Below are 288,358 nucleotides of genomic sequence, written 5' to 3' on the forward strand. Positions count from 1 at the left end.
ATATAGAGTAAATAATAGTCTAATAAGTAAAATTTATACGTAATTTTAAAGTAATTTTGATAATATCCGTAAAACAAAAGGAACAAATACCACTTAAATTTTGAAGAAAATATTAAAGTATGGAATATACAATGAAAATATTTTAAACTTCATAATATAAACAAACTAGCTACGTCCACATGGTTTCACCCACTCTGCGCGCCTGTTAGGTGTCATAGCGTGATGTTTTATAGACTTTAACCTTCCTCGACAAATGCACTATCTAACACAAAATGAATTGTTAAAATCGAACCAGTAGTTCCGGAGGTTAGTGCGTTCAAAGAAACAAACAAGCAAACTCTTCAGTTTTATATATTAGTATAGATATTAAACTAAATATTTACAATTTCATATCAATGTATAAAAATTAAAAAAGGTAGTGGTTATTATAAGCGGTCATTAAAATAAAAACCCTTATTTCTGGTACAAAAAACAGAATAATCATTTAACAATACATAAATATGTTAAAAATATTATACTTAGTACTCGCAGAAGTATTAATTTGCTTTGATCATTCAGATTTTCTAGTTTCTAATAAAAATAATTGTGATCATAATACACATACCAAATAAAAGGTGCAAATAAGTTCAAAGAACAGATTGCCAAGAAAAGGAATCAATATTTTTTCTTTTAGGATATATTTGTGTTCAAAGTCTACAAAACATAACTTTAACATGAATTTTCCTAATAAAACAACACAGTCTTGCCTTAAATATTAGCTAATTGCTAATAATAATTGGTTCCAATATAAATATACAAAAAAACGCATAACTAAAACATTTTTAGAGGAATTTTAAATTAAATAATATAATTTTCATTCATTCAAAACATGGATTCAAGTATACTAAAATAATTCGATTTTATTCTTATCTTAAGGTCTACTTTTGAATGAAACATAAAAAACAACAATATGAAAAAAAAACATGTATGAATGTAACAAAACAAACATAATCTATAGATTGGTACCTAGTTTATTTATATCTTTAATAAATTATCCCAAAAATTACAATTACCAAAATATACAATTCAAACAGCGAAATGAAAAACTTTTTACAAAATGTATTTAAAAAAAACAATAATAAAACAAATGAAAGGCCAAATAAACAAATCATTTGATTGACAAATAAACTTCTGTTTCAACTTCTTCTTAATCCTAAATATTCTTTCCCATTTCAATCTTTTCCTTCTCAATCTTTGAAGGGACAAACGTCAAAGGATCTGCCTTCTTACTTTCCGCTTCTTTAACATCTTTCTTCTCTTCTGCCTCTAAAGCGATCTTCCTTAAATTCTTCAGTCCTATCTTATTCTGGATGTAGAAGAACCTGTAAAAAATGCATACAAAATATAATTCTACTGTCATTTGACAAAGAAATATTAAAAGTAGGTAAATTAAAGAATTGTGAGGCATTAAAATTTATTCATATTTTTATCCATAGTTTATTAAAATCTCACGGAAAATACTTTAGCTGACTTCTAAGACCTTAAGTCATTAGCATTGCCTTTTTAAGGGGGGAAAATCATCCAACGACTGCGTCTGCGCACGCTGCTTATAAGGAAGAGTCCCTCTGTGACTCGAAACTAGTACAGCTTTTCTCAGTATATTCACATGAGTAAACCGTTGTTTTTAGTTAATGGAAAACTACTTAAAATATGCAATACAATAAAAAATGGAGTATTGAGAAGGTACTTACAGAAGAATAATGGACGGTGGTATGGCTATAGCAGCACTGGCGAGGAACACTGCTCCCGACAACGTATGCAGCGTCTTCATGTACATCCACGAGTAGAAGGGATGGAACACCAGCGCTGCTGTCGTCTCCGTCAGGGAGAACAAGGAGTTTACTTTGGCTGAAAGAAAAATGGATATTATTGTAAGAGCGGTAAAGTTGTAATTTGTCTGTACTAGTTATATAATGGGGAGTGTCGACACTTTTCTTTTATCACTGTACTCAGGACTTTCATATTTTTTTTTATAATAACTATCGTGAGACATACTCGTACTAAGTTAATTAAAAATCAGAATACTGTACACAGTAGGCTGCGCGACGTCGCCGCATCTACGCACGCTGCTTATGATGAAGAGTCCCTCTGTGACTTGAAACTAGTAGAGCTTTTCTCCATTAATAATACGTAGGTAAACCGTGATTTTTAGTTTAGATCATAAATGACTTAATTTGAGACTCTAAACTCTAAACCGTAAAAACCAAACTCATATACAACACATTCACTCCTACCTATAATCGGCAGTTACAACGCAAAACAACAATGAATATTTAACATTAAACAATCAGAACTCACCATTCTCCTGTTTTTCCACCAACTTGGATATGATGGAACGCAGCGACGTAAATGTTGTGGCATTTAGTAGCTCAGCGACAGGCACTGCAATTGTGAACACAATCAAATTAATGGCCACCATTGAACCGACCGTTATTCAAATGCATATTATTATCATAATAAAACTGGAATATTATGAGATGGCGGACGCTTTGTGCCGCATGATAATTTGATATTCATTCCATTTGGTTATAGAGATCGTGTTGTAATGCAGAGGTTGACTATGATAACATCGTATCTGTCATTCTGCTTCCTGTCCTTTTGTTGTTACACCTTTATGACAATTGTGTTATCAATAACAGATCTATGAAAAATAAAAATTACTTTGTATTACATATGATTGTAGAAACTGTTTCAACCAATATAACTAGTACCTATTTTAGACGCGTATACAATAAATTTTAAAACAGTCGTTACTAAAACTTGTTTTTTTTAAATGTATTAAAGGACAACATCGCCTACTGCCGTTAAAATCATAATAACTTTATTAGCTGTATGGCTGCTAATGGTCTAAACAGTATAGTCTACAAACTTATGGTCTACACATCAATTTGTATAAAATTTTTGCTCTATCACAAATTGGAAATGCTGTTCACACTATAACTTGTTACTGTTATACAATACCTGGCTAAAGCTGCATAGTAAGTGCTAGGTGAATGTGTGCCTAGGACCTTATCCCTTATAGAGTATACGAGACATGATGATATATTAATAATTTGCTTACCTAAATACATTTCAATATCAGTCGTGACGAATGCAGTCCAAATGGAACCGGCGATCTTGCTGATAACAGAGATGAAGCACAGCAAGCAATCGTCAACCTGCAGACGTTTGCTCAGTACTGTTATTGAGAACATTGCACCTGAAAGAAAAAGGACATATAAAATTAAGATTTTCACATGTAGTGCTGTATGTGACAAATTGGTGTAAAAATGTGTGAAATTTAGTGAATAAGTTGTTAGTGTATCTAAATAAATAAATAAGCTCTTAAAATGTAAATATTGTTCATAAATTAGTATTAATCCGTCTTTTATCTTGACATTGAATGACCGACAATAACAAATCTTTAATCGAACGATACTTGTCTGAGTCCGAATGTTCCACAACTTTAAACGACTGAACACACTATTCATGAATAGGTTTTTATGTTCAAGTATCCCCAATCGATATTTTATTTTAATTAAATTATTTCTCGTCTAGTTACCCCTAAAACCTGTCATTACCTCTTAATGCGAAAAAATTGAGAGACCTTTCAAATAATTTGACGTAGCGCGAAGTTTATGAGATTAACGTTTTAAAATCCCTTTGAAAAATCAGGGGAGGCGGCACGTGGCCTCTCATTAAAGGCCAAAGGTATATCATCACCCTCATATACATTTGTGAGGTGGGCAGTTTTCATTATGAGGAAACTCCTGTGAAGAACGTAAAGCAAAAATTTTCCTTTTACTTCAATATTCTCCCGAAAAGGGCGATCACCATAAATGTGAATCTTCGGGATACCTTTCAAAATTATCAATATTGCCGACCCCATGCCAGATGCAATCAATCAAAAGGATGGGCTTTGATATTGTTTTTCTCAAAGGGAAAATGTAAATGCAAACGTCGACTTCCTAAGGAAAAATTTAGACGAAAATCTCCTGATGTATTTATATTAAAGAACTCTCTCTCTCTCTCTCTACACTCTACTCACCAAATGAATGCAGTACAATGGAGTAGCTGACGTAGACTCCAAACTTGACCATGTCCCAGTTGAGACGGTTTCTCACGAACAGGTAGAACACACCATGTTCCGCTGTAATATAAACATTAATTATATTGAATACGATATTTATGTTTAACGTTCTTTTGATTACTGAAATTAATCCTTAGTAACTGATTTTGTTCCAAAGACAATATTTAAAGATTGGATTAAATAATCATTAAATAGAATGCCTGACTGAACGCCTGAATGCGGTAGTTATTCATTAAGTCTTAATAGGTTCATCATCACCATCATCATCTGCCTGTTACTATGCCACTGTTTAGTAAAAGTCTCTTCTTATACAGAGAAGAAATGAGCATTAATTGTGGATATGCCTTAACAAAATAAAATAAAAATAACATATATTACTACTACTATTACTTACAAGAAGTAGGTCCAAAGAGCAGGAATACCATCAGCAAGGTGAGCAGGATCTTGCTCTTCTTGTTCATGGGACGAGGCCTGAAGGCGACGGCTACCGTCTCCGCCACGTGGGAGAGGTCGAAGAACGATACATTCGTGTCGATGGTCCTCTCAATCTGTAGACAAATCAGGTACATTAAGTACATATAGAGTACGACTGCCTCGTTAGTCGAGTGGTCGCAAGTGCGACTGCCGAACAAGTGGTCTCGGGTTCGATTCCCGTGTCGGGCAATTGCTGGGCTTTTTTCGATATTTCGAAAATTTCTCAGTAGTAGCACATAGTCTGGAATTGTGCTTGGTATATGGCAATAGGCTCACCCCCTATTACATGGGACTTATAACACAAATGGTGAGAAGTAGTTTCAATGTATAGCGGCATTAAATGCCTTAATGTGCACCTCTGCCTACCCCTTCAGGGATAAAAGGCGTGACGTTGTGTGTGTGTGTGAGTATGTGGAAATTGATTAAAGATACATTATTAACTGTTATATCATGAGTACATAGTATCATAGGCTAAATTAAGTACAGATTATATGCATAAATGGACTCTGCCAAGTAATTAGTTGCACGAGATTGATTAGAGAAACAGTAACTAACTATCGTTGTGTGAGTGAGGTTACCGGAGACCTAATCACCCCTCCTTCCCAATCTTCCCAATCCCCGATTCCCCAACAACCCTTAAATTCCTAAGCCCCAAAAGGCTGGCAACGCACTTGTAACGCCTCTGGTGTTTCGGGTGCTTACCATCAGGTGATCCGTCTGCTCCTTTACCGGCTTATAACATAAAAAAACTAATCGATGTCTACTGAGCCCACCAATGATTACAAAATATACTTCAATAATACCTTGTCTGACGCACGAATTGAACCCGGACCAGCTAGGAATCTCAGGTTCAATGCCCGAGGCCCTAACGACCATTAAACTTGTAACATTATTCGATATCTTTTCAAATAATAATCAATTCTAATCGGTGAATGCTAATATTATTATTATGAAGTCTAGACTGCCACAGAAATAGGGAATTTTATTAATCCGACTATCCTTTAAGACGACGCAAACGTTTTTTCTTCCAAATCAAAATATGTACGTGTGTTATGTTAAGTGTGGGAGAGCCATGTTTCGGCACGAGTGGACTGGCTCGACCGGAGTGATACTAAAAACCGACGTGAAACAATGCTTGCATAATGTTTCGTTGTGAACCAAAGACCCTATTACCTCCCCTTCCCAATCTTTTCAATCACCGATTTCGGCAATTTAAGGGTTTTTGGGGAATCCGGTAACCTCACTCTCACAACAAAACACCACGAAAGTGTTGTTTCACGTCGGTTTTCCGTGAGGCCGTGGTATCTCTCGGGTCGAGCAGGCCCATTTGTGCCGAAGCATGGCTCTCCCACATTTAAGTCTGTTAGATTTTCGCTTCTACACAGTACCTATGTAGTCGAAGACTTGCAAAGAGGTCATATCAGTCTATTAAATTTAAAATAATATTACGATTTTAAACTGACTTGCTTTCCCTGAAGCATGGCGAGTTCACTTGCCGCCATCATTTTTAGTAGCACTGCCGCCCGTGGCACAGAAATAGGGAATTTTATTACACCGACAAATATGAATAAAACAGTAATTTTCTTTTTATTAAAACGTGTGTTTAAAATTTCATTGAAATAATTATCTTTCACGTATCAATATGTTCAATGGTGATAATAAATTAAATGTAGGTAAATGCCCGATATCCCGATATTTTATTGGAAGTACGCACCGAAGTGATTAAAAGATTTTTATGTTTTAAAATACACGATTAATATAAGGTTTGGTAAAGCTGTAAAAGCCTTTGGTTGGCTTAAAGTTATTCTGATTAGTTAAGTACGTAAAATGTATATTTTTAAACTCTGATACGACCCTATATATTTTAAAGCCTTAACTGCCGAAAGAAATCTGTTGAAGGCAAATTCTCCGCTAGGCCTCAGTGACCGATGTGGCGGTTGACGTGTGAAGAACATTTCAAAACAGCATTATGCATGTTACGCGTTGCATCTCCGGAGAGGCAGGCAGAGGTGCACGGCACGTAATGCCGCTATTCAATGTACACCCACTTTTCATCGTTTGTGTCCCATGTAATTATGAGAAATTTTCTAAAAAACCGAAAAATAAGGAATATTTTGTAAAAAAAAAACATTAGTGTTGAATAATTTACGATGGACATTTATTTTTTATATTTGCAATATATCTGAAATCTTACATTTAATAAATGAGCAATTTATTACTTTACGTGCTAGCAATAAGGAAGCCGTAGTAAGGTCAAGTCTAGGTCCACGCATGCGTACTAACGACAGGATACAAACTATTGTTTACAATTTACGTTTCGTTGACGAATTTACTTTCGTGCGATGTACTGCGTGGTACTGACGTCAGTACATTCGTCATAACCGTCGAAGGTACGTACCAGTGCACTGACGGAATGTGACTCTCTTCTACATTTCTTTTATGGTTTAAGTCGGTAAACGATCGCACTGATCGTCTGTTGGTAAGCAATCGCCGCCGCCCATGGACACCAGAAACCCCAGAGACACTACAAGTGCGTTGCCGGCCTTTTGTGGGTTAGCCGGCAACAAACATGTAACGCCATTGTTGTTTAGGGCGTCCATGGGCTGCGGCGATTGCTTACCATCAGGTGATCCGTCTGCTCGTTTACTGACTTATACCATAAAAAATAATGATCTAATCACTACAAGCATTTACATATTGAACAATTGACCATGGTACAGGTTATTATCAGCAGTTTTCAGACTTTAAACTATTATAAGTGTTTTTACAGGAAGTGTGGCGTAATAATAACGATATATTTTATGTACTTCGGATGTAATCGTCCAATCTCATTTAATAAGGAAGCCACATAGATTAGAAATATTGATAACTTTTTCAAGGAGCTCAATTAGTACTTCAATACACGACATGGATCATAATGACATTTAAAAGTCCTCGCTTTATCACCATTTGTATTTTAAATGTACCTTTTTTGAGGGGAGAAATTCATGCAATGACTTCTCCCACCTTAGGCGAGGCGAGATCTAATGTCAGACTTTTACTACCTAAAAACAACCCCGTTGCTACTCCTGCTTTTCGAGCCGGAGCTCCGGAAAAGCTACTAGGTAGTCGGCAACTCCAGATCAGGCATCAACCCTTCTGGGCCCCATCTGTGGTGATCTGATGGCTCTTTGAGGTGCGCGCGGAATTTAAATGTACCTAGAAGTTATATTATTACTACTACATAACTTGTAGCTGCTATCCGCAGTTTTGTCTGCTTTGTGAAAGGAAAGCACTATCACTATTATTAGAACTTATAACGGGATATTTACCATGTTTATTCATTTTATACATGGTAAATATCCCGTTATAAGTTCTAATAATAGTGTTAGTGACCATGTCTGTTTGAAAACACTATCTCCAAACACAAAACATATATCATAAAAAAGTTCCATTTTAATTTTGTACTTGTTAACATTTCAAATCAAACACACGCGTAATTGAACTATCATCGTCACAGTTTCTTACACTCGCACGAGTGTATAGATAATATAAATAAATATTTACTAAACAAGAAAACTATAACTATATGAATGTTCAATACACATCACAATGGATGCGAAGTAAATAATATCATAAAATTATATGGAACGCTTTGTATTTATGGCCGACAGGTATAAATTACTATCAGCATAAATCCCTGTAATATTGTTTGACTTTTACGTATGTCTCTTGTTATTACTCGATGTATGATGTTTTAAATGTCAAGTGATGATCAGTGAAGAAAAATTCTATACTAAGGCTAATATCGATTGCGGGTCTGTAGACGGTGAACTAGGGTAGCTCGCCGCCCGACAAGAACCAGACCCGTGAGTACGGTGCGTCGCGTTCCGCGCGCGCCTCAAAGAGCCATCAGACCACCACAGAAAAGCCCCAGTAGGGCTGACGCCTGATCCAGAGCTGCGGACTACTTAGCGGGTTTACCGGGGCTTGGGCTCGAAAAGTAGGACATGGGAACGGGGTGGTTTTTAGTCTGACACTTCCTCTCGCCTCCCTTTAAAAAAGGGCAACCATAAAAAATGTATTTCACAATACACTTAACCATAAACTTTTTAGGTTAAATTACGCAAATACACTAACTGCTGTACTCAGAGACATTTAGCGATTACTTAAACTATTCCTTAGTAACGATTTTGTTCCGAAAACAATGACTAAGAACGGGGTTAAGCATTAAATGACACGTGAGTACGGCGTTAAGAAAGGATAATACAAAATGATAATCTACATTAAACAGTAGTTATTGTGAAAGACATACACGAGTTTAAAAAGGTGTTCTTAATTCTTTATTATCTTATCTTGGATAAACATTCATTGGCTTGGTATAGGACGAAATTTTACAGTGGAATTCGTATAATAGTAGGTACCTAGTAAATACCTATTATCATATGACGTGATCTATACTTCTTAGTAATTAATGTTTGTTTGTTTGTCTGTCCAATTTTATTGGAAAACTAGAGCAACATTTAAATGATGTCTATTTTATTATTTGAATTTTAATATAACAGAATTGGAGACCAAATTACCCCTCTTCTCAATGTTCCGAATCCCCGATTTCTCAACATCCCTTAAATTCCTAACCCCCAAAAGGCCGGCAACGCATTTGTATCTAATCTGGTGTTTCGGGTGACCATGGGCCGCGGTGATTGCTTGCTATCAGGTGATCTGTCTGCTCGTTTACCGGCTTACAGTGACAAATTGTGTTCAAAGCACTAAATCATCGTAGTATTTATAGTAATTTTGACTACATAAAAGTAAAAGTAAACCAGTCATCGTGCACAAGTAATCAGAACAATATGCCTACTTCAGAAAAATTGTCCAACAACTTTAACTACACCATTTTGAATATTAGGTCTAAATAATTCTTACCAAATGTGACCATATCAAATCAAACATTAATCACGTTGAATAAACTCAAAACTACGCATTTCTTTATTGTTTTCCCCGGCGCCAAAAACATATAATCCCATAATTACATATTGGCCAATGAGTTTGCACAATTACATTTACAAAGGTATATATAAGAATCGTAAATATGTCGGTTTATCTAATAAATTACTGATATAGGATAAAGAAATTAGTACAACGTTCGATTATAGCGAGTTGTGCAAAAGTCAATGAAGGAGATAGCTACATGTGTCTTTGTACAAGTGTTTGAAGATAAATCCAGTTACAATATGTTTTATTACAATACAAATAGCGTAAAGTAAATACTTTAAGTGATCTTTTGTATTTGAGACGATAGCTGGTATTATTGTTTTGAAAATGGATATTTATTAGTCGTGGTGGCCAGGAGGTTTATGAGGCCCGCTTCTCATCTATGCGGGTTTGAAACCTACCAATGGGACTTTTTTTCGAGTTCAATGCAATTTCAAGATTGTTAAGACACCACTGACAAACGGTAAAGGAAAAGATCGTCAGAAAACCTGGGCTTATAATTTCTAATTATAAGCCCAGGTTAAAATCGCCAATACGCATTGAGCAAACGTGGTGATTAATGCTCCAATCTTCTCCATGCGAGAAGATTTGGTCAGCAGTGGCCATTTATAGATAGTTTGATGTGATGTGATGTCATTAAAGCCTAGCATTTATATGAACACAAACTACTTACCTACCATTATTAAACAAACGAACAAGAAGTGACGAGAACACGAGAAAGAATTTAATAACTTTGCAAAAATATTATTTATAATTTAAAAAAAAAACTATGAAAAACTTAAATTGGTTTCCCACAATTTATTTTAACTAACTACGACTGTATTCTAAACTTTACCTAACTACGTATGTACGTCAAAACACGATTATTACATACATTAAACGACATTAAAAGGCCTCAACATAAATGAAGTAACTGTAAATATCCTCGATTAGATACAATTTCACATACACATGACGCCCAGACCCCAAACAACAATTTGTGGATCGCACAAAAGAGTTGCTCCGTGTGCAATCAGCATTCAAAATCGCTTTAACAATGTACTACAAATTTTCTATAGCAAAATATATTTTTTAGGATACTACACAGTATATTACCGAGGTTAGAAGTTAAGCATAAATAAGATTAAAAAATGATAACGTAGGCTTAATACCGCTTGTATTTACCGACGGACAAACGTTGGTTACTCTTTAAAACCCGCAAAAAAAAAACTTGGTTATCGCATAAACCTTAGTCATCGTAACAGAGTATCCAAATCCAATTCCTCTCTTATCTCTCTCAAATGTATAGTTCTTTCATCGATTTTTACTATTTTTACCGACTTCAAAAAAAGGAGGATCCACCCCCTGTTAAGTCACAAATCGGTGCCATAAATTCATATCAAAATAATATAACTAATCATAATCACAAACAGTTTACATATTAGATATCAATTAAGGTTTTAATGAATCATTTTTTTAGAACTTATAGCACCGACTTCAGTAGTTATAATAGTAATTTTTGTTTTGTCTTAAGTTAAGTCTTATTCTGATTGAAAAAGAGTAACCTATGGAGTTTATTGCTCGTTCTTCTCCATAGGAATTTAACTCTTTGGAACGAGCAAATATGTAGCTTCACTAGAGGACTGACCAACAGACAGACGTTATTAATATCATTTGCTTTGACGTTCAAACGTACCTTCCTGGTCAATTTGACATAAATAATTTTAACTTTGAGTTTGACTTTATTTTATTATCGCATAAAGTGTAGAAGCGTACGACTAACCAACGTCGTATGCAATACAAACTCTCCTCGCATATCATTATGTACAATCAACGATTACCTTAACACATGTACATAATGTTCTCTCAAACAACCACCGTCACGTTTCTCAGCCACAATAGTGTCCAATTTATCAAGCAATTTACTCTCCCCGGCCATTGAACTTTAACTAGTTCCCCAGTTCCGACTTAGGCAATAATGTCCTAGATGCACGTGGCATCTCCTGCCGTGCGTAAATGCGTTCGTAACATTACTTAATTGAAGAATAGTACTATTATTTTATGTACTTCGTGGTGCACATATTTTCTTTACTTTACTGCACTATAAGTAGCATAGCAAGCCTACGGTTAAGGTATTCTCCTTTAACTCTTAGGATATAGAAAGATGAAACTGTAAAGTAAAGTGCATTTTCCGAAGTAAAATACATAATAATTTATGTGAATATCACTACTTTTAGATGTACATAATATTCGTTACTATAAAATATTTTTCTAATAAGAAGTATGTCTATGTCTAAATACTAGGGTATTTTAAACTTAAAATTCTCACGATTTATTGTCTTATAAGGCATTACGTAATTTGTGGGAAAACACAAGACATATTGGAAACTATGTTATTGTTCTAATCAGAGGTTATGAAATAATATTTATATGCTGTACCAGACATAACTGATCTTATAAACACTTAAATATGGAAGCATTATAGACATACTGCGCGGTTGATGCGGTGACTGGGTGATCGGTTGCAACTCTTTGCGTAATTCACAAATTGTTGTTTCGGGTCTGGGTGTCATGTATATGTTACCTTGTATGTTTGTAAACACACCCGCAACACAGGAGGAGATTCATCACGGGAATGAAATTACTAAGAACCGTGTAACTAGACAATGTGCTTTCATATTAACCTCTGGACAACTATTTACGATACGTACGTCTCTTGTACAATCATTCATTATCTTCTCCCGCCTTGGGTGAGACGAGACAGAGTATCAGATTCTTACTAACTAAAAACCACCCCGTTCCTACTCCTGCTCTTCAAGCTGGAACCTCGTCAACTATTTAGGTATATTGGAGATACCGTGGTTGTTAATACAGGAGTAAACATAAAATACATAAAGAAAATTATGATGTTACCTTTTTTTTTTTTTTTTTTTTTTGAGGGGGAAAATCATCCAATGACTTTTCTCGCCTTGGGTGAGGCGAGAGGGAGTGTCAGACTCTTACTGACTAAAAACCACCCCGTTCCTTCTCCTGCTTTTCGAGCCGGAGCCCCGGTAAACCCGCTAGGTAGTCCGCAGCTCCGGGTCAGGCATCAGCCCTGCTGGGCCCCATCTGTGGTGGTCTGATGGCTCTTTGAGGCGCGCGCGGAACGCGACGCGCCGCACGCACGGGTCTGGTTCTGTTCGGGCGGTGAGCTACCCTTGCTCGCCGTCCGCAGGCCCGCACTTACGGTGGCCGGAGATCGTCTCGCGATCCCCGACGCCCGGACTGTCTCTCGCGACGGCTGGGGCGTGAGGAGGTTTGTTCTCTCACGCGCCCCGCCTCCTCCTTAGCTAGCATGACTGCTTCGCAGAAGGAGGAGACGGCATCCCAGTCCCTCTCGCTCCGCACCATGGCCTGAACCAGTGCCGGGCGCGAGAGGTCGCCGTCGCCGACCACATCCCTGAGGACTTGGCGGTGCTCAGCCCACGCAGGGCACACCGCCACCGTATGTTCTACCGTGTCCTCCGGACGGTCCTCACAGTGATGACACCCGGGCGTTTCCTCCCGCCCAATAAGGAACAGGAACCTACCGAAACTCCCATGTCCGGTAAGCACCTGCGTCAGGCGGTAGGTGAGGACGCCGTGGCGCCTCTCTAGCCACTCCTCAAAGAGGGGACTTACCGCTGCGATGACAGCGAGCCCAATGATGTTACCTAAGTGTGCATGTAAGGGGCAGTAAACATTCTAACATGCATATATCTCAATTAGCGTCCACACTTTTGTAACTGATGTTTACACACGATGCCATTGTGTTTCCGCGATTGACGTCGATGCAGTTACACGTTTGGTATTTTTACATCCATGATAAACAGTTTTATACCCATGAAAAATTGTTGGGATTTTCCGACAGCTAAACATTTTAACAATCACTGTATTATTATCTAATGTATGTACAAAACTCATTTTATTTTTATTTCTCACTCAAAATGTTTGTCCATCTTTTATGTTTTATTTTTAGATTACTTTATATGCTATTTCTAGGTTTGACTTAAGTTTAGTTTTTCGTAAGTTTTCCAGAATATTGTGTTTTGTAATTTAGTATTTAGTACTGTGTGATGTTACAGTAATCTCTAATTATAAATTTGAAATAGCCAACCCGCATTGAGCAAGCGTGGTGATTAATGCTCAAACCTTATCTGTGCGAGAAGAGGCCTTTGGTCAGCAGTGGCCACTTATACGCTGTTAATGTATGATTTTGAAGTATGTTAATACTAGCCCCTTTTAACACGGAATTACCAACTACTACTTTTAACAAATTCAACTACCCCAAAGAACACTAGTCTTCTATAGTAGTGTTATGTAGAAATAGTTAGAATTTATCTAATCAAATTATTCTATTTAATAGGCAAAGTATGAGTTTACCTCACACGAGTTATCTTCACCTAAATTAAACGTCGATAAGGTTAATATCGATAAAAATAGTGTTTATACGTTATCATATTCAGATTAATGTAACATTCAAAGCGTTCCCTAATCACTAAGTACCTTGATAATTTACCTAAGTCAATACATATGTTTATACGCAATTTAAAAATTAAACCTTAACTGTAATGGTTTTAGAGCACAGTTTTGAATACGCGGAGGATATTTGGAACCTAATGTTTGGAATTGTTTACTAAAGAATTAAATCCAGGTTTTTGTGTTTGGCATTCGTATCGTCAAATCAAAAGTTAATTTGTAAACAATTCCATAATTGCTGAATTGATTAAAATTATTTTTGATATACGAGTAGGTAGATAGACGAAATCATCGAGACTATTTATTACCTATGATCAATTTTACTTGTAGAATAATTATGACCTGGATTATTTTTTATAAACTAACCTATTATAATAATATCAGTTTTCTGACTAATTTTGTATTCACCTAAAACGGAATGGATTTTCAGCTATTTTATATTTATTTATTTTATTTTATTTATTTATTTATTTTAAGGAAGGCTTACAGACTAATAACATTATTTAGATACTAACTATAGGTTTAACTTATTGCTAATAACAAGCCCCCACATATTATTTATCAAATGACTCATTAATTTATAATTCTATGCGATAGGAAAATGTGTATATTCCTACACTATGTATTTGTTAAGTGTTAAAACATAGTTTAAATTTAACTGCTTCGTTAAATACGTTGTACGAATGTGACTGTCAAGCATGAAGTGTTCAGTACCCTTAGTTCGAGTTTACTTTACGTTTAATGACATCGAAACCAAGACCGCTTTCGGCACTTTGATTGGTTGGTTCATGGGCACCAGCCAATCAGAGCGAATGCGCTTTCGTTTCGATTTCGTTTTCGTACAACGTAAAGCAAACTCATACTAACAGATCGTTTAACTTGTACAGTTCAAATTCCCTTATTTTTCAGTTTTATGGAATGTTTAAAATACCAATATATATTTTATTTTTGTTATTGTTTCCATTACAAGCTCTTAGTAACAATATATATAGACAAACGAGAGATCTTTTTAAAGATTGCTCAAGGATCTCAAGATTACTCACAATCCTTATAATCGATCGACGCAAACATTGCGAGATCTGAATCAATTTAAACATAATTACTTGTTTAATTACAGCACTTGTTTATTATTAGCTACATATCTTTAGTAAATATTGTAGTTTTTATCGATGTTTACTTATTTTCTTGTTGTTAGAGTTCAACTCAACAAGTAAGAAATCTGGAATTTGATACACAGTCACATAATTTTGGGTAGTACGTTGGTACATTTTTTAGTTTCAAATTGTCATTAATTGCACCAGAATATTGAATTGACACACAAAGTCTGAATGATGTAACCTTTTTATCTATCTCCTACATTAAGTCTTTGACTGCCAATAGAAAACTGTTGAAGGCAAATCCTCCGCTAACGTCAGTCATCGGTGACCACCACAGCGTTCAAAGTGTTAATTATTTACCTATGAAAAATGATTTAACAATTTATTAGACGCCAGTACTTTATTATGTAATTGTTATTTAAATTTACTGCAATAAGTAAAAAGTCGACTGACTTTAACGATCAAATGTAATTTATGTAATAAATATGTTCAAGACTTTATGTTATATGTTTATGATGTAACTGATTTAGGTCCCCATTGTCACCTAATACGACTGTTCAATAGGTCACAAATAACATATTATGTCATGTCATACATCTAAACAATTTATGTTCTAATAAAGTATTAATCGTACTAGCAGTTTAATCTATTAAAATATAGATACTATTGTCAAAATATAAATATATAAATTGAAAACAATGACATACATATTATTTTATGTAAAATATGATGACACGTGTATAGGGAGCTAATGATCGATTAAGAAATAAAAATGGAACTTTAAGATAAAAGAAAGAAATAAAAAATTGCATCATATGTACTGGTAATTTACCATGTTCTTTGGTCCATGGTCAATCAATTTTTATCCAAGTCAAAGTCGATATAGTCATGACCATTAGCTGTATGCGTGTTCTTAAAAAAGGGTAAGTAGAGGATTCTTTACAATGAAGTTATAACAACCTAGACTGTTGTTAAGTGTGATGTTAGTGTGAAATTATATGTTGACTGAAAGTAATAATTTTAACGATGTACTTTCTATAGAATTTGAGCCCGAGACTGTGACTAACTCTTGAATCCAATTCCGATTGATATTTTGAACTATCGTACTCTTCAGTTGATTTTGAATGAACTTAATGGTATTTAGTTTACCTATACATTCCATACTCTAAACGCTATTTTAACTCTTACGAATGGGGTTGTATAATTTTATATTGAATAATTATTCAGATTGTATTGGATTAAAATTGCGTTGACATTGGGATTGATTTCAAAAGTAAGCACTCATATTTGGCAGCTAGAAATTAATAATAAAATTAGTACCAGGTTTGTTATTTACTTACACGAGCGAGTACATTCTCGGTCATATATAATCTTAATCCCGCAACGCAATCAATGATTAACTTACTGCTACGTTTCGTATTATCTTTAGATATATAATGTATGTAAAATCCAAAATACATACACACGAAATACAAACGCAATTGTAATGGCCGACTACTTTGTCTGATTAAGGTGTTTTAGGCATTAAATAGTAGAAAGAAAATCTTGTAAGATGCTGTTTAACCTGCAGTACATGGTGGATTGTGTCATTATTGGTGAAGCGATCTTGGACTATCTGGCTGTAACTAAAGAATCTAATCATTAGCGTCGAACAAGGTATTATTTGGGGTATAGTATTATATCCGATATGTGAAGCTTCCAGCCCTAAATAAATAATATAAAGTCCAACTTACCGGAGGCAGTCCTTTCTCCTGAAGCCATTGATCAGGCTCCTTCAAGCAGAAAGTGCCGTACAACAGCACAAGGGAAAACAGTCCGCTTGTCAATGAGAATAGTCCATAGTATCCCATCTTTTGCAGCAAAAACCCACTGATACCGATACCAATAGGCAGACCAGCGGTCATACAAAAGTTCACAAGTCCTACTCTAAATGTCCTGGACTCTTCCGAAGTAATATCACTGATATAGCTAAATACACCCAAAAACATTGTCACCCAGCCACCAGTAATGGCTGGAAATAGCGTCTCTAAGAACACCGTAACTTGCACAGGAATCTCATAGAAGAAATAGACATTTACTAAATTATTTATCGACGTTAACAGTTCTCCGTAGATCGGTAGCATTATAACTAGCTTCCTCTTCCCCGTTCGGTCACTCCACGCCCCTAGGAACATTATTATGATACATGGTAACGCCGTTGAGATCACACTCTTCCAAATGTCTATGGAAGAGATCAGCTGCTGCACCGCCTGCTCGTACTCCGTAAAGTTCTTACTCGCCTTACTTACTAACGCATCACAAATTTCGTCTCCAAAACCGAAATTAACACGGCACGCTTTGTCCAAATTAAGATTTCCCATAGCAAACCTTGAAATGATACTGGGAATGATCAGACCAGCTAACAATGGTTCCACAGTGATGTTGTCCTTAATGTATCTCAGCTTTTCTCTGAAACTTTTGTCCTTATACAGATTAGGGATGACATCCTTGTTCAATGGCTTCTCTTCCATATCGACAGGTTTTGTCTTTTCTTCCGCCATATTTGCTATTTTTTCTGTTGACGGATTAATTCAAAATATAACTATAATATCACTATCATTGTTTATAAACAGCACTCGAGCACGACCGACCGTCACTGTTGCGATGTTTGATACCACATTATGTCTGAAACATTGATAGACAGAATGCTTGCCTTATTTGTCTCACCGACATATCTGGTATCAATTACTCGTTTATAATGATAATGTAGAATTCCAATTAGATAAAGTCCTTTGTTTTAGGTGATTAAAGTTGCCACTTAATGTGTTTTGGTTCTTTTATTTTTTCGTTTTATTTATGTGGTCTTGCTGGTGTGTTGAGCCATTGTTCTGTGCGGCCGTTCTGGTCAGCGGCTGTCCAGCGACTGGTACCTGCATTAGAACTCAGTGTTAATATAAAGCAGGATGTTTTGAAACTACATTCAGTTGTGTAATGTACATACATGGTTTATTTTTTAACCGCGCTATAGTCGGATACAGGTTTTTTTGCACTTTGGACTTTAATAGCATGGGCAAAGGTCTCAATGTTCGGTAGCATATAATTTTGTGATGTTTCATAGAAACAGCGACGTATAAATCAGTGTGATTTGCTAAAGGATAATCTGAGTAAATGTTATATCTATCTGATTCTGTGAATACGAAGCAAAATATAACGCAAAACGATTCTATATTTTTTTGTTATTCCCAGTAAGTATTACTCATCATGTCCGATTTTCCTTTGTATTTGTTGCTATCATTCCTTCTTAATTTGTCTAAACAGGGAATCAAACCCAGATATTCATATCACCCCGACTGGCACATTAATTAGAAATTCGAAGAAAATTAATATTTAAACAAAATAATAAGCCATGATATCATTAATATACTTACATAAATATCTTAATTAAATAATCCAATTAATAATTATTTACTTTATAATCTAGACGATTAAGTATATAATAGACTGACAACAAATATAGACGGCCTGGTTATTATGTGTTATTATGTTGAAATACTATAACTGGGAATATAATGGTGTGCTAATAGGAATTAGTACTGGCAGCGATTATAACAGTTCTGTGGATCCAAACCGGATTTATGTACAGGTATTGAAAGCACATTAGTACAAATTAGTGGAATTAATATACCATGATGGCCCGGAGGTTTAAGACGCCCACTTCTCATGCATGAGAGCGCGGGTTTCAAACCTACCAACGACAAGTACCAATATGACTTTTTCCAAGTTATATTTTCTGTGTAAGATTATTTAGACACCATTGACAAATGGTAATGGAACACGTCGTGAGAAAACCTGAGCTTATATTAGTAATTATCATTTGAAATCGCCAATCAGCATTGAACAAGTGTGGTGATTAATGCTCAAACCTTATCCATGCGAGAAGAGGCCCTTGGTCAGCAGTGGCCACTTATAGGCTGTTGATGATGATGACAGTGGAATTAATTGTTATATACAACTGAGTAATTAACCGTGCAACGTGATTCTAATTTGTTTCCTGCGCGAAACATTGTACTAATATGTCTGCCCCAGATTTTACATTGTCACATAAAACTACATCACCACTTATCTTACCTAAAGGGTTAGTCAGATTACAAACATGTCTTAAAACTTTTTTCAATATTTGAGCCAGGAACCACGGAGCTTACTCTAGAATCCAACTCCGATCCAACAAAAACTGAGTTGCAACATTAGCGCCTATTACCACTTATGTGCCCTAAAGGGTTAGTCAGATTACAAACATTAAATGTTGGACCAAATTTTTAACATGTTTGTTATGTTATAAGACCTATATTACAGAGGATGAGCCTATTGCTATATCTCATGGTAAGGAACATACGCTCTAACTTGACAACTCTGAACGCGCAAAGGACCCAAGTGCCCATAAGGTCACTTCAGATCGGTAACCGGCCACTGCTGCAAAATACACTAGAACATAGAAACAAGCACAAAAGTTGCTGAGTCATTTTTTTTGGGGAAACAAACACGTGAGTAGTTTGTGATGGTGTTGAATGACTATAAGAAGTACGTAACAACGACGTATGTGTAAAATGTATGGTATCTTTTCTTCTCCTTTAGTAACATCTTCTGGTTGTAAAGGATCCCGCAACGATATTTCGTTATTAATTTATGTCCCTAGGACGCGTCGGACTTCATGGTGTTCCGGTGTTTTCATGGTAGTATCTACTGTAGATCCTGGCTTACACGAGTTGCAGCGGTATGGGAGGATGAGACGGGGACGGGACGACTACGAAATATGTCAAAGTTTAAAAAAATATAGCGGCGTATTGTGACTACGGCCGGTGACTCGTATGCAGAGACCCTTATACTTGAATCTTCGGACGTAGATCTGCCTGACATCTGAATTTCACGGTGACAATTGAATCTCCGTGAATGATGGCGGCTAAACTGTGATTATCTGACATTTTGCCAACACGCAACGGTCACGGAGTTATGGACCGGAAAACTATAGGAATACTATATAATGAGGAGGTGACTATTTAGTATTTTTCTTCTAACACTAAATTACAGGCTTTATGTACACGTTTTTACAATGTTTAGATATTATTTTGGCGAATTATTTGTGTCATTAGCGGTGTTTATAGATTTAGTTTACAGATTTCATTGATTGTACGTTTTTAGTGTAATTGACATAATTATTTACTTCGTTTTGTCAGTCCAAATTGAACTTTTTTTGTTAATTTTAAATGAAATCATACACTGTATAGAGATAACTAATTGAGAAGTAATATTACATAGTTACAGCAGATATTTTGTTCTTTCGCTGGCGGTCAGAAACTGCCACTCACGGATAACTATAAATTCGAAAATTTGTATGTTTGTTTATTACTCCTTCATGTCAAAATGGCTGAAGGATTCAGATAAAATTTGGAGCAGGAATAAATTATGACTTAGAATAAGACATAAGCCACTTTTTATCTCACGGAAATGCGTGAGCAGCCGCTGGCAGAAGCTAGTTTAAGTATGTATAAATGACATTTAATTGATACTTTTATAAATGAGGTGGTATATTCTGCATTAAACAAGTTTTGAGTTTGCATAGTTGATGGTCGCCTTGGTCCAATTCTTAAACCTACTTGATTCAACCTTAAAAGGATTATCACACATACGTACATTATATTTTATTATGTATGTACTTGCAATCAAACCCGTACTTAGTAGACTCAGTCAGTAATGTCAGTATCAATCGACAGAAAATATAGGAAACCTTGACAAACTAATAAAACACTTTTTGTGTTCAGTACTTTTTGAGATGTTTGTGTTCAAAGCAACGGACAGTTGTATAATATTTATATAGGTACCAATATATACTGAATTACATAACAAGCATGTATGCATGTTGCAAAAAAGCTACTAAACATAACCACAGAAACGTCTTCATCTCTAATTCAACACTTACTTTTTTCTAATTCTTGTAAAATGAGAAAAACATTTAAATATGATTGTCCGTTTTTACACAAAACATTGAGTACTTAATAAACAAGCATTGATAATAAAGTAAACCTTACTGTTATGAAAATAAGGCATAGTGACACTGTTGCTGTGGCCAATTTAACAGTTTTAAGAAAAACTTAGTAGATAAACGGATACAGTGTTTTTTTTACACTTTTTGTTTGATTGACGACCATCACTGTAGTGATTTGAAGTATTAGTTTTATCAACAAAAACATCTTGATATTAAAGTATAATTCAGTTCAACAAAAACAAACATGGCGCCAATATACAACAGTTAACTATTATTAGCATGCCCTGAATTTGTAGGTAGAGTTTCCTACATAAAATGGACTATCTTAAGTAAAGATTCTGTGCTTCTATAAGTATTAAAATTAAAAAAAAATGAATCATTTGAAGAATAAACTAGAATTAGGTTTCTTTCTCGCAAAAATTACTAAACAAACAAAAAAAGGTGTAGAGGTTATAAGCGCTCAAAAAGCTGGCTCATTAAAATGTGGACAATTGGCAACGTTTTTGTAGTATGGGACTGCTAGATGGAAAAGAGAGGGGCGTGGTTTATAACGTCCCGCGCTCCCCGTAAAGTGTCACGCATTATGTTATAGGGAAATCCAGATATGACATCTCCTCTGTGTACTTGCTTCATGCATGGAATCATAGGCATTTTAAATAATATGTCAATAATTTCTATAGAACAACACAACAATTGCCATGTTCACATTCCATAAAAACATTATTATCATTCGATATGAATACCCACTAACATAACATAACAAAAATGTTGTTTTCATCTTTCATTCCCGAAGGAGTAAGCAAAGGGGCACAATTCTATAAAATGTGAAACATATCTGATTGGACGATATGTTCTGTCCGATCAAGGAATCAAACTCAAGATCAATTATTATTATCGTCTTAACCACGTAACTATTTGACGAGAAACTCGACTAGTTTCAAGCCATGCTAGGGCTCATGAGCAGCTCACGACGCGGAGATTGTCGCACTACTACTTCGCTGACTCATTTGGATATTATCTGATATAATTGTATTTAACTACTACTTTAAATAAAATATGAACCCTATATAAATCCGAAAACTGCACAATATCGATATTTATCACATTTTTCTATTTTATCTTAATTAGAATTATACGGCCTACTTTTGCAACTAAGTATTGCGTCAATATAGTAATCAATTTCATCGATTTACAAATTTTATTTTATGAATTAAAATGTAAGGAAACAGTACGATTAGATTATAAATGAATGATGGTAATTCTGATAGAAATTAACTCACACAGGTGTTGAAATATTAATACCTGCGATGTAATTATCATTTTAGTTAAGGTCACTTTAATTTTTCCGCTGAAAGACTTCACAACGTCGCACCTTTTATCCCCAAAGGGGTTGGCAGAAGTACACGTACTGATTAGGCCTCGTAATGCCACTGTACAATGGACACTTAATTTTCATCATTTGTGTAATAAGTCCCATATAATAGCGGGTAAGCCTAAGTACAATTCCATATTCCGATATATGCGTCATATCGGTGTGATACTCACTCAGATCGAGAAATTTTATTAGATTATGCCGGTTTAGGTTCAGGTCGTTTAGATAGTTCGATTTCGTTAATTCTTAATAAAACAAAGATCATCGTTCCACGATGACCGATGAACGGTGCATAGCAATAAAATTACCCCCTAAGAAAGTCAAAAGTATATTCAGCTTTCTTGTACCAATAGTTTTCGGCATTTGTTGTCTATCTATCATTCAGTCATTCATTCATTAAGGATAAGAGAAGACCCTAAACATGACTTTTGAGAAATTAAGGCAAATAAAATTCAAAATTATTTAACACGTTTAAGGCGCCAAAACTTACCCAAAAAAGATGCAAGTCGGATATATGTCAAATTTTAAAATTAGAACTCCAAACTGACCTGTTTGTTTTTTTTTCTCTCCAGCCAGACTGTGTCACTTAAACTAGACGGCCAGTGTTACACTGTACGTCAATGAATGGTCACTCTATTCATTCTTCAGCAATTACCTACTTGTACCATTTGATGCGTCGACTGGACATTTGGAGTCATTTAGTACCGTCTGCCTCGTGTATTGACACGTGAGACACGAAGTTAACTGTCAAATATCTTCAATACAATACAAACGCTATATCAAGAACATAAAGTTCAAAATCTTATAAAGGTATTTGACAGTTTGGGACTAAAATCATAGATTATGATAATGCACCTTTTTCCAAAATGTGGTAGGGTAGGTATACTGTTAGTGCAGTCTTCCGAAGAATGGAGGCACATTAATGTTACGTAATATCTTTTCTTCGGAAAAATGCATAGAAGTGCAGACTTTTCTCTTATCACATTAAGAATTCAATCTTCTCCTCTATTATGATTGCTATATAGTTAAGAATACTATTCACCTTCTTAAGAAGGTATTGTAACATAACGTACAAAACACGTCATATACCGGCTTTACATGTATCAGGTATAAATTATACCACTTCAATGAGATAGTTTTATAGATGACCAGCTTTCACCAGCAGTTTTGCCCGCGTTCTCGTGGGATAAAAAGTAGCCTATGTATTATTCCAGACGATAATCCACCCCTGTTCCAAATTTATCCCGATTATTTCAGCAGTTTTTACGTGATTGAGTAACAAACATACACATTATAATTTTATAGATATAGTAGACTTGGCAATAGAACCCTTAAGCTTTTTATCATTAATACCATATCAGTCACAAGACATCCACTACTGATCATGGGCCTCATCCAATGACTTCAAGCTTTTCTTCATCGATTAATCGGAACAGGTAAAACAAAATATGCGTACCAATGTATTAACAGAAATCTTTAAAAAAGAGAAATCTGTCTTCGGGTTTTACCAAATGAAAGATGGACTTTACACAGCATGTCAAACTTGTTTATACTACGTCAAATAGTTGTATGTACCAGACTACCAGGAAAAAAAATATATAAATAATTGGAAACAAAAAAAAAATCTCACAACCGCAACTTTCTTATAATTGTAATTCAGTAAAAGTCATAGCCTAGTCTATTACTTTGCCAATACACTACTCATGTATTTTTTTATGTTATAAGCCGGTAAACAAGCTGACTTATCATCTGATGGTAGGTAAGCAATAGTCACCGCTCATGGACATCCGAAACGACAGAGGCGTTACAAGCGCGTTGGCGGCCTTTTGGGGTTTAGGAATTTAAGGATTGTTGGGGAATCGGGGATTGGGAAAATAGGGAATGTGGGGTAATTGAGCCTCCACTTCACTCACACAACGCAAGCGTTGTTTCACGTCGATTTTCTGTGAGGCCGTGGTATAACTTCGGTCGAGCCGGCCCATTCGTACCGAAGCATGGCTTTCCCACACGTATTAAATTTAATAACTTCAACTCAACAAACCGGTAACTTCTGAAATTCCCAATCATAAATCAAAACACGATTATTTTCCACACTAGCGCCACCTAGACAACGCAAAAACTGCAAAACGATTACAGACAGAAAGTGAATACCATACCATTATTCTTATATGAGAGCATACCTGTTATAACATAACATACTCCATATATTATTAAAAATATACGTCGTAATGTATGTAGTCTACGTTTATTTGTATTATTATCTCTGAGTAGACAATAACAGCGCTAAACGTGATATGATCCATTGTTCCTATTATTTGCACTTTCCACAACAGTACTGTTCTATTTACTCTATGTCTATTCATGTTAATACTTGTGAAAGATTTTTAATTACTTGCTTTGCTTGGTTCATAACGGATGCTGATATTGATATAATAGATATATCTATGAGTCGTAATATAATATGAGTCGTGGTGGCCCAGAGGTCTAAGATGCCTGCTTCTCATATACGAGTTTGCGGCTTTAAAACCTACCATACGTACTTTCGATGATTATTTAGAGACCACTGACAAGCGGTGAAGGAAAACATTATGAGAAAACCTAGATGAAATTAAATATAAGCAGAGGAAAGTCGTCTAAGAATTAATTCTCTAACAGGCAGTTTTATTACCATTTCTCATAATTTTTAGCGTAGGTACTCTTAAGTAATATATGTATAATGTAACAAATAAACTATACAACAGTACATGAGATAATATAAAAAAATATTAACTTACCCAAAACTCATTACACTCTTTCACAAACAGTCCATACGCATTGTAACTTTACATCAAAACATTTGTTCCAAATAAACCAATACACCGGCACTTTGAAATAGTATAAACTTATATTTCAGTGACTAGATTCTTTACAATTAAAGCATTATTCATAGATATTATAGAAGTAGATATAGTAAAGATATTTTTAGAACACTTTTTAAAGTCAATTATTGTTTTTAGACACTGAATTTTCGAGAAATAGAATACATAAGTAAATAATATACCTAACACTGTCTATAGAAGTCACACACACTATGTAGTATTTTTACCTCAAGAACAAGTTTTTTTTATTAAATAATATAAATATACAGTTTCGTACACATTTGAAAAGTAGTTACCCTTGACCGTCTCGTAATAAATTGTAGTGTTACATAACTTCAACTGTTTTGATTGTCTAGTGATCGTCAGTGTCATGGAAATTAATTCTAGGTTCGATTCCTGTATCAGGTTGTAGGTAGTGGAGGATGACTTGCGGGTATTGAAGTGGATAAGCAGTAAAAGTCCCACACGGTAGCGGTATTATAACGTTTATTGTCTTATACAGACTTAGGAGTTCGACACACTACCAGTACAGTTTTAGAAGGAGTGAAGAATTATACAGGCGAGAACAAATAGATAAAGCGATAGAAAGCACTGAATTAAATACATATAATTATTAAAGCGCGGCGAGTTTATATAAGGCAAAGCTAGCTAGTAGTCTAGGCAGAGGCGTCAAGCAGACTGAGTCGTCGTCCGGCGCGGCGCGCGGGTTGCTCATGCCCCGGTGCGCATCACGCGGGCCGCGCGTGGTCCGGTGCACTCGTGCTGTCTCGTTCGCACATCGCGCGCTCCGGCGCGACTGCGCGGTCTCGCTCGCACCACAGCACGCGGGGTGCGCGTGCACTGGCGCTGTGGCGCTCGCCGATAACTATTAACTGAGAAAAGTTTGTCCGTGTCCGCTTGTATGTAAATATTTAATTTGACAATTTTATTGTACATAGTTTTGATGCTATATAATAATAATATTGATTGTATATAATGTTAACATATTGTTTATATTTGAGGTACAGTTTATTTCTTCTACAAATTTATATAATTACAAATAACTTTAATAATGTACGCTACAAACATAAAATATGTAGTGGGTCACTACATCACCCCCCTCCAGAGCCCGTCAAGGGCGATAATAGTCGGGAAATTTAACACGGCGGCCTGACCGCGTCGCTTTGACGACGCCACCGTCAGGGTCGGGTAAGTTCCGGTTATCCGTGTTTGTAGTGTCGTGATGAGTGTTGTTGTTGTGATGAGTTATTGTGGTAGGTGGTGTGTATGGTGTGTCTGGGTCACGTAGTATGAAGGCCGGCTTAAGGCGGTCTATCGATACAGTAACCTCTTTCCCGTGTACCACAATCTTGTAGACCTTGTCCCCTCGCTCGATTACCTTGTGAGGGCCAGAGTATGCCGGTTTGAAACCACCAGCAGTGCAGTCCCTGAGGAAAACGTGTGATGAGGTAGGTAAATTTTTGAATATAAAAAACTTGTTTTTGTTGTGCCTGGCAGCTGGTGATGGTCGCAGTTGCCTAACCAAACTTCTGAGCCTGGACAAATAGTCTGCTGTGTCGACAGTCTCATCCGTCTGCGGGTCAAAAAATTCACCTGGAAGGCGCAGTGGTTGACCGTAGACTAGTTCGGCGACAGAGGCTTGTGCGTCTTCTTTATAAGCGCTGCGAACGCCTAGTAAGACTAGTGGAAGAGATTCCACCCAACTGACACTGGCGTGGCAGGTTATAGCAGCCTTGAGTTGACGGTGGAATCTCTCCACCAATCCGTTACAGGCTGGATGGTAGGCTGTGGTTTTGCGGTGTCGGAACCCAGCAATACCAGACAAACATTTAAAGAGCTCTGATTCGAACTGCCTACCTCTATCGGTTACGATATCGGCTGGGCAGCCGAAACGGGCTATCCACCCACTCAGTAGAGCCTTTGCCACTGTTTCAGCAGTTATGTCTGCTATCGGTATTGCCTCAGGCCATCGCGTAAAGCGATCGACGGCGGTGAGACAATATCGGTATCCTTGACTCAGAGGCAATGGACCTACGAGGTCAATGTGGATGAAGGCAAACCTTGATGAAGGTAGTTTGAAGTTGCCTGTTGGAGCAGAGACGTGACGTGTGATTTTCGCACGTTGGCATTCCAAGCAGGAACGAACCCACTCGCGACAGTCCTTCCTAACTCCAGGCCAAACGTACCGGTCTGCGACCAGCCTTGCAGATGCCTTGGAACCTGGGTGACTCAAAGAGTGCAGGCTTGTAAAGACTGACCTGCGCAATTCCTTGGGCACAAAAGGTCTCGGCGTTGAGGTGCTGACGTCGCAGTATAGTTGGCAAGTTGAACCTGGGATCCTAACTTGCTGCAGGCGTAAGGAAGTCTCACCAGCTAGGAGTTCCTTCAGTTCAGGGTCCTCAAGTTGAGCAGCGGCGATCCTCTCGGCGTGCACAGGTTGAGTAATCTCCTCCACGCGTGAAAGGGTGTCCGCCACGACATTGTTCTTCCCTGAAATGTGTCGAATGTCGGTTGTGAACTGGGCAATAAAGTCCAGGTGACGTGATTGCCGGGGAGAACTGTTTTCTTTACGAGAGTGGTAGGCATATGTGATAGGCTTGTGGTCAGTGTAAATGACGAAATGACGAGCCTCTAACATATGTCTAAAGTACTTGACACTCTCGTAAATGGCGAGCAACTCTCGATCGTAAGGAGAGTACTTTACCTGTGCTGGAGTCAACTTGCGTGAGAAGAATGCGAGTGGCTCCCATGCTCCCTCGTTCAGCTGCTGCAGGACTGCTCCGATGGCTTTGTCTGACGCATCCGTGACCAACGCCATCTTTGCGTTGCAATCAGGATGGGCCAGTAATGCTGCTTGGCATAGGCTGTTCTTGCAGTTCTGAAAAGCTGTATGTTCCTCTGCTGTAAAATGTACAGGGTGTGAACCCTTTACTGAGCCAGTAAGGAGAGCGTTCAGGGGTGCTTGATGCGTAGCTGCCTCGGGAATGAATCTACGATAAAAATTGAGCATCCCAAGGAATCTCCGTAGCTCTCTTACGGTCTTAGGAGCGGGAAAGTTTTGTACGGCTTCGACTTTTGAAGGCAGGGGCTTGGTACCCTGGGCTGAAATATGATATCCCAGAAAGTTTACCTCTGAAACACCAAAGGCACACTTTGAGCTGTTGATGACCATACCGTATTCCTTGAGCCTGGTGAAAAGCTGACGCAGGTGGACTTCGTGGGTCTTGTGGTCTTTTGAGAAGACCAGGAAGTCATCCAGATAAGCGTACGTGAAGTCCAGCCCCCTGAGCATTTCATCCACGAAGCGCTGAAACGTCTGTGCGGCATTTCGAAGTCCGAACGTCATGTACGGAAATTCGAAAAGACCGAACGGCGTGGTGATCGCAGTCTTCGGGATGTCGTCTGGATGGACTGGAATCTGGTTGTACGCTTTCACCAGGTCAATCTGTGAAAAGACGGTACAGCCAGACAGGCTGTGGGCGAAGTCGTGGATGTGTCGGATAGGGTACTGGTCTGCGATGGTCCGTGCGTTCAGCATCCTATAATCGCCGCAGGGGCGCCAACCGTCGTTCTTCTTCGGAGCCAGATGTAGAGGTGAAGACCAGGGTGATTCTGACGGACGACAAGTGCCACACTTGATCATGGCGTCAAACTCCTCCCTGGCGATTTTCAGTTTGTCGGGGGCCAGTCTGCGGGGTGAACAGGCTACTGGTGGTCCAGGAGTAGTGCGGATGTGATGTACCGTCTGGTGTTTGGGTGTGCGGTGTATGCCTGATGGACGAGTGACGTCGGGAAATTCCCGTAGTATGTGCGTGTATGCGGACTCACCAAGACTTACTTTAACCGACGAGACGTCATCAGAGCGACGCGCAGACGAAGCCGGGGTGGAGAGCGTTGTATAGTTGTCGATGAGGCGTTGGTTCCTGCAATCGACAGCTAAATTATAAAAACATAAAAAATCCACGCCTATTATCGCCTTTGTTACGTCAGCAACAATAAATCGCCAGACAAAGTCACGGCGCAAGCCTAAATTGAGTGATACGTTAATATAGCCGTATGTGTGTATCGGCGTTCCGTTAGCGGCACATAACTGGAAATTGGTCTTCTGTACTCGTCGAGAAAGTGCCGATCGGGGGTAGACACAGAGGTCGCTGCCAGTGTCGACCAAAAACTGCACCTTTGACCTTTGATCGGTGACGAATAAGCGACCCGCACTTGGACAATCATCGGCCGCCATCACTGATTGCCCCGCACATTTCCCGAAGTAGGGTAGTCGCACGGCTTTATACATTTCCTCGCGCGTTCCCCAAAGTTTTTGTGGTACCAGCAGAGCGGGGACGTTTTATAGCTGGACGCCGATCTGTTGCCTGACCTGGAACGTTGACGCGTACGACTGCCGGATCTACCCCTTGGCCGGGACAATCGTTCCACTTGTTCCGCCAACATTGCCACTTGCTTTGTCAGCGCAGCAATCTCGGATTGCGCGCTGTTACCTGCATGGCCTGGAGAGGTTGCAGCTGTGGTGATGGCTGCCGTAGATCCCACCTGGATGCCGACGACATCATGGATCCGGTCCGCCAACTCAGCCAGCTCAGCCAGATCCCTCTTCGACTGTGACGCCACAATGGCTTGAGTACTTGCGGGTAGACGGCTCGTCCAGATGGTCCTCAGGAACTCCTCTGGAACACCTGGGCCAGCCAGGTTGAGGAGGTGCCGGTAGAATTGCGACGGCTTCCTGTCGCCTAGCTCCTCGTGCCTGAGAAGCTGCATGACTTTCTTCTCCCGCGACGCCGAAAGTCTCTTGATGAGCTCGCTTTTGAGCTTCGTATATTTGTCGGTCGCTGGAGGGTGGGCGATAATATCCTCTACGTCGTCTGCGTACTGTGGGTCTAGGTGGCCGATCACGTAGAAGAATTTAGTTTCGTCTGACTTGATATTAGCCAGGACGAACTGGGCTTCCATTTGGTGAAACCATAGACCAGGCTTCTCGGGGTTGAAAGGTGGTACGCGTACTCCGACGCGAAAACTTTCCGCTGCTGGTAGGCCGCCATCTTGCGTCGAGTGCCCTTTGTTCTCCGCCATCGTGCTCGTTCGGGGTCACCAATGTAGGTAGTGGAGGATGACTTGCGGGTATTGAAGTGGATAAGCAGTAAAAGTCCCACACGGTAGCGGTATTATAACGTTTATTGTCTTATACAGACTTAGGAGTTCGACACACTACCAGTACAGTTTTAGAAGGAGTGAAGAATTATACAGGCGAGAACAAATAGATAAAGCGGTAGAAAGCACTGAATTAAATACATATAATTATTAAAGCGCGGCGAGTTTATATAAGGCAAAGCTAGCTAGTAGTCTAGGCAGAGGCGTCAAGCAGACTGAGTCGTCGTCCGGCGCGGCGCGCGGGTTGCTCATGCCCCGGTGCGCATCACGCGGGCCGCGCGTGGTCCGGTGCACTCGTGCTGTCTCGTTCGCACATCGCGCGCTCCGGCGCGACTGCGCGGTCTCGCTCGCACCACAGCACGCGGGGTGCGCGTGCACTGGCGCTGTGGCGCTCGCCGATAACTATTAACTGAGAAAAGTTTGTCCGTGTCCGCTTGTATGTAAATATTTAATTTGACAATTTTATTGTACATAGTTTTGATGCTATATAATAATAATATTGATTGTATATAATGTTAACATATTGTTTATATTTGAGGTACAGTTTATTTCTTCTACAAATTTATATAATTACAAATAACTTTAATAATGTACGCTACAAACATAAAATATGTAGTGGGTCACTACAAGGAAAAATATAAATTATTTTTTTGATTATTTATATAAGTACGTTAAAATCGTATGTAGATCGTAAAACTAGATTTAGACAAAACTTATTATAATACATGTCTTATACTCATTCTACAAACCTGAAAAGTTTGTTTGTTGGTGTTTTTTGTGTTGGATAGTCCATTTATCGAGAGAGGTTATGTGTTATGAAACATTACGTTACAATCAAAAGGAACCGAGCAGAGCGGGTAATACCGCGCGAAAATTCATGCTTTATTATATGCTTTTCTCTAATTTCGTATCATAATCATAGACTAACTGCCAACTGCACCAACTAGTCTAATCCAATGTCATATTGCTACAAGCAAAGCTTAATCTGAAGGGAAAAGTATTCTGTTTACTATACAATTAAAGGAAATTGCACATATTCCGGGAATTTGTTATTGTTTAAAAGAATGTATGTGTAAACAAAAAACACGTGTTCCATTCACAAATACGCATTTTAATTAAAGCCTACCTAGAACTAGATATTTCTCAGTATTAGTATGTTTACATACAATACAAATGTACATATGTAGGTAAATAACAATGAAAATGACTCGTTTGACACAATCACATTATCATTGCTACAAATTAATCCAGTGTTTGTTTTAAACATTATCTTTTTCGTGACAATCGCCATTTATCAACAGTAATCGTTTCCTTACCATATACTATATATATGACAAGAATAGTACTATATACATATTTATACCTAAACATAGTAGCTGTGATCCGCCATATTCTCATTATACTAGGTACTAGCTTCTGTCAACGGCTTCGCCCACGTTATAGGGTTAAAATGTGTTATTCCAGACTATAGAAGAGCCATCAGACCACCACAGATGGGGCCCAGTGGCCCAGGGCTGATGCCCGATCCGGAGCTGCGGACTACCTAGCGGATTTACCGGGGCTCCGGTTCGAAAAGCAGGAGTAGGATCGGGGTGGTTTTTAGTCAGTAAGAGTCTGACACTCCCATCCTGCCATTTTCTCTCAGTAAAAAAAATATGCTATATGTCTATCTCGACGAGTTTGAAATCATATTCAGTAGTTTTTTAATTCCTCATACTTTCACCTTTGTTAATATTAATTGGATTATCTGTTGGTTTCTGGTCTGTTATCAAACTTATGAATATTATTGTTATGGATGATTATACAATTATCTCGGTTTTGGGACTTTCCCTACCAATACCAAAAACAGCCCGTGACTAAGCATTCACTACATAAAAAAGGGCTAGCCATAATGTCCACGTTTACCAAGCGAGCTAGAGACCACGCAGCTTAAAAGATTCCGCTTTTCCTGAAAGCGCTGCTGCGCAATCGTTGTCTGAATCGTTGTGCTTGTCCCTTAAATACTCGCGCAAATCATAACTGTTCAAATTATGTATCATATTCAACTTCTGCCTACTTCTTCCAAAGATACATCATCATCATAAGTAGCCACTGCTGATCCCCTTCTTGCACGGAGAACGACTGAGCATTAATCCCCACGCTTGCTCAATGTGGTTTGGCGATTTTAAACTTTTTACTAGAAATTATAAACCCAGGTTTCCTCACGATGTTTTCCTTTATCTTTTGTCAGTGGTAATAATAAATAATCTGAGAAAGTACCGTACTTATATATATATTTTTTTATGGAATAGGATTTTTTTATAACACGTAAAAAGTCACATTGATGCTTGCCGTTTGGTAAGTTTCGAACCTCATGCACGAAAAGCGGTCCGGGTCACCACGACATCCAGAGAATATAGGTATAAATAATGTTGAGTGCAAAAACAGATTTGTATAGAAAAACTTTATTATTCTTTTTCAACTTTTTCTTGTTGTGGTACAGCTTCGTAAACAGTCTCCACATCTTTGGCTTTGTGTCGTCTTGCGTCTGCGGTTTCTCTTCTGTGCTGAACAAAAAACCATCTGCAACAAAATATTGTTAATATAATAATTATTTGACTCAGCCAAATAACTTAATAAGCTGTTTAATTCACTGTCCAGTGTAGGTTGTTCAATAATTTAACATTTCTGACATCATTTTATTTCTGTTGGTAATTCAATATTTTTTAAACTTCTAAGCTAACCTTAATCCCTATATGGTGATGTTTTTTAAATGAAAAACATTACATTTTACTAGGCTAAAGCAAAAGACAAGTTATAATCCGATCATAGCAATGTTTACAAACTATACAATGTACACGGGGAAAAACAGACGCGTAATTTTCTTAACATTTATATTTTTTCAGAAAAAAATATTCACAATACATTTTTAGTCATTACTGCTATTACTAAAATACTTAACTGTATGTGAATCGCCTTTTGTCAAATGTAAATACGTAACTGTTACTTATATTTTTTTACACAGTCATATAATTTGCGTATGTGCTAGTTGCTAGTATGAAGCTACTAAGCCTAAAAACTTGGCAAATTGGTGAAAGGTGTTGTTTACAGAACAATTGTAATTAAATCACTGCAACACCAAAGGACTCACAAAAATTACAAATGCATTGACAGCCTTCTTATTGGCAACGGAACAAAACGCACGCGTTGTTTCGAGACAATTTTCTTTTCGAACGGTTTTTCAATCGTAGCAACAGGTTACATAAAAAACGAACATATATGTACGTGATTCTATTAAATAAATATAACGCGAAAAAACATCATCATCATTTTTACAACCTTCAATAACCTTCTTCACGAGATCATTTAGTCATAGGACATTTTTTATTATAATTATAATTTCCTGTTGTTAAAGAAAACTCAAAGTTGTTAAATATTTTTCAATTGTCATTTTGCTCTGGGATGCAATTTGTTCCCAGCACTGTCAAAATATTGCTACAAGTATTTATAACAATTGATTGTTTCTGTTTGTGGTCGTTTTGATTGCATTGTTTTATTTAAGGCTACTATTATTTATTTTAACAACATCAAAAGATCGACAATGTACTCATAATAAGTTAAATTACCGTACTCATTTATATTTTAATGTCCGTCTTGTAGATTTTTTTAAAATATTAGCCACCTATCTTTTATTTTCTTGCGGAAACAAATACTTTCTACGCTGTATTGGTTTGAAATATCGCGTGACGTCACTTCTAAGTACATTTTATACGTAGAAATTACGTATTGTTATCTTATATCACAAAATAAAAAAATATGTGTCTAATATTTTTTCATTACCTAACTGACGGACTAAATAGATTTTTAATTTTCATACCCAGTCATCATCCCTATTCCTGTGGTGTAACAGGTGTCCATGGGCGGCACGAATTTCTTACTATCCGAAGTATTTCTATAGGTGGTCCGTTAACTTATTTACCGATATTATATTCCATAAAAAAAACTTACACGAGTATGCAGATGGCAGGCAGTGTCATTATAGAGCTGAACACGAACACAGCGCCACTGAACACGGTGATGGTGTTGGAGTACAGCTTGGAGTACGTCGGGTCGAACATCAGCGCCGCCAGCGTCTCCACCAGACTGAACAGCGAGTTCATTTTACCTGGAAACATGGTGATACTGGTTTAGTCTCAGGTTTTAGTCACTCATTTAGTCCAATCGTAGGATATACAAACAAAGTTACAATGCTTTCGTTGTGTGAGTGAGGTTACCGGAGGCCCAAATACCCCCCTTCCCAATCCCCGATTCCCCGACAACTCTTAAATTCCTAACCCCCAAAAGGCCGGTAACGCTCTTGGAACACCAAAGGCGTTACCTATGAGCGGCGATCATAGCTTACCATCAGGTGATCAGTCTGCTCGTTTACCGGCTTATACCATAAAAATGAAGATACTAACTATAACTCCCTGTAATTGTGCCTAAATTTAAAAATCAGTGCGGTCTATTGGTATTAATAACATAACCAAGATATTCTACGACATTTTTGGCAAATAAAAGTATAATATCAAGAAATAAGGTTAAATAAATGAACCAACAAAAATAATCTTACCCATTTCTTCACTCGGTACCAGTTTCGATGCCATCGACCTCAGCGAGGTGAATGTAGTCGCGTTCAAGATCTCAATTAATGGAACTGAAAGGAAATATGTTAATAAGTATTACAATTTGAATAATAAGAAGAAATACTAACAGAAAATTAATTAGCTTACCGTCGTACTCAGTCATTTAATGGTTACTTAACCCAGTCTTTAACAATCGTTTTCGGACCAAATTCGTTACTAAGGAATAGTTTAAGTAATCATTCAATAACTCGTAATTAGTAAATGACTATGAGTACGGCAGTTAGTTCCATAGTTTCGATATTTATCTGGTGTCTCTAAGAATTGCTGTACAAAAACACCTCATAAAGAAATAGATTTCCAAAACAATCCTAACTAATCACCGAGAGATCGTTTTATAATTAGACAAAAGCACAGGCATAACTTAACACCCGAAGTTTATAATAACTATCGTGGGACATACTAAATTAACTAAAAATAACGATTTACTCACGTAAATAATATATTGAGAAGAGATCGAATTTCGAGACACAGAGCAACGGAGACAAGGTGACGTCGCGCAGCCTACTCAGCAGCTTTTCTCAGTATATTTACGTAAGTAAACCGTTATTTTCAGTTAACCCGAAGGTTACTTTACTAGCCATAGAGTGGAAGACAGGCTACTGATGAAATTTAACTTACTCATAAACATATGAAGGTCAGTCTGCACGAAGGGCATGATGATGGAGCCAGCCAGCTTGCTGACGATGGAGATGAGGCACAGCATCGAGTCGTGGAAACCCCATCGCTTGCTGAACACGCTGATGGAAAATAATGCACCTGGAATCAAAAACATATTATTTTTAGTAACGCCACGCCTTTTATCTCTGTAGGAGTAAGCAGAGGTGCACATTACGGCACGTAATACGTACAATGTACTCTACCTTTTTACAATTTCTGGTATATCTCCCATGTAGAAGGGGGTGGGGGTGAGCCTTAAGCTATATAGTGAACACTATTCCATGCTCCGTGGAAGTAGTAGTACTGAGAAATTTGAGCAAAAAGCCTATACTTTGTCCGATGCCCTAGACCCATTGCCCGAGTCGCACTTGTTCACCACTCAACCAACAGGGCAGTCTAGCAAATATGTCTTCTACATTCAAAAGATGGCAAAAGTATTGAAACCCATTATTTTGTACCTGCCTATGCAATTGTTTTTAATTTTTTAAACATTTACAATGAAGTTTATAAATGTGCTAATGGACTCATCTTCTATACATGGTACCTAATGTATTGTATTGAATGTTTAATGTATATTACGCAATATTCCCTTATACACGTAGTTTCATTTATATAGCCTAAATATTCTATCGAAACTACCCATATAGATGTATAATTATATTGTCTACCTTATCTAATATTTGTACAAAGGTTGTCTGGAAGACATCGAGAATAACGATAAGGCTAGTTATTGAACAATGTATATGTTTATCTTTCATTACATTTATTACTTACTACCCTTTACTGGCAGTTATACAGTAAAAAAATCCTCTGGGATTAATCCAGTTTCTATCAATGTGTTTGTGACCAATATGTAAATTAGAAATCATAGCAATCAATTTGTTTCTAAAAAGTTTTACCCCTCGCTCGATAGATGGCGTTGGGATCGAAATAGATCGCGCTATGGTTACGTTACATGAGTTTAATAGTGTAATTGACCAACTACAAAATAAATCCGCATTTTTCAAACCAGCAGTTGGAGTACAATAGTTGTTTTATTTTGAACCCTATTAGTGTTCCTACTAGATCACTTATTGCCAAGCCCGGCAATATGTAATATGTGTCACGATGTCATACGTCAAAAGAAATATACTATAATTATTTGTTTTTTTTTAAACGTTGCCCCACACTAGCTTTTTCTCCTGTGTCGTGGATGCGTTTAGAAAACTTATAAATACACATTCCTAAATGATCAACTTTTAATCAACATCTTTTAACTATAAGTGCAATAAAGAGGTGATATACTCAAATGCAATCTTTGAATTAGTTCCAACACTTATACACACAGATGCAGCTCACTTTGATCTCAAACGCCCTCTGTGTTAGGTGCAGTACGTGTATTGCGGAACGTGCAAATTCACTTAGGACATTATTACTACTTGTGACTAGCTTACTAAATATATTGAAATAGAGATTGGTATAGAGTAGTGTCATGGTGGGAGAATGAAATGTTCCTTGACTGACGACTGACGTGACTATATTTTAGGGTCGTTTCATATGTGACCGCACTTAGTAATCAAATGCCACTAAGTATACGCTGTTTGTTCGACGCAATTTTCTGGGCATCTCGTGACGCAGTAAATTAAACATATTCTGCACAGTCGCCGTGGTGGCTAGGCAACCAGCTACATATGCCCCGCAACGTATAGTGAGTTCGATTCCGCACGGAGAAACTCTTAGTGTGCTGCACAAGTCGTTGTTTCGGGTCAGGTGTCATGGGTATGTAAACTTATATGTGTAAACGCAACCAACGATACAGGAGAAAATCGTAGTGGAGGGCAATGTTTTAAAAAACTACATTTGGAAAATAACGTTAAAGCAAAAAAAGTATTTTAGTCCATGCATAATATGGTCACTAAACAGATACTTAGTACTTACCCAAGGAATGCGTAATGATGCTATAGGTTGAGTACAAGCTGTATTTGATGGCGTCCCACTTCAATTTGTATCTCAAATACATGTAAGTGATAATGCGTTCACCTGAAAACAAAACAAAATGGAATAAGTCACAGTAAGATAAAGCAACCAACGATTAGAATTTAAAACAATCCGAAACTAAATAACTAGTTTTCTGTAAGAGAATTTGTGTCGGCATTCATTATCATCTAGCCAAAAAACTACAGCTTAACTGGGATATTACCGTACCTCATAATGTTGGGTTTGATGATCACAGATATGTTCCCGAAAATTTGTCTCTCTTTAGCTGGTTGCAATTTTAGGTTACGTTACGTATCCGGGTCCTTAACCTTTAATATCATGTATCGTCACGCCTATTAACCCCGAAGGAGAAGCAAAAGTGCAAATAACAGCACATAATACCAATGTACATCCACTTTTCATCATTTTTATTATAATGTACCATGTAATAGGGAATGAGGAGTCCCCCTCAATATCATAAACCAAAATTAATAGTTCTATCCATAGAACAGTCTTAAAAGAAATTACGATATAATATTGATTTTAATTGTAAAGAAATACCTTGTTATGTACGTTTTAAAGTATATTTTACTACAACAAGATTTACTATTAATACATCATTATACGCTATAATAAGCGAGCACATTGTAATTATAACTGGTGTTGGCGATCGCAATATTGTGATAAACTGATAAGAGGTCAATCAACGTAAAACGAGCATTATTGTACTAAAAAGTACTGAACGACAAATAAACTACATAGAAGAAAGTACGTGTGGGAGAGCAATGCTTCAGCATAAATGGGCTGGCTTGAAGTGATACCACGGCCTCACAGAAAACCGACGTGAAACGACGCTTGCGTTGTATGTCGTCGCGTGACTGAGTGAAACCCAACTGACAAACTGACAGATTTCATGACGATGTGGATTTTTTGTTTTAGACCACAAATGGTTATGGAACACTAAATAATTTATTAACGACCGCAACTTGGTGACCAATACAAAGAATTATATAATTAGGCCTTACAAATGTTATCAGTATCATCCAAGCCATTTTGGCATCGCCTTGTAACTCCTACTTATAATATAGTCTGGAACATCGTTAATTTAAAAAAAAAAGTACTTGAAATGAAACTAATTCGTCTACTCACCATGATTAGGTCCATAAACTATGCCAACAACTAGAAGAGTCAATATTATTTTCTTTCTGAAGTTTGACTCCCTCTTCTTGACTGCCACTTCTCCTGTTTCTTTGATCAATGTCACCATGTCAGAGCAAGTTACTGGTTCCACCTGGGTCAGATCATTTGTTATAATCACTAAAATAGATGCAGAATTTCAAAAAATCTGTCAACGACCCTAAACAAGAAGTTTGTATATGCCTTAACTGATTTTGGAAGAACAATAGCAGAGAGTTCATTTTAAATACTAATAAATTCGATCAAGGCTCAGCCTGGTTGAAGAAATGCCAAAAAAGGTAGTATAAGAAGGTATTCTATGATAGAGCTATCCTTAGTGTAAACATAATTACTGAGTTTGCCTTTCTAACTCCATGAAACCATGATAATCATGACTCTGCAGTACATAATTAATCGGTAAAAATTGTCTGCAACATCAACTTGTTTACCACAAAACAGAAGGCACATGACATCATATTTACCTTTTCATCTTTATCAGCACGTGGCTTAGTGTTACTCTTCAAATAGAAGAATCCATAAGAAAACGTCACCATGTATATAGTTCCCGAAATGATAAATATTCCATAATATCCCAAAAGCTTCAACAGAATTCCACTTAAAGCTGTGCCTATAGGTATTCCGGCAGTCATGCACAGATTCACAAGTCCGACTCGGAAGGTTCTGGATTCTTCGTCAGTAATATCACTGATGTAACTGAAGACACCTAGATAAACCATGACCCAACCGCCTGTGATTGCTGGGAATATAGCCTCGAAGAACATTGTCACTTCTACACCGATGTCATTGAAGAAGAAAGTGCTGAGCAGGTTGCTGACACACACCATGAACTCTCCAAAAATCGGCATCAAGATACACACTTTTCTGTTCCCAGTTCTGTCGCTCCAAGCTCCCATGAATATGACCAGGAGCGTCGGTATCGATGTCTGTATCACACTCTTCCATGATTCAATGTTCGATATAATCTTCTGGATGTCACCTTCGTATTCAGTGAAATTCCCTCGCCTGTCAATCAACGCGTCACATATACTTTCATTAAAGTTCAATTTCACTCGGCACGTCTTGTCTAAATTAAGGTTCTGTATTGCCAATCTGGCTAACATAGAAGGTATGATTAGTCCCGCTAATATGGGCTCTACGGTGATGCTGGATCTTAGCCGACATAGTTTGCTTATAAAGCTTTCGTTTTCATTAATATTATTTATTTCTTTTTCTTTTAATGGCTTCTCCTCAACTTTTTCCTTTTTCCCTGGATCCGTCATGCTGTGTTCACCGTACGATATTATTTATCAAACTAACAGTAGAGTGTTGTTATTATAAAAGTTTATTCGTCCCGTATCGTCACGATTACTTGATGTTTGATCTGCGTAAGATGTGTATTAAATTGTTTTATCCTAAATGTGTTACATTTTTTATTTTGTATTTATAAAGGTGTTGCTTTTTTGTCGTCCGCATAAAATTTTACGTAGAAACAAGTATATTTTTCCGAATTTTGATATGTTTCTATTGCTACTCTGACTACTTCATTTATGTGTATGTAACCTAGTGCGATTGATAAAAACAGACCTGTTTTATATTCTTCATATTTATATCATAAGACAAATATGATTGATTTCAATGGTTACCCAAAACTATTCGAAATTCTACTCTAACCCAATCTGATTAATTTATATTACCTGGTACATCATTGCAACAATTCTTTCCAAACTTTTGGTAAGAATTTTATCCAAAGTCTACTGCGAAAATTTGTGAGTTTATGTGTTTATGTGTAAGTTTGTTACTCAATCATGACAAAATAGCTGAAAGGATCGGGATGAAATTTGGAACAGGGGTAGATTATGGTCTGGATTAACAAATAGTTACTACTCATACTTTTTATCCCACGAGAACGCGGGCGAAGCCTCTGGCAGAAGCTAGTATTGTAAATATTATAATACTTATGATCTAAGACATAACGCATAATTTCTTTATTACGAAAACCGCAGTCTTCTTTTAACTTCATTACCACTTTGCTAAAGAAAACTTACACAACTTTTCCCTTTTTATTATTTACGTTGAAAACAAGCCACCCTGTAGAGACGGAGAGTTATCAAAGTTAAATAATTGTACATTAGTTAATGAATATTTGAGTTGATTATTTAGTCAGCCACTGCACCTTGATGTGGCCTGATAAATTATATAAATAATGTAATCAATTGTCTTGTATTTACACTGAGATTGTTACTTACGCAAGTCGCTAGTTTCAAGCGTTCGCTATAGCTATTATCTCTATAATCATTATCATAATAACTTTAATTATGTTACTTTAGGTATAATAAAGTATTCTATGTAAATAAGCTAAGGCAGTTTGGTTCTGTATTCCAGTGACGAGCTGTTTTTTCTCCTACTATAGCGTGATGTATTGTATTATGCTACTGTGGGCCATTGCACAATGTTTTTGAAAGTTGTTCAATACTTTTTCTTTTTTGATGAAATAGGGGGCAGCTCTGCCTATGGACGCCCGTAACACCAGATAAGTAACAGATGCGTTCCTGGCCTTTTAAAAAGGAATAAGTACGCTCTTTTCTTAAAGGTTTTCCTGGATGGTTCTATTGCCTCTCCGTGTGATAGACGACACTTAACTGTTTTGGTTGTAGCAATGTGCCCCATAGTTACTGGCTACTGGCGTTATCATAATCAACAACCTATAACAATATAATCTATTCGTCTAGGGAACACGGAACTCGAAACAACACAACAAGAAAGATTTTTAAAAACCTGTCATTGACGTGTACATAGATATTTTTATCATTGCATTATATTAATAACTCACACGCACGAAGCGCTTCGCTTCAAGCTTCCTAGTGCGAATTGCTAAGGAGTGGAACTCTTTGCCGGAGTCTGTGTTTCCTGATGGGTATAACCTGGGTGTTTTCAAATCGGGGATGGGGAAGATTGGGAAGGGGGTTGGGCCTCCGGTAACCTTACTCACACAACGAAACACAACGCAGGCCGTGGTATCACTCCGGTCGAGCCGGCCCATTCGTGCTGAAGCATGGCTCTCCCACACTTAAACGACGTGTACATAGATATTCTTATCGTTGCATTAATATTAATAAATAAAATACCACAGATGGACTCGTCTCACCTAAAGTTCCGGGGTCTTAAATGATAATTTACTTAAATAATAAAAACCTAAATTTAAGTGCTAGACGGAGATTTTTAATTCAGGTTTACTGTAGTAATGTAAATATTTTTGACCTAAAAAAAAGCTAAGTTAATTTCTCGTGTGGAGACTGCAAACGTTGACATGGCCAGACGTTCTCTTAACCAGAATCCTCGTTATCATTAAGCTAACTAAACAAAAAAATATATTTTATAATGATAACTTTAAACATCCTCAAGTTTCGTTTCATATATTTATTTATTTAATCTGCTTCATGCACTTAAAATAGAACAACAGGAGTTTTTGTTTTAGTTAAGTTACAAGAGGGTCACATACTCTTTGTCAAATGAAATGCTGCTGTTTATATAGGTACCCTGCAAACAATTATTTTATTTTTTAAACACCATCTTTTAAATTCTTGATTTTCGGTAGATAAGTGTTGAAGGCAAATCTTTCACTAACTATGCACAATGTGCACACATGCCGTGCATAAGACACTTAAAGCCCCTAAAAGCCACTTAAAGCTTAAACACTAATAGCCTGTAACATAGCTTCACACCTAATATTCCCAAAATGGACATATTGCTACACTATACAAAGCACATATTTTAGCACATGTTTAGGCATATATGATACTAACTTCTACCAGCGGCTTCGTGTGGCTATGTGTTATTCTACACCATAATCTACCCCTGTTCCAAATTTCACTTGAACCCTTCAGGAGTTTCGACGTGAAGGAGTAACAAATAAAAAAATAAACATACGCATTTATAATATTAGTAGGATATGTCATAAATGTATAACTATCATATCATGCACATTATCAGATGTGATATCGTATGCAACTAGTGTCATAATTTCCTCAAAAGAATATTTATGAAAGCAAATACTGCCAAATTCCTAATCCTTGTTTGTCCCACATGTCAGTATAGCTTATTTTATAAAGCTTTTATCACCTGAAAACATACCTACTACACCGGCACAGCTAGATACGTGCAATACAACAAAGCAGGAAACTCTATTTTTGATGATGATTTGAGGTGTCATGGTGACCCGAAGGTTTAAGACTTATCATGCATATTATGCATGATTATCATGCATGAGAGTGCGAATTCGAAGCCTTCCAACAGCAAGTACCAATGTAACTTTTTCCGAGATATATATACTTTCTAAGATTATTTAGATACCACTGACAAATGGTGAAGGAAAACATCTTGAGGAAACCTGGGCCTATTATTTCTAATTATAAGTTTGAAACCTTGCTCAATGCTCAAACCTTCTCCGTGTGAGAAAAGGCCTTTGGTCAGCAGTGGCGACATATAGCCTGATTATGTGATGTGACTTGTACAGAAATTTTCAACTAACATATACAAAATATACCAACATCTTTCATTATCATTTCAGAATTGATAAATCGTAAAGTTTTTAAATAAAAAGAGATGTTTTCCAACATTTTTATTGCACTTATAAATACTTATCTTACTACTGAACCTGTAAAGCAAATACAACACACGACTACCCATTTACTTATCTCATCTTTTGAAAACAACCGCTTTTGTCACAAACGACAAGCTGGCTTATAAATTATCAAGTACTTACAAGAAATACCGGTTAAATCTTAAAATACAATTTATAAAAAATACCTTAATAATATTTTTTTACTTTTAAACGTCGTCTTATAAATATAAACCATTAGCGGCCCGCCGCTGTATATTTTCCCGAATTTCCTTGTTTATTTTTTTATAAACCTAATAAACGTTACACTTTTTATCCTCGAAGGGGTAGGCAGATGTGCACATTACGGCACGTAATGCCACTGTACAATGTACACCCATATTTCACAATTTTATTTATGTTATAAATTCCATGTAATAGGTGGTTAGCCTCTTACGCCATATACTGGACACAATTCCAGACTCCGTGCTACCACTGAGAATATTTTGAAAAACCGAAAAAGCCCAATAATTCTTTGCCCGACACGGGAATCGAACCCGAGACCCCTTGCCCAGTAGTCGCAATTGCGACCACTCGACCAACGAGGCAGTCTCACCTAATAAACCTTGTCCTAAAAATAACGAATATGATATAAAGAGAATTATCTAATTTGATACAGTAATTTTAAACTTAATTATGTGCGTTCAACTTTTCATTTTTATTTAAATAGACAATGAATTCTCTAGCTATTAAAAAGTTATTGAACATTTATGAATAGGTAAATTAACTAGATATGTACTAACTAACTACTTATTTATTCAACTACAATTAATTCATGATCTAAATCTAAGCTGTTGATGAGAGAATCCTTTTTCCTCTTGGACTGTAACTCTGTGGCCGCATCGTCACACTTATCTTCTAGTGCTGCGACGTCCTTACGGTTTTGTATGAAGAACCAGCTGTAACATTAAGATATAACGTTCAGTTATCAACATATAACTTTTCAACAACTTAAATGTTACATTAAATAAAAACAAACGAATACTACTTTTCTTTTCTTGTTTTATGTTATAAGCCCATAAACGAGCAAAAGGATCACCAGTACCCTTAGTATGAGTTAATTTCACGTTCAAAGTATTTGAAACGAGAATGCGTTCGGCGCTCTGATTGGCCGGCTCGAATAAACCAACCAATCAGATCGCCGAATGCGCTTTCGTTTCGATTACTTTAAACGTAAAGCAAACTCGTATTAAGGATACTAATGGTGGTAATTACAAATAGTGTAAGTTAGTTATATAAGAGTATCTTCATTAAAGGTAGTTCATACAAGTTCCACATGCCAGTGCTGAAAAATACCTCTATGTGATGTGGCCCACTGGCCTAAATTAATAGTATTTATTATTTTAAGTTATAATATATCTCGACTACATGCTTTTACTTCTACGATAGTACTTTAAACTTGTTTTTCTGATTCCTATTTACCTTTGATCATGCTAATTATAAATGAGCACAATATATTCTACTTGCAAATTGCTCTTGACGTCAGTCAGGCGTATTTAATATTCAGTTAGAAAAACTATAAACATAAATTGTAAAAGTTTTAAGCTAGAAAAATAATTTGTTTTTGTAATTGTATTATGTTAAGTTTACACAAAGAACAATATAGCTAATCTCATCTGATTAAACTTTAATCTTTTGACAGAATACTTTTACGCGTAATTACTAATGAAAAAAACTATGTTTTATTGTTCTTGGCTCCGTATTTAATTTTATTTTCTGAGTAATGATTATATTTGAGTGTGTTTTTTATTGTCCACGCTACACACGAAAAGACTGATAAAATTACGAACAATTGTGCCAATGCGTTCTTTTTTAACCTCAAGCAATATAATGAAATGAATACACTAAAATTGTAGCATCTAAAGCTCAATATAGATATGTCAAACCGCAATACCAAAACCACGGAATACTATCCAAACCTAAAAACCCTAGACTCGTGCGTTCCAATACAGAGACACTTAATTCATCCCATTTAGTATTCAGCAAACGTGTCCGGGCCTAAAAATCGAAGATGAAAACTAAATACTCACACAAAAAATAGTAAAGGTGGGATTGTGAGGGCCGTGCTGAAATAGTACACGATCCCAGCATCAGTTTCCAAGGTACACATGTAGATCCAGGAGTACAATGGCCCGAAGATCATTGATGTCACCACTTCCATCAGATTGAAGAATGAAGTCATTTTACCTGGAATCATGTAGAAATTTGTGTGTTAACAGTGAATTTTGTATCGTTTCGATAATGTATGAAATGATTGATGATTTAAACTTTATTTAGATAGAGTTATTTTGTATTATTGGTGTTTAGTAGTGTGCAAGTAGTAGTAGTACCATGTATCTTTCTTATCTAGGATAAATTAAGTATCCAAGGAATGTAGATGGGAAGATATATGTAGTATTTTGTCACTGATGATTGTAAAACGGTATTTTTTTGTGAACATCATGGTTAGACATCTTACTTATACTTTATAAGAGATCTGCAGGGTTATCATCCCAAATTAACGACCTATCATGGGGCCACTGCTGACCATACGTCATCTTCTACGTATAAGGTTGTATTCATTAGTACGCTAGCTAATTGCGGGTTGGGGACGTCAAACGTGATAATTTAAAATCAATATAGCCTGGGTTTCAAACGATATTTTCCTTTACCGTTTCTTAATTAGGGTGTCTTAATAATCTTAGAAAGTACGTATAACTCGGAAAAAGTCACATTGGTACTTGCCATTGGTAGGTTTCAAACTCGCACTCTCATGCGTGAGAAGCAGGCGTCTTAAACCTCCGGGCTACCACGATTGCACTTATAGGTACTTTGTAATTTTTTATTGTTTACGAACAATTAAATTATAAACTCACCTAATTCATCACTGGTGACTAGTTTGGACGATATGGACCTCAACGCAGTGAAGGATGTCGCATTGAACATTTCTATGGCCACAGCTGCAATATGAGAAGAAAGACTAACTTAGTATCAAGGTACACCAATAACCGAAGATTGGAAGCTAAGAGAAGACAGGATCAGAAAAAAAAATAAAGTCAAGAAAATATTTTTTGGTTCCAGACTACAGTTTAGAATAGTTAGTTCTGAAGATTGGATTCCAATTTCGTTTATTTGTTCCTAACATACAAATGTCTACAATTTTAATTCAGGACTTTTTCAGAAGATACTTTCAATGTAGACTTTAACATAGAGTTTTACACTATTCGTTTTGTTCACTGAAATAACATGAGCCTAAAGTGGATTAGTATTCGTTAATTAGATTATATTTCTGTCGATAGTAGATATTATTGAATTTGGCTTGCTATGCTTATTCCTCCGTAAACTAACGTGACATACTGCTCACAATATTTGTTTTACGTATCATGGTCAGTAGGGGTGGATTGACCACACGCTCCGAAGGAATCTTGATCACATAACCAAGCAAGCCTTGGAATGGGATCGTACGCCAGACCTGGCGTCGCACCATATTGGCAGAGGGCATTGGAATGACGTGGAGCGAGGTGAAGCTCAAGGCAGGTCGCGATGGAGAACTTCTCTAGACGCCCTCTGTCTCATCTAGGGGACCATGTACCAATGGCCTTTAAAATTTTCATAACCCACTCACCTATATACATGTCCCTAGTATTTCTAGCGAGACCAGTATATAAGGCACCAACCACCTTGCTGCCATTGGAGATCAGGCCCAGAACTGAGTCATCCCACCTCAAGCGATGACTGAACAGGCTTATTGAGACCAAAGCACCTGGAAAACAAAAGGGAAATTAATATTAAAAAGTTGTTTTGTTATTCTTTTGTTCCAGAGGCCTAATTGCCAATCTTCCTTTTCATTCCTTCCTTTAAATTCCTAACCCCCAAAAGGCCGACAACGCACTCGTAACGCTTCGAGTGTTTCGGGTGTCCATTGGCGGCAGTGATTGCTTACCATCGTTATCAGACCGCTCGTTTACAGGCTTAAATCATAAAAAAATCTCGTTTAAATGAAGCAGAAAGGTATTCAAAATGTCCTTTAGTCAGTAGTTCTACAGTTACAGGGTGCAGGCTAATGAGGTAGACTAGTGGAAAATGGCTAGAGTCTATTTCAAAACAGCATAATACGTACTTTGATACTTCATTGATACACAAACACACACACATAGTACAGCCTGATCAATGTTTTACTCATACAGTCTGTCGGCAAGTCTGCATTGACCAGTTGTGACCAAAAAGCTATTTCGTATATACGTAGCTAGTTACCATGAAGCAAGTACAAAGAGAAGATGCCATACAGCCATAATGTTATTGTGCACTGTGACACAAAAAACGGCCCTGCCCAATGATCCAATGAGATTATAAGTAAAAAGGTGTAGATAGGTTGTAAATGCTCAGAAACTTGCACATTAAAATGTGGACAATTGGCAACTTTTTTGTAGTTAGGAACCGCTAGATGCAAAATAAAGAGGGTGTGATTTATAACGTCCCGCACTCCCCGTAAAGTGTCACGCATTACGTTAAAGGGAAATCCAGGTATGACATCTCCTATTTTTACTTTTACTAACTTGATAGTTTACTGTTTTAACTTAGCAGGTATTGTGTTTATTACGTATAGAAGATCACTCACCCAGCGCATGTATACATATGAAGAAAGTGCTGTAGAAACTGTACATGAGAGCGTCCCAGTTGAAACGATACCGCGTGAACAAGTAGCGTACCGTGGCTTCTCCTGGAATATACACAGATATATAATATCAATCTTATTATAACTTTCGTGAGACATACTAAATTAATTACTATGTTTTCGGCTTACAATCACCGCGTCGTATGTCACGGAATGCTGCTCATGTATGTGAGCCTCTAGCATGACTTGAAACTAGTCGAGTTCCTCCTCAAACAGTTACGTGAGTAAGCCGATAACATAATAATTAATATCAGACTACATTCTAAAATCAACGACGCTAAATGAATCAGACAAGTTTTTTTTTAGTTAAAATCATGTTACTCGTTACTTTATACAAAAGCACATACTTTAGCTAAAAACTAATATAAATAATTCTAAAGATCCCAATGATAATTTGGATTTATGTCCGGAATTTACTACTGAACGTTGAATAAAATATAAGACAAGAAACAACTACGTACCATGAGACGGGCCGTATATAAACGCAATGGATGCCAGCACTAAAATGGACTTTGTCCTCCTCTTATTAGGTCCTTTTTTGAATGCGACAGTCAAAGTGTCTTTTACGTGTTTTATGTCGAAAAAGGATTTTAGGAAGCCCCTTACGTTGAACGATTCGTTCTGCAATTATAAATCCCATTATTAGAACAGGTCCACATGAATGGCTTCTGACAACGTCTTGAGTTCCTTTACAAAATGGTGTTATGGTAATGTGTAAACGATATACCTATATTCACTTTCTACACAACGTAACAAAAAGGGGGTATACATATCAAGTGCGCGGTTTCTAGATAACAACAATCGATACGGAAAGGGTTTTTTAAACTCATCATGGAACGAAGTTATCAATTCTTCCAATTTTTTTTTCATGCGAATTAAAATTAGGCAGATAGGTACCTACTAGGCGATGAGATTTACAGAAGAAGTGTTTCGTATTTAGCAACCCCTGTAGTGTTGTGACACGTTTGTATGATGATTTAAAATCAAGAACCATGCGACACCAAGTATTTGGTACCAATTTTTTTAAACGTATTTTAAGCTGAAACTTTGTTTAGAGATTCTATTCAATCTGTATTCTTCAGTGCTTCTTGATGTATATGGGTATTTTGTTACACGCTGTATATTCACTTTCTATATGTCGTATATAGAAAATGAAAAGTATTGTACAGAGTATTTACAGCGGTAAGTAGTAGTACCTAAGTGACAATATAAATCAAAGTCGCTTGCAACACATACAAGCAGACAGATCACGTGATGATAAGTAAGTTCTAAAGACTATGGACATTCGTACATCAGAGGGAACACGTGTGTTTACCCTATGTTTTAGACAAACAAGTCAATCATTATAATCAGTTGGTAATTCTATTATTTACACAGTATGTGTCATAATTTATGTATTAAAGATTTCTCTTATTATACAACGCAACGTCACGCCTTTTTTACCCCCGAAGGGGTAGGCAGAGGTGCACATTACGGCACGTAATGCCGCGACACAATGTACACCCACTTTTCACCATTTGTGTTATAAGTCCTATGTAATAAGGGGTGAGCCTATTGCCATATACTGGGCACTATTCCAGACTCCACGTTACTACTCAGAAACCGAAAACAAGCCTAGTAATACTTTGCTCGACCCGAGAATCGCATACGAGACTCCTCGACCACTCAACCAACGAGGCGAGGTTTTATTATTTATTATATTGTCTAGTGTCACTCTCACAGTAAATACACCCCTATCAAGCTGAAATCCATCGAGTCGTTTAGGCTAGAGAGTCATTATTTGGCGCCAAAAATCATTTTGTTTTTTTAAACATTTTGATATATCCAGTGTCACTCTCACAGTAAATACAAATCTAAGTAACAATCAAGCCGGGGATGTAATACTATCCTATAACAAAAAACTGTGGTCCAGGTAAATCACGATGCATTTTTAATAAGACTTTCCATTCAACAGCTTGTTTGTGCATGAAACCGGAGCTTTACACGTCAATGTTATCGGTTGCCGTCCGTTTTGTGGAATTATGGGATTTATGACGCATGAGTTATGGTTCATAATCTTTTATAGCTAAAGTGCTGTATGGATTGGTGCAGTTGACACAGAAAACGTGTATCATAGAACTAATTAGACCCATACATTGCCTTGTACAGGTATTCGGGTTTTACAAAGCCTTTATCACTACCATAAGCCCATGAGATGGTACTGCTGGGCTATGGGCGAGCCATATGTATGGGCCGATTCGACCGGAGTGATCCTCACAGAAAACCGACGTGAAACAAGGCTTGCGTTGTGTTTCGTGGGGTGAGTAAGATTACTGGAGGCCCAATTACCTTCCCAATGTTCCTAATCCCCGATCCCCAACAACCCTTAAATTCCTAACCCCAAAGGCAACGCACTTGTAACGCCTCTGATGTTTTGGGTGTCCATGGGTTGCGGCGATTGCTTACCATCAGGTGATCCGTCTGCTCGTTTACCAGCTTATACCATAAAAATAGGCCTCTGCTACATTCTCTGGTAAACGGCTTTAGGATCGCAGTTTTAGATTTAGGTTTAAAAAGCGCTCCTGTTTGGGCTCTGCAATTATTAAATGTCTACAATTCGGTTTTACAAAGCCCTTATCATCAACAACAACAGTTCGTGACAATGCTCTGCACAACTAGGGTCTATTATAGATAATTAAATTATTAATGGAACAAAGTACACGATTCCATAATTACACATTTCTACCATTCACGCATACAATGTCACGATGTAGCAAATATTTATGTTTTATCATTGAATTGAAATAACTACGAACAATGAAGTTTTATCATTAAAACTAAATATAACCTACTTATTACGTTAATTATATTATCATTGATTTAATGTAGTACAAATATTAGACCAAATGCAGTAGATGTTACACGTTTTTAGATACCTTATATAAATTATTACGAACCTATGTAATTATGTATGTTTTGACGGTTAAATTCCATCGTTAGATACACTTCGCCTTAAATCTATGTTTTCCGTAAAACATATCAATGTTTTCAGTATTTATTGATTAACAATTATGCTTTGTCTATACAAAGCACTGCTACCATTAGCAGTAGCCTATTTACATTTGTTGTGTACAGGCAAAACAGAAAAACATGGATCTGCAGTATGAAAACTAAATTCAACTTTACTAACCTGTTTTGGTTTTTCTGTAACGGGTCTCTCCGGATCATTGATAAGGAAGAATCCATAGAGAATACTAATCAGATTCAACAACGCACTGATAGTGAATACTCCATAGTATCCTGTCCAATTTAGAAGAATACCACTGAGAACAGATCCTATTGGTCCTCCTGCTGTCAAGCATAAATTGGCTATCCCCACCCGAAACGTCCTATTCTCCTCACTTGATATGTCACTGATATATGCAAAAATACCCATGTAAGTAGTGATCCATCCTCCCGTGATAGCAGGGAAGAACCCATCGAAGAACATGGTCACTTGCACCGGCAACTCATAGAAATAGTACGCGTTAAGTAAATCGTTCAAACACATAAGTAGATCCCCAAAGATGGGAAGTAGGATGCATATCTTCCGCTTCCCCGTCCTATCACTCCAGGCTCCAAGGAACAGGATCAATAAACTCGGTAACGCTGTCAACAACACACTCTTCCACATCTCCATTCCTGCTATCAACTCCTGCACCGCCAATTCCTCCTTCAAGTACTGGTTTCCCTTTTTAGCGATCAGTGCATCGCAAACTTTGTCCCCAAACTTCATGTTCACCCGACATGCTTTGTCCAAGTTCAGGTTTTGTGTCGCCAACCTAGACAACACTCCCGGGACCACATAACACACCAGAACTGGTTCCACAGTAATGTTCTCTTTTATACTTATTAACTTCTCTTTGAACGATTTCTTTTTTGGTTTTTCTTTATGCTTTAGTGGCTGTTCTTCTGGGATGGCCATCTTTTCCGACGGTGACACGAGTACTAAGAGTTAAGGGGTATGAAAGTTGCCCCCTGTCATATTGCTTGCCGATCAAATATTAGCTAACTGCCGTAGACTTAAGTATTGTTACAATTATAGATATTTTATCAGTTTTTCAAAGACTCGTCTGTGGATGCAAACAGTGTATTGTTTGTTTGGTGTATTTATGAAGGAGCGCACTATTTATTCTGACGTAATCTATACATATAATAATCAGGTGCGTGATGATGCAAATGTAACTGCTCTTCAAACAAACCGTGGAAGATCACTGATACTGGATGCTCATTTTCAGAGTTCAGTTGGGAAACAATACACTAATTAATTTTCTGCTACTTTTCGTATAAACAAAAGTTACACCCACAAAGCAGCCCACTTCATCATCAGCTAATCCAACCAGCATCTTCCAATCAATAGCCTTAGTTTAGTAGCAATCTAAAGCGTTAGGAACATACTGTACCGCATCCAATTAGTTCACTATAAAAAATAAACCGAGCAATCTAGAACGCAGCCATCTTAATTTGCGGTTGAACAAAGCCAGATGGGGATTTTCATTAAAAAACTTGTTTTTAGATCCTGTACCTATCTGATGTAGTAAAGAATGTGGAGAACAATGTTAGTGCTGGGAAGCTTTGCAAGGATTTGTGGGATGCTGGATTTTGTTGTATGCTTATCCTGATGTCCTTTTTAGTGGACAATGTGCTCTGGAACGCTATGTGAAGAACTTTGTTTAAAGATAAAAGAAAGTAATTATGGATGTGGGAAACAATATCCTCAAATAAGATCTCATCATCCCTTCAGATGCATGAAAATGGGGATATTGAATTTTTTTTTTTACTAAATTTTAATTTTCGAGAGAAACTGCTTCAAGTACACTGCAGGAGCACAGACGAAGAAGAATAATCTGTTAACTAAAAATCACGTACATTAATAGAGAAAAGCTCTACCAGTTTCGAGTTACAGAGGAACTCTTCATCATGAGCAGACGCGGCGACGTCGCGCAGCCTACTTGGTACTGGGTAAACTGTGATTAAGTATGTCTCAGGATACAAGAATAATCTGTAATTAAAACTGAACAAACTTCACTATCAGTCAATTATTAGTGACAGTAAAATCAAAGCTCTAGATCAAGATCTACAATTTAAAAATTTAGTAATATGGACACGAAATACTCTCTCACAATGCAACACCCACTCTCAATTTCCAGACCACCAAACTCCGCACAAAATAATTATCACACCACTCTTCAGCACCGTTTCTTTATACATGAAGAACAACAAATACAACAAGACACATTCGTGCATATTTTAAATAGTTAATGAGTATTTACATAGAAATAACGGATTGAAATAAATTGTAATAGGATCGTAAAGTAATTTTATTTTGTAATAAAGAATTATTAATACCAAATTGCGATAAAGAAGAATGTAGGTAAGGTTCCACTAATAACTGTAAATAATTATCAATGCGAGCCATTATTGAAGGTTATGGTTAAGGTTTTATATAAATTCTAATTTAAACATATTTTGCATAGAAAACTCTCGTTGATCAACCACAACAGTGACTGCTACCACAGAGTGATCACAGCGCCTAAGTAGAGCTTTTCTCCTTTAAAGTAAGTGAGTAAACTGTGATTTTTATTTAATATAGTATATCTCACGATAGTTATTATAAAAATAAAGCATTACTGCTTTTGAACTGTTTAAATATGTAGCCTGAAACTGAAACCACACACACATCCACAACCCATGATAGTCCTCTACATAAGGTTTGTTATGATCTTCATGGCAGGCAGACTGGAATAGGTAGTCGCAGAACGCAGATTGAGGTTATTCAGGGCCTAGTACCAGTTTACTTTACGTTTAACTAAATCGAAACGAGAGCGCACTGATTGGTTGGTTCATTGGAGCCGGCCAATCAGAGCGCCAAACGCGGTCTCATGTCGATCTCTAACAAACTCATACCAAGCCCTCTGAGAATGCTGCTACCCATCTCTGTCAATTGTACCTATCTATAATCCCTTTGTCTGCTCCTATGACACCAGCACGAAGGTGGTGATAAAATGTCTTCTTCTCTAGTGTCACCACATGACAAGAAGAAACTGAAATCGTTTTAACAATATTTTAAAGAACCTTAGACATTACTCCCAAGTCCAACTCCTATTAAGCGAAAGATGGTAAGAAACCACGACGTCTCGACGAAAAAACAAACGGCGTGCCTATTAATCTCAGTGCACTTGATTTACTACACAACCAGAGCCAGATGTGCATTTAAATTAAAAGACATGTTATTTTTATATATTTGTGTGAAGTTAGAAGAATGTGTCGCGGTAATGCTGTTCACAGAATGTGCACGCTCTTGAGTCAATGCACTTTTATTTAGTCGTAGGGCGGCCATGGTTCTGCCGATGAGCTCTGAGAAGAGTAGAAAAAACGGCGATGATCGTATTTACTAGTGCTTATTTAAATGGACAAAATACTGTCGTATTTTTTCGGAATAGTGACGAAACAGAATTTCAAAAAAATGACTAACCGATACATAGACGTAGATTCTCCGGGGTTGGTCTACTATATGGTGGCCCTCGGGGAGGTTTTATATTTAGTGAGGTAAAAATCCCACACTCTATTACTTTTTCCTCAAAAAGCTAGACGCCTTTTGAAGGCTAAAGGCTTCCACATCAACAAAAAAAGGTACCTACATACATAAATTCATGACATAACAGAATAAATACATACGTGTATATTCTGTCTATACAACGAGTTACGGAAACACTTACCTAATAATTCGATCTATTTGACTATTTTTAAGGCCCATTAAAATGAAGACTTCGAAAATATCAGGAAAATCGATCATAAAAAGACACATAGCTAAGGATGTCTGGTAGACATCAAGTTTTAATAAAAATTCTTAGTTTTCAGCAAAGCGTATAATGAACACCTTATTTTTAGGCTAGACTTTGATTCTTAGAAGTCTAGTTTTAGATAATTACTTGGAATTAATTACAGTTGAAAATTTTGTGAAGCAAACGGCTGTAAACGAATTTACTAGTTAATATATTGTCGTGCGATACTAGCAGCCAAGTATTTCGATTACTGAACCTAATCGAAATACTTGAAGCGAACGAACGAACTTCGACAGTTACCTAAACACCCTTTAAAATTCCTAACATAGTATCTTCTTCATACGAATTAAAAGTAAAATTATTGTAGATAACATCGAGTCTAGACGTCATTTATTTTGTTTTTAAATAAAACGTCCTTTTGAGTAAGAGAAAATAAATTAAATTAAACACTAGGTAAGGTTATGTACAGATGGGGCCCAGTAGGGCTGATGCCTGATCCGGAGCTGCGGACTACCTAGCGGGTTTACCGGGGCTCCGGCTCGAAAAGCAGGAGAAGGAACGGGGTGGTTTTTAGTCAGTAAGAGTCTGACACTCCCTCTCGCCTCGCCCAAGGCGGGAGAAGTCATTGGATGATTTTCCCCCTCAAAAAAAAAAAAAGGTAAGGTTATGTGTGATAAAATGCTACCACTGCATGACTGGTCGGTAAAAAAAAACCTTTTTTTTCACTTTTTAGGCCAGATTACTAAATCACGTTCGAAAAACACTGATTTAAAGCTTTACTCCTTGTACTCAAGGCCTAAAATGATTAATCAAACTTCGGTTTCCATTCAGTAAAGGTTTCTTAAAGCCGGCGATCCATCAAGTAAATCTTGGTCACCGTATTTTGTTGAAAAATGTTGGGAAACGCTCGTGGCGCGTCGCCATTGTTTTCTAACACTAATTTACTGCCGACATATTTTTCTGCTTACTCCGAAGAATAGTTGGCCTTTTCTTTACACTTACGTTTTGGTATTAAAGGTGTTATGTGAAGTAGTATTTACAGGTTACAACAATAGCCACAGTTAAATTAAACGATCAGCCTTCAAACCATCATCATCATCAGCCGAGAGGCGTCCACTGCTGAACAAAGGCCTCCCCTTTAGTCCTTTAAACCATAATAATCATGACGGATAATTTTTGACCAAACAATCTCTCTATCAAATGGGCTTATGAGCCGCAATAAAAATTTTGTTCCTTGCATAGATCAGCAAACCAGGCAGTCTTAATATGTTTCATTGTAAATAACTACAATCTCACTGTAAACTGTGGTAACATAATAGAAAACGTGTGCTATAAGTTACAGCAGACTCTATATATTAGGATCGTCCTTCATGTTCGAGGAGAGTGCCACATTGCAAGTCCTAATAAGAAGTAAAAACACAAAATATTTCTACATTTACGACGTTCATTAAACAGAGGGCTTAGTACGAGTTTGTTTAGCCTACTGATTGGTTGGTTCATTGGAGCAGACCAATCAGTACCCTTAGTATGAGTTTGCTTTACGTGTAAAGTAATCGAAACGAGAGCGCGTTCGGCGCTCTGATAGGCCGGCTCGAATAAACCCACGAACACCGAACGTGGTAACGTTTCGATCTCGCGAACTCGTACTAAGACCTCAGTATACAGACTCACCCATAGCTTTCTCTATTATGTACAGAACCCCCAAACTAACTGCCGCCTTCTGTATTACTTAATAAAAAAACATTATAACAATATCAACACGTCATTGCACAATTGTGTGCACTTCCGAGATTATGTTCATACGAAAATAGTTTATCAGAAGTTAATTTTATTGCGTCTGTAAAACAACCTTCATTGTCTGTATCGTTTAGTGCTTATTTAGTAAATATTATGTTTTCGCAGTACTCATGTCTGTTGAAATAACGTCTCTTTTATCTGTTTTATTATAAAAGCATGCCTCACAGAAAACCCATATGGAACAACGCTTGCGTTGTGTTTCGTTGTGTAAGTGAGATTTCCGGAGACTAATTACACCCTTTCCCAATCTCCGATTCCCCAACAACCCTTAAATTCCTAACCCCCAAAACGCACTTGTAACGCCTCTGGTGTTTCGGGTGTCTATGGGTAGCGGCGATTGCTTACCATTAGGAGATACGTCTACTCTTTTACCAACTTATATCATAAAAAAAGAGAGTCCTAACCACTACCGTCCATTTAACCTTCCCCTCAGAACAACACGAAGAAAAAATAAACCAACGAATTTCCACGTAGAATTTCAGTACCAATGAACTTAAGAAGATTCTATTAAGTCTTAGTGACGTTAAGAAAATACCACCTTTACGTGGATAGCTTGTATTGCAAATAAAACAGTCTAGCCGGTTAATATGTGGTCGGCGAAACTATTATAAGGTTACGACCCGCAACGTACTGTACTACTGTCGGTAGTAAAACGAAAGAAAATGTATAAACACTAAGATAATATGTGTTCATGTTCATCTTTACTTGGAATACGAGAAAAAACGCCACTATATTTATATTGCACGTTTCTCTTTCAAATAATATCTTAACGTCGGATTATTTCTTTGAGAGTAGTAAATGTTAGTTTTACTAGGAAATGTTGTACTTTATAAATACTAATTGCATTCAAATGTCTTCAGGCGTTCAAGTTAATCGGAGTTATATTAATGCAAAAAAGGAGCGGAGAGGAGATTGAACCTCCATAGAGTGAGTAGAGAGGCACAGAGTGGTTCTAGCTAATCGAATCACTGCCTACTGTACAGTAACAGGATTGATATCGATATACATAAATGATACGTGGAAGACGGTAAAAATCAAAAACTTCATTATTATATTTAGGTACATAATTAATTGCTCAGGTCTTGGGTATGTGGTCTGGCTACGGATGTTTTGAGCTTCTTTTTATGTATTCCATGTTTCTATAAATCAATCGAATAATTGAATTGTATCTGTATCATCGTTTCTGCGCTTCAATTGAAACCAAATAAAGCAAGATAATGTTGTTTATCATTTCCTGGATACCCAATGGCAATATCTGCTTTGAGCCCATTATAAAATAATTCACTTACAGAAGAGCAACTCGCTGTTAATTCTGTTCCTTTTAGAACTCGAGGGAAATTCAATGAAAAATGATTTCATTTGAAATTAATAAAAAATTAAGCGAATCAGATGCGAGAATATTAAATCAAATGTGTTTTTAGTAACATTATAATGATAATAATAAGGTTTGAAATAAAATTCAATATTTTATGTGGTTATTAACCACCTTGCCAAATAATATTTATTATAATCAATACACGAGGTCAAATATACAGAGCCAGGTTCGTCGTAATATACACAATCGCTTACATCTAGGAGGAGCAGTCTCTTGGGTAAGGACACCGTGACGACATGATGGTCTAGTTTACAATTATATATGAGTCGTCCAACGATGTTTAGTGAAAGTCAAAATCAGAACTATGAGCAATGCACCAATCAATGTATACAACGCCCACACAAAATGCACAGGCACTTTATACATTGGCGGAACATTGCAATAGTCGTGATTAAGATTACAGCTTTATACAAATGGAAATGAGGAATTATAAATACAATGATGGCAGAATCAGTTGTCCAATGCGCAGCGTGAGGTCGTCGTGATGTTCTCTGATAGAATGCCGTCTAGGCAGCAGGCTTCTCGTCAGAGACGACGGTGGCGCCCGTCGCCACGGAGCCGCCCTCATCAGGTGACACCGTGCACGCAAGTGCGGGGAACTTCTGGTACAAAACAGCACGGTACTTAGGGTGGCTGATACCATATACAATAGGATTGTACACGGCATTAGCCTTGGCGAACAGTGATCCCCAGATAGTGGCCAGAGGACTGATGGGTGCGCTCTCGAACACTCCGGTATAGTTGATTACCAGGTAGGGGGTCCACGCCATGAACCACAAAGAGATGGTCATCAGAGCTACCTTAGCCAATTTGCACTCAGCGCTGGTATTAGCTGCTTCAGATGATCGGAGCGAAGCCACGTTCATTTTCTTAGCTTGGTCCCTCATAGCTTTTTCGTGAGCGGATACAGCCTGGACAATGAAGTAGTAAGAGTAGATGATAAGCAGAAGAGGTAAGAAGTACACGAAGACTGAGTAGACAATGATGTAGCTTCGGCTCAAGAAATCCTTAGACAAGTAGTCAGTTCCGCAAGCAGTCATGTTTCCCTCAGGCACGTAACGGTTCCATCCGAAGAATGGAGCGAGAGTCCATGCGAGCGAGAACAGCCAGATTCCGAGGATGCGTTGCAGAGCTCCAGACTTGGTCATAGGCTTGGCGGCGATACCCTTCACGATGACATTGTAGCGGTCGAAAGCGATCATGGTCATGGTCCAGATCGATGCACATCCAAATAGTGAGCCAGCGCAGCCGTAGAGTTCACAGGCAAACGGACCAAATACCCATGTTTCGTTGTAGCAATTTATCACCATAGCCGGGGCCATTGCGCACATCATCAGGAAGTCGGAGAAAGCCAGGTTGACTACAAGTAAGTTCGATGGTGTCTTCAAGCTTTTGGTCGTTGAGAATATGTAGATTACCATGCCGTTGCCAGCGATTGAGATGAATCCCAAAACGCCGATGGTGAAGCCCAGGATAGCGTGCCAGAGAGGGTTCATTGGTGGAAACTGGTACCAGTGGGCGTCGACCATGTGGAGCATGTCGGCGGACACTTTGTCCACGACGGTTTGGTTGGCTGCTCCATGCGCCACGTTTTGAGCTCCCCATCCTTGCAGAGCTGCCATTCCAGGACCGTGTTCTGCCATTTTTGTTGGTGTTGGTTTTTCGAGTTGAGAAGGGTTCTCGGCCGGAGATGGTTATTACAAGGTACTGGAGAAAATCGTTAGACGAACTACTCCAGACTGTAAGGTAACCAAACCCACAGTGGGATCCTGCCGAGGATGTGGAGACTACTCGATGTTTGCCGTTCCTCCAACGTCTTATATAGTCAAACCTTAAGGATTAAACATGACGTCGCCAAGGAAATCGATATTCATAATTAGATATACGAATATAAGAAGGTTTACCTTCTCAAGACTTAGTTAAATTAGTGTATCAGGGATAGGCTCGTGTGGCCTCAAGGTTCCGTAGCAACATTAGCGAAATATTGGCATTATTTTAAATATAAGATTGAATTTAACAACCGTTTCTTGTATTGATTGATTCGGAATAAAACACGCATGATTTTAAACAATATTACAGGTAGGTACATCTACATACATGCCTGGGAAAATTTCCCACTCTTTCAGGTTGGCTTTTGATTTTTTTATTTCATTGAATCATGAATCATGAGTTCTACTTCACATGGCAAATTCTCTCAATTGTGTTATTACGATGTCTTACATGCTAACCTGTTGAGTTTTAATCGTAAGCAGTAGTATTGCCGCAAAGAATCTCGGGTTTGATTCCCCGGTCTAGTGAAGTAAGTATGTTGGGTGTTTATTAAACAAACGAAGTATTTATTAAGTCAGCTAGACATTAATATATTAATGATTTCTATTTTTGGAATTCTCAATCATAACACGAAGTCTGAAATTGTACACGGCGGTAAAATCCTGTTTATTAAACTCAAAAATAACTTAAGTCATTGTAAGTAAAGAAAAATACCTACTTATGCAACTGCAATTTTGGTTATATGGTACACTATGGTATACCATGCATTTTATTCAGATTGTTCTAGTTATTCGTTCTTCGTTCAATAGGAATTAGCTAGTGTCTTACCATTAGACGTTCAATATTTGACTGCACCAGTGTTTGGACAAAAATAACTTCTTGCTAAATTTGCGGCATATTATTATTTGCGGCTATTAATAGAAAAGTTCGAAACTTTGAACGAAGCACGATGTGGTGAACTAAAGACACCGCTTTTATAACTCTTTGTTTTGCTGATGATGGCTAGAACACAGTACATAATACCTGAACCTCTCTAGAACCTAGTTGATCTAATCCAAAAAATAATAGGTGGTGCAATTCCCATGTCGGACAAGGTAGGTACTATTTACGAATAATAAAATTCTCAGTAATACCACCGTGTGTCTTTCCTAGAAGGGCCCTCTACCTAACCTTTTCAATATTGAAAGGCGTTATGTTATGTTAATAAAATTAATGAATACATTTCAAGAAAGCCCTTGACCTCATGTAGGTAATTTGATATGTGGAATATATTCTATACTGAAACCATGAGTGGCCGTAATACCTATTCCCTACTCCGACTATGTATTAAGTGGCCCACCCCTTTAATTTTAAATACTGCCTTGCCTGAACGGATAATTTATAAATATATTCAACATTTTTCCTTATGATATTCCTACCAATCATTCTTAAATGAATTTCCCTGAAATGATTAAATATTATTTGTTGAAAACCAAGATGTCGGAATGATACTGTAGTAAACGCGTGAAATGGAACGGTCCTGACATAAATGACAGATGATGCAATAACAAACGTCAGTTCACTTTGACAAGTAACGTGAGTCTGTGTGTCACGCAGTATTGCAGATTGCACCGCTTTCACTAAACAATCTTGTATTAAATTCGCCTTGAAATCTATGGTGTGTTTATAAATCATCAAACTCAGTTATCCTCGGACTGTGTGCAAGTAGTCGACGAAGTCCAACATCGGCTCTGACCTCAAATTAGGTTAGTATTGACGATGTGTTAAACAAGTACTTTTTGTAGATCTTGTTATGGTTTTGGGCTATATTCGCGGATTTTTACGTAAAATGAGCTCATCCGCTTCAGTGCCCTTGGCACCCATCGGCGTGCGCGGTATGAAAGTGCTAGATCGAGATAAATTCTTGCGCAACGTAAAAGTGCCAGTTCTAAAGGTCAAAGAAGAAAATTTGTCTAAAATCATTCATATCTGTAAACCATACTTCCTTAAATTAGAAAGTTTTAAGACCATAACCAGTTTAGAAGACGAAGAACTCAAGAAATGTATCTTTTTCAACCCTGAGAAAGTGAGTCAGTGGACTGACATTGCTGAGAGTGACAGAACAGCTTTATGTGAACTGAATATCAAAGAAGACAACTTTGATGACAAAGAGATACAACTTACTTACGATAATTGGCGTTATGAAGCAATATTCAAAGCAGTTCTGCCTGAGAATGAGGAAGGTGTGAGTGGTTTCTCCCAAATAGGCCACATTATACATTTGAACTTGAAGGAACACCTGCTTGAATACCGACCTCTGATTGGCCAGGTGCTGGTTGACAAAATAAAGACATGTAAGACAGTTGTGAACAAATGCAATGCCATAGATAACACCTATAGAAACTTCAGTATGGAATTAATTGGAGGTGAGGAAGACTACTTTGTAACAGTTAAAGAAAATAACTGTATATTTCAGTTTGATTTCTCCAAGGTGTACTGGAATCCTCGCTTGGGTAAAGAGCATGAGAGAATCCTCAGTTACTTGAAACCTGGAGATGTCCTCTTCGACATATTCTGCGGAGTTGGTCCCTTCGCTGTTCCTGCTGCTAAAAGAAAAACAAAGGTTTTCGCCAATGACCTGAACCCTGATTCTTATAAATGGTTGAATCACAACGCTAAGAACAACAAAATTAACTCGATATATTTCAAGTCTTACAATAAAGATGGGAAGGATTTCATTTTGGAAGAATTTAAAGACTATATTGTTGACTTGTGTAATGGTAAAGAACAACTGAATGGAAAGATCCATGTCACCATGAACCTGCCTGCAATGGCTGTGGAATTCTTGAAACACTTCAATGGATTAATAAAAGATGAGAAACTATGGGAGAAGTTTAATCAAGAAATTATTGTGTATGTCTACTGCTTTGCCTTGGGTGAAGACCATGTTGAGATTGCCAAGAAAATGGTGATCGATAATATTGGATATGATGTCTCTTCTAATATAACTGATGTGTTTAATGTGCGGAATGTTGCTCCGAACAAGGAAATGATGAGAGTGACTCTTAAATTAACCAAAGAGGTTTTGTTCAGTGAGAACTTAAGTGACAGTGTAAGTGAACCTCCTTCGAAAAAAGTGTGTGTGTAACACGAAATAGATAATAAATTTTTTGTTCCATTGTGTGTAAAGAGGTTTTATTTTTGTTACATTTGTTATCACTTCAAGTGCCTCGGAAAATGATGTAATAAAGTACTGGAAAAATCACTTTCTTTTCTTTCTTATCTTGTTATTTTTATCATTAAAGATTAGACTGCCCTGTTGGTCATGTATCAAGTGCAATGTATGTAGGCATCATCATCATCATCATGATCATATCAGCTACATGACATCCACTGCTAAACAAAGGCCTCCCCCAAGGACTGCCAAATAGGCTGGTTGGTAAAGTCTTTCAATTTTGGAAAATTCTCAGTAATTGATGGCTTAGAATTTTTGACCATTAACTTCCCCTGTACTACATTAAACATAGATGATAGCTGATGTAAAAATGCAGTATGTCATATTATGACGAAATTATCGAGAGTTCCTACATGACATTTGTTATTAAAAGTACTGACTCATCCTTGTTTTTGCTGCTACGTAATCACTGCTATTATCAATTAAGTATATGTTTGTAATCAGCGCAAAATCCTCAATACACAAGTAATATAATCTGATAGTGACTATTATATTTTAAAAGCATCTATGAAATGGAGATATTTTTATCTGATGTTATTTTTGAATGGGTGCTAATGTTGGTTAAAGCGTATCGTTGGTTGACCAGTAGCAAGCGCAACTGCTAAACAAAAAGTCTCGAGTTCAATTCCCATGTTGCGCACAGTATTATTACGACGATTTACCGGCAGAAACCAAAAAGGCAATTCTTTTTCTTTCTTTTTTTACACTATTAACTATGAACATTATGATATATTATCCTAATCAGGATGGTGACGAAAATAGTGTCAGATTTCATCTAATTTCTTTTAGTTTTTTTTTATAAATTTACAGTCAGACTTATTTGCAACCGTTTCTAGAAGAAATTGCAGAAATATCGTAAGTGCAATGGACTTTGACTACAAATAATTGAAGAAAATGTTAATCAATGTCTAACATTCTTTAGTCAACATTGCAACTAACATTATTACATTTTTCTAATAAACCTTTAACGTTTACAATCTAAATGAACATGTGATTACCTATTTAGCCTCAGGACTACTTCCAAGCTCCGACGAGTCTAACGTCTAACTTTTTGTGGAATTCTTACCTGACTAACTAAAACTACCATGGCCATAATTAAGATCAGCACCTATACAAGCCGTGTGTGTAAGGCTAAAACCGTTCAGCTTCAATCATCAACAACATAAGACATACGCTCTTATGTGGGGTTTACATGAATGATTGGATAAATAGACTTCTAAATAGACCAACAGGAAGTTTTTTCTTCTTTAATGGCAACCGAGTAACATAAAGTTGATAGACAACATTTCAGACTGCAGTTTTAGAGTGGCAGTTGCAGGTTGTTGATGCAGTCGCACCTATTACCTGCCTAGTACCTACTAAAAATTCTCAGGTAGATTGTTTTTGTATATTGAGGAAAATAAAAAGGCACTTTAGCTACAATCATACGCGTATTCGATCCACAAAAACAACAAGGTCTTTAAACTAATAACAATAAAATATAAGGTGAAGTGGCAAATAAAATCCTGTTTTTAACACAAATTTTCAATCAATAAAGTTTTTTAGTTAGGTATTACCAGTAACCTTATCAACTGTTCAAACATATCTACACTGAGTAATTATTTGTTCCTGCATACATTTCCTTCGGAACGAGCCACTCAAGCAGCGCCCCGTGGCGAACGTCGGAAATTAATTCATCAATTAATCTTAAAATGCTTTTGTAACTGTTTACCGCGGTGTTACTCGTCTGAATTATTTATTTTTTGTTACATTATTTTAATAAATATCATCAGCCCGTTTTCCTTAACTTAGGCCTCTCCAATAACTTTACCCTTGCTCTTAAAACCTGATTTGGAAAGTCCAATGGGAGATTAGAAGGACCACATGCCTTTATTCCTCAGTAGCGCCAACTAGTGAGCATAAAATTGTATTGTTTTGGTAACACGTTCAGACGCACGTGGTAAGATTAATGATAAAACTGAGATAGACAATATTCTGAATGATAGATATAATAATAAGTCGTGTCTAATTAGAAGATGACTCTTTATATTATGTTGAAACTGGACAACTTTAACATTTTTCAATACATTGTATGTGCACGCGAACACGTTATCTAAGGTCAGACTTAAATGACGTGCATTACATCCCAATTAAACACTTGATACCTACTGATCGTCATGGGAAAATGAATTCTATCTCCAGACACAGAAAAACGTTAATAGAATGGAAACTCATACTAGCACTAAGTCTAACTTTGACATAATAATTTGTGAATAATATCTTAGATAGCCACTGACTATAAAAAGGTTAAACAAATTAACAAAAAAAAACGAAATTCACATCAATAAAAATACGAATAGGTATTATAAGTTTATCACAATGGGTGGCCTTGGTCGTACGCGTAACAGACTGACATAAGAACAATACGAGGGAATAAACATGATGTAGGTATAATTGACTCGAAGTAAAGTATAGTTTCCATTTTCAGTTCACAACGTGCGATGCTCCCGATCGGAGAGGTTTCAAATATGGACCTGCTAGACATCGGAGGGCCTTTACAAGAAGCTGAACAGGTATGTGATAGCTTTATATTTTTTTCTTTAATGGATATGAAGTGCTATATTTGGAAGTGAAACTTTAACCACTTAAAGCAGGTAAAACTGTTTATAGTCTTTTTGTATTTTAGCAGTAATACAATGTCCTTGGTTCTACCTACGTGTCCAACCAAGCTTTGCAGACTGTTGTGTTTTTGGCATTAATCGCTTTTATGTTTTTGTTTGTACGTGTTTATAAAATAATCAGTTCTATATCAAAAAAGAAATACCTATGACCGAAGGAGGTACAATAGACAAATAGAATTAGGCATACATACAATAAGCTTATTCTGACTGACCAACAACTATTTCGGGTAACCGAAAATGTAGAGTTCTCATTCACTAAAGTTTAACCCTTTTTTCCTTCCCCAGGTACTAAGACAATGCTTCACAAAATACCAAATAGACGAGGTGTTCCTCTCGTTCAACGGCGGAAAAGACTGCACAGTGCTCTTAGATATAACTTTAAACGTTTTACGTGATATTTACAAAAGGGATGACATTGCCAGTGAATTAAAAGTGGTGTATATTCGGACTAATGGACCGTTCAGGGAAATTGAGGCCTTCGTGGATCAGGTTAAAGAACATTATGGTGTGACGCTGTTGGTGACGGAGGGTGAAATGAAGAATACGCTGCAACGGCTGTTGGATCAGGACGAGAGACTGAAGGCTGTTCTCATGGGGACGCGGCGGACAGATCCTTACAGCGAAAACTTGGAATTTATGCAGGTACATCATTGTCATACAATTTATATTCTTCCCATAATGAATATATTTCAGTGTAGACTAGAATATATTTGTCACGACCTTCTCTTCATGTAGCTGTTGCAAGAGCCGACCAACTGTTTATTATTCTATTTCTTCTCACAGTAGGTAGTCAGATTAGGAAATGCCGGCCTCATCTAGAAAATTCTATAATGTTAACGTGCGATAGATCTGATTTGTACCCTATTTACTAAAATAAATTCATTATTTAATGGAGATCGGGCAGCAGTCAGCCCTCTAAAATTTCTCATCGCGATCTCCAACACACCTGCCAGTCGTGGAGATTATGGCAAATCCTCTTTTGTAAAGTAGCCCCATTGTCTAGCAGTGAAACGTCACGAGCTATTACGCTGTAGAATTTCCAAATTATTTTCTCTATGTATTTTAATCACAACAATTCTAAGAAAACTAATATTACTTACTTCATACTTGTAGGTATTGACTCAGAGAATTCTGAAACATTTTACATTATTGCTACAATTCCTAGAAACGTTCATGACAGTAGAATCGAATGCTCCCACATTGTTAGTAATCGTCTGATAAGACTGAACATGACGATATTAGAATTCTAGGTATCCCATATCTAGGTAAGCTAGTATTGATTTTATTAATATCGCAGCTATGAGTATTGATTGCCTCCTTTGTCCAATGGAAAAGTGAAACTGTCGAACAAGGACTTCCCCTATACTTATTATACTCTTCTTACTAGTACTTATTATACTACTTTTAACAAGGACCTTCAGGTGCAATTTTTAGGTTGACTAAAACATATTCTAGACTTTTCTACCTTAGAAGGGGCTCAGTAGGGCTGATGTCTGATCCTGAGCTTAGCTTTTTAGTCAGTCTTACTGACTGACATATCCCCTCAAAAAAAGGCTTTTCTACCTTTTTTTTTTTTTGAGGGAGGAAAATCATCCAATGACGACCGCCTTGGACGAGGCGAGAGGGAGAGTCAGACTCTTACTGGCTAAAATCCACCCCGTTGCTACTTCTGCCTTTCGAGCCGGATCACTGGTTAACCTGCTAGGTAGTCCGCAGCTCCGGATCAGGCATCAGTCCTACTGGGTCCGGCGTTTCTACCTTGCAAACTGTCATTGAGTTATCAGTCACTGACGTGTCCTTATGCAAACTTTAATTTCACAACGTGTTCTTACGTTTCTTGTTCACAGAAAACAGACCCCAACTGGCCGCAGATAGTCCGCGTCTCTCCCCTTCTGAACTGGAGCTACCACCACATATGGAGCTACACCCTACAGCGACGAGTGCCTTATTGCAGCTTATACGATAGAGGGTGAGTCCTAAATACAGATATAAAGCCTGCAGTAATTAAAAGTATGCTTTATAGGATATATGTACATTTTAAGTATAATAATATCTTCAAATTATTTATTACTCCATGACAACAAGATTATTCTCGAAAATTTTAATTCTAGGTATTGAAAATTTACACAATTTGTTTTGTGTCTTGGGAAAAACCTACCCAAAGTATATTACGAATGCAAGTTGTAGATAACTGCCTAACTGGATGTCTCTTGAAAATAATCCGCATTATTTTCCTATGGTAGCTACGCTAGGTACTATTTCTTATTATAATAATTATGTATATGTTCTCCAAATTCCAGATACACATCAATAGGCAGCATACACAACACATGGCCTAACCCCGCACTAGCGACAAAAGACAACTGCGGCTGCATAACGTACTTACCGGCGTGGCACCTAACCGACGCCTCTCTAGAACGGGCGGGGCGCGGCACAGCACCTAAGGTACCCGTCAATGGACACGCAACATACAGCAATGGTATTGAAAACAATCACATTAATGGTATAGACAGTAATCACAAAAGTAGCGATCATGTACATCCGTCACGCGTGTAACACAGGATGTTTAGAGTAAATAGTTGCTAATTGTTTGTTTCTAGTATCGATGCAAAGTTCTGGAAGTGTTTGTGTGTGTAATTGAGTGTTCTGGTGCTTTTTAGATAGTACTTGCCCCTGAATATAGATGGCGTTATTGTCTAGAAGTGAATAAAAATGCAATTATAGGATTGACATATGTCAAAGTTGTCGTATGTCACTGTCAATCCTTGATTTTTCTGTCTATGCCATGTTGACTATGGTGTATATAAATTATTTGATTAGGGGTGCAGATTGGATGATTTGCTTAATTTAAAAATGTTTTAGACAACTCCTAATGTGGATGCTTTTATTCAACAGTGAATTCATGACGATTGAAGATCGCATACTAAATGGAACAGTTAGTAACTATAAAATGACATCTCAATGTGAACGCAGCCTTAGTCCGAATTAAATCTCCAGTAACGTTATATTTTATCAACGTTATCGAGTAATAAAATAACCGATAACTAGTTTAATTGCATAATTAGTTCACTTGTGGACTCGTTAATTATCAAATATAATATAATATTTATAAATGTAAACATAGTAATTACGATACTAGATAATGTAAACAATATATTTTTTAAGTTATCTCGAATTTAGTTTGGGCAGACATTTTAAATTTTAATGGTGCTAAATTTTAAATGAATACTCTATTAAAATTTGAAATAACTAAATTATTCTAATAACATTTAAGTAGTCAAAATCGTCCATTAATTAAAAGAAAGAAAATGTTACCATTTAGTACCAATAGCTACTTAATATATTTTTTTAATGTAAAATTACCATTCTTATCATGTGACTAGGATCGTAATGTATTTAGTTCAACTGATAATAAATTGACAGAATGCAGAAAGGTTCAAGAATTATGTAAACATTGACTTCGCTCTTATTACGTAACGTTAAGGTTCATTATTGTAGCTATATCATCACCTAATTACTGGAACCCATTATTTAAATGTATGCGACTGATAATGAATCTTCCTGCATACAAAAATGTACTTACAAATTACTAACTTAATATTGCAAATTCGTAATTATTTTATTTGTTTTAGAGCACTGATATCAAAATTGTTTAACTAAAAAATGCGTGTAAAGCTACTGCAAAAATTACTTTGATTCTATTACTGATAGTATGAACCGAAAGAGGTTGTAATGTAAGCTCTGCCTACCCTATGGGACACAGGCGTGAGGCTCACACTGGCATGAGTATGTATGAAAAGAAAAATATGGTATCACTATTAAAAAACCAGTAAGTGATAATTACCAGTAATCAATTATTATAATAGTACTACTACAAATACATATATCAAAGAATTTAGGTACAAAAAGTCGCCTATTTATCGTATAGGTAATATTAACTCATATTATAATAGAATTTTGATAACTGTGATGTTAGAATAATTACATTGTTCGGTCTTTCGAAGATGAAGCTGAAGATAACAATGATGTACTTAAATTATTCTTTTCTATGCCTAAAATTTAAAACCTACTTAACAAAGCATCTGAGGTTATATGTATAAAGCCTTAAGACTCAATTTGCATCGCAATAGATTAAAACAAAAGGGCAAACAGTATCTATCCCTGTAACTATGTAACGAACAAAATACTACTATTGAAAACAATCTCCTACTCAAATGTAAATTGAGTCTTATAGCTGTTTTCACCAATCACCCCTAAAGCAATTACTTTGCGTGACACTCAACCAACCCCTTACCTGCGTGTGTTCGGCGCTTTGATTGGTTGGTTTATACGAGCCGGCTAATCAGAGCGCCGAACTTTCTTCTTTTTCGATTACTTTAAACGTAAAGCTACCTAGTACTACTAATAAGGGTACTGTACCGTTGCTTCTGTCACTTTTAGGTTGGTAGAATCCAATATGTTGTTAATTATCACTTGTTATAGCTTAGGGGTTCCCTAAAACTTAAGAGAGATTGGCGGAAACGGACATTGATCGCTTATCAGAAGCTTTTATTTTTTGAGTGTCTATCATGCCTTCTTTATAAATTTATTCTAAAATATTAATATAGTAGCCAGTAAAATAAATAAATAGTGAATTTAATTATGTCTCATTGTTAAATATAAACGTTACTTAAGTATTTATTCATTTTGTAATCGTCTTATTTATTTTTAGATGTTTTTGTGATGTTCGCACACGAAATTTCATATTAGAGGCTGCTCTAAACGAGATTGTATGTTCGTTATTTTCAAAATTGTGCTTAATATTTTTATGTAATGACGGATTTAAATTATTATTTTTTATCCACCGGAGAAGTTTCTCCATAGCTTTAATATTTTGTGAACTATTTTTAATTTGATTTAGATAATGCACATGTTTAAATATTTTGAAACATTTTTTTGCTCTCGCAATATTATTTTTCTAATGTATTGCAACACTTTAGCACAGTTGTTTTACTACTTAAATTATGTTTTAAATAAAACAATTTAATTTAGAAAACGTATTTTTTATTTTAAAACAATAAACTGGAATTACTTGTGTATAAAAGTACTCTTACCTATATTTACAGATTTTTTTAATATAAAAAATAAACTATTATGTTTCATTTCCAGTGTTATTAGGCTTCACATGTTTCCTAATAAAATCTTGGAACATTGCGACGTCAGCTGGTTTATCATCTGAAAAAAAGAAAATTGTATTCTTATTTTAAAAACTTGTATTAAAACCCTATCGATAACTACGAATAAAAGTTGGGGTTTCGAAACGTCTCTATTATGTTAAAATGGAACTCGTATTGGCGAAAAATTGGTATTCGACTACACGGTTGGCATGGTCGCTGGGCAACTGGCTGCCGTTCAACGTGTAGCGGGTTAGATTCCCGCCGATTCGATTGCTGACTCTTTGTCAGTCACAACAATTTGTGGAAACAATAATTTGTGGATCAATCCACAAATTTGTGGATCAATCCACAAATTATTGTTTCGAGTTTGAGTGTCATGTCAATCAATCGCACTATGCAGAAATACAGTATGAAAAACGCCAACATTGTATAGAAGACTTCTAACACCTCTGATGTTGGGGGTGTAAATGGAGGACCTATTTTCCTAAAGCTTGTTTAAGGTTATATAAAAAATTCACCTCTATCTACCTCTTTGAAGAATAAAAGATATGTAAGTTATAACATATATCATACCTATCTCCGGTTCATTCTCGGTGCCCTCCTCATCGCTGGAGCTCTCATTGGCTGGGTGCTTGAGGTACATGTCGCTGAGCTCACGACCCGCCGACACCTCCTCGATGAGCTTCTTCTTGTCTATCACTGTGTCATCTGGACCTGGGAAGAAATAATAATTTGTTGGGAATTGTAAGTAGAGAGAGAGATGTTAACGAAACGGTGCTATTCCATCAGAGATGTATGTACTATGCTATTTTGCTGTGGATGCGTTTGGCTTCCACTAATCATATTCATTGGTTAGCTTAGCACTAGCTAGCTGCTGGAAACGGACGGGATGATAACATACGTGCTATGGATGGCTTCCCTACTATCGATACATCGCATACTCAAGCTGCGCATCTTCCTCGCACAGCTACATAGCTTAGTATAATTGGAAACGGTCACATAGTTTCACAGCTTAACTATTACATATTCGTAGCATAGGTACATAGCACATCTCTGGTGGAAAAGCACCCTAAGAAAAATGTCTCGCCTCAAAGTGAATCAGTAGGTGTGTGGTATAGTGTGTGATGTAGTGAATTTAAAAGTATTTTTATTTTTTTGTAATGTCTTGAACTAATTATTGATTACATAAAAAAAAATGTAGTTAGTAGGAGTTATTCATATAAGAATTTCACAATAATTCCTGACATTAAATACTACTACATACCTTTATTTTTTAATTCCTCTGCTTTTCGTTTCTCCTCTTCTAATTTTTCTGCTCGCATTTTTAGCCAATCAGCTTTGTAATCTCTATAAAAATAAACAAAGTACACACATTAGACTCACTTTCTCAATTATTGAAGGATTAAAAAATGTGGAAACACATACTTTTCATATTCCTCTGCAGCATCATCCACTAGTTTAAAGAATTCATCTAAACCCTGAAAAATAAATAGACAAAATTATGATCAAAACATCGAATATTAATTTAGACTTTTTCTACTGTCATATAAAGTTGTAGAAAAGTTACAAATAAGGCCACATAAAGAAACCAATTCCTTTTTTTAAGGAATAATGGGGTAAACGAGATGACGAATCATCTGATGGTAAGCAATCGCCGCCGGCCATGGACACTTGAAACACTAGAGGCGTTACAAGCGCATTGCCAGTTTTCGGGGTTAGGAATTGGGAAGATTGAGAGGGGTGTTATTGGAATTCCTAGAAAATTAACAAATACAAATATGTACTCACATCACCAGTATGTGCACTAACACCGCAGCACCTCAGATCTGAGTAGAAAGTATCAAGTGCGAGTGCCATGGACCTGGTCAGGTTGCCAATGTAAGTGTTCCCGCCTTCTGTCTCACTCTCGCCCTCCGCGTCCAACGCCTCTTGGAACGTCTCGAAGTCCCTCATCCATTCCACTGCATATGAATTGTCTACTACATCTGTCTGTAAAAGGAGGATTTAATAGATATTATAAGCAAGAAGTTTATTTAACATATACTACTTTGGGGGATTCTAATCATTACTTTATTAAAACAGGGTGAATATTTTTATCCTATTTTAGTGTTTGAAAAGTGTGTGGTGAATTTAAATGTTTACAATGCACTCCCAACAAAGGAGGAAATCAATAGTGTGTGTGGATTATGATTTAAAACAAAATCTCATACATTGGACACATCAAATACATGTAAAATTAGAAAATTGCTAGTAGAATAATCAACAATTAGAATTATTCATGTTGAGAATATCATGAAATCATTCTCCTTCATTGGTTGGTGTCAATTATCAGTAATAATTAAAGGAACTTACCTTATTCATAACCACAATGAAAGGCAATCTAGTCTTGTACAATATGGAGCAGGCATACAACATGTTGGACATAAATGTGACAGGTGAGACACTGCGGACAGTATCCATTACATACACAACTACAGTAGGACAGGACGATGCTAGGGCTTCAGTCACTATAGTGCCAGAAGCTGACCATGTGAACACCTCTATCTGACCTGAAAGTAGAAAAAGGTGTAATACATAATTAACAACTATACATTCGTAAGCAGAGACATTTAATGATTACTTAAACTATTCCTTAGTAATGATTTTGCTCTAAAAACAATTCCAGACAAGCCTTTTATGGTTATTTGAAAATTTGTCAATAGTAGCACAGTCTGGAATTGCCCAGTATATGGCATTAGGTTCACCCCCTATTAAATGGGACTTATAACACAAATGGTAAAAGTTGGGTGTACATTGTACAGAAGTATTATATGGCATAATTTGCACCTCTACCTAAAGTTGACATAAGGTGTGACTATACAAAAAGCTTTATTTTCATCTACCAAATATTATATGAATTTTATCTCTATATCTCTATAATATTCAAAGAAGCAAATAAGCTACATACCTGGTGTATCAATGATACAATACTTATGTTTCTTGCCCGCCTTCTCAATCAGATCCACAACTTGACCAAACTTCGTAGAGAACAAATTGAGAGCAGTTACAATGCCTCCATTGGGACCCAGCCCATACTGCTTCATCACTTCTTTATAGTTTACTGTGTCTCTTATATCTGAAAATTATAATAATCAAAGGCATCAGATACTATTCTGATCAATGTTCAAAATACATTTATATAAAAGTTAAACAGTATATATTTAGTGGTTTTAACATTAAATAGCCATAAATCGTTTCAAAAGGCCGTGATAATTTAACTTGATCAGGTTAAAACTTGATTTTACTCACCAATATTGGCAGGATACGGCACTTCTCTACACGCCGGATCTAAGTTGATCAGGTAAGGCCTGGAGTTATTCACGACTTTCCCAGCCAGCCGACGAGTAAAAGATGTTTTGCCGGCACCCGCCATACCTAATTCATTACCAAATATTAATAAAATTACCCAAACATTGAACACAAAAACTTATTAGATTAATTCTAACCTAAAATGATCAAACATATTGGTTTCTTCGAATCTTCTTCCATAGCTTCAGGCTTAGGTGCAGTTGTAGCCATTTTAAAAACTTGTTATATTAATTTTATTAGCTTTTATAAGGTTTATAGAGTTATTTTCTTTCCACTGTTTACAAAGAAACACGACGAAACATGTTAAAACTTCCTAAATGTCAAACTTGACATTTGACAGTAAAAGGGATGTGACAAAAACACTTATTGATTTTAGTAACGTGATTTTATTTAGTCGATTTATCGAACGCAATATTTCTTTAATACATTAGGTTTTCTGTGATGTTGAATAACTTTGTGCGATTCACAAATCGCTGTTGCGTTATTTATTGTTAATTCTACAGTTAGTAAAACGGGATTTCAAGTGAGCCTATGTAAAGATGCATGAACATGCACGTTCTCAAAACGCGTGCTTGTCATCTGAACATAATCCTCAATCATCATCTCATTAAAAGTAAACAGCTTGTTTTGTACTGTAGTAGCATTAGGCACTTTATTTCCATAAAAAATATTTACATATTTACAAAGTCAGGTTCCTTAACAACTAATTATTTTCCTTTTCGAGATTTAAAAACATTATGGGGTAAAGATGTCCAAGTTTCGAAATTCTTTTCTGTATAATCAATCTCAAAGTGTCCGTATATGTAGCTGGGGGCTTGCATGTCGAAGGGTCACGCCAGTGGAGACCTGTAGAAAAAAGTGTAATTAACTCGTTGTTCTGTATTTTTATTCAAGTAAGGAATAAGTAAGATACCTACCAGTAGAATCACAAGTAAATAAGGCAGGGGAAGGCACATGATCTCTTGTGTAGTTCCATAAACAATCACGTAGAACTTGCACTATCTGTAAACAGAAAAAAAAATCACTGAAACAATTTACATGTATCAAAAATAAACAACAAGGATTTCGTATTCAAATACGTAAAAAATATTTTAAATAAATAAAATGTAGTTACCTCACTAGCTGTAAGTTCAGGTGCCAGCTCGAGCATATGACTGAGTGGATGCGGTAATAACTGCCCTAGCGTCATTGTAGACAATAATTCAGTCAGTGCAGCGCGTTCCTTGGCCATCTCTGCTGATTGTGTATGTCGATCTAAAACAACCCAAATGTAATTAATTTAGTTGAAACTAAAATTAAGTTAGATTTATTTCAAACGGTTTAGTAATCTGCAAAAAACTGTGAAATCACGTTACCATCTACCTTGAATCGCTAAGCTAAATAGCAAAAGCTATATTCTAATTCATTATTCAATAAGAAGTAGTCATAAATCCAAACTGTTTATTAAGATTACTAACCAAGATAAGCCCTGAGTCGGTGTAGCAGCGTGGCGGCGGTGGCGCGCAGTAGTGCGGAGGCGAGACAAAGCGCGGGGCGCGCGGCCGCGGCCCGCCGCAGCGCCGCGCGTGCCACCGCGCAGTTCTCCAGCGCGCCGCGCATGTACAACTCACGCTCTATGCTCACTTGCTGCAAAATACATTGAAGTTCACTTCTTGTTATTCTGCTAATAGTCTTATTGCCATGTCACAAATTGAGTTAGACCTTTATTTAAAGCAAATATCATTAGAACGTGTTAAAAAAAATATATATATTAAAGATTATGCACCACTTACCTTAGTAAAATCTTCATCGGGCCAAGGCAGACCGTTGTACATGACATCTGGAGAAACCAGCTCTACTAGTAACAAAGACACGGACGTCGCTCCTTCTACTAAGCCGCTGTTACCATCCTGAGGAGATGAAATAAATCATAATTATACTACAGAAACTCGAAAAAAGTACTCGATACTTTTAGTCGATTTTCCAGCAATTTAGTAACTTTATATCACAAGTTCACAACACTAAACTGTCCAATAGGCGGGAATATTCGATATCTGTGAAAATTTAAATATTTCCTCAGCACTTTAAGCTTTTGGAAATAGATACTAATGACTTCTAAAATTTTGTTATTTACAAAGTACCACCACCATAAAACCCGATAAAGAATGTCATTGCTACTTACACTTACCATGCAGGAGGTGAGCGCGCCCATGAGCAGTTCATTGTTCGTGGTCAGTATCGGCGGGATGTCGTTGTAATCGGATCCGTTTGGTTTCCTCACGCCTTTCCCGATTATACCCGCGTGGAATACTGACGTGTGGCTTTGAGTTAGCTGGGTTATTGGACCCTGAGATTGAAATATTAAAAACATTAATCAAAAATCTCTTAAGAAAATATTACGAGTAGCTGCAAAATCAGGTGGTTTGTAAACTTTGTTTTACTGGTTGCTACTAAGAGAAATGGTTGTGAATTAGAATAGGCATCAAAAATTTACAGATAGGTCATACAAATTACGTTCTTTAACTTTAATATTACTGTTTATCGAAAGCCTATGAAACTGGCTATATTCTGAATTTATTTAAAGGATTTCATATGAACCTTTAGCAGATAAAGCATATAATATTATGTATGTATTTAATACGAAAGTGTATCGTACATGTTTCTGGTTGAGGTGCATGAGCAGGTCGTGCTGCGAGGGCGCGTGGTAGGGCTGCAGCGGGCGGGAGCCGAAGGCGGCGTCGTCCCTGAGCATGGCGGTCTCCAGCAGCTCGCGCAGCGCCGCGGCCCGCGCCAGCTTGCTCTGCACGCACAGCTTGCGCAGCAGCCGACACGCCGTCGCCACGCCGCGGAGCTTCTCCATCGTCTCTGTACATCACGAGCAAGTTTGGTGATTAATGCTTAAACCTTCTCCGTGAGAGAAGAGGTCTTTGGTTAGCAGTGGCGACATTATAGGCTGTGATGTATTTTGACCCAAGCTCCTATAGTACGAATTTGCTTAACGTTTGGCGCTCTGATTGGTTGGTTTATTCGAGCCCGCCAATCAGAGCGCCAAACGCGCTCTCGTTTTGATTACCTTTAATGTAAAGCAAATTCATACTAAAGGTACTGAGCTAAGAGTGACACAAGTACTACTCAACTATGTCATTAATCACTTGTTTACTTATATTTAAATCATATAGGTATGTATACCTTTTAAATGCAGACACCTGAAGAAATATTTGACGGTAGCTTGTACCACCTTGAGGATAACTTCCACACTCGGCGGCGGAGCTTTAGTTCCTGTCATGTCAACTCGATCCAAAACCTAGGATAGAAATGCATATTATTGTTTAAAAATTATATTTATAATAATTTACATATTTTATCACTAGAATAACTTGATGGTAAAAGATCAGTGCCCGTTCACCTCAGCACCAGAGGAACCACAAGTGCTTTGTCGACCTATTATTATCATACCAATATTATAAATGTAAAAGTTTGTTTGTTTAGATGTTTATCCGTCAATCACGCTGAAACTACTAATCTAATTTTGATGAAATTTGGCATACCGACAGGGTATGAGCTAACTTTTTATCCCACGGAAATACGGTCGAAGCCGCTGGCAGAAGCTAGTTAATTACACAACTCACCTCAGCCAAAGCATGGCATGTAGGCATTTCATCCAAGTAAGCCATGGTGCCTTCCTTTCTGATCCTCAATAGAGAAGTATACTCTTGCAAGGCGCCACCGATACGATACAAGTTCGCTTCCACCGCGCGACCGATCGGACGCGTCCGCAAATGAGGGACGCGGTTTGAATTCTCCCATCTGTTTTAGAAGATTAAGACATTTTATAATTAAAGAAAGCCCCGTAGGCCAAATCGTTAAAAAAATCGTAAACTTGAAATAAATGAACATAGTAAGCAGAAAATAATAAAATTATTATAGGTCTTCTGTCGGAAAATAGTTGACGAAATTGAAACTTGAAACCTTTTGATTAGATCTGTTTATTATAAACTGACTCTCACTGTAGTTAAAATAATTTAACATTAGTCACCTAAATTACAGTTTTACATAGTTTAAATACTTTGCTTACCTCAACAACTTGATAATGTTCAAACAGAAATGGTGTAAATAAGTCTTCTGGTCCTCTGGCACAGAACCGTCGAGGAAGCACATCTTTATCTCATTGTCAGACAACATGGCGTCTCTCAGAGCGTACTCCACTCCCGTCTTCACGAAGTTCTGATACCTTCAACAAATACAAGTAATCATTCGAATTCAAATGCAACAAAGGTTATCCGAATCAACAATATTTCGGATAACCTTTGTTGCAAATTCACACAAAAATAAAAATATTAAATATCTATTATATAAAAATAAGTCGGGTTTTTCTTCCTGACGCTATAACTCCAGAACGCACGAACCGATTTGCACGGTTTTGCATTCGTTGGAAAGGTATCGGGCTCCGTAAGGTTTATAGCATAAGAAAAATCAGGAAAAATTCAAGAAAAAAAAACAGGAAAACATGGAAAAATATTGGTGGCGAAACGGAGTTCGCCGGATTTGCTAGTCACTATTAAATATATCTTGCTTTCACATTCACTTCATAAAGGGTATAAAGCTTTTCTCCTTTCACATGGTATTCATAACTGGTGAGAAGTGGACAGTGGACATACACACACATATGTTTGCACCACTACCTACCCGTTTGTTGCCTTTGAGCATAGGTATCTTCAAAAAACGAATTTTAGAGGAACTGCATTTCTTTACCTTTCAGTATCCATACTAATATCCGGACTGTCACTAGGAACATGCATGGTGATGGTGCCAGAGATGATCCTCACAAGAAGTGCTAATGTAGAGTCATCTCGGGAATACTGCAGTAGATAACTGATTGTGCTCACAAACTCCGAGGGGAGGTTGTAACCTGGAAATAAAAATTGTGTTTTCATGTTTTTAAGGTACAACCTTCCCAATCGAGGATTCTCCAACAACCCTTAAATTCCTAACTCCCAAAAGGCCAGCAACGCACTTGTAACGCCTCTGGTGTTTCGGGTGTCCATGGGCGGCGGCAATTGCTTACCATCAGGTGATCCATTTGCTCGTTTACCGGCTTAACATTACAAAAAGACTTAATTTTTATTGTAGGTTCAGCCCACCGCGAGATAATCGCGCACACAAACATACATATATACATACAGGTCAAACTGAGAACCTCCTTTTTTAAGTCGGTTAATAAAGCAATATACTCACTGACTAATATAAGTATTCTCGCTAAAGAATACTTCTCCAGCTGATTGCCGTCTAGCAGTTTGTCTCTAACGATATTGATTTCTTCAGCAGCACTCGTTAGCATTGGAATGTTTCTGTCAGGGAACAAACATTCAAATTCTAGCTTCTGAAGTAGGTATTCTGTAACAAATTGATTAACAATAAATGAAAATTGTAAAAAAGGCACAATTACACCTTTCACATTTTTAGTGTAAAATATACTTTTCGGCAATTGGTTAGTTAGTCTGTCAGTCAGTAGGTCATTCAATCACTCAGTCACTCAGTTAGTTATAGATCCTACAAGGTGATCTGGTGATATTAATTTACATATTTTGTAGCACAAGAGCATCAACCTTATGAAAAACTGGAATACACAAGTCAAACTTTTTTTTTACTTTGCACCAATACCACAAAACTTACCAAGCAATTGTCTACAGAAGAGGTTGGAGAGTGCATGTCTCAGTAGTAGCAGTAGACAGCGCACGTCAGCTCGTAGTAGCAGAGCTACCAACGACGCTGGAGTTACCTCGGCCCACATCACGGTGTTACGCTGGGACGCACATACTGCGCACAATCGCTCCATTACTTCATCCGTCACTGAAATACCAAAGAACATTTAAAGAAAATTACTTCTAGATATGTCTAACTTATTACAAGTTTTATTAAGATTATTAAACCAATAACTGTTCATCTAACTAATATTGTGCGCGAAATGCGAATGTTTTTGTGTATCTTAGTTACTCGATCACGTCAAAATGGCTGAAAGGATCGAGATTTCGAACACTTTTATCCACACACACTTATCCCTCGGAATCGCGGGCGGAGCGGTTAGCAGAAGCTACATTAATAATAAAAAATAACTACAACTGTGTATGTTTCCAATATGTAAAATTCTAAACATTAACTTACATGTCTGCTCAATGTCCTGAGTGAGAGCTTTGAGAACAATATCAGATTTAGATGCCAAGTTCAGCAAGTAAGGTATTACATCTCGCTTCTTTTCTGGTTTACTGTCCTCCCTGAGCGCTTCCTATAAATAAGAGAAAGTCACATTTGTAATCTTCCTAAATCTATTATATAAAAATAAGTCGAGTTTTCCTTCCTGACGCTATAACTCCAGAACGCACGAACCGATTTCCACGGTTTTGCTTTCGTTGGAAAGGTCTCGAGCTCCGTAAGGTTTATAGCAAAGAAAATTCAGGATTTTTTTTTAAAAAAGGGAACCAGATTATTGCCATTTGGACACAATCAATCACTATTGAGAATAAAAATAATCATCTTTCAAAGAAAGAATGCAATGGGTACCATCAACCACTCACATGAAAGAGATCTAAAACTGCGACTCGCACGTGATGAGTCGCCGGCGGATGATGGGCCAGGTGTGCCAAAACCGCTCTAGCGGCGTCCGCGCCCAACTGAAGAGCACGAGGCGCAACAAGAGCTGGTTCTGCACGACCTACCCATCCTACAGCCCATGAACACGCCCAGGAACCTGTAAAAAAGAGATCTTAATTCAAAATCTATGTTCACTTTGAAACATGACAGTGCCTTTTTGGTCTTATCGAAATAATGCCTAAAGTTTGGTAATAAATCATTGCCACATTTTAAGATGGGATATTTTAAGAATAGCACTTTCACTTGTTGCTGTACTAAAACATATGATATCAAGCAGATATCTCAAGAGAATTGGTTGACCAATCAAATAAATATACTTACCCAACATCATGTCAATACATTTTGCCCTCTCTTCAGAGTTCAGTAAAGTTAAATTTTGTGTGGTGATATCCAATAGAATTCTAACAGGATCTGCATTTTGCAGAGTTGTATCTGTGAAGAATAATTAGGTATACTATAAAAACTGAAATAGACATAAATATGAAATAAGAATGAATAACTTCCAAATTGAATAACCTAGTGTGTTAGTAAACTTGGCATACAAAATGTGTCAAAACTATCAAAAGTAGCCAACATCTACTAAGGGACAGTTTAATGATGTAAAATTGCAATGCAACATCACACCTTTTATCCCAGAAGGGGTAGACAGAGGTGCACATTATGGCAAGTATTGCCGCTATACAATGTACACCCACTTTTGACCATGTAAAATTACTAACTAATTTTTAAAGTTAACATTTAAAATTATTTTGTGATGTAAAATTATTTAGCAAAAAACCATTAGTAAAATACTTTACAATCTACAATAAGTAAACAAATAAGTACTCACTTGGCACATTTGCCTTCTTTGTAGCAATGTCCATGATGAGATTGATGCACCACGGAGCTATAAATGGTGCCCATGACTGCCCCAAGTTGCACAACTCCGGTCCAATGATGCTCACACTCTCCAGGGCCCCATTGGCACCAAGATCAGCCTACAATTAATAGTAAGGGTGTTGATATCACAATAATATTGATATTAGTTTATTTTATTGTAGTTCCTCGTCAAAACAAAATAATTATTTTATTAACATTTATAATCAAAGTAATGACTATCAGATATGTTAATTTGTCATTCAGATAGTTAATGTTGCATTTTAAAAGGTAATTAATGTCTTGACCTAACTACTTGTGGAAAATAATAAAAAATACATTGCATTAGTTAAATCGACATTCAACGGCATACCAGAGGTTAAAATCATAATGATTGCTATCAATTAGGCATCGACATTTAGTTATATTGCTCTAAAACTTCGAGTTAAGTTACAAAAGTATAAACATGTTATGGTATAGTAATCTATGAATCCTAAGCTTGGTACAGTGATACACTTCAAGTAATTTTGTACAAACGGTAACAATAATATATTAGCATAAACACGGAAAATCGGTAAACTATACCGCAATTCGACCGGTATCATATCGTTTCAGGTTATGAAAAGTTACCTCGTAATCCGTCTGACTGATAGAAACGGTGACGGCATCGTGGAAGACCATAGCGAAGTATTCCAACACAGCATCTCTAGCGGCTGGGAAGTTCTTGAGTAAATTTAGCCCAGTCCTCGTCAACTCGGGCGCGTTCTGTGCGTTTCTCTTTGAAACGCCATAAATGAAATTATTTAAATCAACGGACAACGCCGTCGATTTACTTTGCGGGTTCATCATAAATATGAATAATTATGATTATGATATTATGTTGATAAATTTATAAAAATAAACAATTTCCGATCCCAACGCACGAAGTCGCAACAGATGACAAACTCATTCTGTAACAAATTGACAGTGACGTTGACATAAAAAATGTGACATTCTTTTTATTTTGTTTGGAAACGAGTCTTTCTGCATGCACGTATATTATAGTTTCAAAAAATAGTTTAAAATAGTTTCAAAATAAATAAATAAAAATGTAGAACTAATAGAACCATTTATTAGTACAACACTTATATTCATGTTTTTAAGCGTGGTATTTAGCCTTGCACCCATTTTACACCCCTTCAGAGAAAATAATATATGATGATGTGTTCTACGCATCCAAAATTTTCTTAATTATGTTGCTGAAACGCGAACGGATATTTCAGAGAAATTGTTATATTTTAATTATTGTATTTAAGTAGGACTAAATTTATTTTTAGCCTAAATATTATAGTTCAGATTAGAGAGTTAAACAACGGTAGAATAACATTATGTCTGATGTTCTTTATTGTGTTTCTAATCGATCGATTTGAAATGACGTCTAACTTGAAGCAATCATGTCGTAGACTATTATTTCCTATTTATTCAGAGTTTTTAATCATCTTTAAAACAGGAAGAACCTTACTTACTTATAATGTTTAATAACTTTAATTATAAAATATAATAGGAATCTCAATATCAACGTTGCCTAATTTAGTAAAATATAACATGAGTAATAGAAATAACTTCACGCATTTTGTTCCCCGAGAGAGCAAGCAGAGAAATCTATACGTAGATCCTTTATATCCAGGAACACCAATTTCTTTTAAGTGCAAAAAACTCCCAGCTCGATAGTCGCGCATGCGACCCCTCACCCTACTACGGGCCAGTGTAATGTATGTATATAGGTATAATATCAGGCACATCGAGTAAATGCGAGAAGTACCTAGTCGGAACAACATAATTTACATAGATACGTACAATATTTTATTGGTAACGAAACATACGTCGTAAAATTGAAGAACTGCCATCTATTACAATTTTAGATTATTTTTTAAGCTCAAAAAAGAAATACATATAAAAAATAATATTGTATTTTCCTGCTCGCCTGTCCGAGTCTGCATGTGACGGCGACCGCGACGCTCCACGTTTTCAAAACACGTGTTAGGTTCAGGCTTGGTACACAGGCACGCAACAATCTGGCTGAATCAGGAATAGTACACAATATAAACCTCATTGGTAAAACGCAGGCAAAATAAAGGCACGACTATCCAACTTGGAGATGGAGCTATGAAGATATGCATATAGTATAGCATTTAAATTTACTTAGAGTCATACATCTATAAGGGTCATTTAAGAGGGGAAAATCATCCAATGACTTCTCCCGCCTTGGGTGAAGCGAGAGGGAATGTCAGACTGTTACTGACTAAAAACCACCCCTGTTCTTACTCCTTGCCTCTTCGGTAAACACACTAGACTGGTAGCTCCGTTGGTAGTTATATGGGTACAAGATAACTAGTCGAAGGTTGAAAGGCTAATTGATTATACGATATTTTCTGCGATATTGAGTTGTATGCGATATTCGGAATCAGCGTATTTTATCTTACCAAGTGATATGTGAAAAAAAAATCGCTTAGATTAATGTAAAGGCACAATGTTTGTAATGCATTTTGGAAAACCCTTGGTTCTTATATAAAGCTTGGCAAAACAAAAGGCTGACTAGTAACAGCTGCCTCGTTGGTTGAGTGCTCGCGAGCGCGACTTCCGGGGTCGAGGTCACGGTTTCGATCCCCGAGCGGCGGAGAGGTCGGCAAGAAGAAAAATAACTTTTATTGTCTAGCATTATTTGGCAACAAACCCGCCTCTTCTTTCGTATGTCTCACGATATAACATCACGGGTTTCTTCCTGTGAAGGGATAGGTAGAATTTCAAATATTATGTTTAATACTTGAAATTATCAACATTTTAATTCTAGTTTGATATTATTTCTCAGTTTTATTGATTATGATGATAAATTTTATAATTGATTAATTTATTTTCTTTGTTAATTTTACTAAAATTTTAGGTTGATGTACGCTAGGTACATAACGCCATTAAAAAATAAAAATAGTCGATAAAATGCCAAGCTGCATTGTGACTATTAAATAAGTACGCCGACGCCGGCTATGTTTTGTTGTGACGTCTATCATGTACCTACATCGCATCATAGGAAGGGGGATGTAGTGTGGGGTCAGGAAAGAAATCAATAAATTGAGTGCGCACGCGATCCGCGCAAGCCCGCCCCACTACGCTACGATAGAAACACGCGGATAAAATATAACCATTACATTATAACTAAGAACATTTACGCAACTCTATTTAAAAAAAAATAGGACCTACATGTACAATATCGTCGTCATGAAAAAAAATCATTAAAAAAATTCCAGAAGGCGATCGACCATTATTTAAATTATTATTACCTACGAACTTTTATAATTGAACAAGATATTACTTATTTTTTTGATGCACTATTATAATCACAACAATATTTTACTCCACTTAAACAAAATAGAAATTAATAAATAAAAGTGTTTCAAACTTAATTAATTTTCTATCTAAATGTCGCGTGTAAACTTCGAAAGCGTGGGCATGGAAACAACTCATTCGATTCGCAATAAACAGCTTTAAGGACCTAGTACTCCGCTAGATAAATTATTAATGTGAACAATCATGAAAATAAAACAAAGACAATATTAAAAGAAGTATTCACGTATAGATTAATTATTTATTAGATAGATACGATTTAATGAGGAGTAGACACATTTATCTTCGACCTCGAAGTGACGCAGCGTGTTGAGGAATTAGGTAACAACAATAAGGATTAACTTTCTTTTTAATTTTTTTACAAAATTATATTAACTTTATCTTTCAGTTGAAAGCTTTAATATAATTAAATACCAATTAGTGTATTTTAATTCTTAGAAAAAAACATTATTTATGAAATATTTAGTAAACATTAAATCAAAACACGATTTGGCCACTTATTCAACCTATTCGGAGAATTATTTTTACGAATTCAAAATAAATGCTTGCTAGTACATTCAGCCATAATATCGCTACGTTGTTACTGCAGATATAAACATAATACCTATATGTGTAGCTGCCAGCTATTTATCTGTATACTATAAAATGTAAAAACGTATAGCACTCACAAATGCATTCAACGCCAGTGGCCTTCAAATTCGTCTACCCCTCGCATCACTATGTAGGTTACGATTATATGTAGGGACAGCGGAGAACGTAAAATATAATCATTTAGATTAACTAGACGCTTACTTTATAGAGAGCCTTTTATAATAAATTCCAGGGTTTGTGTAGAATATAAAGTACAAAAAATTCTTAATGATACCTGTAGTAAGATTAGTAATTTGTACTAGCATCTGCTAGGCATCTTTGGATGTAATACAGCTAAGTATTTGTATATAGTTGCGTTTGAGATTCTAATAACTTTACCGTGTCGACGCTTTGTTACGTATACATATACCTAGGTATGTATGTAGATAGTTTAGTAATGTTGTGTTATGGTTACTGTACCTAGGTACGTAAATAGTCTACACAGGACTGCCTTCTGCGATGGGTATCATAGGCGCTAAGTGCAATAAACCTATTACTAGCACTGTAAATCATAATAATTATTTTACGTACCTAGATCCGTAATGAAATTATACTGAATTAATTAATATGCCCATCAGTTAATTAAAAAGGAAAGGTACGCTACGGTATATTTTTCCAAAGTTTATGCCGTGTACAGGGCGAGTGGGGTGTTAGAAAAGGAATTCTTGGCATAAAAGCAATTTGCGCGTGAACAGGGTGGCGCGTTGGTGATGCAGAGTCAGGGCGGGCGCCGGTGGCGACCAAACGCGCCCCTCGCGATACGACGCAGGCGCGCGCCGCTAACCGACGCTTAGTTAGTTGGATCGATAAGATAAACGCGCAACCCCGGTCTACGAGTTAAATCAATATAATTTCTATCGATTTTTGCAGCCGCAGCCGCCGCACACCAGATTCGAGGGTCGCAAGCGGTGGGTGCGCGCATTGTGTTGTTTGAAAGTCCTTAGATTATTTTTGAATTCTGTGATGATGTTTGTGAATATTGTATAATGTGTGTGAATCAGTTTAGAAATATTCTCGATTGTTGGTGGTTTACGGTAAAATATTTTTTTTTACACTAAAGGTCAATGAACTTCAAGTTAAGAATCTAAAAGACAACATAATTGTTGTTTTAAAATCCTACATTTGTAAATTAAATTTTTAGTTATTTTTAAACTGAACAGTTTAAGAAAAAAAATATTTAGGGATATAAATAAGTATTTTGCTCGTATTTATTTCTGAGATTTTGCCGCGCCGCGCTACCGGTGAATAGGAAGAAAACTTTATGAAAACAAACACACTGGTCCTTTTAGTTTGTTATTGTTTTGATTTTGAAAGAATTACTTGTTTTATAAAATGTACAGTATCATAGATATTGAAATATTAATTTGTGTGTTTTGTATACTTGCTTCCAATGGAAGCTTTACAACAAAAATCAATTAAAGTTGCGTGGGTGACTAACCTTGACAAGAGCTTCCTTTTTCAATGCTTGGAAGTTGAAGTTTATGCTAATTTTCAAATTGGATTAGAAAAAAATGTAAACAGACATGCGTGCAGGGATTATTGTAAACATAAGTTTCAATTAAACCTAACATACGATTAAAAATGGGTAATATTTGCTACAGGTGGTGTGAAATGTAGATAAACGAAACAAAAATGACGTCCACGGACACATACCAGTTGAAATGGCATTCGCACAGTTCACATCTGAACGGCTCCGTAGCGGCGTTGCTTCGCTCGGAGCGGTTCACAGATGTGGTGCTGTGTACCCTGGACGGGTCGCAGATACCCGCTCACAAGTTTATCCTGAGCTCGTGTAGCGTGTACCTGAGCAACTTGTTTGAAGGCCAGCGGTCGGTGACGCGCATGGGCGGGATGCTCTACGTCGTCTTACCTTCGGAGATATCTACGAAAGCTCTGAAGATTCTCGTGGAGTATATGTACAAAGGTAAGCTTATTGTTTAAACATTTGAAGTCCTAAACGACTTTGGAACATTGTGTCTTTGTTTATAAAGTTTTTAAGTGCTCTATTATAAAATTATTGAATGAAAGTTTGTGATTTATTCATAGATACACTTCTCGTTGACATTATCTTGATTGGTATTATGTTAATACTCTCTTGTTCATTTTGGATTTATTACTACATATTTATTATCAGTCGCATTTTATTACATAATTCCACATCCATCTAGTGATTTTACTTGAAGTCTTATCTTGAGCAGAAACTCAGTTTCTAGCCAGATATAAATCACTCAAGTTGACTAGGTCAACACAATTCATACATTTATAAATGAGTTGTTAAGTTGTGTGTAAGTTGTTCATATTTGCTGTTTATGTTTTTTTATTTATGTTATGTTTGTTTATTTGAACATGATAGTATTTTGAATATTTAGTAGCATAAAAATGCTGCCATTGTCTTCATCCAGAAGTTCTTCTAGAGGATAAACCCTTGAGAAAAACATAGATAAACTTGGAATTTTTGGAAGTCAACACATCTTAAGAACATAATAAAAGCAAATAAAATCACAAAGAAGTTCTTTTATTTTAATAATGATGTAAATTAAAATATAACATATTTTTTCAGGTGAAACAACAGTGTCAAACGAAGTTTTAGACACTGTATTAAAAGCAGGGGAAGTACTGAAGATCAGAGGGCTTTGGAGACAGACTGATGATGGCAGTTCTGAAACTCCTGAGAAGGCAACTACTACTCAGACTATCACCGCCACAAGTCTTGCCAAACCTGCTTTGGCGAAGAAACCTGATGAGATACCCATACAACCAAAGATAGCTGTTAAGAAAGATGATAAGTTACTGAAAGCCTTCAATCCTGCACAACCTGGTACAAGGTATGTAGAGATACTGGTTTTGTATTGTCTATTATGTATAAACTTTTAAATTCGTTATTTATTTATGTCCTTTGGTGATTATGTCACTGTTAGTTACATAAACATTTATGTAACATCACACCTTTTTTGAAGGGGCGGGTAGTAAGTGTGGCACATTCTGAATGTTAACTTTTTAAACCTTATAGGATTGCCTATGCCCTGGCCCCAATTTCAGACTTTAATGTAATAATGAGGAGTTTCACAACAAAAAACTAAATCATTATTTTACCTAGATCCGAGCATTATCTAAACTTTAGGCATACTTTCATAAACAAGGAAATTAATTTTATTTCCAGACCAATGTTTATTGGGCCTCCAAAGCTAGTGTTTATAAAGACAAGCGAAGGTGGTGCGCAAGCAGCGATTAGGCCAGGAGCTCCTAAGGGGCAAACAATCTTAGTTGCTCCAGCGCCTACTGCTGATGCAGTCGCGGTCGCAACTGCTACTGCAACTGCAACTCCGGCCGCAACCACCGTCACAGTAGCTACCACCACCGCCAGTGAGGAATCGTCTGACGAACCACTGACGCCCAGGATCTTGAGAAGACATACTGAGAGGAAATATGGAAAGAGGCAAAAGACTGAAGTTAAATCTGACGATGATGGCAAAGATGGAGAGGAAACACAGGATTCTGAATCATCAAGTGAGTTAATGTTAATGAATTTTTATTTCCTATTTTATGAAATCAAATCCGAGATCCCTTGCTCAGCAGTCGCAGTTGCGACTTTTCGACTATCTAAAGCCAAAGCTAATACAACTTTTTTTTTCCTAAGAAAAATCGAGTCAAAACTTAGAAAGCGAAGTACAAATAAAAGACGAGCCAGAATGGGACGCCAGCAGTATCGAAGAGGAGGAGAGGTCTATCGCTGAAATGTTCCAAGCTGAGATGAGTGTCAAGAGTGAGCCCACTGACGAAGTCGACATTGAAGAAGAAAGTTTGGTAAGTTAAGGATAAAGTTTTTTTTTTTATTACAGTGTCTCAGAAGTATATTGTATGTTGAATTTAGAACTCAAGAATTGCCAGTTAGCCATCTTATAATACGTAAAAGAGGCCCATAGTCCTGCAGTGAACACTCACAGCCTGTTGATAAATGATGAGTGTTTCTTAGGAAAAGGCTTTGGCATAGGTATATTGCGACATTGAGGTAACTTTTCGAGTTGACTTCAGAAAATGAAATGTGGCAATTATGTACTTAAAATGGGCAAGTTGATGAATGATAGTGGATGATGATTTGAATGTAGTGGTGTATATCCGCAGATCTACTCCCCGCTGGCGTGCGAGCTGTGCGCGGAGGTGTTCACGGTGCCGGCGGCGTGGGTGCGCCACGTGCAGGCACACGCAAGGACCGACACCACGCACGCGCGCAAGCGCAAGCTGCGCTCCGCTGTACGTATACGTCACATACTTACTCATTACTACTTATATTATGTTCTTAGCTGATCATGTCTATTTGATGATGGTAATCTCCTTACTGGTTACTCTTGCAATAGTAAGGATTTAAGTAAAGTTACTTTTTATATGGACCCTGTCTGGATTACCTTAAATGTATCTTCATTACATTCTTCATACTTTCTTTCTTTCTTTTCAGTTTTTAAGAATAATTGATTTATTTTAAGAAAGTACATAGTTTTTTTTTAGCAATTTTAAAGACTAGTGCTATATTTATATTTAAAACCTTTGAAGTTAGACCAAATCTTGATAAGTCCTCTTTACACTTCAGAGCGACGACACAGAAGAAACAATGGCCCTCCTTCGTTGCGACCTCTGTCAGAAACATTTCCCGAACCCCGCGGAATGGGTGCGACACATACAGAGCACACACACTGAATCAGGTGAGTTCTAGAACATACTACTTACTCGAGGATATTATCGATTAAAATGAGACTTGAAATGTATGCTCGCAAGTTCATTAATGTTTTTAGGGGTCGAAAAATCATTATAAATATATCAGGAAAAAGAGAGAGCAAAAATTTTATATGTTTTATACTAATCAATGTACAGCAATAGGTAGGTTACTCATATAAATCTTAATATTATATAATTAAATTATAACTCCATGAACTATTTCAGTAATTAATAAACTTGCGTGTGTAACTGTGTAACGGGTATGTAACCAATTAAGCAAACTTGTATATAAGTTTGCAAAAATAATAGGATAGGATATTGGTTTTATTTTGCAAGGTACAATTTTTAATTTTCAATGGATTATTTTCATCAGGTACCTCTATGACAAACCAAATAATTTAGCATTTTAAAATAAAAGTCAATACAATAAATAGTACCATATAAATTTCTAGCTGACTGGCTGACTATTATATGTAGAAAACAATGACTTGGGTTCAATTCCCGAATTTATGGCCATGTTAACTGGCGAGAGGTGTTTCATTTGAACACCTCTGCCTAATCCTTCAATAGCTAAAATTAACCATGTTGAGCTGTAAAGCTATAATTAACAATACAATACAATCAAATACATGAAGATTTTACCTTTGTTCTGAGAGACAAAAGGAACTTGATAAAGCAACAACCTGTAGAGATAAGTCTGTAGTTAGAACTTGTATTTGCAAATACAAATGAGGTGCCATACAGTTACAGTCGCTAGTTGAATATCGACTATGTGTTTATTTTTCCTTTGCTTCCCCAAAACTTACAAACCATGGTATCTTTAGGAGCCATAATTCCCAAATATGAACTCTAGCCGAAATTTGTTTTATGTAATAGGCTAATTCTCGACAAACGAACATCCTGTCGCCTTTAGATTTTGATTTATGTTTTTATGATTTTATTTTTTTTACTTCTGCTGAACCCTTACACTGTAGATAACAGGCGGACTGCACTTAGGCTTAAAGCAACACACAATAAAGACGAACGATCGGCTGAAGGCACTTTTTGCTTTGTACAATATCTTTACATTACATAAATGCATGCAATAACATCGTCATGTAGTTGAGCCAGTAGTCAAGATGCAGTCCGTCTGTCTACACCAACTAACCTATGCTTACAATACACTATTTCTTACACTAACCCTGCTACTCATGATAATCACTTCAGTTATGATTTGTAATTAAAATGTAATTGGAATGCTTTGTTTGCTTATAATTTTGCTCAAGTCATTTATTTGCCATGATCAAACAAAGCGTTGCATATTGTGTGATTGTCTGCCTGACTGAACCCTGTTCTAAATGTTCGTTCGATGTCGATTGTCTAGAATTGGCCATATCAAACAACAGTGCCCCACCAAAACGTCACAATCGTTTCACAGAGGGCGCGCAAAACAAGAGTTGCACGCAATGCAAGAAAACTTTCCCGTCTCACGCATCGATGCTCATACATATGCGTACGCACACAGGTAAGTACCAATAATTGGTCTTCTACAGTAATTGGCTAAATAAAAATAAATATATTTTTAAAACAATTTTCTGTAATTATTGGTGAAAATAATCTTTCTGTAAGTAGCTCCAAACTCAGAAAGAAGAATATGAATTTTCAAAGCCATATAGATGTGGAGTAAGCAATGCAGAGTGCAATCCGAAACATTCTCATATTGGGAAAATCAATTCAATTACATCAATGTTTTAAATACGACTGTTGGGGTATTGTTTGATACATCAGATAAAAATGAACACTTCTTATGTCGAATAAGAACTGCATTTGTGCCATTTATTAAACTTCATTTTATTCTGTAAAAATGAGGATGGCTAGAAACTACTAGTTCAAAATGAAGCCTTATAGTAGATTAAAACATCTTCACTATTATCAACTGCAATTTTATTACATAATTCACATAATAAACGGCCAAAATCGCGGCTTTAATTTAGGGGTAGACAGAGTTGAACCGCTATTTGCACTTTGTCAGTATGTCATTCGTACCATTGTAACAAGGCCTTTTGGAAAATTCACTGTTCAGAATTTTGAAATTGAATAGAATCTGGACTTACTCTTCCCATCTCTAGGAGTCATATCTGTAATCATTCCACTACAAATCTATTACATAAATATAACTTTTAAAAATAAATTCTCATTTCACAGGTGAACGGCCATTCGTGTGTGGACTCTGCAACAAAGGTTTCAACGTGAAGTCCAACTTGTTACGACACTTGCGCACATTACACGACCAGCTGATCAGTCCGAGCGGAGTGGAAGATGCCGAGGAGGAAGAAGTAACACCGGGCCCTTCCGAGGTCAAGCGCGAATCCTGAGGACGTGGAGGGGGGGCAGGTAAGACATACAAGAGTAGAAGATAGAGTTGCTCATTTCGAAGATACTGAATAGAATGTTCTCTAAAATACAATAAATGAGTGATGTCGCCAATGGTAGTATTTAATGACCAGTTTTTTTTTTTGTAATATAGGTAGAGGGCGCGGGCGTCGTGCTTACGGAGCAACAAGCGACGCAAACCGCCGCGCTGCTGCTGAAAAGAAAAGGCAGACGGACAACGCATCACCGTCTAATGTACCGCGGAAGCAGAGCTACTCGCTCTTCTTGAAACAACGAGCGGTACTATTCTCTGCCAAAAAGTGGAAACAGTGAAACTTGGCATGGCGACTTGCTGCACTTTCATTCATTATATTATCATGTTTCTTTAGACTCTTGTTGAGTTTCAAGTTACAAGTAGCAATGTCGCCAGCCATTTGTTCTTTCACTTTTACACCTGCCCACCCTCCTCCAAAATTACGGTTAATTTATATTTAACTATTTAATATTGAGTGATTTATTTTTTGTAATCCCCTAGTTCATTATATTTTAAGTACCTCGACGTCTAGTCAGATGATATATTATAAGACTTAAATATTGGCTAGCTTTGTAAGTGATCACCAAATAATATAATAAGCCAGAGGTCAAGATGTTATGTAAGTTGCGTCAAGCAAGTTTTAAGTATATTAACTAAATTAACAGTGGGCATTTTTTGTTTTACTGATACATCTTGTAAAATAATATAATGTGTCTGAATGTTAGTAACATTACTACTGATCTTTTAGTTTGTATTGGACATGGTCTTAGCAGGCACCTAAACATTTTTGATAATATAATTCATCTTATACTGAAACATTATAAAAGATACGACAGCAAGCATTTAGTACCTAATTGTACAGTAAAGCGATAGATTCGAATGAATAAAGTTAAACTTCTAATAAAAATAACTATCATTCATCTACATGTTTCAGTGGTGCATCCTAAGTCTAGTGTCTGTTAGTTTTTAATGCATATAACCATTCCAGTATCTTGCCATTTTATATGTGTAATACTAGTGGGAATAATATTATTTGTCTAGATGTAAGGATGTTTTTAATATATAAAATAAAATATTCGAGTATTTAAAAACTGCGAAGCTTTAAGTTCAGCATTCCATTGTGTTAGAAGTGATTTATTTATTTTGAACGTGTATCCATAGACAATTAGTGTTTTACTTTTATTTCACAGTAATAGAATACTCATGTGCAACATGATGCTTTGTTTTTGTAATTTGATAATGTGAAAAATGAAAATAAAGTGATTTATGTCAACTTGTGTGGTTTCACTCTACAAATTATACCAAAGTTTAAGACAAATGTATTTATTAGTACTTACAAAAAATATATCTATCACAAGTTTCAGCAATACACACAGTGTATGAAATTATAGTATTGAGAAATTGGTAATGAAACATGATGTTGGAAAGAATGTTTGGAAAATGTATACAAAATGACACATAATTATAATTAAACTAGTTCAACTCTCTTCTTCCTCAATCTTGGGCGCTAGGTAATAGCGAATGTGACCAATGTCTGGAATGCGGTACTCGACGACAAGTGGTACGTCAGCTGACATGGAGAGTTGTACCTGAAATGAAGAAAATATTTAATTATGAACATATTTCCTTGACTTACATATTTATAACAAGCAAATAATAGTAGTAGACATGTATCTAGTTCCTTCAGCTAATGATATTTACCTGCGGACTGAGTGATGTGGCTTTCGTGAAGTAATTGAGGTACTGGCAGGCGAATGTGAGGGTGACTGGCTCCTCCATCTCAATGACAACAGCCTCCTCTTCTTTGTCAATTGACGCTGTCTGCGCTAGTTTGATGTTAGCTGAGCCAATGTCGCCGGTGGCTGAGAATTTAACACCTGTAGGAATAAAATAAAAAAAATATTACTCAAATTATTAAAGAAAGTACAACAAACAGTCTTTGTCTTAATAAGTGTTTCTAGATGTTGGCAAAACCTTACATAAGAGAGACTATCAGTTTCAAGAGATTATCTTCTGAAAATGTAAAAAGGTTAGCAATTCTTACCTTCTTTGGTGCAAGATATGACCATAGACTCTCCAAATTGTGAGAGATCACGGCAGATTCGCGCGAATTCGCCACTTGGCAGTCTGATGGTGCAGCTGTATTCAGTCTCAGGAATTCCTAATGACACAAACATCAATATAAATTATAATAGTTGAACATAATGTTTATTTATTCTGAACATAATGTTATATTACAGTTACAGTGTATTTTATTTTTGTGAAGTTTTAATGATTTACCAGAAACATTTTATCTTTTACTCTCTAGATAATAATGATTGAAACACTCACCCAAATGTTCAAGATCCAAGTTCATGAGCTTCATCTCATAATCAGACACTTTCTCCTGGTTGGGACTCTCGAACACAAATGTGACTGTGTCTGCATTGTCCTGTGCCTTGATTGTTACTGTGTCCTTGTCACCAGCACACTTCAGGATCTTTGACATGCTAAGGAAGAAAAAACATGGAATTTTAGTCAGTATTTACAATGCATTAACCTCTTTAACTACAGGTACAGAGTTACAATAGAAAATACTTTGTGTCTTACTTAGATCTATGTTTAGACAAACAATGGGTTACAAGATATTTCAATTTAGAAAGTGGGTTGTACTTAGCCAAAAATAGGCTTATCGGATTAACTGACAACCAGTATTTTACATGCACCTTATCTGGTACACAAATTGCACTCATTTCTTGCAGTCATACTTTTATCAATGCACTAAATCCGCCCCAAAGGCTACCCACTGACCCATTTTTTATCAATATCAACATACTTGCAATCATACTTTTATCATTGCACTTTTTGTCTATTATCAAATACAAAAAGTAGACAATTTTTCAAGTATTTCACTATTGATATTGATGTTGTTTGGTAAAGGTGAAGGAGTTTATGCTTATTAGATGCCAGTATTGGTCAGGTACAGTTACTACTACATGGGACTCATAACATTAATGATGAGAAGTTGATGTTACTTCTAGTAAATGCATGTTTGCCTGCCTCTACTGGGAATACAAGATACATATAGTATGTTGTTTTTAAACTAAAAGCAATATATTGTTTAACTTGGTGAACATACCTTCCTAGATTCATGCCCATAGAGATATTCCTATCACATCTGTATTTGTCGAAGCCATCAGCTCTGAGTGTGAGGGAAACCAGTGACACATGGGAGTTGTCCATTGCCTGTAAGAGTGAAAAACATAGATAATTTTAGTGTATATCCTGATAAGATCAAAATTGTAAATCTATCGGAAACTATCGTTTTCTTTTTCTTCTCCTCTAATAAACATCTTCTGAATTGTTTCATTACGGGATCCAAGACAGTTCATTTCCCTGTGATGGGCCTGACTTCAGTGTTCCGGCGTTTCCAAGGTTGTATCTACTGTAGGTACTGGCTTACAGGAGTTGCAACGCTATGAGAGGTTGTGGCGGGCGTGTCGCATAGAAAAACCTACTGACTTTAAAGCCACTATGTCAGTCAGTAAAGTCAAATGTACTATATCAAACAAAAGTAGGTACCTTTACTATTGGTGGGTGGGAAGTTATAGTTTAAGGGCTTTGTTCGAGAGTGTAGAGGGTGTAGAGGAACTTCCTCTTTCCTTACCTGCAATTGGATTCCATTGTCGTCGCAATCAAATGTGGCCTGTGTGAGCAGATCCTTGATCGCTTCCAACACCTTCTTCAAAATGGAACTGCGGAGAAGACGCGCTTCGAACATTTTGATCTGAAATCGAAAGTTATTAAAAGGTTATGTAGGTATAGTGGGAAACTTTCATATCAATCAGCACTCAAGTAGAATGATAGCTTTCACTAAATAGCGCAGGAGCAGGTAACAACTTGTTAGCGATGTGAGACGTAACAATAGATAATCGTTGATTCGCCATGAAAAAATAACGGATTTCTGGTGTCGGCGTTTCGGCAATATCGAATCGCAAAGCAACAGTTTGTAACCCACGGTGTGTAGTACGTAAACAACACTTTTAATACTTACATATTGATTTATTCACACTACAGTAAATTATAAGGAAATAAGGCACGATGCGTCCAAGTCGCTGACCTTACCAAATTGACAAGTCTACTGAATATGACAGCCGGCCGCGGGAAAAACGGGCGCGAAAATGTGTACGTCAAACATTATTATAAATATCTTTTACAATCTATAGCATTGAAAAAGAAAAGTATATAAATGCGAGTACAAAAGAAAAAGATAGCAATACAATTTATGCTATACTATTAAACAAAGTAATAAAATAGTTGATGCTTTTATTCATAGATAACAAAAAAAAACTTTGAATATTTTATAATGGCGTTTTAGCGTTTAGAAAATGCTCTAATATAAGATACCTATTAATATATATTTTTAATATTTACCAAGAAACAGATATTTTACAAAATAATACCTACACTGTATTATAAAACATTCGTTCGAAGACTAGAAATGTGTCAGCATTTCAGGTTGTTCGACCAATGGTGCCACTTATTAGGTACAGGTTGTCCCACAACTCAACGATATAATTGAACCCGCTGATGGGCCTTCTTATGATGGCTATAGAAACACTAAAGGAAAACAAGTGTTTTAACTATTAAAAAAGGTATAGAGGAAAAACAGACAACTCCCGCGTGTAATCAGACACACCTCGTTACATTATCGACTACCGTGACCACAATTTTTCAAATATTTCTGATTTCTTTTTTGCATTTATTTTCTGAATAGTGCTGCTATTTTCTACAATCTCTAAAAATCTGAAATAAAGGTAAATAAAGGAAAATTTTATTGTGGTCATGATAGTTGAAAATGTGATGAGGGTGTGTTGAAAATTACGGGAGTAGTCGATTTTTCCGAACGATAGATGAGCTTCGATCCTTGTATTTTGTACCTCTTACAAAGTTTATAACATACAAAGAACAAGCAGGATGAGACTAAATCAAACCCATTAAAGCAGGATGAATGTAATTTCAATGAAACATAGCAAAGAAAACAATTTAAAATACATATATATTTTTTGTAAAATACACAAACCAGGCATAACATACACATATACCATAATATTCCCGCAAATATTTTGTTTATTACAAAAAGAAAAAAAAACATTTCACCAATATTTCAAATTTAACAAGATAGCAGAACAACTTGATCTTCACAGGGGTAGGGTGGCAGTCTCAAGAAATATTTGTGCAAAATGCCAGGTGGTAAGAATCTTCCCCCTAGGTAATGTTTGGCATCCAAAATGAATTCACTTTGGGCACACATTTTTGGTGCAGAGAGAGATATCAGAAGGGCAGGTCTAAGTGCTTTAGCAATACCTGGACCCTTTTCGACATGCCATCCACTTGGAATATCCACACTGAAACATAAAACAGATAACAAATTATATAAAAAGATAATAGTTAAAATAAAATATTACAAAAGTGTTTTTTTTTTTAATGTTGTGAATAATGTATCACCAATACATTGTGTTCCTGTAAAATTTACCTGCAAACTGGTATAGTTGCTTCAATCAAGGCATTCATGGCTGGTTTGAGCTCTTCTCTCACAGGAGGCTTGAAGCTGAATCCAAAGAGAGCATCAACAAGCACTTGGTAGTGGTCACATAGCTCTTTAGGTGGTGGCAGGTTGTCCACTATATCTACTCCAAATGCTACACATTGGGATAAGAGGTTTTCATACAGGGGCCTTGGGGTGCGTTTAGGATAGTGAACTGAGACATTGTAACCAAACAATGACATGTGACGGGCAGCCACTAGTCCATCCCCTCCATTGTTACCAGGTCCACATATTATTAGAGCTGATGGGTGCCTGAAAAATTTAAGTTATGAAATATAAAGTATCAAAGAAAATGAACAGAATCTTCTTAGGTAATGAAATATTTTTGTTGTTACGAAGTTATTTTTATACATACAGATAATGCGCAAGCTGTAAGATAATGCAAGGTATGCTATTTACAACTCCTACTAAGTTATTAACTCACGTAGATACTGGAAAAGTACGTGATACAGCTGTAGCCACACTGAGCCCAGCCAGTTCCATCAGCTGATCAACACTAAACTTGTATTCATTGAATAACTCCTCATCTAGAGCAATAGCTTCCTTCTGTGTTAAGTATCGCAGCCGTGTCGTACTACATTTTTTCGCTCCTGCTGCCATATTGTTAGCCCAAACGTTCGGTGCTCCCAACTAAAAAGAAATTAAAGAAATCAGACATTGAAAAGTTGGTGTAACAATGAGCCGGCGAAAAGTAGACCATACCAACAACCCACTACTAATAAGCCGAAAAAACATTTAGATACCTAAAAGTTCAAGTGGGAAGATATCACTTATCGCACTGCACTGTTAGGTTCAGTAAATAGAACTATTGATAACTAGATAATAGTAGTTTTTTATACTATTTTTTCCGAGTCGTGTTTGTATGACATTGATAATGACAATTTCTATTTGCATACAATTTGACATTTAATGATTTAGCTGCATTCTGCAGTGGTCGAAAAAATTACTTTTTTGTAAAGTTATCAAATATCTTGTATTAAAACATTTTAGGCCTTTTTAACACATATTATTAAACTTCTTTGGTAACAGTAGCAATAACACTATTTATACTGGAATATACTTTGTTAATACTATTTTTGCGTGAAACAAAGTGTAGTGAAAAGAATCTGCCGTGTTGACAATGTTGACATTCGAGTTTGTTTGACAACTTCACAGATTCTTGTCATTTTTGGTTTTTCGCTCATCCGTCACAAAAATGGCTGCGCTTAGAGTATTCAGTCGTAATTTACCGTATTTACGACAACAATTTTCCGCTTTATTAGGAAACACGTCGCCATCGGTGAAATTTATCTGTGTAGTAGTTATAATAGGGTACATTCTATCGTTTTCCGACGATGTTGTGGACGTTCTCAGTGTCACTCCAGGGTATTTGTTGCCACCTTCTTTCCAACTGTGGTCTACTTTCACGTTCTGGTTTCTTGAGATACATTTGTGGGAGGTGATCATCGATATTGTGACAGTGGGACTATGTGGGAAACTAATAGAACCGTTATGGGGTCAGGTGGAAATGATGAAGTTTTTCTTTCTGACCAATGTTGGTGTTGCATTTCTAACAACGTTCTACTATCTAGTGATATTTGCGTGTACAGGACAAACGTCCTACTTGTTTGATATTCATGTCCACGGGCTGGCGGGTTACCTGGCCGCGGTGAGTGTTGCCGTGAAGCAGATAATGCCAGATCATCTGCTGATAAAAACACCATTAGGTATGAATTGTTTGATAAGTATTGACGTTTATTTTCTAATAATATCTCAAAGGATATAAAGTAATAATCCTTGACTGAACTTTCCTGCTCCTAAAATACCTACAGTCTGAAGTCTTTCAATAATTTATTATCAATCATTAATTAAATGTTGTGACATCATTACTCAGTGAGCATTCATTTGATGTTTCAGGAAAGTTAACAAACAGATCATTGCCACTCCTGATTTTAATAGCAGCTATAATTCTCTGGGCTATTGGAGCATTGGAGGGCACATACCCTTGTATGTGGGGCAGTGGCACAATACTGTCCTGGATCTACCTGAGGTTCTGGCAGAGGCATAGCAGTGGCACAAGAGGAGACATGGCTGATAATTTCAGTTTTGATAAGTAAGTTGTTCATTTTAATCTGCCACAAACACTGCAATCTAATTGTGTCAAACTAGTGCTCAACAGGGCAATTGAACCAAACCATACTTACATTGTTTTCTTATTTATTCAGTTGTATATTTGTATAAATTCCTTCAAGAAAATATGGTACTTGGAATTGTAAATACTTATGTGAAAATACTTTGAAGAATTCATGTACAAATATTTTGTTTTGGTAGCAGATCATCCCAAGTTTTGCAGAGAACAATGGGATGTTATGTATCCAATACATTGTTGTCTGTCATACTTTGAATTTAAGTGAATAATTTGCTGCAATCAATAAACCACAAATCAAAAGAAATCTTAAGTAATATATTCAAACCTTTATTGTATAATGGTTTAGATATAATCTAATCATTTACATAAGGAAATGTTCTTACTAATGGTAAATACAAATCAGTTATAGATAAGGCTATTTTGTTAATTGTATATGAACTGAAATTTTATATTACTTTGCGGAAAGTGAGAAAACATACAAATTCTTTAGAAATGTGGGGCTTGGACTAATGTCTTATTTCTTCCAGTAAAAATGATCTTTTGTTTTGTAGTTTCTTCCCCACGGTCCTGCAGCCAGTGGTGCGAGGAATCCTGGGGCCGCCTCATCGTTGCCTGGTGCGACTTGGCGTTTGTTCGCCCAGCCCTCGTCGCGTGCATCTCGCGCTTAGTCCTAGAGGTGTTACAATTTCAATGCCCGGTGTGGAGCCACAAGATATGGAGAGACGAAGGTAATATATTGAATTTGTGTTTCTCAGTATTTATCACGGTTTTTTCAGCATCTTCTGTAAGTACTAGAATATTAATATATTTAAATAAATTTCGCCGTCTGACAGAAACATCTTTGTTATCTGTGTATATTGACATTTTTCCAATTTTTTCAGACAAATCGCGCTCAAAGCATTGAGCGAGAGATTATCGAAGACTTCCGAACAGACGCGACAAAAGAACCTTTCGACCAAAGTAAATATGGATGCCGTGAGGAAAGTGCAGTCACAGGTGATACCGCAGTTCCCGGCTGATCCGGCCACGTCGAGCCAAGCGGCCGCATCCCCGCCCGAAGCTACGCTCGTCGACCTTACTGACCCCGTCCCGCCCACCACGAAGCAATCATGATCCTCAAAGATTTAAACTAAAACAAAAGGCTGTTCACAGAACCAATGTAGAAATAGGTATGGTTGATTTTATGAGTGCTTGACGATCTCAGACACAAAAATTCCATATAATGATATGAAGTTAATTATATTTATGAAGTTTGTCAATTGGTAATTAATAGATAGTTATGAGCATTTCATGTACATCACAATCATGATAAATGTGCATTTTAATTCGATAGTTTGTAAGCAACAGCATTTCTGCAATGGCACTGTGAATTTATACGAAATAGTATTCATTATATTTTTCTTTATAAAAATCCAATAGTTATGGTTACAGTTGAATGTATGGGGTATAAAAAGTAAATATTTTTTGCAGATTTTATTGCATTTGTTGATTGTGTCTAGCTGAGGAGTGTGAAAGATGTGACATATTGTAAATATAATTGATATTGATTAGTGTTAATTAATTAAATAAATATCTAATCACTTAGTTAAGATTTTTTATTGTATTTTCTCCGAATTCCTTACAAAATTTTGAAGTTCTTTAAGTCAGATCATATATAGAACAAGGAATTATACATTTTATTGAGATACAAGAGGAGTAAATATATACTATGTACATAGGACTACCTAAAATTCTGCCAATACATACCAGATTATGCAGATTTACATAAAGGCACTGCTTATAACTATATCTGGCATAAATATAGTGAAAGTTGTAACATTGCACTTTACAATAAAATAACAGTATTTAGCCAGTAAGTGGCAATCTAGGGTACAACAATACCCTAAATAAAGAAGTAAATATAATTAACATTACATATATTTTAATCTAATATACAGAATCTTGAGTAAGTCTTACTATGTGAAGTAAAAAAAGAAAATAAAAAATACTACTCCATTGAAAAAACAAATCTTATACAAATACAATATAGGAATTCTTGTGACTATTTCTTTCATCTTCATTATGGGAGTATTATATCACTTAGGGCTTGTTTCACAATTATTTAGTAATAAGTTGCTGTTTGTCTAACCAACACGATTTGGCACTTAATTGATATTTTATTAGAGATTAGTGAAACAGGCCCTCAATGTGATAAAACAATTTATATTAGCTAATACTACAAAACAAGATGAATAAAAACTTAGGGACAAGACAAATAAGTTTCTACGATAAACAAGCGGCCCGTCGACCCTGCATGCACCAATGCACGCATTGGCCTTACTTCCCCCTTTTCATTCTGTGATTCAAGTTTTGGGATTACAAATTAGTGAAATTGCTTCTACCGTTGTTGGGAACCAAAGGAAATTGCGACAAGATAAGATTGATTAAACTTCTTTCCCTTAGTTTCTGTCCATCTCATTTTAGTTGCCCAGTTCTGTATTTTATAATTACACAATTTGCAGTTTAAAATGTTTATGAAGTAAAAATTTTAGCTACTGTAGGCGGTGACACTATCGAGGCACTATATAATATTTGTTGTATAACACTGTTATCACTGGTGATAACTGCAAAATGCAGCATTTATTATACAATACTGACAGTATCTTTTTACACACATTTTGCCGTTATTTAGGCCCCAACAGTGTCCCAACAGTACAATTGAAGTCCAATATAGTGTCTTGTTTATCCTCACGAGTTTCTATAGCGCACTGTAGTCAATAAGCACGTCACTCGCGATCACGCCACGAATAGCGGCGTTTATACAGGGGCTACCTATAGTAATGGTGTGGGTTCTGTGGCGGCCACTGCTGTACTGGCACCGAGGGTTGCTGGTAACTCTCTCCCCAGCGAGCTCCCTCGCCGATGGTGTTCACTGATCCCATAGGAACTGTTGATGACATTGGTGATACTGCCACATTTGTTGCCATGTTGCCTGCTGGGAAAGATCAAAAATATGTTAGATTTGATGTTAAATACATTTTGCATTTCAGATTAAGAAACATTATGTCTTATACCCCAAATGATAGGCATATGTAAAGATCTTAAATTAAACACCAATTTTTCACCAGTTGTGGTCTATTACACTACTGGTGAAAAGTGGGTGGCGCAATCGAGAATTTTTACGTTAATCTTCGAGTTCAGATGAATCGGGACAGTTATGATTACTCAACTTATGAGGTACTTTATTCTATGTATGTCGAAATAGTAATACTAACCAGGAGGTACATAAGTCGGAGGAGCAGAGTATGGCGGCGCGGTGGCGTAGTAGGTGGGCGGCGGCACGCTCATGGTGTGCGCCAGGACGGGCACCGACGACACCGGCGGCAGCGACGGCGGCGGCACGGGCTGCGGAGGCTAACATATCACAACAACTGGCTTAACGTGCCTCATACATGCATTCATAGGTAGTCATAGAGACCTTTGCCAAACAGGGATGTACTATGCTAACTAGAAAAATAACGCTCTGTAATGTCTAGGTACGCAATTTTCGGGGGAGGGGGGGGGGGGTTTGAACCCCCCCCCCGGCTACGCCTATGCTAAACGTTATGCGCTATAGAAGTGTACAGTATTGATTATATTGAAGTAAATGTGGTACTTTGACAGCAACGAAACGTGATTATTGATAGCGTGTGCATAGTAAATGATTGTCCTCGGCACACTTGCGTGACTTTAATGCCGATTGTGAAGATAATTTTTTGAAATAAATAATTCATGTTTTTTTATGGTATAGAAGACGAATGACAACTAATCAGTGTGCTTGTTCCTTGCAATACCAGATTCAAAAGTAAATATTAGATGTCTTTTCTGTTAATCAGTATTGAAAGGATCACATTTATAAACAAGGAACTAAATGAAAATGAATATATTATCAGTTTTTTGACTCATTAGAATGATAGCAAGATGAATTAACAAGTAAATAATTAAGAATAACTTACAGGATAATAATTATAATAGGCGTGTGACTCGGTCTGATCTTGTATGGGAACGGTGATGAGATTGGTTCTTGCACGGGGTCGTTCGCCAGAAGGAGCGTGGCCGTGTCCGCCGTGACCGCGGGGATCTCCGGCAGTCGGTGGAAGTTGCTGAAAGATAAAAAGCTTTGTTTTAGGAGATATTTATTAAAATGATTACTATTAGAAGATTGTCTTGACTAGACTAGCTTTCCTGGTGACTGGATAAAAGCAGGAAGAAGTTGTGTAAAGACTTATGCCCAAATACTCACATGCTACTCAATTTTAAGACGCTCTCAAATGTAGTACTGTCACTATCAATTCTTTATAAAATGACAGAGATAGCACGATATTTAAGTACAACTTAAAATTGAGTAGCGTTTGAGTATTCTGGCGTTATACAATTAAATTGCTACATTTAACTTTACATGTAGGTTGTTACTGGTCACACAGGTTGGATATTTGAAGAAAATATATCACTTACAGTCAAAGGCTTCACAATAGCAACAGTGTTAGTTGGTGGTTCAGGCTCAGGCTTGCTTTCCACTGCTCCAGAAGACACATGCCTATGGTTGATATGCGCTTGAAGATCTCTCTGAAATAATATTACAATGTCTTAATAATAAAGAGTTAAAGGAAGACTTGATTATTGAGCAATATTTATTCTAGTTGATATTTATAGACGTAGAAAACAACATAAAGGTAAAATGGCAGACAATTACTGCTTCCATCATTAAGTATATTACTTCCTATACTATAGAAAAAGAAATAAATGCTGCATATAAAGTAAATACTTGAGATAAAAATTTTAGAATCAAATGTTATTTATTACCTGTGATAAATATGTTCTCCTGCAACCTGTGTTGCCATATCTTGTACCAGAATGTGTACACATGAATACTGTTCCTAATCCTGTTTGTTCTACTCGTAAGACCTGTAAAAATTTAAAAAAAAAAGATTAATGATCACACTATAAGTATGTTAAATTAGTAGATTATTAAACTTTGATGCTCCAATTATAACATGGGACTTACAACATAAATTGTGAAAAGTACATTGTACAGTGGCATTACATGCCATAATAATATGCACCTCTGCCTAACCCTTTGTGGATTAAAGGCGTAACAATGCTTTAAAAGGATGATATTATAAGGAATATAAAATGTAATACCTTTTCTCTACATCTAGGGCAGTGTGTATGTTCAGCTCTGGCACAGGATAAACAAAACACATGCTTGCATGGAATCTGAAATAAGAGAAGAAATTTTGAACATCACAATCTAGCTAGACTATATCTTTATTAATGGAATCAATAAAAATTTATAACATATTTCTCGTTTCACCCCATGAAACACCACAATCCAATTGAAAAACATTCTATAACTGCATATTAAATGTTCATATCATGAAACTTAAACTTAAATAAGCATGTATGATTCCCGATTTAAATATAAACATTTCACTTTAGTTTATTTGTTTACTTACCATTCGTCCATAAATGAGTATAGGTTTAGAACATATATCACAGCAGTAGATCATAGGGTTGAGGACCTTCTCCCCAATGAGTGTGGCTCGGTGACTCCAGTCCAACCTGAGCATGGGCTCCGGAGGCCCTCGCTGTAGAGTTGTAAACACTGGAGCTTCCAGCTGAGATATGTCTGATGGTACTTCCACTGGAAAGTTGAGAAAAGAACATTTAATTGATTATGCATTTCAATATGATAAGATATCAAAATAGGTAGTTGTTTCAAACATCTGACTGAAATACTAGACAATTTTTATAATACACTATAAATATAACTGAGTTTTTAGAATAGTAATATATTATTCACAATATAAAATAGAGGTAAACTGCATTTATAACAGAAATACACTTTTCTAAGATTAAATACCACAAGTCATTATAAAATTTGATAAGCAATTGAATACTAACTTTTATCACTGGAATCTACTGATTCACTAATCAATAGGTAGTACTACAACATTTATTAGGGCCCACAATAACATATTAATACACATAGACTCTGCAAAGGTACTTAAAATAAGACCTTTGTCTATCAAAGAGGACATATATCCAACCTCAACACAGTAGAAAAAAAAAATACAATGCACTTACTTAATCACCTTGCATTAATCACCTTAATTATTAAGTAGTTACAAACTGACATACTTGTCCATAATATAGTTATAACACTTAGATTTGGACCTCTTCACTTTATGGTTCAAAGAGAGCCAGACACTATCTTTAGTGATAACAGATAATATACAATCATAGTATTGATAAACACTTCATAGATAACTTAAAACAAGTGTGTTTTTGCTGCTTCAGTTTTTGTTTATATTTATTTATAGTTTAAAAGGAAGTTTGTTAGGTACTAAGTAATTATATTTAAGTTAAATGAATTGTTGTATAGACAGGTTTTATAGTGATGGAACTTCTATGTATAGTTAGTATAGCTATGTTTATCTTTTGATAGTGAAAAAGTGAGGTTATCTGTCAAGTGTCCTGAGTTATGAATGCTGTTGCTCGTATTCTAATTGGGGCATCATTTATAGTTATATTTATATTGTAAAATGATGGTGTTTAGAATGTTAGATGTATTGTTTATAGTTTTGATGATGTTTTACATAGATAGGGGTTTTTTAGTTAGTTTCAACTTACATTTAGCTGGTTCAGTAGGTTCAGGCTCCTCTTTAGGCTCTTCAACGACGGTTTCTTCCTGTTCTTGAGTAGTTTCTTCCACGGAGCATTCCTCTTCATCACTTGACATTACTTTAGGAACTTTTTTGCCTCTACCCCTACCTCTGCCTCGACCACGGCCTCGGCCCCGGCCACGGCCCCTTCCGCGTGTATTTCTCTTTTCACTATTCATGTTTATTTAGTAAAAAATAACTTTTACAATGACTGAATTTCTTCAAGACACACTTAACCTCTATCACTTAAGTAATGAGTTTAAAATTAGCTGTCCGTGTTACAAAATAACCATTTTGTTTAAATACACGAAAGTTTAGTCAACTCAATTCATTTTGGAGGGATTTTATGAGATAAAACAAAATTCCATCAAAATCACAGTCGTCACGAACAGCGGTTCATTGATTAGTAAGTAGTGATGTCAATGTCAACTAAATATATCGAGTAACATTGATAATCGACTAAATCGGATAATTTGTAAAAAAAATAATGAAAAAGGTAGAAGAAAATAGCAGTATTTCCTAAATTACATTAAATAATAATAATTCAAGTGCAATAAAATTAAAACACAAATTACAATTTTCTGTTATCAATTTTCGTTATTCGATTTAGTTTATTTGAAGTCAAGTTTCACCATCCCTATGAAATAGCACGTTCCGTAACACGCAAATCTCTTATATGAGAAACTTTTTATTATATTGTTATAGTGTTATTTGCATTGCAAAAAAATTGTTTACGTATTTTTCAATTATCGGGTTTATTTTTCTTTTAGATTTAGTAACAAATCTTAAAAAGTTCTGCGATATACAACAGTCACCTTTTCTAATAAATGCGTGAAATGGAATGGTTATAAAAAGTAAAAAATTAATGTCAACAAATAAAAACCGAATTTGCCGGGATTGTCCTGATGTTAAATAATCAAACATCTTCTTATTTCATGAAAATGATTGATGATGGCTGAAAGAAAACCACACTTCTTTTTTGTGAGTATCGTTGTTACATTTTTTCATTAACTTCTGATGTTTCCCATAGGCATAATGCCGGATGGTCGTAGTGACGTCGTTCTTTTGAGCGGTAATTTCAATTTATTTTGTTTATGTTTACATGATGCGTTGTTTATTAGGGATTGTTTCATTATCATAACAATTAATTTTATTACGAACTTTCTTTAGTCCGCGGCTTCGCATGCGTTAAGTTCGGAATTATTATAAGCCAGAAAATATCACGCAAAATGTATAAGAATTAATAAGTATTACATACCTACATAAGAAAGAAAAGGGAACTGAAATAAGAGCTGGCTGCTACCCTCGAATAGGCTAAGATAGAAAATATGTGCCTACTTACTATAAACTTGGTAAGATACAAACAAAGGGATACAGAAAAAGAATCTGAAAACATAATGATCTATATTTGCAGACAAAATAATTATCTCATTATACCTACATAGATTTTTTTTTCTATTCAATATTTGGTCCCTTCAAGGTGACCTTCAAGCAAGACCATAGTATCTTAATAAATACACTTAGAACTTTTCTAAATCCCTTCTTGAGTCCAAACTTAGGTGATACTAATATTGACGCCTGTTTCAACGCCGAAAAAACGAAATATCTAACAACCAAATATAGAAACTAATAAAAAACCCAGATTATTACACCAACTACTACATGTCCAACAGTTAATATGTAAGAACGAGTAACTATTGAGTCAACAGAATATTGGCAGGCGGGATTTTTTTAACCCACATCGGCTTCCTGCAGTTACTTCCAATTTTAGTCAACGCCGCAGTATGAGTACTACATATTAATTGTTTGATTAGCACCTGTAATTACGTAATTAGTTTATTTACCCCAATGATTTCGCAAATGCGATTTTCGCAACGGTGCATCGACGCGACCGACGTGCGTGTTTTGCGTTCGTATGAAGAGGACACGGTGTCATAACTCAGTGATCATATTGCAGTGTCTTTTTACATATTCGTTGCAGTATTCATTTATGGAACGATCAATTGTAAGTGTAAGTGCTATAAATATTTAGTTTGTCGAAGTTTTGGTAAGTAAGCACGTTCATGGAACTCTGTTTATTGAGGCAATGTACGGTTTTGATTGGATTGATATCCGTTAATGCGATTTCAAAAGTCCCTGTAATAAAGAAACAAAATAAAATAATCTTTCGTGTGTTTTAGTGATATTATTTTTATGTAAGATACGAAAATCTTATGATTCAGTCATCACCATTTAGTATTAAGGAGGGCACTATTAAATTAAATAAACTTAAATGAGTGATGCCCTCATATTCCTCATACTTAACTCTTCTGATACTCCACACAAGGTTCGATGTCCGATCTACAGTTTAGTACCTTTAAATCACAATAAACTCAGATTTCCTAATGTACCATTTCTGCTATCCAACTAACTGCCATAAAGTCCTGTACTTACCCATTTACATATTTATAAACTCGTAATTGCATTATACATTCTCCGTCACGCTCTTTCCCTTTACTGGGTAATCAGAATTCGAGGCGTTGGTATCGATAACGCGAGGTATGTCAGTACCGCTTCAAGCCTTATACGGGACACCGTGTTTGGTTTAAAAATCGCAACAGTTTGATGCATAATTACAAACTGGTTGCTTGGCCTACGAGTACCATCGCAACCAGTTTTGGCGATTGTTGTTCAAATATTCAGTTCTTGGGAACGTTTTGCAAAGAAGTCGCCTTTTATTTTGCTTCTTTTATATTCATTATCAACTTATTACTTACTGGTTCTATTTCACAGAAAATTTTTCGTCTATTACCTAGACTATAAATTTATTATCAAGATAGCGATTGATTACGAAATAGCTCATAATATGGTGCCAATTTCGCTTCTACCGCAGACGGCATGTCTTCAGATTTCCTAATCTAAAAGAAAATCATTGATAAAGTTGTATAAAATGAGTCACTGGTGTGAGCAATGCAATTTGTTAGGCTTCAAAAGTAGGGCAATAAAAAGAGTGATTTTAAATTTTAAGTCTATGAGTAATGCGGCTGTACTAGTAGCTAGCTAGGTAAATCTAATTCTACTGGATACTGACTGTTTATATGGCCACGTATTTCCATTGGGTTTTTTATGCAGTAAAAGATTGTTTGTTACTGATAGCAGTTTTGTGATAATATCGTAACCTTTATTACGGGATTTTTTATTAGATACCAAGTAGCCTTCCGATTAAAATGGCTTAATACGCGGACTAGATTAAGTACCTACTACCTAAGTCTAGTCAGGAATTGAGATGCTGATGCAATGTTTTAAGAAATGTTGAAGCAATATTTTTTTTGTACTTACTGTCTTTTGCTGTCTGCTCAAGTGCTCATATTTTGTATTCAAGTAGGTAGTCCTTAATTTTTTGTGTCCATAAATCTAATAGTTAATACACCAATGTTTATAATGCATGTCTTCCATAACACACTTCATTCCACTTGCGGAAGGTTTTTTTTAAATATCAATCCACACTTTAGCACTTTTGCGTGGTGAGTGATTTGAAGTGTCTTGAAGTGTTTAAGGTACGGTTCACTTTTAACTAATAGCACAACCAAAAAACTATCACTGTCATTACCTTTTAAGTGTGTTTCGTTTGAAGTATTAAAATCTTTCTTTGTTAGCTATATTGGAGTAGTTGTTGCCTGAGGCTTTGTCCGCGTAGAATAATGATTTCTAACAAAATTTGGGATTATGATTTTTATCTAAAATAAAACTAACCTAAGTTATTCCTTAGTAGGTCCAGCAATTTCAGAGATTAGCCGGAACAAACAGACACTCCTATTTTATTTATTAATCTAGATGAATCAATGAATTTAATTGAATACATATTGCAAACTTTTAAGTCATATACCGATTTTGAGAGCATCTCCATCGATTTTGCAGTTTGTTGTTCGAAATCTAATATAATAAACATACATAATTCTTCAATCCTACATCTTGGTAAACATTAATGCTACATTCGGCCTCTTGTTGTATTGTGATTAGGTGTTTATCCACCGAGGGTACTTCGAAATTCATGAGTTCATTGTCGTTCCTCCTTACATCTTGAGGCCCATGAATATGATGTTCTGCGTTGTATTTCAATTTTATTTGCTTTCTTAACTATTTAACATTTGTATAATTTTGTGGTGAAATATCCACTTCTGTTCTGTAACTATTGTTTTTAGCAGTTTCGTTCATATCTGTGCTTTCTAGACATTTAATCAACCTTAGTATTATCAGTCACTGGCCGCATTTCTTTCCTTTGGGGAGTCTAACTTGTAATCGTTATATCAAATTGATTATCATTCGCTTAATGTTTTTTTAAAGTGTAATCATTACACTTAATAGATTATTATCTTATTGTGTCTGTGGGGAGTATACCTATTTAAAAATAATGATAGGTATCTATAGTACCTGCCGCCATCATTACTTTTTATGTCGATGTACCTACATTGGTTTATTCGCCGGAAATGGTGTATGTACGTATGTATTCAAATAAGTCTTTTGTTATTAGTGTTTGTGTATTCAATACACGGTGTATTAAAAGCTCTAGCCTTGAATCTTACTTCTATATTCGTCAGCGCGTGAGCTTTGCTTGTTGTGGAAGGGGCCCGTTACGTATCGTCTATTGGTGTTTTCTGTCTGTGTGTGTATGTTTGTCATAGTGTGCTACGCAGACATTTTATTAGCGAATGTAAAAACACCAAACGCGACAACTAGGCATGTTGATCGTTTGCTAGAAATAACAATAAAGAAAAGTAAATCTATGTCCACAATTTATACCTATCCCTTCAACAGATTCATAGTTCCCGATAGCATTTATGACAATTTTATTGCTGTAGTCTCGCAATAAAGGTATGATATACGACTATACAGGGTGACTTTGAATTCGACGTATTCCTCTCGGGAGGTGATAATACAACTAATTTCCTACAAAATTAGCCCCGAGGTCCTTGGGCGGAAAGTGGCTAGTTTCTGAGATATTCAACATTTTTGGTTTTGGTAAAAAAATCCCGAATTGATTACAAAAACATCAATAAATAAAAAAATACTGGTTGGATTTTAGTAGTTTTAGTTTTAATCAGTTGCCAATACATCAGTTATCATTTATAAATACTAATAATGGCACAAATATCATTCGTTTTAAAATAGCAAGTAATTTTCTATCAAATTTTGTTTTATGTCACTAATTTGGTCGATAGAAAACTGGATTTATTTCAAAAAAAATATATGCGACACTAAGCGTATAAACTATTAGAAAAACTTCCTTGGTTTATTAGCTATCCAGAAACATAAAATTATTGACAACATTCTCAAAAATAAATGAATTAATTGATGATAAGTAGAGTGTAAAGAGAAAAGGGCAATTTCAAAAACATCTTTATTTGCAAAAATTTGTTCAAAGTAACCTTCCCTACGACGAATACATGCCCGAACACGCTTCCTTATCTCTATGACGGTCACTCTTGGACCGAATATGCGTCTAATTTCGTCATTATCTTCAAATACGTTTTGGAGAAGAATTTCGATACACGGCCTATTCCGTCTGTATAAACAAGGGACTTTATGTAAAAATCAACCGGCGTTAGGTTCTGGTCACTGTGCTTGCCATGTAGTGGGACCGCCCTGTCAATATAACACGTGGGAACCGAGACATCCTACCATTGCCGCACAGTAGTTCGATAGTGCTCTGATCAAACTATCACAATATCCATTATTAGCCCCAAAAAAGTCAACGAAATCTAAAAAAGCAAAACCAACAGGTCCACGGATACGGTTTTGATTCAAATGTTTGGATAGGTATCATTAATAATGACTTGATTAGGCTCTACTTTTTACCCAATAATTTAAATGGTGAGAATTAAAACTATTTTTTAAGGAATGAGCAAGAAACATTATTTTAAATTTGAATTTAGAAACAAGTTTATGAGTTTATTCGAACACGACGATTCTTTAGTACACTATCGAACTACTGTGCGGCAGTGGTTGGATACATCGGTTTTCAGGCGTTGGATTGACAGGGCGGTCCCACTACATGACTACATGGCATGCACAATGACCAGAACCTAACGCCGGTTGATTTTTACATGAAGTCTCTTGTTTATACAGACGGAATATGCCGTGTATCGAAATTCTTCTCCAAAACATATTTGAAGATAATGACGAAATTAGACGCATATTCAGTCCAAGAGTGACTGTCATAGAGATAAGGAAGCGTGTTCGGGCATGTATTCGTCGTAGGGAAGGTTACTTTGAACAAATTTTTGCAAATAAAGATGTTTTTGAAATTGCCCTTTTCTCTTTACACTCTACTTATCATCAATTAATTCATTTATTTTTGAGAATGTTGTCAATAATTTTATGTTTCTGGATAGCTAATAAACCAAGGAAGTTTTTCTAATAGTTTATACGCTTAGTGTCATATATTTTTTTTGAAATAAATCCAGTTTTCTATCGACCAAATTAGTGACACAAAACAAAATTTGATAGGAAATTACTTGCTATTTTAAAACGAATGATATTTGTGCCATAATTAGTATTTATAAATGATAACTGATGTATTGGCAACTGATTAAAACTAAAACTACTTAAATCCAACCGATATTTTTTTATTTATTGATGTTTTTGTAATCAATTCGGGATTTTTTTACCAAAACCAAAAATGTTGAATATCTCAGAAACTAGCCACTTTCCGCCCAAGGACCTCAGGGCTAATTTTGTAGGAAATTAGTTGTATTATCACCTCCCGAGAGGAATACGTCGAATTCAAAGTCACCCTGTATAATATTGCCAATCCTATTACTTAGGCATCATTTAACTAGTAACAAAGAAAGCTCTTTCGGCCTTTAACAATACATTTTAATGAGTCTGTAGGCGGCTGAAACGTGAGGCAAATTGTAAGGAGGTCTGTTATTTGACTAAAGATAAACTCTATTTTCTTTCAGTTAAGATTTAGTCTCCCTCTTTTATGGAGGCACAGTTTATTCAAATTAAGTCAAATCATTTGTGATATGTTCGCAAATGTAGCTATCGTCGTACAATGCCGGATTCCATTCGTCCAATCTGTGTACAATAGTTTCGTTGAAGCAAACATGGGCGGATTTCCATTATGCAAGTTTGCTTTGCGATTTCCAAGTGTTGGGCGTAAACGTTTTAACGTAGCTGTTTTATTTTGCTTTCCTTATTTTATGTTTACTTACCTTTGAAATAAGTATGTGTTTGGTTACATTGTCGTTGTGCGAAGCGTGGTTGTATCCACAAATTTACTTTTGTACGAAAAGAAGTTTGAATACATATTCTACGATCGGGCAAGGTATTTGGACGTAGATAGAGGTAATCGAAGTGTTTTTTGTGCCGAGCCGAGAGGAAGGTGTAAAAAAGTCATTATTTTCTTTTACTGTGACGTTGAAACGGAATTCGTTAAGTCTTTTGATACGTCACCGTGTTTGACGAACTCGCTCTGTGTGGTTGTAGGTCAAGATTTAGGGCGTGTTGCGTCACCCTTGCATACGTGCACTCGTGGGCGTATCTAAACGTTTGAATAATACATATACATATAACAGTCATCCCTTGATAATTATACGCTTTAATTGCATCATTTTTCCGGTTATTGATCTTGATCATTCTAGCTGTAATATTTGAAGGTCAAATTTTAATTGATATGATTACTCATTTACCTATTTTTTAGTAGGTAATGTTTTATTGTACAAACTTTATACATTTTATCACTACTTCATCCAAGCATGCCTTTTGCATTAGTAGACATAGGTAGATGTAGTTTGTGCACTTACTTAACATAGATATGACCGGACACGACCTTATCTTAATTTCGTTTTGATTTCCTTCGGGTTATCTTATCGATTTTGCACTTTACAGCGCCACGTATTTATGCACTTATAATGGCATTACAGATACAAACAGAGATATTAATTTCGTAAATATTTATACTAATGGTTAATGTAGATAATCAAAATGACATGTGTATAAAGCTCCATTGATCGAACTCTTCTTTGACGCAACTCACGCTGACTTATTAAAACTCTCGCTGTAATTCGCTTCGGAAAATCAATATGACTTGATTTAATTTCTTCACTTTATTCTAGTAACAATTGTTTTACATTTCAGAGAGCAGAAGGTTAATATAACAATAAAAAGTGCTATTATTTTTGGGACTAGTCTCGAGGAAAACCGAAAATTGTATCTTTCGAAGAATTTGCAGTGGCATGTTTCATGTAATGAGTGTTTACAGGCACTTAAATCTAAATGATGAAAGTCTTCAAAAACATCACTTTTCTTTACAATCCATCTGGTATTTTATTTAGAAACCGGGTCATGTCTATGCATAAAACTATTTTTATAAATGATCCGTCAAGTGAATGCTGCGAAAATTTCGACAGAATATTCCATCGGTCATAGGGTTCCCAGCAATTTTTTGGATATTTTTTCCAAGATAAAGCATCAGATCTATGAATAACGAAAGAAACCTTGCCGAATGTTTTGAAAGGGTAACTGAAATAAAACGATTAATAATTTTCAGTTTATAATTTATCGTATTATTTTACAAGTTCTCGGATCGGAGTAGGTAATCCTATTATGTCGGATTTGATCAGCCACGCCTTCTTGGAATACTCGACCTGTAAAGAAGGATGGTTACATGTACATACAAATATTACATCACAGTGTTCGATAATATTCAAAGACTCAAATATTTGTGCGGGCGACCAAGCGGACCTCCGACCCTAAACACACGGAAGACATAGAGCCCACACAACGGCATTCAGGTCATCAAAGCCACTCTATATTTATACAGAAAATAGGACCATGTCTAACTCGCAATTTCTAATTGTAATTTATTCCAATATATTGCCGATCTGGTTCTTGGAATATTATCTTTCAGCTTTCTATTTACTTGCAGGGTAAGCAGAATTCCAAGTGTTTCACTTGGACAACTTATTGGTGCATACGTATGTATGTGAGTCGGATTTCAAGTAGCTGGATATGCGACATTATCTCAGAACAGGCTCTTTGCCTCAGTTGGCATTAACTGCTTTCGCAGAAGATAAGCAGCTACTTTCGTCTTCTCAGTCATTAATGATTCATATTACCAATTTTGCGTCCAAAAATATCAGTTACCAGAAAAACCCTTTTGGGGGTTATTCCTACAGCGACAAGACACTAATTTTATACTATGTCGTGACGACTCTGGATGATTTTACTCACGTAAGCTGATATGCATAACAAAATGTATAGATACGTACAAAATGTAATGTAATACATATTATTACGCAAGTCGTAGTTTAGTGCCCTGAGGAGGGCAGGCTGTTGCTGGCAACGCAACGCGGTCACGGCCGGTTGTCGCACCGCTGACGTTATCGAGTTGTCGGCACTGAACGGAGCGGATAGCGGGCACACTGAACTAAAAAAACGCTCATAAAATACCGCTGAAACATTTTATAACGTCAATTCGATCATTACTATCTGTTTCCTTGTGTATTTGATTAGGTTTTTTCTTGAGTATTGCGGTATTTTATCCGTTGAGATCAGATGTTGCTTTGTCTGTATTGCGTTGTATAGGTATTTAACTTATTTCCTTGAAAAATAACTATAGACTGAATATTTTTTTAAATCTTCTACAGCCGCATAGTGCTGATACATCTTAACTATGTTTGAAACTGCTAGAAAGACCCGAAATGTGCTCCAAGCCGTGCCATCGCTTACCACCAGGCGAGATAATTGCCAAATGTTTAACTATAAAATAAAAGTTTAACGAGTATCAAAATTTACCTAACATCTAGAAATCATCTACATGGTATGAACTGTGGACCAATGCTTTTAATTTTTTTAATCTATCTAAATTAAGATTTATTAAACTATTTAAGTGTCGCATTCCAACACCTAATAAATTTGTTAGTCCTTCCTTTTGGGTATGAGCATGGATATGAGTGCATTAACTTCCTACGTACTCAGCTCTAAATTAATTCATGTTCATGATTACAAATTGACCTTGATGACCTTAATCACAGGGCTCCATGTCCTGTGTTATAAAACGTCTTTTTTATCTTACTTAATTATTTTCTTACTGTAATTTTCCTTCAACTTTGAATCGATTACTTTTTACGTAAAATGTCGGTACATGTATTTTTTCTATTGTTGTTGGTCGACCGGTAATTCTCGCAGTATGCGTTACGCTTTCCAAGTCTTTATGCCTAATCAGATAAACATGGTACCTAAGCACCAATGGAATACATCTTTGATCTGTGCTATTGATATCGTAACGTAGGTAATTCTCGACTCAAGATAAGGTCTCTTCCCAACGTTATTTTTAACCATGAACACAGAAATATAACTGCGAATTTAGATTGCTTTAGTACTTACGAGTGAGTACCTTTAATATCAAGAAGCCATATGAATAGGAAAATCGCTGATCGTTTCTTAATCTAATAAGTGTATATTGGTGCTAATGTTATTACTCGCACAATAACTGATTTATTTACTTAGGTATGTACCCAGTTTTCTAGATTTTCCTTCTATCAAAAGATTTCACCTAAATCAAAGGAAAATCACGTTTGAGCATTCGTACGAGATTTTATTCTTTTGATCGTTAAATCTCGGCCACAATTTTTTCAAGGTTTGCCACACTTCGCACATTTGTGTTAATCCCAGGCTCCCGGCAGTAAAAAAGATTCTGCCATATTTTTTCACATTTGCTACGCAAACCTTAGACGTGGCCTCCATTGCCAAAATTAATGTGACACACGTAAACTAGTTTGTAATAGGAGCAAAAAATTTTTTGGCAAACGGCATTTGCTTCCTTGAAACATAAGAGTTTTGCAGTGCGTTGTCATTTCTTTGAAACGTTTCTAATAATAGGTATTACTATACCTACTATTTCAAAGAGTGCTGAACTGTGTTTAAATGATGTAGTTAGGGGTAATGTTCCAACATTACTTAGCACGAGAATAGTCTATAATTTGAGTTGTAGAATCAACACGCATTGGCATTAGAGCAGACGGGGGCCACGACTCGCGATGGACGGTTGATCGTGGCTGGCATCACGACCGTAGTGCAGCTACCATTACAGTTTGTATGTTCTCTCTGCGACCACATGGTGATATACCCAATCTGATTGAGTGCTTGGCACCAGATCAGATTTCGTATTATCATAATCTAACACAAAATCAATGATCCTAAATGCGAGTTTTCTCTGTAATATTGGTTATCACAATGCAGTTGAAAAACCTTGCATTTTAATGTACCTACTTCGTTGCATCATGTCATTGATCACGTACCTAGCATTTTTTATCCTGATCTAGCCCTTACAACTCAGGTCGATAACATCTGTTAGAACAATGATCAGAAAAAAGATCAATAAATAACATAAAAGTACAAATTAATTGTCTGAAGACACCATTAATAACAATTAACATTTTATCTTCAATTCGATTGCCTTGATTTTGTTCAATTAACTGTGTAATAATTGGCATCTCGTGACAATCTGGATACCTACTATGAGCGAAGTAATTAATTAGTACCAAATAGATTTCTTTTCGCCTTTATTTCTGTCTGACTCAAAAAGGACGTTAGTTCTTGACAGTGCGTAAATGTGTATGTGTCTCGGATGTCTATCTACCTTAGGGCCTGTACAGGTTCTATGTGGAGCTAATCAAGTTGCAAGTGTACCACCCTGACGAAGAACGGTGCAGTGCCCTCCTTTCACCTTCAGCCTAGCGCCTGATCGTCTCGGAACCCTGAACTCGTTCGACCCGCACGCCTGTGCATCCATTAAGTTACGGTTCCTTAAGTTGTTTGTGTTATTCTCAAATCGTTAAGGCTTGTTAGGAAGTGAGAGATTTGATGGGTTCTAACACGCGGTCAATCAATTCGTTCAGCTGCTTCAAACTTTGTTGTTTACTTCTTTTTTATTCATCTTAGGTAAAAAGATCTTAGGATTTAATGAAAAAAAAAGACATGAATACTTATTTATTTTACGTCTCAATCCCATTGTCGTTTATATTATTTAAATTATTGTTATGGCAAATAATATAGAATTCAACGACGTAATTTACGGCATACTAAGCTCCCATATTAACTACAACTACGCAATTTATTGTTATGCGAACGAAGATACTTAGAAGTTTTTGCCTCTGCCAAAAAACTTTGTTTTTATGTCTTAATGTTATTGTCCACTATATTTTTTTCGGCGTAAGGTCACTGAATATCTGCGTAGCGAGAGCATTTTCCGGTAATCCTATTTTTTCTGTTTCGGACAATGGGTAAACAAATTACCTAATGTTTTTTCTAGTAAATGGGAAATGGTAAGAAATTACTAAGGTATTCACAAACAAAACGTCAAAACGCCTCAAGCTTTCAAAGGTATATCAAGAATTAATTATTTTTGTTGAGTTGTTTCTCGAGTTAATTCCATCTGGATTTAACAGATGATGATGATGATGGCACCTACTTTTAAGAAATAGTTTATATCTATTACATAGTTGTTTTGAGTGTGTACGAGACTAGGACTTTAGGGACTTTTTTTTAAAATAGGTAATTGAACCATAATGTGAAGTAGTTTAATATCACTTTAACTGTATAATGTAAGCTGTAACTATGCATGGTTTTTACTAATAAATAAAAAAAATAACCTTCCTAATCGTGTTTTCTTTTCCATACATTCTCTAAGAAGTCTAGCGTCACAAATTCCAAGTTCTCTCGAACGATCGGATAGCAATACACCTAGTTACAATATATTATTGTGCAAAATCAATAATATTATGAGTTAGTAGTACTGACCTGCGAATAGCACTAGGCGATAACAAACACTGGTAAGACGTAATTAATGGCGATCAAACATGGCTGGTAAATAGTGATGTCACGGCCGGTACGCGTCCTGATCATCAAAGGCATTACAATCAGATACGTTCTAATGAATATTTATACATGTAGAGTACTTCGATAGCAAGATCTATATACATTTATAAAACAATGATATAACTATGTTAGTTATGCATATGACTCGTGACCGTCTGGGCAGAATTTCACGATCTCTGGTTTTTCAGAGAGAATTTTATTAATCTTATAAGATTCATGCTATGCATTGTGAAATATATGACATATAGGTGCGATTTGATGGTCCTTGGCACAGCAAAACTGCAAGATTAGGTACTATACATGTCTATTGAAATAGATATACCATATTATACGACTGGATGAATATAATTTCTTATATGGAATTTAGCTATATCCAGGAACCACACCAAAACAGCATTTCCTTACCAGTATTTACTGTTATTCGGGTCTCAGTTTAAATAGAAAATTCATTGCTGAAGTCCTTAGAAGGGTTGCGAGTCTTGTGGGGCCTTTGTTACAATAGGACAATCGCATCCGATAGAAAGTTGTTATTAATTAACATTCGCTTATGGCGTTTTGGTAATTTGTATTAGCGATTTCAACTTGGGATTCCGTTACGAATTTAAGATTAAAAAAATACCTTAGTCTGATGGAAATATCAATCCCAAAATCTTCGGTTCGGTAGGCAAGATAGCGATCACTAAATAAGCCAGTCTTCTATAAAATGAAACGTTATGAATCTCCTTTTCCAACGAATTAGCAAAACAAATTCCATGTTGAAGGATTATTATTACGGATTTATTATAGAGAGGCTGTTTAAATAACCCGAGGCAGTTGAGTAGCAAAACATTAACTGTAACAAAATCATGTTGATATTGGCTATTCAAGGATGTATTAGTTTTCCTTCTAAAACTATAACAGTGTGTATTATGCTTTCAAAATGGGCTTAGCATAACAGAAGTCTGTTTACTGAGCTCTCACGAGCTAAATACGAATGGTATTATTGTAATCGGTCCAAGTTACGCGTCGATTTGTTAGATAGATTGCTTATTACTTAACAAAGTGTTTACACAGGATTTGCATTCGTGACCAAGTATAACTATGGCCTTTGAAACTGGGGCAGTAACCTATTCCCTTAATTTAAAATTCAAACAGTTTGTGTGACATGCAAACATGGAGATTTTCTGTGCAACAAACGGTTCTCTGCTGGCATTCTGATTTAATGAAGCTAGTACGTTTTACAATACCTACGTGTCTTTTTTACTGCTCCTGTTACTATTGTACTGTACTCTGAATGAGATTTTTTTATATGGAAATGTTTTGTAAACTTGTTTTTCTAATTGGCATGTTATTTCCTCAAAAGGTTATTTAGATGGAATCTAGACTTATGTTCCCATTTTTGTTAGATCGGTTTTAAGGACTGCTTGATAAAAATTGCAGGTTTAGAATGGATATGATTTTTGTATTCTGAAGACTCAAATATTTGTAAGTCAAAAACACAGTAACGGTTTCTCACTCAGGAACAAAATAAAGAACGTCGTGCTTAGGAATCACGTTTGCGAACACGAGTCTAATAAGGCAGTTAATAGTTTTTTACTGTTTAATTTTGCTTCTCAGTAAAAAAAAAATCGTCCTCAACTTTTCTCATCATAAAAAAAAGCATAAAAATGTTTTAGATGTCAACAAAATATTTGGTTATTTATATTCATTTATTCATTAATATTCATAATCAACACTTATAAAACTCTATTAAAGGACCTCGTCGGTGGCGTCGAGAACTACGTCAAACGGGCAACCCTAACGGCGGTAGGGGCTACAAAAAAGGGTCGTCCCTATTATAATCTACTATTGGGTTATTATTACTTCTTTTGTGATCTACAAGGGTCACACTTAAGTCCCCGAGATTGATTTGTATTCTGACCTGCCTTCGGTGCATTGTGCAATTTCTGACGCAATAGCTTGAACAATTTACACTAAGTACAAGATTAAACTCCCTTTACCTTAAACTCGTCTCATTTAACAATATATTTTTTGTTTTTCACACTTCCATATGTTATCAGGTTTCAACGGACCTTGGCCCAAATTGAAATGATTTTCCTTCATGGATATTAAATTTGCACAGCAGTCGCTACCTATGCTGAATGGCGATTACATGAATATTATTAATCCGTAATTCATGGTTTTGAAGCTGTGATTGATATTACCTTGGTGACTTCAACTCGATGTAAATCTTGTTTCGATGTATTTGGAGTACCGAATGACGAATACCTCCCAAAACATAGTCTTCATACCTACATTGTTATCAAATAAGTAGTACAAGTGGATTCAGTATTTACGATCCGCATCCGAAATCGATGTTGTGGCATTGACCTACTCAGTAATTTTGATTTTAACATTTTTGCTCATCGACGAATTCGTTTTTCAGCGACCAGAGATCTTTCTAGTCTGTTTTAATGTTTTATTTAATGGCATTGTCTTGTTTTATTATTAGCATTGTTGATTTAATTTACCAGTATTATTGTTATGCAGAATATGTGGGCCCACTTGACTATGACTACAATAAACTATTCCACATTCCTGTTAGTCCTGCATAAATCACACCGCATGGGGTATTTTCTGGCATCTTCGAGAATTATAATGCAGTCGAGATGTCATTTTCCTGTCCAGGGTTCTTTGATCGTCGAAAATTTTCATAAACGTTGAATTTTATTCCTTGGTACTCATAAATGTTTATAAGATCCTACGAATCTTAGTTTTTTTATTGTTTTTTGAACGTCCTGTATCGCGTGATGAACTCAGTCAACAGTTTGACCTAGCCCTTTGGGTCAATAACTTTGGGTTCGCTGGATATTTTCCTTTTGTTTGGAGAAATTATGGAAATCATGCAGTTAATGTTGCACCCAAGAGTTTTCAATGATAAACGATGCGGGGAGTATGGTAGTATGGTAGGTCTCGGTTTAGTTATGACTGGACTGCGTCTGTTGCCAAGACTTAGAAGAACGGTAAACGAGGGCAGATGTGTATTGTGTATGTATAATAGACGTCGCGTCAGCTTCAATGAGCGCATTACCTAGAATTAAAAACATGATGAGTACGTGTATAATGTCACGACCTACTGCGACTTTGCGTTAGTGTTGCGGAGATTATCAGTAGGAGTCGTTTTAAATCTGCTTTGGTCCTTGACCCATTATACGGGTGACATTAACAGCATCAATCGCATTGACATATTTATGATTATGACCACCGACACTATAAATTCTTTTCGTTCCATTTATTTTAAAATCCCGAAGTGTACCTAATGTTTTCCGCTACGTGGCTCCAACTCTATAATTGTTTTGCAACTCGTTCGTGAGTTTAGGTTAGGTGTTAATTCATGTTAATCATTGCTATTGTTACAAAGACCAGGTTCATATTTTAGGTTCAAGTAAAGAATCACTGTTTCTGGTGACGTTAGTATACGATATGTAACATTTAAATGTACCTAAATGTAAATTTAACAGCAAGTTTACGTGGAATTATGGAATATAAGAAAAATAAGGCGGGCCTCTATTAAAGCTTTAATGTATGTACGAATATAGCAATCTAGAACGCAATATTTTCTCGATTCGCAATAAAATCGTCTGACAAACGAGTTTCCGACCTGTTTGATGGTACGTAACTACGTAACAAAAATAAAACAGAATTTATTAACGTTAGCGAATTCAAGTCACATAATTAATTCGGCGCTGTGGTTGTTTAAATGATTTCCGGCACGCCTCAGCTTTTGTGGCTTTATAATATTTGTATGTGTCGATTGTTTTATAATGGTATCATTTTTATTTATTCCGTAAATACGTGTTATAAATAAACATTTACCAAACATTTTTTTCGATAAAATCAAGTGAGTTAAGACCAATATAATATTCTATTCAAAGGAACGTTAAAATGGTATATTCTCGCTAAAAATCATGACGTAGGTTAAATCTCAATCTCAGTATTATATAAGCGACAGTGATTTAGTTTAGACAAAACTGGTATGTCCAGTTTGATAATTTTAAGTGTCGTAGAATTGTGGGGGTTGGCCTCATGTCACTTCATTTTATAAAACACGTGATTCAACCGACCAATCGTGAATATTTATTATTTTAAATCTTAGTCACAGGGAAATTATACAACGCGGAAAATGTTTTTGAGAACATTTCTGCAGATTGGCTACGTCCGTAACGTCTACGAAAATTCTGCGTAGTAACATGTTCACTTCGTTACATCAGCGTAGTAAAAATTTTGCCAGTCTCCAACATGATCGATGTTTTGTGCGTAATAGTTTCAGATACCTACATACCTACTGCCCACAAAAACATCATTAATATTCTAATACTGTTTAGTGTAAATTTAATTTAGAAAGAACAACAGTCAATTCAGCCTCATGGAGGTGGCATTGCGTATTATTTGCGAGACGTATTCGCACTTTAGGATCGTTTGTATTAGAATTTTACTTGCTGTCCAAATATTATCCATGTAATCAAAGAGTTTCGGGTGTTCACCGTACATTTTTATCGTTCGCCTAAAATTAAACTCTGGCAGATAATGTCGGTCGTATCTACAGGCGCCTTAATGCCCCACTACACTCGTCTATATGGAGATGTTCAAGGTTATATCAATATTGCAAAATGAACAGTTTAGCAGAGTCGCGAACACTGCTCACGGAGGTTACTGGCAAAAATATCGCGTCGAACGAGTTTCGGTACGCGGTACCTCTCCATGCGTAAGTATTAGCGAGTACCTATCTACTAAAGCCCACGTGGCCCATCGCGTGATCCGAGATCTGTTTAATTTGCCAGCCATTGTTATTGCGCAATAAAGGGTTTCTTGTTTACCTACTAACTAATAAATATCAAGCTGAAATAAATTTGGTTAACCACGCCGTATTATTCTTTAGGCCTACTCACTAATTTTATTTGTTCAGATATTAAATTAATAACCTTCGCGTGATCATGTTGAAAATAATTGTAAGCGATTATTCCAGAGTCAGTTTTCTAAAGTACATTAAAATTTGGTGGCCGAGACATCTTAAAACTGAATTGTAGAGTTTTACGATATGACAATTCAAAACAGGTTTCAAAAATTTATTAACAGTTTTTGTGCAAACTCTGAGCTCAGAAATTCAAAACGAACAATTACTTCAAGAAAAACAAGTTACGTAAAATTATTTTTATTATTTGCAAACCCAGTCAGGGTTGTTTTAAAAATAAATAAATTGAGTATTTTACGATCTGAACAGGCGCAGTGCAAAAGACATCGGGTGCTGCAATTATCTGTGCTATGTTTATACACTAATGCAGAAAAAAAAATACAGTTGTCACGTGTCTGAGTGTCCCGTGATAAAGTTCGTGTGCAAGTGCCAGCGAATTTCTCAACTTATTACTTACCTATTTTTAAAGAATTGTTTATAAACTAAATGAAAACATGGTCTACGAAACGCGTAGTAGAAAATAATTATCTTCGATGTTAACCTCATTGGCTTCGTTTATGATTTTTTTGCGTCAAAAATGTGAAAAGTTATTTTTAACGCTTGAACGAGTAGGTAGTAGTTAGTAACAAGATTTTTTCTTATGAATTTCCGCAAAAAAGTACTTTCAGCTGTAGTTAAAATATATTTTTTTGATATTAATTATATTGAAATTAGATTTTTTCAAATTAGTTTTTGTCTTACGTAGCTTTATACAAAAATTATGGTACATTTTAATTTCTCAACAGCGACACTTGACAGTGTATTTAGCGGAACTTTCAAAACAAACATTTCTTGATCTGATTAATTGAATTTCTGCTTTTAATACATAATTATCAAAGACATGCGCCACGCCTCGTCCATGTTGACTCATTACGTTGTCATTTTTTGTGCGATTTCACACGAAAGTTCAACTGCAGTCAAGGTTAGATGGCGTGGATCGGCATCAACAATAGGGCCGACATTGAATGCGAGTCAACCGCCGCCTGCCGCCGTGCCATCCGGTGCGTAGGTCATGTGGATTGTGGACGAATAACAACATAACAAGCCACTCCGCACTATATTCGCACGTTATATACGACATCCTACTTAGATGTTAAAAGTAAACGTACGTGGACAGGAAGGGGTTTAGTTGTGAATGTACAAGTGCCACTTACCAACGTATCATGGTTGGTAAACAAAATAAATGAGATTGCTGAAGCAGAACGATACTTATGGGCCTCCTCGACATGTTGAAATTTTGGAGTTTTCATAGAAAATTTAAGGAAACTTATTTACTCGCGTAATATGCCAATTTCATTACGCATCGTATACATAACTCGTTATCTAAGTATATTTCCCTATCATGGATTCTCACAGTCTAGACGTATGAATACCTACAAAATGTTTTGAGGGTGATAAGCACGATGTTTACATTGTTTACAATTTAACGTGACAATTGCCAAACCACGTGGTAACCAATGAGCAATGAATTGTTACAGTTGCATCATAGATGACAAATAACTACTTTACTAGCTCCTGACACACCTATACATTGTATTCTTGTTCGGTAGTTAACCTAACAGTCATGTAACCGACTTTTATGACTAACCAATAATTAAAAACAGCTGATACATTTATGTATGTATATGAATGTATAATCACATATGAATGTACATATATACATCTGTTTTCTTTTACTTCCACATCGACATGGAAGCAATACTATTTATTTTGTAAACGTGGTCGAAAATTGCTTTTATTTTTAGAACAGCAGCGTTTTAATGCTGCCTTGATATTCATAAAATTACACTTTATTTTTAATATGGTCTTATGGCCATCGTCTTGTAAATGGCATCGTGGTTTGAATATTGTTGCTTGCTGGTTGGAGCTCTAACTTGGAACAGGTCGTTTTAAAATAAACAACTGTAATAGAAACTGGTCTTTATCTACAGGGCACAGGTGGTTCCAGTTCCAATGGTACTACTCCTTATGGTGCTGTGACTCCATGTAGTACCTATTATAACTTATCTTCAAAATTGGTAGACGAAAATTTGTTATGTACGTTGTGTAATAAATCCTGAATTCCCAGTACTCTTTGTCACGGAATCATCGATGCATAACTCCCATCACACTCGGCTTCATGCATAGTATAATTTATCTACACCCTACGTCTTATCCATGGAACCCTCAGAATATTCGAGAACGTTTGAACTCTTTAGGTTCATGGAAATAAAGGAACGTCGGTATAAATTATCTTCGTTTAAAATGCTCAGTCCACAATTATATTAATAGTGTTGTTGGTCGGAGATGGCAATCTTGCATCTACTAATTCACACTGCACGCTATTCTTGCGTGGGCGCTTGAAGATATCAACTACTAACTGACAATGAGTTTACACTTCTTAATTGGGAAATTACATTGGTAAGTATTTACTGTCGTAGCAAAAAAATGTTTGTCAATACTGTGGAGTTTCCTTATGCTCAGTTTTTGTTTGGCATTTTTGTATCTGTGAGCAAGTAATCGTTGAATAAATTTATTTCCAATTGATTTCACGGTAAAATTACAATGTGAAACTAAAATCCGATCAAGTGTGACTCGATCTAACCGCTACTCTATCTGTCACACTCAATTATACCTTGAATAGCTTAGGGCCTTAGAGAATAATCACTCGGATCTTGCGACCGTATCTATTCATAATCTGTAAAACGGGTTTTCACAACTTGCTTTCCGACCGGTTTAAGTTTTACAATAAAAGTAGTATAAATAAAACATGGTCCCATGTATTGCTGTGTTAATGAACATGGACAATGTTAAGGCATCTGCAGATACATCCTCTGTCGTCGGATTTACTTCATTATACGGAAACACATTATAAAGATTGGTGCTTCATGTTAATTGGTACATAAAATGCATTCGATGACATATTAAATGATTCGCAAGTAAGACTTTAGTGTACGATTTAACGCGGAAGATAGTCGGGCAAGGTCAATTCCCTCGACTTCCTTGGTGAAAATCAGTATGCGAATTCCGTGAATAATTATTTACCTACAATACTCATTAATTATCCCTTTTCGTTATCGGTGTACATGCATTTTGCAGTAATGAATCTCTCGGTGGCGTGATATTGTTCAAGTTTCGAGTCCACCGAGTGGGAGGCGGCTGTGATCATGGCCGACCACCTCACACTTGTGCCCACTTGTTTATGTTGGCGTACCCTGATTTCGTATTATATCAGTTTCTGATTGATGGACGCTAATTTACAAAGACTAATTTATAGACTTGAACGCTACAAGCTGTTCCAAATGCAACACTAACAAATTGAATACAAATTGTAAGTAATCGAATACTGATATTCAATGCCTATTCTATTACCTACCAGATGTGGTGGCGGGGACCTGAAACAGATTGTTCGCATTTTTGACACGGTAAACAGATTGTCGACCTAGTTTCCAGCATTGTTTAGCGCACCGGCGGCATACGCGGCGCCTAGCCAAATCTATTTTAATTTTTATCTACGTGGTCGTTTGCGCCTCTGAATCTTCACTGCTTTTTCGCAATGTTTACAATTTGCCACGCGCTTTTTAATGTCCGTGAATTTGCAAATTATCATAGATAAAACACAAAACAAGTCATTCAATTGTGGTTATTTATGTTACATTTGTGCGTGTTTAACATCCGCATTGAGGCAGCGGCCATTTCCTTCGATAAAACGACAGTATTCATTCTCAATATCTGTTTAAACTATCGTTATTATAACGTTTCCTACAGTGATCAGAGATAGCACGTGGTTTTCTCTGGCAATTGGTTTGTCTGAGTAATTTCATGCGAAATGCGGAAGCTTGTACTAAATGGAGTTCATGTAGACAAGCATACTTTATAATCAGGATATGTCTGCATTTTACACGGCTATTATATGTGTTGTGTACGAATACTGATAGTTTAGGTGGTTTCCGTTGTTGGAAGATTGCCCAATTCATTTTAAATTTGCGTCAACTCCATCTGCGTCTGTGGGCCTCCCGTTAGGTCACCAAAATAAAGTCAACTTACATACAGAGTATAATGAAACTTTATTGATTTCTTTAGACTAATTTCTAAAATATGGTATTTTTAAGAAGTCACTATCATCATCATCTTCATAATCATCAGTCTGTTCTCGTTCACATGTCATGCATATCCAGAAGTTACAATTGCTATCTCTAAAATAATTAAAAACTGAAAGTTATTCATAATCCAAAGTTTTGGAATATAAAATATTTCTATTAAATAATAGCTGGTTAACTGCCTATACATATTTTGTTACAAATAAGCACTAGGTTTACCTACAGTCTGTTTATTTACTGACAGACAACAATCGAAGCCACTGTATGTAGAATATACGTGTAAATTAATCATGTCATATTCAGTGTAGGTTCTTATGCACCTTATTTTACAGTCGAATTTCGTTTTAGCGTCGATTACTAATATTGCTTTTGTTTTTTCGCAGGTATCCATATGTGCCATAGTTGCGTGTTCTTCATTCGATAGTTTCTGTCAACCATAGCCAGTTTTACACCTATACTCTAGACTGCATACCGAAAGAATCTCAGGTACGTCGTTCTCAACTTATCGATGGTCTAACACGGATGGTTCTTGTGAAACTTTTCAGTTTCCTAGAAATGGTCAGCATAGTACTTAAATGCTATTAGAATTTTAAGTTAAATATTTTCCACTCACTTAAACCAAATGAACATCTTTTCGCAAGTAAACTTGTGAAATGCGCGTCTTTAAAATGGCAACCGCTAATTTTAGAATCTTGCGCAAAAATGCAGTTAGCCTAACTGATATGGACTTGTGTATAATTTTGTAAGTTTAAACGGGATGTCGGTAATAACATTTATACTTCTCCCGGTCACGGAGTCGAATCGAAATTAGGTGCGTGTCTCCTGCAAAGGTATACGCTGCCAAAGTTTCATAGATCGCGCTATTTCTGTGCAAACACAAAACCGCTGACGCACACTGTCGGTCAAAGCTCCGACTGACGCTCGCCTGTCAAGTATCTATTAGGACTTATTTCTGGACTTCACTATTACCACGATACTTTATGCCTCAATATGAAGGTGAAAGAACTTGGCTTTTTCCAGATGACGGCATTACGGGTAATAGAACTGAGAGGAATGGGAGGAGTTTATATAAATGTATCTTTCTATTTGCTACATACGTATTTTTACTTGTTTACGGCGTGATCTCGGTGTGCTTCCATAATTCCAGGCTTTAGATAACACTCTTATTATGTGTCTCTACTTTTCTTATCTCCATCACAATTAATCTACTTCATAACGTAATTGTGCTTGTACATATGAATTAAGTAATAGCATTTTTAACTTTATTTGAATATAATTGTATCACCGTCCGTCATTACTGGAACTGCGTTAATATTAACGGCTCAATTGCCCTTTTCATTATGCACCCCGAAACATTCCAGAACGTTTAAAAATGAATGTATGTAGTTGCATTTATCAACTACAGTGTTACTACACGTAGTGCGACTGAGGACACTATAAAAACTCGGCCAGAACGTAGTTCGAGGCATTGCTCATAAATATGCAAGGTGCCATAGAAAGAAGTAGTCCTCGTGAGCAAGATAGTGAAGTTTTTAACGCGTTCATTAGGCTAGAACGATAATTATGCACTGTATATTTTTGCATCTAAGCACTCAAGCTACATATGCGATTATCACTTTTACTTTTCAGCCATGCAGTGGTTGAGTTGTGTACACTGATTTAACTAATTTCATACGAGCACACAAAGAGCCGCCAGGACAGGTGCGTCCTCCGGTCGCCCTTTGTCTGTGCTCCAGGCCGTAACGGAAGGCGTGACCCACTGGCTGTTGGAAATTGCACGCACAGCCAATTATTGTGCTTTGTTACTAGGCGGTTGCTACTTTCCCTTTGTGCGAACATGTTTTTTTAAAAACACTTGTCCATCGCTGCGACAGCTATGACTCTTTCAGTCGGCCCACTTCCGTTAGTTTCTTGTGCAACAATGTTAAGCGCCATACTAACATCGAGTGAACATAATGAAGCCGTTATCTGTAGCCTCGAGGTATTTAAAACTGTCTTGGAAGTCGGGCTTGGTAACGTCTGTGGAAAGGTCGGCCATAAATTAAACACGAACAGAGACGAACTGGAGTGATGCTGTCGTTAACAACATGAAAAGCATTTATTGCGATTCGATTAACGATTTAGATTACAACCATCGACGATTCTAGAAACGTTAGTTTCATGAAAAGTTCTATTTTATTCGGTTACAAATTGAGCTGTCGTGTTGAAGCAAGATATTGTCTGACATAGTCACAAAACATTCTTAGTACGCTGACAGTCCAAGTAGGTGGCACGCCTTTGGCTACAAGCTACAATGGCTATAGTACGAGTGGCGACGTCTAAGTCAAGCAAGACACACCTAAAATATTTGCACTAACTCACTAAGTAAATTATACTTGCCTTGTTTGTACATAGTATCACGATCGCTAGAAGTCGTTTTGTGTTCAGATGAACGTGAATGCGAAGCAAGATCATTTTGCAGTTTTACTGGGTACACATGCCTTACTTCATTCTAAGCTCCGTAAGTGGAACTTAAGTATATGCTATTACGTTATGCGGCGAAGAGTCGAAGACCCTTATAGTGAAAGGACACTTGATTCGATGAGATGTTACTCAGAAGTAATTACGAAATTCACAAACGATTCATTAATATTCTAAAGCAATTACACGTACGTGCTCATACATTTTTATAAATCAACGGAAGAGCCATCTTGGGCATATCATTATCGCATTGTCTTCCTCTTTACTGGGTATTATATAATTTTCAGGATGCAGGTTACGTCATTTCGCCGATTTGTACCTATTGAAATTGATCACGTTTGGTAATTGATAGTTTCGCGATTACATGCCTGGTCGCCCAAGGTTAAGCCTGCTATGTAAATAAAGTATTGGCGCTAGCTACAAAGCTATGTGAGGCTGCGGAACAAATTACAGGCGTGATCCATTCGCGGCCGGACCGGCCACCGGTAGCACAGGTTGGACCGGCCAGGAAGACGGAGATTGTAGTTAGATAACTAAGTTATAGCCACTCAACTAACATTGAATTAACGTTATCTGCTGCAGTTTAAATGTACAGGAATACAAGAGTCTTGATAACAGCTCACGTAAGCGGGACATGCAAATTGTATGTTAAGTAAATTGTATAATAAATAGTGGTCCAAGTGAAAAGCAATTTATTGAAACATCAGGTAATTGATTACTTGGAAACGTTTACAAGAATTGATACCATTCAGATGTTAAGAGGTGCGTTGATGAACACACGGCAGCGGCAAATGAACCCTCTGGCGTTCTTCCAAATCGTCTGACTACAATTTAACACAACCGCGGTATCTCTCACTAATTAGTAAGCTCGCTTAAATGGTTCCACTTCCTTCAAGTCAACCAGTGAGGTCGCTTTAGTTACTTGTATAATCGCGACAGACGTAACAATAGTAACAACATTTGTGACTAATCCATTTGCATTATGTTTAGTCACGAAAGTCGTGTCAAATAGCAACCAATTATGTACATATCTGAGTGATATATTAACGTGATCGGTCCTAGTAGGTAATACAATAGCTGTTTATTAATACTTTGATGTAAATGAGCTAAGACATTGGACTGCATAGACATGTCTCTTATCGGGGTTGACGTGTGCGGTTAAAAATTTGCTTCGTATAAACCATCTATGTCTAATATTATTACGAACGGTGAACGTGTACTAACAATGTCGGGTCCACGTCAACTTTGGTCACGCACGATTGAGCATTTTCGATGGCATTTAAACCTAACAATAACAAAGGGTTGCTAATTGTGAGTCATGTAAACTTTTTACAAGGGAGGGTGTGTGACAGTCTATTCAGCCTACAGCTGTTCGTTTGCTATTGGTGAATCACAGTTTAATTAATGAAGTTATGTACACGTATAACGTTTTGTATTCACATAATTTACTCATTAATTCCTTTTACTGTATGTACTCGTACCTACTGCTTGCGCATTCCTCAAGCGATTAATTCAACGTTTTCCATTTCGTTGTACTAGCTTTGTTGATTTTCTTTTTGTTTGACGATTTTTATTTTCTAAGCCGAATTCGTGCTGTTACTGACAGAGAAAGATCGCTGGCAGACTCTTTGTCTCTATATTAATTTAATTAATCATAAGTCAAACATAGTCGAAAGACGTATCGCGTGTTTCGAGAAAGATAATACTAATTAGGGTTAAACTAGCGAAAACAATGTCTCATCACTCAAGATAATGTAGCTAGTTTTTAATAATTCTGTAAAGAAACGTCAAAACAAACGATGTTTTATCAAAAAAGAAAGATTTATAAAAGAATAATAAGTACGTAGGTATTTTTTTAAGTTATTTTCGGTTGTATCTTTGGTCATCGTAAACATTTAGTTAACCTGTAAAGGTGAGAATATATTGACTTTTATAATAATGCTTCGTAAGTGACCACAGCAAGTGCAAATGTGGCTGGTGGGCAATAAACTCACTCACTTGTAAATATATAGGATTTAACTTGGGTGTGTGTATACTTTTACTTATCCCTTCATAAATACAGCATAAACGGCGTGATTCTATATTTTAGAATATATTGGCTTTCAACATGATCACACGTGGGGCAGATATAAATTAGAATTTTGTCCATAAATTTTACTTTTAATTAAAAATTTCAAAGGGAGCGGCTTGAAACACAATAATTAGTATCGGGTTGATCTATGTGTGGTCTACGCTTGCCTGAAGTCGTCAACCCACCACCGTTCCGTGCCGCTGTTTGTCCGTCCTACGCATCTTGTGCCGTTCATTGGCCGCCACTCGGTCTGGCCTGGACTCCACCTGACATCACCTCATCGCTTTTCTAGTCAACTAATGACCCAATCTGTTCTTTGATCTATTTTGGCTTCGGTTTCCGTAGAAAATTCACCATTTTTTTAATGTCGACTTTACTTTTTAGCTTTCATTTGGATATCAAGTAATTGTGCGTAGGCAACAGGAAAATAGGATGGTGATTGTGATGATGATGACGCTGATGATGAATATATTCGTTGTGCAATGTGTCTTAGAACTGCCTATGAGTATTTAGATCTTATAGCATGATTTGGAGACCATCCAGGCTTTCGAAGAACTTGTCAAATTTTTCCTCGTGTGCTTTACATCAGTGTAGTATCTGCTAAAAGCTCATTTATTTTATCCGACGTTCGGGAGATTGACCTAGACCTCTGTGAAGGGCGCAATAGATGTCAATTATTGCATCATAATCTCGACGTACAATATGCTAGAATCAATAATTGGGAACAGAAGCATTTTCTTTAATTTTTATTTAATTCACCATGTCCGATCTGGTCTAAAAGAGTAAAGTAGGAAGAAATGAATGCAGTAAAAACTAAGCCGCTTTCCTGCATAAATACGTTTTTATGTGGTCTCGAAATTTTTTACGGTCTTTACCAGTTTTAAACCTTATTTATCTTTTGGGAATTCGGTGTAAATCAATAAAAGTCTGTAGATGACGATAAAACTGAAAGGTGTAAGAGAAAAAGCTGATATTAGCCGGCCATGTGGCTAGATGTGATCCGTCCATGATCTATGTTGCCATGTGTCAGCTGTTTCTCTCAACCGAAATAACGAACTGCGCAGCGGATGGACTCGAAACGCGCACTCTAAATATAATCCTAAAGCCGGCTACACAACTATCATACTTTGTTACACTATCTAGCATAATGTGTTTCATATGTAAATGACATGAATGTTCCGACAATGGTGCCAAATTGTAGCGACTACTATAGCAAACATTTTATCATTTTCCTTAAGTGATTGTTTGGCGTTATCGCAACTGAGTTTGAGATCGATGTGATCAATGATCACTACTTCTCAGTTAAGATAAATACTAGAATTGTCGTCATCGTTGTGCAGTTATCTTTATGTGCAAGTGCACAATATTATCTAAGTCCGATATCGACTGTAACTGGATTTCATTCCGTATTATTCAAGAGTGTTCCGCGTATAATCGACTTATTCCTAATTGATTATCGTTACCTAACGCATTTTACGATTTAGAACCGGTATTTTCTGGTCTTCAAGAATAAATGTGGCTAGAAGAAAAATGGAAGTATACTCTTAACACGTTTGTAGATAGTACAGATACAAATGTGTGGTCATTAGAGTAGTGCCCTGAATTTTTCGGGCACCTGGTCAAGTGTTTGCGTTGACGGGGGTGTGGTGATAACGTCACCATTGTTGTCAACACGCATCAGAATGGCCATAGGTACTTAAGTATAGAATAGTCTGCATTTATCAGCATATAAAGTAAACAAACTGAATTAAAAACCACAAAACAATATGTAAATAATTGGCTTTAAATACATTGTTTGTAATGTTAAACATTATTTTTTTCCTCCGAGCTCGTAACTGCGCAGTAGACGGTCATAGTTGATTAGGTATGTTAATTAATGACATACTGATAAATAATACACGTAGCTTAGACGGATTTATTGACTCTTTATCGGATATTAATATTAGTATCAATTTGTTGTTTAGTTTTTGGCTAAGCCCTCTGATTAGTCTCATGTGTTGAGAGGAATGGGTAAGTATCGAGTATTATGTAACAGATATTATTGTATAGTGGTACCACATTTACATTTATTAGTAATATTATCATACATTGTCAGTTTGTCATATACTTGGCTAAGGAAAAGGGTGTTGGACTCAGAACTGCGCATCATGCCGTTTATAGATTTATCGTCAATTTATTAGTAGCTGCCTTTTCGTACATTGTCAGTTATTAAGATTCAGTAATAATAAAATGGCTCAGAAATGTAAACTCAACGGATCTACGTAATCTTTAAACAATGAATGCGTGATCTAGAAACCACGATTGAATACGCGTAGTCACTATCGCGAAATTGCCACTACGGTATCTTAAAGCTAGGTTTACAGGGGCTCTGGCTAAAAGAGTAGGAGTAGAAACAGGGTGGTTTTTAGTCAGTAAGAGTCTGACACTCCCTCTCGCCTCGCTTAAGGCGGGAGAAGCCATTGGATGATTTTTCCCCTTAAAGAAAAGGTGCTTTTATTGGTTTGCCATTCTTTTGGTTGAAGAAGTAACTGGAACGCACTCAGGGATTTGTACATTATGCGTTATTATCCTAATTAGTTTAGTTCAACCTTGGTTCACTTTTAAATTCATTTGCTGACTTTTTTATTTCCACTATCTAGGTTTATTTGTATTCACGTTAAATTGTTAAACTCTTTCGTCGAACTTAATTTTAGTGTGCCAACTGTTACCGAGTATTTAGAAAATACATCTTGTTCTGTTCCTGAAAAAAATCTATCGTCCCGAATAATGTTTTAAAATATTAGTTACAGTTAAGTGGTACATCGGATTTCTTACATTTGTACGATTTGTACTACATTCTTACGTCTTGTAAAGTTTAAACATCTCTAGGCCGGAAGATCTAATCATTTAGTTTTTAAGAATAAAAACAAACCGTTGCCCCTAATTGATTTCATATATATGTTTACTGACAAGCTGTTTGAAACCACGAGTTTTATCTTCGATTTTTCGTCGAATCGTAATAAAATATTAATATTAGCTGTATTTTTTTTTTACTTAAAACGTCTGGACGTTTTCTGGAAATGTCTACGTAGAAAACGGCAACCGTCGAAGTTGACAGGCACATAATATAATTACGAATACTAATTATTTACATCGTTCGTTATCGTCGAAGAATTTCAAGGTCGTGGAAACAGTTTTCTTTAAAACAATTGACGGGCGCATAAACAAAAGAATAGAGTGTGCTATTTTTGTAAATTAGTAGCACGCGGCTCTTAGTGGCAGTTAGTCCAATGTCAGTAAATTCCTGAGTCACTAGTATCAGTCACGCTGACGCATCACTTCACTTCATCTAATCTGCTGTTAAGATTACAATCATGCGATATTTTCGTAGTCTCGGTCATGTCGGTTCCGATTCTGTGTACGGACCACGCGGTTTTTGATTACACACACTGAACTAGACTCTAGACGTATTGCGTCACTTATTCCAGGCAGCTTTCTTGAGAGAATGACCTGGCGAAAGGTGCTGGCATCCAGCCAACGTTTGCCGCTTAGATGTCATATGGAATCTATGTATTACGGAGTCTTGTGTAGTCTCCAATTGCAACTGTGTTGTGTGTACAAAACTACCCACTCAAACGATTGACCTATTGGTGAACTTTCAGCTTACCGCACTAAAAGCAACCATGTGTGTTTATGTTTAATAAAGTCAGAATGTTTTTCGTAAACTAAACTATACGAGTACGCATAGTACGTTGTTCTAAATCAGAAAGAAAACAAAACATTAGCATCATCCCACTCGATTGTAAAAGTTGATTGAGGAGAACACCGTTTTTTCTATTCAGTATTCGTTGAATACGAGATATGTTTAGGTGTACCTATGTTATTAATAAGTACTGTCTGCTAGTTGTAGGTACTGGGCACGATTCCAGCGTGAAACCGAGCTCTGAGAAGTGATTTTTCTGTCTGATCGACGTGTATATGACTCGTGATGCGGACCTCAAGGTCTCCGCTGCATTCATTCCCGGTCGCTGCCACTAGATCACATCAAAGAGCCAGATAAAAAATCAGTTTAACAAACATAAATCAGGACAAATGGTCTCTGTCGGTATAAAGTTCTCAGTAGCTCAGTATTTGTTTATTGTCCTGCTTTAATAATAACATGTCGTATTCACTCGCCCTTGTAATATTTACTGAATTTAGGTGTACATTATATTGATTTTATAGTTGTTTAATACTTCATGCCACTGCCAACCGTTTTGTTAACTTTAATGCTGACTTGTTATTACGTGGGCAAACATTATACAAAGAAAATAAAAGTTACGACTTTTGGAGTTTCCAACCTACTTTTTATGTACATGACATCTTCACACAAATATTTGAAATGACTTCACTTAAAAAAACTTTGGGAAAATCTTATGAGTTCTGAATTATCCTCCATCTCCTCATAGCCATTTAATAATAGTTTATAATTCTATATTATAATTAATTCTACAAGATAATATAGCTGCCATATTACTGTTAATAGTGTGTATTTATATAATTATCAACAAACCGCATTCATTTATTCATATTTTCTTAAATAGGTATAAATATTGTAATTATGTTATGTTGCTGTCGCACTTCATCTTTCATGACGGTGACGTCAAGGCAATCGTTTGTCACATCGCTCTTAAACTTGACAAAATGTTTGGCAGTGTAAATGGAAGCGTGCTGAACAACATAAAACAATTATACACCATTTCTCTGAATACTAATTATTTCTAAAGCGAGTAAATGAGTTTTCTTGCTTTAACACCATCTTTATACCGAACACGTGGCTGGGAGCGGTTGTAACGCGTTACCAGACACGAAGTTGTTCACTGTTCCAACGGAAACAGCGTGAAAATTTATACGAAGTGAAAAGCGAAATGTCTTGCTTCTAGAAATTTCGATGAATGTATTTAAAGAAACCACGTGGCTCATTTATAGTCGCATTTCGTCTATCCGCGACTTTTTTCGATGATTTCCTGGTAAATATTTGGCTCATCAGTGACGTCTGTGTGTCTCCTCAAGAATCACTTTTGATGATATTTAAAATCGTTTTGATAAAAATAATGTTATCGAGTAGGTATGTATATGAATAGATTCGGTTGAAATGTTCGTAGTTTTACGCACGCTTCCTGAACAATTTTTCTAGTATGAATACGCATGTTAAACTAGGAAGCATCAGCATGATCAAGGCAGCAGTTATAGCGGAACTTCTTTAGTGATGACTGGCAAATGTAAACGACTTTAAAGTATGATGCTGTTAAATGGAATCGTGGCTCCCACACTAGGTTTTTCTCCTGCGTCATGGATGTACTTACAGAAATTTCACAAGGACATTACACCGAAATCTGACGTGTTGTTGTGAGTGAAATTACCGGAGGCCCAATTCCCCCCTTCCCAATCTTCCCAATCCCCCCAACAACCCTTAAATTCCTAACTCCCAAAAGGCCAGCAACGCACTTGTAACACCTTTAGTGTTTCAAGTGTCCATCATACGCCAGCTCGTGTTCTTCCAAAAAAACACTTGTTGCCCAAAAAACACTTGCTGTGCAGGTGCTAACATTCACCTACTTCAAGATATCAATTACATACCTAATGGTTAAGATGAAGGTGTCCGTTTCTTTATTTTTTCATAGGAGCTGTACTTATCCAATGATCTAAGAACTTATACATTACCAGTCTTACACAATATAATAACAACAATACATAATAAAATGTATTGTTTTAGGGACCTTTCATGACAATATGTTACCACTTTACCAGTGTTTAAAGAGTCTCAATTTGATGTGTGACTCATGCAGAGCATGTCGGGTTTTTTTAATGCGTCTGAAAGAAAATGCGCTCTGACAATGTTTCCGAAATTAAAAAAAAAGACGTCATGTTGGAATGCGTTCAACATTGACTAGCGGAAAAGAATTGAAGTGTCTTTTAATAAAGATTATGAGGCGAGGTACCACAATGTATCTTTGCATTTTTGTTAAACGGGTTTTATTTAGCTTGACCTGTTTGTATGTTTAGGTCAAATTAGTAATTGGAATTTCTCCCCTTTCTTAATCTGATTTTTGGGACCTACCCTTATTCTTGATGACTATACACATTAAAACCGTTTAACATAAAAAATATGTTGTATCATCATCTTATTTTATTAGACTGTAATTTACATGACAAACAGTTTCTTGCTCTAATGTATCTTATTTCATTTTGTAGCTAGTTTCTCCTTCGATAAAATCTTAATCTGGGTCCTGATAACTGATATTTTATAGCAACTACTCAATAAATTCAAAATGCGTTTTAACTTTTAACGAGCGTTGTTGATTGATGGAGTCATAAACTCTAGAGTTTCGTTTCTGATCTGATTGACAACAGATCGATCGGCTTTTGACATAGATCTTAGAGTTGCAATATTGATTGTTAGTCCTCTTCTATCATAAATGTTTTTGTTTATCCTTTCATCTTAGAGCCAAAGCAATGAGGCAGTCACTTTTATACAAAGCGTGATAATATTCGGTATTAACTGGTTTTAATAACAAACAATTAAACTTTTAGACTAATAATAAAAATTGGAGTGTCTGTTCTTTTTACTACATACATGTGAATATTTATATATTAATTCATACATTCATAAAAGGGGGGTATTTTTGGTACACCAATATGACATTTTTAAATATTTTTCTCTCAGTCTGTTTGTTCCGGTTAATCTCTGAAAAGGCTGGACCAATTTTGACGAGACTTTATTGATAGGTACTAAGGAGTACTTAGGCTACTTTTGTTTCAGAAAAGGTATTTTATTATAGAAAACTGTCCAAACTTCTGTCAGAAGTCATTATTCTATGCAGACAAAGTCGCGGGCAACGGCTGGTAAATAATAATAATCGTCTGAAATTCTGATACGGCTCACGTGTACATTGAACTATTGAACTCTGTATCTGACAACCACCTATATAACATTGTTTTGTCAGCTGTTTCTTTATTTAATTATTTCAATCAAGGCTAAAATTATAATGAAATACTTTGTCTAAACAAAAATAGGCATTTCATTGAAAACTGTTTTAGAACTTGTTGAATGTAAAATGTAAACACTAATGGTCCTATTTCATTTAAGGACACTACGGTCTTATTATGGACACCAACTCGTCCTACATTTGTACTAAGGGACAATTAGATAACCATGCAAGCCATACGACCAATCGCGCAACCATGGTGTATACAGATTGACACCAACACAATCAACAATTTATTAAGACTATGTTTAGTCACTGACAATTAATCAGGCACTATAAAAACACTAGAGTTTTTAACCAGGTTTAGTCATCGACAATGAATCATTTGCTCAACCAAGTTTCCACCAAAGAAAAAAATAACCTCGATGCTATGCTCTATATTTTATTTTTGTTAAAAAAAAAGGAAAAAAATCTAAATATTTTTGTTAAAAAGGAAAATAAAAACAAAAATCTTTTTAGCTTTAGAACACAGAGTCCATTCCTTTAACATTTATTGATTGATTGTGAAAAAATAATCACATTTAGCTTTAGCTACAATATCAATGTTACTATGTACTAGATACATACGTACATAAGCTGACGTCTGTCTCCCATGTAGGCATCCTCATGCTAATGCTACGATTCTTATACACCTCTTTCACTTCATCAACAGACATCAGTCTTTTCATGCATGCTCGTAACAAAAGGTACAGGGGTAATTTGGCTCTTCTTTAATATAATATAGCCAATTTGGTCGATATATGTATGTCCGATTGTCGTAGTGCACCCTCTATCGACGGACCCATTCATACCAACTATACTTCTTTCGTACTTCTACTGATGATGTTTAAACTGTGTCGTTAACAAAGATGTTTGAGACATGAACTAAAAGCAGAATAGTACTTCTGCATTTAGTACTTGAAGTGCCGCAAAATAAACGTGTGCTCTAAATAGGAATACTTAAAGACTAGACATTGAAAATGTCGTTAAAGTCCAGTAAGTACCTTTTGAAAGCTATACGTACGTAGTAAACAGGAATTAAACAATCTTCAACGTGTTTGTTTAGTAATAAACGATCTCGGTACATATTTATTGTTTATGCATAAAGAGTAAATATGTAATGAATACATTATTAAGAGTTATTTATACATGGAAATCTTTTGAAGTTTTACAGGAAGAGAATATTAGAGAAAGGGAGGAAAACAGCAGAAGTATAGGCGAATGAAAGGGAAAGAGATGGAAAAGACTTCTCCTTTGGAGATGAAGAGAGAAAAAGAGGGAGTGAAAAATGATTTTAATAAGAAATATCTTCAGGTGCTTAAAAACCGTGAAAAAAATTAAAGATTAAGATTAATTATTTTGCAAAAGTAATCTATAAGCTTTGAATCATCGAATATTCGTCAAAATCATTTGGAAATTTCAACGATATGACACACTGGAACAATTCTCTTGCATTTATAATATTGGTCAGGGTGGAAATAAATACCTTTTTTTAGAACATTTCTATTCTTTTATACAATTTAAGTAGTAAATAAAACATGTCGCCGTTATTGTGAATTAAACCTAGAGTTTAACGGAATAATTATGGATTAATAAATACATCAGGTGCTTAGGTATAGGCTAGTGAGGTAGGGACATTAAAGAGTACAGTTATGACTCAGAATGGTCATAATAGACTGGCCTACAAAGTCAATGAAAACCTGCTAGCTATGGAATAATTATTGCAATTGTATTTAATAATTTAAATATAATTGGTTACTTTTAGACCTCGTTTAGAGTGACTCAGTTATCCTATGATGATCATAGGATAGGGATCTGTAAAATATCACTCATATGCAAGGCAAGATACTCAAACGTTCTTTTTCATTATTAGACGCTGTTGAGTCAATTGTGGTTATTACTTCATTAATTGATAATAATAATTACTTCTTCATGAAACATAAGTCAGTAATTAAGAAAACAATTTGACATCAATAACCGTACAATGGCAAGCGTTATTACTTTTCTTCTATTGTAACATAAAGCAGTAACTGCAAATTGCATAATGCAGCAGGCGTAGTAAGCAATTATATTATCATTCAAATCTTTTCCTAGCGTGTCGATAGCAATCTAATAATGTCGGTCCAGGATAGTAATATCGTATTGTCAGTAGCGTCCATGAGCTCCTTTCCTTAATAACAGACTCATCTTATTGTTATGTTGTTGTTTGTTTCTAAATATTCTAGAACTTTCCAATAATAATCTATTTTTTTTCATTTCGTAACGAATTGTATTGAGCGTCTAACTTTATATGGGTTCTTTTTTGCCGCAGTGACAGCCTAGCTGTCTTGTACATTACCAACCTAAGACACCAACCTCATTGTTTAGTCTAGCTAGACTGTTTCTCACAACTTGCTCGGTTTTTTGCTTTTAATATACTTTCAATAAAAATGGATCGCTAAGAGAACTATTGTTTACAAAACAACTGCTTTGGCGAAGAATATTGCAATTAGATTGTCTTTGATATTCATTGTATTACTTTTTATAAGGTTGAAAGAAAATAAGCTGTTTCGATTGCTATGTAGATGATGATTTTAGAAAGATAGTAAATAGGAGTTAGTAATACGGGGAGTTTAATAAACTTCGTAGTCAAACAAAGTTTTATCGGACGTCACGTCTTCGTAATTTTAAAATAAATAATATACGTAAATCATTCCTAAGCCTGTGCTAATTTATAGCTTGGAAAAGTAGATGTTCGTTCCCATAAAATTCATGTAAACAATACCATTAACACACGGTTCATTCTATATCGGGATGTAGGTATGGTTTAGCGAGTAGGCATAACAATTATTATGGTTATATCGATTTAACATTTGTTTTTCTACAATAATATACGCAATACGGTCTCTTATCGTAGTTCCTGTCGACAAATATACCTATACATGACAACTGGACCGCGTGGAGACTTGGGGTTTGGTACAAGATATAGTTTCTTAGCGGTTCCGTTTTCAGTAATGGCTAATAAATTTCGGAATTTGTAGTTTTTGCTTCGGTTTAAAAGAATTATGTGCTCTATGTAGGTTATTGCTGCCTTAATGAAATTGTTTCAGTAAGTAGTACCTAAATATCATCTTCTGCTCCTGCACATCGGCTTCTACAATAGCACTAACTACAACATATACTCAGATTTTTAAAGAAACGATTCAAATAATACTTGCTTTATTAAAGTGCTCAAATAATTACACTATTGGAATGTAATGACGTACAGTCGACTAATACGATTAATCACCGTATTTTTGAAGCACAATTTGCCAAGTACTCTACCGGCGATCTCTAGTGACTTGAGCCAACGGAAGATAGGAAAAGAAGCCAGGTCGTGCGATCGCTACACGCTTACGCACATCATACGTCAACCTATAAACATTGATAGCGATATGCAACAATAAAAATATTATGTGAGACAAGATTAAATTCTCTTTCAGATAGATATCGAAGATTGACGAGGCCTTTGACATTTCTTTTATCAGACTCGTAATAGTTTCTGGAATCTGTTCTTTGTTGTAATGTTTTAGGGAAGTTGCTATTTTTTGCGAATGATGTGATCGTGTGATTAAAGTCACGTTGTCATATCTTTGTCAGATTTAAATGACATGTTTGGAATTATTATAAAATGTCACTTATCTGTACAGTATCAGAAGGACATACGCTGTTTGACGTATTTAAATCTCCATTACACTGAAATGTGGTTAACAGAAAATGCCAACGTGATCATTTTCGCGTCTTCTCCGCGGTAAAGAATTTTAATTTTACACACCGACGACCTAGTAGCACAAATTCAATTTGTGTATCGTGCAGAACTAACGTTTAAATAGCAAAGTTAAAATGCTGATAATGTGTTTTGTTCCGAATAATGATACACCCATACCACACCATACTATATAGCTTTTGTAGCAATGTTTTCAATTGAAGCTTTGGTTCTGAATTTATTTCACAGTAAACACAATGTGCTGATGTCACTATCGATTATTCTTCGTTTTGTTCCTTTCGGTCAATGTTTTCCACTTGCTGGTTAAATGTATTTACGGCCAGTATTTTGCGAGTACATACAATCAAGTTTATAGAGTGCCTTGCTTTCGATGATCACATCCAAAGTTGTTTTCGACTCACGTTGCCAAATATCCGAGAAAGTATTGACTAAATTTAGACTCTCGATGTATTCGTTTTGTTTATGCACACAAAGCAAGGACAAGACAAATTAAAAAGTTGCTATGTACTCTCGCGAATGTATGCCGTTTTGGAAATAATTCAAGATTTTTGTTGGGTGTTATGAAAGAGGTGTTACAAATTTTATTTATGAAGGCTTTATTGGGAATTCAGGACAGTGATTACAGCTGTATCTTTGGTTAGGATAAACTTGAACAGATATAGTTATAATCATTACGGTAACCTACTAAATTTTATTGTTTTACAAGTGTATAGAAGGTTAGTAATGACGATGTCCGATAAGGCGTCGCCAGGTCCATTGGTGTTCAATTTACTTAGTGCCTAATGGAACAACGGCAGGCGATTGGCTGAAGTTTGAAAAACATTCTGATTATCACCTAACGCCTCAGTAATTCACACACATTTCTATTTGCTTTATAATTTACGATGTACTAAAGTTCTGTTTGTTCGTCGCATCGAATAATATTAAGAGTGATTTAATAGTGACGTCTTTATCTTGTATCTTTGGACAGCATGTGTTGTGTACAGACCAAACACATGTCGAGCAGTCTAAATATTATGTCTTGAGATTCTCATTTGAGAATGCTTTAAGATCTTTTAATTTAGTAGAATAATTAGAATTCTTGTGGAACATCAGAAGCTTGCTACTCTCTTCTTTGTGATTAAAGTATGTTCGTGCTACGGCTTTGACCTATATATCAAACTGAAACTATCCGGAACTAGCGTGCGTACTAACTATAAACTAACTGCTACGCCTAAATATATGGAAAATAGGTATTGTAGGTGTGTGGTTCACTAACACATTTTATGATTATTTTCATTTGTACAAGAATTAATTTGCGGATTAACAGCAATAAATCACGACTAACAAGTGTTCTGTTAATGTTTGTAAAGGTTTATTGAGCAAAAAACTTTTCCCTTACGCTTTTATTACCAGATTTTTTTAATAATACAGTGATTATAGGAAAGAAGAGGTATCGTATAAACACTATAAACTAGATAATTCCATGTGCTGTAATGTTCCATGGTATATTGGTCTACGTACAGTTCGTTTAAGGTTGTTATTGGAGTCACAAATACCGACAAGGCCGGCCAGTGCGTACGTGCGCCCAGCAACGCACTCCCTAACTCCGACCCGTCCACACAACACAGCTGATCTCGGTCACTAAACAAGATAACACCCAAAGGGCTACCTGCCTAATTACCCACGCTATTAGTAAAAAGTTTCCACTACACATCGCATGTTTATTCATATTTCGCCTCTGCCATTACTGACCGAATTTCAGAGGCCCTTATCGGCTTTGCTTTGCAATTATCGAGTGTAATTCAAGGTTTTTGCGCGCAGATATTATCGGCTATCGCAAAAAATAGCTCTCCAAAGATTTTGTTTTGGTACATCCGTATTATATTATGTTGGTTATATGAAGATATGTATAATAGTTATTTCATAGAGTAATGTTTAGTTGAATGAAATACATTATAGAAATTATTATGTATAAGTGTTTTAAAATGTATATGTAGAACTATAAACAATACAGTCGATGACGTAACTTATATAAAGACCTAAGAACAAATAAGAATGAAGGTTCTTCCTTTATTGATACGTTTGAACCAGTTTGTAAAATTATCTACGCTCTTGTTTATTTACATTGTGATGCGAGCGAGATGCAAGCTACCCCAGATTCGTTCACCTGCTCGAATAGGGGTGCGGTAAGGGTCGTTGGCCTCAACGCCAGCGGGGGCATTGACCTCAACCGATCGTCATCTGTTGCACACAGTTACACTATGTGGGTATCTCGCGTTTGACCCACTTCACACACACTGACACACGTTGTTAACTAGTTGCCGTCAACGGCGACACACTGTATTACATAAACTTTTCCACCCATTAATCTAAAACTATCTCAAATGATTAATAATTAAGATTTATAATCAATTTATTATATTAGTAATGAAATGATAAAAAAATCGTATCAGTTTCGCATTAAATACAAGAATAATACTTATAATTATTGCGAATAATATTTCTTCGTATTCCAAGTACGTGTGGCAATCGTTATTTATATTTTATTGGAGCTACTTAAGAATTATGAGGGCGTTAATGATGTATTAAAAGTAGCAGGTCGCTACGTAGCCGAAATAAACTCGGAAGCTTGCGGACTTCCCATTCAAAGTTTTCCAATTAGGGACCGTATTATCTACAGTAAACTGGAGTTTAAGTATTTATTTATACTCCAAAACAAGCCTTACACAGGGACTTTCCTTGCGTCATTTTTTTAAACGAGCCAAATTTTACCCAAATCTACTTAGCTATTGAGGCGTAAATGCCTCGCACACAAAAAAGACTAGTCAAATTCCTATGTATTTATAAGTCAAGATAATTCTCTGTTCAATTGATACAACTAATCCATAACGTACAGATCAAGGTGAATCGTGTCAGTTTTTTCAATCTTCTTCAGTAATGAGTCAGATACGATAGTCCTACAATACGTTACACAGATACCGAATACACTTAAAACCCAGTAACCTGCTTTTGTATGCGTTTGATAACATAAAACACGTGTTCTTTTTCATAATTTCTTTATTGGACAATATAATTTTAAATCGGACATTTCAATGTAGAAGCTACTTCAATAAAATCTTATGCAAAAGATGATAAGTGCATATCTGTCCTATGAAAAGGACAGTATTGGTAAAAATACAAGTTCTTTGTTCAAATTGTTCTTTTGCACATAAACGCAACTTGTAAAGTTTGTAAACTTGTGTTCGTATATTTATTCGCACACATGTGATTTGTCCCATCATATAAGATGAAAACAGGAATAAAAAAGCGAGATCTTAAGCTATTAATAACGGCTAAAAATATACAAATACATTATGGCGTCTAAACACGAGGCGCGTCGCTGCGCAGTGGCCATTTCTTATGACAACAGGCGACGCGACGGCGACGAACCTACACACAAGTCATTACTGTACTTATTGTGAATGCAAAAGTTAAAATGTGTGAATATTTTCACATCAAAATGGCTGAACGAATTTTGCACAAAGACAAATTAAGGCTTTGTTACACACGAGTTAGGAATGTTCAGAAATAGAAATGTTTTTCAAAATCTCCCTGCGCGTCACATAGGGAGTTAAAGGCAGTATAAAGTCCCCTTTTCAAAATCAGGGGGCTGAGGGACCCTAATAAAATACAGAAGGTACGAGGGAGACACAAAGCGTTGCATGGCATCCTATCAAGCTGCCATGTAGTTTATTGCAAACTGTTTTACAAAGAACGCATTGTCTTCACTTTAGGGTCAATAGGACATAAAATCCCCAACCCTAAGTCAGGGGACCCTAATAAAATAAAAACTGTTACATCATACAGATAACGATAGTTCATTATTTATGATACGATTTAGTGTCTAATTTTGTTCTATAATCCTGTTTCGATAACCTGTAATATTATCTAATCGTGCGATATTATTGATATTGTGTTTAGGGAGCTGATAGATGGCAGTGTTGTGTGATCGCATGTTGTTTACTATCTATTTTAATATAATACTTACGGTGTCCTTTATAAGAGTGGTGATGTCATCGCTAAATACAATTAGGACAGCCGAGGTCCATGATGGACTATTTCCTGCAATTAAGTCTATCTCTAGACGATCCAATTTCACAGGCCGTCGTGGGACTAAGTTGCTAGGGACTCAACGGCCACAGATTTCTCCTGGGTAAATAAGCAAAGGACTTGTTCCCGTCTATAGTAGTTTATGTACTAACTTAGTCCATTATTTACTACGCTATATACGGATAAGCTTTTTATTGAAGAAGAAAAGTTCGACACTTCAAAAGAGGCCATACCCTCTTTCCGTTTTATTCATGTAATCCTGCCGCCTTGACACTGAAATCGATACGACTTCCTGACTTGAAAATTTGCTGTCCTGATTCTGAAGATGAACGGTTATATTTAGGACAAAAAAAGATATGAATACTGACTTAACCTCTATGGTTTCTTATTAATTAAATAGGAAAAGATCGTACGATTATAATAAAATTACTTGAATACTTTGATCGTTTTTTTTATAAAAAATGAGAACAATAGAGCTACGGCTATTACAATAATTGCTAGCTAAAGCATTTTGTATGGTTTTATAAATTGTATGAGTTACAAAACTCCCATTTACGTTATTCATGTATTAAGTTATTAGAATATTTTTTATTTGTTGCTGGCTTTTTGTCAATTTATTAGTCAGCGCCATTCATTCTTTCGCGCCTCATTACAATATACATACAGCCATATATTATGTTTGACACAATCCATCCATCCTCGCGTTGGTCATTTACTTGTATAGCTATACATATTCATGCCTTAGAACTTTCTTCATAATTCAATGTTATTGTGATGTGAACATCAGCTCATAGGTACAGTACAGTTAGTATATTAGGTACTTTGGTTTGGAAAATAATCTAGTATCAGACGAAAATATCTGATTTTTTCAGTATTATATTTTAGTTGTTATGTATGTGCGTACGTGTACCTACGTGACTAGTCCTATATTTATCAACATCGCCAGAAAGCGTGTCACAGCACTTACTGTACACTCATTCATTACATTACACGCTTCTGTTTGTTGATTAGTTAGCAGACGCATATAGCGGAAGCCAAGACAGCCTTGGGAAGGGTCAAAGGACTGAGTTACTATGTCCTCGAACTTATTTGATAAAATAATAAGTTTCTTCATACTCTAAATTGGTCCTATATCTTTTCCTAATTGGATTTTTATGTGTCTTGTTATTTTATAATCAAGTTACTTAGAGAATAAAGAAATCGTGCAAACCAAAATCTATTCCACTGTCGCTATGCAGTAGCTGCGTATACACAATGTGATAGCTTCGTAGCAGCTACGTAGTCGCATCGTAGACGCAGCGTAGTAACTCCGTAGCAGCTACGTAGTCGCATCGTAGGCGCTGTGTAGAGCTTCGTAGCATCTGCGCAGTCATTTTGTAGACGTAGCGTAGTATCGTAGCTGCTGCGTACCCGCTACGAAATTGCTACGCAATTGTTGCATAGTCGCAGTAGCGTAGCAGCTACGTAATTGTCTCGTAGTCACAGCGTATTTGCTACTTAGCAGCTACTTAATTTACACTCTCTTTAGATCTATTATATTCGTGGCTTAAAGAATACGTTTTTCCATATTTCTGAATTACAAAAAGCTGAAGTATTAGTTTTTTACTTTCTAACAATTATAAAAACCAGTCTCTTCTGTTACAAGAAAATCACTAGGTTAAATCCTATTGAGTGTTATATAACTTTTTAACCTTCGTCATCGCTGCGTATACGTTTGACAAACAGATGAACTGGATCTATTGGACAAACGCCCAAAGCAAGACTCCTGGGACCAAATTTTGTGCCAGTTATCTTGACGTTTAAAATGTCATCTTTGAAATGTGCGAACTTAAAAGCTTTTTGGCACTTGAGTAAAATGGAGCGTAGTTAGAGTATTAATATGCGCATCTTAATCTAAGCTGTCGTCGTGAGTTTAACCTAGCGTTCACCCGTGTCCCCCACTTATCTGGTCACATTTCTTAAATATAGTAAAAAATTACTGCGGAATAAATTTTATCTTTTTCTATCTTATCGTTTGCGAATTGTTAGTTTTATTTTGTTTACATAAACGTTGACAGCTGACTTTTTTTTGCTCATATGTTTTAAGTAATCAAGCCTGACTTGATTGTTGTTTTAAAATTATCCAATCGATCAAAGGTCTTGTCTTGATAATTCTGAAGGTAACTATGTTTACTTATAACTAGGTACTTTATGACGATTATTATGTATTTTCTTTGTTTTATGAACGCTCAATCGATTTTAACAAAGTTCAAATCGAATTACCTATATGAGGTGTATATGTACTTAGTATTTAGCAGGTAGCATAGCTGTAACATTTTTTACTATTATTCTTTTTTGAAAAATCTTAAATATTTTCGTGTATATTTTAGGCCGTTGTCTCAAATAAAACGTTATACAAGTATTTTAATAATGGCAGAACGAGTTTCTATTGATTTTAAAATTATATTAATTTGTATACATGAATTTGAAAGGCAATGCCCCTATTCCTCACGTTGTTAATATGTAGGCTTAAACGAGTTTGGATAAACAACACAATATGAATATATTTCGGACTGTGTACTGAAAATGCACCTTTAACTTTGTAGTACATCTAATAGGATACGATCGAAAAAGGCTTTAATGCGATTAATATGATCATTAATACATTTTTTAATCTGGTCGCAGGTCTATACTTAGCTTGTATTAATAAAGTATTTAAAATTCATAATATTATAATCACTTACGTGATAATATAGATATGTATGAAGGAATATTTACAATTCCATTGAATCCAAGACAAACAAATACATAAAAAAATCTTATTTGGAAATGTTTACGAATCAAGTCATTCAAGGTGATTTCGTATTACTGCGAAAGATATCAATAAAAGTGTTTATATCATAGATTATTAAGTTTGGACTTATAGCTTATAGATCCTGTTTATCTATGAATCAGTTATCAATATATCAGTTGCGATGAAATGTTTTCTTACAGCGCAATTGTGGTATCTATCGTTATATAAGTGTTAGACGTACCTATGTAATATGTATCTAATCAGAATATTATTAGATGCGATATTTTAATGGAAAGTTGTCTATCATTATCTTAATCATTATACATAGGTATTTGCTAAAGTTGATAAGTGCCTACACTTCAGGTCAATTTGTTTACGTTTTCATCTCAGTCAAGAAGGCCGCGCCTATTAAAAGAACTCTACTTAAAGGCTTTATTGTGTCGCAATACGAGTAATCACGTTTTGAAAACAGTTACTATAAAGTAATATAGTATCTTGTACGGTGATATTATCCGTTTATGGATATCATTGCGCATTTAGGTCACCTTCCATGGAAAGGTCGAGTCGGTATAAAAATGTGATATATTTTTGATTACCATAATTATTGGTTTTGAATTTATTCTATATTTTCTTATTTATACTCGACTGTCCCTCAAGTTGGTTGAGTTTGTAGACTGTGTCTATGTATCTCATACTTTAATATCAAATATTTTTTCCTTGCTCAAACTTTCATTTTATTTTTCTTAGAAGTAATTTGGTTCCTCAATTGGCGCGTAGCTAGGTGCGATACTTGAAAAACATCACGTAGATAAAACCACGAAGCGTGAAGTTAGTATGACTATATTATGTAATTGGGTTCACCTTGACTCTTTAGTCGTTCATGATCACCGGCACTATTAGGCCGGTGTGTCCGTGCTTGTGAGAGAAATTGACTTTAGTGTGCTCTGAAACCTGTATAAAAACTATTCACGTTAGATAGGTACGTTAATCTCAATTTTGCTAGCAATCTATGTAATTATAGCTTAATCTCTAATTGCACGGACATAATAATATACTCGCTTATTAAATTAATTCGTTTCTAAATCCATAATTATTCCATGCTATTTTTAGCTTCCATATAGATTAGTACAAAATATTCTAATCTCCTATACAATGTATGTGCATTTTGCTCTAACCCTAATGGTTGAGATAAACCAGTCGTAAGAGCAACAACTTAACATGGATAAGCGGGTCATGGATGGCGAATATGAGTGATGTTGCGTACGTTCATTACATTGTTGCATACGATAAACTAAACTGGAACTGCATTGTATTTGTTCTGCCTTACATACATTACTAAACTGCTATTGTTTGCATACGTAATTTATATTAGCTAGGAAGCGAGTTTAGGACTTCCTCAAGCGTGCATATTTACAGACAGTTGTAGTGGTCATCTACGTGGTCCGTGGTCTAGGATTATTTTGTGTGAAATTTTCGGTACTGTGAATATAATTATAGCTGTACCAACCACTTTACAGCGTAACATTCGTGATGTTATGTTATACGATGCAGTAATAAATTGCTAATATTGCCTACCAAAAATAGTTTAGGATATTTTTAGTTTACGATAGCACATTTTCTTGATTAGTCGAGGACTCGGTCAATTTGATCAAGCCCTATATACCAATACGCATTTAACATACGTGGTTCATCTTTATTTTTGAACATAGAAGGTCACGAACTATTTTCTACGTCATCACCACGAGTGCGGTGCTTCAAACACTGTAATTACGAGTACGTTTATTGCTTCATGCTGTATTTGTATTAGTTCAATGGATAACTGGATTTCATTCAATATATTGTTTTAATAAACGTAGTTTAATATTGTTGGTCTTAATATTTCGGAAGGACACCGTTGACGTTGGCTACTATGAAGCGCGTGAACCGCCACGTCGGTTACTGGGGTGACCGACGCTTAGCGGAGGTTTTGCCTTCAACAGTTTTCTTTCGGCAGTTAATGCTTTAAGAGAAGTTGTCGCGTAATAGTTGTGTAGACGTCACATTGTAGTTGCTTACGAGTTGCCACGTAGCCGAGTCATACACAGCACTAGTTGTGTAGCAGATTTGTAGCAGTCATGTAACGGTTTCGTAGCAGATACGTTGCTGTTGCGTAGCTATCGTGTGTTCAACATGTAGCTGTTTTGTAGCCGACGCGTAGCTGTCATCTGGCGGTTGCGTATCTGTTTCTGTAATAACTGCTGATGTAGGAATTCTGTAGTTCACATGTGGCCGCCACGTAGCTAACATGCGGCTATTGCCTAGTTAATATTCTATCATGTAGCTGTTACGTAGGTCTGTAAAAAGCTACTGAGTGTTTGTATAACTATCATAGTAGAAACGTAGACGGCAATATACCTAGTAGTTCAACGAGATAAAAAGGTATAACAAATAAAAAAAAAAGGCTTGTCCGCTGCTTATGAATAAAATTCAAAACATAACTTACCTTTAGTATTGCATTTGTTTCTGAGAGAACATTGCGTAGGCGTCCGGCCCACGCTAAAATTTCAAAGACACTCAGCAACTACGTAAAGACGAAGTTGCGGTCGGGCTGCGTATTAAATTAACGTCCAAGAACGCCTACGCGGGACCTACTCCCGATACGATAGGGCCCTTAATCTATTTTCATTTTGTAAATTTAGCCTCACGTGGTACTATTTGTCGACGGAAGTCTGCAACCAAAATAAACAAACTTATAATATCTACAGCATAAAATGTTACGAATATGAACAGGTTTATCTTTCATTTTCAAGGCTAAACCTTTTCCAATACCTATTTTGGCAAAATTGTTTGTTTGTAGTCAATAAAGCATATTGCGGTACTTTTCGTTAAATTAAAATATTGGTTGTGATATGGATAAGGTGTGATAAAGAAATTGTACACGAACAAACATTGTAGGTAAATAGTATAAAAATATGTTTCTACGTTTTTATTTAATTTGTCGATAAGTGTTCTATATTTTGGTTACATAATGAGATGTTGAATGTTTTCAAAGTAATTTAAACATTATCTGTTTGTACGTTTGTTCCAGGTTATCGTCTGGCAGTTTACGTAGATGTAAGATTTTATCTCGCGTAGGCACTGAGATGTAGAAGCATGCCTGTTTTAGATACAAGCGTATGTTGAAAATAACAAAACAAAGCTTCATTCTATAAACTACAGACTTTTATCTATAATTTTGTCGAATGAACGAACATCTTCCAGATGTTTATATTCTCGAAAACATGCCTATGTTCAAGATTCTCCGATTTGCAAGTTACTTTTGCTATTTATATAATAAGTACCTACTTCTATTATAATTTATGAAGAAAACCATCGATAACTTGTACTCGCCCGACTACTCTCAATCTCGATTAGTTTGCTACCAATTATCCTTGACCGAAAGCGAATAATTAACTGAAAGAATAACAATCAATTGATTTTCATCTATCTATTGCGTTCTTCGCAACAGAAACTTGTTTACTAAACATTTTTGTGATATAACTGGATTTTTGCTCGACGTGCGATTCATTTCCTTTTATAATAGCGGTTATCTATTCAATAGTCAGTAAGGGATGCTAAAGCAAGGATTTAAATTTAAAAACATTACATTATAATACCATGGAACTTTCCAGTCGGCTATGGAATTAATTTGTGTGTGTTGCTGTTTAGATAAGTCTTATATTCACGCAGAGGTATTCCTCGAAGCGCAACTGTTTTGAAGCGCACCTCTCCAAGCGCACCTATTTTATTCCTCGAAGCGCACCCGTTAGTTGCGCTTCAAGGAACTATTAAAAATATTAATTTTTATTTCCTCGAAGCGCACCTATGTTTAATTTTCGACTAGAGAGGGGATGCTAACTGAAACTATCGATAATAAGATATCGATAATCCGATACACGTAGCGCTAGCTATGAGCAAATAAGGTTAAACCTTTAAAAATAGTTTCTTGTCGATGTATGACATCGTAAAATGAAATGTTCCGCTTGAAACCGCCAATCAACGACTTTTATTTTATACGTTATAGTTATTTTATACAATACTAGCTACTTCCGCGCGGTTTCACCCGCTCTGCTTGGCTCCTATAGCCATCCTCGATAAATTCACTATTTAACACAAAAAGAATTATTCAAATCGGAATCGGAATCGAATCAGTAGTTCCGGAGATTAGCGCGTTCAAACAAATAAACTCTTTAGCTTTATATTATTAGTAAAGATTCAAGAACTCTGTACTCGTCTACCATAGATTGTTATTTTTTTTAATAATGATCTGATGATAATGGCTATAAAACATCTCGCTATTACCAATAGGAGCCAAGCAGAGCGGGTGAAACCGCGCGGAAGTAGCTAGTATTGTATAAAATAACTATAACGTATAAAATAAAAGTCGTTGATTGGCGGTTTCAAGCGGAACATTTCATTTTACGATGTCATACATCGACAAGAAACTATTTTTAAAGGTTTAACCATATTTGCTCATAGCTAGCGCTACGTGTATCAGATTATCGATATCTTATTATCGATAGTTTCAGTTAGCATCCCCTCTCTAGTCGAAAATTAAACATAGGTGCGCTTCGAGGAAATAAAAATTAATATTTTTAATAGTTCCTTGAAGCGCAACTAACGGGTGCGCTTCGAGGAATAAAATAGGTGCGCTTGGAGAGGTGCGCTTCAAAACAGTTGCGCTTCGAGGAATACCTCACACAGACACGGCTCGTTCGAGGTTTTAAGTAAGTTATGTGTTGACGATGACATCATGTGAGGCTCATATGAACTCCGCTTCGTGTTAATCTGGCCAAACTTGTTATGAAGCGCGTTCGTTAATATTATACCATGCTTATGGAAATTGAATATCTTGTTCTACGTCACATTTGACTTTTGAATCGAGACAAAATAATTATGTATTCTAGAGCGATTTGTGATAAAAAGAAATTAAAATTCATATTATTAAAATTAATGTACTCGAAAATATCAACACTGATACCGCCGGTCCTTCAATTTATATTCTATAGATTTTTCAAGGTACCAAGAACCGTTTGTAAAATGTTTTGTATTCGTAGAATATTTTTTCTGATGTCAGTTTATACATGGCCATCACTTGTGGCAGAGTGCAACGAACCCAGAAGATAATGGTTTTTTTCTTCGTTTGCTCGTATGGAATTGGAAATTTTTGACAATCTGAATTTCTAAAATAGCTTTGTCCTTGACCAAAGTCCTCGTGTAACAAAACTATTGAGATGCAGGTGAAAATATTTCCGCCTACTGGTTCTGTACGTAGTCTAGGTTATAAACCTTGGAATAACAATAGTTTACATCTAGAACTAAACAATATTACTTACAATCGACCTTAAAACTGCAGAAAGTGATCCCCGTTTCTCAAACGTTAGCATAAGTCATTGATACTTAATTGAATTATTCTTTACACCTATAGTACTGTTCGTAAACAACAATAATACTGAGCAATTGTTGTCGGTTTACATAAATAGGTACAACACAATGCTTTTTAGATCACCTTCAAAACATTCCTAAGACACTGCAGAATATGATTACATAAAAGAAACTGGTTTGTGAGACTGTATAACGTCTATAAATAAATTGTGTACTCGTACATTTGTTTTCAATTAGCTGTATAATTGTGCAGGTAAACAATACTAACCTATAAAACTACACATAAATTGTTAAATCGTGTTAACCGCAAGCGAAGCCGCTGTAGTTTATCTGACACGCATAAGTGTCAGAGTACTATTCTGCGGTTACCCGCTGCGCATTCGACCCAATTATTATAATTGATTGTTTTCAACCGTAAGCTCTCTTATTGTCTACTCGGTCTAAAAATGCAATGCCATTGCACTTGGATTCACTGCGATTTCCGTCGGTCTACTATTTATTATGCTTTTGAAATTCACAGTTATATGGCCCTAGGTTGGAATTGTGCCCGATAAACGATGCAAAGCTCCCCTCTACATAACTGGACCTAAAATTGTCTTCAGCGGGATGGAATGCGTGGGATGGCTCACCCACGCACTCTGCTCTACCCCTCCGCGATCGAAGGCACGACGGGCTGTTGTTATTGATCAGTACACTGCAGGTCATTTCGTATAAAAGTGGCAAATAAGTCATTCTCCTTTGTAATATCTTGAATTTACGGTCAAACTCTTACGTTAAACTCACCAACTTATCGGATGTACTAGTGAGTTGGTACTCTGTTTAAATTATAGCTGCTTATTGACGTCAATCGTCTTTACTGCTTATTCATTCGTGTCCACTAGATTATTGTTAAATTTGCATTTGTATTAATAGCTGCCATAGCTATAATTGTTTTGTTGCTTTAAAAATACCTGTTTGTCCTCAAACAGTTTTATTTTTGTTGCATTTTTACCTTTTCTGTGGAGTCGGAATTAAGGATGTTTATAAAGAAATTGGTATATTATACCTAACAATTGTTGGTGCTGCAATGTTTAGCTAATATTACATTACAAATACTTTGTAGTTGCTCCTGGAATCCAGTGGGATGTTTATACTGTGATAACAGCTATATTAAGATACAGTGGCTCGGATCATGAAAGTCTAAAGACATTCAGATGTACATACTCTGGTAGTGAGGTGATCGACACTTCACCGGTCCGAGCCTCACATGTATTAAACATCACAGCACAAGAGAACAGCGCAAAAAGTCCCCATCAGCATTGCAAATATGTTTTCCGTAACCTTGGTTTGGGTGACCGTATAATAAATACATTGGCAGGCGGTAAAACCCTTCACATATTCCCTACTTCTTTACAAAACTAGATATCTGCGAGCGGTTTTGCCCGCTTCTTGAACAAAAAAAAACCTCAGCTCGCTCAGTAAAAACAGAATTTCCTCTTTTGTCACTGAGGATGAAGAAAGAACACTTTTGGTCTTACGGCAAAATTGTATAATCAAACCTTTACTAAAGCTGCAAGTTTAGTGTTGTTTGTAAACATGAACGTTAAGAAGTTGCCTGCTGTTCAAATTTTAACTTTATTAATATCTGTAATAGGGTTCAAATCGATGATGTCTCAGGTAGTTATTTTTTTACCCCCAATACAAACGTTCCACGTCACACATTTGGTACTCCACCGGTTTTCAAAAGTGTGACGTGTAACTCCCTGAATGGATTGAGGAGATGAACCGATTTTGATCTAGTTTTTGGATGTAAAAATACACAAAGAACCCTACTGTTCTTTTGTATTACTTTACTAGAAGAAGAATGATTTTGAAAACAGTGAAACTGATTAATCTGACTGACCCGTAAGTGATGTCTGTAAACGTTTACGTTAAAAAGCTATGTGCTGTCCAAATTTTAACTTTATAGTATCTGTAATAGGGTTCAAATCGATGATGTCTCAGGTAGTTATTTTTTACCCCCAATACAAACGTTCCACGTCACACATTTGGTACTCCACCGGTTTTCAAAAGTGTGACGTGTAACTCCCTGAATGGATTGAAGGGATGAGCCGATTTTGATCTAGTTTTGAGATGTAAAAATACACAAAGAACATTAGGGATATATTAATTTACTAGAAGAACTATTTTGGAAACAGTATTACTGATTAGTTAAACAATTTGTATAACCCGTAAGTGGTATTTGTAAACGTTTACGTTAAAAAGCTCTGCTGTCCAAATTTTGACTTTATATCATCAAAAATAGGTTCTACAATGATGTGTCAGGTAGTTATGTTTTTTGACCCCCAATACAAACGTTCCACGTCACACTTTTGGTACTCCACCGGTTTTCAAAAGTGTGACGTGTAACTCCCTGAATGGATTGAAGAGATGAGTTGACTTTGCAAAAAAAAAACACAAAGACAGTGAAATTACTTCTTATAGGTCTGAGATTAATAATAAAATATTAAGAATCAATTATTATGATATCGGTTTACTCATGTAACTGTTTGACGAGGAACTCGACTAGTTTCAAGCCATGCTAGAGGCTCATATTCATGAGCAGCATTCTGCGACACACGACGCGGTGATTGTCGCGCTGCTATTTACTGCTACGACTAACCGATAACATAATAATTAATTTAGTATGTCTCACGAAAGTTATAATTCAATATTAAGAAGGGACGAAACACTGACCTATTTTTTCCTATTGTTCAATTGTAAGTCTTTCTTATAAGGATATACTCGGTTCCAACACCATACTAAAAATTAAGAATAATATTTATATAAAAACTACCATATAGCTCGATAGATGGTGTTGGGATCGAGTTAAATCGCGATATGGTTTCGTTACCGGCAAAACATTAGGGTACTAGGTTTGACAGCAATAAATTTGTCTCGCTCTGAGGTACTGCGTTTCATTGTAGTATCAGTGGCTTCATAGGACTATGTGCCGATATTGTTCATGGTCCTTCGAGCCGGATGGGTGTTTTTGGAAGAACACAAATAATTAAAAATAGTTGTGCTAAATGATACGAGATGGTGCTAGTTATTGGTGAACAACAAAACTACATGTGGAAGAAAACGTGCTGAGCTGCTGGCTGTCAAAACATCGGGAGTCATCGTGAAAATTCGTCTGGAGCTCGTGAGTAGTGAGAAGTGAAGTGCATAATTGTGGACATATGTAAAACTGTGAGTACATTTGGAACTATTAAAGATTAGGGACTTAGGAAATCCGCGTGCATTCGACCAGGGACTTAGAATAATTTCGATAAAAACAACCAGACGACGAATCCATGCCCGATTTTGCATCGATTTTACAAGTGTCAAACACTTAGAAAAATTTCAATTCACCGGACTTAGAATATTTCTCACTTATTGGGACTTAGAAAAATTACGCCACTTCGGACTTAGAAAATTTCTCTCTTGTTGGGACTTAGTGAATTTATCCTTCACTGGACTTAGAAAAAAATCACATTGGTTGACACTTGCAATAACATAGTTGGAAGACAACATGGAAAGGGAATTGAGAAAGTTGAAGGATGTCAAAGGACAGATTGAGAAGGGCTTAATAAACTTTAAAAAGTCTCCGAAAGACCGGATGAATTACAATTATGTGGATACGCGTCTAGAGATGTTAGAGACTCAATTCAAGAATTTTACTGTAAAATACGAAGGAGTAGTAGGAGAATGTGAAGGTGAAGAACTCTACGAATTCTTTCAGGAAGACATTTATGAAAAGGTTTACGAAACGTATTTAACTTATAAAGTCGAATTAAAAAATGCTCTGTCTCAATTAAAGGTTCACAGTTCCAATAAAGAAGTTTGTGATGCTTCATCTGACACTGTAGTACGATTGCCAAAAATAGTTTTACCCACTTTTAGCGGAAAATATACAGAGTGGTCATCGTTCCGAGACTTGTTCCTATCATTAGTCCATAATAATAAAAAACTTGACGACGTGCAACGTCTACACTATTTGAAAACTCAGTTGTCGGGTGAAGCAGAACAGCTTATAAGACATGTTCCTATTACTGATCTTAAGGCGCTGTGCATAGTCAAAATAGGATTGATTCAACAGATTTTTTTGCCCAATGTTTACATGTTAGAGCAACAAAAAAAATATATGTTAATCTTGATCATTTTTATGAATGGACCACCTTCTTCAAAACACGATTTCTATTAATTTTCTCGATAGAAAAAAATCATAAACTAACCATTTAAATTGAAATTCTAGCCATTGTAACTATATTATTTATGAACATATCTTAATAAAATTAATAACAGTGACGTACTTTAAAATAATAAAGGGATCTGCCTTATTTATTTGTCGATTGAAATGAGATATTTGTAAGAATTAATATAATTCATGATAAATAACTCAGAACGAATCGAACAAAACGTCGTCCGATCATGACATCTATTCGTTTCTCTTTCATTCCTACGCGGACCGGCAGTGACCGCTGAGGCGCGCTGCTTGGTGGACCTATGTCAGTTTGTGTCAATCGCCGCTCAGAAAATAATCATTCACTAACATATCTTTTTGCTGTTTGTAATATTTTATTTTGTAATTAGCTTTTTCTAAGTTGGGTTGTCAGTATATTTTTTTGTACGAAATCGATTTAAAGTTATGTAAATACAATTAATTTTTTCATATACTATTACCGCGTAGCATGGTGCAGATGACACATTCAGTAACGTTCCGTACCATTCTTGAAAGGAGAAGGGGACTTTTGGGCCCAGCAGTTAACTAGTTGAAATGTATATTAAAAAAACCGTCATATTTTTCTAAAGGAAATCACAAAATATGGTACCTTGTTTCTATCTGGGAAGCGAGAAAACTTAAATTAAGTTATAAAACATTAATGATTATTTAATCATTTATGCGTATAAGTACTCTGTGATTTAAACTTCTTACAACACTTCTGTCTGATATCAGTCAGTCATCGATTGACAGATGACACTTGTTTGTTGTGTTTCGTTCTAAATGCGCACGTATTTTCCATGTTTTATTGTTAAACCCCACGACCTCGGCTTTATAAAGGACTTTTGACGGATCTTGCATCTCTAAATTACCTTACTCTCTATTTTGGACAACTGTTTAAGCCTATCAATCGGATATTGACGACATGGATCGCTGTGTAGATTGTACGATTGCGACTGGTCGCAGTAACTCTATTGGCAGAAGAGTCTTGGAAGATGAGGCGATTTTATCAGTTATTCGTCAGTGGCGTGCATCTCAGCCTGTATAATATGGTATCTCAGTTGGGAAAGATACCAAGAAAATATACGTACCCCGCCCCCTACACAATTCTTAGATAACATTCTCCTAATTATTGAAGATGAATAATACATATTTTATACATAATTGGTGTTTTATTTATATATCCTCCTGTCCGTTTTTTAGTTTTTAAAACATTAGTGCCTACTGCTTCTAAGTGCCTATGTTTGCACCACGTTTTTTAAACGCGCCGTCGACGCGCGTTTTTAGCGATACTGACCTGATACTTGCGTGCGTATCGCGTCTGTATCGCTACAGACGCGATAGTTAGACGCGGCCTGTAGACCTTTGCACACCTGACGCGCGTGTGTAGCGATACAGACACGCGTGTGTAGCGATGCGGAAGCGATGCAAACGCGCGTGTTATCGATACACACGCGCTGGTGCCGCGCGTTTGTATCGATACAAACGACAACAAACTGCACTGTAGGAGAAAAACGTCGCCGGCCGTTTATAAAACGTGGTGTGCATAGGCCCTAAGTACAGAATATTGAATGTAAAAACTTGTCTTCGACTGTAGCGACTGTTCGGGGCACTGGAGAGCCAAACGTGTCAGATCTTCGACACGTCACACACGCTCCTTGCTTAAAACCAAAATTATTTACTTATTATTCGTCCAAACTCATATTATTATCTGAGTCAGGATCATCTGAATCTGTATCTGTATATTGACATTATATACACGCAGATACACTGCACAACTAAACAACACACTTTAAACAAAATTAAAGAGAATTCAATGTATGCTGCGAGTATCGATAGCGATAAAAAAAGACCTTTCTCATGTCCATCCCTAATCATGTGGTACTGAGAGACGTCAACGTCATACAGGCAACTGTCACTAGCGCAAAAACTATAGTAGTAGTAAGTTTGTGTAAATTATTGTTCGATTTCGGTTTTAGTCATAAAAAAACTAATAAAAAAATAAAATAAAAATAAAATAAAAATGTATACAACATAATATTGAAAAAATAAAAAAACAAAAACTAATACGAGTAATGAGATTCGATCTTAAGGATCACGGAACGCGAATCTAGACAGCAACGCACTGGGCCACTCGTCCATGACACTATAGTAGCGAAATTACGCTCCTAAATAAAATGGAATACGCGTATCAATGACATTTGCACGGTGCACCCCTCAGTACACGAGACCCACTTCACCTGCTTCACCCCCTCAAATACATAAAAGTTGTCTATTCACCGCGCCTTAACTATAAGAAATGTTGGGAAATGTTAGAACATAGGTTTAACAATAAGAAATTTATGTCCACATGTATTTTAAACCGACTATTTGGCCAGCGTAATATTGGAAATGAATCATCAAAGGCACTTAAAGATTTGCTTGATGTTACAAGTGATTGTTTGCATGAACTTACCAATATTGGAATAGATGTTAGTTCGTGGGATGTGATTATTGTTTATGTCGCAAGCTTGAAGTTGGACGTAGAATCTAGGAAGCAGTGGGAACTGCATGTTAGTAAATCCTCCGATGATCTACCTTCATTTAAACAGTTTTGCGAGTTTTTAGAGACGCGTTTTCGTGCCCTAGAATGCGTTGAGCCTAAACATAGGGCAAGAGGCGATAATAATCCTACATCTCACACTAAAGTAATGCATGGTACTACTAATGTTTCATGTCCACATTGTTCTGAGAGCCACAAACTTTTGAATTGCAAAAAGTTTTGTCAGCTGGATGTTGACGGACGTCGCGCTGTCTCACAGTCTTTGGGAGTTTGCTTCAATTGCTTAGGTAATAATCATTCTTCGAAATTTTGTCGTGTTCTTTCAAAATGCCGCATATGCCAGCGTAAACATCATACGCTGCTACATCGTAAGAACCCTAGTGGAGTCTATGAAGCTACTACGTCTATGGAACCTATCAACCCTGAACCTGAACGTGCTTCAGAGCCAGTCCATGATGTCAAGGTAAATATAGCAACTCATTTTGTGAATGAACGAGTGCAGGGTCAAGTTTTATTAGCCACAGCTTTAGTTAAAGCTGTTTCACAAAATGGGTCCTCTCAAATTTTGAGAGCTTTGTTGGATCAAGGATCACAGGCATCTTTTATAACTGAGGCAGCAGCGCAGTTGCTTCGTTTAAGGAAAGTAGTCTCTAAGACTACTATTGCAGGTATAGGAGGTAGTCATAGCAATATGGTTTCTAAACATGTGGTGAATATTAATATTCAATCATTGCATGATCCCTCTTTTATCGTTAAAGTAACTGCGCATGTGTTGAATTCACTGACTTCAGTTATGCCAGATGGAAATGTCAACCTTGACAATTGGCCAGAAATTCACAGCATACGTCTAGCCGACCCAAAATTCAATTGTCCTAATAAAATAGATATTTTATTGGGGGCCGAAACGTATTGCCGTATTTTAAAGGAAGGTCTAATCAAGAGCCCTACGGGCTCTCCGGTTGCACAAGACACACATTTAGGTTGGATTGTGTCAGGCCATGTTAGTAAGGCAGATAGGACTCTAAATTCTCATAATACTGTAATTGCAATGCACACTCAAATTGAAGAGAATGAGATGTTAAAACGTTTATGGGAATTGGATTCTGAACCTGCTCGAACGAAAACGTTCATCACGCCTGAGGAACAGGCCTGTGAAGAGTTTTACGCTCAGTCGACAAAAAGAGATGAGAATGGGCGATATGTCGTAAAATTACCTTTTCGTTCCGAGGATCCACCTTGTAAATACGGTAATTCTAAAAATATTGCTGTTAAAAGATTGCTAGGTTTAGAAAGGAAGTTGGGTAAGGATGTTAAATTAAAACAAGATTATGTTGATGTAATAAATGAATATTTATTGTTGGGCCATATGGAGAAAATCGTCGATGAGGCTGAAATAAATAAAAGTGATGCAGTTTATTTGCCTCATCACGCAGTGGTTAGACAAGATAAACTAACCACCAAGGTAAGAGTGGTTTATGACGCGTCATGTAAGGGAACAAACGGCGTTTCTTTAAATGACACCTTAATGGTAGGACCCACTCTTCAGGCAGATCTGCGACATATTGTCATGAAATGGCGTCAACATCCGATTTGTCTATCCGCAGATATTGTTAAAATGTATCGCCAAATCAAGGTCGCTCGACCTGACACGGATTTCCAAAGAATTGTTTGGAGAGAGGACCCAAACAAAGAGATCGAAGATTTCCGGCTTCTGACTGTCACCTTTGGTACCTCATGCGCTCCTTATTTGGCTGTCAAGTCGTTGCAGCAAATTGCGTGCGATGAAGGTCACAAGTATCCAATGGCTGCTGAAAGGGTGAAGTCAGACTTCTATATGGACGATCTGATGACTGGGTGTGAAACTGAAACAGAAGTAAAAGTTATTTATGATGAAATGAATAGTCTATTAAACCAGGGAGGGTTCCAGTTGCAAAAGTGGACAAGCAATAGACCATCCATATTGGAGAGCTTAAAAGAAACGTCGGGTAGGGACCTGGAAATAAAAATGGATAACGTAACTAAGATTTTAGGACTTACCTGGAACCGGAGCACTGATGAGTTTGATTATTCTGTAAAGACGTCACCTCCTGCTGCATCTGAAACAAAAAGAACGGTTATATCAGAGATATCACGACTTTATGATCCGTTAGGTTGGATAGCGCCATGCATTATAACCTCAAAAGTTTTTATACAAAAACTATGGATTAATGGTATCGGCTGGGATGATGAACTGCCACCAGATCTCTTACAAGAATGGAGATGTCACAGAGCAGAGTTAGAGAAGCTGGTGAATTTTCACATTCCCAGATGGATAGGTAAAAAGGAAAGGGATATTACTATGGAGTTACATGGCTTTAGCGATGCGTCAAATATAGCTTATGCGGCTGTGGTGTATTGTCGCATTGTCGATGCTGATGGGCAAATACAATCGCACCTCATAACCGCAAAGACAAAGGTAGCTCCTATCAAGCAAATATCCATTCCACGCCTAGAATTGTGTGGTTCTGTTTTAGTAGCAAAATTATTGATCGAGGTAGCTGGAGTATTGAACATATCGAAGACAAAAATACATGCTTGGACTGATTCATCAGTTGTTTTGACTTGGTTGAATGATCATCCAAGTCGTTGGCATACTTACATCGCTAATCGCACTTCTGAGATTCTTAGTTTGCTAGACAATTCACAGTGGGCTTATGTGAAATCTAAGGAAAATCCCGCTGATATTGCTTCTCGAGGAGCGTCTTCAACATCTCTCCTTGGCAATGATCTTTGGAAGCATGGACCGGGCTGGTTAAGAAACGCTCAAATAGACTACACTAGACCTAGTTCAATTCGTACAAATGAGGAAAGGAAACTTATTAATGTTCACACTGCCAGCGTGGTTTCTGATTTTGAAGTCATATGGGGATCTAGGTATTCATCACTTACACGTTTGGTCAGAGTTGTTGCGTATTGTAAAAGGTTTTTGCAGTCATCAAAATTACGTAAAGCAAATATTCAAGTTGCACAATACCTGTCATCTTCAGAGATCCGGGAAGCCTTGAATGTTTGTATCAAGCAAAGCCAGCAGCAATGGTTTTATGCTGAATTGACAGCCCTAAAGAATAAAAGTCCATTAGAAAAGTCGAGTTCTTTGTATAAGTTAAATGTATTCATTGATCAAGACGGAATATTGCGAGTTGGAGGAAGGCTACGGTATTCACCATTACTTGAAGATACAAAGCACCCAGTTGTTATTCCTCATAAGTCAAGTTTGGCTAACTTAATTGTAGCCGACGCACATGAAAAAACTTTTCATGGAGGACAGCAACTGGTACTTAATTTCATACGCACCAAGTACTGGATCAGTCGGGTAAAAAATATTGTAAGAGCTTATATACGTCGTTGTGTTCCCTGTATACGATATGCGGCGACCACGAACCAACAGCTTATGGGAGAGCTTCCAGCTTGCAGAGTGACGCCCAGTAAGCCATTTCTTAACTCCGGTGTTGATTATGCGGGACCTATCAACATTAGAGTCTCCAAGGGTCGTGGACACCGGTCGTATAAGGGATATATTTGTTTGTTCGTGTGTATGGCCACACGCGCAGTACACATTGAGGCTGTTTCAGATATGACAACTGAGGGTTTTCTGGCAGCATTCAAACGTTTCGTTTCCAGGCGCGGTCAGTGTCGGCACATCTGGAGCGACAATGGTACAACCTTTGTGGGCGCTGCTAGAGAATTGCAGATGGTTTTCAACCAAGAGAGTTCTATGTATAAAGACATTGCAACTGCTCTTGCAAACTCTCAAACAGAATGGCATTTTATCCCTCCCCACGCTCCAAATTTTGGTGGATTGTGGGAAGCAGGGGTGAAAAGCGTAAAACACCATTTGAAACGAGTGTTAGGTGACTCCACTTTGACGTTCGAAGAGTTATCTACAGTCCTATCTCAAATTGAGGCATGCCTAAACTCCAGGCCACTGTCCCAGGGCAGTACCGATCCAGAGGATCCTGTACCTCTGACTCCGGGTCATTTCCTAGTGGGTCAACCATTGGTAGTGGCGCCTGACTACAATTATGAGGATGCCACTGTTAGCACTTTACGCAGATGGCAATTAGTGCAGCGCATGGTGCAGCACTTCTGGCGTAGATGGAAGCAGGAATATTTAACAAGTTTTTTCCAGAGACATAAGTGGAATGTTCGTAATCCTGACTGTAAAATAAGAGATGTAGTTTTAATAAAAGAAGATAACTTACCTCCTGCTAAGTGGTTGTACGGCAGAATCGTAGAACTGCATCCGGGTAAAGATAACTTGACGAGGGTTGTCACTGTTCGTTGTAAGGGCACTATGATTAAACGTCCAGTTTCAAAATTGTGTTTTCTTCCTGTTACTGAATAATACAAATTTTGTATTGGATTAACTTAATTGTTTGAAATGAAAGTTGCGTATGTTTTGATAAGAGTTTTAATTTTACTTATTTTCTTTATTGTTACACTCTGTTTAATTTAACAACGTATTTTACTCTTATGCACTGTTATGTATTAGTTACAATGTTTATCTAAGATAAATTAGTTTATCTAGTACCTAACTATTATTAAGCACTTGTTAAGTAATTTGTTGTATTTATTTTGTCATATTACTTTGATGGAAACCATATGTATCCGACCCAATGTTTATAAGAAAAAAGCCGTCCATTATTTTTATCATACAGTCCATTGTTCTTTTAATTACTAAGTTTTTTCATGGTGGGCGGTACGAAAAGGAACATGTTCCTTTTGGTGGGCGGAATGTTCAATTGTAAGTCTTTCTTATAAGGATATACTCGGTTCCAACACCATACTACAAATTAAGAATAATATTTATATAAAAACTACCATATAGCTCGATAGATGGTGTTGGGATCGAGTTAAATCGCGATATGGTTTCGTTACCGGCAAAACATTAGGGTACTAGGTTTGACAGCAATAAATTTGTCTCGCTCTGAGGTACTGCGTTTCATTGTAGTATCAGTGGCTTCATAGGACTATGTGCCGATATTGTTCACCTATCTTCTTTAATAATGTGTGTTAGCTTCGGCAATTAACTTTGATTTAGAAATTGTTCACGGTGCGTATAGACTTTCGTTATGGCCACTGTATTCGTCGTATAATGAGTAAAATCATAAGAGAACAGTGTAATGCGTTTCTGTTGTCTATTGTTATGTCTAGAAATTCTTTGCACTATGTGAAAAATACAATGCGTATGCTCATGCAAACATTTCATATTGTTTTTAGTAACGATTTGATCCAAGTTTCCCTTGTCGGATTATCATATCTTTCAACCTATTCCAAAATCCATATTTATTTTATCATTCGTTCATCTATCCGATCTCCTTCATATTATTATCATATTACCTGTATAGCTTTCCTGCATAGAAATCTATTTCGGTCGGTGACATCTTTTTCTGATTACTCTCTATGACTTATTCATCGTCCCCTTATTAAAATTCTATAAGCAATGACATAACCTGGTATTGCACTTTTGTCTTTGAAAACAACGCCATTAGGTGTCATGTCTCAATAATGCCTAACACTCTAACCTTTATCTATTCTTGATTCTGAATCTATTCATAAGAGTCCCTCAGCTTCAAGTAAATATTTGGATAGTCTTCTATTTGTTTTAATATTTTAGACTACATTCGCTAAGTATGAATGCGCCGATTGCGTAAATTATTTGTTGATATCGTGTCATCTTTCTCAGAAAATTACGATCAATTCTCACAATTTCGGACGGGTGTATAATTAACTTCTTGTTGTTTACGTTTTGGGTATCATAACATCTCCGCATTTTAGCTAAGCCTGATACCACTTCGTGAGTAATAATAATCTTTATACCTCACGCATCTCGTAAAGTAGTATTTTTTTGGGTCTTCATTGTCCCAACGTCAGGTGCGGCTGATTCTCTGGCGTACGTGATCAGATCAAACGTTGAATTCAACCTTATTCAACGATTCAACACAAAAAGATAAAAAAAATAATCTCGGGAATACCCTTCTGCAGTCCTTGCTCATCTATGAACTAGAAATGCCTTTCAACAGTGAATCGTTTAAATTGAGACTTTATTTCTTTGCTCTTTAAGCTCAATGTGCGTTGTCGAAGTTGGTTGAGGGGCCATCAAATAAATTTTGGATGAATAGATTTACAACTAGCTATAAACGAGCTCCAGGGAGGAGTGCTTGCCACACGGTTATGTAATTGCGTTTTAGAATCGAATTATTTAAGTGAGTGTGGGTAGAACTAGAAGCTCAGCGTAAGCTCGCATACGTCAACACAAAGACTTCGAGTTTTTAAGCAAGCTTTGTCTTTTGTTTCAGGATTCCTTTGAGATGGATGAAGATGCAGATATTAACGCTATCATTTGGAAGGTTTTAAAAACAGGTTAGCGTTGCAGATGCTATTATTGCAAAGAGTTATTGTTTTCAAAATAATCCAATTACGTCAGTTCGAAATTACGAACCGTAAATAAGTCTGTAGATATCTGTGTCATTTAAAAAAAACTACGGATCAAGTAATATCTAGGCCTTTGTACGAAGTCGCTACCTTAAAGCAAAACAAAACAAAGAAAGGGATCCCCGGGTTACTACTGCGCAGTAGGATTCAGTTGTCCCACCCCACTCTACACATCTATAAAACGAATGACGTTTCTCTCACCCCAGTGTTAACAGTTTTTTATGAATACAAAACCGTTGCTTTGTTATACCCTTGCGTAAATTCTCAGAAATTACGCTACACCTTAAACCGGACATAGGAAACCCCACAAATTGTCCTAAAATGTTCAAATATCCTTTACGCAACGAATTACGCGAATTTGCAGACTTTTTGGCTTCAATAGAATTAGACATTACGCTTAATCATATTACCTGCCAAACGGTAATCTAAGACCAGCTTACCCAACTTTGATAATATTGACATCATTACTCAAACCACATCATGCCACAAAATTGCGCAGATTGTTGGCTGTCCAAATTAGATCATCTGACAATGTTTTTTAAGATAATATTATAATGTCTATATACCCACATAAGGCTATATCATTCTATCATCTCTTCTGCTGTCTATTCTTTACAGTTGACTGTTTTTGGGAACACCTGATTGTTCTGTTTATACATAGATAACATTGTTACTCTTCGATGAAATTGGAATGCTAAAATGTCTAATAGCATGCTGAATTTCAATAAGATGATTATAATACTGCTAAATTGAAGAGAAGCCATATTATGTATGCGGTAATTCTTTATTGACTTGCAGTACTATCTGTTAGGGTTATGTTATTGTTATTGTCGGTCACGTAGGCCAGCGAGCGAGAAGGCTGTGTGAACAGAGACGGCGAATGAGAAAGAGAAGTGCTGTATGTTAGAGGGGGACAGAGACGTGGCGTGACAACAAACAAACATGGCGGCGCCGGTTGCCGGTTGGACCGGTTGGCCCGTACCACGTGCGTTTTGCGTTCTGCGCTTGTTCCCCGTATCTTGTTTGTCAACAAATGCCCTGTGAAGGTCATCCATGGGAGGGTTAGGAAGACAAAGGAATCCCTGTTGCATAACAACATTTATAAATAAAGAGCATTGTAGGACCAAAAATATAACCGCTGTTTGAAAAGCTTCTTTAGATTTTATTTGAAAGGTGATGTAATATACGTGTGCGAATGTGTTCGTTGATTCGTTCATTCAGAATGAGAATTTAGCACAGCTTGATGATAACGTAGCCTGCGCGTTGATCATCAAGGTAATGATGATGAAACAAGGGCTAAATTGTATCATTTTCAAATGATTACTCATCTAATTCTTATAATCATGATTAAAAATTTAAGAAAAGATCGTAATTACTCTGCGTTCTTATACGAATATTATTGGCATACTACAGATTTTCGGAAAAATACTCGAATAACATGATAAAATCATAATGTATTTTTATTATTCGTATTTTGTATTCATATTTTATTTCGTATTCATTAAATTAACATAATTAGAATTAAATATAAGAACATGAATAGCAAATTTTCCCAGATTTCCATTTGGAAAATATTCTAATAAGAATATCATTGGAAAACCTACATTTTCGCGACTACCTTCATAATGCATGGGAATGGGATAGAGGGTACTAAAGGTTTTGTTTCTTTTAAAAGTAACATCTGGCGATTTTATATAGTTGGACGACGTGATATAATCATATGTACATTGTATATTATATATTGATAGTTACGACGACGAGCGACGTGGAGAAAAAATGAACGACAAAAAATATAAACACGTCAGCAGTGCGAGTGAGCACGCATGCGCGTAGAAGAGAGAGGCTACAATAAACACAGCTTTGCGAACGACGGAGATTGGGGGAGCGGTGAAGGGGGAGGGGGGATTGTGTATGTGCGCGCCGGGTTTGAGCCGGCTGTAAGAACGAGTCTTCAGTTGGATTTAAGAACATCGGACGGGCGGGCGTGTGTAGGATGGATCGCTAACGACACCAGCAGTTTTTTTCATTCCGCCTTCTAGCAGTGTTTGTTTATTACCTTCCGGCACATTTTCCGTAAATCCTTCTCGACCGTGGTGCTTTATAATTTTTTATTTTGGCGTTTATTTTCTATATTAAACTTCAACGCCGTTCCGATTTCACGTCGAGAAGGCGGCCGCCACAAGTTTGAAAGCGGCTTTTCAAGAGTAGTACACCTACTCGTTATAATTCTCAATATCGCTGTATCAACGCATCAAGCAATCAGGATGGTGAAGAAGGTTTCAGAAGAGAGTGTAGATAGCGGTAAGTTGACTTCTGCGTAATTCAATGCGATGGGTGCTCATTTAGCGCAAGTCACACACGATATTTTCAAACATCTGCCTGACCGGCTTTTCTTCGAACTGCGTAGTTGATTTTGCATATTATTACTGTTATTGTTTTAAAATTCTTTGTATTTCAAAATGAGCAACCATTACAAGTTATTTTGTAGTTAGTTTAGTCACTTAGAGCTTCGAATATGAAATTGCTAATTAGAAACTTATTAGAATTCGCTTCAGATACCCAGTTTTGAAGTTTACTTAAAGTTCTGAAAATTTTCTTTTTTTTCCAAATTCATAAAACGAATGTAAAAAATACAAGTGTTTTGTGTTATATTATTAGAATGATAATGATAAATGACTCATAAATGTTTACATATATTTCTTTCTGTTTCATCATTTTGGTCGGCATTATCATTCATGAACGCTTCATCATGATCAATTGTATACTTTATATCACCGATTGCGTCATGTGCCGGTACCTATATCGCACCTTCTATAAAATCAGCCTTTTGATTAATTTGTTTTGATTTTACAATCAGCTGTTCATTTTCCCGATAATTACTTATGACAAACTTTACGATCATTAGCAATTTTCATGTTAAGATAAACAAATTATTACTGATTTGTCCTTGATTGTTTGCATATAGGCATTGTACCTAGTTATTAATCTGTAGATGTACTGTAAAATACTGACCACACTCAATGCATTTTAAACTTAGAATTTTATGACCGCCTAGGTGACGTGAACGTGATTGTTATTGCACTTTAGTGCAGTATATTCATTTTACTGTGGAAACTCCACGTTGGCAGTATTGTTTACTTTAATAATCTCAGTACTATGTATAAGAATAGTTTTGGAGTAAAAAAACCCATAGTACGTGTGGTATAAGAAAATGCCAAAGTTCACGTTATACGGAGCGAGCGTTGACCGGTCAGCCAGCACACTATTTCACAATCTGCAATTTCGCAACATCTACTGAATTCGAGTCGTTAGGTATTATGTTTATGATTTTGCTCAGGAACACATTCAGGCAGTTTTATTACAGCTAACGTGAATGATATAATCAAAATATTTCCTGTTCCGATTTTACTGTTTGTAAATGCTTTGACTGTTGCTAAGTTGACGTTGTTCTTATGATTTCTGTTGGTTACTGTGAAGGTAGTTGATAAGTTCGGTTCGTTTAATGTGAACTGTGAAAGTTTCAATAATCGCATTTAAATATTTTTGCGGTTAATTTTTCAGCATTTTACCCAAATGAAATGTAAAATCATTGGAATGCGTGTCATTCGTTAAATTATATTTGTGTGTGTTTGTGTTGTATGGCACATTTTTGATTCTCCTCGCCTCTTCATATCAGGCTTTTATTGGTTGTTATGGGTGCACTGTTTAAAAATCAAATTGGCAAGAATGCGTTAATAATTTCATGCAGTTTCATTACTCTCCACGGTTCCAATTCAACATGGCCGCTGGAGCGCGTCGCCCCACGGCGTTCACGGCCAAGGTCACCTACTAAAACAAAACTGCGCACTAGTATTACTAAATTTATATAATAATACTTTCTTGGGAATTTTGTTGTTCTGTAACAGATGTTGTTAGTTTTCATGGTAGATTTACTGAAACTTGTTCATATAAACTTTGCATTTTATGCTCTTTGCAGAGTTAATACAATTTTGCAAGAAAGTTTTATAACTAACTTGCAAGAATTAAGTAATCAGATTTCCAGGAGTGAAGGTTTCTAGCCTTTTCAAGTTATTAAAGAAGAAATGAAATCGATCAAAAATTGGCAGTTGCAAATTTTCAATTCCAGTTGATTGGAATCAATCAATCGTGTCCGTCGACTGAGTAAAGCAGAGTAACCTTGACCGTGACGGACTTCACGCTTGTTCCGGTGTAATATCAAACTCCGCTCCCTTCACCTCGCGTGCATTCCCCCCCTTACTCCTTTTGCGAATCGATTTGCACTTGCATATCTCTACGCAATAGTATCATAATTCAGATTTGTGCTAACTTTACCCTCTTCACTTTTCCCTTTCATATCAATCGCGCCATTCATTCGTGTTATTCAATCACTAAAGTAAAAATATCCTTGTACCTATACAACATAAAACGTTAATCGTGGTTCAACTAGGTAGGTAGATCAACATTTTTTTTCGAATGTTCTTTCCGTTTTCTTACGAAACGCTCGCAGAGGTTGACTTCATCAAAAATGGAAGTTATAGTCGTGTCGTCGTAAACGAATGCTTCATTGGCTATATTCATATGCGTTCGTTATCATTAGACAGGGGGCAAAATCAGTGGTGAGTGAAAGTGGTTTGTTACGTGCTGTAGTAGATAGGTACTGCTCATTGAAACGCCCTAGTTGAAGTTTCACCTAGATAATATCTCGCTACGTTCGGTTGCAGTGCCAGACCGAGTTGGCAGTTTATGCATCACCATCTAACCGTCGACTTTGATCTCTGATTATATTGATTATGACAGATTGCCGGACTGATTTAGAAAATGCATTTACTGTTGCGCTTTCAGAAAAATATACCAAAACGTGTGTTATGCCTTTTACAATGACATGCGAATCATGACTATGAATTCTAAACAATGTCTATCAATGTTTGCGTGTTAAAGGCAAATTGCATCTCTCACAATGCATTCGTTATTTGTTGCGATTAGAAAGCAACGATTTTGAATCGCTTAAGGGTATGAAACAAAAGTATAATAGGCCTACGGTCGGCAACTAGAGAGCGTATTCGTGGCCAAGCGTTTAAGCCAGCCTACCACTACCAGATTAGAAAGTAGAAACTAACAACTGAGGGCAGAAATGCCGTGGTGACAATTTTGTATTAGCCTTTTTCTGGACGTTTTAGGTTATAAGTTCTTTGATTTACCAGAAATCATATAATAGATGATGCAATTAATTGGTATTCTGAAGTTTCTGCTACAATTTACAACGATTTGTAATTAGTCCAATAAATTAATGCTATTCGCATGCATACATATCCATCGATTTACATGATTAGTTGATTACCGAGTTAATTTGCGGAACACTGTTTTGTATTTATAATGAGTCAGTTATAATTGAGTTTCTTTGCGAAGGTTCGAATTTATTTAACGAATCAAATTAATGCCATTCTTGAACAAACTTTACTTGACAATACAGACGTTATAATTTTGATAGCCTTTTGTTTATTATTTGGGTCAACCATTGTTTCACCTCGACCACGAGTAAACTAGGTAGTGCTGAACTTAGGTAAGGCGATTTCGAAAATGCTTTAGATGTTTAGGATGTAGGAGCAGTATTTTATTTACTGTAGGTATTTAGTTGTTATTGCTAGGGTGGTGCGGTTGTTATTTTACGTAACGTATGAGCCACGCTGCAAGGCAAGTGCTTTGCCACGTGGTGGTGCGCGAGCCAGCTTGTCACGCGACGAACATGCGATACTATAAGACAAGTGTACAATTACTTTGTGGCAATCGGAAATTAAATCCGTAACATCCATTCCATTGGATGATGCTCAGTTGCCTTTTCCAGTAACCATCCGTTTCGGTAGCGGTTTGCGGACATAACTAATTCATTTTGGGTCTCGATGCCTCTCGCAGAGAAACGGTTTTGTATTGGCTATTTTGGAAACTTATTTTTATATTTTGGTTATCAAGGTAAACCGTGGGCAGCGTTATTATGTCTCTTTGTATTTGGGTTCGAGTACGAACCAGCTGATGACTCACTCACTCTCGATTTTAGCATGAGGAAGGTTTCCTTGTTGTGGTGCGTGGCGTGCTGTTTGTATACATACAAAGTTTTGTTTAGCAATATTCATGAACGGACGTAGAACAGTTGCTTTGTGCGCTTATTCCTGTGAATATTTAGAACAATTCAGTATTTAAACAGGAAGTTTCTATGTTGAAACGGGTGATTGTATGCGTGGGCGTGCCTCGAGCTCGATTGTTATACTCGTATGAGCTACGGCAATTGCGCATTCGGCTTGTTGTCGTGCGGCCCAAGCTGAGGTCATCGCGTGCAATAATTAATTCCTAAGTTTCATTTTTATCATTCATTATGACGAATGAACTGAATAAACACGCAAAGCAAACGCATTATTCGAACGCTCGCGCATTCAAATTAATTAAAGCGTCAGTCAAACAAGGAAGATGAAAACAACCAAACACTAATACTGATCACGTACGCAAAGATTGATTCTCATTCCTCAGTCGTTTGTGTTCTTCGTCACGGGTCTATAAAATGTACATTGTGCTACTCGTATATGTTTGGTATGGTTAGGTAGGTACCTATTCAGAGAATAGTTTAGTTCTGAACAAAATAAGTTTTTTCTTATTTGAACAAAGGCTTTTGGGTTTGATACCCAAAAACAGTTGTATCGTGACTGTCAATCACAAAGTTTATAGTACCAAAGTAAGGTAATTTCGTGTTATGAGTTTTGTTGGTTGTTTTGTTGAAGTTGGAGGAGTGGGTCGTTTCTTCTAGTAGATGCAACTTCGCTAGTTTTACGGCAAGAGGCCGAGTGATCGCGTAACGTGGGCGCGCGTACGCGCAGCGCTGGGTGCGGCCATGTAGGTCGTTGAACCGGCTTTGTTTGCCAGCTCAGCTTGCACAGTCACGTCTCACGTCAGAATTATATTATCGATGACAGCCGTCACATTTGCCCTGATAGACCAGACCGTTCCGGGATTGTTTTGACTCTTTGATGATCCGACTGATATTATCATGAATTTAGTATTCAGATTTGGTCCCTAAACGACCATTTAAAATATGCGGTGATTGAACGTCAGCGTTTATAACAATAGCTGGCACAAAAGCAAAGTGAGAGTCGTCCCTGTGACGACGTGCAGGCTCAGTTGTTGTGGTAACAGCCTACCTACGTAATGTTCCGCGTTGTTCATACATTAAACAAGGGATGTCGCCATAACTCGCTAATGCAGTCATCGTCGAAACGAACGGTTTCATAGTGTTCACTTGTAGCTTTGTGGGAGGCAGTTAGTCGACAACTGTGCTCACAAAAACTCTATTATTCTTACAATTTATATGTATAACTGTGTCACCTGAAGTATTTTTTTCAATGAGCTAATAAAAAATGTATGAAACGTACTACGACAAAAAATATTACCAAGATAAAAAAAAGCTTGCCTGAAAAAATTGCGCTAAAAACCGTTAACAAAAACTGCTATTAGGCACACCTAGTGACTATAATGTAGGTATAAGTAATTGAGAGAGAACCGAACACTGAATTCCGTACAGTTAATTTCAAACTCTGGTTGTGCCAGTTGTAGCCCACAAGAGAAATGGCTACGTGTTACGAACAGATATTAGCCTGTATCATGTGCACATGTACTAGTGTAGTTAGACATACTTGGCACGGTGGACGGTGGTAATGAGGAGAGTTGTCAGATCTAAATTGGTATTTTGTTTTGTCTGCAGGTGTAGGCCGCTGCAGTAGTCAGTCGGGCAGTGAGCGCGAATCGGACGAGAGCCCTCGTGGCAACGAGCCGTCAGCTCCCGTCCCCATCCCCGACAGTGAAGACTTGCAGCGACGCAAGGAAGAGGCGCGCAGGAAGCGCCGCAGAAAGAAGCGTTCAGGGAGCTCCGTTGTCACGTCATGTTTCCAAGGTAAGCTTCAGCAAACATTGAAGAACAAGCGCTTATCTCTGACTCTGATTTACTCTGCAAATTAGTTTACCTTTTTTGTACCATAATTTTGAGATAACGTTCAAGCTTATTAGGTTACCCTCTGAAATATTGCTCAAAATGTTGTACAGTTGTTTGAGTTAAGTACGTTATTAATTTATCTTTCTTTGTCCACAGACCTCTACAAGCTTACAGGGGAGGTTTTAGGCGAGGGCGCGTATGCTTCGGTACAGACGTGCGTGAACATCTACACGGGCCAGGAGTTCGCTGTGAAGATCATCGACAAAGTGCCGGGGCACGCCCGCGCCAGGGTGTTCCGTGAGGTGGAGACCTTCCACTACTGCCAGGGACACCCGAACATAATCCAGCTCATTGAATTCTTTGAGGACACAGACAAGTTCTACCTTGTCTTCGAGAAGGTGAGAATTTAATCCGTTAAACCATTTAATTCCTTTGAAATTTTTAAAAGAATAAGGAACAGCGCTTCCCAACAATCTCCACATATCGTACGTCCTGCAATTTTCGTGTATCCTCTCGCCTATAAAAACATAACCTACTTCCATTTATTTATCCTTTTCCCTTATACTTCATATTTTTCTTAGCCTTTGATGTCCATTTCTCTCGTAAGAATTCGTTTGAAGTTAAATTTCTTTTCATGTCTTATTTTTCTATCGCTAAATTGAGTTCTTTTTTGGCTAACCCAATCTTCAAGCAACCAGTTTCTTCTACTTTTGTTAAACTGTCCTTTTTATTCAGAAACAATTCAATCGTAGGAACTTTATTAACTTTGTATCTATAATAAAAAGTAAAGATAATACGCGTCTTGCTTCGATTAAAATAATATAATGGCATTAATGTCTGTCTGTATTTAATAAATAAATAAAAGTGACGCATGTTGAAGGAATCCATATTTTTTCATCGAACAGTTCACTCACACTATCGCAGTAGACGACGTGTGAGAGTTTGTCTCGATATAAACTTAATTATGTAATTTTATGTACAGCTATTCTATATAATCCATTATTAATAGAACATTAGCCAATTCTTAGACATTTTCGGTTATTATTTCTACTGCGCAAATATCGTTAGTTATCTGCCAAACGAATAGAGCCTTTGTTAGTTCAACGATTCTACGAATAAATTTAACCTAAAATGTTAGATATTTTCCTAAGTTTTTGCTATAACAATTGGAGGCGTGAATAATGTAGCACATATCACAATGACTCAACGAACACATGTGGTTTTATTTTAACAATGATATTCAAACATACTGTTGTTCCATATGTGGAATATTTGCAATTAAATGTATGTAGGTACCTACGGAATGTTCCGATACGAAGTTTTGTAGAAAAAATATTTATACATTTAGTTATCGTTGTTGCACTGCAATTATGTTGTGTGAAACTAATTAAAGGACAGACAGGAAAGTGCGAATACATGTACTGCAGATAGATAACATGAGTACGTACTATGTACGGATGCACTGTAGTTTCCTTGGCAATAAAACATTTTTAATGGTAGTTAGAGACTCACTTCTATAGGTTTCCCGTGAGAATTTTTTTCTATAGGTACTATGATAGTTTCTATTGTTTCCTGACTAAACTCTTTAGCATCACCGAATGATTTTCCACAATGTACAAGTGTAGCTTAGTCAATAGCAAAAATCATTGTTTTGTTCATTTAAAAATTACTCATCTACATGAATAAATTCTAAAATTAATAACTTGTTTTGTTAATTTTAATTACAATATGTATTACCTCATTTCTTTCCACATTTGTCATGGCTCATTCAATTACATAACAAGTGTGTTCACGTGGCAACAATTTCATTTCCTAATTGGTGGTCGGCTCGCGAATAATGTAGCTGGTTGCGAGCGCGGTATCTGATATGGCTCTGTTTACCGCCGTTATCTTGTTATGTCTGTTCCTGTACCAACTACGATGAACTCCTGAACCACACTTATTTTGAGTTTATGTCTAAAATTATCTAATTGGCAATGTTAAGGGATCTAAGGTTATCTCTCGTTCGATAGGCATAGAACCTCATCCTTTTCAGATACCTCTCCCTGTCCTAGTCTGTTTTGTATTCTGATGTTTATGTTTATCTTATTTTTATAAAAAAATATCTTTTGTAAATTAATAATTCTTTCTAGAACTAGTTATTCTTGAGTAGAATGCGCTTCTCTCAATGTTTGCCCTTTCTTATCGTATATCACCTTCGTTAGTGTTGTGTAAAGTATGTGCTCTGTGTGTATCTCGAGTGCCATTGTGTTGCTACAATCGTCTATCTTCGATTGTTTCAGATCAACGGCGGTCAGCTCCTGTCTCGCATACAGGAGCACCACTATTTCTCAGAGCCGCAAGCGGCAGAGATCGTGCGTGAGATAGCGAACGCTTTACATTTCCTTCACGGGAAAGGTGTCGCACACCGCGATCTCAAGCCGGAGAACATATTATGCGTTCACCGTGATAGACTATGCCCAGTGAAGATATGCGACTTCGATCTTGGAAGTGGAATAAGTTTCACTTCGAGCCTCGCAAGCCCGCTGGCGACCCCGCAGCTTATGACGCCAGTGAGTTTCATTTTAAATATTAAATACTATACTATTAAATAATTGGACCTAATATAGAGCCTTGCGGAACCCTTCTCTAAAAAAAGCTTTATCGAATGTTGACGTGAATTAAAATCCTTTCGACATCAAAGGTATAACGAACAAAATAATACTGACACAGTTTTGGATTAGTTTTTGTCCTCTAGACACGTAATCGCGTGGGCTCACACGGGCTGTAATCCTCAACCTTGAGTTAAGCGGTTTTTAGATTTCTTATAAGTATAAATGGAGTTCGACCTTTAACATGGCTCTTCTCTTCATGTAAAGTAGACAGTTCAGCATTAACTCTACTCGTATCACATGGTTTGCTGACTTCAGTCACGTTTTCAAAGTTTATCGCTTGTTATTTCTCTCAATCAGCAGTTTCGACATTGCTGCAGTGTGTATCTACGATATGCTGATATTAATTTATTACCAATCATTAATTTTAGTTCTATCATTCGCAGCCATTTTCCTATCTCTGACGTTTCGTGTTTCTTTGTTTTCAACTTAGCTCAGTACTGATAAATTCAAAGCTAAAACTGATAAATAATGGAAACGTTCTACGATAAAACGCTTATATCTGCAAGAATAATATTTTTGACCAGTGCAAATTGATAAAGCTTAAAAAAACATTAGTACGTTTATAGAGATTAATGTAATTGCCTCGTATAAAAGGACTTTATAAAAGGTTTTATGACTGTTTTATGTGTGGAAAATACAATAATAATGGTCAATGAAATTTGTAGTGAGTAACGCACGGATATAACGAGGAAAGTTGAAAGGGATGATAATACTAATCCAATATACGATTACATATTCGAAAACAATCTGCTATCTATCATTGTTGTTGTTGACAAAAGTAATAATCCGATAGTAGCAGAGAATTTAAAAGATTATACCTACCCGTACGTCTGGTGTATACGTTTACAAAATAAATCTATGAATCATCCCTGTAGGCATAACAGAAGGTATTATTACAGTTCTTGTGTCAATGGCACCTCGCTTCGAATGAAATGAAATAACAACCGATTAAATCATAACAATGACCTGACCCTAACATCTGCACGTCATGGACATTGTCGAATTATCAATAGCCACGTGACAGCGAATTTGTTTTACATTTTTGTAAACAACAAAAAGATTAAAATGGCTAACAGCTTTTTAGTTCATACAAAAGCAGTACCTCTTCAAGACGACGAGAGAAAACGCTTGTCAGTTCTGAATGAAGGAAAATTAAAGATTGTTCCTTATTTAGTGTTACAAAAGGGTTCGAGAATTTTTATTCTTATAAGAAAACTGTAGAAAAAACAAAAGCAATAATGCAAAAGCAATAAATCTCAATGTTGAACGGTACAATGTACATGCATTATTCTTGACTTTATGTTAATTTTATACCGAGTCTAAATCGCTAGATATGAAAAATTCTCAATAGCCTTATACAGTTAGGTAGACTAGTCCTTGAAATATGCATTTGCTGGCAGCTGTAACGATTAATCTAAATCCTGAGTAATCTTGTTAGTGGACTCTGAATAGTGTTTTCGTATCGTGAGTACTTATGTGCTCGTTCGTTTGATATATTTATCTACTGACCGGTCTACTAGAACCTACACCCACTTACTTGAATTAGTAGTACACGTTGTACCTACTACGTAATAGAACTTGGAAGTAATGAGTTCTTTATCAAAACCTTCGTTTATTTTTTATTTTGACCATGAAGCTAAACTTGTGTTTCGTTTGTCTTAGGTGGGCAGCGCGGAATTCATGGCACCAGAAGTGGTGTCCCTATTTGCGGGCTCAGCTGCGAATCACTACGACAAGCGATGTGACCTGTGGTCGCTCGGAGTGATCGCCTACATCTTGCTATGCGGCTACCCGCCGTTCCGGGCCGACTGCGGCTCCGACTGCGGCTGGGAGCGCGGCGAGAACTGCCGCGCTTGTCAGGAGCTGCTCTTCAATTCTATCCAGGAGGGCCGGTACACCTTCCCCGAGGAGGAGTGGGCGGATATATCCAGCGAAGCTAAGGATCTCATCCGTCAGCTGTTGGTGCGCGAGGCCTCCCACCGCCTCAGCGCCGAGCGGGTGCTCACCCACCCCTGGCTGCGGCGGGCCGACCCGCTCGCGCACCATCCGCAGCTGCAGACCTCTATCAATATTAAACGGTGAGCAACCTCTTATACTTTGTGACTTCTGGTACTAGTCTCGTTTACTAGATGACTTATGCACGTGTAATGGTGACAGTGTAATAACGTTTGCTTTGTTTTGTCGTACAGCAACATGTCCGCGCGCAACCTGTCGAGTTTCGCGGAGTCGGCGATGGCAGTGAACCGGGTGATCCAGCAGCACTTCTCGATGAACTACTCGTACATGGAGCGGCCGGCGCGCGCGCTGCGCGGCAGCAAGTCGCAGGCGGCGCGCGAGGGCTGCGCCCCGCTGGGGCTGTCTCCGCCGGCGGAGTCGGAGCTGCTGCGGCGGCGCCTGCACCCGGCCGGCGAGCCGCTCCCCGTGCACTAGCCCGTACCCAGTATCCGGCCCCCTTTCTCCCCTCGCCAGTCTGCCGCAGTGATAGATAGCCGATAGCTGTAACGATAGCCCGCTCCGCCGCTCCGCTGGTTGCCGCGGATTTATTTGAGCCTTTTAAAGATATATTTTTATGAGTAAACAAACGACTGAGTAGATTTATCGATATGTAGAGTATTCGTGAGTTTATGTTGAGCGCGGCGCTTGCGCCGAGGGACCGGCGACGGTCGATAAAAATCGTATTATACCGAGATAGTTCCGCCGATCTACGTACTTTACGTCTGTGTCGATTACGGGATGAAATATTTTATGTTTTGGATTTATAAAATCCGCGTTTCGAAATTGAGCTTATGTATTCGTGTAATCGCCTTTAGTTTGTGGCCTATCCTTTGCAATAAATAGAAATTATGTAATTTTTTGATGGCGTTTTTGGATACTAGTCTGTTTATGTGATTGTTTTTTTTGCATTTTTACCAACGATGGAAAACCACATCTCATTAATTAAGATTGAATCAACCTAATATTTATGTAAGAGAGTTAAGGGCAATATGTGACATTATTCCGCGAGGTGCAAGTGAATATTTAGTAGCTCGTTATTACTTAGATCGTTACGGTCCGTGGCAATGAGTCGCACTTGTGAACTGAACTGAATGCAATGTCATGTATACTCGTGTTGGTACATATGTTAAGTGTTGCATGGGGTTCCATGGAACTGCCATAACTTTGTGATCAGTTTGAATACTTTTATATTGCTGAAAGAATGAAGTGTTGATAATGTTAAGAGTAGACCTGCTAGACTGTAACCCTGCGTACAACGTTGATTGGAGAAAGATTCACTAGCACACTTGTTTGATCGTTATTCTTTACAGATACATAAATTTTATTATATATTTTTTCAAATGTAAATTTTGATTATATTAAGTATTAGATACTACTATTGTGATCCGGTGGCTTTATCCAATCAATTCTAAACTTTACTTACGCAATACTTTGTTAAAATTTTGTTTTCGACTAAATCATTGATATGAATTATCATTGAAATACAGATGTTTGAATTTTTATATGGTCTATTTATTTGTTGTTGCTTTGTTTTAAAAGCTTTATTGGAGTAAAGCCTTTTAAGCAGTAAGTACATGAACGATGTCTGGAACAATAATAAAGTACTTAAATGATTTTATCTATTTCTTTTACCTCAATAGCTGATACCTAAGTACTTGAGCTTGGTTTGGGATTAATGTTCGGAAGGATTATAAACTTTAATCTTTGAACAAACACTATTATCTGTCGTCTGCCTTGTGAGGCTGGGTTGGGAACGAAGTGCTATTGTTTTGATACCTATATTTTAAAAAAACATGTAGATAAATGTTTGTAGGTAGAGTTGCCTACTTGGGAGCTATAATAACATAGAAACTACAGAAAGAGAACATAGTAATTAATTACTATTTAGTTGACGCATGTGGTGCCCTCTACCGACGTCAGCAGTTAAAAGTACCCTACATTGACGTGAAGACATTAATTAATATAACAACATGAAACGACAGAGACATGCCAGAATCGTGTTAATTGGCGTTCTATTGTCTCAATTTGTCTCTGTCGGTCCCGATGGTTGACAGGCGTGACGATACGTAGTACCCGTTATAAATTACACATACACATTGGTGGATTAGAACATAACTGTCTTTACGTCGTTCATAAAAGGCGTGATGTTAGGAATGTTATGTGTTTATGTAGTCAACGAAGCAGTATCTTGCAGAATATTGAAACAAATGCATGACCTCAAATGCGGTAACTTATAATAGATATACTTAACTAGTTATAATTATGATGACGACTAAAGAGTAAACGAGTTGGTTGGAACTTTGGAACCTAAATATTGACTAAATAAGTATGCAAGGATTGTAATAGATGGCGCTGTGTAATTTCTACGGTGTGTAACTTCTTTGGGACAAAATCATATGTTATGAATATGTAATTTCACGTCCGGAATTAATATGTTATATAAAATTATAAAAATAATAAATTATAAGATTTTAATAAAAAAATGTTTTTTCTAAATAGTTGTTTTCTTGTCTGTTGATTAAAAATCGACTAAAGTGAAAATAACATAGCACTTCACTAGTTGACGTGACATGTCAAAAAATCAATCCAGAGGGCGCTCTAAATTGCTCGGCCACGTAAGTCAGGGTCGTATTTTTCTTCCTTGGACATTTTAATTACATTATTTTACATGCTGTGATAATATGTGAGAATGGTATAACAATACACAAGTGCTAGTGATATATTTTTGTCTGTACCTAGTCCTGACTGCGGTAAGTGATGGTATTCAATTCTGGCCTTCCATCGCCCATCCGTCATTGTACTAGTGAATTAGCATGTTTTAATTAAATCCTTGTCGATATCAGCATTTTTATCTCAATATAAACATAACACAATTTCCGCAAAACGGATCTTAAAGTCTTTGTTATTGTACAGTTAAAGATTGTTTCTAGAACGCAGATCATATCTTTCCAGATTGACAAGCCATGTCCAATTTACCACCAAATCCATATAACAACTTCCCGGGACCGCCTCAAGTGAACGCTAATACGGCGCCTCCGACATTTAACCATAATCAACAGTTTGGTCAAGTGCCAGTGAGCCAATTACCGCCTGGATATGGAGGAATAAAACAGGATCCAAACTCGAATAGTCCTCTTCATGCACCGTCGCCCGCAGCTCAGAATCATGTGCTACAGAATGTCAACAACTATAGCCAGAGTGCTAGTAGTTCACCTGCTTTCAATCAACCTGGGATGATGCCACCTCCTTTGAAGCATAATCTGCAATCTTCACCTATGAGGCCACCTATGTCTACAGCTCCCAACTCCTTACCTAATCCTCTGCCTCCTCAGAATGTTCCAATGTCTTCAGCTAGTCCTAGAACAGTACCCAATGCCAATTCTTCACCTGCTCCGTATCCTCCAAGCTATCACCCTCCACAGCGCCAGATTAATGACAATGCTCCACCTCTTATTCCATCTAGTCAAACAAGCCAACCTCTTGTGAATGGTCCACCTTCTTCACTCCCTCCTAATGGACCTCCACAGAGTCAATACCCTGTTTCATCAAGTGCTTATAGCTCTCTTCCCGGAAGCAAGCCACCAAGTTCAGGGTATGGCCCAGGGTTGATTAATACACCCTATACCCCTCCACCTGGGCAGGTTGCAAAACCTCCTGGTCCTGCAATGCCAAGTCAACCTCCAATTCAATTCTCTGGTGCACCTGTGTCGGGTCCACCGAGGAATAGTCCTTTGGTGCCAGGACCACCAGTAGGTGGGCCGCCAGGTGGCATGCAAGGATTTAATGGACCACCTCAAAATCAGGGTCCTCCCAGGCAAGTGGGACTTAATGGTCCTAATGTAAGTGGACCATCTGTGCTGCCCCCTGGTCCTCCAAAACCTATGGGCCATCCCCAACCACCCATGGGACAACCACCAGCACCCATGGGTCTTGCAAGTGGGCCTCCAATGGGACCAGGAGCTCCACCACAACAGCAATACCCGGGACAATACAGGAATGGTCCACAAGGGCCGCCAGTGGGTCCATCTGTCCAACCTACGGGCCTGGGACCGTCTGCTGGACATATGCCTCCTCCTAGCAACTTTGGTGGGCCACAAAATCCTCCAGCTGGTTCTCAAATGCCTCCTATGGGACAACAGAGCTTACCACCTATGGGACATCAGATGGGGCCCCCACCAGGACCTATAGTTCAAACAGGAGCTGGTGTGAAGAGCAATATGCAGAACAGATATCCGCAAATGGCTGCAGCACCTGGAAATTACCCTAATCACCAAGCCAATCAACCTCCGATACCAAGCTTAAGTCAACAACAAGCAAACATAATGAAGCAGTTTCCCCAACAACATTTGACCCAGCAAATGGGGCAACTGAGTGTGACAAAACAAGGATTTGATCAGCTGTGGGGTCATCATATGGTGGATCTGCTGCAGTGTAAGCATATATTGCCTGAATATCCAGAGGACCCACCGGAGATTAAATTAGCCCATCAGTTTGCTGATTCCAGTAACTGCAGTCCAGAGTAAGTACAATGTTTAATTTTATTATGTGAAAGTGTAGTTATCAATGAGCAATGAGCATGAATGTGATGAGTGATAAACCAGTAACTAGTAGAAAAAGGCAGTTCATGTGAAGTAGGTTCCTTATCTTTCATAATAGAACTAAACTCATTACTATGCAGTCCTATTCCATTACTAAAAAAATTGTTCTTGTATTTGTTACATTAAAATAGTTTTCCTTCCACCTTAACACACCCTAGTTACATTAAACCCGAGTATAAATAAATTCCCTTATCTCAAGAGTTACTTATTTTGTGTGCTTATGAATAATTCAATTAAAGGAAGCTATACCTATATTAACATGTTATTTTCATGTATTTTTTTATTTGAGCCAATGTTTGTTTAATTGATAAAATATATCTATTTTAAACTCACTTTTAACAGAATTAAAATGGGCTTTGTTATTACTATAAGTAGTCTCATACAAAACTGTTTTTAACTATAGAATATTGAATTAAAATATAATATAATATGTTTATTAACTTGAATGCAGTAAACTTGCATTGTATTGTATTTATCACACAATCCATATTTTGTTATTTATTTAGTGACTACATTCCATTGTTTGCTCAGTACAGACATGCATGCATTGTGTGTCACTTCACAGACCTTTTTTCTTATATTTATTGGCCAATTGCCTCTCATGTAGTTAGCGTACGCACAAAGAGGATGGTTATCAGAGAGTAGATAAAATGCTGTCTACTGTGTAGTCTTGCATAATCTGAAATCTGTGATATGATTAAACTCACGTATTTTGTTAGAAGGTCATATGGCACTTGTTTGAACAATTGCTTTGATAACTATTAAAGTATGATGTAAATTGTTGCTTGCCCCAAAAATTATGACTAAAGTAATTTATTTTTGGAATAAAACTAAAAATTTCTTTCTAAACTGTAATATTGGACTAATTATATTATTAGAAATGGTGAGAAAGCAAAATAAGATAAAAAATATACACTATACAACACAAACAAATATATCAATGTTATTGAAACCCGCTGACTCAACTCAATATCAGTTTGTTTATAAACATATTTTAATGTTATAAAAAATATTTGCAGAGTCTTCAGATGTACAATCAATCGTATCCCGGAGACGAACAATCTGCTGCAGAAGTCCAGGCTGCCACTCGGTATATTAATTCATCCATTCAAAGATCTCAATGTGAGTGTAAGTTTGAATTTTATCTTAAGTAGCTACATAGTGAAGCATAGTGCTATGTACGCTTTGGTGATTTATTTTTACCCTTATTACATTTACTTTAAGGGCTGTTTTGTGTTGTTTCAATGGAGTAAGTACTTTATTTCTTATTTTTACTACTAGAACTACAATTTTCATTGTTTACATTACTCTGTAGCTGTTTCATTTAGCATGTTTACGGGCTATAACTTTATTTAAGGTTCCATAAATGTTATCAGCTTATTGTTTTTATTTTAAGACAAGTTTGTTTCTGGTCTGGCTGCTTAAATTCAGCATATAAAAAGCAATACGTTTATAAAACCCTTGATTTAGAGGTTGCTATATCCTTGACCAATTTAAGACCTGCCTAACATTGAATCATTAAACGCATTATCGATCGCGTTCGGAATATGAAATGACGTTATTTTGGCGCTAAAATAAACCCATACACTCAATGGTGTGCGGGAAATATTTTAGTTTTCCTTTTATCGAAAAAGTTAATGAAATATGTACAATTGATTAGTATCATTTACCTTCATAACGGTATTGTGTGATAATGAATGATTCTAACATTGATTTACATTTAAAAATAAGTCAAGGTAATCATTTTTTGTTTGACCTTGAACTTGGATGTTGACTAAACTAAACCTGTGGGTTGTAAAGTTTGTGAATATTATAATTGCTATTAAACAGATAAGTTTACTAAGTTTGAACATGTTTGTTATATCCTTTTTTGCTATTATTAGAGAAAAAACGATCAGTGAAATTTATTATGCTGTGTACTAGTTTATTGGGTCAATATCAAGGCTCTTGAGCCACACAAAAACTTACAGATTGTCTCACAAAAAACACGTCTATTAAAATGGCGTTCTCGTCGCAAGTGGACTTTGAATCATGTATTTTGGTCTCACAATTAATAATGACTAACACTTTTATATAATAATCTCATTCAAATTGTTAGAATTTTCTAGAGTCACTGTTATGTAGTCCTATAGAGATCTTATAACTAATGTTATATAAACGTTATTATGATTGTATGTCTATGAAAGTAGGTGTTCTATGAATCAAATGGCTATTCAGATCATAGGCATTTATTATTTGCTATCATTATGCAAGTTACAGTTATATAATATTGGAAAGTATTCATTCACATAGTGTATTATGCTAATAAAGTTCTTAAAACATATGCAAAAAGGCCTGTTATTGTCTAAAGAAGTGGACAGAGTATGTTTATGTTGTCTAAATGGTTTGCCCCATTTATGGCACCTTTTAGGACTCGGATGACTGAAAAAAAAAAACATAATATAAACACTTTTGTGTTTAATGGCAAGGAAGTCGTTATAAAATAAAAGGCCTTTACATATAAGATGAAATCTTAGGGGTCACTATTTAGTGATAAAGGTCTTATATTCTTTGTAATTCTAGCAATTTTTACAGTATATTTCTTAAATTTCCAGCATCTACCAGTAATCCAATGCGCGACGATAGTGCGGTGTCGCGCTTGCCGGACCTATATCAACCCGTTCGTGTATTTCGTGGACGCGAAGCGGTGGAAGTGCAATCTGTGCTACAGGGTCAATGACTGTGAGTATTGTTGTGCTATTTAGATGATATATGGATGAAGGGAATGGGGATAGGTAGAGATGTTTGGGTATTGTAATGGTAGGTGGGTAATGATTGATGTTTAGATATATAATGTTTAGATGATGCATGGATGAAGGAAATGGGGATAGGTAGAGATGTTTGGGTATCGTAATAGTGTGAGATAGGGTGTGTAGAAATACATTGTGTACCTACTATGACTTTTGACCAATTTATGTGTTATTCTCATAATTTTATTCTTAGTTGATTTTATTTTGTTAAAGAAACTATAACACGCTACGTACCTTTGTCCTATATTGTGAGTTATTCACACATAATTTCACCTCCACGTCAAACCAAGACACATTAATTTGTAGATCACTAAACAATTTGTTTTTTCTTTCATGACTCAGCCATAATCATACAGTCTATAAGCCTTATTAAAGGTATTAATTAGTATTCAAAATAAACTTATTTTATGTGTATTTAAGTGTCATGTCTATTGGCAAACGTGGTTGACCTTACAAGGACAACTGCAATATTTAACATGCACATTTAAAATGCACGCCGTATGATGGTCTTATCTTTTTATGTCGCTTGCAATATTATATTGCAATGTTAATACTAGTTTTACATATTTACCTACCTTAATGAGTTGAGTTTGGGTTGTGAACAGGATTTCTTTTTTTTTATATTTCATTATGGAATATAAATAGATCGTATATTGATCTGGAATAGGTAAAAACAATACTCATCGTGTTATTAATATCAAAGCTATTCTTATAGTATTGCATGCGTTTTTACGATGTTACTAACATTTTCTAAGGCGGAAAATCCTGTTCTGTTTCTCGTAATGTCTTGTTATTATGTTTTTTTAATAGTGCCATGTATTAAATGATTGACTAGCTTGAAGTAAATGAAATACTTCATAATTTCACCATTCAAATTTAGCTAATTTATTTGTTTATTGAACTGCCTCGTTGGTCTAGTGGTCACAAAGTGCGACTGCCGGACAAGGGGTTCGATTCCCGGGTCGGGCAAAGTATTACTGAGCTTTTTTCGGGTTTTCGAAAAAAATCTCAGAAATAGCACGGATAAGCAAGCACACGAATTGTGCCCAGTATAACTATAGCAATATGAATAAGTGAAAAGTAGGTGTACATTGTACAGTGGCATTTGTGCCGTAATGTGCACCTCTGCATACCCCTTCAGGGATAATAGGTGTTACGTTGTGTGTTTATTTATATGACTGGTTGTTGGTATGCATGGTCCTAAATGCAAATTCACCTACCTCAGTTCCTAAATAAAAATTGTAACGTAAGTCGTCTCCATTTTGATCACTTAGTATGAATCAGCACAAACATGTTCAGTCCAAAGATCGTCACATAATTAGTTATGAATGCGTCATTATCACATAAACAGAATCAACTTAGGATTCTACTAGAAGGATTTTTGATAATGGTAGTCATCACTTGATATGATTATGGACTTTGTTCCTTTGTAATAAGAATGGACTTTGCAAATCACTTATTTACTGTAGCTGTTACTATTTGTTGCTTTGCAATATGAGATCTTCTTCAAGCCTATACACACCCATTTTATTCACTGAAGTTGTTGTTGAAGTACACTTTTTCACCAGAAATGTAGATTAAATAAACATCACGGTTTACTCACACACGACGTCGCCGCGTCTGCGCACGCTGCTCATGATGAAGAGTCCCTCTGTGACTCGAAACTAGTAGAACTTTACTCCATTAATTTACGTGAGTAAACCGTGATTTTTAGTTAATTTAGTATGTCTCACGATAATTATTATAAAAATATAGAAATTTAGACCTTGTAGTCAAGTCGAGGATATCGAGAACTCTGATTAATTTCAGCTGTGGTAATTTAGAACTAAGTATCATTGAAGAAAAGGCTATTTTTGTATGACATTGATACTATTATCATGCTATAAAACGCGGATGTCGCAGCATTCCACAAATAAAGTGACTACAAGTTTATCATAAATTAATCTCACTTATCTAAATTGGTGGAGTTTGTCAAATACGGCGCTCTTGTTTTAATATTTATCTTTATTTTGATGATATCAATGAGTTGAATCTCGTGGAAATGTTTAATCAGATTATTATCTATTTTGTTTTATTATTACGTCATTTCGTTTTTGTGTAGTTTAAAATTACTATTGTTAGTTGGTTAGAATGTTGCCAAAATAAATATTTTTATATTTCTGGCATGAAAATTTATAGTTTTATATTTCTGGCATAACTAAGAACTAAGTATAATCATAAACTGTGCTGCTGTATTACCTATTGTTATATGGTAAAATATACATGTTTCTATTTTAAACTCGGGGAAGTCGAGTAGTTTCTCATCGACCACAAGCTCATGATGTTTATGATCTTTAAGTATTTGTAACTAGCTGATCCGGCAAACTTCGTACCACCTTAAACATTATTTTCTCACCCTTTAAACCTTCATTGGACTTCTACAAATACTTATATTTCAAGACCAAAATTTGCCAAATCGGTCCAGCCGTTCTCGAGTTTTAGCGAGACTAACGAACAGCAATTGATTTTTATATAGAGTTTAAAAAAGAAAAGTCTATCGTTGTCCTAACCGCCATTATTTCTATTTCCAGTGCCAGAAGAGTTCCAGTACGACCCAGTGAGCAAGTCATATGGCGACCCGACACGACGTCCCGAGATCAAATCCGCCACGATCGAGTTCATTGCCCCCGGAGAGTACATGCTCAGGCCTCCACAGCCTGCTGTATACTTGTTCCTATTCGATGTCTCACAGCTAGCTAGGGAATCTGGATATTTGCAGGTATATTTTGTTTGTAATGTTTATTTGTTTATTATGTTTGTTTTTCGGAATGATTAAGGCGCGGTGTTACGAATGATTAACGATATTTCATTAGTCAAAACAAAACATACACTAAAATGATTGATTATGTTTGAAATTTTGATAATAATATGTCAACTTAGTAGGATTTTTTGATAATCCAGTAATGACCGATTAATCGGCATTTGTTATAGAAACTAATCGATCAATGATCTTCATCTAATTAATCCTTTTAATATTGGAAATAATCAGGTCAAATATGTTATTAGACGATCGAGTTGATTGATCGGGGCTTTTATATTGCCTACAGGCAATAGATGTTTATTTATAAATAAAAAAAATATGATACATCACAATCGCTGGTCGAGTGCTTCCAAGTGCGACTCCTGAGTAAGAGAGACTCAAGTAGGCATGTCACACTATCGGACAAAGTAGGCACACATTATTCATGACTATGAGTCCCTGCTATTGTTTGAAACTAGACAAGTTATCTCGTAAAGTGACAGATTTACCCGTACATATTTTAATTAATTATATCATTCCAGGTTGCATGCGACACATTAAAAGCGAACTTGGAAGCGTTACCAGGCGATGCGCGGACACAGATCGGTATCATCTGCTACGATGCACATGTACACTATTATCTAATGAGCGAGGGACTCACGAGGCCCAAGGAAATGACTGTTCTTGATATTGATGGTAAGTTTTCAACACTAAAATTAGTTTAAGGTGTAAGGAAGGAAAAGACCACTCCTTTGTATACTTATTTACAAAAATATATTTGTAGCAACTTCTCATTAGATCATTCAAATCTTTTTGTAAAGTATATCTATGTGTACTCAATAAATTACTGTATTGATATTGGTTTTAAACCTGTAAAGAGCAATCATTTAATTTCAAGACTATTGTGTTAATCGTATGATTTATTGTCCAGTTAAAGAATTGTAATATTATATATGATTTTATTATAACTTTCGCTTACTCACGTAACTGTTTAACGTGGAACTCGACTAGTTTCAAGACAGAGTAGCAGCGCGACAATCGTCGCGTCGTGTGTCGCGGAATGCAGCTCATGAATTTGTGCCTCTAGCTTGGCTTGAAACGAGTAGGGTTCCTCGTCAAACAGTTACGCGAGTATGTCGATAACATAATCTATACTAATTAATATTATAAAGCTGAAGAGTTTGTTTATTTGTTTGTTTGAACGCGCTAATCTCCAGAACTACTGGTCCGATTTGAATAATTCTTTTTGTGTTGGATAGTCCATTTATCGAGGAAGGCTATAGGCTATAAAACATCGCGCTATGACCAATAGGAGCCGAGCAGAGCGGGTGAAACCGCGTGGAAGTAGCTAGTAATGAATATGTATGTTGTATGACCCAGACGTGTTCCTGCCGTCGCCGTCGTCCCTGCTGGTGAACCTGTCGGAGCGGCGCGAGTTGGTCCGCGAGTTGCTCACAGTACTGCCGGCGCGGTACTCCACGCCCAGCACGCCCAGCTCCGCGCTCGGCGCCGCGCTGCAGGCCGCGTACAAACTTATGGTGCGTACTAATACTTGTTACATAGATAGTCTTTTAAAGTAGACACTATTATAAAAGTTCTTGTTAAGAACTAAAGTCAATAATTAGCTTGTTTAACACATTGAACGCTGTGGTTTTCACTGGTGACCGATGTTAGCGGAGGATTTGCTTTCAACAGTTTTCTATTGGCAGTCAAAGACTTAAAAATATTGAGTCTTCTGTTATGTTTGTCTCGAATCACCTTTTACAATTAGTGCATTATTACTTTGCGCAAGTCAGTATTCATAGATACTTATTGTTGCGCAAACTTTTAGCGCACTTTGGAAACATGCGCAAAACAGAACACACCTGTCATTAGTCGTAATTTAACTCTAAACTTATTTTTTTTCTAGGCTCCCACCGGAGGCCGGATAACAGTGTTCCAGACATGTTTACCCAACGTTGGACCTGGGGCGTTACAACCTAGGTAAGAAACAAATGTGTATATGAACATGTGTGTTTGTAAACGCACCCACGACACAGGAGAAAATCCTAGTGTGGGGCAACATTTAAAAAAAAAGTCACTTTCTCTGTCCTTATGTCCTTCTGTATGCATAGATCTGTAAAACTACGCAACAGATTTTGATGCGGTTTTTTTAAATAGATGAATGCGAAGCTGGGGCGGATCGCTAGTACAAAATATATTGTAAAGCGTTTGATTTCTCCTCTCATGTAGAAAAAAAAAAAACTAAAAAATGGTTTGTGTACTCTTGTTACCAGAGAGGACCCGAACGCGCGATCATCGAAGGAAGTAGCCCATTTGAACCCCGCCACGGACTTCTACAAGCGACTGGCGCTCGACTGCAGCGGCGCGCAGATAGCTGTCGACTTGTTCCTACTCAACTCACAGTATGCCGACCTGGCCTCTCTTAGTAAGTATATTTTGTCACGTTGTACCCACTAGATAGGTAAAAGTAGTTTCATTCAATTACAGCTGAGTAAATAATGTATTTCTACATGATGGTATTCGTTGTTATGTTCCATTTACATATAATTTATCTCATCTCGTCTCTAATTTAGCTTATAACTTATTAAATGGCTACAATTAAAATACATACAATTTGGTTATAGGATATCTGCCTTGATCATGATTATGAGCCTATATGAATCATTATTTATGTCATAGCCTGAAAATACAGCACGTAATTAGGTAGTTATTTGTTGATGTCAAGTAATAGCTGTTTGAAAAGAAGAAATCACTTTATTTTTAATGTGTTGGCATCATCACTTAATTTTTTTTACATTTATTTATTACATTTATTACATTTAGTGATCCAAATTAAATAAAAAATATTTTTAAATATTGTGTTATTAACCCCGTGTCCCCTGTACAGGTGGTATGAGCAAGTTCAGTGCGGGTACGGTGTACCACATCCCGTTGTTCCGCGCGAGCCGGCCGCACCACGCCGAGCAACTCAACAGGATGCTCACGCGGTACCTCACCAGGAAGATCGGGTTCGAAGCCGTCATGAGGGTGCGCTGTACTAGGTATGTCTACTTATGCAGTCTTTAATTCATTTTGTACTAAAAGTGTAATGTAATTCCTATTAAACTGCCAGGTATAGACATTAGTCTCCTTAACACAGTAGATATCTAATGGAATATGTAATAAAGCTTATGAATATCTCTTTAAATACGAATTGTGGGAATGCCTTCGTACTACAACGATTATTACGATGGAATTTCTACGTTTTGCTACAAAAGCTTGTGGTCTAAAAAATAAATCAACAAAATAAATAAGTAACAACTAATTAGTATGCATCAATACTAGTAGCAAAAGGTGAGAGTAAATAATAAATCGTATGTAATATTTCAGAGGCATATCAATTCACACGTTCCACGGCAACTTCTTCGTGCGGTCGACGGACCTGTTGTCGTTGCCCAACGTGTCTCCTGACGCTGGGTTTGGCATGCAGCTCACTATCGAGGAGTCTCTCTCAGACTTACAACAGGTCTGCTTCCAGGCCGCCTTGTTATATACCAGTAGTAAAGGTAAATAATGCAGAATTTATTGTTATTTACGTGAAATATTAGATTTTTGTCAAGTTCTGTAATGAGGGCCTCATTAACTAACGAGGGCTTTTTCTGATGATACTATAAGGGCTAATAAGGGGTTTTCCTGGTCGCCAGATGATAATGTAAAGTGTGGTCTTAAGCGTCCAATGACTGCATATTAGTAAATGGTTTTTCGACAGGAGACCTTGCGCTGTACTCGCTAGTATAGCGTATACTGACGATAAAGTCACAAATTTCTTGAAATGTAAATAAAAATGTTTTACACACAATTTGTAGCATTAATTAGTCTTTAGTTAATAAGCTAGCTGCATACTCCAAAGCAAGATTTGTATGTAGAAGAAAGAATCTCCACCATTATTTTTGTTTTTATTTCAGGTGAAAGAAGAATACGAGTTCACACGCTAGCGTTGCCTACAGCCAGTAATCTAACGGACGTATTACATGCGGCCGACACACAATGTATTATAGGACTACTTAGTAAAATGGGTGAGTTCAACGAGACACTACGTGTTTATTACAGATTGTTTCTGTGACCTCAGAAAAATAAATAACCGGCTGGTTTTTTTTTTTATTTGAAATTAGCTACTTACGCGCGGTGCCGCTCTGCTCGGCTCCTTTTGATCATACTGTGACAATAAAACGTTGTTGTTTATTTGTAGGTGTAGATTCGAGGTTCTCATGTTATTCTATTCTTTAAGTTTTGGGTTATCCAATGTTTATACTTATTTTTAATTAAAATTAAAATTGTCAGATTTCAAAACATTACAAAACTTTCCGTTAACATTACTTTTAATACTACTGCCACAGAAGGAAAGTCTCCAGCTTTTCAAAAATAATATAATACTTAATTGATTTAACTACGATCCCTTACAGTGAAGGAGTAAAGAGACTTTTTTAAAAGTATTTTGATTGATTGGGTTATTAATATGTTGTATGTGTTGTCCAGCGGTGGACCGCTGCATGTCGGCGTCGATGAGCGAGGCTCGCGAGGCGGTGATGAACGTGGCGGTGGATGCGCTGTCTGCGTTCCGCCTGGCGCAGAACTTGCCGGCCGGCGCCAACTCCTCCGCGCTGCACGCGCCGCACTCGCTCAGGCTGCTGCCGCTCTACCTACTCGCGCTGCTCAAGAGGGTATGGAATTACTTGTTTATTATGTTACTTATGGTTGAATACTCAGTTTATGTCCAGTTTCACAAACCTGTGTTAACGCTATGCAACTACATTGGGGAAAACGAATCAAGATACACTAGTCGAAACGTTTCTTTAGGCTTTTACGCTGTATAAAAGTCTAAAAATATCAGTACAACTTTGATTCAGCCAGCTTACCAGAGTTTTAGTTACAACATTATGTTTAAGGACGACAAAAAAACCATAGATACAATGGTATAAGCCAACAAAAGTCAAAACTATGTCACTTGTCTGATAAACTAATTTTTTTGATTTATTTGATTTATATAAAATAAGTATCGTCCTAAAGTTTCAAAAATATCTACAGAACACAAAAACTATGGGTATTACAACTTTTTAAAACACCATTAACCATAGTCCTACAATTTGATACCTAAAACTAAAACTTTATTCACGAACCTCCAGAAAGCATTCCGCACGGGTACATCGACGCGGCTGGACGACCGGGTGTGGGACATGTGCAACGTGAAGGTGTCCCCCCTGTCGGTATTACTGCGCGCCGTGTACCCCGACCTGTACCCCGTGCACCAGCTGGCGCAGTACCTGCCCGCGCACGAAGAGGACGACGAGCATACGCCCGACCCGCCGCGTCTGCAGCTTACTGCTGAAAGGTAATCTTGTTTAGAATACAATTGTTCAACGGGCCTCCCGAGTTGGCTTTGGCTCCTTGTACGCTTCTAAAGGTCCGGGATCTTGTGGTTTCGTGATAGGAAACGAACAAATATTATTGTTTTATTTATTAAATGTTTCACATAGATATAATACTGATACATAGGCTATTTGATTTTTGTGACTTGATGTATCCCTTAGATGAGGGAGAAGGGGAGCGGGCAGAGGGCTCGTTAACTTGCAATAGGCGAAGTTATTACAAAATTAGTGCATTATCTACTAGCCCACCATATGTTTCTGTTACAGATGGATAACTTAGACATAATTTTATATACAACCATTTTTATCAAACATTCTACCTGCTGCCTTGCTTTTTATTCCTGTATAGATTCGATAAATAATTATTTTGTTTATAAGACTTTCTTCTAATATTTTTTTATAATTCCAGGATAAACTCAACGGGTGCCTACTTACTGGACGACGGGGAGAGTATGATACTGTACGTGTGTCACGCAGTGAGCCCCGCCTTCCTGTCAGAAACGTTTGGCCTGACCGCCTTCTCGCAGCTGCCCGACGAGCTGCGCAGTCTGCCGCGGGTCGACAGCGAGGGCAGCGCCTTACTGCACGCCTTCATCGATAAACTCAATGACGACCGGCCGTATGCCTCCGATATACTTATACTGAGGTCAGTAATGTTATGTTTATTTTTGTAACTTGTCTCTGTTGTGTGGAATGACTGTGAAATGAATGATAATGCCTGGTAAAGACTAAATTAATATAGTGTAAAATTGTAAGAAATGGCGTATTTACTTCAATTAGGTATACTTACTTAGTGATCGCTGATATTGAATCAAGTGAAAACTTGTTATATTATAATAAATGAACCATTTGTATTCCACAGGGACAACTCACCGTCTCGGACGCTATTCACGGAGCGACTGGTGGAGGACAGAGTGGAGTCCGCGTTCTCGTACTACGAGTTCTTACAACATGTGAAAAACCAAGTGAAGTGAGGTGCGAGTGACGCAGTGACGCAGTGACAGCCAGTGCGGAATGTCCGCGCCTGCAGCTAACTTCAGCTGGCAGGCTGACGGCACTGCCCTAACTATAACTATCCTATTAGCACTTCTGGTTTTCGAGTTTTGATGAAAACTGGTAGTAGTGGTATTGTAAAAAATCGCGTTATTTATTCCAAATTTGTCCGTTATGTATTGTGTATATTTATTGTTTAGTTACTGGCCGGTCTCGATCCGCTCTCTCGATCAATGTAGAACAATAACATTAGACGAGTATTAGAATGAGGCTATAAATTATATTTTTGTTATAAAACTGATAACTTATTTACACTATGTAACAGATAACGAAAGAAATGCTTCCATGCTTCTAAATTGTAAGGAGGTTAAGCGTTACTTGTAAGTTTGTTAGGATAGCAGACAGAATATAATTGCGTAGACAATAGAGTCAAGGGGGTACGGAGACCTATGTTGATCGAGTCGTTTTGATTGCATACTTTTGTGTTGTCCGTGATATGAACTGTTTCAAGTACTACTAGGCATAATACGACCACTGTTAATATGAGACACAATATTCTTCACGGCACTTTGTTGTAATGGTAATATAATAATAGACGTATATTTTATTTACCAACATAATTCTAAAGACAGTGGCCCAATTCGAATAGGATATACTGCACGTGTAGTCACGTTACATCACAATCGAGAAATTAGTGAGCAATTAGAGCAAGCGACAATATCGATATTTTTATGTAAACTCGAGCCAGAAGCGCTATATATTTATTGTTAATGTAAAGAGATCTAGTAGAGTCGTTGATTTGTGAAACACATAATAATAAAGTATTTATGAAGCAAGCGATTTGTTGTCGCTTGGGTTAGGTGAGCACTGTGAGACTTTGATCGTACGAGAAAGTGTTATTACGTGCTGGAATTTGCGTTACTCAGCATTTTTGTCGTACGATAAAAATCTTATAGTGCTCGCCTATGTCAAACAATGTACCGTCAAACGAATGTTAGTACATGAACTACAAGAACCAACCGTATTGCCTATGACATAAAGACGTTGTCCTCGGAAGACGTGTGTGTGGTCGACGGAGTGTTATCGCGTTATGCTATACAGACAAGAATGAGACTATGAAGTATAATTCAACATTATTTAACCTGTTACGTCATCCAAGTTGTTTTTAAAATATATTTTTTATTTCTTGGAAGTCTATTTTTATTTCGCCTTAAAGGTGGTTGGTTTTAACGGATTGTTAAACGATAGTGTAATAACTTTGTGACGTGAATACAATACTAGAAGCAATAATTCTATAACATTCTGTAAGTTTCGAGGTACTGAAGCTCGGTAAATACATTGTTATTCTACAAGTGAACATAATTATATTTCTAAGGGTTTCTGTGCGTGTATTATTTGCGTGCGTGGACTTTGACGGAACAAAACATGCAACGTGTAGTTTCGAAATGTTTTAATGTTAAGAAAAGTTCTCAATAGTAACACCAACTTACAGTGTTCAGTCGGCGTCGCTAGTTTATTTAAAAAAAGTATTTACGCCCTTGTGTTAAGGCGTCTTTTAGTTTGAATTTATTGCCGCTGGAAGACGTAAGTTGGTGGGACTAGATTACGAATAGATTCCAAAGGTTGTCGTATATTTTGTTCCGTGCCGCTGACTGTATGACCGTAACCCGTGTGTTGTGTACAAAATATTTGGTATGTTTATTTTTTTACATATTCGTAGGGCGTGGCGCGGTCGGAGCGGAGACGGCGTATGTATTCCCCGTCGACGCTAAAATACATATATTTTTTATTGTTAATTCCATGTTAGGTGTATGTAGTTAACTTTAAACTTGTATCTATTAATCATAATTCGATATTATTTCACCATTGTAAATTAAATAAAATTATTTAAAATTGTAGGTAGTGTGTTTTTATACTGAAATGAGATTGGTTGGAAAATGGTGGAAATGTGTATTGTGCAACTTGTGATCTATGTAACTTGTTATATTACTGTTTCTACTCTAATAACGCTATACAATTGTCGAGAGAGGTAGCAAGCACTATTGTATTTACGCCTGTTTTGTAGTCAACACATCTCTCGCTGAAAATTAGTATTGAATATCATTTTATTTACTCGAACTATCGGAAAACCTATCCGCGGTGGCTCTTAGCATATAGCAGTACATTTACTGTTAAAATACGATGCGGATAAATATGATATACGATTATAAACTTTAAATAGATAACATTAAAGTGTATTTGGCAACCACACGCACAATTAGAGCCTTATTTACCTGCATTACATGTTGCACTGTACGTATGTTTCTATAGTTTATCGGACGCTTATATGCTACCTTTGTTATTCAATATCCATTGTTTCATATACATATACATGCTTCCTCTTGTCATGCAACTTGTATATAAAACTGGTACTTTTTCATGTCTATAAGGCTTAAACTTGGGAAGGAACAAAATTGAAGTGAGATTTTTCTTCTTAAATATTTGCATGTAATTTTAACAATGGTTTATGTTATGTCCACTTTATATTGAAACTGAAATATACTATTATGGTATAATGATCCGATTTATTGTTTGGAATGTTTCGGAAGCCGTCATGATGTAATAATAGCATGTGTTTGGCTCATTCAATATCTAAATCTCGTTCTGGACTGTCGATCCATTGATAGATTTCAGCCATGAATTGACTTGATCGAAAATTGGGCAGTGGACCATTTTGCAACTCTAATGAAAATTGTGAAAACTTTTAGTTGTTTTAGCCCTCATAATATTCATCGTATTCTATGTTATTCCTTTGATTTGAGGGCCCCAAAAATCCTTTATGGATGTTTTCTGGCGTGTGCCAAATGGGCATGCGTAAAAGCTGTTTAGCAAATAAGACTGCCTGCAAAATGCCATTCCCAACGAAACTAAGAACGAATTATTCTTGGCTGCCCTAAGTCTTTAGCTATCAATTTTTCAGGTATCTGCTATCAATACTATTTCAAGTTTCGTCTAAAAGTAATAAGTCGGTCAGAATAGGTGTTTGTGCCTGCGTTGACCTAAAACAATAACTATTAGCTATACTAGGTATAATAAAATTGTTTAAAATAATGCCAGTGTGACTGATCACGAGAGGAACATTGTAATTTGTTTCAATACAAACAATCTGAAATCATGAGTGTTTCCTTTGATACCCTAAACTGTACCTTAAACTTTAGCTTTATAAAGATTTGTTCAGTTCTTATGTAAACTTAGATGAATTATTTCGAAGTCATTCAATATAGCTACAAAGTATTAAAAAAACAGAGGTCCATTAAAATATTTAATGGTTATCTAAAATAGTATAAAATTAACGATTAAAATTAAACAAGTATCGTAAAACTGGGTGAATAGATACAGAAGAGGGTTGTATAGGTGTTGGAAAAGCCTGCATATTATAAATCCACCTTATTCCTGTATCTGTTCTGTTCACCCCGTTTTACCAGGTAACAATAAAATGTTTAGGAAATAAAAGCGCTACAAAACTAAAAATTAAGTAACAAAATAAATTATTACAATACAATGTATGGTTTGGAATCAATTCTATTACATATCACAACATTCCGTGCTTTATATAATGAGCCTAAGCCCGTGTAGGTTATTGCAGGATGGGTAAAATAAATATTGACAATGAATTTAGTTCGAATTTTAACGTTGAATGTATAGGGAATTTTTATTTTTCAATACATTGTGTATGTTTTTCATTTAATTTTAGTAAATGATTTTATTTTACTATAACATGCTACTCAAGTTTAAGTTTTACATAAACATTATGTAGTTTAGTAAATATTTATGAGAGTATCATTAATAAAATTGAGTGGCGTTTGAGTATTTCTATCTTCTGCGAGCGAGGTTGGTTAGTGCCTATTGAGATTGCATCTTTTAATGAACAAGAGGGCTGGAAGTTTCGACGACAGTGACGACAAAATCAGTTAGAAATTCACGACTTAGCAACTGAATTTTGTCATGCGCTGATCATTACTCAGCACAGCGACAAACGGGGCACCCACATCTCATGGAGGCTTCATCTCCTTCGATAGGTATACCGCAACATTCCGCACATTCCATAGGGCTTATGCTTACGTAAGGAGGATCATCGTCTGTGGACGACACAAAGTAGTCCTGTGGCCCGTATATCGTTCGTCTGAAGAGTTGATGGTCCAAGAGAGACCAGAACCAGAGGTATGCGCGAGCTCGTCGGAACATGGATGAACATACCAAGACTGCTTCTACTGCCCTCTGAGCAGTCACATCGCGGCTGACAGAAGTGTTGAATTTCAAATTCTTTAAATTACACCGAAATACCTGTAATGTAAGATTTTGTAGACTGATTATTAATTTATTATTATCAATTGCGCGCATACGAAATTAATACACGAACGGGATACCGAATTTAATACACGAACATATCCGTCCGACGACGAGCGGCGCCGCTGCGAGATTAATGGTGGTTTATTATATTAGAGCTCTTACACACTAGCAGCATGTTGCCGATGGCAGAGGTAAATGGACCCATTGACACGCGTCGGCTGCAACCATTGACATTTCAACTGCAACGATGCCACAGCTGCAGGCTGTTGACGCTACAACTGCAAGTGTCGCTGCAGGACTTCTGTTGCCGCCGACGCGTGTCGACTGGTGCAGTTACCTTTGCCGTGGGTAACATGCCGCTCATGTGTAAGAGCTCTTGGTAGGATAGTGGGAAGTAGGATAACGTTACCAAACCTAACTACCTAGTACCATAAAACGAGGTGAATAGAATTCGAGGGGTGAATAAATGTTGGGAAAATATTGCAACATCTACTCACCCCATTTCCGTATAAGTATTTAGGTACTTTGAATTCTATTCACCCCGTTTTACCGTAAATAAATCTTACCTCATGTCCACATATTTCCAACATACAATAGTTTACCCAATTCACTGGAACTAACTTCACGCGGTAACCTTTGTTTTGGAGGTCGTCTGTAAGCGTAACATCCTGGATAGGTTTATTTATACATTTTAAATTTAAGTTAAGACTTGGTGGTGACGGTAGAGTAGATAAAATATACTTATACCACCATTCATGGCTTTGTTCTTCCCGCAACAGCAGATTATGGGACTGTACATTTGATAGAGACCGAGCATTAGCGCTCTCTGATAAACCTGAAGCTTTTAAAACGCTATCTCTAACTTTCCTGCCCGGCCATGAGATTAGGTCAGTCTTCGTTACGTACATAGTGGCCCATATAGTCCAGCATGGAACAGAGAATTGATAAAGACACTCAATAACATTATTTTTGATCAGACAATTAGTTGTAAAGATAATAATTTGTACTAGAAAACAAGCAGGCACGCTAGAAGTACTAAATACAATGAGTTTTACCTCAGATTATATATAAGTAATATCATTAACTAAATATACATATTAAAACAAATACTTACCTTTTATACCATTCACAATTTGTGGCTTATGAATATGTGTGCCAAATGTTTCGCACGGCCCGTAGTATATAACAACATACAAAAAAGACATTATTCTGAATTAAAAACACCTTATAAAAACGTAACAATACTGATAAGGAATAAAAATTTAACAAAATACAAAATATCAACAAATAATTAGCCAAAAGCTGTACATTTTTTTAGGTCTCCATAAATACCATAGATTTTTTCTTTTTTTGGGTATTTGTCTATGTGTTAAGGCACACACAAAGTTTTCATTTGAAACCATAGACGTAGTAGGTACCCTACAAGAGTTGCAAGTGGTTTTTCAGGCTTTTCTGACCAAAAAGGTTACAGGCTACACGCACCAAACCGCAACTATTTTTACACTGCACTGTCGAGCTCCTCAATAATTTAAAACAAACAATAGCTAAAATATAAAATTAATATTAACATGCCTAATAACTTTATTTTATTTAACATTTTGTAAATTGTTTGATTCGGAATTTTATTTACCTGAATGATATTAAATTATTTTAGTTACAGTTAGACTTATGTGTTACGAGTAGGTAAACTTAAAGTATAAAAAATAAAGATTAATTCCTATTTTCTTTCGTTATGTCCGCATGAGAGAAGAGTTGAATCTGTTTAATTCCTTTTTGATAGAAATTATGGAGTTTTATAGATTCCCCCGGAAAATCTCGAAATAGCATCCAGATGACAAAATGGTAATTATTTAGAAATATCAACATTGGAGTCTTCGACGCGTGGAATCGTAAGAAATTTGCAGCATTCTAAACATTCTTCAATCGAACTATATTCTTTGGAATCAATGGTGTCTGGCCAGTAGTCTATAGGGAAATATTCCGTTCTTCTGAAGAGCTCGCGGTCTATCAGAGACCAGAACCAGAGGTAGGCTCTGGCGCGACGGAATTTGACACTTGATGTTATCACGGCTTCCACGGCACGCTTGCAAACTGGGTCTTGATCGAAAGCCGTGTTGAATTTCAAGTTCTTTATGTCACAGCGCCATACCTGTGAATCAGTTATGCTTTATTTAGGAAATGGTGGCAGCACATCAAGTAGATAGGAAAGAGAGTAAATTGTTTCTCAACGTTGTTGCTTTTGTAACTGAAACTGTAAAGCTTACTGCCGCATTCAGAGACATTTAATGATTGCTTGAAATGTAAGGATTTTGTATAGAAAACAATTAGTCCAGTCATTTGGTAGATAAAAAGGGGGTTGCCTGGAATGTTTTCCGGGAGTTTTGAAAATTGGTGAATTTATAGATTTGGGTATGCTTTTTTCGAATTTCAACTTTGCCACCTCTTTGCCCATATTGAAAAAATGGCGCCTAAAAACGGTTTTTTATTAATATGTCCATACCGACGCATTTTACGAAAAAATATTTATCTACTTTGACAGTACAAATTAGTATTGATAAGGAGCTTAGAATATCATCCGCACCATTAGCGTAGATAATGTATTGTGCAGATCGCAACCGAGGGCTGGGCTTGATTGCAAAAGTCTCCTGTTTGAGGAGTGGCTAGAGAGGCGGCATGGCGTCCTCACCTACCGCCTGACGCAGGTGCTTACCGGACACAGGAGTTTCGGTAGGATCCTGTTTTTGATTGGGCGGGAGGAAACGCCCGGGTGTCATAACTGCGAAGACCGCCCGGAGGACACGGTGGAACATATAACATAACACATATAACATCAGAAACAGGAACCTACCGAACCTACACATATTGTTTGTACACGTGGTGGTGCAGATGAATAATACTTTGCGGCGCTCGTACGCCAAAAACTATTGATTTTATGAAAAAGTTATCAATACATAAATTGTAGGAAATTTTTTCTAGTTTAATTTTGTAGATAAATATTTTTTCGTAAAATGCCTCGGAACGGAGATATTAATAAAAAACCGTTTACAAACAATGTGTGTTGTACAAACATTGTTTGTACAACACACATTAGGCTCCGGCTCCGGTAGGTTCCTGTTTCTGATGTTATATGTGTTATGTTATATGTTCCACCGTGTCCTCCGGACGGTCTTCGCAGTGTTGACACCCGGGCGTTTCCTCCCGCCCAATCAAAAACAGGATCCTACCGAAACTCCTGTGTCCGGTAAGCACCTGCGTCAGGCGGTAGGTGAGGACGCCATGGCGCCTCTCTAGCCACTCCTCAAACAGGGGACTTACCTCTGCAATAACAGCGAGCCCAGCCCTCGGTTGCGACAGTCGTTGCTGCACAACACACATTGTTTGTATATGTGGTGGTGCAGATGAATAATACTTTGCGGCGCTCGTACGCCAAAAACTATTGATTTAACGAAAAAGTTATCAATACATAAATTGTAGGAAATTTTCTCTAGTTTAATTTTGTAGATAAATATTTTTTCGTAAAATGCGTCGAAACGGAGATATTAATAAAAAACCGTTTTTAGGCGCCATTTTTTCAATACTGGCGGCGCGAGCGGCGGCGAGGTGGCAAAGTTGAAATTCGAAAAGAGCATACCCAAATCTATAAATTCACCAATTTTCAACACTCCCGGAAAACTTTCCAGGTAAAACTACCAAATGGCTGGACTAAATTGCTAAGGACTGGGTTATGTAAACATTAAATGGCTCTGAGTACGGTGGTTAGTTAGTTACTTTGACAGGGGCTGCAGGTAGTATTAGAGGAGCTTAGAATATCATATTAGCGTAGATAATGTATTGTGATTTGATTAAATATTCTGTTATTGGTAATTCACTTACCTCATGTCCACACATTTCGATCATGCAATAGTTTAGGAACTGTACTGGATTGATTATGACTCGGTAACCCAGTCTGATCAGGCATTCTGTCGAATAATAGAGCAAGACATTGAACCTAGTGTATACGAGTAATGTTTGTTTAAACGGAGCTACGGACTACCTAGCGGGTTACCGGGGCTCCAGCTCGAAAAGCAGGAGTGAAGGAGGAACGGGGTGGTCGCCCAAGGCGCGATAAGTTATAGATGATTTTCGCTCCTCAAAAAAAGGATGATTTCTTTTTTCAATGAAGGAAGGTCTTTGTGAAATCATCATTTTGGTAATACATCGACATTTGGCCACTATCTCATCTGATGGTAAGCGGTGATACATCTATGTTTGATCTATAAATAGATTCTTCTTGTATAGGTAGAGTACCAGGTACAATAAGAAGGTATTGAATATTGAAAATATTTTGGGTACTTACCTCTTAAGCCTTGGAGCAATTGTGGTTTATGTATACAATTATCAAATGTGTTGCAGGGTCCATAATTTATTTTCACGGCCAGAAAAGACATTTTTACAAAATAAAGTATTTAAACAAAATCACGTACACAGTTTATAGCAAATTAAAATATTAATTACGAACCAATGTAATAAAATCGAAAATATTTCAATTATGACATTAGTTGTCATATTTTTTTTATATGAAAAACGTTTTGTAGTGCTCTATTTAAAAAGTTCGGGTTAAGTAAATGATTCAGAGTGAAATTGGGATGAAAGATGAAAGTTTGCCCCGTGTTTGGTAATAAATAAAATGTTCCGTATGTAAATACGAATGTAAGGTAAGCTAACCAAATAAGGCCTACCTTATTTTTATTACCGCCTAGCTCGTAGGTTTAAAATGACAATGGGCTGATAATTTCAAAATCTTATATTTATTTATTAAACTTTGTAATAATGGAATCAAAATGGCTTTAGAAACAAAATTTACAATTTTATAAACACAAATAACTAAAGTGTCACTTTGGCCTTATTGGGAACCCTATGTCTTAATAAGGCCTCAATAAAAACTAGTAAGTATTCAACTTCTTAATTATAACAAATCTTTGTCAATGCTTATAATAAATGTAATGAGATCTTATTAATTAATTTTTGTCATTATACATCAGGCTAAACGAGTTTCTCATCATGTAATACCCAAGTAACATCTTTGAAGTCATCGGCACCCCAGCATCAGTCAAACGAATGAGAATAACTTCTTGTTCTGTAGCCAATTTAGCGACCGACCTAGCTTTCGTGTAGTGGAAACCACTCTTTAGATGATGCGTACTTCTTTGGATGTTATATCTGGCTGCAGCAGCCTACCGGGTAAAACAGGGTGTATAAAATTCGAAGGGTGAATAGATACTATGAAGAATTTCCCGATATCCATTCACCCCTTTTCTGTATCTATTCACCCCGTTTACCCCTTTCTACCATTTTAAGGCGCGGTGAATAGACAACTTTTATGTATTTGAGGGGGTGAAGCAGGTGAAGTGGGTCTCGTGTACTGAGGGGTGCACCGTGCAAATGTCATTGATACGCGTATTCCATTTTATTTAGGTGCGTAATTTCGCTACTATAGTTTCATGGACGAGTGGCCCAGTGCGTTGCTGTCTAGATTCGCGTTCCGTGATCCTTAAGATCGAATCTCATTACTCGTATTAGTTTTTGTTTTCTTATTTTTTCAATATTATGTTGTATACATTTTTATTTTATTTTTATTTATTTTTTTTATTAGTTTTTTTATGACTAAAACCGAAATTGAACAATAATTTACATAAACTTAAACTATAGTTTTTGCGCTAGTGACAGTTCCTGTATGTCGTTACGTCTCTCAGTACCACATGATTAGGGATGGACATTAGAAAGATCTTTTTTTATCGCTATCGATACTCAGCATACATTGAATTCTCTTTAATTTTGTTATTAAAGTGTGTTGTTTAGTTGTGCAGTTTATCTGCGTGTATATAAAATATATGATACAGATTCAGATGATCCTGACTCAGATATGAATTTGGACGAATAAAATGTAAATATTTTCCTTTAACAACTTTTTACCAATCTTGTAACGTTGCGTTGTTTCATCAATATAATTAAAGGTTTTTTAAAAATAAAAATTGAACGCACAATATTTGTTTTCTATTCCAAAAAACTCGACTTTATCCATAGTTGCAGTACATCTCATCACTAAACACGTCTATGGTGTTACGTATATCGCTTCGAACTTTTAAAAAATAGGCCCTTATGCAGTAGGCACTAATCTTTTAAAAACTAAAAAAGGGACAGGAGGATATATAAATAAAGCACCAATATTAGTATAAAATATTAATTCATCTTCAATAATTAGGAGAATGTCATCTAAGTTTGGGTAGGGGGTCGGGGTATATTTTCTTGGTATCTTTCCCTGAGATACCATATTATACAGGCTGAGATGCACGCGAATCTAATAATTCCAAGACTCTTCTGCCAATAGAGTTACTGCGACCAGTCGCAATTGTTTTACACAATCCATGTCGTCAATATCCAATTGATAGGCTTACAGTTGTCCAAAATAGAGAGTCAGGTAATTTAGAAATGCAAGATCCGTCAAAAGCCTTTATAAACAGTCGTGGGGTTAAACAATAAAACATGGTTCGTGCACACTCCACGAACCAGACGAGTGTTCAATCGAGCGTAGCGGAAGTTTTTGGCCGATGACAATACATAAAGATAACTTTAACGGCCCTAGATGAAACACACCATATTTTGTGGTCCCTTAGCTAATATACATTTCAACTAGTTAACTTTGGGCCCAAAAGTTCTCCTTTCAAGAATGGTACGGAACGTTACTGAATGTGTCATCTGCACCATGCTACGCGGAAGTAATTATGAAAAAATTCATTGTAAACAACTTATAATTCAAATCGATTTCGTACAAAAAAATATACTGACAACCCAACTTAGAAAAAGCTAATTACAAAATAAAATATTACGGGCAAAAAGATATGTTAGTGAATGATAATTTTCTGAGCGGCGATTGACACAAACTGACATAGGTCCACCAAGCAGCGCGCCTCAGCGGTCACTGCCGGTCCGCGTAGGAATGAAAGAGAAACGAATAGATGTCATGATCGGACGACGTTTTGTTCGATTCGTTCTGATTATATTCGTTCTGATATCTTATTTATCATGAATTATATTAATTCTTACAAATATCTCATTTCAATCGACAAATAAATAAGGCAGATCCCTTTATTATTTTAAATTACGTCACTGTTATTAATTTTATTAAGATATGTTCATAAATAATATAGTTACAATGGCTAGAATTTCAATTTAAATGGTTAGTTTATGATTTTTTTCTATCGAGAAAATTTTAAGGTGGTCCATTCATAAAAATGATCAAGATTAACATATATTTTTTTTGTTGCTCTAACATGTAAACATTGGGCAAAAAAAACTGTTGAATCAATCCTATTTTGACTATGCACAGCGCCTTAACAGCGTTTTCCATCTTTTGCAAAATTCATTGGCTTTCTTTTTGACAGAAGCTGGTGATCCGTTTTCTATGAAATTACTGAAAAACAACTATGCCGTAATAAGGCCTACACGTTTTTTTTTTAGGCTTTATTAGGGCATGGCACATAGGTAAACAAAACAACGATTATATGAAATACACCGATATTATAGCTATTTCACTAATGTGAGGAGATGGCTAAATGTATAATTGTCATACAGACAAAACACGGCACGTCGTATACTGATAAATATAAAAATACTAACAGTTTACGCTACTCGAATTTTATAAAAACTAAAGTGCGCTCCACTTTGTGATTGTTTTCGTCTGTAGGTTCCAACATAATCGCGGCACGGGTTGCTTGCTGTGCTCAAATTAGTTAAGTAATGTGCATGCACACTTCTACAAACTTTGGCGACCATTTGACATCGGGAAGAGGGAAATTTTCAAAATAGGCTTTATTGGGGCATAGGCCTTATTTGGTTAGGGTACTATATATACGAAATAAATCGTATGTGGTAATCGTAAGTTAAATACCTAGAAAGTTAAATATTCGGTTCTGTAGACTGTACATCCATGCAAAGTCACGCCTTTTATCCCCGAAGTTATACTTATTATACTTTTTGCCCCGAAGGGGTAAGCAGAGGTGCACCTACACTTTACGGCATGCCACAATACAATGTAGGTACACCCACTTTTTACCATTTGTGTTATTAAGTTCCATGAAGGGGGTGAGCCTATTGCCATATACTGGGTACGACCAACGAGGCAGTCGGTTCTGTAGATAATACATAAATGAATACTTTCAAATTAATCAAACTGTTATGCTCCATACCACACATTTTTCGAATTTCAATACAACATCGTAGGCCGCATCATCACTTACCATCAGGCGAGATAGCGGCCAAACGTCGGCCCACTTATAAAAAAAACTAATAAAACTACAAAACTTGCCTTATAATGAAATATATTATCAAATTATCATGAACTAAAATACTCGTAACTTTAAGTTGAACAAAGACAAATATTACCTAATACTGAAAATCGCATACTTTCACATGAAACTTAACAGAAAGATTTGGGAGAAAAGAACTCTTGGATACCACCAGTTCATTTGAAATGCTTTTAAAAGTGAACTTATTAAAACAGTTTTGTACGTTAATAACTTAGGATAATTTGGCACAATGAGCTGATGCATTTCCATTTTCCAGTCTTAATTCAACTGTGAAGTCGTGCAGGTAAAACAATAAATGGCACGTACAAAATCGATGTCGGTCAACTGCGCAGTTGAAATTACCATCATCTACTTTCTATTCCCATTCTACATTTAAAATCATTATATACAGAATTGGAATAAATAATAGTCATAAATTTATTTGTTGTTAGATTAACTACAAATAAATTTAAGGCATAAGAAATGTTGTCGTTTTCATCAGACTCCAGTGGCGTAACTATAGGGTGGCAAGCCGGCAAAATGCCAAGGGTCCCGAGCCGGGTCACCCTTTGAAAAATTATCATCTGAACTATTATTTTTTATATTGGGAAGAGAGGCTCATCCAACGAATTTGCCGCGGGCCTCAAACGGTATAGTTACGCCACTGTCAGACTCATCATCTTCTTTCTTTTTCTCATATTTTAATAACATTTGACAGCAATCAAAACACTCGTTTATTGGTGCCAGTTCGGTCCAATCAATTTCTACTGGCCAGTAGTCTACGGGTTCGAATTCGTGCCTTCTAAACAGTTGATGGTTCAGGACACTCCAGAACCAGAGAGTGTTTCGAGCGTAGCGGAATTTTTTGGCCGATGACAACACAGCTTCCACGGCCCTCTGACACACCGGGTCTAGCTTATACGAATGGTTGAATTTCAAGTTTTTTAGGTTACAGCGGAATATCTGTGAATAATGGTTCATATGTAAAAAAACTGTGCAAAAATCATTAACGTAATAAAGTATAGTTTGAATCTTACTTCGTGTCCACACATTTCAAACATGCAATAATTGATAAACTTCACTGGTATCATGGTCAATCGGAACCCCATGTTCATTAGACGATCTGTGAAGACATAATTTATTATTTTTGTCACTTTATCATATAAAAATGTAACTAGCTACTTCCGCACGGTTCTACCCGCGCTGCTCGGCTCCTGTAGATCGTAGCGTAATTGTTTTAAGCGAATAACTTTCCTCGATAAAACTATCCAACGCCAAAAGAATTATAAATTTGAGCCAGTAGTTCCAGAGATAAGTGCGTTCAAACAAAAGAAACAAACAAACTAGCTTTTGCTTCATTTTCCGTATGAGAAGAGGCCCTGTTCTCAGTAGTCGGATAGGTTAGGCTGGTGATGATTACACATTATGAAAGTTCTTCTGTTAAGATCTTTAATAGCCAGAAGATTAATATTTAGGTATCTTTGGTCAGTAAAAAACTGACAGTCTCTTTTTCGCTTCACCCAAGGTGCGAGAAGTCATTGGATGTGTCCCTTTCCCCAAAAGGCTTTCCGTTATATTTTATGGTCGCTCATAGTTTTGACTGTCTCGATTTTGAAATGTTATGGATTATTTGTCGAGTATGGAAAAGGTCGTAAGTGTTCAGAAGGATTCGAAGAAGAGAGCTGAAAATTGTGTACCTAACCCACGATCGGCTCTTTTCCTTTTCTAGACTGTTTAATGTAAAACGTAAATTTTGTGCAGTTTGAAACATGTTAGAAAAGAAAATGATTACCTCTTACACCAGTTAGCAATTGGGGTTTGTGTTGGCAGCAATCAAACGTATTGCAGGGTCCATAATATATTTTTAAAAATAGGAAAGACATTCTTATAAAATAAAATCCTTAGAACAAAATAACGTAAACAATTATACTAAACGAAACTACTATAATTATGATAAATTCTTTATATAGGGCTTCTTGAAACGATCTTTGTCATAATTTGACTTGCTTATAATTGACATTTTAAATATTTTATTCATAATTTTCAAGTACTTAAATAATGTCTTTGTCTTTGACCTAGGCGTAGTCTCCTTTCGTTTTCATGATTACACACTCTTTTCACAATACACCAATAAAAAAAGGAGTTATTGTAGGTTTGTAGCTATTATTTCATGTTTCAAGAAGAACATTCCTAATCACTACCAAACCTAACCTTAGACTGGCAACGCACATGTAACGTCTCTGGTTTTTCGGATGTCGATAGGTGGCTTGCTTATAATCAGGTGATACGTTTGCTCTTTTGACTCCTATCCCATAAAATAAACACGGAAACTAAGGTTTATAAATGATACTTAAAACATACCTGTTTTAAGCTTGAATATTTCCTACCCTTTTCAAGTAGATTGGGTGTAGTACGCGTCGCGTCGGCCGCACTCCCCCCAACCTACTGACGGGAATATCTAGCTGTGACTGAATCCTGCCTGACTTACCTGTCTATATTGTTATGATTTCTACATCCGTGTATATCAAATCGTTACACATTCACTAGTAGTGGCGCTGTTGTCACAGATCAATATTTTGTTATTAATTAAAATTGTATATTGTATAGACAATTATGTCTGGCTTTTTTCGGTTTTTCGAAAATTTCTCAGTAGTGGCACGGAGTCTTCAAATGTGGCCGGCATATGGCAATAGGTTCACCACCTATTACATGGGACTTACAACATAAATTGTGAAAAGTGGGTGTACATTGTACAGTGGCTTTACGTGCCATAATGTGCATCTCTGCCTACCCCTTCGAGGATTAAAGGCGTGACGATATGTATAGACTTTTAAAACCTGCTCTAAAGTTACTAGATGCTAGCTTCAGAATATATTTCTTGTTTCGTAGTTAAAGCTGATTGATGCTTCTGCTGATTTGAGGAGAATGTATAACAAACCGCTCTTATGTATATGAGGTACATTATTTATACGAAGTACCTATAAGTATAAAGTTTCGTCTAAGTCTAAGAGGTTGGGAGCTAAATCCTGTCTACTAAAGTTATACAACCGTTTTCTATCAGTCATTTGTCTTTTAACCAGTAAATAACGAAAACAAATATTTCAGTACAATGACCCCTTTGACATTGGATCTAGAACGAGCCAGTGTCGAACTTATCACTAGGTTTTATTATAGGTACAATACAATACCTATATTATCAGTGTCTGTACTGATACAGTGAGTAACTAGTCTCATTGTTTATCGGGGATAGAATCTTTTATTGTGGGTTTAATGAATTGATTGTAGTCAACATTTTCAAGATTACAAGGGGAGAAATGATTCCGGAGCTGCGGACTACCTAGCGGGTTTACCGGGGCTCCTGCTTGAAAAGCAGGAGTAGGAACAGGGTGGTTTTTAGTCAGTAAGAGTCTGACACTCTCTCGCCTCGACTAAGGCGAGAGAAGTAATTGGATGATTTCTCCCCTTAAAAAAAAATGCGAGAATACAATTGGAAGAAATATTTCATACTTATTGTTTACTGATTTAAAAAAAGGTCGTATACATCTAATGGCTCCCATCAGATGTAGGGCGCTTGGACATCGTATATCAGGCCTTGTTACGGTGACCACATAAATACATAACTACAGTACATAATATTGGTAGCGTAGCAATCATAATTCCTTGTTAGTTTTTCCTCATCATCTAAGGATGGCCATCCACGTTGGTTTTGCATGACGGTTTTGACCTTATATGCAAAACTGTTTAGGCATAACGGACTTAGGTATATTGTACAGTTTTCCCTCATACATGCTAGGATTTGCATGCATACTTTTACATGTAAGGGCAAAATCGTCATGCAGAATTTAACGCATATGGCTACTATTACTTTCAACAGTGTAGTTGTTATAAAAACTTTCTATATTTAGGCTAGATATCTACAAAGTCATCTGGGTTATGTATTAAACTGTATTAATTTGCAAGATATCGGTTGATTACAGATACTTTATGTTATCTATTTACAAGTCTTTAATCATGTAAGAAAACCTTATGCACTACATATAGTCTTAGACAGGTTATAAAATAATTCACGGAGTATGTTAATTGTAGAAATAATACTCAGATGTGTAAGCATTATATAAATATAATTATCCATAAAAATACATTAACAGTATTACAATAATTATTAAACCACTTATTCTAACTAATTACAACACACGGTTGACTCACATAACCGTTCAAGTCCAAGTGGTTGTGTGATTATGAACTCCGGTCGTACTTTGAAACCAGTCGAGCGACCTCGAACATTTATGTGAGTTAGTCATACTCGTATATGCTTTTAATTTAGCAAATTAGCACCTATAGTTCTCACGATATAGTTAAGTATAATAATTTATATGACTGTTTGTTTGTTAATACAAAATCTTCTTCCATTATCCCTAACAAAACTAGGCGGCAACTTGACTTTGTTTGCTTCTCAGTCTTAATTTCAAAGGTAATCCTCCCTTTATTGATTGCACCGTGTTACTTCCATGGTTGACCTCTAGATGGCGCTTTGTGTTGGCTGCTGGTTCTACGCTGAACTTGTGTAGAACTGCTGCTAATCCTGCTAGAGACTGCATCTCGCCTAGTCGGGCACCTGGAGAGAGAAAATAAGATATTTACTATAAAGTCTAGTTTAAAAAATATCAGCTTTGTAAATGGTTTCATTATCCAAAGATTGGTTGATTAATATACACCTCACTTGCCACCAATAGTAGTGGAACCCATTGATTTTAGATCGATTCCTAGGTGTACGCAAGTGCCTTTAAAATAAATGTATTGTTATCTAAATTTAGGGTTACACCACCTTTATAGGATCTGGGTCCATCGGTATAAGATCTCGATAAAGTTATGTGGCAGATAATCCAACTATAGCATACAGTCTGAAAATAGCTATAACGATTGGAGCTCCAAGTGTGTTTTTAGAGATGCAGTCAAAGAGATGATATTCAGATATTTATTAACTTATTATACGAATGGTAAATAGATAATTTATCATCTTCCTATATCAGTAATTACTGCTTAGACGTTTGTTATTGACACTAAGATGTCAATATAATATTTATGAGCTGCAATGTTTTTGCAAAATGTGAAATTTCTATTTAGAATAAGCTCTGATGTTGATGAGCCTATTTGTCAAACACTTAAATGCATTAATTTATATAAATAATTATGATATATCCTCTTTATATTTGATTGTTTGCATTGAATGGGTTTGAAACTATAGGATCGCTACAAAAATAATTCACCACAAGCTTCTGCTAACGACTTCGCCCGCGATCCCTTGGGATAAAAAGTATCCTGTAACTCAAATAAGCTCATACTCTGTCTGTATACCAAATTACATCAAAATCCGTTCAGTAGTTTTAGCGTGATTGACGGAAACACATGCAAACAGTGCGATAGTGTGATTCCAAAGGTTACTTTTTGCAGAGTAACATAGGCTAGTAACTATGTAGACATAAATCTTTTCATTTCTATACATTTTTCAGGAATGCTAGTGTTATATTATAAGTAATATTAAAAGAACTTGCTCCTTGAAAAGAAATATAAATTACTTCATAAGCGTTTGTCATTTCAATCGTTAATTTATTTTTGTATTCAGTTTATGAATAAATCATGAACTGCGTACAAAAAAAATATGATACGCACAATTTCACAAATAACACGAACAATTGAAGTTTGTTTAACATATTTTTAAATAAATTTAGCATAATGTATTTTTTTCAGCACATCACACGCGACTTATGTTAACACCATCAAGATTACATTATTAAAATGAAGAATTATTTAAATAAAATGATGTATTACTTTAATATTTTATAGACACTTTTGCATAGTAAATATTTACCTATTTACTTACTTAATTACACACCTTAGGTGATAATTAATATCAATTAAAAATTATAAAATGATTTAAAATCTCTCGATTATTTAAATATAAAAATCAGCATTTTTCTAAGTACTCATTTAAATAATGGGTCACACCAGTAGCGCACGCTATCAATAACCATTAATTAATAATTATTAAAAATCATTAATGACAAATTAACTGGTAAATTTAATTGATTTAAACGGAATAGAAGATATTACCCATTGGGCTAAATAGAATTTAAAATAATGCAGTGACATTGTGATCAATCATTATAAAAATAAACACAATAAATAATTACCAAAATAACACTCACCGATACATTGCCTGGGTCCTTCACCGAAGGGCAGGTACGCGAACTTGTGTCTGTCCGCAGACGTATCGTTGAACCTGTCCGGGATAAACTCTGTGGGATTTTCGAAATATTTCCCATCGACTTGTATAGCTTGCACTGGAACTATGATCTTCACACCGGGGTCGAGGGTGATACCCATTTCTGGTATAGTATACTTCTGTGCACACACCCTGTGTAACGTGCCCAGAGAAGGGAACAGTCTCATGGCTTCCTTGAACCCATTACTCAGAGCTGTCATCTCGCTGATGGAGTCGTAGCACAGTTTGTTGTTATATTTCGCAAGCACCTGGTCGATGTTCTCCTGAATCTTTCTCTGCTCCTCTGGATGGTACGCCAGCTGATGTAACATGAAACTTGTTGCTGACGACGACGTCTCAAACCCAGCTGCAAAGAACACGAACACTTGTGCCACCATACAAGTGAGATCCATCTCCATTTCCACCTGTTCTGGCTTTCCATTAGCGTCCCTTTTCTCCACAGACTCTCCCACAATTTTACCTTTACTTTCGAGTTCCAACAATAAGTCTATAAAGTCATTACGTCCAATAGGCTTGTAGTTTCTCTGTTTACGAATGTTCTCAACGATCTCTGCTATAGCATCCATTATTTTAGTTTCACGTAAAGATTTTTGAATAATAGTTCTAAATTCAGGGAAGAGATCATATAACGCAACAGCGACATAATTCCTCCATGATCTATGAAATATGTTCCTGCCCAGTGCTCTGAAGAGGGAGTGCTCGTTATTGATGCTGTCCATCTGAATGCCGAACCCGCAGGCGCCTATGAATTCGGTGGTGAAGCGAGCCATCAGTTCTCGTACATCACAGTCTCCGCCGCGGTTGACGATATCTTCGCCCACTGTCTGCAATTTCTCCGCACACTGCACTACGAGAGGGAACATATTCTTCAACTTGGCTGTCGTGAATGTTGGCGTCAAGCGTTGTCTCAGTAGCTTCCATATATCACCGTCAACGTGGAAAAGATTAAGAAATACTGGTTCTTCTTTGGGGTTCCTTCCTATTCCTCTTGGATAAAAGTATGCAAAGTCCACGTTTAGGATTCTTCTGACCACATCCAGGTCTCGTACGATGAGCTCGGGTGTTGTGCCTCGATATATGCCGACTGCTGGTTCATTGGGGTACTTATTGTACAACTCCACAGCTATTTCTGTGATGCTCTTCTTTGCTACGAGATTAGGATATATCGTTCCGAAAATAGGCACTGGTTTCTCATATTTCACATTGCGTTTCTCCCAATAATCGTGGTTTCTGGTGACGTAGTGGTACAGTAGGATTAGCACTAGTGGCAGTAGTAACAGAAACATTTTGTTTAATCTTCTCTATCTTAAAAAAATGATGTCAATTCTTGCTATTGTTCTTCTTCTTCGTGTCTGTAATGAGACAAAATGAACGTTAATTTTTGTGTACTACTATATACACTAGCTATCAGTACGTCCGAGCTGATTGCTTGTGGATCGACGACTGTCGCACGGTGGCGGCGCGTTCGTTTATGCACTTCGATACAAAACAAATGTGTCAACAGTACCTATACAAGTATTATCATCGTGTGAACTGTATGGCTGGATGTTCCAAATAGGTGTAAAATGATATACCTCGTTAGACTACCTATCTAGCTTATCTGGGTGACTATCGTAATTAATATCAGTTAACATTACACAACAGTGTTATGGAGTCATATGTGTTTGTATGTCGGTCTACGTACTAAATATTCTGGTTGGCTGTTAATGCCATATACATATAAAAAGGGTAAAAAGTAAAATCTGTACTGGCAGTAAAAAATAAGAATACATAAGTGGACGTGGTACTTATTTAGTTTCATTATATTTTTTTCTTTTGTCGGAAAAAAAATTTACCCACGGTCACAATCAGATTTTGAAAAATGGTTTGCAGATTAAATGTGCTGTGGTTTAGTGTGGAGATAGAAAATATTGAAACCGCCACTCGTTGTGCAGTTGCTCTCCCAGCCATAGCGCTAAATACATTTTATTAAGTCAATAAAAATACTGACTTAAAAAAAAATTAAAATATGCTAAAAACCACGACTCAAAATAGCAACATCATAGGTCTACAATTTTAGTTTATTATTGGCAAAAAATTAATGGCCATATCTAAACGCTGAGGTGTAATTATGTTGCTTTTTGCTCATTCATCAACATTGTTTTTTACTGCATAGAATTATCTATTATTAGTTTAGAGTGTAAATATAGATGTCTAAATGATAAAATAGTACATAGATGTTTGTACATAGCTACGGCCTTATCAAAGTATGTCGAGACGAGTAGATATAAATACTAGTTATATGTTGATATGAATTTCTCTTGAAAGAATATACAAAAAATTTGTAAAGCCTCTATAAATAAATTAGGATGATGAAATATTCTTGTAAGATTGAGTAGTCGGGTCATACTCATACATATACCATTATATGGTACATCTTATTCATATAACTGTTTGATAAAGTTACTCGATTAGTTTCAAGTCAAGTCACACAGACGCGTTGAGCGTCGGTTGTACGAGAGTTATCAGTTAGCCATATATAATACATAATATATTTATTGTAAAGTGATAAAAAAACATCTATAATTTAGATAATAATTGAGAAATTAATTCAGTTTAGACAATACATGTTTGTAGGTATAGTTATATTATATCAACCTGTGATATCAACACTAAAGTCGGCAAAGTGAAAGACCGACCTTTGGACTCTATCAACGCTAACGTTATTTTTAACACTATCTCGTCGAACAAACATTGATAGCTCTTTAATATAATAACTCATCAAAAAAATATTACAGTTCTAAACAACTGTTATATTTTTTTAATATAACAGTTGTTTAGGCGAACAGGTATATTCTAATAACGCCGAATGTTTATGAATGAGATGACATACCAAAATACGAAATTAACTTGAGGTAGGGGTTTCGATATTATGGAAAATTGTAATGCAATAATAAATTATATCTATACATTTATTACTACTGAAACCAGCGCACTTTGTTTCACTTTAGGTTTTTTTACTATGCATCTGTGTTAAGATTTTCTTTCATAAAAACTATCCTTCTCTTATCAATAACAAACAAAATTAGCGATAACCGATCTAACACATTTTAATAAACATTTAGCGATTTATTTTTGACATCAATACTTGTATATCGTTGTTATTTATATTATGGGTTATGCAGAAAGTGCCTATAGATCAAAGAATTTATTTCTGTCTGTACGTCTAATAACTTAGCAATGAATTATCACATGCTAATATATTTCAAAGACATAATTCATACAAAAAATAAGGTATGATATATAAACAATAGTGGGACATTTTGACATATATTAAATAAATAACCTGTTATTTATTATGATAAATTACCAATTGTTTATCTCATTAATTGCTCTATTTTTTAATACGTCACGGAAACTATATTTTTTTTTACAAATCACTTTATCACTCGTTTATATTTTTGTTTCATAGGCATATAATTTACAAATCAATACTAAAAGGTTAAGAAACCGTGATTGTTGATTAACATCGTTTTGTTTGTAAACAAAATTATTATATTAAAATACATACCGTTAAAAATCTGAACTCCAAAAACACATGTACTCTAATCACATGTATTTTATCAAAAACAATACTGAGTCTGTAATGTAGAACTAGACAGTCGACCTGACTATAACTCTCTAAAGCATATGCGATCTCCTTTTATATGACTGGTTTGTGGACTTCGGACTTTGAACAATTTACCGCGCCGGGTCCAAGATTGCAAAGTTTTTTAAACAAATAACTGAGTAATCAGGTTACAATTCGAAATTCATGATGATTAGCATATTTAAGACGTTTTTTAAAATCATTTGTTTAAAGTAAGTAAGAATTCAGGTATACAGTTTATTTTAAGATGCGGTAAAATTTTAATGTGATATTCATTAAGTAAATTTAATAAACACGCATTTTTCTTTGTTATGTTCAGTACAAAAAACTCAAGTTATGACTGATGAAAGATATCAAATGCAAAACATTTTTTTATGGTCGTCTTCGGCACTGAGATAGAAAAAATATTTAAAAAGTAAATTAATCGGTTAATACTGAAATACAACAAGCAACAACATTTGTTTGTGGTATTTTTGAGTCATTCCCCGTTTCTCTTGGTCCCATTTTTGGTTTAACGCGGTTTATTTATTACGTATTATTGTGGTTTCAGTTCTCGAAAACTATGATACACTACAATAATAAGTCCATAACGAGTGTATTGCTTACTTTCAATATTATGAGTGCCTTTATGAATCCTCTTATAGTTTCTTATTGTTTTGTGAATCTAATTGTAAAAAGAAGATTAAAAATCCTTGCTCGTTCTTCTCCCTAGGAATCTACATTTTGGAACGAGTAAATAGCTTCACTAGATGACTAATCAACAGACAGACATTTTTTATTTAATATTATAATATTTGCTTTGACGTTCAAAAGTTCATTCCCGATCTTTATGAAATAAACAATTTTGAGATTTGACTTTGACTCTGATAATATAATAATTTTAAATTATAAAAAGATCAAAACTCTTGTTTCTAATAGGAATCCGACTCAATTACTCTACCGTGTCTCGCCTTATCAGGGAGCATAATTAAAGTGATCCATAAATACCTACAGCATTATCTTCTAGATAAAGTTGTTGACAAAACATCCGTCTAGTAGACATTGCAATAAATAAAATTCGAAAACTATTCACAAATGGTCTTCATCCATTATATTATTGGGAAAACGTACCTATATTTTTAAACGCTTACGTTTTACTTTGAACTGAGAGTTTCACCCGTGAGGAAATTAGAGACTTTTCTAGATTTTATCTAACTTTCACTCTGGTTGAGCCGGCCCATTCGTGCCGAATGCCGCATAATGTTTGACTAAGATTTTGTTAGTCTAACTCACAGATAAATAATTTGACGTAATATAACATATGCAATTATTATTATCTTGGTTGTAAATATAGTGTTACTTGATTTAAACGAAATTATTAAATACTGATGGAGTTTTATAATTCAGACATCAGTAAAGTGACATCGCATTTTTATGAGCTGTGTGTGTATGCATGTTCAATTATTATTTAATTACATTTAGGTAAGTAGTTAAGTACATAGTAAGCCTCTAGTCATGATAGTAAGTAGTTAAGTATATATCTAACATACATAGGCACATTATGTACTTACTTACTTCAATTTCATAAATATGTCATCATCTTCTTTATTGTACCTACTCAAATAAATAATACTACAATTTTGTTAGTACATTTATAAAGTTAGCACTTAATTAGCATCATACAAGTTTTGTCACGGCTAACCATGACAGTCAAAATACTCGTAGTTCGGTAGTTTTGGAGGTCATTCAGTTCAAATAACTTAACTTAACCACATGTACTGACTTTGCGCGCTAAAACTAAGGTATAGTTTTTGTAAATAAATAAAATTTGATTGTATGTTTGGTGCTGGGGCTGGGCAGCTGGCTGCCGTGCAACGTGTAGCGGGTTCGATTAGTGTAGGGGAGCACTAAGACAGGAATTCCTTCGAATTTCCACAACAGCGGTAAAAACGGGAGTCACTTATGTGTGCGTATAAAGTTGGAGGTTACTAGTATAATATAAGATTTAGATGCTACATAAGCTACATAAGCGCATCCCGTTTCGTGAAAGATACAGAGAAATAACTATATACTGACTTGTGTTGTAAGTTATAATTACTTTTTCTGCCACAGGTCTACAGGAAAAAAAGATCCAATTGGAATATGTACCTAGTATCTTTGTACTTCAATTATATGTATATTATTTGTTATCTTTTGTGTTATATGTGTGTTCATAAAAAAATAAATAAATATATTTACATGTATTGTTCTTCTAAGAACACACCACAATAGAAATGACCATGAAGCGAAAAATAGATAATTTTGCACTAAGATCCTTTTGTATTCATAGAAAGCTCATAACAGCACAATCAATAAATATTTGTTTGACAACAATTGCACGTTGTCTAGTTTTACTTATATCGTTCGCTCTAGTTCACAATACATTTTTATACGAAAGCGACCCATATTGATATCAAAAGAAGAAGAAAAATGGAAAAAATCACTTGTATCATAACTTAGTTCAAGTTTTTCTTACCAAGGTTAACTTTGAAGTTCTCAATAGACGGATATCGAACAAATTGAACAAACTTCGCGAATATAAACACGGGCTATACGCTTGAAATACTAAACCGGACTGACGAGTAACCAGTAAGTTAAAGAGAATAGAGAGAAGTACACATCAAGCTACGTAATACTAGTATAAACTGACCTTTGAATGTACGGGAAGATCATACAATGCGAGGTCATGATAAACTGGTGTACTGTATAGCTGAACGTGCCGCCGTAAGTACAATACGGTCGTCGCGTGTGCTGCTAGTCATTCATTAAGTGTGCAACCTGTCATCGCTTGTCATTCATCGTTAATTGTTCTATAATTATTATACAAATTAATTAAAGAATATGTGCTTTGCATTCAAATTCGAATTATTTAATGATTAATAGTTAAGTGGGTTGTAGATCGCAGTTTAAAACTTAGTTTAAGAGAACGCTGCTGCCACCTCTCTGTCAAATGGATGACCAATTTATTAACTGCAGGAAGATTGTCGTCACGCGTTTTATCCCTGAAGGGGTAGGCAGAGGTGCACATTATGGCAAATGGCAAGTAATGCCAGTACAAAGTACACCCTTATTTTGCACAATTTGTGTGATAAGTCCCATGTAATAGGGCGTGAGCCTATTCCATATACCGGAGACAATTACGGATTTCGTGCTACTACTGAGAAATTTTCAAAAAACCCAGTAATACTTTGCTCGACCCAGGAATCGAACCCGAGACCCCTTGGCTGGCAGTCGCACTTGCAACCACTCGAACAACGAGGCTGCTAGAAGAGTTGGCGACAAAAAATGAATCCTACCTTATTATCACTACACAATCAGTAGATAAGAACGCATTAAACATTTAAATTTAAAGTACGCTAATTTAAAATGTACTTTATTGTAATGGATTTAGACTTAAAGTACGCTAATTTAAAATGTACTTTATTATAACGGACAAAGTCCACGTTCAAAGAGCAGTGGAAAAAATAAGACATAATGTGTATTCACGCATTTTAATTACTGACAGGTAAGCCAGAGATACACAAATAGGTAAGACTGTTTACCAGTGCTTTTTAGAATTATGTACACTAGTGGTCGCCTAGTGGTCGAAATTCGACCATATACGATTTAATTTACAATACCACTTAACATACGTTCAAGGATAATTTGTATTTAACGAATTGCTATTAGTTTTGTAAAATTCAAATTAATATATTCCGGCGCATCATGAATAACCAAACCTCCTTCAATTAGAAACCTCTTTTCATATGAGACGTGAGAATACCATCGCAATGTCTATCGATTTTGACGTTTTGTCAAATACGATCAGATACTATGCATGTGTGTGTAATGTTTTATTTAGATTTAATGTACTTTATAAGCATTATTTTTGAAAAATATTAACGTTCCGCAATTCTCCTACACATATACTATAAGTGTACCAAATTTTATGCTCTTACGTCCGCGCAATTTTCGTAAAAAGTGTTACAAAGTTTTTGCTTCACGTATTAATATATAGATTATTTTCAATCTATATAAAGGGGTAATCTTATTGATACACGCTGAGAACAGCTCCAGAGTCTGTGCTGCTACTAAGAAAGAAGAAACCATCGATACCTAGCAATGTATAAGTAATTGTACCGTATGTAAATAGACCGATAAAGTATCTATGCAATGCAAGTTGGTACACTATACAGTTAATTCAAAGGCATATTCTTAGTTACTACTAAGAACAATACCTTACCAGTATACTAGTTTTGGTACCTATATAGAGAAGCTTCAACATTAATAAATTCTGAGTACGTAGGACTCGATCACAGCGCACGTAGCGGAAAAATAGTGAAGCTTTATATCTTGATCTATAGTAGTGTTCTTAACTGAAATAGTTTAGGTGGAATGTGATAGATGGCGTTGTTTTAAATTATCAAATTGCGCTTAAATATCTTCTCTATCTGATCAACTGTCACAACAATCTAGCACAATCATTTCAGAGTTTTTGTTTAAATTAATGAATAGTCAGTCGGCGTAAGGGTTAAATTTTTGCCTGGATCTAGGAGTGCTCATAGACATTTCTAATTAAATTACAATAAAAAATCGTCGATATATACCCGTTAATTGATAGAAATGCGAAGAAAATTCGACGAATAAAAAAATCTGTAATAGGAGAAGTCATTCAAACACCGACTGTCTTGACCGCTCTGTATAAAAAAGTACAATTGCCCTTAAATCATCACTAGCGACATCTGCGCCAGACAGTTTAATGTTGACATTGCTATACAGAATTACAGATTTACCGGCTCCAACCAGAAAGAAGGTTTGCAAAGCAATAAAAAGTTGATTCACACAATTTATTTTTAATAACACTTCGTGATTTCCCAGAGGAGTCCCAAACACGTAATGTGTGCAAATTGGCACGGCACCGAGCTATTTGTAATAACATTATCTAGATTTTTTTTTTATTTTCATCTCAGTGCATTTTATGTTCTAAATATATTTTGCGGCGTATTAAATAAGACAGCCGTTTTTTATAAGCGTTTAGTATGTGTGATATTGCTGTTGTAGGATCGCTATAGACTACGTTTTGGCAGGGATATGTTTTCTAGATTTCTTATTAAGATTCCAGACTGAAAAATACGCTTTGCAGTTTTGTATAAACAGGATACCGGTGACAGTGTTTTACTCGTAGTTTTGGTCCAGATTCGTAATGAGTTTGATGATTTTTTTTTGGACCAGTGCATTTTTTTTCTTGTTGTACGAATAGATTACGACACAAATTGCGACTTAAATGTCAGACATTTATGTATGTATTGTTTACATTTCTATGGATATTAGACAGCACATTGTGGAACAAAATGTGGAATGGGCTGTCGTAGGTGGTAATTCCCAACTGATACGTCCTTCAAATCGTCAAGAAATGGCCGCCCATGGACACATGTGACTCCACTGGAGTTGCGGATGTTCATGGGCGGCGCTGATCGCTTACCGTCAGGTCTGCTCGTTGGCCCCCTTTCCATATAAAAGAGACATTCGATTTATATACTGAGAGTGTATAATGTAGTAGTCTATTCGGACCTTAACATAGGGAAGTTCCTAATATATTTTATTCTACTATTTAAGTGGCAATGTCACCCCCTATTACATGGGACTTCCAACACATATGGTGAAAAAGTGGGTGTACATGGTATAGCGGCATTACGTGTCGTAATTTGCACTTCTGCCTACCCCTTATGGGATAAAAGGTGTGAATTTTAAGTGGCAATGTGTCTAGAGAGATAAATAGATAGACATACTCTCTCGTAGGTAACTAAACACTGTATTGTTTTAAAGCCAGAAATTCTTGTTGAAACAACACCTGAGCTGTATCATTCAGAATGCAGTCTGTTGCTCATTGTTTTGTTCTATGAATGGCACAGACAATAGAGATACAGTTTCAACAATTGTTCCCTTAATTCTAACAAATATTACGTCAGTTTACTCAAATTTGGAAGGCTAGAAGAGAATGACGGATTTTTGGTATAGGTACCGTACATTTTTTGTCTTTTATTTTATACATTTAAACCATTTCTGTGGAGTGTGTGTCTAGTGTTCGACATTTACAGTTGGTGCTACATAGGCAGGTTGTGTTAGTCATTGTAGTGAGGTCGGAAGTTTGTTCACCATTGCATGACTATTCAGCAAAATGAGCATACAATAATACGTCTGACGATAAAACTAAATTTTAATGTTTTCATAGTAAACAGTGCTTAAATGAAATATCTCCAAAGAAAAAAAATTCAAACACTTTTCTAGAATTATAACTTACTGCAAACCATTTTAATCACAATACATTACATTTTCAAACATAAAGTGATCATTTAAATGAGAAATCACATTTAAATAGTCTCCTTGAGATGTAGCAGTTTGTTGGAAAGTGTATAGGAGTGAAATTATTATGATTCCAAGGCGAGCGAGTACGGAAGTGGCACCTGAGTTATGCGGACGGTCCGCTTATAGAGCTCCTACATCTTGCGCCGGAGCAACATTGTAAGAGAAACAAGACCCTTATTTATTAGCTACCTGGTTAGTGAAAATACAGGATTATGAGCTTTGATTTGTAACGTTTCAAATTTGTAATTGCTTCATTAAAATCCACTGCTATGCAGCAGTGTGTTGTATTTTACATAAAATGAAATTTTCAGGAAATTGGCATTGTAGTTGCTTGGTTGGCATTGTAAAAAATGTAAAGAGTTTAGGTACATGCTATCAAAGGTATATAAACACCTAAATTAAGAGTTACAAGAGAAACGTTACGTTACAGTATTTGCTTCAAAATCTGTTATTATTAATAAATCACAATCGTCACTAAAACCATTTTTTAACTGAAGCTGAAACATTTAATCCGTTCGGATTAAACGATCAAAACATCGAAACACAAACGATCTACTCATGCATAAATAAACACAAACGTGAAAACACTGAAAGCCCTTCATTCAAACCAAAAACAGCATCGCAAGCATTGTAAACAAAATAAGCGTCACCATAGCGCTAAAATAAACCGTGGAATGCCGGATATTGCAATCCCGGTCCGTCACGGGCTAAGGACCGCGTACAGGTGCCTTCGACCACTCAGTGCGCCTGAGCAGTCACACAGCGCGCACGCACGCTAGCTCTCACGAAAATACTCACATCGATATTAAACACGATATACAAGACGATTCAAATACATCTCAAGATAAAGAAAATGAAATAAAAGTCTACCAAGGATTTGAAGCTGGAAATTTTCAAAAGGACAATATTCAAACAGTGATTACAGAACTATTCACAATCGTGGAAACAGATATTGTGAATTTATTTAAATAGTGGATCACACAAAATAGTTCGCGGACAAGATAAAATAATTGTGAACATTTCTCAGTGATTTAGCGAACATTGTGAATTTTATTCGCGAATAAATATAAATAAAGTGGTAGTGTGGACAGTGAAGTGAGAAAATTTGATAGGAATAAAAGTTGCTGAAGTTTGGTGCAACATTATGAAAGTCCTGACCGTATCTGATAAGGTCGCGAGTGTAGGAGATGGAAACGAACCGACTGTGGTCGACACGCAGATCCTGACTAAGGAGGAACTTAACAAGTAATTATTATTATTTTATAATTAGTTTATTTAAATGAAGTGCTAAAATCGTTCAATTATTCAGTGATTCCATTTAAAGAATGCCAAAAATGTAATTAATCAAAGCAATAATTACAAAAGAAATCTCTAAATTAGAAACAACATGAAACCACAAGAAATCTATGCAACTAAAAGAACAAACACACATAAGAACATTTAGACAGAGTCATACATAGAAACAATTCCAAATCGAAAAGAACTTGAGAGTTCACAGAAGTGTAACATAGCATTAGCAAGTTCGCTAGGTCAGATCGGTTGGCAGTTGTCCAGAATGACACAACTGCGCGGTATGCGGTGTTTACGTGTCTCAGTCGGCGTGTTGTCGTTATTCGGGTCAGGATTGCTGTAATCATGTTATGATCGTTTTTCACTTCTATTTATCTGATATTGATGAAGATTTGATCTGTTTAGTTGATAAACATAATTTTTTAGTAGGGTTTGATGAATTGTTAGGTAGGGTTTGTTTGTATTCTGTGAGGAATTTGAAGTTCAACTCTTAAAAGTTTTTATAATTTTGCATCTTTGAAATAGTTATTTAATCTTATTCTATTGTTACAGAGGATGTCCTCTTGGTGTTTCTCGTGTCACCCCATATCTGTACGTGTGTGGAGCTCATGCATTGCCGGGAGCAGTGAGAGTGCTGCATCCTGGTCTCATCGTCAGTGCAGCTCCTGAGCTGCCGCCCCCTCCTGAAGACTATGTTCCCAGGAAGTTTGTGCCTCTACTCGACACACCTAACTCCGATATGCACCCCTACATGGAGAGTGTAGCTGACCTGATTAATGAGGTGAGATTCAAAGATTTGACTGGAATTTTCTCTTCAATTTATTTTGATTCTAGCTTAGCATTCCTTGCAATTCGTGATTGCCCTAGATTGTCTTTGTTTACACAACAGATTCCAGGCCCAGTAATGTTTGATAGAGTAAATATTTTCTTTTTCGCTTAAATAACTTTAATGGATGAGATGTAATGGTTCGGAATCTGGAACAGTTATCTAATGAAGTTAATTTTCGCCAGGTCATCTGCAATGGGGACGTGGTGCTGGTTCATTGCGTTGCTGGCATATCTAGATCAGTTACTCTCTGCTTGGCGTACCTCGTGAAATGGCAGAAGATGACCTTGAGGGACGCCTATTATCATATGAAGCAAAGACGGTGAGTAACGCCGATAACATTCTCAGATCGCAGACGCTATACTACTACATCATTTTAAAGATGTAATTTTTCGGGTAATTGGAAACGTTTTATGGTTTCCGTTCACCGTTTCCTAGACTTTTATTGATTTTTTTGATGTTTTATTTCTTTCGGTTTCTTATGTTTCTCGTTTTTGTTTTAGACCACAAATCCGACCCAACACGGGTTTCTTCAAGCAGCTCATCAAGTTCGAAGAGAGGCTTTTTGGGGAACCATCGGTGAAGATGGTTTACTGCGAAGCTATTGATAAGGAGATCCCTGATGTATACGAGGCTGATTATATCGGCATGACTTGGTTCAGGCAGAGATACGGACCCATCGAGAAGAGCTGAAGAGTGACAGAGATGTCGTTTATATTAGAAAAGGATAGCTGTGATGATTACTTTGTGCGAAGATGAAAGAAAGGGAAAGGTAAGAGACGATGAATGACTATAAATATAAGACTGAGTGGATGAATGATTTGGGGAATGAATGAAAGAGATTCAGTTCCGATATTATAAATGATGGGTGTTATAATGTATAATTGAAACTGTGAGTAATGTATAAAAAGGTGAACATTAAGGTGTGAAAGAATTTTCTAGATAAAATAGAAATTTACATGTATTGTTCATACTTTTGTATTTTATTGTAAATTATTATTGGCTGATAACGTAAGCATGCACTTTACGTATGTATTTACTTTATGTGTAAGCAATGTGATAATTAACTTATTGTTATAAATTAACCATAAGGTATTCGTTTACCATTGAATTGTATAAGATGGGACCAAAATAAATATGTGGATAATTTTTATATCTTGGCTTTTTATTTTTGAAACGGATCGTTTTTCCATTATCATTTGGGATAATAGTGAGGTATTTTTTTAAGCATATGATGTACAAAATGACCTAATTGCAGTTGTAGAGTAATGAGTAATTCATTGAATGAATGTTGTTGGCCTCGTGGCATTGAGCGGGAGTACGGAAATATCCCAACGGCTGGCAAGTGCCGCCTCCAGAGATTGAGTCACAGAAGGTTAGCTTTGAACAATAATTCCTTACTCAGGAGGAGTTACGGATTAAATTATGTAGGAATATTTCACTAGCAGCTCAATTAGATGTGAATTTCAAGATGAGAAAATGGTACATTTAATTTAATCTAGTACACAATTATAATTTTAAAGATTATTTTTATTCATCGAGTTCATATAACCATTTTTTATGCACCAACTGCTTAAATCATGTTTAAATACTGGTGGATTGTGGTTAAATAGCAATTGCGACTTATATATTGAAACTCGTTGGAAGCTGTTAGATATAATGCAAGGTACTAGTACTTAAATCTTTTTAGTGTAGCATCTTTGTTCTTAGTGTTAATTATATTTTATTCTTGTACCTTCTTCCCTATACCTGTGCCATGAACAATGGTCTGCCAGCTTCCGCATACTGATGTAATACTCTGTAACAGTTATCTCCTCTATATTATGCGTCCCTGGTATGTGTGGCGAACATTATGAAGTTTCTATCGCTAAATTATTGTTAGTATCACGAGCGCCCGCTATTTTTATGGAAGTGGATTCAAGATTGTGTGTAACATGATCAGTATCATATTGAAGTATTTCGAAAATGTACTTTAAATATATGTCAAAAATGTTGAAGTTGGTTTGACTGTGATAAAGGGAGATACGCGTAAGATGGGCCTACGATTAATGGACTTTCCCTTGCGATACGAATGTTTAATATATTTGTAATATGTTAATCTACTGACAGACGACAGTTTACATGAATCTCTTGAAAAATGTCACAGTCACTTAGTTCTCCAGTTGACAACGGTACATTCTCAGACGATTATACAATAATGTCTGTGAAAATATTTCATAAAACTAATCTAAATAACTTTATTTATTTTTCTCTAAAGAAATGTGAAATTTCAACATCTATAAAAATTGCCACGTTACATTCCATCGTGTCAGTTGCCTTTCCAAAATCTAAATCTCTTTTGGTGGTACTCGGGTTTGGATGGGCGCCAGAATACATTACGCTGTCATGTTTTTGACGGATAGCTGGTTGGTTCTCAATGATAATACTATTGTTCTAAATACTAGAGCACTAAGGTAGGTATTTGAGTAAACAGTTTTTTGGCAAGTGATGGTATCCATGACAAGGTGTAGGTTGTCCGGTACAAGTTCAATGTTAGCGGTAATTACCTCACGTGAATGTAATTAGAAATATTTTTTTTGGACCGGCCGTTGTTTTTACGCACGGGGTTAATGAATAGTGAGGTGTAAAAATAACTAGCAGCTGTTACGAGACGATTTGTGTGACTATATTTGGTAGGAATCAGTTCTGCGGTCACACGTAGGTTACGTTTTAGATTTAGTATAACAACAGAAAGAAGTGGCGAGACCATTAAATAAAATCGTTACTTACAAGTTATAAAGAATGGTAAAAGTCACAGGTTAGGAGACTGACTACTCGATTTACTGAAATATTCAAAATAAGTGTGCAGTTCTGCCGTCAGCGAGCAAGGATAGCTCGCTGCCAGACCAGAACCAGACCCGTGCTATCAAGGCCCATGCCATACTCAAAAGCCATCAGATCACCACAGATGGGGCCCAGCAGGCCTGATTCCGGCTCGGAGCTGCGACCTGCCTAGCGGGTTACCGCAGGGTAGTTTTTAGTCAGTAAGAGACACTCCCTCTCGCCTACGCCCAAGGCGAGAGAAGGCACAGGAAGATTTCCCCCATTCAAAAAAAAAAAAAATGCTACGCATGCATAGCAACATTGTTAGAGGCATGCCTCTATTTATCACAATTTATATAATTTGAGTTTAATAAATACACTAGTATAATTATTGTGTGCTCTGGCACTTTGCCTTTGATATTGTTTGCCTTGACCGTTCTGTGGCTTCTGCGAATTGATACAAACGTGTGAATTGCCAAAGTCATACTTTTGTATTATAAAAACACCTAGTTTATCCTCTCCTAAAAATTCCAGGGATTTATTTTTGTAGTTTAACAAAGTATATGTGTGAAAAACTTGCGTTAAGTTAATAAACGCAGAAGATTATTTCAGTTGATTTTTTTTTATTCGAATACCAAGCCTATATTGTAAATCAGTATAATTCCAGTTTGTCAGACAGTTTTTGATCTAATAATATACCTATACGCTTGTTAAAATCTATGTTTTAATCAATTAACTTATTAGTGCCTCATTTTTTTGACTGCACGGTTGGTGCGGTGGCTGGGCAACTGGCTGCCGCGCAACGTGTAGCGGGTTCGATTCGCACGGAGCAACTCTTTGTGTGATCCACAAATTGTTGTTTCGGGTCTGGGTGTCATGTGTATGTGAACTTGTATGTTTGTAAACGCACCCACGACACAGGAGAAAATCCTAGTGTGGGGCAACGTTTTTTTAAGAAAAAAAAAAAAATTTTTAGTTTTTTTTTTGTTTTCAGCCATGATCGTCCCACTGCAGAGCAAATACCTCCCTATCCTCCACTCTGTATAATAGTGCTTCTATGAGTTAAATAAAGTTACTTGCACTTCTTAATATATAACCTCATATTTATATAATAAATAGAATAAACTATAAGTATATTTGTGGCGAAGTGGGGTAAGCAGTACATTCATAATATTGTGTTAGTTCTGTCTGCTACAACGAACGAGCACAAAATGAGACGCAGATTTTTTACGATTCCCTCTTTTATGTTTTGTTTTCTAGTACAATTGAGAGAAATATTACTGTTCCAATTATTCTCTTTATGACTGTTACTGCTTGTTATTACTCTAATGACAAGATGACCTAGTCAGCGTACTGAAATATTAATTTACATAATGTTATGTTCTGTAGTCTATACCTAGTTACAATTGGCGTTTATTTGTTTACAAAAACCAGTTAATGCCACTGGTACCATACACCTTCGTAATTAAACTGCTTTTTTAATACGAAAAGTAGTTTTTATGTCTTTGACTGCCAATAGAAAACTGTTGAAGGCAAATCCTCCGCTAATATCGGTCACCGGTGACCACCACGGCGTTAATATGTTAAGTTATATCAGTGTTAAGTTTTATCGAGATCCGTCCAGTAATTTCGGTGTAATTGTCTAATAGACATTCCTACTTGTGAAGTTTCACATAAATGTTATTAGCACATATTGAATGTTGTACAATAAAACCCATATTTTGTCACTATTAAATGGATTCACAGAAGAAAACTTGACATTTAAATTCTACTAAATATCAAAGGACTAGGTAAGAGATTTTGCCAACCGTTTTATTGTTTTCAGCAGTTTACAATACTATTGGAATTCTAAAACAAAGGGTTTAGACACTGTGTATAAATACACATACGTTTAAGTACTGGCATGATGACTGTGTTCGTTAAAATGACATTTGGATTGTTACCAAATTGTTATTTTGGCCTTACTGTGGGTGTACCCTATTTATGTTTTGGCCACATTCGCCAAAATATTATTTGCCATAAAATTATGTGCGTCTTTGTGCAAGGTTACAGGTGCTTATGATTGAAATATCTCTACGCTTAATACAAATTTATGCTGTGAATATCGCATTGAGTTATTGTGAAAATATGATTTTGTAATGTGTTCAATTGAAAGAAAATGGTTTTTCTCTATCTTGAAGATTTGTGATATATGAAGAACTGCATTGTCTACCTATATAGATACATTGAGATGTAACTCAAATCTTTGATATCGACATTATTAAAACTTTAATTCCTTCATTTGATGAACGAAGTCGCTATAGAAGTAATAATTAGATACATATAATATCATAAATCGATGCTAAAAGATTGCAATGAATAATAATATAATTACATCTTATTAACTTTATTTAAATTACTTATAAATTATATAGTGTCGTGTCCTATTAAAATGAAATATTACTAATAGTTCTAGGTCTCTCCCCGACATATTTTTTGCTTGCAAACGAGAATTATTGGCAAATCCGCATCCATAAATCTTTCCAACACCGATTAACGGTATTTAACCTAATTCTATGAGATTTAATAATCATTTATCTACAGTACTATAATGGCCTTGTTTCGTGTGACCTCAGCAGTCCCTTCCTACATTATTCCTGACTATTTTTATTACAGTCTGTCTTGTTGGTAGGGCCAAAAGAAATATAATGTGAACTTGAAACATGGTAGTTTTAATCAATAAGAGCCTGACGCTCTCTATCGCCCCGCTCAGGACTGTATGAGGAGATGATATTCTAGCCCTATAAAAAAAGACCTAAAGAAAATTAGTTTTCAGTTTTGGTCATTGAGTCGCCCAGTATTTTGCGATTGTCGATATTATTGTAATTGTGGTAATTATGAAGGAAATGGAATGCAATTTCATATTTCGCCCGTGTCACGCTCTCTCAACACATCTGGCGCATAGTGACAAGAACTGGGTTTCACAGAGTGTGACTCTGTGTCTCGTCGTTATCTCCAGAACCTATCATCGCGACCTTCATCCTACGACCTCAGCACTGCCTTCCGCGACATTCCAAATTATTTTTATCACAATCTTATAAATATTCTGGCGACCTCTACTTCGTCACAGATGTACCAACAAAAATAATATGAAGCTACAATTCGCAGACGATAGTTTCACTCTCCAGTAGAAATTCTTTCGTAGATACAGAAATATATCGTGTTTATAGTACTTAGTCAAGATGATAAATTTTATTATTTATATTATTGGTCATTGTACTCGAATGTTTCTTTTAATAAAATACCTTTTTCTTATTGAATTTCGTCTGAAGGTCTTTTGGGTATTTTTAAAGTTGAATCTTTGGTTGAATTGATCTGAAATAGTAAGCTATATCGATATTTTTCTGTAGAAAGAAATCGAACACAGATAAAGGTAATTCAATTTTATTTTAATATACAGACTAGTCTCCATAACCATAGTAATGTACTGTTTCGATAATTGTCTTCGCTTCGTCTTTATGGAGAATATTTGGAGAATGTCTATCATTGGTATTTATTAATTTTGCGACATATCCCCAAAAGAAAGTGTGCCGCGATATGCAAATTCTTGAAATCTTTAGTTCTATTACACAGGATATATACCACTATCGATTTACACCATAATTGAAAGTTTAAATTAACACAATTAGATCACTTAAGTTCGTTAAACATTGAAGTAACACAGTGGAAAGTTCTTCGAAAGTCTAGCTAGATGGTAATTGGTAACTAGTTGCTAATTACGCTGTACCTAGAAATTCAGTACATGTTTGCTAAATACAACCGATTCCGAGTACAATTAGAATTATTTGAACTAATTAACGCATCCGCTAATGCGTTCACGTTGTCGAAATAACCTGGCGTTTAAATAACGTACGTACGGGAATAATGTCTAGGAATTTCCGAAGGTGAGGTTTTGAGGTGTATTTTTGTTTACTAAGGAATTTCTTTATTTTACTGGTGATTAGAAAAGACTAGGTCATTATTTGTAGGCTGTTACAGGCATTTAATTTCTATAGAAACATCCAGATAATATCAAACTCTGTTTCCTGAACTGGGCAATGCCTGTATCTCAGGAGTCAGTATAGTTAGTGCTTCGAGTTCGACTTTGTCATTTTGATTATTAGGGAGGTTTTGTGGTGAACACTCACGTTGCATGACAGCCGGTTGCCCAGCCACCGCCCAGTCGTGCAATATACATAAAATCAATCAAATATTTATATCCAAAGAACTTTAGAAGACCAGAGAACCATGGTACACATGCTGAACACTTGTGGGCGATTTCTTAACAAAATTCACATACAATGATACCTTTGTTTACACTTCACAACCAACAGAAAAGAATTTAACAAATCTTTTTTACGATTGTTTGATAAAAGTGGTCAATGAACTCGAAGCCATATTATTGTCTATTTCCAGTACCTACCTATTAGCACTCCGCTAAACTATGAATGTAACAGCTCGTATATACACAGTACTTTAGGTACAATACCTACATTATGACGTACATTGCTCGTTATATATGCAAGACATCAATTAGATTCATTACTTCTACGTCAATCGTACGTCAAAATATTGTTTGATCTCTTGATGATGGAGTTGAATTTGGTTTGGTTAGAATGTGGCGCTAGTTATGTTTATAGTCTCATTCTAATGAAGGTTTGCTTTTTTTAAGGGGAAGAATCATCCAGTGACTTCTCTCGCTTGGGTGAGGTAAGAGGGAGTGTCAGACTCTTACTGACTAAAACCCACCCCGTTCCTACTCCTGTTTTTCGAGCCGGAACCCCGGTATACCCACTAGGCAGTCCGCAGCAGTGAAGGTTTTGCTAGGAGCACAATTTCAGGCTCAGTGATATCCTAAGATCTTTCAAGGAAAGATATTTTTTTTTACTTATATTTTATCGGTATAGCTTCAGGTTTAATAGTAACAACTGCGTCTACTTGACCAACGAGTCAGTTCTAGCCATAATACGAGTAATTCTACTAATATGTACTGCGCAGTTGTTAAATTTCGGAATCGAAAAGAAATTTCGAGACAGTTAACTTTCCGGTGGGTCGCCACATACCGGCGCGCATTCCTTTCTATTTATAATGAAGTTCCTAGCGGGATCGTTCTGGCTGTCGCACGCATATCTCACTTATATAAATTCATGTATACGGAATTTATTTAGACTAAACAAAAATGTTCATATAGCAAAATTAATTTTCTACATTCCTTTCAATATAGGCACGAAATTAATTGGTACTACAGCTTATAATGACAGTTACCCTAATCGTTGAAAGCAAATAGTTCATCTTTGTAAAACATATTCTTGTTAAAGAAGTCTAGAAGGTTAATAGGACATAAGTACTATTTTTGCAAGTTTTAGTTTGTTATGACACTTGTAAGCTAAGATTAATGGCGTCGTTTTTAAAATTATTACCAAGCAATCGAGTACGGAATGCTCAAACATGCTGTGACAATATCAATAAAGTGCGCGGGAAATTAATAAAGAAATACGTTTCATATTTAGAATGCCAGTTTATGCGTAATGCTTTTTTTTTAATCCAGAGTTCAGTAACCGCACTGGCGTTTCGATTAATTTTTTCTAACACATACTGTATACAGATTAATGGACAGCATCGAGCTTATAATGTGTATAATGAACTGTTTTATCAATATTAAAGAAGAAGAAGTATTCTCTGAATTTAATTATGTATATTCAAAAGTATTTTCAGTATTAGTTGTAACAACAATAAAAGCAAGTGATTTTATTGTAACTTTCGTGAGACATACTAAATTAATTATTTTGTTATCGGCTTACTCACGTAATGTTTTGACGAGGAACTCGACTAGTTTCAAGCCATGCTAGAGGCTCATATTCATGAGCTGCATTCCGCGACAATCGCCGCCTCGTGTGTAAACGTTATACCCATGCAGTTTATTCCGTCTTATTTAATCTGTGCAAAAACAAACATGGCGCGCCAGGATTAAAAAAAAAACACTCAACGTCATTCAAAGCGTCGGACCGGAGACACAGATTTTTATTAATTCCTTTGATCTGTACACTGACCTAAGTCACACAATTAGATGCGCATCATTAGAAATTATATTCTGATTATTATGTGATCTTTTTATGGAGTCGTAAACCCACATTTTGGCAGTCGTTTTACCTAATTATTTGAACGTCACTGTCAACACTAATGCGCTTGCCGCCAAAATCACAGCTGCATTCTACTTTGTATATGTTTTAATTCAATTAATGTGTCTCTTTTGAAGTTGATGTGTTGATTATAATTGGATTTTAAAAATAAACAACAAACAATAACATCGGATTAGGGATTATTTTTTAAGTGCATTTTCATGCTTTGTGCAGGAAAACACATGCCTACAAATTATTATGTTGTTTATATAACCTATATGAAATCGTATCATGAAACGGACACCTTTTTAAAATACATTCTTTATTTAACATTCTTTCAATTTCAAACAATACATGTATATTGTCCTCACCTTGAACAAACAAAACCGTTCACCTTTACACATGCAATAGCAGAAAAATCTAATTTTGCCAGGAATTTGAAGAATCCAAGTATTCTAGTCTGTAGCCGACTCCTTGGTCGTCACAGCCCTACATTTGTACCTGAGTGGCTGCGTCTCGAATTCCTTCGCCAAACTGTTGCCAGACGCGACCAAATGGTATGTCACATTGCTCGACTGTTAATTAGCGTAAAGGTAGACTTTTAAAAATAGATTTGCTAGATTTAGAATTCAGATTCTTTGGTTAGAATATTTATATCGTGAGGTGTAATTAGATTAGCAATAAGTAGTACGAGTGGGACTAAAGGGGAGCCCTTTGTCCATTAGTGGACGTCTTCTGGTTGTTGATGACGATGAAGATAAAGTGGTACGAGAAAGTATTTTTTAAGGTTTTGACTAGTCTTTTTATATTATTCTTATGTAAGTATAGTTTGACCATGGTAAGATTAAGTTATAATAACCGAAAATATTCAAACTGGTTTACAGAATTTTTTAATAATAATACAGCTCTCTCTTTCATTTTATTCAATGACTGAATGAAAACGCCTTGGGTGAGGCAGGAGGGAGTGTCAGACTCTTACCTGTTACGTTGTCCGCAGCTCCGGATTGGGCATCAGCCCTACTGAGCCCCATCTGTGTTGGAGCTCTCTCATGCCTTGGAGACTATTCTATATTGTGCTACAATACAAATCGGTGCGAAAGTTTCGTATTTTTTAAATGCATTTGAAATGAATACATGTGTGCATAACAACGTGGACATCGAACAATAAAGATAATGTGTTCTTAACAAAACAATGGACCTGCCAACTGTTTAGTCATACAATTATTATGTAAGGAGAATGCAATGAGCTTCTTATTGTGTTACCAAGCACATGTGTAATGCAATGTGCACGCAAGATTTCTGAAAGGGTTTTCGGCTGTTATTAAGTGCGAGTAAAACTCTTTGAAATAGACATACCTATGGTCTGAAATCAAACTTAAAATAAAACAATCTTCAGATGGATTGATCGGTAAATGTAGTTGTAGAAAATCGTAGAAAAAATCAAAAGTTCTAAGCATTTCATCACTGTTTTTTCATCTATTTGTATATCAATAATGTATTACATATTATTAGAAGTTAAAACGCCATTATTACGGATAAACTTTTTACAAAAACGAATAAACATGGTAGATATCCCGTTTTAAGTTCTAATTATATTACTAGTGACTTTAAAAACATAGTTCTTACATTTTCAATTTACATAATACTTTTGGCTGTAATAAATGAAAATAAATCACGTTAGGTTCTCATCATAATTCAGATGGCAGGCTAATGTAAATACTAGACTATGAAATCTGACAGACAGATGCAAAAAAATCAACATTCCACCTCTTTTAACGCTGGCTGACTGATGTGATGATGATTTCACTCTAATTGAATAAAGTAGTGTCCAGGCACGTGTTGGAAACCGTGCAGTATCACTAGCATGCATAAATAAAGCGTTATTACTTCTTTTTAGGATATAATCCGGTAAACGAGTAGAAGGTTTACCTGATGGTACGCAATCGCCGCCGCCCATGGACACTTGAAACTCCGGAGGCGTTATAAGTGCGTTGCCGGCCTTTTGGGGGTTAGGAATTTAAGGGTTGTTGGGGAATCGGGGATTGGGAAGGGGGGGGGGAGTAATTGGTCATCCAGTAACCTCACTCACACAACGCAAGCGTATCACTCCGGTCGAGCCGGCTCATTTGTGCCATAGCATGGCTCTTCAACAATTAAAAATGTTTATAAAAAAACACGTTGATAGGGTCAGGTTTCCTTTTAGTTTTTATGTCTCACTTGTTTGTAAAACATGTCCCCAAACTACACTAAAACAAACTATTAAGGAAGTCATCTAACACAGTCAGATTTAAATCTTCCAAAATATCAAAACTGACATCTAACAAATAAATAATTACCTTCATACCGCTTTCTGTAATCATTATGAGTGCTGATTCTTAACTGAAAGAATGCGTCAGTTATTTGGCAAAAGTTTGGTGTCAGCATAAGGTCGAGATCAAAGCAGTCGGAAGCAGACGGACGGACGAACAAACATTGTTGCGCATGATTGATTGTGAATAACACAGACAAAAGATATAACAGACGACGTACTCTTTAATTAAAAAAGAAGTATGTAATTGTACGGTGAGTAAATGTCTCATGGGTAAGTTAAACTTAATTGCATGTTTCGTGAATGTAAGAAAGACTAAGTTGTGATTTAATAAAGTAATTGTTGTAAGATCTTATTTTTGATCTCATTTTCTCCATTCCATCTTGTAAACTTCGTGTATAACGGATGGATAATTAGTCTTCATTATTAACCGACTTCAAAAAGGAGGTTCTAAGTTTGACCTGTATGTATGTTTGTGCGCGATTATCTCGCGTTTGGCTGAACCGATTTTGATGCGGTTTTCAGCATAGTATTTTTCACATTTGGCTTAGAAAAAAGGTTGTAAAAATGGATATTGCCTATATGAATCAGCAGGTAAGACAGTTAAGGAACAGAATACTGTTTTCTGGACTGCCATCTATTCGAGTTTTATTTTTGAACAACGGAATATTTTACATAAATAAATCTTAATCCTGCACTTGCATTCTTTATTGTTATTCATGTCGAGATAGTTACGCGTGTCTCGTAACAAATGCAGCACGTGTATGTTTGAACTATGATTCATCGGCAAACAAGTCTATGTTACAATTTTAGATGCCTAGGTTTATTTTAGTGCGTTTGCAAATCTACATTCTTTAGTAATAGCATTTTTTGCGTACATCAGTAGTTTCGGTTAGCGATATATTTTGTTATTTTAGTGTTAGTAGTTTATTTTAGAGGTATGAAGAGATTATTTTAAAGTTTTGTTAGATAACACGTGATTCTAGAAAAATAGATGCCTATCGTTTATCTTTTTGTCAGATGTGCATAGTTCTTTCAAAATGGTTGCTAATAAAATACTTGATTAATGAGATTATCTTGTACCATTGACCTTACGTATTATTACTGGGTTCACTTTACGTAAAACAGATACTTGTGCTACAAGTAAATCCAATGAGTTTTCCATGCTTTTAGACAATTAGGAGACACATTAAAACAATAGCAATCGACTTATCGTCGGCATTTAGGACTCTTATTTGCTTACACCTAGTTATGATGTTATTAAACATTCTATAGTTTACGTAATAAAGAGAACATGACAGACTTATGACTAGCTAACGTCACATACACGAAAACAAACAGAAACGCAATAACTGATTGGCTCCGTCGTCATTTCTCGAAAACAAACTTTGGGCTGTAAATAATCTGTGAAGAATCTAGTGATGTGAAAATAGTCCACTTGTATCGTAAGTTATTGATGTAACTACTCGATTTGCGTCACCACCACGCCTGTGGGTTCGTCCAATCAAATTGTAATCGCTATGTCCATTTACAATGACGGGATTTGTGACACGCTCTGTGGATATTGTATAAAACAGTTTAAAATAATGGCTCTGTAAGTTAATCTTTAATATAAGATAAAAAAATATTTTGATAAAAGATTCTGAACTACGTTCAGATTCAAACTGCTTTCAGTGTTTAGCAGTATTATTGTCTTCGGATCAAATGTCATGTTTTATTAATAATTTCAAGTTAGTCTAATGTATTCTAATTCTGTTTACACTTTCGGAAATTAATCTGAAATGTGATGTCATGTATACTTTACGAAGTCTTCTGTGTCAAAAGTTTATAGTCTTATATTTAGTCCTATCTCACAATCGTTCCAATCTAAACAATTCTATCGTAAACTACGATAATTTTACAATACGAAACCGACTAATGTAACCTTTTAACTCTTTATAAAGCCACCTACACACCTGCGATACGTCGGCATTCGTCGTTGGCACCACGCCAGCATGACAGGGTCTGAAGGAATGCGGCGTATCACCATCTCTCACAAATCTTCAAATGAAATGTTAATGGGGCTGTTGAAGTGAAGCTCGTATTTTGCGGTAGGCAGGTGAAAATTTAACGTTGTTAGTTATGGGGTGCGGTTGAGGCCCTATAGTGTAGACTGGGGTTAAGAATAATTTTGAAGTGTGCTTAAAATTAAGGTCAGTTGACTTTGATTAATTTATTGATGTCTAAATAATTGTGCATTTAGGTATTATATGTGTGTGATTTTTTATGGAATAAAAGTTAGTTTGCAGTAAGAAAAATTTAAATTATTAATTAATTATTTACGCTAAAAGTAGCGTATTGTAGTACATGTATCAATTGTTTTTTTAAGAATTACAATTATTAATTCCTCCCGCAGTTTAGAATTGAGGCTCTTATACTTATTAGCACCAGGTGTTTTCTTAGACAGTCTTAAAAATATTTTTTTACCGGTTAAGACTAGTTTTCTTTCACGGCCTCAGTTAAGATTTATTCCGTTAAAATAAACTGTTTGTTGTAATTTAAGCGCTGATGTTATTGACCTTAGGTTTATTTTCGGAGGAATTCTCTTCTCGAAGCAAACACTATTTACAATTGCAATGTGTTAGTGAGAATTTTGTTGCGTCGATTTAGGGTTTGCAATGTATTAGTTTATTTTATTAAAATTGTATTTAAAATTGTTTGTACGTTGGTTTATAATCGTTTATGCAATACGTATTGAATATTAATCACTAAAAAATATTTTATAAATAAAGTTATATCTAGTTTGTTAATTTTTATTTTCTATTATTAATAGTTATGTAGGTTTTGCGGAAATTTAGAACGCTCAAAGTAAGTGTAATATAGACAAGCTACAACTTTATTTTTTAGAAAATAACAGACGCAAACAAAACTTATTTCATTATCGTTTTCTTTACTAACTTGTACAAAGAAACTTAACAAAAACAAAAATGTATGCATCTCGCAACTTGCTACGAGCGTAGCAGTCGTAGCACGGAAAGCGCTACGAAAAAAATATAATAATTGAGATTATTATTATGTTTGAAGCGTTATGAGTAACTTGATAACATCATAAAAATTCTTGACCAAAATAGCTCGAGATATTATAAACAATATTATGTATATTAACCTCTCGTATATAAGACAACAATAGAAAACGCATTGTGTCTCGCGTAGATCTGCGTTCGTTCGATACGAAGGGTTAAACAATGTTATGTATTATGAAAAAAATATTTTCAACGTAAATGCGTCATACGCATTGACGTGTGACGTCACTATAGTCATTTGCGATAACTGACGTTATCAAGCGTCACTGTGAAGGCGTCTTTAGGTCTCTCTACATTGTCCATTCGGAAATATGTTTAGTTAATGTGACTGTGTTCGTTGTCATCCGTCAAAATTATAAGTACGAATTATCAGTGCATATTTACGGCTAAGAGTGAAAGGAGGGTAGGGAGGCGTTTGCCTTGTAGTGGGATGATCGCAACTAGAAAATAAAAATAAAAATTCATGGCTAAATTCGGCGGTATGTATGAAGCTTAATCTTGTAAATTTTGGTATTTCAAAAGAACAATCTTTAAATACAAAAACAGTCCTTACTACCTTCATAATAAAGTTGTTATGAAGGTGAGGGACAAACCAAAATAAAGTTAGTACTATGGAAGTCTTCCACTGGTGTTTCTTGTCAGTTAGCAGCTACTTTTGAATGATTACTCGTACATATTTATGAAAATGCGTAAACAACGCGTAAATAGTCTGAGTTTGGATTATTTTTTATTTGTTGGTTTTGATAGAAGGAAACTGCTGGCTGTTTTTTTAACACGAGCACTTCCCATAAGGTGGACAGACGACCTGATTAAGGTCACAGGGAGCGGCTGGATGCAGGTCGCTTCCCACCGGCTTATCTGGAAGTCATTGGGGGAGGCCTAAGTTCAGCAGTGGACGTCTTGTGGCTGATATGATAATGATGATGATGCCACTACTTATATACATTAACAGATTTGAATAGTAACTTTATACATATTTTAAAAAACTCTTAAGGTTTTAATTGAATCTTAAAAAACGAATAACAAATTATGAAGATATATTTAACCTTAAGTAAATATAAATTCCTAATAATTCAATCATTTTACGATACTATGAATCACCAATCCAAACAGTATACAATCTTACCCTTGTAATAACACGGTCTATTTTTGGACACGATAAATATCTTCGTGTATTTTATGTTCCTATTTATGTCTGCGACAAAACATGTGCGAGGTTTGTCGGTCGGAACTCGGTTACCGGTTGATACAGGATTTATTTTGCTCACCACAATTATTATAACCTAAAAAAACTGTCCTTGGACCAAATGTAACGTTTTGCAGACGAATTTATATTATTAGGTACATTTTTGTTACATCTTAAAGACGAGTTTATTACGACTATTTCGATACAGATTTACTTTAATACAAGATGTTCATCGTACTTCGGCCATGTTAAGAAGAAAAATGTAGGAGATTCTCAAACTATTTGTGTTTGAGTGACATTTTCTTTCTTTAATTACTGTAGCTATTAAAAACTGAATAACCAACGGTTCGATACTACAAAATTCTTAACAACATGGACACCAGACCTTATTTCTTACCAGTGTCCTTCCGAAAATTTCTGGCGCACATATCACACACTAACTAAGATAACATTAGCAATTTCGTCTTTCGTCAATAATGTTACAAATGAATGACCAACCGAGTATTAAAATACGACATCTATCTCAATACTAGACAGACAACACATACTTACAATTAATTTATGTGTATGTACAAATTCAATGTTTTGAATAAAATATTTGTCACGATTCCAGAATTGGATTAATAAAATGTTCTTTGTCTTGAATGTCAGCCATTTTTGCGTCAACTGAAAGCATAAATTGTTATTAATAAAAATGTTAGCTGGTGGTTTTATGGAGATAAGGTGTCACAGTTATGTGGCAATCAGTTTGGTATCTCTGTTTTTTAATAAATCGTTGCCCCACACTAGGCTTTGCTCCTGTGACGTGACGTGAAGCAGTTGGTGCCTTTACAAACATACAAGTTCACAATAAACATGACACCCAGACCCAAAATAAAAATTTGTGGATCAACCAAAGAGTTGCTACGTGTGGGAATCAAAAATGAATTAACGAAAGGGTTGCTCCGTGCGGAAATCAAATCTGCTACACGTACTTGGCAGCCGGTTGTCCAGCTACCGCGCCAATCATGCAGTCAATCTTGTAAAAGAGTATTTAAAATAATTTGTATGAAAAAGACAGTTTTACATACGAATTACACACATAAAAACTACACCTAGTTCCACTTCAAAAGTATCTTTTTGTTTCAAGGAACATAGTATGTTGTCGTTCTTTATACTCAGTTCACACATACTATATTGTACTTCCTATTCATAAGGTCATATGGCCCACGTGTCTAGGTGTAAATATAAACAGTTTATTGGGCTGCATAGCTGTGACGCCGGATGCCGTCGACCCACTTACTGGATGTCCCTCGCTGGTATGCGGATGCCCTGCATACCGGCCTCAGGGATTGGATGGAACTTCATGTTACTTGTGATACTGGACTGTTGGTATATGATATATTCTGCCGTTCTAATATCAGCTGGTCTATAGACAGTTTTTAGTCCACATAAAGGGAAATCGATACTGTATAGGATATATAGTTAAAAATTTGCACTCATTTGTTCATATTGACTATATCGAATATAGATTTAAGAATTTTGACGCTTTATTAAGGTTTTATTTTGACTGCTTGATGTAACAAGTTGCTGCACTGCCTTAATTTCTAGTCTAATAAAAATAAACATCAAAACAGGGAATCATTAGTCGAAAGAAAAATCCAAATAAACCTTTAACCTTGGGGTCCAAATAACTTTTGACGCTTATATAAGGAATGATATGTACAAGGTCTCCACCAAAAGTCGGCTTTTCCTTAATTTTTATGACTTAAATTGTTCACGCTGATCAGACAGTTCCGACAGCTAACTATTGCTGTAGAGCAATAGTTGCAGCAACAGCTACAGTAACAGCTACAGCAACAGCTACAGCAACAGCTACAGCAATAGTTACAGTAACAGATACAGCAACAGTTTCCGCAACAGATACAGCAACAGCTACAGCAACAGCTACAGCAACAGCTACAGCTACAACAACAGCAACAGCTACAGCAATAGTTACAGTAACAGATACAGTAACAGTTACCGCAACAGCTACAGCAACAGGTACAACACCAGGTACAGCAACAGATAAAGCAACAGCTATAGCAACAGTTACAGCAACATCTACAGCAGCATTTACCGCAACAGCTACAGCAGCAGGTACAGCAATAGCTACAGCAACAGATACAGCAACACCTGCGGCTATAGCTACAGCTACTGCTATAGCAACAGCTATGGCTACGGCTACAGCTACAGCAACAGCTACGACTACGGCTACACGCTATAGCAACAGACCAAGTACCAGTATAGATGTGAATTTATATAGATCCAAGATTTATATTAATACAGACGTTTCATGAAAATAATCCTAAAGATTTATTTGCATCTAATTTAGAGCAAAACACATAAATAAATAAATATATGTTGATGATATTACCTAAAGCTGCCTAAGATATTGACGGAGCCAGTATAACAATACATAACTTTGCTAATTTTATTTCATGTTCATTCAAACACTCTTGTTTACATAAGAGCTCGATTCGCATATATTTTACTTCTCACCCAAACATTGGGAGTTTAATTAATTCAATACATTAGTAATTTTAACTACTATTTCAAGTTTATAAAGAACAGAGAAGAACTTATTTCAAATCTATTAGATTCATTAATGAATGGTATAAATCTGGATTTCAAACTATAAATAATAATTCGTTTTAACACTAAACTGCAAGTTATTTTTTAATATAACAGTTAAATATACGTTTAAAGTAATTTAACTTACTAGTAGCAACTGTTATCACGTAGTTTTAATTTTTTTATTAAGGGTTAGACATATCTTGAAATAAATAAGTTATGTAATGTCATATTACAATTACAATGTAATGCCATGTAATGTCATATAACAATCACAATGTAATACAGTTATGTAATGTCATATTACAATTACAATGTAATATGACATATCAGATACAGATACTGAGATATCAATATAACTCTAGCTCATAGGGCCACCTGCACAACATACCTACATCTAAAACCGTCTCGAGAAATGTCTGGAATGAATGGCATGTAACAAAAAATAAACATTCAGGGTCTTTGGAAGAATTCATAGAGGAATCTGGAGTGGAATGTATCAATGACTTTTGGATAAGAATAGGCTGAGACGTAATTAGAACAACGGTATCCAGTATCGTTTGAGATTTGGGAATGCAAAATTAGGAGGCAGTAGTAACTGATACTACTAGTGATAATTGCTACCTCATTAGCTTCTAAAGACAACTGACTTCTGGTCAATGCCAAAAATCCTCTACAACTTAAAACAAAATTATCAAGGAAGTACTCATTTTAAACGTAATTAAATTGCCTTTTATACGTCATCCATTACCATTTAATACAATAATTGTATCAAAAAATATTTATCAAGAAATGAAAAAGAATAAATCGCTAGTGGCTCCACTTTTTTGCTCAAAAGTGTACTTGAATAAAATTCTCTGTAGATTGTAAAGTCAAGGAAGGTTGATAGAAATTACCCTTGAAATATTGAAGTTTAGTCCATTATTTTTTATTACTGTTTTATGTTGTTGTTTATTTTCTAGATTGTATTTTGTTTGGGATATGTTTATGTTTGATTGCGTTTTTGGCGATTATGAGTCATCGACGTTGTGAATTGTTATTTCTATTTTATTTTATTTATAAATACATATAAATATATGACAAGTATAATTTTGTTTTGCATTTGTTCATATTTTCATTGTCTCTGAAGTTTGATTAATAGTTAAAACACCTTAATCTAAATAAGATTACCTGTAAACAGAATATTAATATCTAATCTATGTTGGCTAAACGTAATTAAAGCTTTGTGTGGTCTGTCAATGGAAACATATTTTTAAATAGACCTGTCAGATTTCAATAAAACATGCCTAAGACTAGTTCGAAAATATACACATTAGAACATTTTGGTTAGCATCCAAGTATTTAACACTTCATTCGATACGGTTTAGGTTTGAAAAGTTCAATGTTCTGTAATGAATGTACAATGCTAATGGATCATTAATACAATCACGTGTAGGATAATATACATACCTCATCCTTGAAAATGTTCGTTTTTGTAAATAAATATTAGCTAACATAATATTATACATGACTGTAGAAAAAAATGTATTATTTCAAAACAAAAATGTTATATGGCTTGTATGTGCCATGTCCGTTAAAGACATTTGAGATTGACAGTTGAGATCGGGTAGAAGCGCTCTCTAGCGGCATCCCCAGCACCTATAAGAGGCACCGAATCCTCCAATTAGACCTGCTCCGGATCCCCCAAGGTGCAACACCTATTACGGGACATCCCTGGGGCTAGACGTCCATTTAAAATACCTAATGTTCGACAGTCGCACTGTGAGTCACCCCGTTAACATTCAGGCATTTGTATCAAAATAAATGGTACTTATCATGTGTTAAAACAGAAAGTATTTGTGTAACAAAATAAATTGTACTGTCATGCGATAAAACAGTCGACACTTTCTCCAAATTCTACGTCTCAGTATTGCGCATTAGTTTCACAGTTAAGAAAAAATGAGACGGATCTCGACTGTTCCTACGGAGGTGGCGCCAACAGCGTGTACTGCTATATCCAGACAGACGCATTCCAAGCACGCCGTGTTTACAAACGCATGCTTGTCATAGCCCGGCCTGTTTGTTTGTTTCTGCGTTTTTAAGGAGCCAGACGTGTCTCATGGCCGGCGATTCTTGACACGGTTTCTGAAAGAATAATTACAGGATGTTAAGAAGTTGCAAGCGTGGCTTTAGGTAAATATACGGGTGGGACAAAGTATTGTTGGTAATTTTGGCGTCGAAAATTCTTAGTAGTATACAATTATTAACTATGTTTTAGTCATTTACTTTTAAGACTACGGAGGTTCGCAGAAACAGCAGAGTGCCAATCTCTGTGACCTCCACACACATTTTTTTTAATCTACTCATATCTAGTTCGATAGAATAATATTTTTTCTTATATTTTTTATTTTTTGTATCATCACATTAGGTTTGAACACATCTGTTCATCAAGGGTTTCCTTGTTTACTGGAAAAACACTGAGCTGAAATGCCAAAACTATATAAAATTAGCAACGACTCAACAAAGCCGACCGTTCTTTATAGCCGATCATTAAAACGTATTTAATTATCGTCCGCAAAAATTTAACATTCCACACTCCATTGAGGAAGGTGGAAAAGTTCCATAGAATAAATAAAAGTAGTGCCAAGAACCTAATATTGCATTATTGGACATCGGAACTTGGTATGTCCTACAACTGCAACTTTAAAATGTTACGGTATGGTAACTTAACTGCAAACCTCTAGTAGACTCTGTTCATGTAAAATTTCTAGATTACTTCTTATTTAGAGGCTTAATATTTTATTTTATTTAGTAACTTTACTAAATTCGGAGAATTAATTAGAAGTAGAAGACAAAATTAAGTACCGATTTATTTCTCAACGCACATTCCTGAAAAATACCAGCAAAACACATGAAAAACGACTGAAACATTTAATAAAGGGCTCCGTAAATTAATATTCTTTAAATAAACTGTCGAGTTAATATATCAAACGGAATAAATTAATGCGAATGTTGTAAATAAACAAAATATTTGAAATTAAGATGGCCGCCACACGATGCGCCGGCGCCTACGTCGCTCATAGTGTTGTAAACAAAAATGTTTGTGAAAGAATTCTTTTGATTTGAGGACGTTATGGCGCCGGAGACGCGATGTTTGCCGAAACGTCTTCGGCTGATGCAATGAAGTGTAAACGAGGATAATATGCGCGAGATATCTTTTTGGAAAAATGTTTCATTTTCATTGTTAGGTATCTATAGTTCTTTTGACATTATTCCACACGGCTTTTTTAGACAGCTGCTTTTTAAAATTATTTAGACAACACTGACAAACGGTGAAGGAAAACATCGTAAGGAAACCTGGGCTTATAGTCTCTAATCCGGTAATTTATGCTCAAACCTTCTTCATTTAAGATGACGCTTTGATCAGCAGTGACCACTTATAAGCTGATGATGTAGACTGCTCCTTTATTCCTTTTTCGACTCTCTTTAAAATACTTCAACCCATCTAAATAAACAACACGAACAAGGAATGGATCAAAGGCTCACACCGTGGCCCAATAACCCACATAAATATTTACAATTACAGTAAAATTATAAAATTCTTTGATTATGTTGCTGTCATTAAAACTCGGTACAACCAGCCGGCGCCTCACCAGTAAACAAAATGTGTTTGTAAGATAAATCTCATGATTTGTAAACTGTGATACGAGTGACGGTACGTTTGATTCGTCGGGTAATAAATTCTAGTGGCGGTAATTGGCAAAAGTCGTCGTTACTTCTGGAATTTGGCCGCGAAACATTATTTTGCACTGCACGTGGGGATTTTGGCCGTTTTTCCTCCCAGGCAAAGTAGATGACTTTTGTTCCTGGGTGAGACGGGAAAGTGCGCGAAATAAATGCGCAGTAGTCATCGTGAGAGGTAAACAATGATATTTATTTTTGTTAAGTACGTAAAGTAACTACTTGGTCTTTTTTTCATTTTCGGAAATGCAAAAAAATACAATAAACAATTTTATTCATCATCATTTCATCCTGTTTGTTATCCATTTAAAGATTTTAAAGATTTTATAAATACAATGAAGATTAATTTAAAAACTAACTAATAATAAAAATGCTTATTTTCACTGTCATACAAAATGTAGTTTACTAACGTAATTTCAGTCTCAGATTTTTTTTTATTTCAGCAAACAAGATTACCTAAGCTTTTCTACCTCTGAAGAGAGCCAGAGAAACTCCCACGAAATATACGAATCGATCTAGTCCAACATTTTGTAACGTCTCATTATCTTGATTTGTGCATTAATTCTGTAAATCAGTAACGGTTGATGTACAGGATGCCCTTGACATAGAATGCAGTACTGCTCTGTAACGAGGAACGTAACAATCGACGATTAACCTAATATTTTACGACTGGTAACTAGGTTTTGGCGACGTTCATAAATACTGTATTTTACGATGCTATCGAACCGATTTATGTTATGTTGTCGGGGAGAAGTTAAAGATGCCGTTGATGTATTTGAAGTGGTAGGATTGTACCTATGGGTTCCTATGTTTTCATCGGGATAATGATTAAAATCTTAGTGTTGTTAAAATTTCATTTCTTAGAGGTGAATTACCACTAGTATTTGCACTAGCAAATACTGATTCATGAATACTAATTCATGTGAGTAATTTGTGTGAAAATTATTGACTATTTCTATCATATACGTTAATTTATTAAACTCTATATTAAATGGATTGAAATAGTCATCGTGGAAATAAATAAATTATATGCTCGTGCCAAAAACGGGATGGTACATTTCATATAATGTGCAGTTGCATTCCTAAGGGAATAAAGACATGTTATTATGCCGTGTCGTGTATTTTGTTAAACACATTATTTCGATATTTTGAATTTAGCACACAGATAGTGATGTGCATCTATTAATAATCGTAATTGTGTCGCGAATGAGTTACAGCGCTATTTATTAAACCACACTGTGACCCAGAATTTACTTTTTAATAGATTTTTTTATTTATTATTGCAAAAAAAAAACAAATCGTTGTTCAGTACGTCCGTCCGTTTGTATTTAAATTGTTTGACAGACTTTGAAGTTGATTCAATGTTTCGTTTTGTCTAAGTATTTTTTATTATCATTGTACATTTCTTTTAAAATTTGCACGGCGGTGCTCAGCCCATGCAGGGCAGACCACCACCGTATGTTCCACAATGTCCTTTGGGCAATCGTCGCTGTGATGACACCCGGGCGTTTGCTTCTGTCCAATTAGAAGCAGGAACCTACCGAAGCATACATATCCGGTAAGCACCTGCGTCAGGCGGTAGGTGAGGACGCCGTGACGCCTCTCAAGCCACTCCCCAAAGACGTGACTTACCGCTGCAATGACAGCGAGCCCAATTACGCTTCTGTGGACTAGTAATACTTGTAATTTCATTTAAATCATATGAGTGATCTCCATACTGTATACATAAATTGTAAGGACTGTGATGTGAATGAATCGAAAGTCAACAATATAAGTACAATATATGTAAGTAAAATGTTCCACTGAAATTCAAGATTGATTATATTGAACAAATTCATTACCAGAGCTCTAGTACAGTCATGCACAAAAATACAATTAAATTAAACCCAGACAAATGAAGACAGTTGTATGTAAGTATCATTATGAATCTGATACAAATGTCCTAATTTCATTCCGCCTCAGTGAAAATTTCAACAATAATGACTGCATGCATGCCAAACGCACAGACATAAAGTAAAATAGCACAATGAAAAATAATGTTATTTTGAATACTGTTATTTATATTGTTATTCTTTTTATTATGATACCGTTCATAAATAATATTTCTTTTGATATTCAAAGACTTGTTTCTTGACAGGCTATCATACTTATTGTTTTTTTAATTTCGGCTTGTGTTAGGGTGTGTGTAAACTAGACCGATCGTTGCGATCAGATTCATGTATCGTCGATGTGTAGATATTTGTTGTTATAATGAAGGTGATTTTTTTTACTATGTAGAAATCACGATTTACTCACATATTATTAATGGCGAAATGCTCTACTAGCTTCCAGTCACAGAGGGACTCTTCATCATGAGCAGCGTGCGCAGACGTCAACGTTAACAACGAAATTAGTAGAGCTTTTATTCTTTAATAATACGTGAGTAAACCATGATTTTAAGTTATCGTTATCGGTATTGAATAGGTAGATATTATTTTACGAAGACTTTAATAATATGATCGTTCTAGTTCGTACTTACCTTACAATTTTAATCTTCACGGGACGCGCCTGTAGTGATTTTCATAAAATAAATTAGAACAAAAAATATATCAAATTTTAGTTGTTATCTAGATATTTTCAACAATGATAAAAAGACACAAGTACTATTATTACTTACTCATTATCACACACATGATACCTATTTCATTAACTTTTATTATTTTCCAAGTTTAAAACTTGAACTGAAGTTGAAAATACAATTACTACTTACTGTTTTTCACACACATAATACCTATTTCATTAACTTTTATTATTTTCCAAGTTTAAAAGTTGAACTTGAGTGAATCTTTCCAAAACATAATTCCTTCAAATTATCTACGTGACAATATCGCAAAAACAAATTTAAAAACGGAACTCCGAACAGTGTTCACAGTTAACCGTTCCTCAATTAGTCATCGTTGAAGTGAATTTTCATTTCTGGCAACACCAATCTGGCGTGTTGCCAGCCAGGTGCGTAAACTGGCATTTGGCTTCATACATCTGTAAGATAAAGACCTGTGAGTGGTAATTTGCTTTGATAAGCTGTTGATTTTGTAATGGAGAAATTCTGGCTTGGCTTAGGATGTGTAACTTGGCTTAGTATTAGTGAAAATGACGCCATTCTTTCCTACTTAGTATGAAATGTGTACTGATGTATTTTGTGGCTTATTGTTTTTGCTCCTTATTTGTTTGCCTGTGATTAATCTAATTTTTAATTGATTTTTTCCAGAATCGCTGAATCTGTTGTTAAGCCCTTTCGAGAAGAGCTGAACCGACTTCGTTAATTGTTTTTTTGTTGGGTATGTTATTGTTATGAGAAGGTTCGTATGTGAAAAGAAAGACGAAAATGCACAAATAAAAAAAAATTGCGGTGTCGGTTAATGTAAAAAGTTTTTTTTCGATACCTAATAAATAAGAACATTTTTTTTGTGTCTTGTGTATTTTAGGCACTGTATGTGTCAGTAGAAATAAATGACTGTACAGCAAAGAATTTTGATATAACCACTGACGTAGTTAAAGAATGTGGATCTTGACATAGCTAGAGGAATTCCCAGAATCTAGGACACGATATCATCATACAGATTTAATAAGAACGAATATAAATAACTTCGGTGCGTATGATTTTTTAACAAGTGCGTAGAAGATTATTTTTATATTATTTTTTTATTTTGGTTTTCCAAAAATACGGTTGGAGTAAGGATTTTTGCATTGAAAGTGGCTCATGGTTATGAGTGATGACACATAAATTATTCCTAGTATCATGTATATTATCGATATGAACTTTAATTTCAGTCTCGCTTTATTTTTTGAAGACAAATCTTCAAGGTTTTTGATTCAATGTATGAAGGTGAAATTTTAGGTGCACCCACTACGTTACTCCGAAGCTGCGGAGTACCTAGTGTGTTTACCGAGGCTCAAGTTCGAGAAGCAAGGGTAGGGATGTATATGTCACTTCCACTCGCCTCGCCCAAGGCGGGAAAAGCCATTGAATGAATTAACCTCTTCAAAAAAAGAAACTGTTACAAAAAGAAAGTTGGATAACTAATATATTTTGAAATGATTTAAATTGTTAACCATGCAAACAGCAACAGCAATTAACTCAACCAATGTTTTAAACTTTCAATCTAAAACATGTTAGCCTTTCAAAAAGACAAATGCCCGTTCTAATTTCACATAAACAAGAAAATGTTTCAAGTGTTTAAGTCTGTACAAATAACCTAACTAACAGTTAAACTTTAGTACACGGTTGCACATCAACCTATACAAAACCAGCATAAACTGACCTTTGAATAAGAGGAACGAGTATACAAAACAAGACCATGATAAACCGGTCTAGTATATCTTGATGTGCAACAGGAACATTAGCGGTTGAAATAAAGCGTGGTAACGTATACTAGTAAATCTCATTCATTTGTCATGTGTCGTATTAAATCTTTCTGATTCTCGGGATTTTAGTGTGAAAACAGTAAGAGCCTGGCATTATTCATTCCAACAAAATCTATGGGTTTCATCAATTATATTGTTGTGAACTACTTCTCCTTACAAAACTAATTGGTACTTGATTTTCTTGTAAAAGTTTGTAGCTTTTTGTGTATTTTGTATTGTTATGTTAGTATTGTGTTGTCGTTTGCCAAATAGGACACAATTTATAAATTAATCTGGCTTAGTCTGACCTCTTTTTAAACAGATGTGGGTCTTTGGATGTATATTTTCTGTTTTCTTTTTTGGTTACGTGTTTCTCAATTAAACGTATATTTTAATCAACTATATATCTTATATATCTTAAGAATAGTTTGTCCTGAAGCCCGTTCATTATAGGTTTTTCTAATAAAAACAAAAATAATAAAAAACACATCCATAACTTTGATTGGATTACGATTTATTCACTTCTCTCAGCTGTTTTCGGCTCTCAAAATATGATTATTCAAAACACCTAGTAGGTACTATTATTTAGTCATATTTTTTTATAAAGGAGGAAAATCATTCTATGACTTCTCCCACCGTGGGTTAGTCGAGTCTTATTAACTAAAAACCATCCCGTTCCTATTCCTGCTTACTGAGCCGGAGTCCCGGTAACCCGCTAGCCAGTCCGCAGCATTTTCCATGACATTACGTCATTAATTACAGACAATGAGATGATGTATCAGTAGATTGGTCAGACTTTAATTGGTGAGGTCATTTTATAGAGCTGCTTAATTTCCATTGTCTGTTTGTATGAGACTAGTTTTAATTTGTTTATTTAGAGCTAGTTTTTTGTATTGTTAACTGAGTCTCCTATTCATTTGACTGCACGGTTGGCGCGGTGGCTGGGCAACCACGAAACAGTAGAAAATCCCAGTATGGGGCAACGTGACAAAAAAAAGGGTTTTCGGTAACCTCACTCATAAAACTAACTACATCACCAGCAGTGCTTCAAGCTGATTTTCTGTAAGGCTTTGCCTTGGCACCGGCCCATGCGTGTCGAACCTTAGCCTGAGATTTTATAAAGGATTTTGAAAGACATAGAACTAATATTATTTTCATTACTTAGTTCATAAAAGATAAACAGACACGATATTAATACGAGTACTATCTATCACATAATATAAACGCTTTACTTTGATTGCCAAACGAAACAAACTATTGAACATAAACTACTGAAGTATTTAGTACGATATAAATGGCACATAAATAGTACTTTGAAAGTAATTAATTTATGTACGACTAGTTTCAACATTAATTTATGTCTTCATAAATGAGGCGTGGTTCGTTCAGTCGACTGAGTTTCACTTTTGCCGACTAATGTTATTTTAGTATTCGTAATTTCCCGTTGTGATTTTGGTCGTTAGTATGAATTTGAGTTTTAAAAATTCTGATAAATCTGACAGAATTAATGGTAGTTGAAACAGACGTGTTCGGAATTCTAGACCATTGTCTACGCAAATGGTAATATAGGGTGCCATTCAGGGGTAGGTGGAGTGACAATATCAACAAAATGGCAGGTATATGTATTTCCTTTTTTTAAGGGGACAAACTCATCCAAAATCTTCTTCCGCTTTGGGCGAGGCAATAGGGAGAGTCAAACTCTTACTAAAAACCACACCCTTCCTACTTCTGCTTTTCGAGCCGGAGCCTTGTTAAACCTGCTAGGTATCTGAAACTCCAGAAAATGGCTACATTAATTGTCGACACTTATAATCGTGGAAAACATTTTATATGTTGGTCTGCACGTTCAAAAAATACAAGAAATATACCCCCGTTGTCTAATTAGAGGGAAAGTTCATAGCAAAAAACTGTGCATAGTTCTTTTTGAAATCTAATCTTATTATGAGTGTAATCTTTGGGAAATAACAGATGTAATTGTTTAATGTGTTCTCATTACTTTTATACTAGTTATAAAAATGCTTTTAAGTAATAATTATCTCAGTCTAGATTCCTGGTATTGCGTTGGTTGTAAACCTTTATATTCTTCAAGCTATTTTAGCTTGCAGATTTAAGTGGATGTATAAATTATATAAATGAATAGCTGTTCAGGTATGTGACTGTGAGGACATAAAAGAGGTCTTAAAAATATAATTTATGATTATTAATCTTTGTTTCAAACTCCTTCCTTCGTGTCCACTTAATTCGCTATATGTCACGTTTCTACCATCGTAAAATGTAACAACGAACTATTCTGGAACCGTATGTTACATTTTATGAGGAATAAAACTCGTTTTGTGTGATTTTCAAGGTGAGTGTAACAGGTAGGAAGCAATAGAAAACAACAGCTGGATTTTCCAACTGCAGTTGAACAAATAATCAGCTTTTTGTTTTAGTTGTTGTAACAATAAATACCTACTGTGCTGTTTTTAAATTTCCCGTCTGGAAAAGTTTCTATAATATAACGTATCTTGTTACAGTTATCAACATTCAAGTTGTTATGCTTTTGCGGAGATAAAATTGACTAATGAAACTTAAAACCTAACACAATAAAACTTTACCTGGCTCAAAAAGAATCCGAGATCTCTCTTTTTTGGTGAAAATCATCCCATGACAGTCAGTGAAAGTCAGACTCTTACGGATCCGAGCCTTACTTACTCATTTTCCTGACAATATCTGTATTACATACAATACATACAAGTGTGTCTGTACTACATTTCACATCGCAAAAAATAATCTTCCCTCCAATCTTATTAAAATGCCTTTTGGCCGGCAGTTAAGAAAGTTGTCCCAGTTACGCGCCAATAACTCAATCACTACAACACCGACGAAAATATACAAGTATGCAGCTCTTAAACCGTTTGAACTTCAGAACAGACTATTCTGACCGGCTGACTCACGATGCACCGATGTTGAGTGGTGATGCGATTCTCTAAATAGCATTGCATTATATTCGGTATCGAGGAGCATGGAGAAATGGAGTACTATCTTTTAAATTACATACATTATCAGTACTTGACGGCTCACTGAATAACAACGTTACAAATATACCTCAACTTCATTAGAAGTCATATGGTCTTCACGCGTTTTTTTGATAGGGTAAAGTCATCCAATGACTTCCCGCCTTGGGCGAGGCGCAAAATCCTCCAACAATTTTTCCCGTATTGGGTTAGACGAGAGGGAGTGTCAGACTCTTTTTGACTAAAGATCACCCGCTCCTACTCCTGCTTTTCAAGCTTAAGCCCCTAGTCCGCAGCTCCGGATAAGGCATCAGCCCCACTGGGCCCCATTTGTGATCCTGTATCCATCATCACGCTTGGGAGGTGGATCGTAGGTCTTAGTTGAAAGCGTTCAAGTACATCAGAGAGTAATGCTCAGTCTCTGTCAATATAGTAAATTACTTAATGATAATCTTACGTAATTCTGTAATGTTTTATTAAATTAAATACATTTTTATATTTATTTAAAATTCTCTACATTTACATTTTTAAATACTATACATAAAAAATAAAATAATATTTAAAAATATAAAAATAGGAGCCGACCAGTAGCGGGAACATGGTCCAAGCCATTATTTTAAATAAATTATTATTACTTAAATTCAGTGTAGGCGTGTGTGCGATTATGCTGATGATAATTATTAAGAAAACTTAAAATCTTATTTCTTATCTCTAAGTAAAAATCATTTTTGTACATTGAGACCACTTGCAATATATACTCCATGTCCGATTATATTTATCACACACATTTCTGTTACCATATTGTTTAACACAAAATTCGCCAGTGATGCCAGAAATATGAACGTTTTGATGATTTTGGGAACAAAGGAAGAGATTTTGCAGCTTTATTTTGGGAGTTCCCGAGCACGAGAGTGAGTCATGTTGTTTAAAGGATTTAAAGATGATGGAATATGATCTTGTATAATTAACTCGACTTAAGGTAATAATAATAAGCCTTGACCAACCCCTGAGTAGTATAGTAGTAGTATCTTCTAAGGTTAGATGGTTGGGTCAAGAGTCTGATGCAGAAAGCAGGACTTCTAGGCACGACGCATATTTTCTGGAAATTCCTCTCTCTGGAGCCCTAATCGCTGGTAGCTTGGATTTGTCTCGTTACTGGATTTTTTTACTGGGCTACTTTTTTTTACATTTTAATTGTTTTTTTTTTTATATAATCATTAAATATTAAAAAATGTAAAAACCAATTATTAGAAATAAATAAAGAAATAATAATAAGAATTTAACGTTGATGATAAATAAATGTTCAATAACACACTTGAAGACTGGTGATCATTAAAATAGAATTGTGACCTTTTGCGACATCATCGTATTCTGATATAATTAAAGGCACATAATATCTACCTCCTGTCGTACCATTACGTTGTTTCTCTAACAGACAGCCCACAAAAACCGTGCTCATCAATATTATAGACGTCTCTAATTAGTTCACAACCTTGATCGATTTATTTCTTTTGGAACAAAGGAAATTGGTTTCCGGCCGTCTTGTGTGTAAAGGCTAGTTCAATAAAACAAGTTTGTATAAGATATATTTACAATATATGTACGTACCTATTATTATTTTATTATATGCTAGCTTTCCGCCCGCAGCTACACCCGCAGGCTGCGGACAAAGTAACGGGTCATCGGGGCACCGGCTCAAAGCAGGGGCAGGAACGGGGTTGTTTTTAGTCAGTAAGAGTCTGACACTCCTTCTCGCCTCACACAAAGCAGGAGAAGTCATAGGATAATCATCTTCACTCCACGCTCAAAAAAGGGTCAAAACTATAATAAATTATATACCGAAATCTTCCTCAATAATTGCACTATTTATATTTTATGTGCTAAACAATATGGTATTCGAGTGATTCATCTTCAGATGTGAATTTGAGCTTCTTTTTGAAGTATGAAAGGATATTAATAGTCTCCAAATCTCTGACTTAAAGAAGTCCAAATTTACTTACGATCACTTAATGGTCCCAGACAGTTTCTAATTTTACAAAAGATTTTTAACAAATGTTGTGAGATCATTCTGTCAGTCCGTCAGTCATCACTATTCTTGTGGTAACATGTTGACGTGGTTTAACTGTTCCTTGACATCATCATTGTTTTAAAAATATATTATAGGTACTTAACGTCTTTGTTAAAAGCTCTTTTACGAGTCAATAACCTAACTGATGATTGACGTAGGAAAAATAACGATTTTATAAAAATATGTTTTTGCAAGCTTTTTATGGATATTTTCACGAGACAAAGTATGTGTAATTGTATGTATTTATTTGTAATAAATCGTCACTAAACCCAGATTAATGGGTACAGAAATGTAGGTAGATTTTGTTACTATTTATACTCTAACCGGGGCAACAACCTTGGTGGTCAACCTTGCTGGTTACCGAAACTCTGGCTCGAAGTAGATGTAGGAACGGGGTGGTTTTTAGTCAGTCAGAGTCTGACACTCTTTCGCCTCACCCAAGGCGAGAAAAGTCTTTCGATGATTTCGCTGTAATGTGAGCTGTAAAGAGTGTTCAAATTAGCTCTCAGAGAAAAATGCACTTTTTGGCTTAACTGGGCGTATTTCGCTCATTTTTCGTATATTGTCAGCCAAGATGATAACAAATATGTGGTTTAAATGAAGTCATAAGAGGTTTCCACATATGGTATACATTTTAGGTAAGTAACAAAACATAGTCATGTTTTATTTCTCTATTATTTAGGAACTTTTCTCTCTAAACGAGCCCTTAGTAATCCAATCCACTTCAAATTGAATACATTAGCACGTAACAAAACAAGACGTCACGTCAGCGTGACGCGTGATGCGTGTATCTATTCCTAAAACAATGCGCTGAAAATAACCAAGCGTGACACACGGACGGACACGTAGACCCTTTGTAATGAAACGTGGTTCAACTGTAATTGAGTTAATGTAAAATAGATCTTATTGCTTGTGAAATAAGGGATTTCGAAAGTTAAAGTAACAATAAGTGTTTTTATTTGATATGTTATGTAGTCTACGTAATCGTGTTACTTAGTTTACCAAACTTAGTTCAAAAGAATTGCAATTTTAATTGCTCGTAATAAGACAAAACATTGTACTAATAGTATTTCCTAAGAATAAATAAATTCCTCTATAAATATTTATCTATAATAAGCGAAAAAAGTTGTGATCTATAAAAACATCTATAAAATTTAGTTAATTCAAATAAAGGATTTCGAAAGTCTAAGTGACAAGAGTTCTTTATTTGATGCGTTTTATAGTCTACATAATAGTGTTATTTAGTTTACCAAATTCTAAAATTTCAATAGGATTGCAATTTTACTTACTCGTAATAAGATGAAAAAATCGTAACTAATGTTTCCATAGTAAAAGAAAATTAATCAATAAATCTTTACCTATTATAAGCGTAAAAGTTGTGATAGACATCTACAAAATTCTTTCAAGCGAAGCTAATAAATGGATTAAAACGAAATTTAGCATACATAGTTCATGGCCTGAATAAAAATATATGAGATGCTATTTATCCTGGAAACGAAGCATAATATTTAAATATGAGGTATCAGAAATGAGGTCCAAGCAATATAAAATTATGCGAAACTCTAATGAATCTAATTTTTTTGCTGCGTTGACCTGAAAAATATCAAAACCGACGTCAGGGTAAGATGTAAGATAAGCGCAGGGGAAATGAGTTTCCGACGTTAAGAATGTCAGTACATTTATTAAAAAATCTCTTTGTAACTCGATACCACTTAGGACTTTCTTATTAATATATTAAATTCTTCTGCAGATGTCGTTTCAATGTTAAAATAATAATATGCTACTGTTTGTTGGTATTTTTTTTTTATATTTAGGACAGCATGTAGGTTAGGTCAGGGATGCGCAGGTACTGTCATCCGAACGGTGTGACTTCTAACTATATTGCACCATTGGCTGATGGTGGTGATGATAGGGATGGTTGCACAGACGGCGCGGTAGCTGGGCAACCGGCTGCCGCGCAACGTGTAACAGATTCGATTCCCGCACTGAGCAACTCTTTGTGTGATCCACAAATTGTTGTTTCGGGTCTGGGTGTGATGTGTATGTTTGTAAACGCACCAACGATATAGGAAATAATCCTCGTGTAAGCTCACGTTTAAAAAAACCTTATAATAATATTTTATTTTACCAGTCTTCAGAATCAATAACGGTGCCTTACTTATGAGTCAAAGTAGAAATACACTTTCTTAATTAAGTCAAACAATTTTGTTTCAGCTATTCCCATATATCATTTAAACAGGACTGTAAATATATTTATCACGTATTAATATCCTGGCTCACATAACAAGAAAACCTTGGCAGTGACCCTAAAACAACGAAAAAGAAAAGAATCTTTGACAAAAAGTCGGGAAGCTAAAAAAACATGTTTTCACTTTTGGCATAAACATCGTATTCAAAAAACGCAATATTTTTATACTAGCTTTTCGGTGTGACTTCATTTATGAGGCTGTCAAAAGCATTTAAACCAAAATTGTTTTTTTTATGGAATAAGTGGTAAACTGGTAAATGACCAGTCACATTACTTGATTGTAAGCGATACAATCAGTACCAAGTCATGGACGACGCTTTACCAAAGATGCCAATTTAGTACGCTTAAATTATGTGTAAAGGAATACGGTACTTTTTGCCATTCAAAAGTACATGTCAGTTTTTGGCTGATACGTGTGTACAACGTAAAGAAGGATATCGGATGATAATTTTTTGCTTTAATTTGATATTAAGAAGTATAATAAAACCTTTCATGATTGTTTTTCAACATCTATATATAGGGTATTGTTTTGTTATTGTGATAAAAATAAAACTAATGTATAAACAAAAAAAAATACTTTGGGAAAATTGTTTGTAATCATGAGTACAATCACGTGTTTAAATATACTTCACTAATTACCAGTCACCCTATATTGTACGTAAATACATCAGCAAATCATTACGTTTATATGTATGCAACAACTGCAGCAATTACAATTTATCTTGCACTACGATTAATGTATCCTCGAGAGAATTGGACAAAAATCTTGTAATAGCTCGTAGTCTTGTCATGGCTAATATAATTTGAATTTTTCATTTTGAAAACGTTTAATTGTCCGTATACAATAGCGTGGCACTTCTGGCGGGTTGTAAATTATTCTGACATAGGAATGCGGTAGTGTGTGTGGAAGTGAATTAGATAGAAGATGATGAAGTAATGAGTATTGTGCAATATCTGTCTCATATCTTAAAATTATTTTTAAGTTTTGTAAAGTGCGATCGCAACTATAACACGATAAAAAAAAAGGTAGGTTGGTAAGTATGTTGCCATTTCTTGAAAAAGGTAAAAATATTTATCACTAGCTGCTGCCAGCGGCTTCGAACAAATATCCTATCACCCAAGCCAGCATTCCCTATCTTTATGCAAAATATCATCAAAATCCGTTCAGTAGTTTTAGCGTGATTGACGGACAAACATCCAATTAAAATACTTTCACATTCACAATTAGTGTGATTGACTAATTGAGAGCTAACATGACCGATAATACATTTAAAATGTTGGTGCAATATTGGTATCTCAAACAACTAGGTTTTCTTTGAAGAACATCGCAGAAATTAAGTGCATTTTACTAAATGTTTTAGAATATTTACGCTAGCGAAAATATACACTATTTAGATTTAAGATAATAACAAAATTAAGATATCCTCTTGGTATTTGACATTGCATGAGGTCAAATAAGATATAAAGTGCACTCATCACTAGAAGCGCCATCAGTCAACACTTCAAATATGCACTCTATTCATTGTGTATAAAGTTTAAATTTCTATGAAAAAAATTCAAATGCAAATCTGTAAACAATGCAAGTGTGGTCGGTTTCAAGGTTATAGAGAAAATGAATTTTGTTATCGGAGTTTGAAAATAAACTTTGGGATTTATAGTAGCAGCATTTATACTAGCAGTATGTTAGTCACGTCTTTTTAATTTAGATCGTTGTTTTTTTAATGGATTAAGCTGGTAAACCAGCAGACGGATCACATGACGGTAAGCAATCGCCACCGCCCATGGACACTTAAAACACCAGAGGCGTTACAAGTGCGTTGCTGGTCTTTTGGGGGTAAGGAATTTAAGGGTTGTTTTGGAATTGAGGATTGGATTGGAAAGGGGAGTAATTGGGCCTCCGGTAGTTATTCAGAAGTTACGCTACAGTTTTTTTGATAATATTTTTTCAATATTAAAAAATCAGCAAATGTCGTTGCAATTAATACGATTGTTGAACATACGGTCTTCTTTGACCGTAAAAAATAAAAATCATAGAAGAGTTCTTTATACAAAAATAAACTACAACTCACTCCTTATTTTATTGAGAAAACCATAAAATTACGTGATCTAAGAAGCAAGACACAAAATATTCCATATTTCAAAGTCACCTCAGGAAGTCGTCTGTCATTAAAGTCTACAGGTTTTTAAAATAAATTTAGAAATCATCAATGAACATTGTTTACATGGTCCGTGAATAGCCGTCATATGACTCGCATGACCATTGCGTGGTGTGCGAAAATAATCATCGACACCTACATAGTGTTTCATAGGCCGGTCAAAAAAGCTATAAAACATATATAACAGGGGCGCTAGACAGACAAATCGGTTGGATTATAAATAAGACGTAGAACTAATGAGATTTAATGCCAGGTCGCATTTTGGGGATCTCATTATTCATTGATTTGTTATTTGTGTCATCGTAGTTACTGTAGGAAGTAGACATTACGTTATTCCAATGTTTTAATTCCTGTTTGGATTCCTGTCCTGTTACGTGTAATGTATCATCCACTTTTTACCAATTATACATGTTAAGCCACATTATATGAATACTCTGACTCAAACAATTGACTAAATGGATAAAAGCATTCTCTGGTGCGCCTATTGATAGCAATTGTGTATACCTATAGACACTGGAAACAATTACAGATTCTATTACTGAGGATTAATAAAAAAACTGAAAATCTGTAACAATACAATGCATAACCCAGGCATGATTGACGGATGGATCAACAAGATAGTTAATTCACGTCAATATACAACAACACTGACTGTCTAACAATAATGACATCGATGACAGTCATAAATATCACGGATTGACATATGACATTACATAATGACATATGTCATCTATCACAATTAGTGACCATGATGATCACAATAAATGTGCCCAAGGCTTTATAAATAAAATAAGATTTAAGAACGTTTGGTTTTTAATACGTTTGATGATTGATATGAAGGAATGTGAAGGTTTCCATAAATTGTGTTTTTTATGTATTATCACTTGTCGTAAGCAGAGGTCATTTGAAGACCTTTCTTTTATTTGAAGTGTGAAATATTTGTTTGTTTGTGAACAAACGGAACAATTTTGTCCTAGAAATGAATTGTTAGTTTAATAATTGATATATAACGTTAGCTTAGTTTGCTGTTGTCACCAATTTTAATGGACCTAATAATTGATTTAAAAAAGTAGTATGGAATTAAAACAAAGCAACAAGCGATACCACTAATAGTTTAATAGTAAACTTAAGCTTTATTAAAATGAAGGCTACTTACTAGCTAATGTTACGGACTACCTAGCGAATTACTGGGTCTCCGGCTCGGGGTGGGTTATAGTCAGTGAGAGTCTGACACTCCCTCTCGCCTCAACTAAGGCGAGGGGAGTCATTTGATGATGACCCCACCAAATGATTTCCCTCGCAAAGACTCAAAAAAAAACAAGACAAAAGTCAAACAGTTTCAATGAACTACCTACCACAAGGTATAAGTTATCTAACATCTAACATAAACCCTTGAGTTACGTTCTGGTAAAGCGGGTAAAGTCACAGGGATGAACGTGTGCTAAATACATAATAATACACACATTGAAATGTGTAGGCACTAAATAATAAAAAATGCGTGTCTATTTGAGCGCAGACAACGCATTCGTGAGCTTTCTAATGGTATATCGGTTTTTAAAAGCAATTCAGTATATTTTTAAGAAAACATCTTCGAATGCGCAACTTGGCAAGCCAGCAAGGACGCGAATTATGTAATGATGTCAAAAACATTTTGTTTTTCCCATTGTAAAGGTAAAAATTACATTTTTTTGTTATTTTTCAAGGCTATTTTCGTCATTGAGCTGTGGCGTGTTTTGTGAAGAAGGCTGTGAAGATTAGTCTACTTAATGAGAGGAAAATCACCTATTTACCTGATGTAACAGAGACAATCATTTCATTAAAATTTTAAAACAATTAAAAAGCTACACCTACTGAAACGTAACAATTTTTCTATTTAATTTATGCATTCAAATAACCGATGGAAACTACATTGATAGATTTCCAAGCTTTACAGTGATTGTACCTATGCATATTTTTTATTCGTGCTAGCTAATTAGATAATTTCCAACAGCAATGATAAACACTGAAAATGTCGTTCATTCATTAGGTTTTGACTCACTACCTTTAACACGATTGTGGCTCCCTCTGATTCCGCGCACAAGCAAAACAAACATGACTAGCCCGTACCTCTCTATTATTTTTAGCCTGGAGAAAATTCCTTGAAAACTTATTTTGATTCGCGTAACTATTTTTAAATGAACATATACCGTACAAACAATCCACAGACATTTCGATAACATTCGGTATCTGGCTTACGTAAAACATGTAAGATTTATTTTAGCTAAATTTTAATTGTTACTACATTCTTATGTTTAGTGCCACTTAACGTCTGTTTTATTTAAACTTTGGACAAAACTAAAGTAAACTGATTGCTTGGAGAACGAAGAATTTCGTGTTTTTATTACTGCGGTGATTTTAGGAACCGCTAATACCCTGGCAGAGACAGAAAAGTCATAAAAACTTTTACTTCAACGAATGAGTGACATTTTTGCTCATTAATATTAAATACTACCCTTAGTACATAAAGCGGGATTACCGCAGATTCGTAAAAAATGGGATTAAGAAAGTTTTACGTTCGTTCGTTTAAAAATAAAAGAACGCTGGCAATGAAGAAGCAGAATCGCGATGTATTTACCAAGTGTTTAGTAAATGCGCAAAAAAGCAGATGTTTATTAAAGCTGTGAAAATAATCATTCAGTATAAAAGTGTTAGCAGTTGCAGTAAAATGGTTTCTGAATTAAATTTTTCCTTAACTAATTTAATTCAGACACACGCTGCAACAGCTAACAAAAATACGAACTCGGTGAAACAAATCGTAAAAACAGAGAGTGACTCAGGAAAATTCAATTTTAGAACATCGAAAATGATGTGTGCTGTTTTAAAAGGGACCTCGTTGGGGCATTGACTCACACCAACACAAATTAATAAATACATTTATTGTCAATTAAAATATCAACAGTATTTTATTAGTATCCTGTCTCATAAACAATGACGTGTGAATAAAATCGTGTACAGATTAAAGCTCGTCTCCACTATACGACGGGACGTGACGTGGCTATACGTCACGACATAAATAGTGGACCTCCCACAGCGTCACATGACGACAAATGTAAAGAAGTCTGCACATTTGTTTCCCACTAGTCGGAGGCGCGGCTTTGGCTACGTTTCAATTTATAGTGATTCAGTTATCAAACAAATATTTATGTGCTTGTTTTTGTATGTGGAGGTTGAATGTTTTTGTACAATTACTTAATGAATTATTTTTGAAAATTTTGATACTTTTCGTAGTCCTGTAAGTTTGAAAAACATACTTACATAATACCTAGTTGGATTTACGTTAAACTGACCATGAAAAAACCATTAGCTCTTTGTGTTCAAAACAACAGTTAGTCTGTCAATGTCTACTGTTTCCTCTAAAGAAAAACATAATTGAAATGTTTCGAAAAAAAAAACTACTATGGAACATGTGGAACATCACAAACGGTTGGCTGTTTAAATGCTACTTCCGTTAATGTCAATGATTTCGCCAGAGCGGAAAATGAGCGAGCGTACAATAACAACAATTGCTATAACCGTATCTATGACAAGATACATACGTGGAAACGAAGAAAACCAAAACACATAAATAATATCGGGACCTTCGTCGAACAATCGTAACTTCCATACAAGTGTTCCCTAGATGTCGTCGCTTCCAGCAATAATATTTACCACGAACCAACTGCCCACGCGATATTTAAATTTAAATAAATAGTTCGCGCCATTCATACGAGTGTGTAGTCCCATTAAATTGGTCACGTGATCGCGGATAGCACACAAATTGGCGGGCATATTCGCGCATACGTGCCTCTACCCAAACAGTGTTCTATTTTTGAAACAGCGTTTTGCTGCGAAAACAGGTGCTAGCGTGCGCTTGTTTTTGTGTTCGTGGCTTGTTGGTGTCCATTGTCACACGTTGTATAATATACCAAAACAAAAATAACTCGGTATTAACATTAATATAAATATACAAGAAATTGTAAGCTAATTGGCAACTAATCATTTTTTTGGCTTACATCAATTTATGCTAAAACTTTTATAAAAATTAAAACAAAGATGTTTCACAACGTAGGTTGTGTGTCTGTTTAACCTATTCGGTTATCTTTTTTGTAGTAATACTCGTTTTGACAGTTGAAAATGTTAGATTAAAAGTGATAATAGGAGCCAAGAACAATTCAACCACATTCTCCTAAACTAACGTATCGTACATAACAATGTGCACAGTGACTTAACCCATCCCATTGATCTCTGACGTTCACATTTTATTTTCGAAATCTTGCAAACACGCTGTATGTATAGAGTTGAATGAAAACAGCGTTTTCATCAATACAGACAAACAGTTACGCCATTCGCCAGGCATTGTAAAGCAGAATGGATAACATAAATGATTGCTTCCTATGAGTAATCTTTCAAAATTGAACTACATCATACATTAATACATAATCACACTTATAATATTATATGGGAAAGTTCGTTTGTTTAGATGTTTTTCTGTCAATCACACTGAAACTAAACTGTTTTACTGTTGTTGGTTTGTGGTTACTACGGACAAGGTATGAGTTGATTTGGGTTATAGGATATACAATATACTTTTTATATGAAATATACTTTTTTTTCCACGGGAACGCGGACGAAGCCACTAGTAGAAGATCCTCACAATAATATACTAGTATTATTGTGTGTGTTTGTTACAAACCATTTCACGAAAAAAAAAACTACTGAATCTGAATGAACATTGCATAGAGATAGATTGTATAATTAATTGTAGTCTAGAAAAACACAGATACTTCTTTTAAACTCGGTATCGCGGGCAAAGTCGCTGGCAGAAACTAGTATGTCTATATGTTATTGTATACGTTTGTCTAGCTACCTACTTTGGTCTGATTAATTGTTGTTTTGGCAAGTTCAGACTCGTAATTATTGTGTTTTCGTTGCAATAAATCGTAAACTAAACAACATCTTCTTCAAATCTTTATCTTATGTGCTTATACATAGAATCCTTTATTGCAAATATGTTTTACAGGAGTTTAGTGGAAAAGGTACATTTAGGCATATGAAGGGGCTTTAGTTTGTTTATTTTTTTACCGACTTCAAAAAAAGGAGGTTCTCAGTTTTACCTGTATGTATGTATGTTTGTGCGTGGATATTTCGCGTTTGGCTGCGACCGATTTTGATGCGGTTTTCAGCATTGTATTTTTCTGACTTAGAAAGGGTTTTAGGGTAATGACCTGCCTTAATACAATAGAGGCAGTTTCTTTTTTTAGAGAATTCGCATGTTATTTGTTTAATTGATGTCTTTGACCTTGTAAATAAATATAAAATCTATTTATATCTTATGGATTTTTTCGAAGTGATTCGCTGTTTTGCGACAAAAATAAAATGTATTCAACGTATCACAGTCCTAATTTATTTCTTTAAATTAGAACATCACACTTAATTTTTTTACGCGAATTCTAAGAAGTTCTTATTTCTTCTTGAAGCGAGGGAGGAAAATTATTGAGATCAGCTGTGTTCTGACTCAACGGAATTGTCATCGGGAAAACGATTGGAATGATGGGATTCTGGAATTTCTTCTATAGATAACACGTAGTACTTCGTTAATAGATACTATGACAAGATATATTGTATTAAATAACTTGTAGTTGTATTATTTGAATGATTTTTAAAGTTTTTTTTAAATGTATTTTGTAAGACTAATAATGCTTTAATTTATACATAAAATGGTTGAAGAAAATTAAAATGAAAACGTTTTTCATTCAAATAATATACCAACAGGTTAAAAAGTAAAATAATACTATCTACTTATTAATCAAAAGATAGTAAACCGTAAACGCACGTGCTGCCATCTATGATACACTACGAGTACAAAAATCGCGAAAGAAAAGTGGAACGAAAACGCGGGAAAGCTCTCGATTGGGCTCGTGACACATATGTTGTAGTTCGCATGAACTCTCGCTAGTTAGCGCCACTGGGTAGGAAGAGTTGATTTGACGAAAACTTTTACTGCCAAGTCAAGAAAATGTTTTCAATTTTATTATTTCCTAAACTATTTTCTTTAATTACAAATTGGTTGGAGAAAGTAGAAAAATGTTCTAGATTTTTTTAGTACCCATTATGGTGCTTATTATTATTATATTATTAATATATAATGGTTTAAACTGTTTATTATGGTTGCTTACTTGATTAATGCTAAAAATTAAAGAAGGATTTTTTACTGTATCGTCACACCTTTTTACCCGAAGAGGTAGGCAGTGGTGGAAATTACGGCACGTAATGCCTCTATACAATGTACACCCACTCTTCTATCCTTCTCCATATTGCCATATATTGGGCACAATTACAGACTTCTTTGTAGTACTGAGAAATAAAAAAAAATGAAAAATGCCTAGTATATGTAAATAGTAATATACTTTTCCCGACCAGGGAATCTAACCACCACTCGACCAACGAGGCAGTCAAGTAATTATTATTTCCATAAATTAATTGTTATCATCTTAACAAACAATGGATTACTTATTTAATGATTAATGATTTATATAAAATTGGGATCGGATCAAATGACCTGTAAACTGCTAATTCTATGTTTAATCTCTCCTTCGAGCTGAGTTCACGTCGCTTCGTGAATAATGAGCGATAGTGTTATTCCGATAATGCTAAATGATGTCGAATTTTGATTTACAGCCAGAATTACCTTGCCGACATTTGCATTAATTCCCTTGTCTTTTGTGGTCTCTACATAAATTATTATAATTTGGATGAGAATTGATTAAAAGTAGAAAAAGCGCTGTTGGAGACAGGTGCTATATTTTTTAAAGTGATGAAAGTAGATAACTGTTTTCACAAAGTAAATAAAAGCTGCTAACGGTCTGTTTATGTATTTTATGTCTCAAAAAGTCAGTCTTCTGTGTAGGTATTACCTTAAAATTACCTCTAATTTCCTTCCATATATATCAAATTCAGTAAAACAATAATTGTTTTATTAAATTTTAATTACGACACGCGGGAACACATCCCCTAGCACGCAGAATGAAGAAAATGAAGTCAAATGTGAGTGAATAAAATATTTAAATGTGTGCTACAGAATTCTGTCAGAACGTACATAGGTACTTACTCAAAAACGCATGAGTTTACCTCCGTTACAACGCAGGTCTACGATTATCTTTAACAATTCATAATACGCCCGCGCGGAGGGCACCGGCTAAAAAATCTGCATAATCGGCAATTCCTGGAGAATTCATTATGTTGTCTGCATAAATATACATTTGTATAAAAAAACCACATCTAACAATGGACAATTTATTATTTAGATTCCGCCTTTTACACGCTGAGAATTTTTCATGTAAATTTTTCTGTTCTCCATTTTCTGCTCTCCTGTGATTACGGCTTTGAACGCGATAATAAATAATTGGTGGAAACGCGGAAACGAGCCGGGCCCGGGGTTTCTTTTAATTTTTTGATCCTTTGTCCCATTATGTGTTGTTTAATTTATTGTTTAACTATGAGTTCAAGGGAAGAGATTTGTCATTTTTGCTGGTCTTTCGTAATTGGAAGCTATTTAGGGTTGTGTTTTTACGTCAAATATATGACTATCAGCTTTTCAGTCAGTTAACACAAGATTAGTTGGTTACTGCTTTATAAGGTTTTTTATGTTATAAGCCGGCAAACGAGCAGACGGATCAGCTGATTGTAAGCAATCGCCGCAGCCCATGGACACCCGAAACACCAAAGGCGTTACAAGTGCGTTGCCGGTTAGGAATTTAAGGGTTTTTGAATCGGGGATTGGGAAGGGTAATTGGGCCTCCGGAACATCACTCACACAATGAGACACAACGCAAACGTTGTTTCACGTCGATTTTCTGTGAGATTTGATTTGATTTCTCATAAGTAATTAATGATTGAACGAGTTAGACGTCCACGTTAATGGACTTTACATTCCTCTACCACCATCAGTATAAAAACACCAAATAAACAGTAACCTTACGACTATAAAACATGGATATTAAATAATATTATTATATCAGAACATTGTTAATAAAACGTTATTATGTACGGTAAAAGGCAGGATATTATTCGACGTATAAACGCCGTCAAGTGCGAGTCGTAAATTTAATTAAATATGTTACGTTGGACGATAGGCGGGTCCCTGTCACGATCGTTGGCACCCGATTTTTTCTTAATATTTTTTTAATTCTAAATTATTTTTGATGGTTTGAGACGGCTTTGGCAGTGGAGTATTGACGTATACTTGTCTTGTAGATACAAATATTGATTCTGTATAATTTGGGTATCTACTTTTGTTTTATGTATACGGTAACAAAAATGGCTGGACTTGTAATAGCTATTCTTATATTTTCGGCTACAGTCCACGTAAAATACGTATACAGTTGACAATATCAGAATAGCCATAGAAAAAACAACTACTAAAGATTTTCTTTGCAAACTTTTTTTATGTGCATATCTTTTGATATCTTTGTGGTTCTATCTTTTATGCATACATGGATATTGAATATCACATTGTCCTATTTTATAGACATATAAATATGTGAGCCCGCATAGAAATGTTCCATGAGATTGCAATGAAGTTTTATGACTTTTTCTTTGGGTCAGTCGTATGAAAGAAATGCTTACGTTTTGGAATTTAGTTTCTCTGTTATATAAAAGCTTGAGTTAACTGGGCCAGTGTTCTACATTGTTCTTGTTTGTTAATCTAATTAACATTTTCTTTCTAACACGTCGCTTTATTTCGTGCTCATTATAATTCTGTTTATTTATTATTTTATGCCTCGTTGCTTGGGTTAATTCGGCCGCAAGTGTAATTGTTGAGTGTAAGGATTTCAGTTAGGTTTTGTTTATTTAGTAACACTTTCGTATGTGTTATTATTTTGTTTAGAAACAGATTTGTGTATCAAAACTAATAACTATGACGTCATTATAACTGACTATCTATCGCACTCAGAGAGAGACATTTAATGATTACTTAAACTATTCCTTAGTTACGATTTTGTTGCAAAAATTATTGCTAAGGACTGGATTAAGTAACTATTAAATGACTAAGACACCATTCTGATAAAATCACGTTAACGGACTTTAACCAAACATAGGCATTTTAATTGACTTTTCTTAAATAAAATACAATAAAAATGTTAGATATTTGTAGCCGCCTGAACATCAAATATCACTTCCAAACTTCCCAGAGTTATTCGGAAGGATTTTCAAAGAAAGTGAAGATCAAATGATGGAGTTATTATCTTCAAGAAACATTCAGCTTCTCAGTACACAAAATTATGATCCTTGTGTAACTTTCTTCAATATTGATTCATCAAGTTTACACTTTTCACTCTGTTTAACGTTTCAAACGAGATTTCAAATGTTTCGTAGTTCAAAACTTATTACTTCATAAAGGCCAAAGAGAAATGTTATTAAATTATTACGACACTGAATTGCTTTTTTGGTTCAGCGGTGGTTTGTAAGACTGTTTAACTCAAAGTCTGATATAAAAGGTGAGCGTACCTTTACATCTTGCTATCGTAAACACGGTAAACGACGAGAGAGTTGATGGTAAGCAATCGCCGCAGACCATGGACATCCGACACATTAGTGGCGTTGTCAGCCTTTTCGAGGTTAGAAATTAAAATGTTGTTGGGGATTCGGGGATTGGAAAGATTGGAGTGGGGGGTTATTGGGTCTCCGGTAACCTCACGCACACAACGCAAGCAGTTTAGCAGATTATTATTTATCACGTAAACCTACACATGTTCCCCAGTTATTATCACCAATTTTGGTACACATTCTCAAAGATATCTTTCCTCTTCTTACCGAGTGCCAAAACCAATCTCCTTTACATGAGAAACTAGGCTAAAGAACACTCCTCATGTATGGCGGCGTGGTGTCACATGTCGTGGTAAAAATATACAGCTATTAAACGAGGAACGGCAGAGGACGCACACCTGGAGGTAGGAGCGCACAACTCGTTAACTCAAGGGTTCGTCCACGGATGATAAGCAGACTTAGCTAGGGTATAGACTTGGGCTAATTTTTTGCATATTTTTATGTGTGTAGGTTGATTTGTTTTGGTGTTTAGTCGTGAAGCGATAATGCTTTATGCGTGTAAGTTGATGAATAAGAATGATGAAGTCTTGGTGTTTAGTCGTGAAGCGATAATGTTTTTGATCATGGAATGGTTTATGAAATTTTTATCGGTTAGTTTAATATAACATGCTTCGTGGCTACACGTAAGTCGTTTTCGATTTGAAGCTGTCTGTCACTCATCTCAGTGACTATGGTTATGTTTTAACAAAAAAACCTAACATTCGGCTCTATAATATAAATTTAAATAGAAATACACATCATCACACATATTATCAGTGACTTCAGCTAGAAGAAATACGATACAAAAACTTCTTCAATAACGTTATAATCACAACATAACTCAACTACATAATCATTCTGTAACACCCCTAAACACAGACAGACAAGCAACATCAACTACACAAAAACGTACAACGCAATTAGGAGCACCGTCTATAAGTTCCTAGCTCTACGAGCCGTCGTCCTCGTGTAGGTCCCTATTTGTCTCAGCGTAGATTAGTATAAGTGTTGTCGGTGTGCGACCACCTGAGCCAGCCCTTCAAGTAAACACCCTTCACGCCGCTGATGTGTGCCGAACTTTGCTCCATCGATTTACAATTTATTCATCAGCAGTTTTTAATGCGGTGTTGGTATAGGAAAATAGACTTTCCATGCCTGTTTGTGGTAATTTTAGTTGCTAGGGTTGTAATGTGGTTGTTTAAATTCATGTTGTTTGGTGTTTCAAAGGGTTTTTACCTGTATGAATAGTTTTACAGGGTGCTTTACTTTTCTGGTATCTTTCTATGGCAAATTTTAGTACGTACGTATGGAAGAATCACAAGGTATATGTATACTGTTTTTTTATTTGTTAAGAACACAAATTGGCATATTGAGATTTATTCTGAGAATAGGTACTTGAATTCAAACACATAGCTCATCTCTCTAACAAAGATACCACTGTTTATCATGAGTACCTAATTACCAGACAAGGACACAAACAAACTAACCAAATATTTGTCCAATATAACTATGTCACCTACTAAAATGAAACCCTAGTTTGGAACAAAGTCTCCAGTTCTCCGTACTCCGTACTCCAGTAGGCTCACTCATCCACATACATCATTCGAGGCGTTTCAATCGCCCGAGCTCCCATTAGCCAAGTTTCGTCACTTGTTTTCAATGAAAACTTGGTACGTTCCAGATTTATTGCGGTAAGTCGCTTTCGTGCCTCCGTTTTGGAGTATTTGAAGTGAGGTGGGAACGTGGAGATGGTATTTCTTTTGTTTTATATTATTTTTTTAGGAGGTAATTGATGGTTGGAGTTTATTTTGCGGATTGATTTGAGTTGTTGGCAGGGCCTGTCTTTCGTTAAATTGTATAATTTGACCTAGTATATTCAAGAATCTAAGTACTACAAGACTGTTTCATAGAAAGTATCTTCAGATACTTGCTTTATGCTAGCGCGCTTTTTACAGCAGTAGTGCGTTTTTTACAGCAGTAGTGCGTTTTTTACAGCAGTAGATATTGTGAATATTAGATATGTTTAAAACTTGAGAGCGGTTGGATCGAAGTTTCGGTCTTGAATGATTTGTGAGAGTCCAGGGGAGGTTTAAAAGGTGGGAACATAATGTTTGAGGCGGTTCTAAGTTTGCCGGGTCAGCTAGTAATTGGAATAAAAATTATAGCATTTTCCATTCACAACTTGTACGATTAACTTCATAGATCTTTTGACTACCATCCATCCATCCATCCACTATCATCCATAATTTTATAGAATAACTTACAAATAGTAGATGGGTCAAAACTGTCAGTACTACCTTCTCAGTAACAACCACCTCTGCTTATACCCTTGGGAAATCCTGAACGTTATTACCACATCCACAGTCCACACATCACACTCCCATGTAACACAGGGACACCGCCTTTGTGTAAGTTGCTAATTACTTGATCAACATTCCGACTTAACAAAGACGAGGTCTTTGTACTACGGGCTAACAGTTACTGCTATGTAATTACTTGCTATTAACTAACTGTTTTCTTTAGTAGTTTACTTAGATACGAGTACACCCTTGGTAAGTGGGTTATTGGGTGGTGTGTCTTGTGTCGTGTGTACGATTTGTGATAATGTTTGTGAGTTTCACTCAAATGTGCTGCTTGTAGTTTTTTAGTCGGTATATCTGTTTTAAATATCTATGAATGAAAGATAGAAAAAAAAACAATGCTTAATTTAAAGTACTATCTGATGCCTGCAGCTTCGCTCGCGTGGATTACGGACTTTGTGACTTCATTTTCTAAAATAAAAGTAGCCTTAGTTACAATGACAATCATTGTAAGACTAGCCGAAACAAACATTTTGGTATAAATATTGTATGCAAATTCATATGCATGGCATGTATATGTAAAAAGCGGTTATATCAATATTACAAACCCACTCCAATTTTATTTATTAGTCTAGATTCTAGATATACAACTGACGTCAGAGCTACGAATCAATGATCTAGTTTACTTCAAAGAGATACAGAATAATCTCTACCAACATGGATGAGTTTATACAAAGGACATTTTACCTATCAACCGCCTACAACGCTTCGTCAACAGCCATTTCAGACCAACAAACTACCAAAACCAACCTTCAAGCACGCAGACCTCTCAAACCGAAATAAAAGAAATACCACAGTCCTTTACAACAAAAGGCTTTGTAATAATTCTATTGCCAGTACCTGTATGCGACACTGGGCTATAAATCGCGAACACTCGCAACTGTCGGCGATGTCCAATATACGAGAGTTATAGGGCAGGAAATTAATTCTGTCGACACAAGTAGGGTTACGCGTCTGTGCGGTGACAATGCACGCTGGATAGTTCGGATAGTTTCCCCATGATATTGGCTGTGATTGGACAATGTGTTTTTACTGATTTTCTGTGGCGGTTTTGTTAAATGTCGGTTTTATTGGCTGATGGTTGAGGTTTTGTGTTCATGTGTGTCTGTGTCTGAGATAGGTGTTTTACTTTGAAAGTTCGAATTAGTACAAAATCTTCCTATTTTTTAAGGGTGACAATGCACATCATTACTTCTCATGCCTTTGGGCAAGGTCACAGGTCAGACTCTTACAGACTAAAAACCACCCCGTTCCTACTCCTGATTTTTGAGCCGGCAAGGGGGCTAGGTAGTCTGCAGCTCCGGATAGTACAGAGTTTACAACTTAGGTTCTTTGTGTGGGAACAGTGAGAATAGGAAAAGCCGCGTAACATAATTATCTATGTTAGCTAATATTTTTAAGTTTTTCAAAGACAAATTTTATTCCAACTATCATTGGATTAACTTTATTAAGTACATATTTTAGTGATCAGTTTGTGCTGGCACCGTCTGCTGCGTACGTGTTGCAAGTTTCTCCTTTTCTTCGGTTAATGACTGTCTGGTTTGAAGTTGGATGTTCAAGGTTTGGATATGTTGAACTTGGTAAATTTTGCTTTATGGGTACTTAGAATCGAGGGTGACGTGTGGTATCTACAACAAATATGGTAAATACAATCAAGAAACACGATTTAAAAAAAAAACATACAATATTTTCGGTTAAACAATTACATATTTTATTTTAACGGCACTACCTGATGTTGTCTGTAAGAATCAAAGACCTTTAGTAAAAAAATAAAAAAAAACAAAAGCAGGGACTCAACCAAAACTGTACTATGGCTTAGTTATATGTTATTTAAACATCCCATATTCAAAATATAACTATGCACATATGTTTCATAGTAAGTATGGTGTCCCTAGTGGAAACGACAAACGAAATTGATTTTTCCAATAAGCCGCTTAGATATCGGAGCTGCTCAAATAATAACTATGTTTTGACGGTTTCATGTAACATTATGTCCGCTTATTCCCTTTTGTACCTACAGTTTGTGAGCATCATTATGGGGATATTTCATTGTCAAACACGTGGCTATTTTCTTGTATGTATCTTGAATGTGAGTAAATTGTAATTGTATTTACAAAGAGATTGTAGGCAGAGGTGCATAATACGCAGTGACACTCATGTTTAATGTAATGTAATGAATTAAAGATTGAAAGAATGAATGAAATTACGTATAATAGTAAAGTAATTGGACACGTAACATGTTTGACTCAAAAAAAAATTGACTATTATTTTTTTTATATTTATTTTTACTCTTTACCTAAAATCATTTGTACGTCCTAATGTGGTAATTTTAAGAACACCATATTCTAAAAACTATTTGAATTTCAATCCACTAATTATGTTATGAGTGCAATATAACAAAACTTTAAGAAACATACAAAAGAATTGTTGGGCAATTTTTAACTATCCTCTTCAACGACACTATAACAAAACTCATCAATATTTTGTTTAAAGACAACTTACAAGACCAATTACATATTCACCAGTTTAAAACCACAATTTTTCTCACCCTCACTTCACCACATACACACCACTATCTCTTCTAAAACACTCTAAAACGTCTTGCAAGAGTTCTTTACGATGTGTCTGAGGAGGTGGATACAAGGAGGTTCGTGTGAGGAGGTCTTTACTAAAAAGGATGGTCATTAGACGCGGTTTAGCTGGCGGCGGTTACGAGTGTTTGTGCGTGATGTGGACTGTTTTGTGGACTGTCCTTGTGTCTTTTTGATTGACATGAAATAAGGCATACTATTTCATGTTGTAAAAAAGTATTACAAATGTTCAGTGTATAGTTGGGCGCCGGTACAAACTTTCATAAGTAATTTTTATCAGATCTCTCGATGCGAGTTGTGTGACATTGTCACATTTCATTGATTGATGTGACAGTTCGCACGTTTGTAATGGTCCTTTTACGTGACAGCACGTTTATAATTGTCTAACTATAGTGAACTGGTGGAAAGCATCTCGTTGGTTTAGTGATTGTTAATGAAATTTTAGGGACAAACTGTAATCTATAGTCATTGCCATATACGATGTACCAAAGAAATAAATACGTTCCCCTCAGTGACAATGGAAAAAAACTTAACTAACGAGAACTTAACTTAAGTAACCAAAAAGGCCAACAAAAAGTCCGTAATGAAATTAACATTAACATTTTGCTGACTAAAGACTTGTCTACCTCACATTTATTCCCCTCGCCAAATACTTATTTATAACGGTTACAATATAACAATTTGTACTTAACATCTAACATCGCGAAGCATTGTCGATCTTGAAAGAAAAATTATCTCTTCCGACATCAATGCGATGAAATATTGAATTGCATTTGACGTCTCGATAAGAATGAATAGTTGGAACATTCGATAACCTGCTTATGACAACTCCTCAGATGATAAACGACGTAACGGCTTTCTAACCTTCAGACTAAAACCAACCATAATAGATTAAGATAGAGTTGAAATTCAGTTGTGTAGACAAGAGAATAGATAATGCCGCCTATAGGTAAGAGCTCTGTGAATCTGAGTAATGCATCATTAGGCAAGCTGTGAGTTTGGCATTCAAGGTCCTCCCTCGGAGGGCACAATTTGAAGCGATTGATATTTCCCTCCGACACAACCTCCCCTCTGTTTGTCGGCAATGCCATTTCGAAGACGTAATGTCAGCTACAGGGCGACTTGGGAATTCTTTAGAATAACTCGAGTATATAAATACAGATCGCTATTACTGGTAGCGATATTCGGAAGTTTTCTTGTAGTTACTGCTTCGTTGGTTGAGGGGTCCGATTTCTGAGTTGAGCAAAGTTTAATAAGATTTTCAGTTAGCAAAAAATGTTGGAGCCGTAGTATATGGTATAAGACCTCACTTTACATTTCACCTACATAGGACTTATAACACATCTGGCAAAAAATCTGTGTTACATATACATATAATAACTGCAAAACGTTCGATAAATAAAAGGTGTAATATTCCATTCCGTTATGTCTCTTTTCTTAGGTACAAAACGTAATGTTAAAACTTTATTTTGCCGTGTCGTATTTTTACGAGTTGCAGCGAAGATTTTTAATCGCAGTTCGGAGCAAGTTGGACGGTAACACCGTTTGTTTGCCCAATAAAATAGAAGAATATACAAGAAAAGTCATAAAGACGTTGCCATTGTTGTCACCAATAAACATTAGTATTTAAAACTGCTGCACTGGGACACAGGTCGATACTTGATTCTACTAGATTATAGAAGTGTGAATGTTGGTTATAAAGTTTAGTTATAGACTAGCTTTTGCTAGCGGGTTCGCCCACGTCCCCGTAGAATAAAAAGTCACTCAAGTCAGCTCATACCCTGTCTGATGAACGTGATTGACGGACAAACATTGAAACACAAAACTTTCAAACATCCAAGGTACGTTAAATAATTTCACAACTTTAACTTCTGATAACTTAAGATTAATAGTTCAAGTGATATCTATAGACAGAACAAATAAATCGAACAAAGAATTCAAACAAAGAATCATAGTAAGCAAATAAAAACTATAGTATGTAATCAAAAACGAATATCTGATTGTAATAAAAAAAGTGCGTTTACAAAAGTCTTAGAACCTTAACATCCTACAAATAAATCGACATTATCTAAAATAAAGAACGAAAATAATCCAGATAATTCGACATTCGAGTAAAATGTCGAGCTATTTACTTGGAAAAGGTACTTCAGTTGTGTCGTAGGAAGTTTAAAACGTAATATATCGTAGAAACCTGAGCGTGGGGACCGCCCAAGTCGTGTAGCAGGTATCGAGCACCTTAGGTATCGATAGGTAAGGGTAGGTTAGGAAAGGGCACTGAGCGATAACATACATAAATTTAAAAGGTCTTAGTTTGTTGGAAATAGGGTCTCATAGAGTGTTAGAGGTTAATGATTAATTTGTTTAATAAATAGATGATTATTACAATTTATTGCTGATGGGAATGCATGTCATATGAGATTTTGTAAGGGTCTACATAGGATTAGGATATATCATCATCATGCTTGATTTCAAAGATATGATTTGATTTGGTTAATTTATTATGTTAATTTCAGCTTTTGGCATACTTATGTTATATCAAACCATATACATGAATAAAACCAAATTGATTTATAATCAATTTATATGAGGCTTAGACAACAATAGGGATCCATTAGGGCTGATGTCTGATCGGGAGCTGTGAACTGCCAAGAAACGGGATGATTTTAGTAAGAGTCTGACACTCCTCCTGTCTTGCCCAAGACAAGATAGGTATTTTGGATTTAGCATTACTCAAGGTTAGTAGTGAGTTATTAAAAATCATTAGATAATAATGATGCAATATAAAATTCCTTAAACAATACTTTTTAAACATAGTACTTAAGGATGCACAATTTTGCAACATTTTCTAAGACAACGTTTCAAAATTACTCTGTATTAAAGCTGTATGTAGCTTGCATGTTGTACATACTGTCAAGGAAATTCAGTCCTCCCGCATATCTCCCACGGGGAATCTGGAAAATCCCTCCTAGAATATGTGACGTCGTCTCATAGATTTAATAATATTTTGAGGATATCATCCTTCTAAATTATTCCCTACTAAAAGCCTTGGGTACATGGTATCTAAGTATTTTTTTATATGATTAATAATGAATTATGTTTTGTCGTTTGGGATTTAAGATACTTGGTAGAATAGGGAATAGGATGTTTTGTAGATAATTGACAATCGAATTATAACTTTTAACGACGTCCATGGACGTCTTAAGGGCTATACTAAAATCGGAATTGGTTAACTTAACTTACTTTTTATTATTACTTTCGTGTGTTGCGGAATGCTGGTCATGAATATGAGTATGAGTCTCTAGCATGGCTTGAAACTAGTCGAGTGCCTCGACAAACAGTTACATCAGTAAGCCGATATCATAATAATTAATTCTTTAATATTTGTTTCAGTACCACTCGGCAATAGTTTTGCTTAAATTAAATCGCTATCCAGTTACTGTTCCTAAACATAAAACTCAACAAACCTACTTCAGCTTTTATAAATAATGATCTTTCTGATATACAGCACATTAATATGCACTATTTAGTAAATACTAATAAATCAAGAAACTAAATTAAACACTTAAACATAACCCACAATAACCGCACGTGTAGTATTAATGTGACATGTGAAATTAGGTAGAAATTAATCAAAGATCTGTTGATTGTGCCTAGCCCTTTGAAGACCTAAATTAATAGAATGTTATTGCTCATACAATTACTGCGGTAATTTACATTAATTGTATGTACATGTACATATATGTGTGTAAGAGTAATTAGTTCGTATTGTGTGTGTTATGAAACATAGTTTCTAGGAAATATTTTGAAATGTACAGTCGGCGAAATCAAATCATAATCCAGTTTGATGATAAATCGTGTTCAATTCTCCTTTATAATGCAAACCTTACTAAAAATGATTAAATTAGCAAGTTACGTATGTCAATGTGTCGTCAAAGTCGATCTGATTATATTGGAATGTGTAAAAAAAATAGTTTTCAAAGTCAGTTTTCAAATTCTACCATCATGTTTTTCTGTTATAAGCCGATAAACGAGCAAACGAATTACCTGATGGTAAGCAATCACCGCCACCCAGGGACACCCGAAACACCAAAGGCAATGCAAGTGCGTTGCCTTTTGTGGGTTAGGAATTTAACGGTTTTTGGGCATCGGGGATTAGGAAGGGGTAATGGGTTTATTATATTTACGAAAAAATTTGTATATGCTACTATAAAACTACACATGTATATGAAATAAATAGTGAATTATTTATGTGTACACATATACCTAGGTCCTAAACCTAATAGTTATGGACCGTTTGACGATATGGTAGCAATACCACGCTTCGTAGACTGAGTCGTGATTACTGTTTGATGTCACTAGTGTCTACGCAAATGTATACACTGCCATACATATACATATATGTACAAAGGCAGTGTAACGCTTATCCACCCAGATACTACCTTAATTAACGTTAAGACACGGTATAGGGTACACAGACGTGCTTACACCGTCTCATTATGCGGGGATATGATACATGTCGAAGTGTGCCGGTTGTATAGGTCTTGTAATGTTTTTAACAAGAGTAGTAGGCACATTATAGTATTACAATTATTTTCAAGATTAAGTAGTCTCCCCAATTTCATTCTTGTTCACATACACCAATGGAAACGTAGATTTTCCTTAAATAAAAAAATATGTGTTGACTGGCTGTAAATCATATGACAGACTAAATAAAAATCATGTTTTACTCACGTAAAAATTTGGAGAAAATGCTCTACTAGTTTTGAGTCACAGAGGGATTGTTCATGAGCAGCGTTCGTCGGACGTCTACTCCGTCGTCTCCAAATATTTACGTGAGTAAAGTATGTCTCACTATAGTTGTTATAAAAACAATTACAAACCATCTCAGTTCTATTTAACTTAACTATCTTGTCGTTATATAGTAATAATACGTATAACATTATTATTTTTAATATACACGGCAATATTGCACAAACAAGTTTCACATTATTTATACATTTTGTATGTAAAACTATATGAAAGTGCACAAACATAATAAAAATACACGTCTGTACAAAGAACTCCTCACTCGCGCACTTCAAAAACAAGCAACGTACATTGTTTCGGTGCTTGCTTGTATGTAATATCCTCTCCTACGTAGCACTTGAGTATGAATAAGATAACGATTCCATTCGAAATTGAAACTCAACTTTACTAAGCTGACCAAAATCACTATAACTAGCCAACTAATTTGTAAAACTCTTAATGTTAAGTATATCACGTAATGGTGAAAAACTTACTAAAATTACGCTAGATGACTTATACATATACGGGTGTAAACGGAACGCTCCTGAAAAACGCTACAATTGTTTTTTTAATAACTTTAATAGTTTTTAGTTTCGTGTTATTCATGTAACAACAATCTGCCTTAAACAATTGATTACAACTATTATTACATAAAATAAACACTGAATTCCTTAATTTATTAATTTATTAAACACAAAACTAGTTTTTTACCATCATGTGTTTGCAGCGTTTGGGAGCGTTCTGTTTACACCTTGTGTAGATTGCGCTCTACAACATAATTCATACGTTTTAAACTTCCCTAGACTGCACATGAATTAGGTCTCGGTAGCTGCGTCTCGTGATAAACTAAACTCTTTATAGCGTGGACTTAGCCGTGATAGCCTTCTGGACATTTATTGGGAAATTATGGCCAGTAAATGCATTATGTTTATGGTAAGCAATAAGCTGTTATTATAATATGTATTTGTGTGTTTGTTGTACTCGTATAATATTATATGTATGTGTAGTTATTATAGTCAATAGGAAACATTACAAATGTATGATATTTTGATGAAGTGAACGATGTGTACGTGTAGGTGTAAGAGGACTGAACTATATTACTGGGAAGTTAAACCTCTTATAAAACTAGCCTACATTTTCATGTAGATAGACTGTCGTCTATCTTTGAAAATGGTTATTTGCAAGTATACATGTAATTATAATACGAGTACATTAATGGATATTGGATTTTATTGTTTTAAAACTTGTTGACTTAATCATCATTTTCATCACCATCATCAGCCTATAAGTGGCCACTGCTGACCAAAGCCTCTTCTCACATGGAGAAGGTTTGAGCATTAATCACCACGCTTGCTCAATGCGGTTGCGGTTGTTGACTTATACTACATTACAATGTATATTTTTCCAGTACCATAAGAAGCATCGTCTAAATTCCCTATTCAAATCATAACAAGAAATATAAAGTGCCTTATATTTAGCACGAACCCTACATTCTCATTTACCACAGCAACCAAGTTTCCATACAGGAGACAGCCGCAAAAATGCGAAAAATTCGCGGTTCCTCATGTGATTCCGATGTGCGGGCCTCGAGTCCCGAAACAAACATCATCAAAGGGCTGCTTGTAACAATTTGTCGTCCCTTGATTGGACGGGAAACGCACCTGGCGCCCTGTGTTACTGCCGACCCCAAACAAAGGGGTTTTTAGCGCTAAGGGCCCAATTGACAAGCGAATAGTGTATGTTAAAATAGCATCGTATGGTAAGATAGTACTTCTACAGTACCTCACTATTTTTAGATTTAAAATAAACAAGTGTCAAGTGTCCATGGGCGGCGACGATTGCTTACCATCAGGTAATACGTCTGCTCGATTACCGGCATGTTTCATAAAAAAAAAACAAATAAATGCCAAAAATATCAATTAACCCACCAATAATGGACTAGAATGTGTAAGTTAACTCCAGACGGTAATACAAATAATTAAAGACCAAAATAATCACAATCTTTCTTTAAGATTAGTGAATTTTGGTCAAATATATAGGTTTTTAATTTTAATTGTTAGTGAAGCTCTTAAATCTTTTAGCATTCGGAAGCACTAAACCAGAATTGTTAGGATTATTTATTAAATAAACGTTGTCCCACACTAGAACTTCCTCTCTCCTCTATCGTGGGTGCGTTTACAAACATACAAGTTTACATACAAATTCATATTGTTCATTTATTTTTAGACACCCAACTCCCAAAAAACGCCATATTCTTCTAACTTGACGCCGTCCATCATCAGCAGGTGTGTGGCATTGTCGTCGGTGCCACTTGAATACTTGATGGAAGGGCTGAGTTTTGAGCTTTTAGCTACAAGTGCACAGTGGCGCCCCCGCTAATCCTGTATGTGCTACTCTTTAATTCTCACTGCACACTGCTTCAGCCAGGTAAATATAAAAAGTCGGAGAACACTCGAGAAAGGGATTTATAGTAAAATACTATGGAAGTTGTGGGGTGTAAGTATTAGAGTACTTTTCCACCAGATATGTGCTATGTAGCTATGCTACGAAGATGTAATAGCTAAGCTGTGAAACTATGTAACCTTTTTTTTTATAAAATAGGTGGAAATGTGACTGTGACTCCTCTGGTGTTGCGGGTGTCCATGGGCGGCGGCGATTGCTTACCATCAGGTGATCCGTCTGCTTGTTTACCGGATTATATCATAAAAAATATTTACGAATTTTATCTTACTGTTTAATAAAGTTTACATAACCAACAATTACCCATAACAAAAAAACCTAACAATACTCTACAGTCCAAAAAAAATAAGCACTCAATCATTTTACGTAAAATTTATGAAACACTTTTATTAAAAACGCTTTGTGGGTAACGAGCAGCAGTTAGTTAAATATGAACTAGTTTTATAACAAGCCAAAGTTAAACTTAACGACTACAGTTAGAAACGATGTGAAAGAGTTCAACTGCAAAGGTTTCTAGTTCATTCTTTAAGTTAAAAATGTTGAACAAGTTTCTGTTTGTCTTGTTTAAAGGTTTTCTTGTACTCTGTAGTTGTTTCAAG

At 36.0% G+C, this 288,358-nt stretch overlaps 21 protein-coding genes and 1 long non-coding RNA gene across 40 annotated transcripts; 7 read left to right on the forward strand and 15 right to left on the reverse strand.

Moving 5' to 3' along the window:
• Nucleotides 1-333: 333 nt before the first annotated feature.
• LOC118282201 (proton-coupled folate transporter) lies at nt 334-25,318 on the reverse strand. Its single transcript, XM_035603163.2, has 8 exons — nt 25,298-25,318; nt 16,866-18,041; nt 4,503-4,656; nt 4,067-4,168; nt 3,101-3,238; nt 2,338-2,421; nt 1,731-1,887; nt 334-1,361 (listed from the first exon to the last, which is right to left on the reverse strand). The coding sequence occupies exons 2-8, from the start codon at nt 17,670-17,672 to the stop codon at nt 1,193-1,195; spliced, it is 1,611 nt and encodes a 536-aa protein (XP_035459056.2). The 5' UTR covers nt 17,673-18,041; nt 25,298-25,318; the 3' UTR covers nt 334-1,192.
• A 4,405-nt stretch (nt 25,319-29,723) lies between these two features.
• Nucleotides 29,724-30,463, reverse strand: LOC118270861 (uncharacterized). Its single transcript, XM_050701558.1, has 2 exons — nt 29,927-30,463; nt 29,724-29,753 (listed from the first exon to the last, which is right to left on the reverse strand). The coding sequence occupies exons 1-2, from the start codon at nt 30,461-30,463 to the stop codon at nt 29,724-29,726; spliced, it is 567 nt and encodes a 188-aa protein (XP_050557515.1).
• A 2,506-nt stretch (nt 30,464-32,969) lies between these two features.
• LOC118282202 (proton-coupled folate transporter) lies at nt 32,970-40,383 on the reverse strand. The gene is made up of 7 exons (XM_050701123.1): nt 39,477-40,383; nt 38,968-39,109; nt 37,780-37,881; nt 35,824-35,961; nt 35,133-35,216; nt 34,529-34,685; nt 32,970-33,103 (listed from the first exon to the last, which is right to left on the reverse strand). The coding sequence occupies exons 1-7, from the start codon at nt 40,272-40,274 to the stop codon at nt 32,989-32,991; spliced, it is 1,536 nt and encodes a 511-aa protein (XP_050557080.1). The 5' UTR covers nt 40,275-40,383; the 3' UTR covers nt 32,970-32,988.
• A 3,974-nt stretch (nt 40,384-44,357) lies between these two features.
• LOC118271163 (proton-coupled folate transporter-like) lies at nt 44,358-52,600 on the reverse strand. Its single transcript, XM_050701122.1, has 7 exons — nt 51,475-52,600; nt 48,767-48,926; nt 48,249-48,350; nt 47,256-47,393; nt 46,507-46,590; nt 45,682-45,838; nt 44,358-44,550 (listed from the first exon to the last, which is right to left on the reverse strand). The coding sequence occupies exons 1-7, from the start codon at nt 52,246-52,248 to the stop codon at nt 44,406-44,408; spliced, it is 1,560 nt and encodes a 519-aa protein (XP_050557079.1). The 5' UTR covers nt 52,249-52,600; the 3' UTR covers nt 44,358-44,405.
• A 5,770-nt stretch (nt 52,601-58,370) lies between these two features.
• On the reverse strand, nt 58,371-60,086 carry LOC118276624 (opsin-1-like). The gene has a single exon (XM_035594985.2). The coding sequence runs from the start codon at nt 59,921-59,923 to the stop codon at nt 58,787-58,789; it is 1,137 nt and encodes a 378-aa protein (XP_035450878.1). The 5' UTR covers nt 59,924-60,086; the 3' UTR covers nt 58,371-58,786.
• A 1,517-nt stretch (nt 60,087-61,603) lies between these two features.
• On the forward strand, nt 61,604-70,959 carry LOC118281117 (FAD synthase-like). Of its 3 annotated transcripts, none has more exons than XM_050701133.1 (5): nt 61,604-61,795; nt 65,719-65,816; nt 66,210-66,566; nt 67,772-67,893; nt 68,225-70,959. In XM_050701133.1, the coding sequence occupies exons 2-5, from the start codon at nt 65,745-65,747 to the stop codon at nt 68,478-68,480; spliced, it is 807 nt and encodes a 268-aa protein (XP_050557090.1). In that variant the 5' UTR covers nt 61,604-61,795; nt 65,719-65,744; the 3' UTR covers nt 68,481-70,959. The 3 variants fall into 3 exon arrangements, with proteins under 3 accessions (XP_050557090.1, XP_050557089.1, XP_050557091.1); XM_050701132.1 differs by having other exon boundaries at nt 65,732-65,816; XM_050701134.1 differs by lacking the exon at nt 61,604-61,795 and adding an exon at nt 64,085-64,119 and having other exon boundaries at nt 65,732-65,816.
• LOC118281094 (tRNA (guanine(37)-N1)-methyltransferase) lies at nt 61,795-63,294 on the forward strand. Its single transcript, XM_035601555.2, has one exon. The coding sequence runs from the start codon at nt 61,843-61,845 to the stop codon at nt 63,175-63,177; it is 1,335 nt and encodes a 444-aa protein (XP_035457448.2). The 5' UTR covers nt 61,795-61,842; the 3' UTR covers nt 63,178-63,294.
• An 84-nt stretch (nt 70,960-71,043) lies between the features above and the next one.
• On the reverse strand, nt 71,044-74,741 carry LOC118281111 (GPN-loop GTPase 1). Its single transcript, XM_050701131.1, has 9 exons — nt 74,566-74,741; nt 74,369-74,494; nt 74,028-74,195; nt 73,433-73,629; nt 72,869-73,069; nt 72,506-72,558; nt 72,345-72,427; nt 71,654-71,794; nt 71,044-71,138 (listed from the first exon to the last, which is right to left on the reverse strand). The coding sequence occupies exons 1-9, from the start codon at nt 74,636-74,638 to the stop codon at nt 71,056-71,058; spliced, it is 1,125 nt and encodes a 374-aa protein (XP_050557088.1). The 5' UTR covers nt 74,639-74,741; the 3' UTR covers nt 71,044-71,055.
• Nucleotides 74,742-75,050: 309 nt separating this feature from the next.
• On the reverse strand, nt 75,051-82,859 carry LOC118262053 (integrator complex subunit 5). Of its 2 annotated transcripts, none has more exons than XM_035573156.2 (18): nt 82,541-82,859; nt 81,885-82,032; nt 81,377-81,487; nt 80,980-81,152; nt 80,570-80,690; nt 80,081-80,257; nt 79,643-79,801; nt 79,160-79,316; nt 78,483-78,638; nt 78,037-78,214; nt 77,597-77,711; nt 77,064-77,272; nt 76,596-76,754; nt 76,201-76,317; nt 75,886-76,054; nt 75,543-75,682; nt 75,346-75,430; nt 75,051-75,274 (listed from the first exon to the last, which is right to left on the reverse strand). In XM_035573156.2, exons 1-18 carry the CDS (start codon nt 82,757-82,759, stop codon nt 75,132-75,134), a joined length of 2,736 nt encoding a protein of 911 aa, XP_035429049.1. In that variant the 5' UTR covers nt 82,760-82,859; the 3' UTR covers nt 75,051-75,131. The 2 variants fall into 2 exon arrangements, with proteins under 2 accessions (XP_035429049.1, XP_035429048.1); XM_035573155.2 differs by having other exon boundaries at nt 76,590-76,754.
• Nucleotides 82,860-86,595: 3,736 nt separating this feature from the next.
• On the forward strand, nt 86,596-94,287 carry LOC118261841 (zinc finger and BTB domain-containing protein 17). Of its 4 annotated transcripts, none has more exons than XM_035572834.2 (10): nt 86,596-86,952; nt 87,520-87,842; nt 88,479-88,743; nt 89,079-89,425; nt 89,556-89,722; nt 90,041-90,169; nt 90,504-90,615; nt 91,992-92,132; nt 92,813-93,001; nt 93,135-94,287. In XM_035572834.2, the coding sequence occupies exons 2-9, from the start codon at nt 87,551-87,553 to the stop codon at nt 92,980-92,982; spliced, it is 1,623 nt and encodes a 540-aa protein (XP_035428727.2). In that variant the 5' UTR covers nt 86,596-86,952; nt 87,520-87,550; the 3' UTR covers nt 92,983-93,001; nt 93,135-94,287. The 4 variants fall into 4 exon arrangements, with proteins under 4 accessions (XP_035428727.2, XP_035428728.2, XP_050557077.1 ...); XM_035572835.2 differs by having other exon boundaries at nt 86,636-86,826; XM_050701120.1 differs by having other exon boundaries at nt 86,643-86,826; nt 92,046-92,132.
• A 34-nt stretch (nt 94,288-94,321) lies between these two features.
• Nucleotides 94,322-97,205, reverse strand: LOC118261842 (proliferating cell nuclear antigen). Its single transcript, XM_035572837.2, has 7 exons — nt 97,048-97,205; nt 96,661-96,780; nt 96,133-96,239; nt 95,346-95,503; nt 95,059-95,175; nt 94,716-94,891; nt 94,322-94,603 (listed from the first exon to the last, which is right to left on the reverse strand). The coding sequence occupies exons 2-7, from the start codon at nt 96,772-96,774 to the stop codon at nt 94,493-94,495; spliced, it is 783 nt and encodes a 260-aa protein (XP_035428730.1). The 5' UTR covers nt 96,775-96,780; nt 97,048-97,205; the 3' UTR covers nt 94,322-94,492.
• An 825-nt stretch (nt 97,206-98,030) lies between these two features.
• On the reverse strand, nt 98,031-99,514 carry LOC118276651 (NAD(P)H-hydrate epimerase). Of its 2 annotated transcripts, none has more exons than XM_035595062.2 (4): nt 99,345-99,514; nt 99,026-99,231; nt 98,530-98,853; nt 98,031-98,401 (listed from the first exon to the last, which is right to left on the reverse strand). In XM_035595062.2, exons 2-4 carry the CDS (start codon nt 99,199-99,201, stop codon nt 98,167-98,169), a joined length of 735 nt encoding a protein of 244 aa, XP_035450955.1. In that variant the 5' UTR covers nt 99,202-99,231; nt 99,345-99,514; the 3' UTR covers nt 98,031-98,166. The 2 variants fall into 2 exon arrangements, with proteins under 2 accessions (XP_035450955.1, XP_035450947.1); XM_035595054.2 differs by having other exon boundaries at nt 99,304-99,488.
• A 236-nt stretch (nt 99,515-99,750) lies between these two features.
• Nucleotides 99,751-102,313, forward strand: LOC118282398 (transmembrane protein 115-like). The gene is made up of 4 exons (XM_035603461.2): nt 99,751-100,307; nt 100,498-100,693; nt 101,281-101,457; nt 101,611-102,313. Exons 1-4 carry the CDS (start codon nt 99,797-99,799, stop codon nt 101,840-101,842), a joined length of 1,116 nt encoding a protein of 371 aa, XP_035459354.2. The 5' UTR covers nt 99,751-99,796; the 3' UTR covers nt 101,843-102,313.
• LOC118262076 (E3 ubiquitin-protein ligase Hakai) lies at nt 102,307-107,831 on the reverse strand. Of its 5 annotated transcripts, none has more exons than XM_050701129.1 (8): nt 107,381-107,831; nt 106,204-106,391; nt 105,890-105,964; nt 105,551-105,652; nt 105,203-105,313; nt 104,704-104,850; nt 103,984-104,113; nt 102,307-103,700 (listed from the first exon to the last, which is right to left on the reverse strand). In XM_050701129.1, the coding sequence occupies exons 1-8, from the start codon at nt 107,589-107,591 to the stop codon at nt 103,537-103,539; spliced, it is 1,128 nt and encodes a 375-aa protein (XP_050557086.1). In that variant the 5' UTR covers nt 107,592-107,831; the 3' UTR covers nt 102,307-103,536. The 5 variants fall into 5 exon arrangements, with proteins under 5 accessions (XP_050557086.1, XP_050557085.1, XP_050557084.1 ...); XM_050701128.1 differs by having other exon boundaries at nt 102,307-103,703; XM_050701127.1 differs by having other exon boundaries at nt 103,984-104,122.
• A 465-nt stretch (nt 107,832-108,296) lies between these two features.
• On the forward strand, nt 108,297-184,306 carry LOC118262075 (MAP kinase-interacting serine/threonine-protein kinase 1). Of its 5 annotated transcripts, XM_035573189.2 has the most exons (8): nt 108,297-108,393; nt 129,708-129,810; nt 169,936-169,999; nt 177,816-178,004; nt 178,200-178,441; nt 180,326-180,595; nt 182,360-182,775; nt 182,887-184,306. In XM_035573189.2, the coding sequence occupies exons 3-8, from the start codon at nt 169,948-169,950 to the stop codon at nt 183,125-183,127; spliced, it is 1,410 nt and encodes a 469-aa protein (XP_035429082.1). In that variant the 5' UTR covers nt 108,297-108,393; nt 129,708-129,810; nt 169,936-169,947; the 3' UTR covers nt 183,128-184,306. The 5 variants fall into 5 exon arrangements, with proteins under 5 accessions (XP_035429082.1, XP_035429080.1, XP_035429079.1 ...); XM_035573187.2 differs by lacking the exon at nt 129,708-129,810 and having other exon boundaries at nt 108,349-108,393; XM_035573186.2 differs by lacking the exons at nt 108,297-108,393; nt 129,708-129,810 and adding an exon at nt 109,388-109,417.
• LOC126911918 (uncharacterized) lies at nt 165,313-167,994 on the reverse strand. Of its 2 annotated transcripts, XR_007706428.1 has the most exons (4): nt 167,839-167,994; nt 166,611-166,694; nt 165,635-165,693; nt 165,313-165,459 (listed from the first exon to the last, which is right to left on the reverse strand). It is a non-coding gene; the product is annotated as an uncharacterized LOC126911918 (long non-coding RNA). The 2 variants fall into 2 exon arrangements; XR_007706429.1 differs by lacking the exon at nt 167,839-167,994 and having other exon boundaries at nt 166,611-166,749.
• Nucleotides 184,307-185,258: 952 nt separating the features above from the next.
• Nucleotides 185,259-202,413, forward strand: LOC118281000 (protein transport protein Sec24A). Of its 2 annotated transcripts, none has more exons than XM_050701136.1 (16): nt 185,259-185,307; nt 185,645-187,211; nt 188,310-188,412; nt 189,885-190,011; nt 192,650-192,837; nt 193,401-193,554; nt 194,239-194,396; nt 194,768-194,841; nt 195,135-195,286; nt 195,749-195,902; nt 196,231-196,406; nt 196,806-196,916; nt 197,377-197,561; nt 198,024-198,229; nt 198,676-198,912; nt 199,129-202,413. In XM_050701136.1, exons 2-16 carry the CDS (start codon nt 185,656-185,658, stop codon nt 199,238-199,240), a joined length of 3,693 nt encoding a protein of 1,230 aa, XP_050557093.1. In that variant the 5' UTR covers nt 185,259-185,307; nt 185,645-185,655; the 3' UTR covers nt 199,241-202,413. The 2 variants fall into 2 exon arrangements, with proteins under 2 accessions (XP_050557093.1, XP_050557092.1); XM_050701135.1 differs by having other exon boundaries at nt 185,271-185,442.
• Nucleotides 202,414-203,059: 646 nt separating this feature from the next.
• Nucleotides 203,060-204,899, reverse strand: LOC118282154 (uncharacterized). The gene is made up of 3 exons (XM_035603091.2): nt 204,703-204,899; nt 204,155-204,240; nt 203,060-203,582 (listed from the first exon to the last, which is right to left on the reverse strand). The coding sequence occupies exons 1-3, from the start codon at nt 204,791-204,793 to the stop codon at nt 203,256-203,258; spliced, it is 504 nt and encodes a 167-aa protein (XP_035458984.2). The 5' UTR covers nt 204,794-204,899; the 3' UTR covers nt 203,060-203,255.
• Nucleotides 204,900-204,927: 28 nt separating this feature from the next.
• On the reverse strand, nt 204,928-208,133 carry LOC118282472 (UPF0728 protein C10orf53 homolog). The gene is made up of 3 exons (XM_035603554.2): nt 207,925-208,133; nt 207,462-207,547; nt 204,928-205,737 (listed from the first exon to the last, which is right to left on the reverse strand). Exons 1-3 carry the CDS (start codon nt 208,013-208,015, stop codon nt 205,435-205,437), a joined length of 480 nt encoding a protein of 159 aa, XP_035459447.2. The 5' UTR covers nt 208,016-208,133; the 3' UTR covers nt 204,928-205,434.
• A 4,265-nt stretch (nt 208,134-212,398) lies between these two features.
• Nucleotides 212,399-213,931, reverse strand: LOC118282156 (uncharacterized). Its single transcript, XM_050701137.1, has 3 exons — nt 213,705-213,931; nt 212,950-213,035; nt 212,399-212,875 (listed from the first exon to the last, which is right to left on the reverse strand). The coding sequence occupies exons 1-3, from the start codon at nt 213,793-213,795 to the stop codon at nt 212,531-212,533; spliced, it is 522 nt and encodes a 173-aa protein (XP_050557094.1). The 5' UTR covers nt 213,796-213,931; the 3' UTR covers nt 212,399-212,530.
• A 2,085-nt stretch (nt 213,932-216,016) lies between these two features.
• On the reverse strand, nt 216,017-224,418 carry LOC118282155 (cytochrome P450 6B6). 2 transcript variants are annotated; one of them, XM_035603092.2, is made up of 3 exons: nt 224,318-224,418; nt 218,119-219,547; nt 216,017-216,527 (listed from the first exon to the last, which is right to left on the reverse strand). In XM_035603092.2, exons 2-3 carry the CDS (start codon nt 219,479-219,481, stop codon nt 216,337-216,339), a joined length of 1,554 nt encoding a protein of 517 aa, XP_035458985.2. In that variant the 5' UTR covers nt 219,482-219,547; nt 224,318-224,418; the 3' UTR covers nt 216,017-216,336. The 2 variants fall into 2 exon arrangements, with proteins under 2 accessions (XP_035458985.2, XP_035458986.2); XM_035603093.2 differs by lacking the exon at nt 224,318-224,418 and adding an exon at nt 221,746-221,851.
• Nucleotides 224,419-228,912: 4,494 nt separating this feature from the next.
• Nucleotides 228,913-231,455, forward strand: LOC118261976 (dual specificity protein phosphatase 14). Its single transcript, XM_035573053.2, has 4 exons — nt 228,913-229,431; nt 230,029-230,257; nt 230,488-230,624; nt 230,806-231,455. Exons 1-4 carry the CDS (start codon nt 229,331-229,333, stop codon nt 230,993-230,995), a joined length of 657 nt encoding a protein of 218 aa, XP_035428946.1. The 5' UTR covers nt 228,913-229,330; the 3' UTR covers nt 230,996-231,455.
• Nucleotides 231,456-288,358: the final 56,903 nt, after the last annotated feature.

This window comes from Spodoptera frugiperda, chromosome 20 (assembly GCF_023101765.2).
Source record: "Spodoptera frugiperda isolate SF20-4 chromosome 20, AGI-APGP_CSIRO_Sfru_2.0, whole genome shotgun sequence".
In the NCBI taxonomy this organism is placed as follows: Eukaryota; Metazoa; Arthropoda; class Insecta; order Lepidoptera; family Noctuidae; genus Spodoptera; species Spodoptera frugiperda.

Excerpts from the sequence above, each read along its gene's own strand:
- LOC118282201 (XM_035603163.2), bottom strand. The coding sequence starts at position 17,672 with ATGGCGGAAGAAAAGACAAAACCTGTCGATATGGAAGAGAAGCCATTG. Across the intron at positions 4,169-4,502 it reads GCTCTTTGGACCTACTTCTT|CGGAACATGGTGTGTTCTAC; the intron begins GTAAGTAATAGT and ends TTTATATTACAG. Across the intron at positions 1,362-1,730 it reads CCACCGTCCATTATTCTTCT|GTTCTTCTACATCCAGAATA; the intron begins GTAAGTACCTTC and ends CATTTTTTACAG.
- LOC118270861 (XM_050701558.1), bottom strand. The coding sequence starts at position 30,463 with ATGGCGGAGAACAAAGGGCACTCGACGCAAGATGGCGGCCTACCAGCA. Across the intron at positions 29,754-29,926 it reads ATGATGTCGTCGGCATCCAG|GTCAGGCAACAGATCGGCGT; the intron begins GTGGGATCTACG and ends TCAACGTTCCAG.
- LOC118282202 (XM_050701123.1), bottom strand. The coding sequence starts at position 40,274 with ATGACGGATCCAGGGAAAAAGGAAAAAGTTGAGGAGAAGCCATTAAAA. Across the intron at positions 35,217-35,823 it reads TGACCTTCATATGTTTATGA|TTCCATTAATTGAGATCTTG; the intron begins GTAAGTTAAATT and ends ATTTCCTTTCAG. Across the intron at positions 34,686-35,132 it reads GGTACCGAGTGAAGAAATGG|GTAAAATGAACTCGCTGTTC; the intron begins GTAAGATTATTT and ends CCATGTTTCCAG.
- LOC118271163 (XM_050701122.1), bottom strand. The coding sequence starts at position 52,248 with ATGGCCATCCCAGAAGAACAGCCACTAAAGCATAAAGAAAAACCAAAA. Across the intron at positions 48,351-48,766 it reads TATATACGGCCCGTCTCATG|GAGAAGCCACGGTACGCTAC; the intron begins GTACGTAGTTGT and ends TGTATATTCCAG. Across the intron at positions 44,551-45,681 it reads CCACCTTTACTATTTTTTGT|CTGGTTCTTCATACAAAACC; the intron begins GTGAGTATTTAG and ends TTAATGTTACAG.
- LOC118276624 (XM_035594985.2), bottom strand. The coding sequence starts at position 59,923 with ATGGCAGAACACGGTCCTGGAATGGCAGCTCTGCAAGGATGGGGAGCT.
- LOC118281094 (XM_035601555.2), top strand. The coding sequence starts at position 61,843 with ATGGTTTTGGGCTATATTCGCGGATTTTTACGTAAAATGAGCTCATCC.
- LOC118281117 (XM_050701133.1), top strand. The coding sequence starts at position 65,745 with ATGCTCCCGATCGGAGAGGTTTCAAATATGGACCTGCTAGACATCGGA. Across the intron at positions 65,817-66,209 it reads CTTTACAAGAAGCTGAACAG|GTACTAAGACAATGCTTCAC; the intron begins GTATGTGATAGC and ends TTCCTTCCCCAG. Across the intron at positions 66,567-67,771 it reads AAAACTTGGAATTTATGCAG|AAAACAGACCCCAACTGGCC; the intron begins GTACATCATTGT and ends TCTTGTTCACAG.
- LOC118281111 (XM_050701131.1), bottom strand. The coding sequence starts at position 74,638 with ATGGCTACAACTGCACCTAAGCCTGAAGCTATGGAAGAAGATTCGAAG. Across the intron at positions 74,495-74,565 it reads AATATGTTTGATCATTTTAG|GTATGGCGGGTGCCGGCAAA; the intron begins GTTAGAATTAAT and ends GTAATGAATTAG. Across the intron at positions 71,139-71,653 it reads CGAGAATGAACCGGAGATAG|ATGATAAACCAGCTGACGTC; the intron begins GTATGATATATG and ends TCTTTTTTTCAG.
- LOC118262053 (XM_035573155.2), bottom strand. The coding sequence starts at position 82,759 with ATGATGAACCCGCAAAGTAAATCGACGGCGTTGTCCGTTGATTTAAAT. Across the intron at positions 82,033-82,540 it reads TCAGTCAGACGGATTACGAG|GCTGATCTTGGTGCCAATGG; the intron begins GTAACTTTTCAT and ends TATTAATTGTAG. Across the intron at positions 78,639-79,159 it reads ATTAGTATGGATACTGAAAG|GTATCAGAACTTCGTGAAGA; the intron begins GTAAAGAAATGC and ends TATTTGTTGAAG.
- LOC118261841 (XM_035572834.2), top strand. The coding sequence starts at position 87,551 with ATGACGTCCACGGACACATACCAGTTGAAATGGCATTCGCACAGTTCA. Across the intron at positions 90,616-91,991 it reads GAGCACACACACTGAATCAG|AATTGGCCATATCAAACAAC; the intron begins GTGAGTTCTAGA and ends TCGATTGTCTAG. Across the intron at positions 92,133-92,812 it reads ACATATGCGTACGCACACAG|GTGAACGGCCATTCGTGTGT; the intron begins GTAAGTACCAAT and ends CTCATTTCACAG.
- LOC118261842 (XM_035572837.2), bottom strand. The coding sequence starts at position 96,774 with ATGTTCGAAGCGCGTCTTCTCCGCAGTTCCATTTTGAAGAAGGTGTTG. Across the intron at positions 95,504-96,132 it reads ATGGGCATGAATCTAGGAAG|CATGTCAAAGATCCTGAAGT; the intron begins GTATGTTCACCA and ends TTTCTTCCTTAG. Across the intron at positions 94,604-94,715 it reads CCACATCACTCAGTCCGCAG|GTACAACTCTCCATGTCAGC; the intron begins GTAAATATCATT and ends TCTTCATTTCAG.
- LOC118276651 (XM_035595054.2), bottom strand. The coding sequence starts at position 99,336 with ATGTTTTTTCGGCTTATTAGTAGTGGGTTGTTG. Across the intron at positions 99,232-99,303 it reads TTATTAGTAGTGGGTTGTTG|TTGGGAGCACCGAACGTTTG; the intron begins GTATGGTCTACT and ends ATTTCTTTTTAG. Across the intron at positions 98,402-98,529 it reads GCAACTATACCAGTTTGCAG|TGTGGATATTCCAAGTGGAT; the intron begins GTAAATTTTACA and ends TTTATGTTTCAG.
- LOC118282398 (XM_035603461.2), top strand. The coding sequence starts at position 99,797 with ATGGCTGCGCTTAGAGTATTCAGTCGTAATTTACCGTATTTACGACAA. Across the intron at positions 100,308-100,497 it reads GCTGATAAAAACACCATTAG|GAAAGTTAACAAACAGATCA; the intron begins GTATGAATTGTT and ends TTGATGTTTCAG. Across the intron at positions 100,694-101,280 it reads GATAATTTCAGTTTTGATAA|TTTCTTCCCCACGGTCCTGC; the intron begins GTAAGTTGTTCA and ends TTTGTTTTGTAG.
- LOC118262076 (XM_050701126.1), bottom strand. The coding sequence starts at position 107,591 with ATGAATAGTGAAAAGAGAAATACACGCGGAAGGGGCCGTGGCCGGGGC. Across the intron at positions 106,392-107,380 it reads ACCTACTGAACCAGCTAAAT|TGGAAGTACCATCAGACATA; the intron begins GTAAGTTGAAAC and ends TCAACTTTCCAG. Across the intron at positions 103,704-103,983 it reads TCCGACTTATGTACCTCCTG|CAGGCAACATGGCAACAAAT; the intron begins GTTAGTATTACT and ends GATCTTTCCCAG.
- LOC118262075 (XM_035573187.2), top strand. The coding sequence starts at position 108,361 with ATGATGGCTGAAAGAAAACCACACTTCTTTTTT. Across the intron at positions 178,005-178,199 it reads TGTCACGTCATGTTTCCAAG|ACCTCTACAAGCTTACAGGG; the intron begins GTAAGCTTCAGC and ends CTTTGTCCACAG. Across the intron at positions 178,442-180,325 it reads TCTACCTTGTCTTCGAGAAG|ATCAACGGCGGTCAGCTCCT; the intron begins GTGAGAATTTAA and ends CGATTGTTTCAG.
- LOC118281000 (XM_050701136.1), top strand. The coding sequence starts at position 185,656 with ATGTCCAATTTACCACCAAATCCATATAACAACTTCCCGGGACCGCCT. Across the intron at positions 195,903-196,230 it reads ATGAGGGTGCGCTGTACTAG|AGGCATATCAATTCACACGT; the intron begins GTATGTCTACTT and ends GTAATATTTCAG. Across the intron at positions 198,913-199,128 it reads TCCGATATACTTATACTGAG|GGACAACTCACCGTCTCGGA; the intron begins GTCAGTAATGTT and ends TGTATTCCACAG.
- LOC118282154 (XM_035603091.2), bottom strand. The coding sequence starts at position 204,793 with ATGTCTTTTTTGTATGTTGTTATATACTACGGGCCGTGCGAAACATTT. Across the intron at positions 204,241-204,702 it reads AATTGTGAATGGTATAAAAG|ACGACCTCCAAAACAAAGGT; the intron begins GTAAGTATTTGT and ends TTACGCTTACAG. Across the intron at positions 203,583-204,154 it reads TGGAAATATGTGGACATGAG|GTATTTCGGTGTAATTTAAA; the intron begins GTAAGATTTATT and ends CTTACATTACAG.
- LOC118282472 (XM_035603554.2), bottom strand. The coding sequence starts at position 208,015 with ATGTCTTTTCTGGCCGTGAAAATAAATTATGGACCCTGCAACACATTT. Across the intron at positions 207,548-207,924 it reads ATTGCTCCAAGGCTTAAGAG|AATGCCTGATCAGACTGGGT; the intron begins GTAAGTACCCAA and ends ATTATTCGACAG. Across the intron at positions 205,738-207,461 it reads TCGAAATGTGTGGACATGAG|GTATGGCGCTGTGACATAAA; the intron begins GTAAGTGAATTA and ends ACTGATTCACAG.
- LOC118282156 (XM_050701137.1), bottom strand. The coding sequence starts at position 213,795 with ATGTCTTTCCTATTTTTAAAAATATATTATGGACCCTGCAATACGTTT. Across the intron at positions 213,036-213,704 it reads ATTGCTAACTGGTGTAAGAG|ATCGTCTAATGAACATGGGG; the intron begins GTAATCATTTTC and ends ATGTCTTCACAG. Across the intron at positions 212,876-212,949 it reads TTGAAATGTGTGGACACGAA|ATATTCCGCTGTAACCTAAA; the intron begins GTAAGATTCAAA and ends CATTATTCACAG.
- LOC118282155 (XM_035603092.2), bottom strand. The coding sequence starts at position 219,481 with ATGTTTCTGTTACTACTGCCACTAGTGCTAATCCTACTGTACCACTAC. Across the intron at positions 216,528-218,118 it reads AGGACCCAGGCAATGTATCG|GTGCCCGACTAGGCGAGATG; the intron begins GTGAGTGTTATT and ends TTCTCTCTCCAG.
- LOC118261976 (XM_035573053.2), top strand. The coding sequence starts at position 229,331 with ATGAAAGTCCTGACCGTATCTGATAAGGTCGCGAGTGTAGGAGATGGA. Across the intron at positions 230,258-230,487 it reads TAGCTGACCTGATTAATGAG|GTCATCTGCAATGGGGACGT; the intron begins GTGAGATTCAAA and ends AATTTTCGCCAG. Across the intron at positions 230,625-230,805 it reads TATCATATGAAGCAAAGACG|ACCACAAATCCGACCCAACA; the intron begins GTGAGTAACGCC and ends TTTTTGTTTTAG.